Genomic DNA, 253,972 nt, shown 5'->3' with positions numbered 1-253,972 from the left:
CAATAGCTACTGAAATAGCCTCTTCATTGTGTTGAATGAGACCCCCAGGCATACACACTGAGTCCACCTAGTGTTCTTTTGTATCCCTTGCTGTCCTCTCCCTATGGGCTACCATTATTCGCTGTATGTTTGAACTGACGATGATTAATATATTCCTACTCCTTTGTGTTTGCCTGCTGTTGACACAGAACAAAAACAGATTCCCCCAAAATGGGTGAAGTGAGTCCTACTGGCTCAGTCCCAGTTCCATTGAAAGACAGCTCCTCAAACAAGTTGTTTGGGGGGAATTGGTATAAACCACTGAGTCCTCCCTGGTTTCTGTCTACCATGTACAGGATGGCTACATCTATCACTGACATGCCACTTGCAGTCAAGTGAACAAGTAATGACAGATCCTGCACCTCCAGTAGAGGAGAATAGTACTTGAGGTACTTTTGGTACCACAGGTTCATGACACTCTTCCAACAAATCAGTTCGCAGCAGTAGCCAGTCGCTTGACAGCTTCTTTTGAATGTCAGCCAACTCGTTCCGTGTTTGAGAAGAATGTTCACTGTGGGGCTGCATTGTGGCTGGTGCAGTGTACTGATATTACAGACACATTATGATAATATGGTATTTACCTGTATCGTAACAGAAATTCATCTGTGGAGTAGCAAGAATTGTCAAGTAGAGATGATTTTAAATTGTTTCGAATAATTTTGTTACCTGTCAGCCTTTAATATATAAGGTATGTGGGCAGATATCAGTATGCAGTATGCGTTGCTCTTATCTTTGCAAATGGGAGATACGATACTGCATGAAGAGTTTGACAGAGCACTGAAAGACCTGAGTCGAAACAAGAGCCCGGGAGTAGACAACATTCCATTAGAACTACTGACAGCCTTGGGAGAGCCAGTCCTGACAAAACTCTACCATCTGGTGAGCAAGATGTAAGAGACAGGTGAAATACCCTCAGACTTCAAGAAGAATATAATAATTCCAATCCCAAAGAAAGCAGGTGTTGACAGATGTGAAAATTACTGAACTATCAGTCTGATGTCACAGCTACAAAATACTAACGCGAGTTCTTTACAGATGAATGGAAAAACTGGTAGAAGACGACCTCGGGGAAGATCAGTTTGGATTCCTTAGAAATGTTGGAACACGTGAGGCAATACTGACCCTATGGCTTATCCAAGAAGCCAAATTAAGAAAAGGCAAACCTATGTTTCTGGCATTTGTAGACTTAGAGAAAGCTTTTGACAATGTTGACTGGAATACTCTCTTTCGAATTCTGAAGGTGGCAGGGGTAAAATACAGGGAGCGAAAGGCTATTTACAATTTGTACGGAAACCAGATGGCAGTTATAAGAGTCGAGGGGCATGAAAAGGAAGCAGTGGTTGGGAAGGGAGTGAGACAGGGTTGTAGCCTATCCCCGATGTTATTCAATCTGTATATTGAGCAAGCAGTGAAGGAAACAAAAGAAAAATTCGGAGTAGGTATTAAAATCCGTGGAGAAGAAATAAAAACTTTGAGGTTCGCCGATGACATTGTAATTCTGTCAGAGACAGCAAAGGACTTAGAAGAGCAGTTGAACGGAATGGATAGTGTCTTGAAAGGAGGATATAAGATGAACATCAACAAAAGCAAAACGAGGATAATGGAATGTAGTCGAATTAAGTCTGGCGATGCTGAGGGAATTAGATTAGGAAATGAGACACTTAAAGTAGTAAAGGAGTTTTGCTATTTGGGGAGCAACATAACTGATGAAGGTCAAAGTAGAGAGGATATCAAATCTAGACTGGCAATGGCAAGGAAAGTGTTTCTGAAGAAGAGAAATTTGTTAACATCGAGTATCAGGAAGCCGTTTCTGAAAGTATTTGTATGGACCATAGCCATGGTTGGAAGTGAAACACGGACGATAACTACTTTGGACAAGAAGAGAATAGAAGCTTTCGAAATGTGGTGCTACAGAAGAATGCTGAAAATTAGGTGGGTAGATCATATAACTAATGAGGAGGTATTGAATACGATTGGGGAGAAGAGAAGTTTGTGGCACAACTTGACTAGAAGAAGGGATCGATTGGTAGGACATGCTCTGAGGCATCAAGGGATCACCAATTTAGTGTTGGAGGGCAGCATGGAGGATAAAAATCGTAGAGGGAGACCAAGAGATGAATACACTAAACAGATCCAGAAGGATGTAGGTTGCAGTAGGTACTGGGAGATGAAGAAGCTTGCACAGGATAGAGAACCATGGAGAGCTGCATCAAACCAGTCTCAGGAGTAGACCAACAATAACAACGTATATATTGGACCTATCCAAACCCTACATGTACCAGTTTCATTACAGGTTTGCAAGAACTCATTTTGCAGATCCAAATTTACTTTATATGGATGCATACAGCTTCATCTATTGGGTGAAGAGCTGTGATCCATATGAAGTAATAAGGTGCCACCCCGAGTGTCTTGACAAGTCTGGATTTGCAGCTGATAATCCATATGGCATGACACCTGCAAACATGGTTATCAATCTAATGAAAAATCAGGTGAATGGGTCACAGATTGTGGAATTTATAGACCTCAGATTGAAAATGTGCACTTGCTGTACAGTGACAGGTGCCACCCAAAGTTGGGCAAAGGGTGTGCCTCGTGTGGCCTCAATGGCTCTCACAACTGGTGATTACAATGAATGCCTGCTTGGTGACGCTGGCAGTGCTGTACCTCCTCCTCCTCTACACAAGGTTCACCAAGTAAGCATCCAATCATGAGACCATGTGGTACACCCTACATTGCAAATGAAAGTTGTTCATTTGTTGCACTATCATGACAAACAGTTCATTTGTGAGGATGGCATCAAGGCCCTCCTGTACTCTCACTACTCACTTGCGTAACAGTGAGAGAATGGGCACATTTATTTGTAAACAGCATATGTTTGTGTGTGTGTGTGAGTGTATGTGGAGTAGTATGAGCTATTTGTCAAAGAGTAATAGGTGTGTGACGGAATTTATTGAACACTGTATGTGTGGGTATATATTGTATATGTGCAATATGTACACTTCTGAGTTGATTGCACACCATATGTGCATATATGAGGAACATTCAGTAAGTGATACATTACATTTTTCTTTTTATGAAAGCGGGTTGGTTTTATTCGGGATTCCAATACACCATATTACTTCTCACTCTCTTGGCTACAAGACCATATTTTTCAATATAACCTCCATTCAGTGTGATGGCCTAACATCACCGTACTGGGAGGGCCTGCATGCCCGCAAGGTACCACTCTAATTGTCGACATTGGAACCAATGTCTTACTGCATCAATAACCTCCCCCTCATCCATGTATTGCTTGCTGTGGAGTGCATCCTTAATTGGGCCAAACTGATAGAAGTCAGAAGGTGAAAGTTCCAGCCTGTAGATTGCATGGGGAAGAATAATCCAATTAATTTTTTTGAGCTCCTCTTGGGAGAAGTTCATTTGCATTTTTGTCATGACGAACACGCTCAAGTCTTTTCTTCAATTTCCTGAGGGTAGCACGACCATCACACCATGGGGAAGGACATAAAACTGAACAACCTCTTCAGAGTCCCAGAAGGCCATTGGCATGACTTTACCAGCTGAGGGTGAGGCTTTGAATTTCTTCTTCGGAGAAGTGGTACGGTGCAACCTCATGGATTACCATTTTGTTTCTAGTTTAAAGTGATGAAACCATGTTTCATTGCGTGTGATGACATTCGACAAAAAACTGTCAGGATCAATCTCGTAACATGCAAGCAATTGTCCACAGATGGTCATTCATTGCTTTTTATGGTCTTCTGTTAGATGTCAACGAACCCGACAGGTACACACCTTTGAGTACCCCGAATGGTGGATAAGCATGTCAGCACTACCAGCAAAGATGCCCAGCTGAGCAGTGAGGTGTTGATTGTGATCGTAGCTGTGTCCGGCAGGGCGGCACACGGGAGATCTGACAGGTTTGTGTGATGTTGTTGCGACAATGACAGATGCCTCACCCAAAGACTCAACATGCTTTTGTTGACTGCCAGGTCTCCATAGATATTCTGCAAGCATCTGTGAATATCTGTGATGCTCTCGATTTCCAGCAAAAGAAACTGAATGACAGCTCTCTCCTTGGAACACAACTCCATTACAGACATCATTTAATGGTTACATATAGTGCTGCCACCTATCAGACTTCATAAAGCTGTGGGCCTGAAGTGGGAATATTCCATGATGTCCCACAACAAATTCCGCATTTTTTCAACCAAATTTGACTGAAACAAAATGTGTTGCATTACTTATTGAACTCCCTTCACATATACTGTGTGTGTGTTTTTCTTTTTCTCACATGTTACTGGTCATCCCAGTCAGTATTAATATTAGCACAAAATATTTTTCATTACCCATGTAAAAAGAAAGTGTGTTATCAAAGAAGATTATTGTAGCGTTGCAACAACTGCATTGACAAATGATAACTGTATCTCTATTGAAAAACAGTGGTATCAAAGAGGGTATTGTAACTGTGGTATCAAAATCATCTTCACTGACCACATCTGTTGTGCCACACATTGCTCACAGCTACACTTTTAAACCTCCTGTGGGCATGCTGCCGGGCGAGCTCACTCTTCCATTACCCACTGTTTCTGATGGGAGGTGCCAGACATACACGCTGCTAGGGGGCAAGAAATTCACATGGCCTCACCACTTGTGACTGGTTGGTTAGCCCCTCTTTTTAAGCAGCCACAATTCAGAGCTTTGCCCCACGGATTCAATGAGCTTACAAACTCATCAACATTAGTATAGAAGACTGCAATGAAAACAGTACATTGACATAGCATGACACTACTAAACCTACTACATGGCAGTGTCTTATCGGAGTGTGTCAGCATTTGAGAATATTTGTTTCTGTAAACATTACTCTCATTACATATAATTCAACCTTACAGCATTTCAAAGTTACGTATCTCTCAGTGATTCAGTGAACATATTGTAAATAAAAGTACTAATGTTTTATCTTTTTCAAGATGGCTCACTGTATTTATTGGCCACTTCAGCTACCAAGACAACAGTAAATACCTTATCATAGGCTGCCATGGTGAACATAGTATATAGATTCTTTTTAGCTTTTCATGTCACTGGTATTAGCGTGAAAAAAGTATCTCTGTATGTATATAAGTTTCTAGTCGTGAAGCCACCAAAGAAATATTGACGTCAAAAAGCATTATATGTTGTGAGAAAATTTGAGTGTCTCTAACATTACAAGTAATTTTTAACAAATATTACACAAAACAATTGCTACCAAAGTAAACATTGTGAATAAATAAAGAAAATTTGTTACACTATTTCCTTGTTATTGTTTATGAACCATACCTTCAATCCTAAAAGCAAATCACATTGGCAATTCTATTCCACATAAATGTGTAATAGGTCGAGCCACATGTCACGTGTGGGTATAGGACGCGAGTTCAAATAATGTGAGAGAGGAACTGGATAATACTGTTTTCCTCTCTTAATCTGACTGGCTGATCTCTGCTACTACTGGTGGTGCCTTATGATCCTTTCACTACAGTGCACAGACCATGAGTGAGCAGACTCACACAAGCCTAGAGAGAAGGGGAAAGAGGGTAGGGGTAGAGGTGAGGATTGTGTGGAGAGGGGGGAGTGGAGGAGATAATGCTAGATCAAGTGGTGGGAGGGAGAGGGAGGACCTTGGAGGAGATCAGGTAAAATGCTGGCTGGAGCTGAACTAGTAGTGCTCCACTACTACTAAGTATTGTCAGAACCAGTTGTAACAGAATGCTCATCTCTGACTGCAAAAGGTAGAACCAGAAGTTGCTGGAAAGGCCTGTAATATAGAGAGGTAGGGTGCACTCATTGATTTTCAAAGATGTACAGCCACTGTCAGACATGTCTCCAAATAAGATTAAACTATTGGAAAAATAAATTATTTTTTTAATTGAATTCTTAAATTTCGCACCCTTATTCATTTCCAACAAATAACAATTTCTCTTCTCTATTCCAGAATAACCTATGTAGAAGCCATCCCAAGAGCCCAGCAGAAACATGGTGAACTTGCATAGGGCAGACAAGTTGAAGGAGAGCCCACCAGAGGAAGAAATACTTGTAGAAGGAAAGAAGGAACTTTGGGGGGAGTTAAGGCATTAGTTTGAAGACTGTATATAATATTGTATTCTAGTAAGATGAATTCAACTAGTAGTTCAGACATGAGAAGCATTGGTGCAAAGGATGCTCTTATACCAGTAAATAAGCCATTTTGGGCTTAAGAATGTGAACACAGTGTTCAAAATAGTCCAAACAAATGAAAAACCACTCCTATCTCGGTACCTCAGGTCTATAATTACCAGAGAAGCTAGAGCAAAATTAACTGTCTGCGATGTAGTTAATAATTGAGAACAAGGGGAGGATGGCTACCAACAGCCACAAAGGCAGAAGACGCCAAGAGCTTCCAGAATTTTTGTTATCACTGTTGATAAGCCATGGGACATGAATGCTGAATATAAAACAATAGCAATTTTGGGGAAGTGTAAATGATGACGGCATCAAGCACTGGACTGCAAAACCCAAGTGCTACTGGTGCAACCAATATGGGCACATTCAACCCAAATGCAATGAGAACTTACAGATGTTATCCAGAAAAGGATACAGAGAGTGTGGAACACGATGAAATGGCCAGAAGTTAGAATCATAAACCGTAACGCCAGAAACTAAATTATTATGGCACATTGCTATGAGTTAATAAGACTGAAACATTTATTAACAGATGCCAGGGAGTAGTGTATAAGTACCATTTCTGGGACAAAGAACTTTTGTTCTCTTATCTCAAGACAAGATAAGGTAATACTGCTCCCCTCCATCACATGGTAGAGTCACTGAATGACAGTATCTTTTCTGGAACAAAAGGTCCATTGTTCTAGTATGTCGAGGTCACTGGCCCTCCTCCCCTGAAAACATGGCGACCCACTGGGCCATTAGGAATCAAGTTCCCCCTCCCATCCCCCCTATCAAGGTATAAATCTAATTGTGATTTATGCTCCATTCATCACAGTGAAAGCAGCATTTTTTGGGAGTATTTCCTATGAATAATAACAATTTTATATCAGGTTTATTAATTTTTCTCAAGCCCTTCCGTCATGCTCCTTTCATTACCAGAGCCTCATTATTCAAGGTCAATACAACACAGTAAGACAGAACATTAGCAGCAGAGCTATCCCACTTAGTGAATGACAGTAAATATTACCATAATTACTGAGGTAAGACATTTTGGCAAGATGTAGTGTGGTGCAGTTCTCTAGGGATGACTGCTAGTGGACTATTGTCTTCAGGCTGATAAAAGAGTTATATATATTTGGTGATAGTAAATTCTTTGGCCTCTAAAATCTAGTATGTCTTCTAGAAAATGAAACATTATTAACATATTACTGCTGCTAAGAAAGTTCTCCCATACAATAGAGTACTCGAAAATCAAAATCATTTCCCAAAACATAATCAAAAGAGAAACACAATGTGTTATGTTAACAAATATAAGTTTAAAAGTTTCTGCAGTGTACCAGATATGCACTTGCTATGTTCTCCCTCCATTGTTACCTTGTAACATCATGATAGCACTTGAAACTATTCACAGAAATATTATTTTTCCCAGTAGCGATCACTTGTCACTGAACAATGAACGACATTGCCAGACTGTGAACCACAGACACCTGCCTGACGGCCAAACATTCTGCTGTGATCTATCACAAGGGAGAAGACAACACTTCCAACCATCTCTTATCAGTAATGTAGTTGCTCTGAATGCACAATGTATGTGCCACAATGTATGTGAGCTCCTTGCCAGCCAAGGGATGACTGGAACAGCTACCTGGGATACAGAGAACACTCCAGCCCACACATATCTCCGGCCTTGATAGGAGGAGGCAGATGATGATATGTGCTTGTGGTAACAGTGCAGTCTGTTGACCTAGATTTTGGGCCCAGTGGATGGTGACAATTGCTATGTGTGTTAAAAACCCCCTGGGCCAATAAGAATCAAGCTCCACACCCTCCCTCCTGGGATCCTTTTATTACCACAGGCTCGTCAATCTTGTACCAGACTCTGTTGTTAGACAAAGGAACAGAGTTATTCTACTTAGAAAATGATGGCAAACATCCAGTAATATGTTCCACACTATGAATGGAAGCATAAACCACCGTAGAGTAGGAGAAGTAAGCATCTGCGGCAAGCGAAAGCGTTTGCCAGGTTCAGATTCTTTTTTAGGAATATATAAAAAAGGGTAAAATAAAGAATGCACAAAATTACAGAACAATATGCTTAAAATCAGTTTACTGCAGAATTCCTGAGAATAATCTGAGTTCAAATACAATAAATTTCGTTGAGTCAGAAAAGCTTCTGTCCACAAATCAGCATGGATTTAGAAAGTATTGCTAGTGTGAAACTGAGCTTTCCCTTTTCTCACACGATGTCCTGGAATCGTGGGTGAAAGACAACAGGCAGATTCCACATTCCTAGATTTCCAGAAGGCATTTTACATGGTGCCCCACTGCTGACTGTTAATGAAGGTCAGAGCATATGGATTAGATTCCCAGGAATGTGAGCGGCTCAAAGACTTCTTATGTAATAGAAACCAGTACATTGTCCTTGACGGCGAGTGTTCATCACAGACAAGTGTATAGTCAGGTGTGCCTAAGGGAAGTTGATTGAACATCTCTTATTTTCTATATATGAGCTGTGATCAAAAAATGCAGTGAATAATTTTATTAGGAACAAAACAATAAGCTGACATGTAATATGATTAAATCTCCATCAAAGTACAGTTTTTGGGCAGAATTCACTTATTCCAATTTTGGAGTCCATGATTGGGAGCATTTCTGGAAGGCTTCTTTTGGAAGGGCATTCAGCTGCTCTGTCATGGTCCTCTTAATGCCAGTAACAGTGTCAAAATGTTTTCTTTAGGCACAGTTTTAATTTTTGGGATGAACAAGAAGTTACAGGGTGCTAAATCTGGTAAGGTGGATGCGACAGATAGGATGCTTTTGTAAAATTCGGTGTTTACAACTGTTCCTCTTGGAATGAGCTTTTATTGCTGTATCGAAAGAAATAATAAGCATGACTTTGATTTTGATGATGTGTCTTTTTATTGTGAAGAGTTTCACTGGTTTTCCATTGGGAATTCTGAATTTTTGTCTCAGAGTCACACCCAGTCACATCTCCAGTTACAATTGTGGACATGAAGTCAGGATCTGTATTGAAGACAATCCTTCTTCTATGCTATGAAAACTGACACACAATTTTCCTTCTGTTCATCAATTAAAAGCCTGGAAAAAAATTTTTTTGCTCACTCATCTCATTTGCAAATTACTGGTTAAATGCTTTGTGCAGAGATGTTTAGTTCTTCAGTTAAGAAGCTTTTTACACATTTTCTCCTGTTTTTGAGATTAATGGATGTCTCAAATGTTGTTCGTCTCCTACCAACTCATTTCTGCTTTTAAATTACTCATAGCATTTGTACACAATCTTCAGAGTTACAGCATTATTGCCATACACCAATTTCAACATTTCATGAGTTTTTTTGGCACTTTATTTGCAACTTGAAACATGACTTGATGTTCACATGTTATTTGAAATCCATGATACACAACAGACACAGTGAACACAACCTCACTTGAGTGTCCGTGGAAGCTGGCATACACGTGAGAACATGTTCCAACTTGATGCTGCCTATGTCTATGGATCAGGCCATCAGATAAATCACATCAAATGGTTGTAGCATCAGCAGTTGCTGTAAATGATTTTTTTGATCATACCTTGTATATAACGATCTGATGGACAGGGTGAATGACAACCTGTGGCTGTTTGCTGATGCTGCTGTTACGTATGGGAAGGTGGTGGGTGGTGTTCAGTGACTGTTGGAGGATATGAGATCACTTACACAAAATTTCTGTTTGGTTTGATGAATGTCAGCTTGTTATAAATGTAGAAAAATGTAAGTTAATGTAGATGAGCAGGAAAAAAAGCCCAGTAGTATTCAAGTATGGCATAGCTAGTGTGCTCCTTGACACATAGATTAAATATGTAGGTGTAACGTTACCAAGCGATTTGAAATGGAACAAGCATCTAATAGTGGTAGTAGGGAGAATAATCACCTTTACTGAGATAATGTTAGGAAACTGTAGCTCATCTGTTAAGGAGACCCATTCTTGAATACTGGTTGAGTGTTTGGAATTCCCACCACATCAAATTAAATGGAGACATCAAAGCAATTCAGAGATGAACCACTTGATTTGTTACCAGTAGATTTGATCAATACAAGAGTATTATGGAGGTGCTTTGTGATCTCGAATGAGACTCCCTGTAGGGCAGATGTACTTTTCGTGAAACTGTATTGAGAAAATTTAGTGAACCAGCCTTTGTGGCTGACTGCAAAATGGTGCTACTGCTGCCAACATACATTTCGCAAAAGGACCAATAATATGAGATAAGTGAAATTAATGGCTTATATGGAGGCATATAGGCAGTCATTTTTCCCTTTCTTTACTTGTGAGTGGTACAGGAAAGGAAATGACAAATGCCACCAGTAACACTGTGGTTTTCTCTGCTTGAGCTTCATCAGGTAAATATTTATCTTTTTGTATTTCAATGTATTTATACCAGTTTTTTCAATACATTCACATACATGTATTTATTTCTCCATTTCTTGTGGAGGTAATCAGATTCTGACAAATTGGTATTGTCTATCTCAATTGCTATGCAATTTTGCAATGCCGATCACCTTGATGTACTGGCCAACAGGTAGCGATCACAAGAAGATGGGTGCTGTGTCATCAAGTCTTAGTGCACTTTATTGTAATAATTGAAAATGGTATTTAAAAGCATTGTAATTATACTATATATTTCAGGTTAACCAAAATGTTCACTTCTTGTCTGACTGTCTAAATAAATTATTGTCTGCAATATCACATGAGTGTTATAAAATGTATTACTGCTGCATATCACAGTACAGTTATTTTGCGTGGTAAGGTGCTGAATATACAGAGACTGAAGAAGAAATACAAGGCTCCCTCGCAAAAAATAAATAAATCTGATAGGCTGTGACACAGAAACCACAGAGAAAATGAATACGTTTTACCTGCAACATTTAGCTACAGCTTCCAGCTACTTCTCTACAAAGTCACTGCTGACTTAATGTGGTACCAGCTTTCCATACTTTCGTCATGTAAGAAAGCCACCTGTGCTTTTAGCCAATTCTCTACACTGGTCTGTAGCGTGTTGTCAGTGCAAAAATGCTGTCCTACTAACCAGCAACACATGTGAGCAAAGAGATGAAAATCAGAGGCAGCCAAATTTGAGCTGTACAGCAGTGACCAAACACTTCCCTTCAAAAATGCTCCAGGAGTGTCTTTGTTGTATCTGCAGTGTGCAGCCGAGCATTGTCACAAAGGACGCAGCCTGATGACAATAATTCTCTTCACTTGTTCTGAATTGCCCTTCACAGATGTCTCGGAGCCCACTGTATGAGGCTGCACTGATGGGTTATGCACATTGCATGAATTCCAGCAACAAAACTCCTTTTCAGTCCCAGAACATGGTAGATAAACACTGTCTGATGGAGAAAGTTCACTTTCATTTCTTTGGTTTACTCGGTAATGAGAATGCATTCACTGTTTGCATTGCTCTCTTGCGTCTTTCTTTTCAAAATGGACTCATGTTTTGTCTCCTGTGACAATTTTGTACCAAAAATCTTCTACCTTATTATGGCAGTACTGGAGAAACATTAATGTGGTGCTCATTCGCTGTGTTTGGTGATGGTCAGGCAGCATCTCTGGAACACATCTGTCACTGTGTTCCGGTACTGAAGTCTCTTACTAATGATGGCACAGAGAGCTGTCCTCAAAATTTTGGGAAACGAATCACTCAACACTGAAATTGTGAACTGACAATCTTCCCAATTCCTCTAATACACTCACTGAATAATATCATCAATAGGCACTTGCTTCGTTCCCTGACTACCTCTATTATGAACATCTGTACGTCCTGTGTTGAAGTTCCTGCACCGATGCCGCACTTTTCTGTCCCTCACGAAAGTGTCACTGCACACATTACTCATTCATTAATGAATTTTGGCTGCATTGCACATCTCAGCATGGAAAAATCAAAAGACAGCATGAAATTCACACTTGGTGGGAGACTGTTATTCTAGGCATATTTTAGACATTCATTGTGCGCTTGTTACTGACAAGTGCAATATGACGCGATTGATGGGCATATTAGAGACACTGCACAAAGCGTCATCGGTTTTCGCTGTGGTTTTAATTTCGCAATCAATTGGACCTTGCGGAAAAGAAAAGAAAAATCTTGCTCTCATGTTCAAATGAAAAGTTTTTATTGTTGAGGAATTTCATTTATTTTAGCTTCATTTAAATGTGTTAATGGAAATTCTATTACACAAAAGGAAAATTAATCTGCATAAGCAAAACTATTCTGTTTAGAGAGTGTAATCTGTGGCATCTGACATGGAAATAAGTGACAGTTATATCTGAAAGATCTACAAAAAAGATTTCAGGTGTAAGATTTATTTATTCTACAAGTATATCATCTTCTGTGTTACAACATTAATATGAACCTGCAAAAGTTGGGAAAAAAATCCTCAATACAAATTATTACAGGCTGAATATGAAAAAGTATATGCCAATTAATGGAGGGCACTTTCTCTACTAAGTCTGATGTGGTTATACTCTTTAATCTCTGGATACAGATTAATGAAAGAAATATGATAATACATTTGTAGTAAAGCAGACAGACAAAACAGTACAGAGTTCCGTGCCATAAACAATTTTTTATTTCATTACATAAAATATGATAATCTTTTCATTTTTCAAAATTTCTTGTTGTTTGTACTTAACTTTTTTCTAAATTTGTAAATATATTATGGAATAATTTGATGAAAACTGAATAAATAATATAATAATAATAATGATAAAGAAATTCCACAGCATTTTTCTGTCTGTACGAGAAGGTTAATCTCAGCAACGACTGTAATGATTCTGAGATTTTTTCCTTAACACAGAGACTGAGTCATGAGGAAGGTTTGTGTACACAATTTATTACCATATCAGACAAATCATCTGGCCATAGATGCTTAGTGCTACCCATGCTGTCATGGAGGATCTTTACTTTAAATATAGTTGTCTTTCTTCCATTTTCTCTGTAATTATTTTCAGATGGTAAACACTTCCTTTTCTTACTTGAAGCAGCTCTGCCTTTGCCTTATATATTTGAATTAAATCTTAAAATTGTTGTTTGTAGCAGTAATTTGCCAAACTACACATTGCTATATAAAACTCTTATTGTAAATCCTTAGAATCACTGTTAAAACAGTCAGGGCCGTGGTGGAAATAGTAGTTCACATGCAGTTGGAATTCACTACTGCCTGGTTGATGAATGAATGAACACATCCAAGAGGTGTACAGGACCATATCAATGTTTATTATTTGCATGCAAATAATACCAGTGGTTCGTGGTAATACAACTTGGATAAACTAAATCCAGAACGGTGAGACTGATTTCTGGTCGTAACAAATCCTTACTACAGATGTTCTACCCAACCATCAGAAACCATACAGCCACCTGTAGGAGGAGGTCTTTTACAAATTTTCTTACCTCTCAAAGCAAATTTAATGTGCCATGAATATATTGTTATTAGAAAGTTGTATTTCTCTCAATAAAATGTTTCCCCATATAGAGCTGCACAACTTAGTTGTGTTATAATGAAAGTTTTACTGTATAATTCAAAATCTGGTTGTATCATGCTACTTGTCAATTCCTTCATCTCAGCTCTGCTCTCGCAAGTAGACTGCATTGTAAAAATAAGAATGAAAATTTTACCGAATGAGGTTTAATTTCAAAATTTTGTTTGACCTTTAACAATTCATTCCAAAAGGGACAAAACCCATTATGTTTTCTTTTTCTGTTCTACAGTGAAGCTTTATATGACACTCTTCTGTATCTGGTATTAAAATTAAGAAGTAATTACATGAGAAAGGAAAGTATATGATACCAACAGAGAACCTATTTAAAGGATACTTAATAAAGAACAAGCCGACTTTCACACTGTCTAAAGATTTTGCAAGGGACCATTTTACTTACATGTCACTCAGCTAGCAAGGATTACCCCAAAGGTTTTTGTGATCATTTTAATCTGCCATCGTCACCCTTGTAAACTGCACTCTCTAATTCCAGCATCCTTCCTGCTGCTGTGAGTCACCAGTGAATTTTCACAATACAGAAAAATGCTTTATTTTATTTCACTACTAACTGTTTTTGAAAATATATACTTTTGCAGTGGAATAACAGATTGAAAATGTGTACATTGTATTGCCAGAACTTCCTTTTCATCTCTCAAAGGTCTTTTACAAACAGTTTATATTAACACAATTTCTCATGTTACCAAAGCAGACAGAGCTGTGGTACGGTTACCTCTTGTCAAGGGGCTCTCATTGTAAGTACAGCAGTGATGATAAATACACTTTGAAAATGTCTGAAATTACCTAGCAGAACAGGGAAATATTTTTGAAATGAATATCAAGGTAACTGTTATGGAAGAAATTTCATTATTACACAGAAAAATCACAGTGTTTAATTTTTTTTCAAACTACTGCAATTTACACACTTTATAATACGGTTAAAGACGACAGTCTATAGATACTTTCAGTTCATAGTTATGTTGCACATGACACACACAGATCTACTTAAAGCTAATCAATGGCAGTGCACAATAAATGTTACAGCCATTCATATGTGAAAGAGATGCTTAACATTTAGAGACACAAGTTATCACACATTAGACAAAAATATAAAACAATGTTAAAATAAGTTCAAAAGTCACATACAGTATCACACACAACAAAGTCATAGCATCACAAAATCTTATGCTGCACAAATTTCCCTCACATCCTGCGACTCACATGGCACAAATAACTTAAAACAGCTTAATAACAAATAAAAAGTTTCTGAAGTGTATGTAACAATTAAATGGAAAGCTAGCTCCATTAACAAAATTTTAATAGATAATGAAATGCAGATCTTTGCTCAAACAGATCAACATTATATCAATGATTATTTACAAGTTTAAAACTGAGTGTTAGTAACATCAGCATTCATGAATGTACACATCTCAAATGACAAGTAATAATGTGTAAACCCTATGTTTCCCGAGATGCTACTTCACCACATGCAAAGAAGCACGTTACTATTCTTTTCCCTATCTCCACTGCAATTGCACAATGCAAATTTAACTTTCTAGTTTTAAGTGTACATAAAGTTTGAAAAATAAGGTATTTAAAGCTTTTATGAATACATACATGCCTAACATCTGGTGTAAATCTAAATTCCAAATAAAGTGATAATTGTTACTTTCTAATAAACAGAGAAAAAAAAGACAGGGTTTAATGCCAGCTGAAAATGAGTTATAGATGGAGCTGATATGAGAGACATAACAGGACAACTAGCCATCAGAATAGGAGCAACAAGTACTGTAAGCACAGCTTACAGACAGAGAAATGGAGGTTGGAGACTGATTCAGTCTCTGAACTTCAAACAGTATTGTTTCATTAGAAGCAAATGGCATGTATGGATACAGAAGACAATAAAAGAAACACCTACAGGTGTAAGAGAGAAAGGCAAAACTGCTTGATGCCCTAGGTTGAAAAACAGAAAAGACAAGGAATTATACCCATGTCTCCTGATGATTGAGTTTGAGTGCTTTCCTTTTTCCCTTATGCTGTCACATATTTCCTTTACTTCCTTGAATGAGAAGCCAGCAAATAATTTTTATAACTGAGGAAAACATGAGGTTTTGACATTACATTTTCTGTAAGCAGCTGTCAATCACAGCTTGTTTCATCCACCTCAGGCATCTGATACGTAGGTAGTCACTCTCAAATATTGTGTTGTAATGCAAGTGATGGCAATAATATTAGAGAGTATGATAAATCAGTGGGGATTTAATGATTTACAAGAATTCAAACTTCTTCTTCTTCTATAGGCAGCACTTGCTCTGAATGAGATTTAAGACACTGGAAGGAGAGAGTTAATAGGAGAGTACTTAAAGCAGACAAGGGAAGACTAGAGACTAAAGAATTTGTCTGGAACAGACAGAAAAATAGAAGAGGAGAACAAATATCAAAGAGGACTGAAATGAAAAGTATAGGGATGTCTTAATAAGTGTATTACAAACAGTTATGACTTTGGTCAGGTGTATTATGAGTAATGTGAATAGTGTAAGTCATAACTGTATAGTAAGTACAGCACTCAATGAAGCTGCCATTTTACAAGAATAACTACATTACTTCAGTCATTAAGGAGCATTGGCTAGTTAAAAAACTCTTAAGTAATCATGTAACCCTCAAATGCTCCATTCAATTAAGCAGTTATTCTTTTTCACCAAATAGTGATTACTCACTATCTATTTTGTGTTAAAACAAAGCAGGTAGACATTAGAGTCGCACTGGGCAAAGAGCTTCTCTGCCAGTGATTATAAACCACATGCCATATAAACCAACATAGAACAGTAAATGTCATCATAATATGACGATTTTTAAGAGAAGAACTATCACAAATTTTAAAAATAATCTCTCTTTCTCTTACACACACACACACACACACACACACACACACACACACACAAATAATTGTTTTACTCAGCTTTACATATGTCTATTCAACACGTGCACCTATGAAGGTGGAGACAGTATACGTAAACCTTTCCTGAAAATAATTGGCAAAATTATCCTCTTTTATATAAATATTAGATATTTACAAGATATTTTTGTGTATTACAAAACAGTATAAAATCTAAAATAATTTTTCCCAGTTAATGTTTCAGCCACAGCTTTGTAGAGAGATTCAAAACGATCAACAAATATTAAATGTTCATCTTAACTGGATGTGTCCTACGAAGAAACATTGACTTCAGTTGCACATATAACTGCACAGTAAACATATTTATGAAGATTATCCCATAACACTATCATTCTTTTTTTTTAAAGAACTAAGGCACATCATGTTATGAAGGCATCATGTAAGAGATTCACCAAGAAACCAGTAAATTTCACTGAACTCATTCGTTTTCTTTGATCACTTATTCTCCAACTTAGCACAAGAAATAACAGCACCACATATATCTAACTCAATGTACTACACCAGAAAACTGGTACAAAAGTATGTGATATGTTTCTCCTTAGAAACATCAATACCACATAGAAAAAAAATCTTCAAAACCTGCTTGTTTAAAATTACTTGCTGGAACATTTTAACTGATTATCATTAACTGGACTGAACATAATAAATAACATCAATGAATAACAGTGGAGTTTAAGCTGCTCAAAGACAGTGATATTAAATTGAAAGGAATGCACTGGTCAAATCAGTGCAATAGTATATGTGGTAAATATCATTCTGGAAAACAGCATAGCACTGTTATTACTTCAAAAGTCTGATGATATATCAAAATATTTTAAACAGCATTAGTTTGCTTGATTTACGTGTGTATGGAAGAACATGGACCAGAACATGCCTGAGATCATTAAAAATTTTGTGCATTGCATTCTGAAAAAATTAAGTTCCCAAATGCTTCCATACGCAAACACTACTTAAATAACTGTGCTGAACATTAATCAAAATTTGTAAACTATCTAATATAAAATACAAATACTGTAGATAAGAAGAGGCACAATAATGCACCTGAGCATTGACTGCCATTTAATATGTTCACCTTCAAAAGCATTGTTCCAAGTCAACACTTTTGCATTCTATTCATCTGCACCAATGGACAAATGTTTGTCAGAGAAAAATGTAAAAGTAAAAACCAAAAGAGTTTTTTCCAGATCAACTAATAAATCTTATGCATACAAATAGAATTATTAGTATGACTAAATTACTGAAGTCATCAAGTTCACAAATTTTGCTCCCCTGGATCCTCACTGTAAAGGCAGTAATTTTCAAATAAGGTCTCTCTGCTACAGACAGCAGTACAAGCAGATCACTTTCCAGCATATGTCGGGTTTTTGAAAGTAGATGTTGCTTGCTTGTAGATTGGATTTTCACCCTGGAAATACATGACACATTAATTAGGTTTATATTTAATCAACTTTATATGAGAAACTTGTAGTTTAAATGAAGTTTGCTTCTTACAGTGTCCCATTTGGCCATCATTCGTTCCTTTTCAAATCGGGCGAATTCTCGTCGATCATGAATTGTTGTGAGAACTTTCCAGAGCAAAATGAATGCCAAACCAATGAGAACAATTGCAGCTATAACACCAAGTACAATTCCTGAAAATAAAACGCATACTGAAAGTTGCAACATTGATTTGTTTTTCTGATCTTAACTAATGGGTTTTCTTAACCTTCTGGTAAATAAATGTTTTTCTGTTAAGCTTTTGGGATTAGTACTATAATGCTCACTGCATGTAATATAAACAAAGCATTAACACTTTGGTGACCAAGGCCGAGCACAGCTTCGGATGCAATTTTGTGTTAAAAAGACTGCGCCTAAATACAGGTCTGGCCATCATTTTATTGACATGTGAGCCAATTACTGCCCAAAAACTGGGCTCACTTTGTATGAGAACAATGTATGGACATCTTGCAACCTGTCCCTTGACTGGTGCTGCCTTCTGTTGTCAGTTTCTAGTTTCATTGTGAAAGAAACATTAGTAGGCCTAACAGCTGCTGTTGTGAATGGTTGAGCCAATGTGATTGCATTTGTGTAATTTTGTGTGTGCACTTGTTAGGTTTTGCAGTTACCTGTAATTCTGCCACAAATACATCACATCTGTTGAGTGAGCAAGACAGTTTGGAAACTCAAGATGAAGATATTTCTCAAAACTTCACCTTGCAATTTTTTCTTGGGAGGGTAATTATATTTCCTATCATCATTGTTTTTAGATCTACACTCTTATCAAAGAACTAAAGTAAATATAAAAAATAAATCTTGAAGCATGGCTCTTTTTTGGTATATATTACTCTTGAAGCTACGTCAATTAAATATGTGCCAGTAATGCTTTAAAGTAGCAATTTTCCTAACCCCAATATTCTCCTAAGTGGCTGATCTCCAAAGTGTTAATATAGCACAAAAAATTTATCATTTGGAAATCACTGCAAGAAATGTTTAACACATAACCTACCTAAGACATAAACTTCTGCAGGGCAGTCGAGCTCTTCCTGAGCTCTAACCAGAACATGGCCTGTGTCATTAAAGGCATATACAAAACGAAACTGGCAGTCGTCTTCATCGTAATAAGAGCAGAAAACTTCTCCCTTGTCCTCATCCGCTGAAAGAGATAAAAAATATTGGTGAGCCACAGAAGAAGGATAATAACACTATCATGAGTAATTCTTCACAAAACATTTTTTATTCCAAATGTCTATAATGTTAATAACCATACACAAAATACAAGGAGACAGAATGGCTAGCCAGTTCTTACCAATAAATGTCAAAATTGTAAGTATTGCCAATACACACATATAAAAGTACAAAAAACTTTTGGAACTGTTAGAAAAAAAAAGTATGTAGGAGAAGTTTAGAAAGATGGGCCACATCACTGCGACACCTGGTTGGGGGAGTGGGGGAGTTCCACTGGTTGTGGGGACATGAGGAGGTGAAGATGAAGGGGGGAGTGTCAGAGAGGAGGTCAAAGATACAATTGTAAGCACTGTGCCAGCTTCAGTCTAGAGATGACAGTCAGAGGTAAAGATGGAGCAAGAGGAAGTGAAATGAATACAGTAATTAGGAACTAGGAAGAGAGACAGAGAGAGAGAGAGAGAGAGAGAGAGAGAGAGAGAGAGAGAGAGAGAGGGGGGGGGGGGAGTGGGGGGACCTAAAAGAAAAATAATAGTAAATAAAAAAATGGGTGTGTGTTAAGTCCAGAAGGATGATGGAATGTGAGTATATATTGGAGACCCCATCTGCATTTCGCTAGCCAACAGAAAATAGTATCACAGGGGGAAAGGGACATCCAAACAGCGGTTTGGGTGTGGCAGGCATGAGCCATACTATACAGCATGCTCACCAACCAGGTATTGTTTGTCTCCAAGGAGGACAGTTCTATTTTGACCATTGATGCACTCAGCCTGTTTAGGTTTTGTTGATGGACTGATTTAAGAGGTAGTGGATGGATGCACAGGACAAGTTATAAGGAGGAAATGATTACAACGGCAGGAGTCTTGGGTCTATAAGGGGGAAATGATTACAATGGCAGGAGTCTTGGGTCTGGGGAAGCATATTGTTTTCAACAAGGACATAACAGAGATCAGGAGGGTGACATAAGGTGATAGTGGATGGTGCATGCACAATATCATAGGATATTATCTCATTACAAGTCACAGCCTTGGCAGAGTAACGTACTGAAGTATTTGAGACCCATGCGAAATTAGGTGGCAAGAGGAGTGCACTTCCAAATTTTTGTTAAAATGGGAACTGTATTTGTCAGAAGAGAATAATGCCCTGGAGATTTATTTCTGAACAATATTTGTGCACTGCAGGAGAGGAAAGTCTGTGAATTGTTTAGATAAACGTTTAGGTAACTGATGTATGAGTGTGTGTATGAGATTAGATATCTAAGTTGTAGGGAGGGGAGTGTCTGATGTGGAAAGTGTGGCAGGTGTGAAAGTGAAGGTAATGTTGCTTATTGATTGGCTTTATATGAATCGAGATTTGGATGTGAGACTCAATGAGATGAAAGTAAACATCAAGGAAGATGGATCTTGAGGAATACCTATTTTTCAAATATCCATGGCTTTTTCCATGCCACAGTGTTTGCTCATAGCTGTTTCAACTGTAATTGTATTTATTTACCAGTTTCGTCTTCCACGTGAATCTGTCTAAAAACGCCGAAGGAAAAAATTGGAAATCACTGGAATAGGACAGAACTACTTTGGTTAGACTAGATTCTTCTAGTAACAAACCTTTCACATGACCTCTTAGCAAAATCACACCAATGCAAATCATGCTGCATATGATTTCACTGAGTGAGGGGCGGAGATGCATCAGTCACATTCTTGTGTGAACATCCCCTATCCTCAGTGATTTTTCAAGTTATGTATTAACACATCTCATGGAATGCTTCATCATGGAGTTCGTCATTCCACTTAAAAAGTGATGTGATCTTCACAGTAGTATGGAGAACATTTGTGCCCAATATAATCCTTTACTTTATAAAGAGGTTGCAAATCAAACTGCTGCCTGCGCCCCCTACTGTTAGCATATGATCTTTTCCAAGAGTCTATATCACAAGTGGTGTCACTGAACGCTGCACTTGACTTAAAAATACTAGTTATACTGGTATAGTCTGATTAAAATAACTTTGTGATTTACAGATTGCAGTGACAGGGACCAGTGCTGCCATTAAGTAGCCAAACGTATTAGATGAAGCTCTGCAGGTACCTACAAAACAAGCACCACAGCAAGCATGTGGTGCTTGAGAAAGAGCAACGATCAGCTAGTGGCTGGCACCTGCCACTAAACTTGCTGAAGCATCAATCACAAAGTTATTTTAGTCAGAGTGTTACAACTTCTCAAAAAGTTCAGTACTAGCTGAGACAGTCTCCTTTCATGACTAGTACCCAGCAATAAGCCCAGCCATCGTGAGTGGTCGCTTGGCTGTGCGTCTCCCTCTGGTGGCCCCGCTTTACAATAGTAGATGTGGAGTGACTGGTGTCCATATGTGCCTGTTGTGCTATGATGGTCAATGTTGTAAACAATGGCAGGAGCTCAACATCTACGTGGTAACCCAGTGTGTTACCACACACTGCATTGTCAGACTGCTTCTGGACATCTTGGGTTGTCTGAATGATTTTGTCCTCAGACTCCAAAGTACTCTCATGGATCTCTTAACTGATTTTGTCAGTATGACTAATCTAGTTTGCTGGTTTTGTTCCAACATTGTACTACTACAAATTGCAGTGCTTTCTGTGCTACTGCCAAATCAGCTGAAAATTTCAAGATAACCTGCTTTTTGCCAGTACTGTGTATCAGTAATGACAATCAATGTATCTTCAGAAACAGCCTGCATCATTCTCCTTGTAGATGTATCAAAACATCTGAAATGCATTTTGAAAACAGTGCTGACATTCCTCACTCTGGTTGCCATTCTTGGCGGTGTACAATTTTGGCACTATCGCCTACAATAACTTTTTCATAAAAAAGAAAAGCGGTGCTAAAACTGTGGTGTCACCGCCAGACACCACACTTGCTAGGTGGTAGCCTTTAAATCGGCCGCGGTCCAGTAGTATACGTCGGACCCGCGTGTCGCCACTGTCAGTGATAGCAGACCGAGCGCCACCACACGGCAGGTCTAGAGAGACGTACTAGCACTCGCCCCAGTTGTACAGCCGACTTAGCCTGAGATGGATCACTGACAACTACGCTCTCATTTGCCGAGTTAGCCTAGCCTTCAGCTACAATTGCTACGACCTAGCAAGGCGCCATAATACTTTGCCATATATATTGTGGTTATAACATGTATCATCAAGAGCGATGTTCTACAAATGTAGATTACAGTTAAGTATTCCAGAAGCTACGTACTTTTCTTTATAGCATTCATTACGTATCCTGTTTCAGACCTCACGCCAGCCTGCGTGAGTTTAAGCGTGTGCCTTTCGGCTTCCTCTCATTGTGTCTAGGCTGTCTTGCCTAGACACAACAAAAACCTCTTTTTTGTTGATTGGTAGTTTTGAAAAACCAAGTTTTTACTATCTTCACCTCCCACCTGCACAATTTTCAGCAACATGCAAGAAGCATATACACTGTGCAATGCTGTGTTCCACATATTCAGTTCTCGTCATTTTACTGGTGTGAAATTTGTTGGAAAAGAGTATTCTGAGGATATCTTGGAGGATATCTTAACAGAAAATGATTATCTGATCGAGACATCCTTTCAATTTTAATGCATGCAAATACTCTGCTCCATAACAACATTGTACATGAGATTTTAAATTGTGTTATGGAGAACTAGATTTCTAATTTGCTCCACTCTTGGAGAATAAAATTACTTTTGACTGCCTTAAATAAGGGTGAACCTCTCCACCTGGGTCTTTAATGGATTGATGTCTGTGGAAATTGCATTTTGTGTGTGTGTGTGTGTGTGTGTGTGTGTGTGTGTGTGTGTGTGGACAATAGCAAGAAATAATGATGATACGGAACAGACAAAACATGTAAGTTAAAATATCACTGAATATGTTCAACTAACTTCTAATTCCAATTGAAATACCAGTTCTTTTTTATTTTTGACACAAAGATAAACAACAGCCTCATTTCAGGTTTCACACTCATAGTGTTTCTCAGCACAGATTATTTTATTGTCGTATTGGCTGTAGAAGCCTGTAATCTTTTCAATTTGGGTTTCCATAATGTAAAATAGTTCTGTGAACAATACTAAGGAATAGCATAAAAAGAAAGATGTATGTGATCATCTAAACACAGTCTTTAGTGCAAACCTGATTATCATGAAATAATGCATTTTAGTACAGGAAATCCAATAAGCTTGAAGTGTTTTCTCACCTTTTCAAATGTGTACAAATACAAAAACTTGTTGTATGAAATGACAGTTAGAAATGGCAGACACAGTGACAATGAAAAGAAGATGATAGAAACTAATAACTGAAGACAGAATCACAAAGCGGAAAAGGAATGAAGTAGAGGGAAGATGGCTCATATGGTTTGTACATATAAAATAAAGAACAACTGAAGTAAGCTAACAGATGTGCCAGAATTTGACTGAATGGTCCAACATATAAGACAAATATCAAAACATTTAAAATGAAAAACTGTACCTTCAACATAATCAACAGAAATTGGTACAAATGTGCAATTTGCACATTCTTCTTCTGTTAGAATTCCTTTATGATACATTTGACATTGCACACAGTCTTTAAACACAGCACAAGGTGGTTTCACACCCTGAAACAAAAATTATGGAACTATGATATAAAATTATAGTCAGGATAAACAAATCAAAGAAAGTACCTATAATGAAGCTTTCAGATACTATTATGTTCCATAACACATTAAGAAGACCTGTATCAATATTATAACAACAATCGAAATTTCTGGAAGGAATAATATACTTTCCCTCATTTTATGTATGTGTCAATGTTATTATATATCTAAAAATATCAATGTTATTAACAACATATAGCAATATTAAGAAATGCAACCAGTTGCAAAAGAACTGAGAAACTTACCGGTCGCCTTTCACAGAATTTTCCTGTGTAACGATTCTCACCACCATCGTCATCACACAAACAAGTTCCACAGTTGCATTCACCATGTCCAGAACATACCTCCCCATTGATGGGTGATATACAAGTCTGGTTGGACACTGGACAGTCACAAGCAACACCTGTCCACTCTGGCTTACATTTACATTTTCCACAATCACAGATACCATGAGTGGGGCCAGAGCATATTTCACCATGAGAATATTCACATGTGAAATTGTCACATTCACAATATGTGCCTGATACAACCTGCAAAATTTTAAGAAAGATGATAAATGCTATATTCAGAGGATTATCTGAATTTTAGAATTTATTTTCAGTTAGGAAAAATGTCACAACAAAACCCTGACTAGTACACACAGTGTGGTACTATGAGGTATGAAAGAATACTATTTTATTAACACAAATTTTAGTATTACAATTCACTTATTAGCCAACTACAGTCTGAAATCTATGAACAGTCCAGGCCAATTAAAAAGGCACTTTCATGAACATCCTGCTGTGAATAGACATCGCAAATTTACAAGCCTTTCAATGAGAACACAGACACATTCTTTCTCCAGACAGAAGTTTAAAACCAACACACTTTTTAACTCTTTAATTTCCTTTTCTTAGCTTTTTTATGTCCTTTAGTATCTTGGAGGAATGGGAGTTTGTGAAGAAACACTGTGATAATTCATCTGTAATAGAGCAAGTCTGTAATCTGAATAGTTATCATTGTACAGAAACACATTAATACCTAAATATCTTCTGTCAGTTTTGAAATATATCAACATCACTCATTAAAGCTTTTAGAGACACATTTGTCATTTCTTGAGTGTGAATGGAAACTGATACTGCCAGCTCTGCAGGCAACTAGTATATCAAATATTCAATGGTCATCAACATTAAGAGAAAATAACTTACTTATATAAAAACAGTAGGAGTATGCTTAACAGAGCAAACTGACTCACTGATAAGTGTTATGAGGAAGGAAAAGAGGAAGGAAGTACAGAAATGGACTATGGGAAAGAATGAACAACACTGGAAACATTCAATATGCATTATTGAAGCTCTAACAAATAGTTATACAGAAGTCTCAGATATTACCTACCTCATACGGATTGGGCCGAGAATCACACTCACACACTCCACATATACATGTTCCCCGTCCTGAACAGTCAACAGTTGATGTGTTGTCTGGTCGGCATGTGTTCACACCTTCAAATTCTTTTCCTCCACTCTCACTGCTGCATTCACACTTGCGACCAAAGTGTTGAGCATCACATTTACATATGCCACACATATATGTTCCAGCTCCCGAACATTCAATGGCATTCTCTTTGTAAGTCTAAACAGGAGATGAAAAAGCAAAACAAATTCAAAATATATGCATATTTTCTTCATTATATGAGCAGTCTAGAAAAAATAGTTCTTTTCCTACGTGGAGATTAATTTACTAGTTTTAGAACTGAGATGCCCATTTTTCAACCTTAAACATACATGTCTAAAATCCTATAAACACTTACAGGATGTGACTTGCGTTCACAGGGGCAGTCGCCTAATATTGTTAAATCCACAAGAAGACTTTCATTGACACCAACTGGATAAATCCGGATAAGCTGCTGCCAATCTTTTCGGTTCTTTGGGCACTCTGTCACTTCAATTTCTGCTTCAAACTTAACTTTTGAGCCCACTTTCAAACCATCAACCTTATGCGTTTGCTTCATTGCTCCTCCAGATAAGCCACTTGTATAATATGTGATTCTCACTGCACTGCTGGCATTATCTTTCATTTCCACAGATGAAGAAATTTTCTGTAACACAAATCATATGCCTAAATTTAACAATTAATACTTCCATAAATCAGCAAAATTACATATTTTAACAGTAAAAATTATATTGTTTACATAAGTGATTCATTATTACAAATGATTCAATTATTGGTGATTTAAGAAACTTACATTGTACTGATCTTTTACAAGATCTACAACATTTGAAGAATCTGCAGACAGCTGTCCTGATGATGAGCCTTCAACATATGTCCGCAACTGGTCATAAACAGAAAACTGCTCAGCAGTCACAGCAAATATCACATGAATTGAGTTGTCTCTGACTTTCAAATTCAGCTGTGATATAGATGGATAATCTTGTATAGTTGAATGAGTATAAAGCCCACTACTGTCCAAGTGACACTCTCCATCATTTGGCTTAACAATGCCACCAAGCTGTAATTGGCCAATTATTGGATAAGTGCTAAGCAACAATAACCAGATGTAAACATTACAACAGCCCAACTGGACATATTATGATGAATACAGATGTGAGCACAAGCAGTCACATTCATACCTTGCCATCACCAGCATAGTGGAATCCAGCATCCGTAGAGAACACAAGGAGTCGTCGGGCCTTCTCTCTCCAGCCTATTTTGTCTCTACAGACAACTGCCTGCATGATAGCATCAAAACCGCCTTCAGGAGCATCCAGATTTCCTGACACTGCTGCATCTCTCACTTTATCCTAAAGGAGGAAAATTGGACATCAAAAATAATTTCAGTACTATACTTACCTAAAATGTAATACTTACCATATTCAAATATCCAACTTTATGATTTAAGAGTAAAATATTCACTTGAATTTTTCAAGGGCTATATAAAGTAGAATATGCTGTCATATTAATTCTTGAAAAACATTTATACAAAGATTCTACTAATTTCTAATCCAGCATGCAAACATCACACAGCTTTTATGTTACAACTACTTCATTTTTAAATGGTTAAAGCAGAATTTTGAAAATTACTAGCTATAATGAAAGAACTGTATATGTGAACTCTGTATTTATTTTCTCACAAAACAAAAAGGATCTATTACAAGAACCAGAGACAATGCACATTTAGTTCCCACTTCTTGTAAACTAACAGTAATCATGAAATTTATAACTGAAGATCAGTAGCACTTCCAAACTGTTACAAGCATGAAATCTTCCTTTGTAAAGAGTCAAAGCTTGGATAGTATACAAAGCATAAATTCATATTTAAACAGTTCTTTCACAAGCAAGAACCAATTTTTTTACAGAAAGCAATGTTACATTTAATGCAGTACTACAAGTTAGTTTTGGCGCATATGTTAATGTGTCAACTTTTAGCAATTAAGGATTTATGAAGTAAGAGCTGCACTGTATTACACATCTGTAGTGTATTTTCTACATGCGTGTCAGTAAGGCTCAGTGAACAAAATATAAATGAACTTCAGAAAGATCTTATTTTGCAGGTTGGCCTTATTGTACTGAATGTTGTCATATTTTGGATACCAGCCAAATTCGTTACACCGTGCATAAGTATATATCCAAAAAGATTACTTCTCCATAGTACATACACTTGCAATGCTATGTCTTGATAGGAAATTCAGATTGGTTCTGCTCTTGCCCTCCTGCACCCTACTTTAATCCCTTCCTTTACTTTGTACTAATGTGATAAACATTGAAAACTAAAATTCAGTGTCTGTTGTTTCTTCTTTTATCATCATCAACATCATCATCATCATCAATGTGTGTGTGTGTGTGTGTGTGTGTGTGTGTGTGTTTTAGCAATACTTGGAATTTTGCCACCTGAAGATAATTCTACAATTCTACCTCCTTATAATTTTACAGTTTTCTCAACTCAGTTTAGCTTTTAATATGTAGTACTATATTTATCAATGAAAATAATCAATTTCTGATACTATATTATAACTATTTAGATAAAAAATTTACTCACCAAGTGGCAGCAGGAGAAAACACAAACAAAAGTTAAGGACATGTGCAATCTTAGAACATATTCTGGGCTCAGAAATAATGAGATATCTTGAGCAGAATGACCGCCTCAATGCCTACCAGCATGGTCTTTGAAAACATTGATCATGTGAAATGCAACTCGCACTTTTCTCACATGACATACTGAAAGCTTTGTATCATGACAACCAAGTAAAAAAAAAAAAAAAAAAAAAAAAAAAAAAAAAAAAAAAAAAAAAAAAAAAAAAAAACCATAATATCCTATGAACATAACCTCAATAAATCAGTGTTGGAATTGGCCAAGTCATACAAATACCTGGGTGTAACACTTTGTAGAGGTATGACATTGAATGATCATATAGGTTCAGTCGTGAGTAAAGAAGGTGGCAGACTTTGGTTTATTAGTAGAATACTGAGGAAGTGCAATCAATCTACTAAAGAGATTGCTTACAAATCACTCATGTGACCCATCTTAGAATATTGCTCAAGTGTGTGGGACCCATAGCACATAGGACTAACAATGGATACTGAAAGTATACAGAGAAGGGCAGCATGAATGGTCAATGGTCTATGTAATCCAGGGGAGAGTGTCACAGAGATACTGAAATGGCAGACTCCTGAAGACAGGTGTGAGTTATCCCAAGAAAGTATATTAACAAATTCATGGATGTCCATCCTATTGCATGGACGAGGGACTTCAGCTGATGCTATATATGACAAAAAGTACCACCACAGCTATCTCTTGAGAATGTCTTCATTGTCTCACATGACTACTTTTGGCGGCACATTGAAGGGGAAGGAAGAGGGATGATGGAAAAGGACTGGCAAGGTTAAGGAAATGGGGAAAGTTATGGAAAAGTGCCCAGAACACCATGTCAGAGGAGACTTACCAGAAGCAATGAGAACGATAGACTGATTGTTGGGCACTGCACCGGATGAGATTTAAGAAAAATGGTTCAAAAGGCTCTAAGCACTATGGGACTTAACATCTGAGGTCATCAGTCCCTTAGACTTAGAACTGCTTAAACTTAACTAACCAAAGGACATCAGACACATCCATGCCCGAGGCAGTATTCGAACCTGCGACCATAGCAGCAGCGCGGTTCCGGACTGAAGTGCCTAGAACTGCTCGGCCACAGCGGCTGACAAGATTTAAGAACCTGAGATCTTAAAGGTGGAAGATAGGATAATAAGCAAGACAGATATTACTGACAAAACAAACTTTTGCATGATATTTTTTCAGTAATCTCTGTCTTGCTTGATATCCTATCTTCCACCTTTAAACTCTTAGGTTTTCAAATCTCATCTGATGCAGTCCCCAATGATCAGGTTTTCCTTCCCATTGCGTCCGGCAAGTCTCCCTTGACCCATGGCTCTGGATGACTTTCACAAAACTCCCCATTTTTTAAACCACATCAGTCCTGTTCCTTCATCCCTCTTCCCTCCCCTTCAACCCTTCTGCCAGAAGAAGAAGCCACTGGCTCCAAAATCTTGGCCATGTCCTTAACTTTTATATGTGTCTTCTCCTGCCATCACTTGGTGAGTAGATTTTTTATCCATCAGATTATATTATGGTGCTGTATTTGTATGACTGAAAACACCTACACATTCATAACAGATGTAATTCACAATTTCTGTCACTCTTCAATCACATGAGCATAATTGTGGAAAGCCACACATTTGTTTGCAAAGATACACACACATTAATCTTGAAGAATCAAGTCAGCCAAGACTGCTAGCAATTCTTTTTATTTCTATGGCTGGTTTTGACAGATCTATGCTGTCATCATCAGATCCAAAAGTTACAAAAACAAACATCCCAAGTGAAGGTGGCTTAAACATAAACAATTTCATATAACAATTGTGTACACTAATTCAGTGTTAGGACGTACTTTGTAACATTATTAGTTATACATGCTTGTTACAATACCGAAAGTCACATAGTGATGTTGCGTCAAATAAAACGTGGCAGGGAAAATCAGCATGTCACAAATAAAGTAACACACAATTAAAACACACAACATGTTGCGCTGATGTCCCAAAATACACTAATCACCCAACACCACAACTGCGACTTCACTAGTATAATATTTTCACAAATAAGGAAGTACAAATCTTTACATAGTGATGTCCACTAATCAATATATGTGGCACACTGCAATTATGTCTTCTCTCTAATCTCATTAAAATTATTCCCAAGACAATTTATTTAACACTTTAAATCTCAATTTTTTAAAAAAAAATGTGTTTGGAAAATATATAGCATCAATTTTTTAAAAAGTAAAATTTACAGTGAAATATACGTTGTCATCTATTACACGTAAACCTATAAGAAACTGCCATTTTCTAACAGGAAGTTTACAGTAAATGTAGTTCAGATTATTTATCAACACAAAGCCATATCAAAAGTCCTGACAAAAAAGGTCTTCAAGGTAACTATAAGCTAGGAAAACATAGGCCATAGCTGTGGACTATCAAAATACTATCAGGTTCACATTATTGTATTCTTTGCACCATATAAATGAACTACACTACCATTCATGTGGCAGTGATGTGGTGCCTGTGGTCTAAGTACAGCATGTTCATTACAAAATTTTGTATTAATCGCATGGTGCATTATTAAAAAATATTGTAGAGCTTGTGGTATAGTTTCCCAGCTTTTCATGTGAGCATATGCACCCACTTAGAAAAAAATTCGACATGTATTGTGGATTTCAAAGCTTACATGTGCTAAAGTGTTTTATATGGCATGAAGAATCAAATTATGTGAATCTGACATTACTTCATGGAGTGATTTTGTGTGGTCGACAGCTACGGTCTATATTTGCCTTGCACTGTTACCTTAATGACGTTCTCTTTCTGGACTTTTGATATGGCTCTGTGTTGATGTATAATCTCAAATAAGTTTATTGTAAACTTATTGTTAGAAAATGACAGTTTATTATAGGTTAATATGTAATGGATGACAATATATATTTAATTGAAAATCCTATTTTTTTAAAAATTGACAGTATATGTTTTTATAACTTTCAGATCCGAAGATGACAGCATAGATCTGTCAAAACCAATCATAATAATAAAAAGAACTGCAAGTGATCTTGGCTAACTTAATTCTTCAAGAATACTATAACTTTCAGATCACCTCGAAATTGACTCAATGTCAAACATAAATAAAAATTACAAACATTTGCGTCCTCCAAGAACATTTCTTCAAAAGAAAGTTTTGTATTCTGAAAAATATCCTGTCTCATTTGTGATCAATATTGTGTAACAGATGAATAGAACTTTGCAATGTTAGCCATAATATGAAAACAAACAAACCCCATTCAATAAATAACATGTAAACTTCACCTTTACACATAACATAGACTGACTTTCATTCCCGGTTAATATCATGGTCTGCCTCTACTCAACTAAATGTTTCAAAGCAGAAAAAAAAAATTGGTTAGCTGTTTTTAATGGGCAGTCTAATTAGTATACAACCAGCATGCTGTCTGAGGCACATTCTCAGAAAAATAAAATTAAATCTGACACATACAACATATGTTATGAACCAAAACTATTTTAAAGATAGAATGACTAGAAAAAATAATACAAAACTAGGAAATCATGGGTGCAATAAAAATGAAATGACTAAAGATGATCGTTACCTGTATGGGGGACGCATTAAGTGGTGGATAGTCTCATATGTACCTACCCTGTATGTACCTGTTTACTTCTGATGATTTCAGAAAAAACTTGGTAATGAAATAGCACAATTTGAAACTGGTAACAGTCTGAAGTACTTTAACTTGAGCTAATGAAAGATAGACACAAACAAATCAATCTGAAATAAGGACCTAATTACACTGGTTTCTTTAAATTTTGTGTAAAGTGTCTGGAAACAATTAAGATTTGTGCAAAATGTATCACAGTCTCAACTTATACAACTCTAACAACACTATGTACACTATATGATCAAAAATATCCGGACACCCTCAAAAACATATGTTTTTCATATTACGTGCATTGTGCAGAACTCACAGACTTCGAACGTGGTCAGGTGATTTGGTGTCACTTGTGTCATATGTCTGTACACGAGACTTCCACACTCCTAAACATCCCTAGGTTTCCGATGTGATAGTGAAGTGGAAACTTGAAGGGACATGTACAGTGCAAAAGCGTACAGGCCGACCTCGTCTGTTGACTGACAGAGACCCCCGACAGTTGGAGAGGGCCGTAATGTGAAATAGGCAGACATTTATCCAGACCATCACACAGGAATTCCAAACTGCATCAGGATCCACTGCACATACTATGACGGTTAGGTGGGAGGTGAGAAAAGTTGAATTTCATGGTCGAGCGGCTGCTCATACGCCACACATCAAGCCAGTAAATGTCAAATGACAGTTTGCTTGGTGTAATGAGTGTAAACATGGGACAATTGAACAGTGGAAAAACATAGTGTGGGCAGGCGAATTCTCAGTGAACATCATCTGCCAGTGTATGTAGTGCCAACAGTAAAATTCGGAGGTGGTGGTGTTATGGTGTGGTCGTGTTTTTCATGGAGGGGGCTTGCACCCCTTGTTGTTTTGCATGGCGCTATCACAGCACAGGCCTACACTGATCTTTTAAGCAACTTCTTGCTTCCCACTGTTGAAGAGCAATTCGGGGATGGTGATTGCATCTTTCAACACGTTCGATCACCTGTTCATAATGCACGGCCTGTAGTGGAGTGATTACACGACAATAACATTCCTGTAATTGTCTGGCCTGCACAGAATCCTGTCCTATAGAACACCTTTGGGATGTTTTGGAATGCCGACTTTGTGCCAGGCCTCACCGACTGACATTGGTACCTGTCCTCAGCGCAGCACTCTGTGAAGAACGGGTTTCTATTCCCCAAGAAACCTTTCAGCACCTGACTGAATGTATGCCTGCGAGAGTGGAAGCTGTCATCAAGGCTAAGGGTGGGCCATCACCATATTTACTTCCAGCATTACTGATCGACGGCGCCATGAGCTTGTCAAGTCGTTTTCAGCCAGGTGACTGGATACTTTCGATCACGTAGTGTATATGGGATTAAACAACACCAGAGTAAAACTGAAGTGCGATTCAAGTCTCTTAAATCCAACTGAATCATACTCCTCCACCAATATACACCTCAAATTGTGTTTTATACAATGCAGTGACCATGAAACAGACATAAGAAATCACATTCCATTTACAGAATGTTCAAAAAGTTGTGCAACATTATGGAAGAATGCTTCTTTTTTGTTGTAGGTATGGTCCTTGTTTAACTGAGGAAGAAATGAGGTACGTATTACAGTGGAAGGTATTCAGTGTCACCCAGCACATTAGATGTGTGAGTTACGCCAAGACACAGAATTCTTTGACAGAAAACACTATACGATAGGTTCTGTAAGACAGAAAATGTCGGAGATTCAGCCAAAACTGATCAACGAAAAGTGCTAACACTTGCAATGTCTCCTCATTTATCTCTGACTTTTTTCTTTTGGGTATATCGTAAGGATGCTTCACACAAAATTCATTCTGACCCTATCCCTGTACTACAGAAAGAAACTGAATGATGTATCGCTGCAATTCCTTAACAAAGGTTACAACAGGTTTTTCTGAGGATACAACATTATAAGTCACTCATGCATCACAGAGCCCAGGTTTAATAACTTTCGGAGCTTAGTAGCATTCTCATAAGGCTGTGTTATTTTCTGAATAGCCTGTGGAATATGGGTTCTTAAGCGGAAAAATACAGCCGTTACCAGGTGAAGATAAATTTTCTTCAGACAGCTTAGAAATACAGAAATTGTCTATCTGTAAGTACTGCAGAAGAGAGGAAGATTTCAGTCTAATATCCCGTCAACCTGTAGAGCTCTCATCAAGTGTGTCACGAGTTTTACGAAAAGAATGACACTAAACTCTTGCTATAATGAATTTTTTAGTCTCTTACCAACAAATGATGTCTATGTTTTTTTGCACTTCAATAAATCAACATTAGAATATGTTAGTACTTTTTTTTCAGAACTAATATCAATTGACAAGTACATGTGCTCAGGAAAAACTGATTTTTAACATTTCATAACATGTTAGGGAACATTGTGTGTTACTTGTTTTTCTTAGAAAGTATAAAGTAAGAAAGTTAAATTTCTAGATCCGTTACAAGCAATTAATGACCAATTAAGGGCACAATACAGCATAATTCAGGTGAATGGAATCAGAAAAAGCCCTAATAACTGGTACTATGGGGTGTACTCTCTGCCATGCAGTTGACACTGGTGTGCAGAGTGTGGATGTAAAAACAGATAGAAGTGCAGATTTGTACAAAGAAATCTTAATAATTTTACCACTGATTACACATCACAGAAACACCATTTCATTCACCTTCCATTTTCAAAAATTGCTAACTTTCTTTCACTATAACAATAATATAATATAGAGATTATACTGAAGATCTGAGAAGACTTTCCTCATTCTGAGAATTATGCCCAAGACAGCATGCAATTGTTTGTTTGCCATGTTAAAATGTTAAATGTCATTTTACATCTCCATACACAGTTTTCACTTACTGCAAATGTGTTTGCATCTGGGCTAAGAGGCATGACATTCTTGAATCCATATGGAGCTTTACAGCCTGAACAGGGCTCCAGAAGGCTAAATAGAGAATTTAATAACTCCAGTCAAATTTTCTATGTGTGAGTAAACTTTTCAGACTTAAAAATATTAAAAACCTGGCAGGTATATAATATTAATTCATAGAGGCAGGTATTGTGAAACAGCACAGTCCTTGGTAAAAGTCAGCAACATACACAACAACAACACAGACCAATAAATTGGTAGACACAGTGCACAGCCCAGTTAAATATCGTGAGACAAGCAGTAACAGACTGAAAAAAATACATTAACATTTGCACCAGAACAAAGACACCTTGCAAATTAAAGGTTTTTCTCTTCAATTTAAAACTGTTAGCTTCACTTACAGAAAATGTGTCTACATCCTCACTTAGTGACATACGGTTTACGAAGCCATATGGTGCTTCACATCCAGTACACGGTTCCTTTAATCTGAGTAAAAGATGAACACAGGAAAAAATACTCGTTACTTCAACAAGAAAAAATGATAACATCTAACTGATCACAAAAATTACAAATAATAACTTATAACACATCCTGGCTGTTTCACAACAGTCACACAAAAAGAGAATGTTGCACACAGAAAAGGGTAAAAAGATAAACAATAGTGCCATTATTCTACTAAAAAACAATCAAGTGATAAAAATGTTATGCATATAAGTAGCTAAATAAACATTCTTTCAATATTTGCTTCAATTTTTGACAATAGCATATCCTGTTATGGAAGATTACATTCTGCTAATATCACTCATACCTTTATTCCATTGGCCAATACAGGCTTATTTCACTCTTTCATAACCTGACACTTGCACATTTTATTCTCAATCTCAAGCTATCTTATCTCAGTTTGACAAAATTTTTAAAGACACCATATTGGAAAGTCTCATTGCTTAAATCTAAAACTACTAGCAGTTCATATGCTGTAACTTACAAATTATTTCAGTATTATGAAAAGGATAGACTTCTAATCAACATATACTGGAGATGTTGAGGTGCAGACAGGCAGAACAAAAAGACTGGGAAGCAAATGAGCTTTCAGCCAAAAGGCCTTCTTTTAAAGTAGACAACACACACACACACACACACACACACATACACACACACACACACACACACACACACACATTCATGAAAGCACAACTCACATACACACAACCACAGTCTCCGGCCACTGAGGCTGGACAGCAAGCAACTGTACATGATGGGAGAAGCAATCTGGATGGTTCGGGTAATGAGAAGGCTGGGGCGGGGTAACAGGCTGGGTTTGGGGAATGGTAAAGTGCTGCTCGTGGTAGGATACAAGGTCACAGTGGGGACAGAGTAAGGCAGCTAGGTGCAGTTGGGAGGTTAGATGCGACGTAATAGGAGGGGTGAGGGTGGGGGGGAAGAGAGTGGAAAAGCCTGTGAGAGTGTTGGTGGAATAGAGGGCTGTGTAGTGCTGGAGTGGGAGCAGGGAAGGGGACAGGTGGATGAAGAACAGGGGCTAACGAAAGCTCATGCCATGGGGGTTACAAGAACATAGGATATATTGCAGGGGGAGTTCCCACTAGCGCTAGACAGAAAAGCTGGTGTTGGTCAGAAGGCTCCAAATGATACAGGCTTTGAAGCATTTATAGAAGTAAATAATGTGTTGGTCAGTGCGCCCGGCAATTAGGTTGCCCAGCTGTCTCTTGGCCATAGATCGTCGGTGGCCATTTACGCCTATTATCCACATCCTACCCTCCTGTATAAAAGACGCTTAACCATTTCCACCACTGACTCTACACAGTTTCTGTTTCTTTATCATACAGTACCCTGCTCGTCACTATTGATACCACTTCCCTTTATACTAACCTCCCTCATGCCCAAGGCCCAGTGCTATTGAACACTAGCTTTCCCAATGCCTGACAGGTTCCAATCCTACAATCTCCTTCCTGGCCATCATGACCAAGTACATCTTCACCCACATTTACTTCACCTTTGAAGGTAAAACTCACAAACAAATTCATCGTACCTCAATGGGCACCCACATGGCACCATCCTATTCCGACCTGTTCATGGGCCATAGAGAGGAATCCTTCCTAACCACCCAGTATCCTAAACCCCTCAACTGTTTCATATTCATTGATGACATCTTTGTGATTTGGATTGAGGGTGAGGATGCCCTATCCACATTCCTGCAGAACCTCAACACCTTCTCCTCCATTGCTTCACCTGGTCCTCCTCAATGCAAAAAGCCACCTTCCTTGACATTGACCTCCACCTTAAAGATGGCTACATCAGTACCTTTGTTCACATGAAACATGCCAACAACCAGCAATACTATCAATTCGACAGCTGCCATCCATCCCATACTAACAAGTCCCTTCCACACAGCCTAGCCACCTGTGGCCATTGTATCTGTATTGGCGAGCCGTCCCCCTTCATATATACCAAGTGTCTCAATGAGGCCTTCACAGACCTTGTAGAGAAACATATCTCCTGTGCCTTATCTCTCCAGTCACCCACCACCTCCCAAAGTTGCACTGTCCGGCCACAAAAGAGCATTCCCTTGTGAACTACCTACCACCCAGGAGTGGAGCAACGTGATCCATCAGGATTTTGACTACCTCTAGCATTGTGCTCTGAAATGAAGAATATTCTATCCACTATCCTTCCACCAGTTGTATTCCGTCACCTACAGAACCTACATAGTAGCCTTGTCCATTCCTTTTGCACCCCCGCTGAATTGTGGCTCATATTCCTGTAATAGACCTGGATACAATATCTGCCCCATACATCCTTCCACCACTGACTACTTCAGTTCGGTCACAAGCATCACCTATCCCATCAAAGTCAGGGATACCTGTGTAAACAATCATGTGGCCTACACACTAAGCTGCAACCAATGAGCTGCATTCTACATGGGCATGACAATCAACAAGTTGTCAGTCCACATGACAAACTGTGGCCAAGAGACAGTTGAATCACTGAGTTACTGAGCACACTGCTCAACACAACGTTTTTCACTTCAATTATTGCTTTACAGCCTGTGCCATCTGGAATCTTCCCACCAACACCAGCTTTTCTGAACTGTGCAGGTGGGAACTCTTCCTACAATATATCCTACGTTCACATAACTCCCTGTGCCCAACCTTTGTTAGTCACTGTCCTTCACCCACCAGCCCCTTCCTTCCTCCCACTCCAGCACTACACAGCCTTCTATTACACCAACACACTCACATTCTTTTCACTTCTCTCCTCTTCTGCCTCCCCCCACCTATCCTGTCCTTGCTGCATCCTTGTATGCTCCAACAAACAGCACTTTACCGTCTCCCAACCCTACCCTGCTATCCCACCCCATCGCTGCCCCATCTGCCTCCTTATCCCTACAATCCAGATTGCCTCTCCCGTCATGCATAGTTGCTCACTGTCTGGCCTCGGTGGCCAGAGACAGTGGTCATGTGTGTGAGTTGTGCTTGCATAAATGTGTGTGTGTGTGTGTGTGTGTGTGTGTGTGTGTGTGTTGTCAACTTTAGAAGAAGAGCTTCTGGCTGAAAGCTCACTTGTTTAGCAGTCTTGTTGCACCTGTCTGCAACTCAACATCTCCACTATATGGTAAGTAGCAATCTATCATTTTTGTCATACCATCATTATTCCACCCTATAAATTTCAATATTTAGTATGCAACTGAACTTGCACAATAATATGTAATTTTCTTTGCTAATAGAATTATTTTGTAAATTGCTTACTTTAACTCTACTGCATGCCTGTTACATGAATATTTAAACAACACACTATTGCAGGGCAACTTTTAGTGATCCTGTCGCAATGTTATGTTAAGCACCTATACATCTTGGGTTAGCTGCAATGAAAATTTATACTTGCAAAACCATTTCAACTTCCTCCTGTTTGACAAAAAAGATGTTATCTGTCTGACAAATAAAATTAAGCTGATTTGCTGGGATACTTGGAATGGGGCTATAAAATCAACTAACAGCATGATGTAGTTATTACATGAATTGTAAGTAAGTATGAATTACTTTTAAGGAAAGGAAAAAACATTACCGTATGCTCTTCCCAACTCTCTTCCATAAAGTCTAACCACAGACATCAAAAAAAGTTTTGCATCATCCCGGTTCACAGAATTCCTGAAGATAGATTTTGACTGGATATTGTATCACAGACATACTCCCTTTGACTGTTCAGAGATGTCACTAAACCCATCCAAAGATGTAAACAACCATGCATGAGCAGCACCCAGGGGGGGTCCAACAGCCAGGCAGTCCCTGTCATTCAACCAGGATGGAGGTACAGGGCTCGTGTTGTCTGTAGTTCAACCAGGCCTAAACGGTCAATACCATGGTTCGATCGTGTCTGCATTGTTACTTTGTGCCAGAAAGGGCTCTCAACAAGGGAAGTGTATAAGTGTCTCGGAGTGAACCAAAATGATGTTTTTCAGACATGGAGGAGATTGCAGAGAGACAGAAACTGTCAATGACATGCCTTGCTCAGGCCACCCAAGGGCTACTACTGCAGTGGGTGACCACTACCTACAGATTGTAGCTCTGAGGAACCCTCACAGCAATACCACTATGTTGAATAATACTATTCATGCAGCCACAGGATATCATGTACAACTCAGTGTGCAATAGGCTGCATGATGTGCAACTTCACTCATAATGTCCGTGGCGAGGTCCATCTTTGTAACCACAATACCATGCAGCACAGTACAGATGGGCCCAACAACATGCTGAATGGCCTGCTCAGGATTGGCATCACATTCTCTTCACCGATGAGTGTCACATATGCCCTCAATTAGACAATCGTCAGAGACACATTTGGAGGCAACCCAGTCAGGCTGAACGCCTTAGACACACTGTCCAGTGAATGCATCATGGTAGATTCCCCGCTGTTTTGGGGTGGCATTATGTGGGACTGATGTACACCACTGGTGGTCATGGAAGGCGCTGTAATGGCTGTCCGATATGTGAATGCCATCCTCCGACTGATAGTACAACCATATCAGCAGCGTATTGGGAGGCATTCGTCTTCATGGACAACAATTCGTGTCCCCATCATGCACATCTTGTGAATGAATTTCTTCAGGATAACGACATCGCCCGAGTAGAGTGACCAGCATGTTCTCCAGACATGAACCCTATAGAACATGCCTGGGATTGATTGCAAAGGGCCGTTCATGGACGATGTGACCTACCAACCACTCTGACGGATCTACGCCGAATTGCTGTTGAGGAATGGGACAATCTGGACCAACAGTGCCTTGATGAACTTGTGGATAGGATGCCACAATGAATACAGGCATACATCAATGCAAGAGGACATGCTATTGGGTATTACAGGTATCTGTGTGTACAGCAATCTGGACCACCACCTGTGAAGGTCTCGCTGTATGGTGGTAGAACATGGAATGTGTGGTTTTCATGAGAAATAAAAAGGGCAAAAATGATGTTTATGTTGATTTCTATTCCAGTTTTCTGTACAGGTTCCAGAACTCTTGAAACTGAGGAGATGCAAAACTTTTTTTGATGTGTGTATTCCCAATCAGTCAATCAAACATCCTTTTGCCACTCTTCATGGATTCTTGTATGCCTTACCATTTACATTACAGCTTTTCTTTTCCTTCTTTAGAGAGCTACACTATCAATTCCTTTCAGTTGTTTTAGTCTGATGTCTGCTCTATTACTAAAGGTTATCTTTGATTCTCAGCAATGTGAATCTCAACAGTTACAGGCTTTAGTTACTTTCAAGCTCTTACCTGTAAGATCAATTGTCTTGAAACTATCGTTGTGAGCAATAACCCACTTCTATAAGTCCTTGCTTTAAACTTTTCCCACCCCTTATCCATATTTCTTTATTAACTGTAAGTGTGAAAACTCATGATGCAACATTTGTTTTTCACTTTTTCTCTTTTGTACATACCATTATATTTGGTGAGTTCAACACAATAGGAACACAGACGTAAAACATTTATTTAGCAAAACCACAACCTGTATAATTTCACCATCAATCAGTAGAAATCACACACTCTCACAAACACTCAACTTGTGAAGAAATAAAATCTAAGATAATGGCTGGTACTTACTTCTTTGGTACTGTGCTCACATACGGCATAACAACTTTGTCAACAAACGAACCAAAGCCAAGTCGAAAATTTGATGTAATATTTCTCATGGAATCAACTAGTAATGTTCCGAGGCTTGATAACTTATCCTTGTCATCTTCCATAGATTTTGAAAGGTCCATCAAATAGTACAGATCAACGGGATAATCCTCTGCTTGGGCATATTCAAATCTGATCCGATAGGCCTGATCTGAAAGTAATCATAAGTTTCATCATTACTTGAAATATGTAAGTTTCATGTTGCAACTATTTACTAACAGAAATATTTTTGTTATTTGGAAATTATCATTCAAATCATCATGGATGATAAACAAGTTTCTAAATGGCTAAACTGTTTCTTCCCATGATTAGTGCGATTCACATTATACTCACAGTCACATTTTTCTTTTCTTTGAGTACTGAAATGATTTTAAAATCAGGCAATGAAATTCATTATGGCTTTCAACTCAATGAACATTATAGCTACATCTTCCACTTTTACTTATAAATTAAGTTGCAGTTACTATGTTACTAGTGCTTCATATTTTTGGAGAACTATATGCTTTTATACAATATTCTGTTGTTCCACCAGTTTTCACTGATAATCCTAGGATGTGAAAACAATATCAATATTACTTTTATCTTATAAATAATTAAACAGAATTTCTGGCCAACACTTACATTCAAGAGGTGAAAAGTTCAGCAACATTGATATAAGCATATGAAGATAAATGTGACAACACTTTCTTAGGTTTTGGAACTATTTGTTCCTTCCTCAGGAGGACAGAGGGATAGGCCAAGTAGGGTTGAAAAGGAAGGGCAGGTTACCAGACCACAAAATGAGAGGGAATCACCCACAGTGAGATCAAGGGAAGACAAAGATCTTCACCTATCCTTATCCTCACTACAGGTCCGTCCATCTCATAGTGGGTCTGACTGACCAGCCTTTTCCTTTTTAGCCTCCCATGTATATCAACAGTACTAAACTTTTCACCACCAATTCTGTCTCATAATTTACTAGTTTTATCGACTGAATTTTCATTTGATACAATCACTTTTATCTTAATGCTACATCCCTGACTTGGGAATTTTCTCCTAACTGCCAACTTTAAGATTTTGATCCATTCATTAATGCCTTACATTTAAACGGTGGCATAATTCATCACAGCATAAATCAGTGATATTTGTATTTTTTTTTTTTTGCATCAAGTGTTCTGAGCATATTGCAACTATACACAGTAACTACTGCAGTGACAAACACGGATAAGAAATTATACAGATATGAGGAAGGACTCACTCAGTCTGAGCTTCAATGACACTCTCTGAGGAGCAATCTGCACTGCCTCGGAATGGCTCTCTGCGTAGAATCCACCACCACTGCTGCTGCTGCTACCACCACTGACACTGCTGCCACCGCCACTGATGCTGCTACCGCCACCACTGATGCTCCCACCACCACCGCTGATGGCGCCGCCACTGCTGCTGCCGCCGCTGATGACACTTGAGCTGCCACTGCTGCTGCTCCCTTTTATGAAAGTCCCACTGCTGCTAGACTGGTAGCGTGTCCTACTTCCCTTGCTCAGCTTCTGATTGAGGATTATACTGTACTCATTGTCAGGATTGTAAACATATTTCTCATCACAGTGGAGTGTCCAGTCCAGGCTGCTACTCGGTTGAAAACAGCGCTTGCCGTCACGCATAGACTGGAAAGATTGAAAGCTTGTACTGCAGTTCTGTGCATAACACTATTAAGTACAGACATAAATTTTAAAGTACAAAAAAGTTAAACATTTCAGGGCAGGGAGTTATTTGGCTTTTCTGTTTGGAATATCTAGAGGTTTACCTGTTTTAATTCACACTGTAGATCTATTCACACAAATATAACACACTTTGCCACAGTGATCACAGCAACTGCAATTTCACTCTTCTATTAAGTGTGAGTCATAATTCTGACTTTGCTGGCAGAAAATTGACATTCATCACAAACTCATTACAGTCTATGCACAACATTTAAGAAATGGTAGAAAGATGTTCACGATACCAGGAAATGATAGTAACGCCCACCCTGTTAGCACAGAGGCACTGACACAAAGGTGGTCCACATCAATAAACAGTTAGGAAAGTCCATGATCAATGTTCAGAATTTTCTACGAAATATGTCACCAAATATTCAATCATGTCAGTCAGTCCTATACTCAACAATTGTTGGCAACCACACATATATCCTGCTTTCTGTGATCACCTACATTGAGATACAATTTGTGAATGGAGGATATCATAAACATTCATAGATGGCAAGCAGCACCGGACCTGAAATATGAATTCCACATGATAGTACAGAAAGAAGATTATGAAATGAGTCTCTCTGATGATGAGGTCCCATACTCCGAGGAGCGTAGGGGACGATGCAGGAGAACCGCACCGCTGTACTAAGCAAGGTCCTAGTGGAGGTCGTTTGACATTGCCTTCCTCCAACTGTAATGGGGATGAATGATGATGATGATGAAGATGACACAACACCCAGTCATCTCGAGGCATGAAAACCCCACCGGGAATCGAACCCGGGACCCCTATGTTCACATAACATAAAAGCTGCAGAAATTAAAAAAAAAAAACAAATTTTTTGAATGATTTCTTGAAGCCTTCAGCTGCCATTCTCTTTATTTTCTGTATGATTGTCCAATTTTGGGCTTAGGTCATTTTCAAGTATCTAAAACGGAAGTTTCATAAATTGGATACATTAGTGACACTTGTGATTTTGACGTAGGAACAAGTCATATCTGTAGATATACTAGGCCCATTATAACTTACTTTATGGATGATTTTTTAGTAACAGATTATGTTATATGCATCGCTGCTCCTATGGCATCATGTTATGCTCATGAATTAGTTTGAGGTGTTCATGCTAGTTTAGGAGCATGTTACTTTTGAGCAGTTGTTGCAAAGCCCTTATATATAACGTACTTAAAGCTAGGAAGATTATAAATATTTTACAGAAATTTGCTACTTAACCTGCATATGCTTTTGTTCTCAGTTATATTTAATTATCGTTCATCATTGGTGTAAATATGACTGTATGTAATTTCTTTAAAATAATTTATGAGCATAACATAACGTCATAGGAGCAATGACATATATGACATAATCTGTTACTAAAAAATCATCCATAAAGTAAGTTATAACATGCCTAGTGTATCTACAGATATGACTTGTTCCTACATCAAAATTACAAGTGTCATTAATGTATCCAACGAATGAAACTTCCGTTTTAGATACTTGAAAATGGCCTAAGTCCGAAATTGTACAATCTTAAAGAAAATAAAGAGAATGGCAACTGAGGGTTTCAAGAAACCATTCAAAAAATTCATCGCAGCTGCGGACCCTATCACACTGAAAATTATAAAAACAAATGCTGTGGATGGGTGGAAATGAAAATACACTTAACTGAGGCCAAGGAGCTTATGACTCACTTGAAAATATTTAATGAAACCATAAAAAAGCCCAAGGTAGCTTGTCCTGAATACATCCTTTACTACCATAAGACACAAGTGTGTTTAGCAGCCTCAAGCAAGGAAGACTTGCTGTGTGATCCTCATTTTATTTAGGATACACTAAAGCTACTGTGATCATCTTTGGTACAATTATGTAGAAGGTACTGCTACGCTCATTGAGCAAGATATGTACTTGAAATATTGTGTATTTATCGGGTTTTGCACACAGTTAGCTGACATTGGGTTTTACCCTCGTCCATAAGTGAGACATGGCCCTGTTAAATTTCCTTCAAAATTCTACTTTGTAGTGTGTTACTTGTACATTAAATGAGATACTCGTTTACATCTGGATAATTATTCATTGACTGCATAAAAACTTGCATATGTTTTGACATCATCTGATTTTTTTAAACTCTTGGAAGTTTAGAAGTGTTTAGCACAGCATAATGTGTATGGAACCAATAGTGTGACTGTATTGCTTATATCTAATTCTTGCCCACTACCGGTAATTCCAAATGTATATTTGACCAATCAGTACTATATTTACATCGTATGTACACAAAGTTGCACTGTGATTTGGGTTTCTCAACCAAGATTTGTCATATGCTTGTCTCGCACAACTGAAGTTCACTTAATGACCATAGCTTGTTTCACTCACAAATCATTCTCTATCCAATGCGGATTACTACAAATGATGTTATGTATTGACTTTATCTGCTGTTGCTTAGTCTGTCATTTTTATTATGTTACCATGTTTGTGTTTAAGCCAAACATCGGAAACTTCAGGTTGGAATCTCACCAATATAAGGGAAAAGATTGCTACTCACCATGTCATCTTTACAATGAGTAGAAATGTATCTTTTTCCTTATATGTTTGTATTTACCTATTTAGAGTAACTTTTGGGATATAATTTTGTCAGCTGAAAGCAGAATGACTATGCACTGAGAACAGATTTAAAAAATGGAATGAACTACTGTAAAGAAAAGTAATGTTGTGCACTTTATAAAATATAGCAGGTGTTCATTACACAATTATGGAGTCATAACTAGTCTTTACCTGACGGTAGAAAAAAAATGCACTCACATGAAGTAAACAATCAAATACGCTTAGTTGCAAGTGAGACAAATGGCAAACTTTGATTTATTGGTAGAATGTAGGAACACTTAATATGGCCCATTTTGAAATATAGCTTAATCGTGTGGGACCCATTATGTTGGACTAATAAGAGAATGTCAACGGTCACACAAATGTTGAACCGATGGGAAAGTTAACAGAAATGAAATAATTATATATGACAGGCACTAAAAAAATAAAGCACTTTATATAGATCTACTGGAAATCTACTTAGAAACTTCCGAATAACCAGCAGTCAGCTTTCTTCAATCCTCCACATACCATGAAGTTACGACTGAACTTAGCAGCTCACGGGGGGGCATACAAGTGACCATAGTTCCCACACTCCATTAGTTAATGGATCGGGAAGAAATCTCAAGAAGCAGTATTTTTAAAAATATCCTTTTCCACGCACTTTATAGAGAAAATATGCAGGTATGAATTTGGATTGTTTTTTACTTCTCCATTCTGCTTCTTGAATAATTTCCCATATAAACTACAACTATTTAGATTACAGAATATTCAGGAGAGCTGTGTTATCTACACACCGTATATATTAAGCATTTTAATACATATGTGTATTAATATATTCTTAAAATGTTCCATTCTACAAATTTGAGCTGACCCTAGCACCATTTTCTCATTACCATGATGAATTATGAAAATTTTAAGTTTAGTATTGTCCTGCCATAAAACAAAGTGAGCAGAAAAGTCAGTAACACAGAAAATCAGCACTAAATTATTTGCTAAACAATATGAACACATACTAATCTAACCTTTTTTGTTTTCTTTCACAGTCCCAGTGCCAAGGTAAGTTTGGCTTACAAAAATAATATTCCTGCATAAATGGCAAGATGGGAAACTAAACAAGTTTAAAGGTACATACCGGCTGCATGCACCATGCACATGTTGGAGTCCTTATACATTCACTACAAGTTTGCTTGCTCGTGCAGGGGTTCTGTAGACCTACTGACTGCTTCTGTGCACAGATAACTGTTAGACACAGCACCACCACTGATAGCAATAGCTGCATACGTAACCGTACCTCCATCTCCGTCACTCACCTGGAATGTCAGAATAAGAGGAAAATAACATTAAAAAGACAATAACAGCAACAAGTGACTACTAAATAGGGAGGGTTAAGGGAAGCAACACGGGTAGATCCTGGTGCTTAATATAGACCTTCGTGTCACGCAGCAGTTAGTATTAGTAAGGAAACAAACAACGGTTTGCTTCATGGGATACTAATATGATAGACTGCACACCAATCAGCACAGCAAACAGTGTGATGATACATTGTCTGTAGCCCTCTAAAATGTGTTACTAGTGACATAAAGACTGACTGCTAAATCATGATAACGACTAGAGGGATTTGACAAGATCTGATCTGCATGTGAGCTGGTCATGTTGATCTCTTATTGTGAGATTTAGAAACACTCTGACCTGAGCCTGAGACTGTTGTGAGCATACCTCTGCCAGTTTATTGCTGGTTACATGTCTCACCATGCTTTCTGAGCTTTAGCAGGTAGTGTTCTGTGGGTAAGAGGCTTTGCTACCATGGTTAAATGCCAGACATGTTGGTATTTGAAACAAGGAAAAAATATTGGAAGTAATGGAATGACAATTCTAATGAAATGACTTCACACACAGAAAACATCCAGACACATTCTTCATTCATGCACACCATTTTACATGAAATATAGCTAAATAACAACAATGGGTCTTAGAAATATAACAGCTTCTAACAATCTTTATTTAGAGACATAGTGAGTGCAAACTTACAGAATGGTTCTCCATGGGGAATCTCTGATGTGATGCAAGAAACGAGAGATGTCAGACACTACATGACTTTATTGAGAATAAATACATTTTCCCAGAACAAAACATATAGAAAATGGGCTCGGTTAGGACCAAATGGAAGTAAGTGTGAAACTGACTAAATGTTATTCTGGTACTAAACCACTTTAGAATTTTATGTGATCACAGACTAGTAAGTTGGTGAAGCACACACTCATCAGTGTAAAACTAACTAAACTCTGTCCGAACATGCCTTGAAAGGCCCAACGGTAGCGACTGACCGCCGTGTCATACTTGGCCCATAGGTGTCACTGGATGCACATATGGAGGGGCATGTGGTCAGCACACCGCTCTCTTGTCTGTATGTCAGTTTACAAGACCAGAGCTGCTACTTCTCAATCAAATAGCTCATCAGTTTGCCTCACAAGAGCTGAGTGCACCCTGCTTGCCAACAGTACTAAATGACTTTATTGTGCTAGCCCAGCCCGACAGAGCTTAACTTCAGTGATCTGACAGGAAACACTCATCAATCTGGAAGTCCTATATGTAGACTATGATAATTTATTTGAGAATAAGGAGGTAGAGGAAAATAAAACAGGGTACAAGTTCAGCATAATAGATAATGAAGATTATACAGACGTACACAGAAAGTTAGTAGGGCAAACAGCAAACCATAATGTAGGCAAAGGGAAATAAAATCTCAAATGGAACAATGTTAACTATTAAAGGGAAGTCAAGAAGGAAATGACATGGCAGCAATGAAAGAATGTGTTAAATTTATTAGAAAATAGTTCAAGCTAGAGACAAATTAATACAAAATTATCTTAAAACATTGATTACAGAATGTCTGCAAAGGAAGACAGTGCCCCAAATTTGAAAAAAAAAATGCTGTAATTATTTCACTTCACACAAAAGATGGCAAATAATAAATAAAGCGAAGCCCTACCAACTTCCACCCCTTAATATATAAAATATTCATTATAACTTATTAATCATACATAGAAAAAACTAAAAAAGCATTAGCTATTAATTATGAAAGGAAACAAGCTGAGGTTACAAGTGTAAATGGTACAATGGACCACCTTCGAGTTAAAAATAAAATTACAGAATGGAACAATGAGCATGAGTTAATGCTTTGCTTGGAATTCATAGGATTTGAGAAAGCTCTTAGTTTCAACAGGAGTGTACTAGTTGCCTTTGAGTGAAAGAGCACTGATTCAACTTATTTTAGTATACTGAAGGATACAGGGATCAATGTTACAGCTACCAAGATAGAACTGGCAAAGTTAACTGTGTAGTTAACAATTCAGATATTTAACTCCAGACAAAATTCAAAAGCATTACTGGTATGCAGTATGCTGGAGACCAGTATGTGCCAACCAAGATTGCAAGAGGTGGGAAAGATGCACTGTTTTTCAATAGCCAGATCAGTTCACAACTAGTGTCAGCCCCTATGCCATTCTCAAGTGATTTTGTGATTCTGTACAAAAGAGTATATATTACATTACCTCCACAAATTTAAATGTAATGATGTGAATGTAAACGTACTGGAAATACATTTACTTGCAACAGAAATCTATGCCATATGTAATGTAATGGCAGTGTCTTTAAAGCTGTGTATTCTGTCCGTGTTGGCTCACATACACTGTCTTTTGATAAATTCATTACTGTAGTACCTGTGATGAAGAAAATAAGCAAATTAAATGTACTGTGCATAAACAGGTGAACATATCCACTGCTATTCAGTTATATATTGGTGTTTGTGACAAATCAGTGGAAACAATAACTTCCATATAATACCTAGAAGTAATCATCTGGAGCAGTTTACAGTGATATGACCACATAAAACAAATAGGAAAAGGACATGCCTGTGTGAGAGTCATTGGAGAATCTTAAGGAAATGAAATTCATCTGGGAAAGAGGTGTCTTATAGAAAAAGATGTTTGACTGATTATTTAACACTGTTCATCAGGCTGACAGCCTTATCAGGTTGCACTAATAGTGGACATACAGAAGATCCAACAAACAGTGCCATGTTTCGACACGAGGTCGTTTGGTCACCCTGAGAGCGTTATGGAGATGTCCGACAAACTCCTGTGACAGATGCTAAAAGACTGGTGTTGTGTATCTCACAGATGTTTGCTGCTGAAATCTCGAAAGTATACATTCCAGGTACAGTAGGGAAACATATTACTTTCTTCCACATACAGCATCTGACCAAAACTGTCTATACACACCTACATAATGCAGAACTGACCATTAGATGTCATAAGAGGTGAACCCTCCAGTATAAAGTGAGGTGGGGTATAGTGTTGTGAGTAGGGAAGCAATAACAACAGAATGGGTTGGTCAGGAGAGCTCAGTGACTTTGAATGTGGACTAGTCAATGTTACATGAATAACAGATCCACCAGGGACATTTCAGACCTTGTAAAGCTGCTCGAGTTGACTGTTAGTGATGTGATTATGAGATGGAAACTTGAAAGAGGAACCACAGCTAAACCAAGACCAGGCAAACCTCATGCATCAATGGGATAGGGACCGTGGAGCACTGTGGACAGTGGTCGCAAAAAATTGAATGAAATCAGCGAATCAGTCTCGAGTTCCACAGCACTGTAGTCAGTACTACGTAGTCTGTGCTAAGTGATACTTGAGGCAGTGTGTAGAGCGGTGCCACTGGACTATGGCTGACTGGAAACAAGTGATTCGGAGTGATGGATTGCACTATATCCTCCGGGAATCTGATGGAAGGGTTTTGGTTTGCTAAATGACTGGGGAACGTTACCTGCAATCACATCTAGTGTCAACATGAAGTACGAAGAATGTGGTGTTATGTTATGGGCTATTGTTCACAGTTAAGGTGTGGTCTCCTTACTGTGGTTACGATAATAATAAATGCAAAAAGATCTGGACACACTTTACAGCATTGTGTCCTGTATAGAGTAGACGAACAGTCTGGAGACGATGATTGACAGTATCAGCACGAGAATGCACTCCGTCAAAGCAGCATCTGTGAGGCAATGGTTTGTCAACAATAACATTCCTGAAATGGAATAGCCTGCTCAGACTCCCAATCTGAACACAATGGATCACCTTTGGGATGTGTCAGAACACTGACTTCGTATTAAAAAACTAAAGACCCACCTCGATTGCAAAAAAAGCACCTAATGTTCAGTGTTAACCCAGGTTTCGGCATAGATAACTACACCTTCTTCAGAACAACAATAAAACCCACAAGTGCCTAAGAAGACCTTTGTCCATGATTAAAAGAACACCACAGTTATACATTTATAAACGAAAAAGAAAAGGAAAACACAAAGTCCGTATGTACAAAGTCAAAACCACTACTTAACTTAATGGTGTACAATCCACCTCACACCGGCCTATGTTCGATGGGCCATGACCTGCCATAAACTGCAGCTACAAACAGTCGCTCACTTACAAGCCGGACCTGCTATCTATGCACAGGCGCAAGACAAGGGAAGTTACTTGAATGCGCATGCACATACAAATACGAGAAAGTTTATACATGGGTCGGGGCTTAATAGCCCTTATATTCCCAACCGTGGATCAACGTATATAAAAAAATGAAATAGATAGAACAAGAGACGAGCTAAATAGGAGATGGAACCTAAAATTACCGCACACAGTTACTTATGCTAGTAAAGAAACTTACATATGAAGCTACCCATGACAACAGGAGGAACTCTTAAAAACTATACCTAAAGCCAGTAGTTAGCCTGGGGGGGGGGGGGGCAGCTGAGGGGACGTAATCTGAGGTGTCATGGTAATAAAGATATAGGGATAAAAGGTGAGGTGTTCAACGGGCTAAAATCACCTTCATCGTAAAAGGAAAATGAGGATAAAAAGAAAGAAGATGAACAGCTTGACCAACTGCGCTCGCCAATTAGCGCACGCATGTGATAATCGCCAGATCATCAGATTTACACGTATGGAGAATAAAGTAAAGGCGCGAAACCTTCAAAAAATTTTCTATTTCTTAGTAGGAGTTGGTCACTGAGGATATTGTCTTTAACATGTTGCAGATGCTTAAAGATCTGCATTTCTTCCAAAACATCCAGTTTTAAGCCCTTAACCTCGGCATGAAGTAACTCGATATTAACTGGAGGGCTCGGCGCATGAGCCGTTTGCACAAGGTGTTCCGCGTAAGTAGAGCCCTTAGTACCATCACCGCTTCTAGTAGGAATATGCTCTTTGTACCTGGGTTTTTAGTTTTTTAATATATTAACCAACGATTGCTGATGCGCTGGGATGTTGAAGGCCTCTTCAACTGACTTCGATTCAGATCCCAGTGTCTAACATCACTAGCTTCTCTCATTCGGACTTTTGAGGAAGAATTGGCTACTACTCCTCCATAAACGTAAGACACATCACTGAAACTGTACGCAGCAGCGTTCAAATCTTCACAAAGGCGAAAGGTGGACACCCCATACTGATGTCCGGTAACAGGTGTCTGGATAATTTTGATCAGATAGTGTGTACCTCGTGAAATGACTAGGACAATTAAACAGAGGTTTGCCGACAAGCGTGATTCCCGTACGCCATTCGTGTGTGAAAAAAAGGAAAAAATGAGTGGGGGGGGGATAATGGTAACAGAAGTACCTTCCACCATACGCCTGAAGGTGGCTTACAGAAGAGCACAAGTGTGCATGTAGGTGACTGGCATTATGTCACGTTCGGTTCCTTTGCTCGGGTTCCGGATGGGGAGGGGGAGGGGGGGGTGGAACTTCCTTGGCGTCTACTCTTCAGTAGCCGATGATGGCACGAGAGGCCAGCGGAGACGACACAGAGAGGTGGAGGTGGGCGCGTCGCGTCCCGTTATGCGGCTCGCGGCACTGCTCTGAGCTCTGCAAATGGGCACGGTCCGCTCCAGTTGGCAGTTGCGGTCGCCTAATATGGTCGCGTCACGGCGGCGCGCCGCAAGACGCGGAGGCGGCGGGGGGCGGGGGCACGCCGTGTCCTTCCGCCGGCGCACTCTCGCTCGTCTCACGTCACTGCCACACGCGCTACGTCTACACCGGCTCCCAGACCCGGTTTTCCGCGTAAAACATTTCCCAATATCGCTTCTCGTCGGGCACGCGAACACTCTTCAATTTCAATCCGCCCCACCCAATCGTTCTTCGCTCCATCTAGAGACCCTACAGCATTCGAATAGTGACTGGATTGCCAGGTTGCCTCTTGCTTTTTAAAAGATTAGTTAACGTGGAGAAAGTGATTTTGCAGGATATGGTTGTACATCGGAATGACGACAGTGAAAATCTGTGCCGAACTGGGACTCGAACCCGGTTTACCCGCTTTACGAGTGCTGTGGCCTTAACCGCTTCGGGCATCCGTGCATGAATCACGGTCGGATCTAAACTTCCATACGTAGTCGTCCGTGTGGCACAACCTGCACTCGTACGTTACATATATTCTTGTCCAGCAAGGTCACATTTATTGAGAGTCGAGGATCTGTTATTGGCGAAAAAATACAAGGACTGTATCACAAGGCAACCTTTCAGCATGGATTTGAATAGTTCTACATCTATACTCCGCAGACCACCTTGCAGTGTGTGGTGGAGGGTACTTTGTGGGCCTCTGTCACTGCCCACTTTCTTGTTCTAGTCGCGAGTAGTTCGCGGGAAGAACGATTGACAGTAAGCCTTCATGTGGGCTCGAGTCTCTCTAATGTTCTGTTAAGCCTTATGTAAACTATGTACCGACTCGTTCCATGGTCAAGTATCTTTGGCTCGCATGGTCCCACGAAGCCTAGTAAATAAAATGGTTAAGGAAAAAATACTAAGCTATCTGTGGTTTTGCATTTAGACAGTACGAAGCAGAGACTGTGTAGTATCATGTAAGACTTTGTTATGAAGATCAATTTAGAGACGGGTCACGCAGTTGTATAAATTAGAATACCTCAAACACCTGCAGTTAAACCATTTGTGACTTCTACTCACGTGAGAACATGTTGCGCGTCATTGATGCATAGACTGCATAGCGCGTAAACTCAGTTTTTACCAAATATTTGGTAGTTTGGTGCAGCTTTAATGGTTGTTGGTAAGGTCTTCATAAGTGGTCTTGAGGTTCACTGTAGGGATAAATTCTTAGCATAACGTGCGCTACAGAAGTATACCATTATGAAATCACGCCAAGTTCCTGTTACCTACTGGTCTTTCAGGCGGGTCGCGAAGGTAACGCGTGAACTGACCTTTGCACGCTTCGTCGCGGGACGAACTGCAGCATCGGAATTTATACGCTCTGGCTGACTGTACTGCCAACCAGACGCGTCTCATACCTTGGTTTCCTCTGTGCCGCAATCCACTGGTTTTCCTTCGTTCAGCTCTTTACAAGTAACGAAACGCACGGGTCATATTTTCTGCTCGACTCATTGTGCAGCTTTCGTATCATTGGGAAATGGCATCTCGAACGCCGCCGTAAGCTACTGTTGTGTGTGTGTGTGTGTGTGTGTGTGTGTGTGTGTGTGTGCGCGCGCGTGTGTGTGAGTGAGTGAGTGAGTGCGTGTGTGAGTGTTACGCGACTGGTTTGAGCTAAAGACCCTAATCAAAATGGCTCTGAGCACTATGGGACTTAACATCTATGGTCATCAGTCCCCTAGAACTTAGAACTACTTAAACCTAACTAACCTAAGGACAGCACACAACACCCAGCCATCACGAGGCAGAGAAAATCCCTGACCCCGCCGGGAATCGAACCCGGGAACCCGGGCGTGGGAAGCAAAGACCCTAATCAAGGGTCCGTAGTACAAACATTGTAAAACACAGCGAAATAGTATGACACTGTATCTTTTGAGGAAGAAAATTACAGGCAACACTAGTACCTTATATATAGAGACGTAATAAAGTAGTCTTTTTTAACAGCATCCGAGGTTTTTGTTCATGTTATCTCTCAACGTTGATAACGAATTGTTACATATATCTTCTCGTTTCTGCTTTTCGATTGTTTTATGTACCTACTTTAAATTTTCAGACTTTACAATTATTTTGCATTTTGTGTAAGCTACTACCCAAAAATATGACACTCCCTTAAATTAGGCTCTGGACGTTTTTACATACAACGATAATGTCTCTGTGCTTAAAATTTAGCTTGTTTCTTTTTTCGAAAACAGTTTTCCTGTAATTTGAAGAGGACCAATTTTCAAGTCGAGAGGGTGAAATTCCTTCACACTGAAATTATAAATTATTACTTTGGCGAATTTACTCTATACTTTTCTGTTGGGTTGTCCTGCGTAACTGACTATGCAAAGTGCATCCCACATAACAGCAGCGAAAATGGGAGGTGTATTAAGATGATTCAATTGTGTGAGTGCATTTGAACACTGACGAGAGTGAAGCATTAAAAGAATGGATACAGTGAAACAACTGACTGCAGGTGGGCGAATCCGGCATCGTTGTGCAGAAAGCTAGTCGAGTGCTGCTGTTCAGACGCTACGTTTTCATGTGACACAACATGTGAAAGGTGAAAACCGAATTTCTGGAAGTTATATTCGGTGTCGCGTTTACGTGTTTGCCTAACTCGTCTTCGCTGTCCCGAACAAATATCTCTTTTGCGATCTTCGTAATTTTCTCGGAAAGGATCCGATGAATATTGCTGTGACATCCATGACCCACTTAGTGTGGTGATTGTTATTATAACTGAAGCCCGTTACCGCCGGTACCGTACAACGTAAATGAATTGCGATTTGGACTTTTACAGCCGGCCGGAGTGGCCGTGCGGTTCTAGGCGCTGCAGTCTGGAGCCGAGCGACCGCTACGGTCGCAGGTTCGAATCCTGCCTCGGGCATGCATGTGTGTGATGTCCTTAGGTTAGTTAGGTTTAATTAGTGCTAAGTTCTAGGCGACTGATGACCTCAGAAGTTAAGTCGCATAGTGCTCAGAGCCATTTGAACCATTTTTTGGACTTTTACATTTTATTTTTATTTCCTTTATTTAATTGAAGGGAAGAACGTTTTATCTTTATTTTGTATACAAACAGATAATTTAATTGCAGTATATTTGCCGAATGAGCAAAATGGAACTGCTTGGCAATAACATTTTATCTTGCGTAGCCTGCTGTTTTGTAAACTGCTAAGCTCACTGTCTTTCTGCGACAAAACGCTCTCGTACACAATCAATGATTGGCGACAAAACATCTATGAAAAGAGGTCATTTTGACCCTTGGAGGAGAACTGTGATCCTCAGACCAAAATAAATCGCAGAAAATACTGTCTTGATCACATCCGCTTAATTCCGTGCAGTGGAGTATGTCTTTACTGATGAAGGTGTTTTCTAGCCATTCCAAGTCTCCACTGCTTTTAGTATAGTAACCAGTACACACACACACACACACACAACCAACGTGCGAACGTGAAATCCCCCCCCCCCCCCCCCCCCCCAAGTGCGAATGTGGATAAGATTGTTTAAAAAATGCTCTCTCTCTCTCTACCACCAGTATATACCGCTTAATTTTAATTAGATTCGCCTAGATAACCGTGTGCTGTGGGGGTGGAGGACTCGGGGCGGAAGTGCGGAGCGATCACTGTACTCAACCTTTGGAGACTTCGAATGGCTAGGAAACTTCTCAGCCAGTAAACACACATTCCAGTTCACTGAATTAGCGGATGTAATCAAGGCAGTGCTTTCTGTTGTTTATGTAGGTATCAAGTCCCTCCGGTATCTTTCAAAGGCCAAAGAACCTCATTTCATGAATTGATGTTTTGTCACCAGTTGCTGATTATGTACGTACGAGAGCCTCTGTCACCGAAACGGAGTGAATACAGTAGTTCACAAAACATCCAACCGCACGAGATACGAGATATAATCTTATTGCCAAGCGGTTCGATTTTGCTCGTTCAGCAAATATATCGCAATGAATTTCAACTGTCTACCAAATGATGGCAAAATGTGCTTCTCTTCAATTAAAAAAGGAAATAAAAAGTAACAGAATGGCTCTGAGCACTATGCGACTTAACTTCTGAGGTCATGAGTCGCCTAGAACTTAGAACTAATTAAACCTAACTAACCTAAGGACATCACACACATCCATGCCCGAGGCAGGATTCGAACCTGCGACCGTAGCGGTCGCTCGGCTCCAGACTGTAGCGCCTAGAGCCGCCAGGCCACTCCGGCCGGCAAAAAGTAACAGACCAAACCACAATTTACCTTCTGTTTCACTAGATCAAGACGGTGAATGATACCTTACTGTATTACATAGCGGCTTCGCACCACGGCTCCTCGTGTGGCCTGAAATCTTCGTGTGATGGTATTTATAACTGAAATCGGTTATTTGCAATTTGGGGTGTTGCTTTTTTCGGTAAAATACAATCACTAAAGTTCCAGCATGATGGCAAAAATTCTTAATAAAGGAAATTGTTAACGAAGTTATTTCATTTATTTATCGGCCCTAGAACACATCTTGTGTGATCTGAAGCTGAAAAATAAATAAAATAGTTTCGTTCACAAGTCAGTCAGTGTGTTCTCTAAGGCGGTCTGTGTAAAGAAATACTAGTCCCTCCTCTCTAAATCACTTCACGAAATAGCAGTGCCTGTGTTCTTAAGAATTACAGTGCAGTGTTCCTTCGGATATGCATGCGTGTCCGATGGAACGACTGCAGCCCTTAAAAAACACAGGAGATGTATTGCCAGTTGTGAACATGGACCACCATCGACTGTATATTGGAATGAGAACAATGAAAATTTGTGCCGGACCGGAATGGGAATTGAGATTTCCCACTTTACGCGAGCAGTCGCCTTAATCGCTTCAGCCATCCCGGCATGAATCACGGTCGGACCCAAACTTCCATATGAAGGGCCTATTTCAATAGTGGTACAAGTCCATTTTTGTTCATTTTGAGATACAGAGTCCTAAAGTTAAATGAGCGCTGAAAAATCTACAGCTGAGATACCAGAAATATTCAAGCATACGGCTTCTTGCTAGAGATTAACCTTTCTTTCTGTTTGTTTGGAGCATTAATTTCAGAAGCATTATAGGCAGAAAAGTGGAGGTCATGGACTTGTACCACTAGTGTACCACTATCGAAATAAGCCCTTCATATGCTTTCGGCCCTGTGTCACAATCTGCACTCTAGGGAGAACATATTTATTGAGAACCGAGAGTCCGTTATTGGCGACCAAATACTAAATGCTGTGCCTGTCTTATTAAGAAATACGAAGCAATGTTTCCGCGGATATGCGTGCATGTACTTCTTAATGCATCGTGCTTTTTAATAAAATAAAGAATTAATGAAATACGAGAAAAATAGTGGGTGTAAATACCAATCAATAACACAACAAAGAGAAACGTTCTCAACTACTGCGAGGAACTCGTGAACGGAATACAAGGACTGTATCACAAGGCAACCTTTCAGCATGGATTTGAATAGTTCTGCATCTATACTCCGCAGGCCACCTTGCGGTGTGTGGTGGAGGGTACTTTATGGGCCTCTGTCACTTCCCCCTTTCTTGTTCTAGTCGCGAATAGTTCGCGGGAAGAACGATTGACAGTAAGCCTTCGTGTGGGCTCGAGTCTCTCTAATTCCGTCTTTATTGTCTTTTCACGAGATTATGTAGGTGGAAACACTAAACCCGGTGATTCTTCCAGGAACGTTCACTCTTGGAACTTTTAATAGTGAACCATACCACGATGCAGAACGCCTCTCTTGCAGCGTCTCTCACTGGAGATGGCTGATCATTTCTGTGCCGCTTTCGTACTTACTAAATGAACCTGTAAGGAAACGCCCTGCTCTTCTTTGGATTTTCTCTATTTCCTCTATCAGTCCCATCTGATACGGATCCCATAATGACGAACAGTACTCAAGTATTGGTCGAACGAGTGTTTTGTAAGCTACTTGCTCTCTTGATGGACTACACGTCCTGAGGATTCTTCGTATGAAACACAGTCTCACATCTGCCTTACTCGCGATTAATTTTATGTGGTCGCTCCATTTCAAATCGCTCCACATACATACTCCTGCATATTTTACGGAAGTAAGTGCTTCTAGTGATTGTTCTGCAACAGCGGAATCATAAAATAAAGGGTCTTTCTGTTAATATATTCGCAATACGTTACACTTGTTTATGTTCAGAGTCAATTGCCACTTGCTGCACCAGGCGTCGATTCTCTGCAGGTCTTGCTGTATTTCGCAATTTTTTAGCGCCGAGACTTCTCCGTTTACAACACCGTCCGCGAAAAGCCTTATGGAGCTTCCGACGTTATTTACTTGGACATATATAAACGGTACACCGCAAAAAGTGGTGGTTCTATAACACTCTCCGGGGGATGCCCGATACTAAATTTATGCCTGAAGAATCCTCTCCCTTCAAACAAAATGACACACTGCCTCCTGTTTGCTAGAAACTCCTCGTCCAATCATACAGTGCGTCAGATATTCCGTACGCTCATATTTTGTTCCTAAGGCGGCAATGTGGAACCGCACAGAATGTCGTCCGCACATCAACGAACATGGCATCTACCTGGGCGTCTGCCTGTATCTACTGCTTTCTTGGTCTCGTGGACGAACAGTGCGAGATGGGTTTGGTTCAAATGGCTCTGAGCACTATGGGACTTAACTTCTGAGGTCATCAGTCCCCTAGAACTTAGAACTAATTAAACTTAACTAACCTAAGAACATCACACACATCCATGCCCGAGGCAGGATTCGAACCTGCGACCGTAGCGGTCGCGCGGTTCCAGACTGTAGCGCCTAGAACCGATCGGCCACAACGGCCGGCCGAGATGGGTTTTACATGATCGTTGTTTTCGAAACCGATGGTGGTTCCTGCAGATGAGATTTTCGGCGTCCAAAAGCGCGAACATATGCGAGCATAAAACACGTTCCAAAATTATGCAACTGACCGACGTTGGAGATACACTCCTGGAAATGGAAAAAAGAACACATTGACACCGGTGTGTCAGACCCACCATACTTGTTCCGGACACTGCGAGAGGGCTGTACAAGCAATGATCACACGCACGGCACAGCGGACACACCAGGAACCGCGGTGTTGGCCGTCGAATGGCGCTAGCTGCGCAGCATTTGTGCACCGCCGCCGTCAGTGTCAGCCAGTTTGCCGTGGCATACGGAGCTCCATCGCAGTCTTTAACACTGGTAGCATGCCGCGACAGCGTGGACGTGAACCGTATGTGCAGTTGACGGACTTTGAGCGAGGGCGTATAGTGGGCATGCGGGAGGCCGGGTGGACGTACCGCCGAATTGCTCAACACGTGGGGCGTGAGGTCTCCACAGTACATCGATGTTGTCGCCAGTGGTCGGCGGAAGGTGCACGTGCCCGTCGACCTGGGACCGGACCGCAGCGACGCACGGATGCACGCCAAGACCGTAGGATCCTACGCAGTGCCGTAGGGGACCGCACCGCCACTTCCCAGCAAATTAGGGACACTGTTGCTCCTGGGGTATCGGCGAGGACCATTCGCAACCGTCTCCATGAAGCTGGGCTACGGTCCCGCACACCGTTAGGCCGTCTTCCGCTCACGCCCCAACATCGTGCAGCCCGCCTCCAGTGGTGTCGCGACAGGCGTGAATGGAGGGACGAATGGAGACGTGTCGTCTTCAGCGATGAGAGTCGCTTCTGCCTTGGTGCCAATGATGGTCGTATGCGTGTTTGGCGCCGTGCAGGTGAGCGCCACAATCAGGACTGCATACGACCGAGGCACACAGGGCCAACACCCGGCATCATGGTGTGGGGAGCGATCTCCTACACTGGCCGTACACCACTGGTGATCGTCGAGGGGACACTGAATAGTGCACGGTACATCCAAACCGTCATCGAACCCATCGTTCTACCATTCCTAGACCGGCAAGGGAACTTGTTGTTCCAACAGGACAATGCACGTCCGCATGTATCCCGTGCCACCCAACGTGCTCTAGAAGGTGTAAGTCAACTACCCTGGCCAGCAAGATCTCCGGATCTGTCCCCCATTGAGCATGTTTGGGACTGGATGAAGCGTCGTCTCACGCGGTCTGCACGTCCAGCACGAACGCTGGTCCAACTGAGGCGCCAGGTGGAAATGGCATGGCAAGCCGTTCCACAGGACTACATCCAGCATCTGTACGATCGTCTCCATGGGAGAATAGCAGCCTGCATTGCTGCGAAAGGTGGATATACACTGTACTAGTGCCGACATTGTGCATGCTCTGTTGCCTGTGTCTATGTGCCTGTGGTTCTGTCAGTGTGATCATGTGATGTATCTGACCCCAGGAATGTGTCAATAAAGTTTCCCCTTCCTGGGACAATGAATTCACGGTGTTCTTATTTCAATTTCCAGGAGTGTATGAAATGAAATGAGCGTTTGACGTCATTGCCCGGGAGGCCCCTTACGGGGCAGGTCCGGCCGCATTGGTGCATTCGACGCCACATTGGGCGACCTGCGCGCCGGATGGGGATGAAATGATGATGAAGACAACACAACACCCATTCCCTGAGCGGAGAAAATCCCGACCCAGCTGGGAGTCGAACCCGGGCCCCTTAGGACGGCAGTCTGTCCCGCTGACCATTCAGCTATCGGGGCGGACGTCCGAGTTCTGTGCGTCTGATCGATGAACCTTCCTGAAAACGCGAATGATCTGTACTTTTTTCCAATCGTCAGAAATACTTCTCTCTACCAAAGACCTACGGTACTCTGCTGCTACAAGAGGGGCAAATTCCTTCGCAAACTCTATGTAGATTCCTTCTGCTGGGAGATTTCAGTTGCTTTTCTAACTCATGGTCAATTATTTCAATACTGTCATTGTGTCATTCGTGCGACGATTTAACGGAGGCATTACAGTGCGATTTTCCTCAGTACAACGGTTATGGAAAATGACGTTTAGTATTTCGGCCCTTTCTGTTTCAGTGCTTTTACGGTCACACAGTGTCTGGACAGGTAACTATGATCCGTTTACTGATTTAACGAAATACCGAAACATTTTAGGATTTTCTGTCAAGTCGCTGGACAGAATTTTAGTTTCGAATTCGCCGAACGCTTAATTTCAGTTCTGCTGGAAGGCATCCGCCGAATAGTGCTCTTAAGCGTATATCGTTTTACCGGCCAGTGTTCACTGCGTGACTGTTGCGACGCCTTCTGAATGAATCAGTGTTGAACCTTCCTAGCAGATTAAAAATGTGCCGGACCGGCACTCGAAACTAGGACCTTTTTCTTTCACGACAAGTGCTCAACCGACTGGGCTCTCAAAGTGCGACTTACGATCCGCGCTCACAGCTTTACTTTCGCCAGGACCTCATCTCCACCTTCCAAACTAGGCAAAAGTCCAAGGTTCGAGTCCCAGTCCGGTACACAGCTTCTGACTAGCGAAAATTCATTCTGAGTCAAGATTGTCAACAACAAATTGCTTGATGGAATATAGAGGGCAAATCAAAATACCTAGTACAGAGTTATAGGTGTTGTAGAAGGGACTCGGGGCTGCCATATTTGGTAACGAACCTAAGTCTAGGTTTAAACCTAGATAAACATTTTTAAAAGATACGCTGCGCGTGCATCAACCAACTCGTATCTGCGTGAGCAACATACACTCGAAGTGGCCACCACAAGTTTCGTTGCACTAAATGTATCTGCCAACAGTGTTCACATACATACGGCCCAGAAGTCCTGCAGTGTCCTAAATGACCGCTGCAGCCATTACACGGACAAGGAGAAAGCCCTGTGTCTCCACAGGAGATTCGTTAACAATACTCTTCATGTAGCTCCAGAGGAAAGAGTCCAGATGATGGCTGGGTGTTGTGTGATGTCCTTAGGTTAGTTAGGTTTAAGTAGCTCTAGGTTCTAGGGGACTGATGACCATAGATGTTAAGTCCCATAGTGCTCAGAGCCATTTTTTGAAAGAGTCCAGAGGTGTACAATCGGACGATCGTAATGGCCAACGAATCGGTCCAATCCGACCTATCGACCTGCCCCCGAATATTTGGTGAAAGTGTCCCGTGAAAAGTGGGCTGGCGTCCCATCAAGCGGCAACCATGTCGTCCGACGGATAACCAGTGGCACATTACCCAAATGCAGCACCCGTATATCATGCAGGGACAAGAAGCTGTGATACGTTAGAGGGGGCGGTAGAATATAAGCCCACCCCATTAATACTGAAACGTTGTTAAAATCCGTAAGGATGTGTGGTATGACGGTTTTCCTCATACGAAATGTTGCTGTTACGACGGTTGAGCAGGCCTTCGTTTGTGAAATGCGCTTCATCTCTGAAAAGAATGATCCGAGGAAAGTCTGGTACGCCGACACAACGGTGTAGGAACCATGCGCAGTATCGGCACGAGTCGCAAAATCAGCTGGACCCGTTGCCTGCACCCTCTGGAGGTGGTTTGGGTGAATCTAATTTCACGGACAACTCGTCAACGCTGCTCTGGGACACATCCACGGAACTTGCAATGTTGCGGGTACTCGTCGACGGGTTCTGGGCGACCAGTTGGAGGACTTCCTCGACCACGTCAAGAGTTCGGCGCGTCCGGCTACGACCACAATCGGCCCTCCCAGTATTGAACGTGTCAGTTTCTCGAAGCTGTTGCTCCAGTCTTGCAAAAATGGTGTGTGGTGGACAGGAACGACCTGGGAACTGTTAGTGCTACAAGCGTTGTGCTAATCGGCCATTTCGTCCGCTTTCACCGTAGATGAGCAACATGTTGGAGTACTCGGAAAACGTGTACTCTGCCATTCTGTAATTGACAGTCTCTCTCGATCACTCAGTGGCAACTGATGTACATGCGCTTCAACTCACTGGGTTATCCTCCGATGACACGTGACATGACGCCACACAAGACTCTGACCTCTGTCAATGTATACTGCCTTCCATAGTTCGACGTCGTTTATCTTTCAAAAGGTGCATTTCCAGGCGTGGGTTTCTTACCAAATATTGCTGTCCTCTGTAATGGGAATTCTGGATCACCCTGTATGTACGGGGATGGCAGAAATAGAATCCCGACATACCCAAACAGCAGCGATCAGAAACAGGGCTAGTACGAGCTCTGAGAGCTGCATACATTAGAAATTAAGGTGCTGCTTTTACGTCAGTGCTATATTAGATTCCGTCCTTCGCGCAACAGTTTCGCGAGTACGACGAATCAGAGCGGTGACACTGCGGGTTGCCTCCTACTCCACGACCTGTTCTCTCTTATTGAAGTTTGCGGTAGTGTAAAGCTAGTCGTCACGTAGTGTGGAAGTTGGTTGCACGAGCTTGCTGTTGTAAATTAGCACTGACAAGGCGAAAATGACCGTCTCTGAGGGTCAGATAGTCTCTAAAGAAGCTCTGTGAGATTGTAAGACGAAAATTAAGTGATGCAATAGAGAATGTGCCCCAGAAGAGAAAGAGTGACGCCTGGAAAAAGTTCGATGCTATAGTCCACGCTTCAGACGAAAAACGTAAAAACTCTATTCTTCTTAATTCTGCCTCCACAATGAGAAAACATACGTGTTCGGTCAAACGAAAACAGGGCACAGAGCATCGACACTTATGTTCCTACGACCATAAAGTAAATACAAATCTATTCCTCTGGTAATGGCAAATTGCGTTTATGGGTTAACAGCGAGTTGTGTAGCTTTTTCACTTCTGTAACTTTATGGATAACTGCGGTAAATTTATTTTAATAAATTATAACAATTTATAGAACACACTTCATTCTCGTGTCTTGCTTTCTTGTACTGTCATCACAGACTCGGTAACGTGTCGAAAGTGTATTTATGGGAACGTAATTATTACACATACTCTGAACAGAGATTAAATATTAAATTTACAGTAGTTTTGGAAAAAAATTATATATTCACTGCTAATCGATCAATCATTTTACTGGTATAGATTAGTTGTCATGCCCAACAGTTCCGTACGTAGCGGCAATGCCTGAGTTAACACTTACAATCACGAATTCGTATATTTATTCTCCTACGCTCGTACAGACTACTCGTACCCGACAACAGACTCAAAAACGAATTTTTGTTTCAACAGGCAGTGGCGGAAACAGGCGAGTCGAAGCAAGTTCGGAGCTGACGTCATATGATCCACTGACGAGTTTAAATCGAGTATACAAAGCTCGTTTCTGGTCCCTATTAAACAGTTCGCGAACTGTCACACCAGATCCGTCTGACCTCTTTTCTTGGATATGTGAGCATAACAGTTGAAGAGCAAATGTCTGATGATATGTCGCGAGCACCTAAATGAACGAAATACTGACTTGATAACTTGTCGTGGTCCAACTAGATGTGGTATGTCAGTGCCTTCCTCCAGCCTTGCAGTTTATTTACCGTCAGTTATAGCGGGACCCACAGTTAAATGTGGACTCCGAACCACGGCTTTAACTCAGCGTTTTCCACTTCAAAAAACATCGCTAGGAGTGAAAGAAACCATAAATGGCTCATAGAAATCCTACGACTGGGCAGGTATCGAAGCCGAGACCTAGGGGTCCGTAACATGGCAGTGTACCAGTAAGCGACGGAGCCATAGTAACTTTGCATTTAGTTCTAATGACGACTTACGACACGAAAATAGCAAACTGTTGGAAGCCTATTTGGCGCCACCAAAAGAATTATGAATGAAAAAAGAAATAATTGAGGTCATTGGATACACGTGCTATACTGACTACGTAATTCTGTCAAGACGGCTAAGGACTTGGAGTCCCCTTAGCTGAGGAGGCAGCGCATCTGACTGCTATGCACTGGGCCCGAGTTCGATTCCGGCTGCGTCGGAGATTTTCTCCGCTCTAGTTCCTGGTGTTCTGTTGTCCTCATCGTCATTTCATCATCATCGAACGCAAGTCGCCCAACGTGGCGCCAACTGAAAAAACTTGCAAGTCGGCGGCGGAACTTCAAGTGGTTCAAATGGCTCTGAGCACTATGGGACTTAACTTCTGAGGTCATCAGTCCCCTAGAACTTAGAACTACTTAAACCTAAGTAACCTAAGGACATCACACACATCCATGCCCGAGGCAGGATTCTAACCTACGACCGTAGCGGTCGCGCGGTTCCAGACTGTAGCGCCTAGAACCGCTCGGCCACCCCGGTCGGCGGCCAAACTTCCCTGGCGATCAATGTCATACGATCACATACTTGGGAGAGCGAGTGAACGGGATGGGTGTGTTGCAAAGAGATTATATAATGAAAATAAACGAAAGAAGAGAAGGGTAAGGGAGTGCAGTCGAACTAAATCGTGCGAGGAAAAAAAATTAGGTTAGGAAATGAGATGCTAAAAGCAGTAGATGAGTTTTGCTATTTCTACAGCAAAATAACTTACGATGGCCACAGTAGGTAAGACACAAAATTCAGACTGGTAATAACAAGAAGAACATTTCTGCAAAAGCGAAATTTTTTAACATTGATTATACATTTAAGTGCTAGGAAATATTTTCTGAAGGCATTTGTTTGGCGTCTAGCCTTGTATGGAAGTGAAACGTGGGCGACAGGTAAATCAGAGAAGAAAATATCTTTTGAAATTTGGTGCTACAGAAGAATGCTGAAGATTACACGCGTAGACAGAGTAACACATGAGAAGGTACTGAATCGAACGGGGGAAATACTAAATTCAAGGCACAACTTGACTAAAAGAAGGGATAGGTTTACAAGACACACACTGAGGCATCTAAGAGTTGTCGATTTGGTAATGGGAGGACGAACTTGTGTGTGTGTGTGAGTGTATAGGCTTGAAAATGGTAAGCAGATTCAAATAGATGTAGGTGGCGGAAGAAACCAGTCTTCGGGATGAAGACCACAAGTGAGATGAATAGATTGGCACTGACGGAAAAAAGCTCCTCACCCCTCCTCCCGAGATAAAAAAAAAAGCAGAAAGCCACACGCTGCAATAAATTCGATTTTGACTCCTCAACCCCGCCAGGAACATCGACGTAACTGTTAGGTGCTGTAATGGCGTTACACCCACGCTGCCACCACCAAAGTTTCCGGAGACCCCCGAACAGTTTGCGCGGCAGTATCAGATGGGCACAGGTAACCTGCGGGTGTCACGAAGGCCCGCTCTCCCACCACCAGGGCGACGGCTCTTCCCGTGCGCTCACGTCACGGCCGCCCTGACTCAGTGAGGTATTTATAGCAGCCGGCCGGCCAGTTCATCTTCCGCGGGGTACCAGACGCCGTCTCATCCGCCGCGCTCCTACATATCGTCTTCACAGCGGCGAGGGAAGTCCGGGCGGCACACGGCAATACAGCCACGTCTGCATTGTTCCCCGACTGCCTCAATATTCCAGTATTACTACCTAGGCGACAACGCCCGTTAACAGCCAAATACTAACTGTACAAAGCGAAGTACACATAGATTCGGCGTGAAATGTAGGTTTCAGTTCCTGTACCAAGCCGGCTGCTGTGGCCGAGCGGTTCTAGGCGCTTCAGTCCGGATGCGCGCTGCTGCTGCGGTCGCAGGTTCGAATCCTGCCTCGGGCATGGATGTGTGTGATGTTCTTAGGTTAGTTACGATTAAGTAGTTCTAAGTCTAGGGGACTGAAGACCTCAGATGTTAAGTCCCATAGTGCTTAGAGCCATTTGAACCATTTTCCTGTACCAAACATAGATCCTGCCCAAAACTACCCGCATTTCGCCACTTTTCTGGTGTTGCAACGTACCCATCTACAGCGGCAGCGTCACAGATCTTCACATGTTATCTGATAAAACAAAAACATTGTCATCTCCTGCTGAGCAGTGTTGGTCCACCTTCGGGGACTCAGTTCTATGTGTCATTGATTCTACAAGTCCTTGGTAAATTTATTGGGGTATGTGAGACTATGTCTTTGCAGAGGTCACGCAGTTCACGTAAAATGTAGGCTGGTGGTTTGTGGGTGCGTAGCTTGCGCCCGACAGTGTCTCAGGTGTGTTCTATCGGGTTCAGATCTGGGGAATTTCGTGGCCAAAATTTCAACGTGAGCTCCACAAACTACTGTAGCACGATTCTAGCCTTGGGACACGGGCAGCTATCTCGCCGTCGCCGTCGGGGAAATGCGGTGCTTTTTTTTGAACAACCGTTCGCATGGATGACAGCTATCGACCTTGTTTTTAACAGCAAACATATATCATCCGACCAGGCGATACATTTTCACTGATCCTCGGCCCGTTTTCGATGATTCCGTGCCTCTTACAATATTAAGTGACAACGTCGTTGGGTCAACATGAGAACATGCAAGGGTAGTCCACCGCGGAGCTCCATGTTCAACCATGTGCGCTGAAAAGGTGACACCGAAACACTTTTTCCTGCACCAGCATTGTACTCTATTCTATCTGCGACAAGTCGCCCACTTATCCTGCTTTACAGAGCGTGCATGCTTCCGACCAGTCCGTTCTGTGATGAGATGTGGAAGTCCAACTCCGTATCGCTTACTCGTGGTTTTACCGTCCTTCAGCTTTCATAGTCACTCAAAACCTTAGCAGGCGAACAGCCGACCAGCACCACCGTTTCCGATACGCTTGTGCCCAGGCACCGGGCTATAACAATCTGCTCTTTCCCAAAATCGCTTCTGGCAGTGGATTTGCCCATTTCTCGTCGTATCGTCGCTAGAATGATTCCCCACTTGTCCCTGGTGCGCTTATATTCTTTTCATGCCGCGTCATGTGTCCGAACCTTCACCAGGTGGCACTGGGAATCTCGCGAGTGACAGTGGATCTCCAAAAAGGTCCATATCGCACAAGCATAAAACGTACACTGAGCTGACAAATGTAATGGAATACCTCCTAACATCGTGTCGAACCTCCTATTGCCCGGCACAGTGCAGCAACTAGACCTGGCATGGACTCAAAAAGTTTTTGGAAGTCCCCTGCAGAAATATTGAGCCATGTGCTGGATTTTGTGCACGGACTTATGTCTCGATTATGTCACACAAATGTTCGATGGGATTCATGTCGGGCGACTTGGGTGGCCATCATTCGCTCGCATTGTCCAGAATGTGCTTTAAACCAATCGCAAACAACTGTGGCTCGCTGACATGGCGCATTGTCATCCATAAAAATTCGAGAGTTGTTTGGGAACAGCCGGCCACTGTGGCCGAGCGGTTCTAGGCGCTTCAGCCCGGCACCGCGCCGCTGCTACGGTCGCAGATTCGAATCCTGCCTTGGGCATGGATAAGAGTGATGTCCTTAGGTTAGGTTTAAGTAGTTCTAAGTCTATGGGACTGATGACCTCAGGTGTTAAGTCCCATAGTGAGAGCCATTTGAACGATTTTTTAGAAATGCCTTTGAGTACAAATGCTTGACTGAGGATCTTTACCCAATACCACACGAAACTGAAGTAGTTCATGAAAAAATGCCCCTATTGTTTATTGTAGCTGTTAATCATTTACTTATACTGGGAATCTGATTTCTGCTGAATTTTCATTTTGTCTAGAAATAAAACACTCATTTTTGTTTGGTAACATGAACTCCATGAATGGCTGATAATGGTCTCCAAGTAGTCGAACATAACCATCTGGAGTCACTGATCGGTTCACTTCTATCAGAGGTTCCAGTCCATTCTACGTACACACAGCCCACACCATTATGGAGCCGCCACCAGCTTGCAGCGCCTTGCCGGCAGTAGTTGCCGAGCGGTTCTAGGCGCTACAGTGTGGAGCCGCGCGACCGCTACGGTCGCAGGTTCGAATCCTGCCTCGGGCATGGATGTGAATGATATCTTTAGGTTAGTTAGGTTTAAGTAGTTCTAAGTTCTAGGGGATTGATGACCTGAGAAGTTAAGTCCCATAGTGCTCAGAGCCATTTGAACCAATTTTTTGCAGCGCCTTGCTGACAACTTGGGTCCACGAGTTCCTGTCGTCTGCGCCACACTCTAACCCTACCGTCAACAGTTACCAACTGAAATCGTTTTTCCAGTCATCTAAGGGCCATCCGATATGGTCACGATCTGCTGGCATAGCCCATTAACGCCAAATTTCGCCGCACTGTCCTAAAGCATACGTTCATCGTACGTCCCACATTGATTTTTGCGGTTATTCCACGCACAGTTGCCCGTCTTTTAGCACAGACAACTCTACGCAAACGCCGCTGCTCTCGGTCGTTAAGTGAATTCTGTCTGTCAATGCAGTGTCCGTGGTGAGAGGTAATTCCTGAAATTTGGTATTCTCGGTAAACTCCTGACACTGTGGATTCAGTAATATTGGATCCCCTAACGATTTCCGAAATGGAAGTCCCATGTGGAATGTCTCATGCATCTAGCTCCAAATAGCATTCCCCATTCAAGGCCTGTTGATTCTCGTCGTGCGGCAATAACCACGTCAAACCTTTTCACACGAATCACCTGACTACAAATGGCACCTCCGCCAGTATATTTTCCTTTTATACCTTGCATACGCAACACTACCGCATCTCCATATGTGTATATCGCTAACCCACGATTTTTGTCACCTCAGTGTATTCCCTAAAAAACCCGCCAGGTTAGCCGAGAGCGCTAATGTGCTGCTTCCTGGACTTGGGTAGGCGCGCCGGCCCCGGATCTAATCCACCCGGCGGCTTAACGACGGAGGCCGGTGTGCCGGCCGGCCTGGATGTCGTTTTTAGGCGGTTTTCCACATCCCACTAGGTGAATACCGGGCTGGTCCCCACGTTCCGCCTCAGTTATACAGCTCGCAGACATCTGAACACATTCACACTATTCCATGGATTCCACTGGGCACAGACAGTTGGGGTACACTAATTCCGTACCAGGGAGTACGGGGTGGTGGCAGGAAGGGCATCTGGCCACCCCTTCAATTAACCTTGCCAAATCCGATTAACCATGCCGACCCTGCGTCCTTGCGGGAGAAGGCACAAGCAAAAGAAAGTAAGAAAAGAAAGTGTATTCCGTAATTCTCCAACAGAATGAGCTCAGAGTCATATGAACGTAACGGTGTGCATCTATCCAACGACCTTTCTTGGAAATGATGATGAACTGCACCTTATTCCAGATCCTTGGAACAATTTGTTGCTATGATAAACAGAAACGGTTTTTAGATACTGAGTCAAGGCTATCGCTATACGAGTTGTGTTTAAGCAATAGACGATTTTTTAAAAACTTCACTGGCTGTGTACGTTCAAATTTCAAGTTGGTAGGCTATACTTGTCCATGCCGTATTTTGAAATTTATAGCTGTATTTTGTACTCTATTGTTGGCTGTCAAAGAGATTACACGCGTTTTGGTTGGTTGGTTGATTTGGGGGAGGGGACCTAACAGCGAGATCGTCGGTCCCATCGGATTAGGGAAGGATGGGGAAGGAAGGCGGCCGTACTCTTTCAAAGGAACCATCCCGGCATTTGCCTGAAGCCATCTAGGGAAATCACGCAAAACCTATAACCGGATGGCAGACGCGGATTTGAACCGTCGTACACCCGAATGCGAGTCCAGTGTTATAAACCACTGTGCCACCTCACTCGGTATGCGTTTTGATGTTCTAGATCTTTAAATTAAAAAAAAGGTTGCATTAAATTTTGTTTAAAAACAGAATAAAGGTCAGATTGGAAATGGGCAATGTTGCTTTTGGCGAACATTGTATGTATCCAAAAAGCGTTTACAACTCGAATGAACATTCCAAGATAGCCCTGAAGACGTTGAAGAGTGTGATTCCTCTTTACGCCCCCTCCCCCTACTCCCCCCTTATCCGCCACAAGTGATAACAGAGTGGAATTGGTGAATCTTTGACTATTGAGGAACCACCACCACCAGAGAAGCTGCTGCAGATTTTGCTTCATGCCAAGTACTTTTTCGGATGTTTTGGAAATTAAACGTTTAGCAGCAAAATTTATTTCGAAATTATTGAATTTCTGCGTAAAGCAGTTGCTGAAAGAAGTTCATGTAAATTCAGAACGGGTCATAAGTGGTGATGAAACATGCGTGTATGGGTGTGGTGTCTTAGCAAAATCCCAGCAGTTGAAAGCATCCCGAAGGGTCAGAACGAAAAATACTCATCAAAGTCTATCGACTGCAGAGGTTCTGGCCCCTGTGTTCTTCTGTTTCAACGATAGTATACTACGAGTTTCTGCTGTCGGGTCTTACGGCGAACAATGAATACTATCTCCAGTTTATAGGCCGTCGATGTGGAACAACGTACCAAAAAAAGTCAATCTGCGACGAACCAATTCAAGCAATTGCAGCACCATAATACATTTGCTTTCAATTCATGTTTCTTCGTGAATTATTGCTGAAAATAAAAACACTTTTACGACGCTCCAATTTCCGAATTCGTCATAGTCTCCTGTGATATCTTCCTATTCCGGAAGTCGAAGCAAATTGTAGAGGGACGATGTTTAACCAAGACTGTACAAAGAAAGAATCGGTGTAAAAATTAAACGACATATTAAAAATTGTTTAAGAAACTGGAAAAAGCGTTGCCACCAATGTATTTTATCTCCTTAGCAGTATTTCTATTAGGGGCAAAAAGATTTATTTATTTTCTTTCAGAATAACAAAGCGTCTGCATAATTTTGGATCAATCCTCCCAGTCTTCAGTTTACCCAAATGAATTTTTTCACTACGAGCACATATTGAGCGAGGCAGACGTAGTTCAGCAGCGACTTGATTTGCTACATTACACAGAATTTGGCCGTTTTATCTGTAATAGATGAACGCTGCAATATGTGACGATTGAATAGTATAATCTCATCTATTATCTAAAAGACGAAAATATATTTATATTCTTTCTTTTACTCGTACAGTTACTGCCATCTCGTAAAACAGAGGAAGAAATGAGTTTAGGAATGCAAGAACATGTGCACGCTCAGACCAGGGTGCCAGGCAAAATATTTCCTCCACGCTATGAAGCAACATTTTTCACAACAAGCAATTGAAACTTCTGAAAGAACAATTACGTACGTTGTGCTTACAGATTTTTAAACACGTGTTAGTATGTTCGATTTCAAACGGATAAAGACGACTTCGTTCGGCGATTGCAATGAGTGTTTAAAAGAACGCCAAGCATCAGTACCCAAGTTACAGCACGCAGTAAATGTTTACTACACAGAACATTCGCTCATGGTGTTTGACCCGAGAAATTTAAACGGTAGGCGAAGTGCAACACGGCTCACTACTTCTTCCGTCATACCTTACCGGTACCGCTAATATCTGCCACTTCCAATGCCTTCAATAACTTGACGTGTACATATGAACCTAGCTTTTCTCTTCGTAAAACACAATGTGGCCATGGTGTAGATACAATATTAAAATCAACAGTGAAAAATGTTAAAATGAACAACAAAATAAGTAACAAGGAGGGCAATAAATGTACACTAAAATTTGACAAGGGATTAAGGAAGATGGAAAACAAGAATAATCCTTAAAAATGTGTCACTTGCGCCTGATGTTCTCCATTCACTGTCCCGCTGTTCCTTGTCATATTCTCGACTGCCCGCAACGATCGCGTTCTTTAATAGAAAATCCGCCAGTCTGTTATCTCGACAGCCGCAGTACTTTTACGCGAATAGACTTAATTTCACTGTTGTTCGGCTGTAGGGCAGCGTTCCAGTCCGCTACGCAGAGTCTAGGGTGATCCAGCCTGTACCAATGGATCAGCCTGGAGGGGGCGAGCAAACAAGAGTGGAGGGAAGGTGTCGCACGCGGCGCCGTCCGAGGAAGGCAAACTTCCGGTCAGGCCGCGTCGGAGCCTCAAAGCCGGCCTTTGTCCTCGGGGCAGCCACAGGGCGCTTCACTATCTCCGCGAGGACCAGGCGCAGAGCTGTGTGCTGCCACGCGCTAAAACAATTCCCCGTGGGCGCGCGCGAAGCAAAAACAATTACAGTGTCCAGACGCTGCTCCGAAGCGTACAATTTCAGCCAGCTCGTGGGGAGCTGGGCGGGCTTGTCTGAGAACACGGTGGATGAACAAAGAAATACCACAACTGCGCAGACATTCCACAAGCGAGACTTGAAAAGCAATAACAAGCAATAACGATGGCAATGAACGCGCTACGTTAACAACTACCATCTCATGAGCAGACGAAAGGAAATGGAGACGTTTCAAAACGAGATTGTCCCTGAGATGTTAAGGGACATAGGAGGAGTGGCTAGAAAAGAAATTCGTAGCTGGATGGACGAACAGGCAGACATTACTAGACTGGCAATAGCGTATACAGTATCATCGATGTAACTTAAGCCACCACTTTAGTACAGCAATGTGGCGGCGAGCGCAAAGTACGTGTAAGGAGCTGTTTAAAATGGTTCAAATGGTTCTGAGCACTATGGGACTTAACTTCTGAGGCCATCAGTCCTCGAGAACTTAGAACTACTTAAACCTAACTAACCTAAGGACATCACACACATCCTTGCCCGAGGCAGGGTTCGAACCTGTGACCGTAACGGTCGCGCGGTTCCAGACTGTAGCGCCTAGAACTGCTCGACCAAAACGGTAGGCAGAGCTGTTTATTTACTGATAAACAGTAGTAAGAAATTGGGGTTAACTGATATAAGTACGTTAATGTGGAGTTTTCACAAAATGGTTCATACACGCGTCGTGTTTGATTGTAATTTCTCGTAGAGTAGACAGAAGATACAAGGAAAGGAAAATGTCACAATGCAAGAAAAACTAGAAGTCTTACGTATTTTTGCTTTTGTGCTGTATGTAATCCTAAATATATACATTACATTTTGTCTTATCTGAAATACAGGCGGTGGTTAAATAGTTTATGTACATTTTCGGGTGTTTCATAAATCTAGCATTAACACACGTAGCTGAATGATGTGTTTTTAAGCAGTTCTGATCAACTTTGGCTTTTCTTCGTATAGTATGTTCGTTATGAAAGTGTTTCTATCCGATTCCACAATGTACTCTACTGGCCATTAAAATTGCTACACCACGAAGATGATGTGCTACAGACTCAAGTTTGGGCAAGTGTCGTTGGAGGTAGGCTGGTAGGGGCCAGATTTCCTACCTGGCTGACTTGCTGCTAGTGTGTACCTGCATTTCCTCCAACAGAAGCTAATCGACTATTTGTATGATATTCTTTATGGGTGAAAAGACGCGTACATGCATGATGGCGTACCAGCACACTTTCATGTGGCTGTTCCGGAATATATAGCACAAATGTTCGTCAACAAGTGTATCGGCTTTGGCTTGCCAATACCTTGGGCTTCCCAGGTCCACAGACTTGGACCTGTCGCATTTTGTGTGTGTGTGTGTGGGGGGGGGGGGGGTTAACTTGAAAGCTTTGTCGTATTCCAGCCCTGTTGATAGTGTCGATGAACTTCGGGAACGCATTGTGGGTGGTTGTCAATGCACTCAAAATAAGCCTTTGATTTGTGAACATACACGGGCATGACTGAGGAGGCGTGCTTAAGCCTGTGTGCACTGGATGTTGGCCTTGCGGAACAATTGTTGTAATGTCTTTGTCCCCAAGAGCATAACTGCAGTTTGGATCCTCGGGGACCTTTATAAGGTGTTTATGTACTCAAGTGGTACTGGGAAAACCACTGGTTTCCAGACGTATGTTATTTGCTTGTTTCATTATCATTTACTCGCGTTTTTCGTTTGTGCCTATAATAGTTAAACACCTCGTACAGATTTAATGGACAATGTTTGAGACAGTCCGTATGTACAAGTTACAATAGATGAGAACGCGCAAGGCGGCACACACACGAGCTATTTTCCCTTTTATACATTCACGAATCGAACACGAGAGAGAGAAAGAGAGAAAGAGAGAGAGAGAAAATTTGGCACGTAGTGTCCTCCCCCATGTAGTGAAAAACGACTTTGAAGAGTAAACGTTAATGAATCTTACGATGGTAATGGTAATGACATCATGAAAAACTGGCATAACAACAGAAAGGAAGGTGGTAGAAAAGGACAGAACTTTTAGCACCTGCAGGGCCACTGGTTGGAACGGAGTTCTGGTAGCCCTCCTGCAATGCAGACGGCGATTGTCGCTGGAGGATGACACAGCTGACAACTGCGTTTCTTATCTGGGGAGTGGGATGCAGGAAGGGGCCGCACAAACACAAGTAGGAGCGCCAGTTATCATCACTGGACGCCCCGTTTCCGTCCCAGAGCTACCCTGAAGCATCTGCTACCCAGACTGACGACCATTGAAGGGTGTACGTATCCCGCCTCATCCACTGCCCGAGGCTTGCAGGTATCACAGTAAAGTGATGTACAAATGGAACGCGTGCTGGCGACTGAATGATGTACATACTGCGATCAGGAGCCTCCGAATATACAAAGAACCCAATAGTATCCGATTACAAGGTAGACGCGAACACAGTTTAAAGATAGGCGTGATGCCAAGAAGCGATATGAAATAGGACTAACACGTAATAACCGTAATTAAGTGAGCCTTTGATCAGAAGGGGGAACGGAACTACATCTTCAAGCATTTGAGTTATCAAGTAGCTACGACAGCAGACCACAATAATTTAAAGACGTGCTGATCGGATCGTAACATGTCGGTATCGCCTGTACGGTAGTAGGGATGCTCATGGAATTTATACAAAAATCTTTGACAGAAAGGTGGCGTTTTTCGCGAGAACCCATGCTGAAAAATTTAGAGTACCGATACTAGAGGAAGACAGTGAGATAGTACATACTAACAGTGCACCGATGATAGGAGGATACAAGAGATCAGAAGTTACAGAAAAAAGTGAAGAAGTCGAGTAAAAACGACAAGTAGGTGACCATTTAAAGAGATAAACAGGAGGGCAAAATGGCTCCGAGTGCATTTGGAAAACTGAACGCTGCATTCAGAACAAAATTCCCGATGTACGTTAAACGGCAAGTTTAGAATCAGTACACACAGTCAGCACTAATTTATAAAAGTGGCACATTAACGTTAAATGCTGAAATAGTTCCTGAATAAAGGTTTGGTTCATAAATGGTTCGAATGGCTCTGAGCACTATGGGACTTAACATCTGAGGTCCCCTAGAACTACTTAAACCTAACTAACCTAGGGACATCACATACATCCATGCCCGAGGCAGGATTCGAACGTGCGACCGTAGCGGTCGCGCGGTGCAGACTGAAGCGCCTAGAACCGCCCAGCCACACCGGCCGGCTAATAAAGGTTTGCCCAACGGGCAATGCACAGAATCATTTTCGGAACATAAGAAAAAACAAAAATGGAAAAAAAGACAGAATAGACGACTGGTAGTGATTGTTTCGAAACTGGAGACTGGCTAGCCATATAGCGAGACGATGTGATGGCGGGCGGACTACGGATTCCTGGTCATAGGAAAAAAACCGCGAGGACAATCTAATGGAAGGTGAACATAAAAAATTATGCACGAGAAACTCAGATGTGAAAAGATCGTAATGTATAGAGAAGTCTGGAAGAGGCTTACAATCAGCAGGACAAGATAAATGCCTGATGATGATTGTATATTTTCAACAATCAGGTACATTAAGTTTGGTAACATTTTAAAGTGAAACCTAGGTGAATGGCTTCAGTCTATACCTGAGGGCAGACATGACTCCTCAAAGTGTTCTCAGCATACAATTAATCTCCGACTTGTCATCACCCGAAACTTCAATTTAACGCTGACCTTCACTTCTACTTCTAGTCCTACTGAAATTCGAGTACAGTTGCAAATGCGCACACCACAGCAGTCGTCCTTTCGAGTGCTTGTTTCAGTAATAATGTACACTTCCTTAGAGAGGCCTCTGGGGGTAGTATGCACAGTTCAGTATGCTGCACATAACAAACAGCATACGGCAAGACATATGGCAAGTTCCTAACTGCAAACTAATATAATAATAATAGTAATAATAATAAACTGTCGTGAGTGCTTATGAGATGGGCAAAACGACATGTAAAGGCGTCTCTCGACAGAGAAAATGGAAATAATGGAAAGTAAATAAGGAAAATCGGACAAAAAAATTCAATCTAATCTTCAGTATTGTTTGCAAAATGTCTGAGCGTTTTGTCTCTCTGTAAGCGTCTGTTGCTGAGATTGCGGTTTCAAACACAGAGTGTGGGAAGTACGCTGTTCCGCATTTGTTCGACAACTGTTTTCTTCGTGAAGTAACTGTAACGACCAGTTGTTTCTGAACGTAGCCTGCAAACCAATTTGGCTGGATTCTTACGATTGTCGTTTTCGAATCCTTCCCTCCGTAGCTGCTAATAACAAAGGCAAAGAAAAGAAGTCTACTCGTAAAAAGGGGATAATATGACTTCCTAGTTACGCTAATATTGTCCCGAAAATGTATGTCATGCGTACACTAAAATCTAATAGTCACTTGTGTTCTTGACATTTTTACGTATGTGGTCCGTAGTGTACAATACAAGTTTTTGACCTCGAGAACCATGTACGAACTTGGGGGTACCGAAAAGACGCGAAATTTTGACACTGTTTTTAGTGTTACTTCTATAAATTTTCTCCCTTGCGTCCTACGTCAAAAACTACTTGGACGTTTTTCGTACAATGGTATACTGCCTACAATTTGCTCTGGTTCAGCGTCTTTTTACGCCAGATACTTACCAAAACAGAGCTTCAAATGAACGACAAATCCCTGAACTCATAAAAAACCGTGAAAAAGCGCTTCTCTCAACGTTATTACATTCATTTTACATTTTTAAAAGCATAATAGGGTGTGCCTCTAACGGTTTATCAACCCCAAGAAGTTACCCTCCTGTCAATGGGAAATTCATTTCCGCTTGGGTTGGAGAGTAAGATGCCCAAGTGGGGTGGTGTCCTTGGGACCCTCAAAACAGTGGCTATCGTCCATCCTCCCGCTCCAGCCTCCATCACTACCTAAGCTCTTGTTGAAAACAGGACTTTCTCACATAGTACTTTGGTCCTGTATTATGAATTCAGTACTTCCACGTGTATACTCTACTGAAGACCTTCATTAAAGCTGAAGAAGTGTGTGACTGAAACCTGCACGTCATAAGTGTGAAAGAAATGCGGCAGGTCATTTAAACCGAAACTGAAATGGCAGGAAAGGGGAATGCGGTTAAGCAGACAACGGAAAATGCCGATGAGTTTTAGTGTACCATTACCGATGAAGACGTGGACGTCCTGGTATTAGTGACAGTATTAGCCTCTTCTCAAAATAAAATATGTTTCCAGAAGACAGAGAGGGATACTTCTCCCGGCATTCTGCACCTGTCAACGTCATGCGCATTCAGTCCACAGGATATTTCTTTCTTTCATGCAGCAAGGGAGTGTGGAATTACTTTAATCCCCTTTGGAAAATGGAAGTAGAAAGTCAAGCACAGTCTACAAAAAAGCCTTGTTGTTTTCAAACAGCCAGACGAAACAGCACACAAAATTTCTATTGAAGGGGAAAGGTTTCTTGTGACATTGCACGGTGCACAAATGAACAGAGATACATTGGACGATCTTTGACGCTGACGATTGTCTAAATCTGCTTTCTAAGATAATTCAAAGGTGAATCAAACGTTTTTTCTAATCTATTTAATTTTAATTTTAGACAAATAATTTCACTTTTCTTGCAAAACTGGACCTCACGCTGGGCAATTTGATACCTTATTTGTCCATTTCCAACCCTTCGTTTGGTTATAAAAATTCAGACATAAATCTATTGTCTAATTTCTATGTAGTCTTGTTTTCTCTCCGCTAAAACATTTGGCCAAAAATACAAGTACGAGATAAGTAAATGGCGAGCAACTTGCCATATGAATATTGGAATTCACACGTTTCACGAAACATGAATCTGCCTGGATAGCAAAGCCGATGACTATAAAATTCTTATGTTCTATATTGCACGAAATTGCACCATAGACAATCTCCACTGTGGACAATACATCCCTTGCTACATTTCGGCTCCTACACAATTATTTTTTCAGTGCAAGACTCGGCTGTCAACACGTAAGACTGACTACCGCACGACAGTGGCGTTCGAAATATTCTTTTGTATTTAAGCCCACAGTAAATAATTTAAGAAAATACTCCCATCACTTGCGTTGAGTGCGTGAAGTTAAAAGTGTACACTGTTGTCTCGAAAGACAAGTCCACTTTCTATTAACGCTCTCTGCATTATTAGTGTTTTCTACGTCTATGCGACAGAAATACGTGATGGCGATATAGTGTTTCTATTATCTTTGGTGGCTCGTGACAATTAACGTTGACATTTCTTCGATGCAACAACGTAGTACCGAAGAAGTAGAGAATTCTAATAGTCCCACGTTTATGAAGATCCCTCGCTAAATGTTAGTCTGCAATGTAATCCAATGTGTTATAATCTCACCAATGATTCCGATTCGGATTCGAAAGCGCTTCGCAAGGTCGGCCGTTGCAGCGCGGAAGCGAGCAATTATTCTAGTTTGAAGGTTGTCGAGAAAACGGCGTAAATAGCTGACCACTGAGCTAAGCACTTTCTTAAGCCATCTCTGTCTGAAGTCACGTTCGTTTCCGTGCGCTGTTTTTCTCCACTGTAAACAGGTTGTGAAGCCACAGTCCGATATAGATAACAACAGATTCTTCACTTTTTGTTACGTTTTCTGTTTTCTTCTAGACAATATCTGTGACAAAAAAAGAAGTCGCATGATTAACTTGTGGACAACTTAACTACATAACTGTGGTGCGAATGTTGAGCAAAGCTCCGTGATGTCCCGCGGCTTGTGCGCAGACGACGGATTGCTGCGAAAAAATGACTCTACAGACGTCACTGGAAGTTATAGTTGCAATCGTTGTGGCAGCTTCCGTTGTTTTTTTTTTTTTCCTTCCTCGGTCGATTTGGCGTGCCCGAGCAAATTTGGTTGGTTGATTTGGGTGTGGGGACCAAACGGCGAGGTCATCGGTCCCATCGGATGAGAAAGGAGTCTGCCATGCCCTTTCAAAGGAGACGTTTAAAGCGTCGTCCTCCCGAGCAGGGAGATGTTGTGTTTACAGACGGACAATTACGCTGTTCACCGCTTTTCTTTAAGATAGCGTTATTTATAATAGGCTGACATGAAACCAGAATGTGTTTAGAGAATGAATTTTCACTTTGCAGCGGGGTGTAAGCTGATCTGTAAGATTCTGGGTTCGATTCTCGATCCAGCGCCCAGTTTTAATCTGCCAGGAAGTTTCACTTCGACGGACACTCCACCGCAGGGTAAAAATTCATTCCGTGAACAACCTGCTCGACAGGGGATAAGCCGTTTCTCCACAAACTCCTTTTGTAAAACTCGAGAGAGGTACTGGCAGAAGCAAATCGTTGATGGAGAAGTAATAGGTTCGAGCCTCGGTCCGGCAAACAGTTTTATTCTACCAGGAAAGTTTAAGACTGGAATGTGGGTTGCCTGTCTAAATGCTCGTTAATGAATTCTTCTCGATAGCTAATTTGTGACGTACCAATTAGCGGTTTCTTGTTGATTCGACATTCTTTTTAAAATCTACAGGAATTTTTTTTCTGGGATTAGATCATCCTGAATGAACTATACGCAACCCTGTTTGTTGGCTCGACGTGGTTCACAATTCTAGAAGTAAGGCGCGTTCTAAAACTTGATAACAATATTGGATCAACGGTCCATCCGTTAGAGATGGGTAGCCGATATCAAGAAACGTGTACGAAATGTTTTTTACTGCGTTAAGCTGAATGTCGTAATGTATTGAAAAAAAAACACGAGGCGGCCTCTTATCCAGCAATGAATGAAAAACTGTCCGATGATAACTGGGGGCGTCGCGGTAGCATACAGGCGGTACCAGACGTGAAGGAATGAGTTTCAACTTTGATAAAGAAGAGATCAGTCACAGTCTGACAGAGACATGTAGACGCGGTCGTCGACCCCCCCCCCCCCCCCCCGCCCCGTCTTCGCGGAGAACAGAACTAACTTCGGAACATAGCCGCTTCGCGCAGCGCGGAAAAGCGCCTACACTGGCTCGCGACTGCTGAATCAGTAACATTCCTGACTATACGGGTGTCCCCCTCCCACGCACGCAACTGTCGACGCCCACCATCTAGCAGGTGGTGATACGACATGCAATGCATCGGCAATGTCCGCATACACTACTGCTCGGGTCTCGGATTTGCTTTTCGATACGGGGGGCTAGTTGTACGATAACAGGAATAAACAACAGTTCGGATAGGTTTACTGACGAAGACTGACCAATATGCATCTCGTGTACGGGTTCACTGAATATAATACAGGAGCAGCACAACGACGCTACACTGCGCCGTTCCCGCAGACACTGCAACCACATCACAGAAGGTTGTTGCATTACTCTGTCCTGTGAGTTTTGGTGGTTGCATATTATGAGCTTTTCCACTGGTGTGAAGTTATTTTCATAGAATCAAAGTAACTTTGGTTACAATTAGAATACATCATAATTATGTCATTACTCTGTCGCGAACCCACTGGGGGGTGGGGCACGGATATTTTGTACCAAAGTACACAAAACGTCGTATCCGTATAAGATCTCTGAAATTTTGTTGTTGGAGCTCAGGTTGACCCTGTATACCCTGACACATAAGACTTGCGCACCCCAGGCGCGTGGGTGAATAAATTTCAAATTACAATTCCTACCGAATTAGAGTGCTGCCTGCAAGTCGTATAATAATGTCAGGCAGTTGCAGATCCATTCAGTACCGACGCGACCCAGCTGGCATACACGGCATAGCTCTTAGTTCGAATATACGAGGCATATTCCGAAAGTAAGGTCCGAGCGGTCGCAAAATGGAAACCACAGTGAAAATCAAAAGTGTTTTATTTGCAATAGTTAGTCACAATTTCCAGCAACGTCTCCACATAGTCGCCGCTCCGTCTGAGACATTTGTCGTAGCGTTGTACCAGCTTTACAATGCCCTCGTCATAGATGGCAGCCGCCTGCACTTTCCCGGGTTCTCTACACTGATCTGTATTTCGTTGTCTGTACTAAAACGTTGACTTCACAGCCAGCGGTTCATGTCAACAGAGATGAAAGCCAGAGGGAGCGAAGTCCGGGCGGTATGGAGGGCGATCAAACACTTCCCATCGAGAACGGCCGAGAACTGTCATGAACAAGGAAATGTATGTCAGTTTTGTTGTGTGGGCTGCATCAAATCAGGCGAAATCTTTCCCGGGCACTCCTACTTGGCGGGAGACACTATTTTCTAGGCATGTTTACGTGCTCACTGTGCGCTCAGAACTGAATAGACAGATGTGACGAGAGCAACGGGCGTACTAGACACACTGTCCAACACACCTACGCAAAGCTTTATCGGGTTTTCACTGTGGTTTCCATTTCGCGACCGATCGGACCTTACTTTTGGGATACGCCTCGTATCTCTGCTTTACTCGACATAGTCGTACTGAAGGGCATACAGTTCGGAGTGGAGTTCGAACCAGGTGAAAACTGTTTTTCACATACACAGATCACTGCCAGATATGTAAACAGCTACAAGTGATAAAAAATCACTACCTCGATCGGAGATCGAACATTTGCATTTTCACTCTTGCCTCTGTTCAGTCAGATATTCAATGCGAATTTGTCTTACAACTAGCGAAAACTTTCAGAAACTCTTAGTACCTGACGTGAATTACCAGTAGGTCTCTAAGTATAACATGGTTACTCTACTGTAAATGACGCTTTGGTTCCTGTGTCAGAGCGACGAAAAGGAACGAACCAAGGTTAGGGTCCAACGTTCCGCTGACAAGACCATTACAGACGGAACGAAAACTATATTAGGGCGAGGATGAGGAAGGAAGTCGGCTGTGTCTTTTAGAAAGCAAACATCCCGCATTCGTCCTAACCGACTTACGGAAACCACGAAAGACTTAAATCTGGATTGTCGAAACTAGTTCCTTCTGAGTGTGAGTCCAGTGGCTTAGCCACTACGCCACCAAGCGAAGTGAAGGCAGACTCATGAAATTCGCGTGGTGCACCACACCTTTGTGATCATTCCATCACCGGAGCTGTCTGCAGCACGTGGATTAGAACAGTCGCCCAAGCCTAAGCCAACGCCTTACCAGGGAAACATTCAAGCACGCCACAGTACCCAACCTTCAAACGTCGGTATACTAATGGCCTTGCTCTACTCGTGTGGCTCGGTGGCACAATGGAGCAAACTATAAAACTAAATGTCCAGCGCTTATTCCCAGCATTTTCAAGGATTCTTCCAGACATTTATCGCCTCTTTCAGCTCTGATAATGATCTGTATAAACGAAAATTATAGGTCCCCCATAACTGGCAGGCTACGACAGATCAAAGGTCAGAGGAAGACAAGGGCATAATACCACCAATAGGTACATGTCTTGTCAAAGACTGTAGTCTTTAAACTCAGTTTCCACTTGACGAGTCTTTACAACACTTCAGCAACTCTCCAGCAAACCTCCACCAATTAGATCTCTTGTGAACGAAACGAAGGAGAAATTTAGAAAGTGGGAAGAAATAAAATCATTATGGTCTGCCGATTACATTGATATTCTGTTAAAGACAGCTATGGACTGGGAAGAGCAACTGAACATTGTATCTTGAAGACACATTATAAGATGAACACCTGCAATGTAGTGTAAGTAAATCAGGTGATGCTGAGGGAAAGACACTAAAAGTAGTAGATGAGTCTTGTTATCTGGCCAGCAAAGAAACTGATGCTGAGAGAAGCAGAGGGGAAATAAAATGCGGACTGGCAATGCCAAGGAAAGCATTTCTGAAAAAAAAGATGTTAAAAAGTTTAACATCGAAAATAAATTTTAGTATTTACTTGCGTGTCAGGCTGAACAGACATTGTTGACAAAAGATGCCGTCCGAAATTACTTCGAAATAAATACGTCACCAACAGGTTCAACAGCGGAAGCCAAGTTATTCTCATGCAGTGAAATCAAAAAATGGCTCTGAGCACTATGGGACTTAACATCTGTGGTCATCAGTCCCCTAGAACTTAGAACTACTTAAACCTAACTAACCTAAGGACATCACACACATCCATGCCCGAGGCAGGATTCGAACCTGCGACCGTAGCGGTCTCGCGGTTCCAGACTGCAGCGCCTAGAACAACGACAACGACAACAACAACAACAACAACAATGGAAGAATCCAAATAGTGAAGCACGCTGTAGCCATGTGGTTGCTTCCTAAATGAATACAAATATTTCAGTTTGCGGCGAATTGTACAGTGCCACTAACCATACACATGTATGCGAAACCCCAGACCCGCTTTTACGTCATTGTCATCTACTTGATATATTTCGTTGAGTAAACACATCGTTACGTACTGTGCAATACTACACTCGAGTTTCTGAATTACTTTGGTCATTTCGAGTTTTTAAGCATCACAGAAAGATTTGAGGTACTCAAGAGGTGTACCTGTCTATGAGGCAAGATCTTCTGTGGAAAGCTTGCAGCTCCCTAGGTCACTTCATTACTTTGCTTTTATTTATTATGTCACCTGTCGCTGACATAGATGCTACAGGGTCGCTTTAATTAGTTTAAGGTACATTACAAGGTGCGCTGCTGTAGCGACACCTCTTGTCTGCACGTAGCCGCCACGACGCTTCGCTCACAATGGTGATAGAAAATCATTTTCAAGTCTATCTTCTGCAAAAATTGAGTAAAAATATTAAATTTCATGTGTTATAGCTCCAAACAGCTTCTCACAGTACGCCAAAAATGTGTTGTTAAATGTATTCCTATTTTTTTTGATACGAGTGAGTTTTTTCTACCTAGTAAACAATTATAAACTTACCACCTCATGTCTATAAAACTATTAAACTTATTGTAAATACTTTTAATACATTTTTTTTTGGCTGACTGCCAAAATACTTCGCTCGGCAACGGCTCTTTCCAAACTTGCGTGTCGCACTGTGTTTGCTATGTATAAACTAGGAAAACGGCGTATATTCGAAGATTATTATTTAACTAGAGTCAAGTTGAAGAGTAAAGTCTCTGTTTCCTTCCAAAATCACATAAAAATCCTGAACTTTACGTATATAGATCTCTACATTTTTTCAATAAACGATGTATACGGCCAAAAGGTTGCATAAAATTTATTGTAATAAGCATTAATCAGGTTTCAGTACTACTAGGGGTATCTTCTTCTGAAGGATTAAAGTCACATAACTCATATTATCTTAAAATTAGTAGAAATCATAGATTAAGTTCTCCATGAAATACGAGAGCTTGCTTTTTTCATGGAGGTCTGGTTCTACGATTTCTGCTATTAATGTATGTATGCATATAATTTTAACGTAATGTTTGTTATGTAACTTAATTCACTCGGAAGAAGGTGCCCCTAGTGAAATGAAACTTGGAAAGGTTCATAACAATAAAACTACATGCAACTGATTTACGGCTGTTGCTGTCAGCCATGTTTAAAATTGTGAGATATCTGTATCTCTCTAAACATGTCAAAAATCTGTTCTTAATTTCACGTGGGACCAGAGTTACTTTTCTTCTTGAAACAGCTGAAATATTCACGTCCGAAAAAATTGCCTACTTGAGAACAGGCAGGCACAATACTTTGTGCAGCAAATGTAACAACATAGTCGGCGCACACGCTGTCGCTAGCTGTCAAATGTCAACTACTTTAGCTCGGGCTATAATTTCCGCAAATCCTTCTGAATTTCTAAACGCTTCTTACAAAAGGTAACCCATCTGCCAATAATATCTAGTATGTTATTAACGGGCGCTGAGACTAACTCATGTTAGGCCCACGTATCCCTTCAACAGACAGTTATCGGCGTTAATGAGATTCTATTCATAGAATACGTAAGGAACAATGTAGTCGACTGTTCTCTTCGGAAACAGTTAGGACATTTCAGTCATTACCAGTTCAGATTAGGATCTAACGCCAAAGAAGATAAAGCTACTCAAAACTGTTTCCAGAGATGCAAAAGGTGTAACTCATTTATCTGGAATGGATTAAATAAAGAGCAGTTATCCAAAACCAAAGATGGTGGTCGAGTTTATGCTTGTTCTGCGCACCTACGTCACGCAGTCTCCGACAGCCAATGAATGTTCAGTTGTTTCTGAGAGCTCTGCAGTGAATGTAGGAGCCAATGGCAGTGCTAAACTTAACCGTAACGAGTTATTGAGTGAATTGTTTCTCCACTTTTTGTGAGTTGTCATCGTTGACGGTGAAGGTAAGAGACGAATTCTACATAAGCAAGCGCGAGAGATAATTTGCAGTTACACTCTTTCCTCACGCGCATAACACGCGTACCGCTTCTGTCGCTTGGAACGGCCAACAATGCAATTCCTGTCAGTTGTTTCAACATGAACGGACCGCTACTGTTCGCGAATCGGCTTATAGTGGAGTTTGAATAACAAATCACTAATATTTAAGTAGCTGGACCACTGTTCGCATGTACTGGAGACCAATTCAGCAAGCTAGATTTTCGGAGCACCTTGTCCAGTCCACATATTTATTATTATTTACCGAGATCGCTGCCTGGAAAAGCTAACAATGAGACAAGCCAGAGTGATATTCTCAAAACTCACGAATGATGCTGAACGGAAAAAAAACCATAATGTAATATGGTTCTACACGGAGTATACACAAGGATTGAAATTTTTGTGACAAGTGAGAACTATGGTGTAGACCGAAATTCGAACCCGTAGTCCCTGCTTTCAGGGCCGGTGAATCACCAATGAAAGCCACCCGTGCAGGCCTCGAGGACACACACCGTAATTTGTAGCACAATGCCCGCGAAATGGAGGAGCTTTCGGTTCAAATCCCAGACCCACACACAAGTCTCATTCGACGCAAAAACTTCATATGACGTGACCAAGAGTGACTGAAAATCTTTATCCCCAAAATCTGACAAAACTGTCTCTCGTGCAACTGATATTTTTCATTCTCAAGAAGAGCGTACATTGTATTTGAGTTTTTACTGAGTGACAGACGAAGTGAGAAAATGGAACATAGTCTTCATACGAGGGCTGGTTATCTAGCAAGCTTCACACAGTCTCACAATTGCAGTCATTAACGGAATGCTGTTAGGTCTTTACGACGTCGAGACACCGCGAATCAAAGTATACCACGCTTGAGAAACGGAGCCCTTGTTACTGGGAACAAAGGGCGACAGTTTACCATTCGTGTTGCGGCCGAACTACGGTGATCAAAATTCCTTTGCAACGGGACTTAGAAAGTCTACAACCTGATCGAACGCCTACGCATCAGCACAATTTAGCAAGTTTACGTCGCGAAGAAAGGTAGTCTCCAATAAATCATCCGAAAAAATGCAAGTCTATCAGTTAAGATGTTAAGATGACGTACATTTCATAACAAAGTGATTAGAATCGAGAGATAATGTTGTGCCTTCAGAATATAATTTGAAAATAATTAAATATATTTCGCAATCTCAGAATGTACAACACTGTTTTTCAAGATTGCGTGTATGGAACTGGTCAACATTGTAACGAGAGAGACCGCACACGATGCCTCTAGTTCAGTTATTTTTCCAGAGAGCTTCTAATTACTTAAAAGCCGCCTGCTATCGCGTCTACCTCACTTGGAGCGCCATTAATCTCCATTACTGAATTCACAGTAACGGAACGAAATGCCTACCGTCGAAAGAAAAGCTACTTTCAGCGGTTAAATGTAGTGAGAATTCAGTTCTACAGATGATGTAATCTTGCTTTTCGCGTATTTAATACGACAGATTTTTCACCAATCATCCGACAAACAATATTAAAATGCCACATTTTTGCAGGTGACAGTTAACCGTGGAAACGTCTAGAACTCATTTTCTTAAAAAATCACCTGTAACTGACCAGCTACTGTTACTGGACTTCGTTAATAATCTATGGACAACATCAAATGCAGGCTTAGGAACTGTACCGTTCGCGGGAGGCACGAAGAAATAAACATGAAATACGGCCAAGATAATAGCTGAACAAGAATTTACAGGAAGCGCAGTATATGTTACACGAAACTCATAATTCTCAACCAGCCGTGACTTTAACTGACCCATCTGTTTCGGCGAACAACAAAAGTAATACGACGTTCGGCATGTTTAGCTTTTAGTATTCTTCAGACTATACTATGGTGAACAGCTGTAAATTATCTTGTTGTTTACATTTATCGAGGCTATGGTGCCCACTCACAAGAGACCAACTATCTTTTGGGAGATATGCCACACACTGGTGGGTCGTGTGGAGATGTGTTGTTTCACATAGCTTGAACAGTTGACGGAAATTATGGCCAATTTTTTATACTTTTACTTAAGTTTTTCCTCGGAATACTTTCTGGGATTAAACTACTTGCTTTCGACATAAATTTTCCACGAAAGTGAGTGACAGGAATGTCGAGTGAAGTGGATAATCACATATTTTTGGAACTCTTTCTACAGTAGATTATATCCATTTTACATTACGTGAATATTCTTCTATTTATTGAGGTTCGCCGATGTTGCTGTGTAGAAAACTTGGATAAGTTCATGTAACTTCCAATAAGCTATTTACTGACGGCAGATTTCCTCCGCTTGCAATTACCACTGGCTTATCATACGTTTTAAAGAACGACATCGTTTCCACCATACTGTTAGTTTGCATAAGTACTAGCCAGTTTCGAAAATGTGCTCCAAGCGCACCTACAGACACCCGAACTAAATTAATATCACAACATAATACTCTCTACAGGACGTAGCCTTTTCTCAAAAACAAAGTGTGGTTCTTACAACTGATGCGAAAACATCATCCTGGTCAGGAGTATGTAACAGAAATAGCATGTCTACCACATTTACACATGTCATGATCGTCAATGTAAATAAACACAATATGGGTGAAGTGATAGTAGTGCGAGAACAATAACAACAGACAAAAAATCATATATAACCACAAACAACGTGAAGACAATTCCCGGTATGGGTATCCACAAACAACTCACACCCAACCGTTTGCAGTTCAGCTACATTATACACAAGTGTACACGGAGAAGTTTAGAACTTTCTGTCACAGCTTGTAAAATCAGAGGGTCCAGTGATGAACATTCAATGTTGGTATAGTGTAGTGTATTTTTTAGGTGCACTTGGGAACGAACAAACGCTCTACCTGAATTTAATAAAGTATTCTTTTTAAACCAACAGCCTGGTAGACACGATGTCTCTCTTTCAACTTAGCGAGACCGCGATGCCCAACCAGAAGAAATCACCCACCCATGGGAGACTTGACACGGACGTATTGAACAGCACATATTGCTGAGATTTCAGTATCACATGGCCTGACCAACTTTGTTGGTCTGGAATGGTACCGATATTTACATACACTATGTGATGAAAAGTATCCGGACACCTGGCTGAAAATGACTTACAACTTCGTGGCGCCCTCCATCGGTAATGCTGGAATACAGTATGGTGTTGGCCCATCCTTAGCCTTTATGACAGCTTTCACTCTTGCAGCCATACGTTCAATCAGGTGCTGGAAGGTTTCTTGGAGAACGGCAGCCCATTCTTCATGGAGCGCTGCACTAAGGAGAGGTCAGTGAGGGCTGGCACCAAGTCGGCATTCCAAAACATTCCAAAGGTGTTCTATATGATTCAGGTCAGGACTCTGTGCAGGCCAGTCCATTACAGAGATGTTATCGTCGTGTAACCACTCCGCCACAGGCCGTGCATTAAGGACAGGTGTTCGATCGTGTTGAAAGATGCTATCGCTATCCCCGAATTGCTCTTCAACAGTGGGAAGCAAGAATGTGCTTAAAACATCAATGTAGGCCTGTGCTGTGATAATGCCACGCAAAACAACAAAGGATGCAAGCCCCCTCCAAGAAAAACACGACCAAACTATAACACCACCACCCCCGAATTTTACTGTTGGCACTACAGACGCAGGCAGATGAAGTTCACCGGGCATTCGTCATACCCACACCTGGCTATCGTATCGCCGCACAAAACGTTTCTCCGCTGTTCAATCGTCCAATGTTTATGCTCCTTTCATCAAGCGAGGCGTCGTTTGGCATATACCGACGTGATGTATGGCTTATGAGCAGCCGCTCGACCATTGAATCCAAGTTTTCTCGCCTCCCGCATTTGATCCTGATGCAGTTTGGAATTCCTGTGTGATAGTCTGGATAGATGTCTGCCTATTACACATCACGACCCTCTTCAACTGACGGCGGTCTCTGTCAGTCAACAGACGAGGTCGGCCTGTTCGCTTTTGGGCTGTACGCGTCCCTTCACTTCACTATCACATCGGAAACAGTGGATCTAGGAATGTTTAGGAGTGTGGAAATCTCGCGTACAGACGCATGACAAGTGACACGTAATCAACTGACCTCGTTCGAAGTCCGTGAGTTCCGCGGAGCGCTTCATCTGCCCTCTTACGATGCCTAATGGCCACTGAGGTCTCTGATACGGAGTATCTGGCAGTAGGTGGCAGCACAACGCACCTCATATGAAAAACGTATGTTTTTGGGAGTGTCCGGATACTTTTCATCATATAGTGTAATGATTCCATCGTATGGCACGGCTTGACAATCGTTTCTGTTTAAGTGGTTCCTGCAGCATGTATGTCTAGTAGTCTTGAACGATGGTCTCGTCAGAAAATGGTCTGAAAATGTGGGGAGAATAGTATGAGCTTCACCAAATTCCAACTTCTAGAACGTTCTTCTGACAACCTCGTCGGTCAAGAAAGCTGCTAAAGATGACTTTTCAGTCGAAACCGATTTAGATATTAAGGAATTAAAGTCAGCATTTAAAAGGGAAAAAAAAGTTTAAGGTTAATGTAATGGGTTCGCTGCAGCTCTCTGCTAATAACATGGAATATAACACCAAGTTATTACGTAGTCAACGGATCAGAACCTATTTTACGGACAGGACAGGATCCATTGAGGTTAGCATAGCAAAAACAGAAATGCTGAAATGTTTTCACATGTTCCTTTACGAAGGAAAATACAACAGTATTGCTCTGTTTAATTCTCGCGCTTTTGCTAAGATGAAATGCATATTAGTGTCAATGGTTTCTGCTTTGCACACCGTTAATATGAGACAATCAACATCACTAAAATCAAAGAAAGCTCCATGGCCCAATAGAATTCAAACGATAATCTACCGTAGATCACTGGAACAAAAAACCGCGCCCAGTAGCTGGAAGAAAACACAGATCACACTCGTCTACGAGGGTCTTAGACGTGATCCACGCAACTGCCATCCAATATCATTGACATTCATTTGTTGTAGAATCCTAGAACATATTCTGAGTTCAAACGTAATGAGTTATCTCGAACAGAATGACTCTTCCATGCCAACCAGCATGGATTCCGAAAAAAAAAAGGATGAAAGCGTTTGAATCTGACCCATACCAACGATTATTATCAGAAGTACCATCCTATGGGGTATGAACTGAAATTTGTGACTGGATTAAGGATTTATTGGTAGGGAGGACGCAGCGTATTACGAGGGCGTGGTGAAAAGTAATGCCTCCGAATTTTTATGTAAAAACTTCTAATTTTTTTAAAATAAGGCAAACGTTATTAACATTCCATATCTTTGTTCTTCATGTCTACATATTTGCAGCCCTTTACCTCGAGAGGGCTCCAAAATATAGAGTATAACATGGTGGTGTGCAACGTAACTGTGTCGGTGCGTGAGAAACAGCGTCTTGTGATCGAGTTTCGAATTCGAAGAGTTCGTCCACACATGGGGGATCCTCTCCTTCAGCAAGACAATGCTACACCACACACGAGCGCTGCGACATCTGCAACAATCCGACGCCTTTGGTGCACTGTCATCGATCATCTTCCACACGGTCCCGAATTGACCACATTCGGTTTTGATCAGGTTTCCAAACCTTAAAGAACATTTTCGAGGAATTAACTTTGACAGTGGTGAAGCGGTGCAAACAGTGGTGCGGTTGTGGCTCTGTCAACAATGTCAAATAGTTTACACTGACAGTATCAAAGAACGTGTCTTTCGAGGGCACACATTGTGTTCGTCGCCTGGGTTACTATACTAAGAAATAAATTACGTAGACATGAAGAATAAAGATGTAGAACGTTAATACGGTTTGTTTTACAATCTAAGACAAAAAAAGCACTACGCACCACGAAAGAATTAATCAAAGGAACGGAAATCGGTAGATGTGATGTAAATGTACAAAGGATTACAGTGCCAGAAAAACTGGATGACTTATTGAGGAGCAAGAGCTTAACAAACTGAGCAAATCATTAACGCGTTGTTCCACATCTAGCCCGCAAGCAAGCAGTCATTCGGCTTGGCGGCGATAGGGTTGTTACGTGTCCTCCGGAGGCATATCATGCCAAATTCTATCCAATTGGCGCGTTAGATTGTCAAAATCCAGAGCAGATTGGATGGTGCTGCACATAATGCCCCAAACTTTCTCAACTGGGGAGTGGCGATCTTGCTGGTCAAGGTAGGGTTTGGCAAGCTCGAAGACAAACACTCGCTGTGTGCGGGAGGTCGTTATCGCGTTGAAATGTAGCCCAGAATGGCTTGCCACGGAGCGCAACAAAAGGGGGTGTATAGAATGTCGCCGTATTGCTCTGCTGTGCGTGTGCCGCGGATGAAAACCGAAGAGGTCCTGCTATGAAATGAAATGGCACTCCAACCCATCACTTCTGCTTGTCGGGCCGTATGGCGGGCGAAGTCAGGTTTGTATCCCACCGCTGTGTGGCGTCTCCAGACACGTCTTCGTTGGTCATCGGGGTTAAATTCGAAGCGGGACTCATCACTGAAGACAATTCTACTCCAGTCAACGAGATTCCAGGCCAAAGACGGGTCTGGAGACACCCCGGACTGAACTGACAGACGCTTGAAGACAGACGCAAGCTATCCCGAGAAAGCCTATTTACAAAGTTTCAAGAACGAGCTTTAAACAAATGATGTATTAGGTACATACCACAACCCCCCTCACCTCGACGAACACATATCGCTCCCGTAGGGATCGCGAGGATAGTATTAGACTAATTAAGGCGTGCATAGAGGGGTCTAAACAGGCATTCTTCCTTCGCATCATACGTGAACGGCATGAGAAGCCTTAATAAGTGATACAACGAGAACTCTCCTCTGTCATCCACTCCACAGTGCTTTGAACGTACATAAACATTTTTAAATACTAACACGAATTCTTTGCAGACGAATGGAAAAACTGGTAGAAGCCGACCTCGGGGAAGGAACACGTGAGGCAATACTGACCCTACGACTTATCTTATAAAATAGATTAAGGAAAGGCAAACCTACATTTCTAGCATTTGTAGACTTAGCTTTTGACAATGTTGACTGGAATACTCTCTTTCAAATTCTGAAGCTGGCAGCGATAAAATGCAGGGAGCGAAAGACTATTTACAATTTGTACAGAAACCAGATGGCAGTTATAAGAGTCGAGGGGGAAGGAAAGGGAAGCAGTGGTTGGGAAGGGAGTAAGACAGGGTTGTAGCCTCTCCCTGATGTTATTCCATCCGTGTATTCAGCAAGCAGTAAAGGAAACAAAAGAAAAATTCGGAGTAGGAATTAAAATCCATGGAGAAGTAATAAAAACTTTGAGGTTCGCTGATGACATTGTAATTCTGTCAGAGACAGCAAAAGACCTGGAAATGCAGTTGAACGAAATGGACAGTGTCTTGTAAGGAGGATAAAAGATGAACATCAACAAAAGCAAAACGAGTTTAATGGAATATAGTCGAATTAAATCGGGTGATGTTGAGGGAATTGGATTAGGAAATGAGACACTTAAAGTAGTAAATGAGTTTTGCAATTAGGGGAGCAAAATAACTGATGATGGTCGAAGTAGAGAGGATATAAAATGTAGACTGGCAATGGCAAGGAAAGCGTTTCTGAAGAAGAGACATTTGTTAACATCGAGTATAGATTTAAGCGTCAGGAAGTAGTTTCTGAAAGTATCTGCATGGAGTGTAGCCATGTATGGAAGTGAAACATGGACGATAAATAGTTTGGACAAGAACAGAATAGAAGCTTTCGAAATGTGGTGCTACAGAAGAATGCTGAAGATTAGACTGGTAGATCACATAACTAATAAGGAGGTGCGGAAGAGAATTGGGGAGAAGAGAAATTTGTGGCACAACATGACTAGAAGAAGGGATCGGCTGGTAGGACATGTTCTGAGGCATCAAGGGATCACCAATTTAGTATTGGAGGGCAGCGTGGAGGGTAAAAATCGTAGAGGGAGATCAAGAGATGAATACACTAAGCAGATTCAAAAGGATGTAGGTTGCAGTAGGTACTGGGAGATGAAGAAGCTTGCACAGGATAGAGTAGCATGGAGTGCTGCATCAAACCAGTCTCTGGACTGAAGACAACAACAACAACAAGTCTGAAAATTAAACTCGTGATGGCTCTATGGCCCGATGCAAGTCTTTCAATTGGACGTCACTTCGGCGACCTGGGTGTTCCTAATCTAACCTTATTTTACGGCGGGGGGGAAGGGTCTTCCCATTTAACGTGGAATCCGAACCACACTTCGTTCCTGAGGATTTCTCATATCGTTGAGATAAAGGTTCGATTAAAACACAGATTGCAAATTCCTTGGTCCTACAGGATTCTATCCTGCGACCTTTCAGTTTCCAAGCATGAAATTTACCGGTTTTTTTTATTTTTATTTTATTTTATTTTTTTTTTTTTACCACAAGGCCTCACATTCGAAACTTACTAAGCTTGTCGAGTGTAAGGATGGGAAAATATGGGTTAGAACTAAGGTGTTAAGGATGCACGTAAGACTAAAAATCAATTAAATACCGAACCACATGCAGTTTGCTTGTGATTAGGTTAGGCAGGATAATTTCTCTGTGATAGTGTTCAATAGTTTTGAAAAATGTCGAAATGAAGATGTGGGATATCCAAATCGAGATAATCTTGCAAGAGTCTCGCGTAAATGATGACTGATGGAGTCATTGAGTAAGAACGCTATTGAAAATTAAGTATTCAAAACCTAAAACGTCATAAAATTGTTTTGTTAGTAACGTCTTGTCTATTCGTTTCAGCTTTTGGTAATTCACCGAAGATCTTTTAAATCTGTCATTTCCAGGATCATCGGATCCACTGATTTTGATGGATTTTATATCTATTTTCAGATACGTGACAGCCGTCGTGCGCGTAAAGAAGACACACAGAAGTTTCCAGTATTGTCGGCAGCGCTCTATTTTTCCACCGGACGTGACGTATTTCCCGGTAGTCGACTGTCACAGGCAGAAACTAGGAAAGCAGTGTCACACTTTCTGCGTACAGCCACTATCAGCTCGGCGCGCCCAATCCCTACGCCCACACAGCAAAGAATCTCTGTGCAAGCACGCGCTTAAACAGAAAGGTGACTCCTACAGCGCGGGGCTCCGGATAGGATACGCCGAATGCTTCCCGTCGAATCTCATTTCCAAAGGAGCGGGTGCTGCTGGAACACTGGTCGATACGAGGCTACTGCAATAAACGTAAATGGAGCTATCTTTAGCGGGAAGGTAGTCTTGCAATTTTCTTTATTTTTTTTCCTGTGTCGAGTCATACAAATGATATCATAGACGGTTTCAACTTCTTAGCACGTTCGTTTAAAAAAGAAATGAGGGTAGTAAGATGCTAGGAAACTAAATTACCACAACTAACTTCCATACACAACTAACTTCCATACACAACTACGCGCACTTGGATAAGTCACACAGTAACTGGTCGTAGTGCACCAAAAGAGTCCGGAGATGCGGTCACAATGGGAACGTATCTGCGCCCTTGTTGTTGTTGGAATTGAAGTTGGCACTTAAGTGCGTAATAGTGAACGACGGTAACTAAAATCGCAAATGTAAGATTAAAAGCTGGGACAGAGGGAGCAGGAGAAAGAAAATCAGCCGTGTCCTTTTCTCAGGCACCATTCCGGCACATGTCTTTGGCGGTTTCGGTAAAAGACGAGGATTCGCACCGTCCTCCTCTCGAATGCTACTCCATTGTATTAACCGCTGCAGCACATGCTAAACTTGTTTCCCGTGTTCGAGGAGATAATATTCGCAAATGTTTAACGGGCTGTCTCCGATGCGATAGTTTAACGGCATCTCTCGTTAACACCACAGGACGTCTACAGTACTTCACTCATTATTCAGCTCTTCAGTTTTGCATGAGCACTGCAAAGAACGGCGCAGCTGCAAATGGTTCAAATGGCTCTGAGCACTATGGGACTTAACTTCTGAGGTCATCAGTCCCCTAGAACTTAGAACTACTTAAACCTAACTAACCTAAGGACATCACAAACATCTATGCCCGAAGCAGGATTCGAACCTGCGGGCGCAGCTGCCTTGGGTCCACTACCCCTAGATCACCTATATCTACATACATGGTCAGCAAGGCACAATGGAATGCATGGTGGAGGCTATTTTGCACCACAACTAGTCATACCTTTTCCAGTTCCAGTCGCAAATGGTGTGAAGAAAAAACGACTGTTAATATGCTTCTGCATGAGCCCTTATTTGTAGTCGTGGTCCTTACGCGAGGTTTATGTTGGTGGCAGTGGGATCTTTAGCCGCCGGCGGCGTGGGCCGAGCGGTTCTAGGCTCTTCAGTCCGGAACCACACGGCTGCTACGGTCGCAGGTTCGAATCCAGCCTCGGGCATGGGTGCGTGTGATGTCCTTAGGTTAGTTAGGTTTAAGTAGTTCTAACTTTAGGGGACTGATGACCTCAGCTGTTAAGTCCCATAGTGCTCAGAGCCATTTGATCTTTCACCAGTCTGTCGCAAATGAAGGATCTCAGATGTGTCTCAATAACGTTCCGCGAAAGGAACGTTGTCTTTCCCCGCTTTTAATTTGAGTCCATGGAGAATATCCGTAGTAGTTGACAGAACCAACCGGTATCAAATCTAGCAGCATGCTTTTGAATTACTTCGACGTCTTCCTTTCACCCGGCCTGATGGGGTTCTCAAACACCTGAGCAGTAGGCAATTCAAGAGCGTGTCGCACAAGTGTTCTGTATGTGGTCTCCTTCACAGATGAGCTACATTTTCTACGATTCTCCCAATAAACCATTCGTCCTCGCTACAACTGACCTCTCGCTCCACTTCATGTCGCTTTACAATGTTACACCTAGATATTTAATAGACGTGGCTGTGTCAAGCAGCACACCATTAACTCGACCGCCACAACGTTGTTTTTCCTGCTCATCTTCATTAAGTTGCATTTCCCCAAGCTGTCATTCATCACATCAGATAGAACTTCTGTACAAGTCAACCTGTATCCTCCTACAGTCACTTAAAGACGACAATGCCCCGTAAACTGCAGCTTACTCAACAAACAGTCGCAGATTGCTGCTCAGTGAAGTTCCTTTTGTATACAGGTTGTTGTGCGGGAAGGGACACTGATCGGTTTTCAAAAAGGAACTCATATCCGGAAACGCACGGTATGGGTACTGCAGAGTGTCGAAGTCTAAGTTGGGTTTGCGTTCCACATGACGTCAATAAACACAATATGAGTAGCACATCGTTGTCTTTCACTGGCCTTACGCCATACGCTTCATACTGGCCCACAGACAATACTGTAGTCGTGAAGTTTCAAATCTGGCAACCATGCTGGCCACGGCACTGGTCCACCCCTACCAATCCATCGATTGGGATATGCGACATTGTGCACATCGACATCACAGTGTGCTGGAGCTTGGTCGTGTTGCAGCCACATGTACATCCGAATATTTTGTGGCACTTCATCCAGCACGGTACGCAAAATTATCTCTATTAAATGTGAGATAGATCGGTCCTGTTAGTCTGCTTAGCAGTAGATACGGCCCAATTATCCCGAGCCAGGTGTTAATACCGACACTGTGTTAGTAATTTTGAATCACCTACAGTCGCGGATTTTCATACACCCGGACATGCCTTTTGTGCAAGATTAATATGCGAACACTAGTAAACGTATATTCATCAGTTAATAGCACCAAACTCGGGAATTGTGGCTGAAGTAGTACAAATACCACTGCGCAAACTGTATCCGTCGTGGGTAGTCCTCCTCCTACAATGCCTGGACTTTCTGCCGATGGTGTGGATGGAGCCGGCGTTCATGGACTATGTGCAGCGCCTGTGCCACCTGCGGGGTCCTCTTCGAACGTTGTCAGCACGTCCTCCTCCAACTGTAGTTCAAAATGGTTCAAATGGCTCTGAGCACTATGGGACTTAACATCTGAGGTCGTCAGTCCCCTAGAACTTACAACTACTTAAACCTAACTAACCTAAGGACATCACACACATCCATGCCCGAGGCAGGATTCGAACCTGCGACCGTACCTCCAACTGTAGTGTGGGCCGAGCGTGGACGACCCGCGTCAAGTTTCGGCTCCTACCAGAGCAAAAACAGTAGACTGTGAATATTAGACTGGGGTTAGTATTTGAAAGTACCAAGCACAAAGTACTTTACTGTACAACGGACACATCTCAGGCACAAAATATTACGTGCAACTTTCCGGCTTCTCTTAGGCGTCTCTCGATGGCCGCGGACATGGAATGATGTAGGTATGTCTGGAAACGTTCCGCATATAGTAATAAGAGTACAACAGCCCCTCCCGTTGGAATACGCTTTGCCATATGTGCAAGCACTATGATAGTTATTTCCGCAGCTGTCTACTTGTACATGTGGCGCCGCTGTCAGTAACTTGTACTGCACTGACAGACCACCACAAGGTCCGCAGTAGGATGCGCACAAGGGCTGCGTGTAGGAATGTAACGCACGCGCAGGAATGTTAATAGGCTCGGGTCTGCATCCGCAGTACACATAAGGCTAAAGTGTTGCATATCTTCCGTATACATACACCAAAACGAATCGGAACAAACCGTCACAATCATTCGTTCCCAGACTTTGACCCTCTCCGGCGCCCAAGGCGATCAGTTTGGCTTTCTAACAACTAAGCGTTGTCAGTGTTTTTTGGAAGAGCCTGTATAGAGAACTTCCATTGGACGCCCCCTGATAATACCCTTGCCTCTGATGAACACTCGCCCTCCAGCACAACGTGCTGGATTCTGTCACTTAAAGAAGTCTTCAAGCCACTCGGTTTGTGAGAAGCTACACAGGTACGCTGTGACTTTCTACAAGCAAGACACAGAGCAGGGCAGCGAGTGAGCGCCGCTCTAGTGTCATATGCAGCTGCAGCGACTGAGATAGCGCTCGCCGGTGACCTGTTTAATGGAGTCAGCTACGCCAAGGACGCGGCTGCGAGGCTAGACCGCGGCGCGCGCGTGCTCTACTGCAGCGCCGTCGCGCCAGAGGTTCGCGTCTGCGGCCGGCCGCACTGCCGTCCACACACGGCCACTGCGTGTAAACAGCAGCAAACGAGATCCTCCGCGAACACAGTTCGCATTCGCTGGTGCTCTCGCACTTGTTTCGCTGTGTGTTGGTCTCTCAGTGAATCATCAAACGAAGTTCGCGTGCTTTCCGTTTCCGCGGATATGGAGCGTTCGCTTTCACGGTCTGGTTTTCGGGCGTGAACTACCTTCGTTTTTCTTTGTCAAAGATTTGATCAAATATTCCGTCAAATATATTTGACAAAGATAATTGACGTAGCTCTAGAAGGGGTATTACATTGTCATCATATTTTTCGTCAAAGTTCAAGATGGCTGACAACAACAACTTGTTATTAATCGCAACAGTTGCATGTACCACAATTGCACTGTGTGCACATGCGGAAGAGAAGCGGGGGAAAAGAAAGGAAACATACCTGGGTGAAGCCGGGTTTTATGACGACACGATAAAAGCATTCAACAAAACTTGTTACGTGAGCTTATAGTGGAGGACGTCAAGTCGTACACCAATTACTTAAGAGTGGTTGAGCGTACATTTCTGTATGTGCTCAGTGAAGTGTATCCTCATATCAAAAAGCACAATATTCACTTAAGAACTGCAACATCTGCAGAAGACAGGCTTACTGTTAACACTCCGATTCCTTCCTACAGGAGAGGGTTGGGTTAGGTTAGGTTAGGTCAGGTCTCCAATCTTCTTAGTCTATTTTTGTACTCAGGGTGCCTCACGTTGTAAAGCGCATCATCAGCTTCATACATCTCTATTAATTTTGTAGTTGTCGGCACACACCAATTGTATTTACCGGCAATGTTTATAAAAAAAACCACAGATGACAGAACGCTGCACCGATGCTAGCGCTCCACGTGGTAACATGTCCCTTTGCAGTGAACAGAAGACAAGCGACTTCTTTGATCAAATTTACAGCGAGCCCTAGATTTGATATATTTATTTGACGGCAGACGAGATTTGACAAAGTTCCCTATTACACCATCAAATATCTTTGGTAAAGATTTTTCACAAAAAAAATTGATAGTGTAATACCGGCCTAAGACAATGTACTGTTACTACACAGCTCGAGTAAACTAGCTCGGTAACTGAAGAATGGCAGTGGCTGTGTGCAGTCATCACAGGCTCTGCAAACTTCTACTAGACGAGAAACTCAATAAGCGCGTTGCTGTGCAAAAAGATCTATGGATGGCTAGTCTTACCACTTGACTCGCCGAATCGTCAAAGTTATTATACTCTAAGTATAATGCGTTTTTATTCACAATTTCCGTGATCCAGTTGGATGGACATGCAATAGTTTGCGAGTTTCCACCATTACGGCCGGCCACGGTGGCCGAGCGGTACTAGGCGCTTCAGTCGGGAACCACGCGACTGCTACGGTTGCAGGTTCGAATCCTGCCTCGGCCATGGATGTGTGTGATGCCCTTAGGTTAGTTAGGTTTAAGTAGTTCTAAGTTCTAGGGGACTCATGACCTTAGATGTTAAGTCCCATAGTGCTCAGAGCCATTTTTTGAACCACTCCTACGAGTCATCCTCAGAACCAGTATCTTCTTACAAAATGCTCACCTGTGTCACTTGACACCAACTCAGATGTCCAATGACTAAGACTGGCGTTTCTTTAAGAACATACTGGTTCTGAAGGTGACTCGTAAGGGTCGAAACCGATTAACTATTACATGTCCATCCAGTTTAATCGCAACTGCGAATTTATAAAGGTAAACAGTTTCAGACTGTCGGTAACTGATTTATTATTTCAAAATTAATGGGTTTCGGGTAGTGTCGCTCATCTTCAGGTCCGTTAAAAAACATAAAGGTGAATGATAGTTTTTAATCCTGCCTTTCAATATTACAACGATAAAAAAATCAACCACTTACAATACAAGCGTTGTATAACAAACCATTCTCGTAGGCACAGAGTAACCATTCTCCATGGAAATACTACCAGATTCACTAACATACAGGGTGAGTTAGGAGGAAAGGTACATGTTTTGAGGTGTGATAGTATTAGTGCTTTTGAACACGAAACTTCAAATAGAGGTATGCCCTCTATTCCGAATGGTTTCTCAGATCGGACGCATTTAATATCACTTTTGTAGGTTTTTGTTGAATAGCCAGCAAAACCGCCCCTCCACAGAAAATGTGTCGCATTACACAATTAAACTACAAAAAAGATCCTATTTATTTTTTCTCTAGAGCGAGAATACTGAAGGACTCGGGCGACGCGTATATGATGTATCTTAGTTGGTTTTTGTGGGGTCAGTTTGGGGTAGTTTTCTGACTTGTTAGAAAATAAGTGCCCTATATGTTGTGTTCATCTCAACTTCCTCTACACTATTGCGGTACGTTGTAAACTATCGCCGGCCGGAGTGGCCGAGCGGTTCTAGGCGCTACAGTCTGGAAACGCGCGACCGCTACGGTCGCAGGTTCGAATTCTGCCTCGGGCATGGATGTGTGTGATGTCCTTAGGTTTAAGTTGTTCTAAGTTCTAGGGGACTGATGACTTAAGAAGTTAAGTCCCGTAGTGCTCAGAGCCATCTGAACCATTTTTGTAAACTATCACAATGTTTGAATAATACAGAAATAAATAATAATGTACATTAAATGTGTCATACCTCGGATACGACTTGGAACAGGGCATACGCCCATATGAAGACTTTTGTTCAAACTCACTATCACACCTCAAAGGATGTACCCTGGCTCACCACGTGCACTAAATCAAAACTTGTATGGTGTCAGTTTATATTAAAATTTAAAATAAATCTGATAGGTATAAATAGTAATTAGTGTTACCGAGTGTCTTTCTACACTTATTAACGGATTTAAAAATGCAGTCTTCAAATAATTTATGCATAAAACATTCCAGTAAATTACATATAAAACGTTACAAAGTGTTTCCTATATTGTGAAACTTCTTTTAATAAACGCAAACAGTTAAAAAAGCTTTTCAGAAGTGTTCTCTCTTCTTCTTCAGCAAACTACTGCACAGCGAAAGGAGCGAGGACGCAGCTTAAACGTTTTGAATAAGGTCATATTCAAGATTGTAATAACTCTGGGAGTTTTGAGTTGTTGAATCACACTGAGGAATACTTTCGGTTACAGACGCCCCATGAAGAGCTTTTGAGGATAAGCCACTGCCACGAACAAAGCAAGTTGATTATGTATTCAATCTTAGTTATCAAGCGGGATGCAAGACCACTGTGTCATCAGAGCCTCAATATGACTTCTCCACGGAGAGGATGACGCGGTAGCAAGACACTGGACCCTTATTCTGGAGGACGGTGGTGCGAAACATAGATTCAGCGTCTCTGTGATTTCCCTCCCTACTGGGAGTTTCTGTTCAGTCTATAAACAACCCTTCGTCGCCGCGCTATACTCTCTCCGCATGCAGGGTATCATCATAGGCAACGTTAAATACATCATCTGATGCTGCTTCGTTGTGCACGTTACTGTTATGGAATCGAGACGTGAAATAAAGGGCACATCACTTTTCCGTTTTAGTATGCGAGATGGGCTAAGACGCTTCAAAACCACTTGAAAATGGCTGCAAGCAGAAATCGATAGTGGGATATACTTCAATCATACCTCAGACAGTAACATGACGAAGATATTCTCCTGTCATATTTAATGCTACGGGAAGCTCAGGAATCTTTATGGATAGAAAACTGAACGGGACTGTTCATGAAGCTTATCATAATACAGCAGTATGCAAATGCAGTTCAATAAAAGACCTTCAGGTTTTTCTTTTTTTCTCTCATCTGTTAACTTTTACTGCTGAATGGTGCAGCATGTTCTCCTGCGGTTGTAAGTGTTAACGAACTGGAAACAGGTAGCTTATTTCATAACCTGCTCCGCTACGAATCCTTTTAAGGTTCCACCAAGACGACCGGTTAACCGAGTTGACGTTATGACACACTAAACTTCGTTCCCAGTCCTTGGTTACAGTGCAACAGTTGTGTTTCATAACTGATCGCGATCCCTTTTGTTGTAATAAATAAACAATCACCGTCTGGATCACGACTTTTTATTATCGACTATCGGTTTCAATCCGGGCTGCACATAATCTCCAGGTCTAGGTTCGAACCAGAAATAGCAACCACTATAAAAAATTTACAGTGGTGAGATATTAACAAACAGTTATCCCAAGGGTTGTAGAAATAACAAGAAAAAGTTCCGAACCCTGGCGCCGCAAAGAGTTTGTCAACAGTTGTATAGGACTAACGTAAGGAACACGGATTCGGCGCGGAAAAAATTTCGTATAGTCACGTGACATGTACGTAAGTCACAGATAAGTACATTAAAACTTTGTAAAAATATTTCTCCACGTATAATTAAATAAAAAAAAATTAATAAAATTCAAGGCTTAGCCGGCCTGGGTGGCTGAGTGGTTCTAGGCGCTAGTGTCTGGAATCGCGCGATCGCTATGGTCGCAGGTTCGAATCCTGCCTCGGGCATGGATGTGTGTGATGTCCTTAGTTTAGTTAGGTTTAAGTAGTTCTAAGTTCTAGGGGACTGATGACCTCCGCAGTTAAGTCCCATAGTGCTCAGAGCCATTTGAACTATTTCAAGGCTTAAAACACATGTTAATGTAATATGTTTCAGCGTGAATAATGCGTTACGCAGTAAAAGATAAAAGCACATATTATAAACAGGCGGTAGCGCACTGTACATCGTACATTTTCGTTCGTGTTTTTATACTTTAAAACATACTGCAAAATTACCAAAGATATCTAAAACTTTAAGGGTCCTCACACATGCACCAACTTATCGGCCGACCGATCGACCAATTTCGTGGCAACGTGCACACCTGCCGACCGACTGCACCGACCGATCGACCAATTTCGTGGCAACCTACACACGTGCCGACCGACTGCACTCGGCGACTACAGCGCCACCGTGTTCTTGTGATTTATTTAAGTTCATTGTGTTTATGTTCTGCGAGATGCCGCTTGGGTTCACACACAAACAAAAACGAGGGTTTTCCATCGCTGTTTTAGAGTCAATAAGGCCAAAAATGCCCGAGAGAAAACTGTAGGCAAAGAAGTGGCCAAAGCAAGGAAAGAATTCACCTATCTTGTTACTTAAGCAGCTGAGATCCGACAGTTTTCGTAATTATGAAGAATGGATGAATCATACATTTCGGAGCTGTTGAACATCATCAAACCATTCTTAACGAAAAAGAATACAGTAATAAAAGAGCCTGTAAACTGGGTGGAGTGGCTGTTAGCTAGCTTGTGATTACTAGCTACAGGCAGGAGTTAAGAGGACCTCAAATTCAGAGCAGTTGTAACCCCACAATTATTAACTAAATGATTCCTGAAATCTGCAGCGTCATTTATAGTTGACTGTGGAAACACATAATGCCAAAGCAAAACAAATAAAACAAAAAGAAGTTCATGTAAATGTTATTAATTTATTTATGTATGCAGCATAAAAGATGACATGTAAGTTCAAGAAACTCATTTCAGATTCGAACAAGAAAGACTACGCATGGTGGTGGCGTACATCATCTAATACATACAACAGATTCATAAGAAATGAAGCATTTAACATTTGTTAGCCTGTAAAAAAATCCCACACTCTGGTCTACATAGCAGAAGGCTTGGATATATGCAGCACTTTCACTAATACTAATAACAACGAAGCAAGCACATCTAACGAACTAACGTCCTTTGAATGTCGATACTCCGGTTTTCAGCCTTCTCTTCCGAAAAATATCGGAAATAAAACCTAAAATCAGAAATATGGAGGGTGGACGGAACATTACGGATTCGGTAAAAAATTAAAAAAAGTGCTTCATTTCTTGTATCTAATTGCTATGCTCCTTGCACAACATATCCCACAAACAACTGCAGTCTTTAAATTTCTACAGAAACTCGCATCCTGTCATGTATCTTGGCACAGCATTTAATCCCGTGCGTAGTGTCAAACGTCGAACTTTGGTTGTGAAGTTGGCACGACATCGCTACACACAATTTATTGGGTGGAGTGATGACGTGATCGGCCATCGGGTGGGCTTACCCGCATGGTATCGCGGCAAGGAATGTTTGTCGGTCGTGAATAAATTCTTCCGCATTGGCTGTTAAAATACTTTTATTAAAATGTTACCGCCGCTTTGGAATGAGGCTCTTCAGTTGATACATCTTTAAAAAATTATGGCGAGGCAAAGTAGTTGCTTACGATCAAGACTCATCGTTAATTGTCTACAAACTCATTTCAGATTCGGACAAGAAAGACTACACATGATGGTGACGCGCATCATCTAATAAACACGAAAGTAGATACATAAGAATCATCATCATCATTTAAGACTGATTATGCCTTTCAGCGTTCAGTCTGGAGCATAGCCCCCCTTATACAGTTCCTCCATGGTCCCCTATTCAGTGCTAACATTGGTGCCTCTTCTGATGTTAAACCTATTACTTCAAAATCATTCTTAACCGAATCCAGGTACCTTCTCCTCGGTCTGCCCCGACTCCTCCTACCCTCTACTGCTGAATCCATGAGTCTCTTGGGTAACCTTGCTTCTCCCATGCGCGTAACATGACCCCACCATTTAAGCCTGTTCGCCCTGACTGCTAGATCTATAGAGTTAATTCCCAGTTTTTCTTTGACTTCCTCATTGTGGACACCCTCCTGCCATTGTTCCCATCTACTAGTACCTGCAATCATCCTAGCTACTTTCATATCCGTAACCTCAACCTTGTTGATAAGGTAACCTGAATCCACCCAGTTTTCGCTCCCATACAACAAAGTTGGTCGAAAGATTGAACGGTGCACAGATAACTTAGTCTTGGTACTGACTTCCTTCTTGCAGAAGAGAGTAGATCGTAGCTGAGCACTCACTGCATTAGCTTTGCTACACCTCGCTTCCAGTTCTTTCACTATGTTGCCATCCTGTGAGAATATGCATCCTAAGTACTTGAAACCGTCCACCTGTTCTAACTTTGTTCCTCCTATTTGGCACTCAATCCGTTTATATTTCTTTCCCACTGACGTTACTTTCGTTTTGGAGATGCTAATCTTCATACCATAGTCCTTACATTTCTGATCTAGCTCTGAAATATTACTTTGCAAACTTTCAATCGAATCTGCCATCACAACTAAGTCATCCGCATATGCGAGACTGCTTATTTTGTGTTCACATATCTTAATCTCACCCAGCCAGTCTATTGTTTTCAACATATGATCCATAAATAATATGAACAACAGTGGAGACAGGTTGCAGCCTTGTCTTACCCCTGAAACTACTCTGAACCATGAACTCAATTTACCGTCAACTCTAACTGCTGCCTGACTATCCATGTAAAGACCTTTAATTGCTTGCAAAAGTTTGCCTCCTATTTCATAATCTTGTAGAACAGACAATAACTTCCTCCTAGGAACCCGGTCATATGCCTTTTCTAGATCTATAAAGCATAGATACAATTCCCTGTTCCACTCATAACACTTTTCCATTATTTGTCGTAAGCTAAAGATCTGGTCCTGACAACCTCTAAGAGGCCTAAACCCACACTGATTTTCATCCAATTGGTCCTCAACTAATACTCGCACTTTCCTTTCAACAATACCTGAGAAGATTTTACCCACAACGCTGATTAAAGAGATACCTCTGTAGTTGTTACAATCTTTTCTGTTTCCATGTTTAAAGATTGGTGTGATTACTGCTTTTGTCCAGTCTGATGGAACCTGTCCCGACTCCCAGGCCATTTCAATTATCCTGTGTAGCCATTTAAGACCTGACATTCCACTGTATTTGATGAGTTCCGACTTAATTTCATCCACCCCAGCCGCTTTATTGCACTGCAATCTATTGACCATTTTTTCCACTTCCTCAAATGTGATCCTATTTCCATCATCATTCCTATCCCATTCTACCTCGAAATCCGAAACATTACTGATCGCATATTCACCTACATTGAGCAACTCTTCAAAATATTCCCTCCATCTGCCCAAGGCATCCACAGGATTCACCAGCAGTTTTCCTGACCTGTCCAAGATACTTGTCATTTCCTTCTTACCTCCCTTTGGAAGACTGCTAATTACACTCCAGAATGGTTTTCCAGCAGCTTGACCCATAGTCTCCAACCTGTTACCAAAGTCTTCCCACGATACATAAGAAATGAAAAAGAAAGCCCACACGTTGCATTTCATTGCAGAGTGCTTGGATATAAACAATCATAACAATGAATATCAATATTTCGGTTCTTAGATTTCATTTCCAATAAGTATGGGAGATAAAACCTACATGACGATGGGACTTGGCTGTAAGTGACGACTTTGCCACGTCATGATTTTTTAAAGATCTGTCATCTGAAATGCATCTCTACTGTTGCGAAACCGGTAGTGGCATTTTAATAAAAGTATTTTAACAACTAGTGTGGAAGATTTTATTCACCGTGTGGAATTATGGCTGCGGTTGCCCGCCCGGCATCTAAAATAATAGTATGTCGGTCGGTCGGTCAAAACGCCTACATATGTCGATCTTGTCTGTCAGTAGGTTGGTGCCTGTGTAGGGCTCTGAAGACTTTGTGACTTCATTTAAATAAATAAAAACAGAAGTATACCGAGGACTCTTACTGTAAGTTAAAAAGGGAGGATGAAAAAAAATCTAGTTACAAAAGGAACTATAGATTTTAGTAAACAGTTAATACAACTTAACGGACGCGTTAAATAGTAATACTTTGAATAGAGTGGCCGCTAGAGTACGCCACCTACCAAAGCGAGCCGAGTGACCGGCGAGCAGTAGTTTGTTTATGCATGACACAGGCTGCAATCTGCGCCGACAGCCTTCAACCACGACGAATTAAAATAATGAACAGAGTCACGTTCGTGGAACGAGGGAGAGCATCAGGTACTGTACACTTACTGAAGCATATCATAAATATTAGAGTAAGCGTTACGGAAAAATTAATTCTTTTCTTTAAAGTTGTCAGATTCCTTTCTCTTAGCAATGTGTTAAGTTCAAGCACGTAGATATACCGCCCCTTGTTTGCTCTGTGAAAATCTCTATACTGTTGTCAATAATACTGATTTGTTTTGATAAATGCCTGCTTAATGCAGCTTTACTTCGTATATGTCCAATGAAAAGAGTTTTAAATGTTCAGCCCGTCTATCCAATACAGTTCTTCTGGCAGTAATAACATGTTATCTTGTTCACACCGCAGTGTATATATTTGTTCTTCCCCTATGAGATGTTATGATGAACCCTTTGCTCCAACGTAGGGTCGGTTCTAAAGAAGTTATATTAAAGTAACAGAAGTTGTACCCCGGTACGTCAAGCTGGTAAAATTACTCTACTTCCTTAATCTACGATCGTGTAGCCTACTCCTTAATCTATTGTATGTGCGTGTAACAGTTGAACTGCTGTGCCCATCCTCCTATGCAGATTGCTTAAAAATCTTTGCTAAGGGCAATCGCATCATCCTACACAAAGAGTAAAAACGGCGGTCTTTATACAGTTTAGGAGGGCATGATTCTGCGTGGGTAATAGTACTGGTGCAAGTCTGTTTCCTAAAGATGGTGAACTTGTTTACGAAATGGTTAAGTCAAGGTAACTGAGGGTATTATATTTCTCTATTCCTATAGTACTCTGTATTTTAGGATGCATGGTACACATCACACAGGAATTTCGGGTCGACAGAAGCGTCCGATCCCACGCGTCGGCTTTCACCCGTGACGTAAGGGTGTTGTCGTGTGACGTCATGATGGCGCGGAGTTTGGTTTGAGTGTGGCTGTCTCCAGTTCTGTTTTATCTTATTTTATTTACTTTTCTGATCTGTTCGTTCTATCTCGTGAGATTTTTTGTTTTTAATTTAAAAACACTTATTACTTATTTTAATCATCTGTTTCCTCCAATTTCTGTTTTAGTTTATTTATCTTTCTGATCTGTTCGTTCTATCCCGTGAGACAAAAAACACTAATCAGCTACTGAAGCATCTTTATCTTCTATGGGTTGCAGGGGTTACGACCCCTGGGGAGGTGGGTATTCATGCATGGCTGTCTTCACTTACACGTTGTAGCTACGCAAGGCGTCTAAATTTGTTTATATTTAGTTTGCCCCCCACGCAAAACACCCCATTTCCCGCGCTTGTCCCGTTAGTGTCATTAGGCTTCTTGTGGAAAGTGTGTGTGTTTTTGTTTCCGCCATATTTGTGACGTCATGGGTCAAAGCAGACGGGTGGGATCGGACGCTTCCGTATTTCCGGAATTTCGCCTTCACTGTGAACCAGCCGTATGTGAATAATGTAAAACAGGTCCTTAAAATGGACTGACAACACATTCTTAAAAACAATTAGTGTAAAATTCGATCCAATTGACACAGAGGCGAAATATAATTGTTTTAAACGCAACGAATCAAGTTGTAAATTTGTTTTGTGTGCGGTTATTGTCCCACCACATAACCCACTAAGTTGTTTATAATGTTTCCAAAACAAAATAGAATATACGGGGTGAGTCAGCTAAACTGTTCCCCTCAAATATTCCCGGAACAATTTCATTCGCAATCCTGTTTTCAACCAGACAAATTATGATAAACTCTTGACTAAACGACGTATCTAACATTCACAGGTGTTTTAATTAGAGACATATTACTATCGACTTCGCTTTTTCCAAATATAACTATAGTAGTTTCTGCTAGTACGATAGTACAGTAGGTTTAAAGGCGATTAATTCAACGGTGTTTTACTATTCGAAATCCAATTAGTAAATTCAGTGAAATTACAATATTTATAGCTACGGATTTGTTTCGAACATGAAACCGACTGCTCTCTTATGAGGAAGTTTTGGGTTTCACGGCCACATGAGGAAGTACGCCACATCGGATAAGGAGGGACCAATGTTGCACCCACAAGATACCAGTGTAGAGGGCACGCAGGAAATGTAGCTTTCATTCTGTCTGTCGTTGTAGAGTGCTGGTCAGTTTGGAAAAAAAAAACTTTCACAAACAAAGAGAAACCAGATGTGCTGCTTCTTTAAGGAGAGCGCTGAAGGAACGAGAACGGAACAGCTGAGTTGTACGTTCAACTGTATCCCGACAGACGGCGTCCAATAAACACATTTCAGTGAATGCGCAGAAAAAGTTATTGGAAGGACATCGGAATACTGCGCAGATGGTAAGGCCTAAAGCGAAATAGGGAGTGCGTCTGGAATACATCAGCCCACTCCTGTTCACATTTTGCGCGTATACATCGTGTCTGTCGGTTCAACAGCAGGATTGCAGAAAAAAGTATGGAATTCTGTGCTCAGTTCTGATGTGAGGTAAAGACAATAATTCTCTTTACCGACGAACCTACACTCGCAAGTCATGGAAAGTTTAATGTAAGAAGCATTTATTTTCTAAATAAAAGCCGCATTTTCTTGTTTGCTATGTATTTTACTTCTCAGACGCGTTTCGCCTTTTACGTTTAAGGGGCCTTCAGTGGGATATAGCATGCTAGTTTTGTTTTGATATGTGATATTTGTAGACTATAACAGTTAGTCTCGTTTTTTACGCGAATAAGTAAATACTTAGCTCTTCGCATTTTAGTTGGCATTTGCGTTGCCTTTCATCTAGTCACATGCCGGAGATCGCGCTGTAACTTCCCTTACGAAACAAAAGCACGTTTTCATGTTTCTAATTTTTTTCTTCGTAATTTTCTCGTTTTACCTTACTGATGGGAGCACTATTATTCTTTAGTCACTAGCTGTAGATATTTGATCGAAAACTGTGATTTAAAGACGTAACTACTGTGAGTTCACTAAGTCTCGTCTTGTTTGGTCTGTTTACGTACATGTTCCCAAACCAAAATATCAAAGTATACGCTGAAAACTGCCCCCTCCCTCGCCCCCTCCCCCCTTCTCTCTCTCTCTCTCTCTCTCTCTCTCTCTCTGTGTGTGTGTGTGTGTGTGTGTGTGTGTGTGTGTGTGTGTGTGAGAATGTGTACGTAAACAAACAAAACATGAGGAGACATAGTGAACTCACAGTAATTAAATCTTTAACTGGCAGCTCTAGATCAAATATCTAAAACTAGTGACAAAGGACTAATAGTGATCCACAACAAGAAGGGCAAACACAACTGTGCAGAAAAAAAAATTAAGAACGTGAAAACGTGCGACGTCCAGCATGTGACAAGAAAAGTAGATGCCAACCAGAAACGCGAAAAGATGTAAGTAATGACTTATTTACGTTAAAAAAAACGTGAACTGTTTTATAATCTACGGATGTCAAAACAAGTGTCATTCTAGATCCCATTGAAGATACCTTACGTAAAAAAAATCTGTGCTTGAAATGAGCATTATTTGGACGCTGAGAATCCTCAGTGGCTGAACATCAGGGACAGATGAGTATGAACGCCAGATGCGGGATTATAGGAAGCTTTATTATTGGTGCCAACTTCATTTAAGAAACTTAAATTGGTAAAAGACAGGCGCAATTTCTTACCGAACTGCTGCGGTCTCTGCTAGACAAATTATCACTTGAAATATGTAGATGTAGCTGGTACCAGCACGATCGATGCGAGTCCGCATTGACTACTCGCTTTTGGCTAGGAAAGCGCACACCCAGAGCTTTTTCTTGCTCCCTAGAGGGGACGAAAAGTGAAGGCGTTATCAGTTACTCTCTGAAGGTAGCCTCAAGGATGCAGTCCATGCACACATTCAGATGATCCATGAGGATTTAAAACATTGCATCGTTGCAACATGTGCAGAAGAGGTGTCTTCAGCCTGTAAACAAGTCCTTGCACCAGAGATTGCAAACGCGTACTGCAGTAGACATGGGCATTTCGAACGCTTGATGACATGAATTAAATTTGAGTTATTAGTATCAGTTTTAAGTGAACTTTCACGGGGATTAAAACTGAGGGAGAAGTAGTGAAACTAACGGTTTGCTGATGACACGTTAATTTTCAGAGGTGTCAAATGACTTGAAAGCTAATAAACAGAAGTAGGACAATGGAGTGCAGCCGAATTAAATAAGATGATTTGTAGCAAGAATGTCGTTACTCAAGACCTGTAATGATGAATAACGCAGAAGGGATCAACAAAGCAACAGCAAATGCTTCTGGCACATTTTAAGAGGGGTGAGGATTTCACGTCTCACTGACGATGAGGTATTTCCATTCACTTCTGCCAACTTCTGACATGCAATATTGGAATGCGAGGAAACCAGTCACGAGCAAATAGTCTATACAGCATACATGATGGTCATCAGAAATATGAATCCATTCTAGTTGCTCTTTATTCACACAGCCAGGCATCCTAACCATGTAATCCCGGTACATTTTGTCATTTAAATGCTTTGTCAACAAGAATTGTACACTTTAGAAAAGAAACAATTGATATTATCACGACACAAGAAGTAAACACGACCTTCACAAATATTTAATAATCTCATAAGGGGAGGTCCACAGGGGTGGGGTAGAGTTTTTGAGATCCAAACAGTGATGGTTAGGATTCCAGGTATCACTCTGCAGCCATTAACCCTGTCGTACCCTCATTTGTGAGTAATTGCTAAAGAAAAATTCGTAATTTCGCGTGATAGTCTAGAGCTTTGAAACTATCCGCAACAGAGTGGTTCTGTAGCGTAGGGGTTGTAAGAGTCTGACGTGCGCGAACGTTGTGGGTTCGAAGCTCGTCAGGTATTTCAATTTTTTTAATCTTTATAGAAATGACTTCTATCACCACTTTTATTCAATTAAGTGGTTTACATGTAATGTTTTATAATCTCTAATCATGTCTCGTCATGTTTATCATCGTTAACTTTTACATTTTTCGTATTTTTTCCTCTTTTTTCATATGCAATCTTCGAACATGTGATTTTAATTCTTTTGATACTTTACATTTTCGTCCATGTTACTGCATTCATTATTTTTATTCCTCACTTAGTTTGAATATTGTTTTATTTATAATCCCTTCTTTCGTTTAAATTTCGTTTGGATTTATCTTGTTCATAGTGAACGAGAGTTTGTTTTAATGTCTGCACGATTACCATTAAAACACTTTACACCATATACTTGACGAAAAATACATTTTGACTCCATTGTTTTAACCGATAGTTAGGCACTTTCAAAGGTTTAAATATTGTGATAAATAACACAATTAAAATCACTTGCAGAGACCCCAAATGAAAAGGAAATGATAAGATGATAGGAAGAAAAATAAGAGCAAATGGAAAAAATTAATAGTATGTTTAAACTATATGGCAAAGGACTAGAAATTTATAAAAAACCAATTAACTGGATACAAATAATACTTATTTCGATAACGATTTAAAGAGTAAAAAATTTTGAAACACCTTAAGATTCGAACCCATAACCTTCTGCACGTTACTCTCGTAGGCTAAGCACTACGCTACGTCATCACACTATATATATATAATCAATTTTTAATCTCTAGAACATCACACACAATTGATTTTTTTGTGGATTATTTGCATGGTGAGATACCTGGGACCCTGACCTATATCACTGTATAGAGACTTCAAAAGGTCGATTCCATCCCTGGGGACCTGTCTTGGTCAGTATCACACAGGAAGGAGTAAATTATTCCAGCTTAATGGGATACAATAAACTCACAGTTCATGTCAGATATTGGGGCTCTAACTAGGGGTGCGATTACATTTTAAAAAAGCAAAAACTGCTTTGGATAGCTCTTCCTATTCTTCACAAGAAATTTTTGACAGTTAATACTACTTTGTGAACTGTTTTTAATTTTAAACGTTACCATATGAACTTTCTGGCTCTGATATTTCACTTGATATATATGGTGTTACAAAAAGATACGGCCAAACTTTCAGGAAACATTCCTCACACACAAATAAAGAAAATATGTTATGTGGACATGTGTCCGGAAACGCTTACTTTCCATGTTAGAGCTCATTTTATTACTTCTCTTCAAATCACATTAATCATGGGATGAAAACACACAGCAACAGAACGTAGCAGCGTGACTTCAAACACTTTGTTACAGGAAATGTTCAAAATGTCCTCCGTTAGCGAGGATACATGCATCCACCCACCGTCGCATGGAATCCCTGATGCGCTGATGCAGCCCTGGAGAATGGCGTATTGTATCACAGCCGTCCACTATACGAACACGAAGAGTCTCTACATTTGGTACCGGGGTTGCGTAGACAAGAGCTTTCAAATGCACCCATAACTGAAAGTCAAGATGGTTGAAGTCAGGAGAGCGCGGAGGCCATGGAATTGGTCCGCCTCTACCAATCCATCGGTCACCGAATCTGTTGTTGAGAAGCGTACGAACACTTCGACTGAAATGTTCAGGAGCTCCATCGTGCATGAACCACATGTTGTGTCGTACTTGTAAAGGCACATGTTCTAGCAGCATAGGTACAGTATCCCGTATGAAATCATGGCGGTGAATCGAGGAAGTACAGTACATACTGACGAAACTAAAATGAGCTCTAACATGGAAATTAAGCGTTTCCGGACACATGTCCACATAACATATTTTCTTTATTTGTGTGTGAGGAATGTTTCTTGAAAGTTTGGCCGTACCTTTTTGTAACACCATATATATCAAGTGAAATATCAGAGCCAGAAAGTTCATATGGTAACGTTTAAAATTAAAAACAGTTCACAAAGTAGTATTAACTGTCAAAAATTTCTTGTGAAGAATAGGAAGAGCTATCCAAAGCAGTTTTTGCTTTTTTTAAAAATGTAATCGCACCCCTAGTTAGAGCCCCAATATCTGACATGAACTGAGAGTTTATTGTATCCCATTAAGCTGGAATAATTTACTCCCTTCTGTGCGATACTGACCAAGACAGGTCCCCAGGGATGGAATCGACCTTTTGAAGTATCTATACAGTGATATAGGTCAGGGTCCCAGGTATCTCACCATGCATTGTGTGATGTTCTAGAGATTAAAAATTGAGATATATATATATATATATATATATATATATATATATATATATATATATATATATATATATATAGTGTGATGACGTAGCGTAGTGCTTAGCCTACGAGAGTAACGTGCAGAAGGTTATGGGTTCGAATCTTAAGGTGTTTCAAAAATTTTTACTCTTTAAATCGTTATCGAAATAAGTATTATTTGTATCCAGTTAATTGGTTTTTATAAATTTCTAGTCCTTTGCCATATAGTTTAAACATAGTATTAATTTTTTCCATTTGCTCTTATTTTTCTTCCTATAATCTATCATTTCCTTTTCAATTGGGGTCTCTGCAAGTGATTTTAATTGTTATTTATCACAATATTTAAACCTAACTATCGGTTAAAACAATGGAGCCAAAATGCATTTTTCGTCAAGTATAAGATGTAAAGTGTTTTAATGGTAATCGTACACACATTTAAAACAAACTCCCGTTCACTATGAACAAGATAAATCAAAGGGAAATTTAAACGTCCAAGTCTTATAATTCATAACTGCGTGTATTCCTAAAATTGTTAGTATCTGAGCACTTGGGCCTCACTTTTCATGTATTTGTTTTCCATCTTGTTATTACTGCCACACGGGTTAGCACGCCGATTCGCGGAGAGATACCGGCCCCGGATCGAATCCGCACCGTGGATTAATGACGGGGTTCGGCGTGCCTGGCTGCCGTTTCCCACATCAGACTATGTGAATACCGGGCTGGTGCCCACGTGCCCCCCTGAGTTATAAGAGTTGCAAACACTTCGAAAGCTTTCTCACCCTTTCACATGAAATAACAATGGGCGCAGACACATGGGATACACAATTTCCGTCCGCGTGAGGGAGGGGTGGCGACAGGAAGGCCATCCGTCTACCATCTACCATTAAAACTGCCAAATAAAGACTAACATACCGACCGTGTGACAGTACGGGATCACACCAGGAAAAAGATTGCTGCACCAATCTGACACGTTCTACATCCTAGCGCTACACTCGCGTCAAGGATGCACAGAACTCAAAAATAAAGAAAAAATATACAAAAAAGATATAGTCTGTCGGTAAACTGAAGAGCGAGCTAGCGAGTCCCCACTCTGCCAACCCAGCTACGTCACAATGTGCTTCTACAGGCCATTTCACAACACAGTACCGGCCCTGCCGCGGCGCGCGATTTAAACCTGTGGCGACGCCGTCTACAGATACGTACTGGCTGCGTTCATTTTCAGACAAATGTATTAAGACCATAAGGAATACAAAAACCGATACCTTCTTCCGAAACACAATATTATAGAGTAAATAATAAGATAAGAATGGAAGTCAGGATTATACTACAAACATAGAACCGAATGCCTGTTCATGTGAATGTATTGTATGTTCCTCTATTGCTATTCGTAAAACGAACCCCATATAATGCAATCAATCGGTAGAATTTGAGGCTTGTTCTTACTTTGTACTAAAAGGTAGATGTTTTCTTTGAAGGACTGTATTGAAACTTGTCAATTTTTGCAATACGAAGAGTGTTTAAAAAGTAAGTAGAAATTTAAATTTTGGGTGTTGTATTAGTCAGATTTGCACTACTTTTTGTCACTGTCTTCGTAAACGTCTCAAAAGTATGTGTACAATGTTATGCATATTGGGTAGTTACTGTTGTCAGCTGTCAAAAAGGTTACATGTGTTTTGGTAGCATCAACGATCATTTGTTTTGTATAAAAATAGATTAGAGAATCTATATTAAATTTTGTTACAGGAATGGAATGAAATGAAATGTATGAAATTTTTAGAAATGTTAAATATTGCTTTTGGTTAGCCTGTTATAAGTGAACCAAGGGCATACAAGTGGTATAAACATTTCAAAGCAGGCCTTAAAGGACAGCGGTTTTACAAGCATGGATGATTAAAAATGTACAGTTAAGAGGCCTATAAACAGTTCCTAAAGAATTTCGGAAATTGGAAAAAGCACTGGCACAAGTGTATAGTATGTAATGGGGAATATTTTGAAGAGTATAACATTGCTGTAGATTAACAAATAAAGTTCTTACCAAAAAATAAAAAATTAATACGTGAACGCATCTCGTATGTCAAGCTTTTTGAATTCCAGAACCCACGTACATGTTTCGAAAAAAATTTCAGCAGTGTTTAGAATAGCTATTGCGCATAAACTTCAAGCAATGTGTCTCAGAATCAGGTGAAGAGTGACAGAGATGGAGATTTAGTGTTCTATAAGCATCAAAGGTTTTACGTGATTTAGAAACCGTCTATAACGATCGGTTTCCTCCCAAGATTATTAGTATTCCTTCGTGGCAATTCCACTGAACCATGCGGCTTATTTTCGCGTTCCTTCCTTATGCGTCCTATTGGACGCGGCTGACGCTTGCATAAATTGCAGCCCTTTGACTGGGACTGGTAATATTTGCCAACAGTTCTTTTTGGGTCGCCTCTTTAATACACGATCTAATAACATTAGAGACGATCGAACGCTCGTTACACCGCAAGTACCTCCTCTTCCTCGTATTCCGCACACTTTCTTGCCATCAGACGATTATCCATCACTTCTGGAAATCGAAGTATATCAGTAAGTATACAAAATTAACTGACTGACACTGACAACTAAGATCATACGAACAGAAACGACGTATATCACTGCACGCCGAGCTACACCTCTAGACAGGTAACGGGCAACATATTTTGGGTGCCCCTGTAGGCCGGTGGCAGCGTTCTTCCGGGAAAGGACACTTCCCCATCACAAGCGCTGCTCGCTCTTGACAGACTATAGGAGTAATGGAGAACTGAACCCCGATACTATTCCCAGCTGAAGGTAGCGACAACTGGGTGGAGTGTCAGGAGCTCTGAGACTTCTGGCGTTGGAGCGGCCATTGAGGAGACGTACAGCAAGAGGGAGAAAGCGCTGGAGGGCGTGTCCTGGCGGCGTGCCAACAACACAGCACGCGCAGAGGCATCAGCACGGGGGCCGTGCGTCGTGCTGTGACGTTGCACGCAAGCTGTGGGCCCCCACCTTACCACCAGCCGGCCCCTCTCCCCTGCAGGCCTCGCCAAAAAGAGAGACAACCTAACTAAACCTCACTCTGTCCCACGCAACACTCTCGCCCACGGGCGCCGGACGACCTCCATTCCACAAGGCTGTGCAGACGACCAGCATCTGCAGCGGCGGCGACGTCGCGGCCAGCTGCGGCGCTACGCCACTGCGTATCGCGAACGAGTTTCATCCGAGCAGACGTGCCAAGTTAACACAGACTGTAATGAGTGTCATTGACCATGTCTTGGACTTATTACAAGGTCTCTGATTTGCTCATTCGTGGCCCTCTGTTTGTGGAACAGTCGTGCTTCTCGCGAAGTTACCTAATCAACCTTTCTGATAACAGAACGTAGAAAGTAGAGAATACGTAAAGTACATCTGAAAATGACTTGAGTACGCCCTGTCGTAGACAACAAGCAGTAATTTGACATTAATTTCCAATTTATTAAATAAGTGTCCGTTGTTAAGCTGTGCCTTCACAGTAACGAGCCTCGAATAAGGGTAAAGAGGTCTTACTTATTTGTGTTTATTTAAAATGGTTTCATGGATTGGTTCGTACAACAAACAGAAAATTAAGAAAACATAAGACCAGATTAAATTAACTTTGTTCCAAGTTCGGCAGTAAATTAGCTATATGCAGCAGCCTTGGTTGGTAGTTTATTGGGAAATACGTTGCTCCAAAATTTCAAATTACAGCAAGTGAATATCATGCTTGGAGACTAGCCGACCATAGTACGGCGCTTCTTGGAAAAAAAGAAAACAAAGTATTCCATTATAATTACAAGAAAAATTTGGTAATGACTACTAAATTACTAGTGGTGAACAGGTAGGCGACGAAAACGTCCGCGAGTAGTTAAATAGCAATGCCTATTCACCGCAATTTCAGCAGTTAGGTGACGCGGATATACAGAGGTGGAAATTAGTATAAAGGCATGTTGCTGTTTGTGAAAAAACGTTTATTTACGCATGTTGTATTGCGTGCATTTTACTCGTACAGTTTACAACAAAGAAAAATATACTCTCATTTTTACCATTGGCACGTAAGAAATTTAACGGAACAAGGCAACCTCAGGGGTGGAAATTGATACAATGCCACTTATGAATTGTCAGAATAACCTAACGTATACAGTAAATAGATCACAACCATGACCTATTTAGTCGAACCTCCATTTTTCTTAATACCTGCGAAAATCATTCTTGCACATAGATTGTACAGGGGTAGGCTGTCTTCTTCAGAGATTGAGATCCACTTCATTACAGCTGCAGCTTTTAACTGGCCAGTCTCAAACTGTAATCCACTGCGACAAACACGTCGTCCTGGTTTAGATTATCCATGAAATTTAAATCTGGACTTCTCGATGGCCAGCTCAGAAGTGGAATTCCTTTTACTTGAAACTACAGCTCTGCCTTCGCAGATGTGTGAATCCCTGCGTTATCGTGTTGAAGTAGTAAATCATCGTCAAATTAGATTTCCAGCATTCCTGTATAATCATCAGACTTCATTTTGGTGTGCAGTCTTGCTATGTCGGAGGTGTCTTCTTGCACAAAATGCTGGCCCGATCATAACTCGATAGGGGCTTTCCAAGCGGCATTAGCACAATGTGCCCTACGACGTTATCGCGCACACCTCCAAATTGCAACTGTAGCGAACTGTTGATACGCACTACTGTGCTAGTCATCTTGCGGAACTCCGTTTATACTAACTTCCGACCCTTCCTACCCGAAAGGCCACCTTTTTTCAATTTTTAAGTACTCAGCCTAATTCTACTAGTGAAACGAGAATGTGTGTTGCTTTGCTTTGTTGTAAACTATACGGGAAAATGTGTGCAAGTACGACAGGTGATTTTATAATAATATCCACCACTTTGGTGAAAAAAGTTCGTTTGGTAGAGGAAGACAACGAAGACAAGGCAACCGAGTAACCCGTAATTGTGCACATCGAGGCACTTAAATTCGTTGATCTGTTGTTACGAGTACGCAGGGCAAAATTCGTTCGACCATGCCGATGTTTTGACTTCCCGAAAAACGAGAACAGTCGCCAGGAAAAAGTGAAAGAAAAGAACAGAAAAATGGGATGGTCGTTTTCCGAAAGTGAAATGCAAGCAACTGAAATGAAATACAATGTATTTTAAATGTAACTTTGTGAACAAAGTTTGGTTTCATCGCGAGTAAGTGCTGTCGGCTTTCAAATGTGACAAATTGCACTTTTTGGATTTTGTCTTTTACAGTTAATCGTGCAGTCTAGGGTTTGCAATAACCAGAGTAATCAGCAATTTGCAGTCTTTGACAGTGACTGAATATCAGCACACACAATAGTTTTAGTATCTATTATAACCGAAAAGTCCTAGATTTCTGATCGCACGCGATAACTGCATTTAGTACTAAAACTGGCATATGTCAACGCAGCATGATGAAAATTCGACGAGAACATCTTGAGGTTTATCTGACGCACGCTGTGAGTTAGACGCTGAACGGGAGTGGGCCAGCGCTGAGTAATGCAGTTTCTCGCTAAGTGAAGCGTCACTGCAGCCGAGATTTTGAGAAGATTGCACACACAGTACGGAGAACAATCACGTCACGGACAACAGTGTACAAAAAGGAAATACCTATGGCATGCAGAAAGACGGACAAATATTTCGCATGGGCACGACTACTCAATTGTACTCGTGCTAATGAATACTTGATAATTTAAGTTAAGAGGGCGCACAATCTTATTGTGGCACTGGAGAGAAGCAGCATAGATAGCTAAAATACGTGGGCTAAGCAGTAAATCATCCGAGACGCGAAAGTATAACAGAAGGCTACGGGCTCAAAAGAATGTGATGAAGCAACACTAAACGTTTCTTGTAATCTTAATCGTAGTAAAGAGCAATTGCACACAAGTAGTGTCATCTTGTGGCAACAAATAACACTATCCCATGGATTCTAGATAAAATTATGTGATATGTTATTAGGAGTATGCAGGGCAATATTCGTTTGACAGTACCGATGTTTTGACTTTCTGGAAAACGAAAACACTCCAGGAAAAAGTGGAAGAAAAGCATAAATAGGAAAAAAGGGACGGTAATTTTCCGATAGTGAACTGGATGCAAGTCATACGATATAAACACATTTTAAATGTAATTTTGTGTAAGGTTTGTTTCCCCGCAAATAAGTGCTATGGGCTTTCAAATGTGACACATTTTGGATTATGTGTTAGAATTCAAGAAACACTATGTGGTTCTGCATGATATTCTATGCAACCGAAGCACAACAGAATTACATGCATACAAAACACACAATTTACTACAGTCAGAGAACAATTACGTATAGTGACGGCGCAGTTTGATGGAGTGTATCACGCAAAATAACGGCAAAGGGTGTTTCGAATAACCTTGACAAAATGTTCACATTTTGTTGCGTATACACCCCTCCTCAAATGTCGATAAATTACTGTAAACTAGGAAAGCACACACTTATAGTCTAATACTGCATCAGCCCTAAAGTGAAACGTTACTTGGTTGTCTCCCATATATGCAGTGTGTATCAGAACAAAAGTCCAGCACTCAGGAATATGACACTCGAAGCAAAAAGTCGAGCAAACGTGGGTTCTAAAATGCATATCTTAAGTGCTAGGAGTAAATCTTGGGTGCTGTGAGACAAATCTCTTCCACTGCGAACTCCTTTCCATATTTTGGTAAGAAATAGTATGCACCAAAACAAGAAAAAATTGTCAAGTAAATACAGGCTCTAAAATGCATACCTTAAAAGCTACGAGCACTTCTTCAGAAGAGATGTTTCGCGGTAGCTAAGATGAAAACGTGCTCATAGCTCTTAAGGTATGCATTTTGCACCCCGTGTTTACTAGAATTTTTTGTTTAGAATGATCGATCCTGTTCACATATTTAAGTGTAACTACGAAGCGATTATAGGGGACATGAACGTGTAACACCAATGGGGAACAATGATTTACTGTCATAATCCTATGAAATTGCGGTTTCATCCTGAACGAAAACATCGAAGGAAATTCAGAGCCGTGCAGCTACGGTAATGAAACTCAAGTTCACTGATTACCAACAGTGCAACGGAAATAGAAACTTTCGTCCTTGCGTGACGCCGCCGAGAAAATTCAGGCTGCCAGAGAAGATATACAAAAATGCACCGATAACCATACCCGCAAATCACAAGTGCGTTGAAGACTACAGCGTTTCCGAAAACGTATGGCCAATTACTTTTCTCTTCCCACAGCAGAAATGGCTCTGAGCACTATGGGACTTAACATCTCAGGTCATCAGTCCCCTACACTTAGAACTACTTAAACCTAACTAACCTAAGGACGTCACACACATCCATACCCGAGGCAGGATTGGAACATGCGACCGTAGCGGTCTCGCGGTTCCAGACTGAAGCGCCTAGAACCGCTTGGCCACACCGGCCGGCACAGCAGAAATGAAAAGATAACTTCAACTACACAGAGGTGATGAAAGATATGGGATACTTCCCAATATAATGTCGGACCTCCTTTTGCTCAGCGTAATACAGAAACTCGACGTGGCATGGACTTTACAAGTCGCTGGAAGTCCCTTGCAGAAAAAATTGAGCCATGCTGCCTCTATAGCTGTGCATAATTGCGAAAGTGTTCCGGTGCAGGATTTTGTGCATAAACTGACCTCTCGATTATGTCCCCACAAATGTTCAATGAGATTAATGTTGGACGATCCTGGTTGCCAAAACATTCGGTCGAACTGTCCTGGACGTTACTCAGTCCAATCGCGAACAGCTGTGGCCCAGTGACATGGCGTACTGTCACTCACAAAAATTCCATCGTTTTTCAGCTGCAAATGGACTCAAAGTATCCGCACATGACCGTTTCCAGTCAATGATCGGCTCGGTTGGACCAGATGACCAAGTCCATTCTAAGTAAACACAGCCTACACCATTATGGAACCATCACCCGTTTGCACAGTGCCTTGTTGACTACTTAAGTCCGTGGCTTCGTGTGGTCTGCGTCACACTCAAACCCTACCATCAGGTCTTACCAACTGAAATCGGTTTTCAGTCGTCTAAGACGGAACTGGTAAGGTCACAAGACCAGGAGAGGCTCTAAAGGCGATGTCGTGATGTTAGCAACGCCACTTGCGTCGGTCGTCTGCTGCCATGGCCAATGAACGCCAAATTTCGCTCACTGTACTAACTGATAGGTTCGCCGAACGTCTCGCATCGATTTCTACTTTTATTTCATGCAGTATTTTATTGCATGTCTGTTAGCACTGACGACTCTACACATATGCCGCTGCTCTCGGTCGTTAAGTGAAGGCAGTTAGGCACTGCGTTGTCTGTGGTGAGAGATAACGCCTGAATTTTGGTATTCTCGGCACAGTCTTGACACTGTGGATCTCGGAATACTGGACACTATTTCTGAAATGGAATGTCCCATGCGTCTAGCTCCAACTACCGTTCGAAGTCCGTCCAATCCCGTCGTGCGGCCATAATCACGTCTGAAACCTTTTCACACGAATCGCCTAAATACAAATGACAGCTCCGCCAATGCACTTGCTTTTCACACCTTGTGTATGCGATACCAGTTATCTGTATAAGTGCATATTGCCGTCTCATTTTTGTCGTCTCAGTGTATATTTGCACACAGCAAACCAGCGCCCACTGTATGGCGGAGAATGTTTAATGTAACAGAATAATCACCAGCACCATTACTGTTCCATTCGTGGATGAAATGCAGGAGGGAAGATTATTGGAACCCCCCCCCCCCCCCCCGCCACCCGCACTGGCGGACAGAGTGGCCGAGCGGTTCTAGGCGCTTCAGTCTGGAACCGCGCGACAGCTACGGTCGCAGGTTCGAATCCTGCCTCGGGCATGGATGTGTGTGATGTCCTTAGGTTATTTAGGTTTAAGTAGTTCTAAGTTCTAGGGGACTGATGACCTCAGATGTTAAGTCCCATAGTGCTCAGAGCCATTTGAATCCCCTGCATTTCTCTAAGTTTACCGATGTTGGTAACGTGGGCTCCCGGATTTCGTAAAACACGTCACGGTGCAGCAATGCACATTTCTCGTAACGCTGCTGAACATTTGTGACACGCTGCACGCCAACTAAACGAACATGTGATGAAATGCGAACTCCTTTTCATGAACTAATCATTCTTAAGATTTTTCCTATAAATCTGACACTTTCCCTACAGAAAGGTTTACGTAATCATCTCACCTCAAATCGTTCCATACGATGATGATGATGATGATGATGATGATGAAGACGACACAACACCCAGTCATCTCGAGGCAGGAAAAATCCCTGACCCCGTGCTCGGGAAGCGAGAACGCTACCGCGAGACCACGAGCTGCGGACCATGCACAATACTGCTATTAATATCGGCAGCGGCAATGTTTCCCATTGGAGGTTTCGGGGTAGTCTTAGCTCCATTTCTCTATTTATGGTCGTTCGCACATTTGCGAGTTAGAAATTTTAAATACCTCGATACAAATGTCGGGGAATGTTTTTTTCCAGCTTTTTAAAGAGGTTGCTTCTATAGACACCTGATGACGCAAATATATAGTTTGAGAAAACGGCCGTGTCTGTGAATAAAGATTAACAGTCGCAGAGGTCCTTATTCAATGTGGAATCTTTCGACTGTGAATACCCCACATAAAAAGTGTTACATTCAAATCTACTATTGCTTGAGGCTACTAGTCTACCATCTGATCCCTTCTTTTAGCAAGTAGTGTCGTAAGTTTCTTTTTTCCGAAATGTGATTCTGTACTTAATCAGTTAGCAACACCGCTCTTCTAATCTCCAGTTTTCGTCTGTACCATCCCAGTTCAAAAGCCTCTCTTCTCTTATTGCCTGTAATGTTTCTTTGCCCATATTTCACTTCGGCACCAGGCTACATTCCAGACAAATACATTCAGAAAATTCTTTACGAATTTTTCCTAACACAAATTTACATACGATGTTAACAAATTCCTCTTTTTCTGGAAACTGCATTCTTTCTATTGCTGGTCCGTATTTTATAGCATCTCAGCTCTGCCACTCACCATTTACTTTATTAAACTAATGGCAAAACTCGTCTATTACTTTCGTGTCTCAGTTCCTAATCCAACTCCCTCAGCACAGTCTGATTTAATTCGGCTACATTTGATTACTTCATGGTTTACCTTTGTTGAGATGCATCTTACAACTTTTATTCACGACACTCTTGGTTAAACTGATCTTCTCAAATTCTTTGTCGCCTCCGACAGGATTATAATGTCAGAGGCAAATCTAAATGTTTAAATTCCAGATCGCTAAACTGTTAAGCCCTTTCCAAATTTCTCCTTTGTTTCCTTAACAGTTAGCGGAGTGTACATACAGAATAACATAGTGGATAGGGTACACAACTGTCTTACTTTATCAATTATAGCTTCCCTTTCTTTCCCCCAGGCACACAATAGCTATCAATTTGGCTACGTCCAATGCCGACGATTTAAGAACTCCAATTTTCTGGAAATATAAGAGTATTTCCACTAAACTAGAGTACGTTTTTGGTGTTTTAGAGTGATTACGCCATCAAAATCCGTTCCATGGCAATCGCCCTGGTCTTGAAGGAATGTATGAATGGGCCAATTTTCGCGTGTATCTCCTCGTACGTATGGGAGAAGGCCTCTAAAGGCTTAAGTAAGCAGGTGAATGGGCACGCCGACCTCACACCAAGTGTACAGTGACGCCAGGGAGCCTGCAAATAACAGGTGAGTCACCAACCTGTTAGGCAGCGAGGCCCCAGCTACATGCAACCGCCGATGCCCGTCCGGTCACCCAGTCCCCAGCTGTCCAAAGCCGTGTAGCCAAATTATTTAGTTACACTTAGCCGTTATGGATATTACAGAACACCGTGACTAGGTTAAGAAAATATATGTACAGATACGTGCGACCAATCACGAAATGATTTCCATCCTCAGATTAGGCACGTAACATTAAGATGAGTACTGCAGGTACTTCTTGTGGCAAATATAGGTCGCACTGGAGTTAATACTCACCTTGCAGCTTCGATTTGCATAAACTATTCATCAAATAATTAAGCACGGTGTACTATAAACGCTGAGTGCCACCACATCCGCCAATATTCAACATGTGCTGTCACTTGCCTGAAGAAGCAACTTTTACGCCCATTATAATGCTATACAGGGTGTTGCAAAAAGGTACGGCCAAAATTTCAGGAAACATTCCTCACACACTAATAAAGAAAAGATGTTACGTGGACATGTGTCCGGAAACGCTTAATTTCAATGTTAGAGCTCATTTTAGTTTCGTCAGTATGTACTGTACTTCCCGATTCACCGCCAGTTGGCCCAATTGAAGGAAGGTAATGTTGACTTCGGGTGCTTGTGTTGACATGCGACTCATTGTTCTACAGTACTAGCATCAAGCACAGCAGTACGTAGCATCAACAGGTTAGTGTTCATCACGAACGTGGTTTTGCAGTCAGTGCAATGTTTACAAATGCGGAGTTGGCAGATGCCCATTTGATATATGGAATAGCACGGGGCAATAGCCGTAGCGCGGTACGTTTGTATCGAGACAGATTTCCAGAACGAAGGTGTCCCGACAGGAAGACGTTCGAAGCAATTGATCGGCGTCTTAGGGAGCACGGAACATTCCAGCCTATGACTCGCGACTGGGGGAGACCTAGAACGACGATGACACCTGCAATGGACGAGTCAATTCTTCGTGCAGTTGACGATAACCCTAATGTCAGCGTCAGAGAAGTTGCTGCTGTAAAAGGTAACGTTGGCCACGTCACTGTATGGAGAGTGCTACGGGAGAACCAGTTGTTTCCGTACCATGTACAGCGTGTGCAGGCACTATCAGCAGCTTGATTAGCCTCCACGGGTACACCTCTGCGAATGGTTCATCCAACAATGTGTCAATCCTCATTTTAGTGCAAATGTTCTCTTTACGGATGAGGCTTCATTTCAACGTGATCAAATTGTAAATTTTCACAATCAACATGTGTGGGCTGACGAGAATCCGCACGCGATTGTGCAATCACGTCGTCAACTCAGATTTTCTGTGAACGTTTGGGCAGGCATTGTTGGTGATGTCTTGATTGGGCCCCATGTTCTTTCACATACGCTCAATGGAGCACGTTATCATGATTTCATATGGGATACTCTACCTGTGCTGCTAGAACATGTGCCTTTACAAGTACGACACATGTGGTTCATGCAGGATGGAGCTCCTGCACATTTCAGTCGAAGTGTTCGTACGCTTCTCAACAACAGATTCGGTGACCGATGGATTGGTAGAGGCGGACCAATTCCATGGCCTCCGCGCTCTCCTGACTTCAACCCTCTTGACTTTCATTTATGGGAGCATTTGAAAGCTCTTGTCTACGCAACCCCGGTACCAAATGTAGAGACTCTTCGTGTTCGTATAGTGGACGGCTGTGATACAATACGCCATTCTCCAGGGCTGTATCAGCGCATCAGGGATTCCATGCGACAGAGGGTGGATGCATGTATCCTCGCTAACGGAGAACATTTTGAACATTTCCTGTAACAAAGTGTTTGAAGTCACGCTGCTACGTTCTGTTGCTGTGTGTTTTCATCCCACGATTAATGTGATTTGAAGAGAAGTAATAAAATGAGCTCTAACATGGAAAGTAAGCGTTTCCGGACACATGTCCACATAACATATTTTCTTTCTCTGTGTGTGAGGAATGTTTCCTGAAAGTTTAGCCGTACCTTTTTGTAACACCCTGTAAATATCAGTTCGAAACTTCTGCATGCCTCACCTGCAAAAACTGGTTAGGGAAATGAAAACAAATTTTACGACTGACTGAACGCTGTTCCATTCAAACTACTTCCTACTTTGCTGTACTTACCACAATTGAGAAGTAACTGGCGTCTTGCTATATTGGCTATTTTTCTAACAAACGGCACATAGATTATTGTAGAGCGTGCATAGAGGAATGAAAGATAGGACGATGCTACAGAGCACTTAGTACATGGAGACCAACTTCTATCGATACTAAATCCGAGCAACTCTTACCGTCACATTCCTCTATAAGCGCTTGCGGTCCAGACACATAATAACAATACGTTTGAGAAGAATTTGACAATTATTTAATATACTCGTTAACGTAGGGAAACAAATGTAAACAAGAAATAAGCGTTGTTTGGGTTAAGGGTTCGTATTTTCAATTTGTTCCTTCAGGCATCCTCTACATATAGATCTATCTAAAAGTTTTTCCGTACAATTCCGAAACGCCCCGTGTGTTATATTCTGTGTGTTTAATACTGAAAAACAGTACGAATATTCGAGCTTTAAAGAGACAAACGTATCAGTTTGTCGAACACCGAATTTTGTGTTCTGACATTAATTAAATCACTAAGTGCTAATTGGTAGATTACCAAAGAAAAACAATCATCAACCCAATGGTTTCTTTCCACGTTGTTTCACTGGCCATTGGCGTTCCTTGTGACAGTCGAACTGGTTCAACCGTCACTCAATTTCTAAGATGATCGGCTGCAATTTCGTACTTACTCACCTTCCCCCATCACTACCCTTTATACACCGACAGGCACGAACGGGCGCATGGAAATAAGCAGAGCCAACGTTGTTGGAGAGAGGCAGTACAGCCTGGACGCAAAGTCTAAATTTAATCATTATGCCATGCGCCCACGGCACTACTGCGGTTCACTTTCTTCTTGCCACACGAGCAACACCACCGCATAAATGCACCCCCCCCCCCACACACACACACCTGGGAGTCCGGGGGTTAGAATAGGCCCGATGTATTCCTGCTTGTCGTAAGTGGCGACTAAAAGGAGCCTCTCACGTTTCGGCCTTTATATGATGGTCCCCTGCAGGGTTTGACTTTCATTTTTCAAAATTTTCTCGAAATGCGAGCCAATTACGGAAGGGAGCATTACATGATGCTTAGTGTCCATCATGCGCAGAGACCTCTCACATCCTTCGTCGACGTGGATCTGCACATCCGCTCATTCTCCAGCTGTTGGGCGAGGTCACCCCCCTGGGTGTCCGCCCCCGGTAGCTACGTGGTCAGCGCGACACAATGTCAATCCTAAGGGTCAGAGTTCGATTCCTGGCTGGTTCGGAGATTTTCTCCACTCAGGGACTGGGTGTTTTGTTGTCCTAATCATAATCACTTCATCCCCATCGACGAGCAAGTCGCCGAAATGGCGTCAAATCGAAAGAGTTGCACCTGGCGAACGGTCTAGTCACACGATATTTACCCTTCTGGGTGCGTTTTCCTCCATCCTCTGCGCAGTGTCGCTTTCTGCACTGTTTACGATAATGGACTACTTAGCTAGTTTGCGCCTGATATCCAGCACAGTAGCCAGTCCGTTGTGGTGGGGCCGCAATGTACACTGTTGGTTGTAGCCCCCTGACCACATAAGGATCGCTCTGCTGATGCCTGCGCCATTAACTCCTCACGTATGCCAAGGAGTAGATGCCCGTCACCCTAGAGCATCGGGACTCCCGGCAATGGCTATCCTGCCAGGTGGCCTTTGCTGCGGCTGTATGGCGCTCTTGGGGAGGGCCCCTGGTCGGAGTGGGTGGCAACAGGGTGGATGACACGCCATGAAGCGTAGTACGTAATTTCCTGCCGGTAGTGAAACACCAGCAGTCTCTAAGAGGTCAAAGTCTAACATCAATGCTACGAAATACGACCACAAATCGTTCCCAACGAACCAACGAACCACCCCCCCCCCCCCACCATGGGAGGAACGCCAGGCTGGATGGCATTGAAGCTTATTCACCACAGTATCTCGTATGTACAAGAGTTGATGGGGAATATTTCTTGTTAATGAAACCTCAGTTTTTTGTTGAGCATTTAGAGGACAAGTTTGGGGAGATGGTTTGTCAAAATGCGGTCAGGGTCGGTATTGATCAAAACAGCATCCTCTGCCCAATCACTGACACTACTCGCCTGTGACAAGCTGGAGGATGTTTCTGTTTCCATCACGCCCCATAAGATGGTCCAGGGTATCATATTTCACAGGGACGTTCTTTTGCAGTCTGACAATGAGCTAAGCCCCAATTCAAAGCAGCGAGATGTCCATTTCATCCGGCGCGTCTACCAGAGTCCGAGGGATAATCAGGTTGCCACCGGTGCCTTCACCTTGGCCTTCAAGGGTGAACATTACCCGAGAATGTCAAGGTGATGGTCTTACGCTGTGACGTAAAGCCATATACCCGTCACCTGATGCGGTGCTTTAGGTGCTCGAAGCTCAGCCATATGACTTCCCCCTGTACTTCCAGTGTCACCTGTCGGTATTGTGGACGTCCTTCACATCCCAATAAACCCTGTGCCCCGCCTCTCATCTGTGTCAACTGCAGAGTGCACCATTCACCTTGGTCGCCAGACTGAATGAGTCTCCAGAAAGAAAGTAAAATAATGGAATACAAGAGCCTGGACCGCTGTCCTACACTGAGGCTAAGGTAATATGAGAGGCTACATCCTGTGCATATGACGTCAAACTACGCCGCCGCTACGGTAACCATTCTACAATCTTCCGTTCCGCCGCGTACAGTTGGCTCTGAGCTGTCAGACTCCACCTGCCCCTGTGATGGTGGGGGGAGGGGCACTTCCCTCTCTGGTCCTGCACAATCTACTTCAGGAGCAATGTACCACACCCACCGTCCCATCGGGGACGTCAATCCCCACTTCTCAGCTGGAAAAGTGTAAGTCTTCTTTGGCTCCTCTCACCAGGATGGGATCTCTTGGGTCACTCCCTTCCCAGGTTCCTACCAGTAGCAAAGCTGACTCCTGCCAGTGGCTGAAGCAACCACAGGCAGCTGGTTGTAGGGCTTTACGGTCCTCATCAGTCCCTGAGAGAGTATCAGTGAAGACCTCCCAGTTGGACAAACCTAAGGAGCAGCAAGAGAAACCTAAAAAGAAAAGACCCTGAAGAACTAAGGGACTGTGGTGCACCCACACCACCACTGCCTAAAAGCTGTGTCTGAGGATGAGGTGGAGATTCTGGCGTCTGCTGAGGACCTAGATATCGGTGGGCCCTCGGACAAAATGGATGTCGATCACACAGGCACTCATATGGTGGCAGCAGGTGACCCTGAGGCGTAGACTGCCTCGTTGAATGTTTCATGCCTTCAGGGTCTCACGATCACGTAATCGTCCAGTGGAATTGCGACGGTTTTTTCCACCACATGGCTGAGCTATGGCAATTGTTGAGCTTTACACCTGCTTTCTCCATTGCCCTCCACGAAACCTGGTTTCCGGCAATGAGGACCCCTGCCCTCCATAGCTATAAGGGATAGTATAGGAACCGTAGGTGGAATTTGCGTCTATTTCGTGAACTCAAATGTAGTGAACCTGTGTCCCTTCAAAACCCTCTAGAAGCTGTGGCTGCCACGATAAGGACGACGCAGGAAATAACTGTCTGCAATGTATATCTTCCTGCAAATGGTGCAGTAAGCCTGAACATATTGGCTGCATTGTTTGATCAACTCCCTAAACCTTTCCTACTCTTCGCAGATTTTAACACGCATAACCCCTTTCGGGTGGCGCTATGCTTACTGGCTGAGGTAGGGAGGTCGAAAATTTACTGTCACAACTCGACCTCTGCCTCTTAAATACAGATGCCCACACATTTCAGTGTGGCAAAAGGCACATATTCGGCCATTGATCTCTCGGTTTGCAGTTCAGGCCTTCTACCTTTTTTTTAAGCCACGTTAGCTTCAATGAAATTGCTAGTATTTTTTCGAGGCGTTCAGACAAATTGCGTTAAGGTAGTAATTTATTTTATCCCATCGAGCATACAGATACTTACGCGACTCATTCTAATATTTCCCCCAAACACACCCGTCCAACAATCAAGCACAACAAAATCCCCGACCAACTGCACACTGGCGAAATGTAGGATGATAAAGAGTGTTAGCTGAACTTAAGTGGGAACACATACGGGACTAAAGTGTAACCTAGGTAGCAAACAGAAATATTTACAAAAATGCTTCAAGTTTTGCACAGAAGGGACATAATTATGAATCAGTTAAACTTGATGCGTAACATGTTTCAGGATGTGGAATTTTGTACCAACTGGAACATATTCGCCACATAACCCACAATAATAACTTCAGAATCAAGTGCAAGTTCTTGAAGACACTAACAGCCATGTTCAAATGAATGTCAAGCTCCAAAAGCATATTTTATCTCCGATGTTGTGCATTTCTCTCATTTACTAAAGCAGATTTTTTAATGGACGAAAGGGATCAAAATTCAGATAAGTGTAAAATTGAAGGGCTAATTTTATTGTGTACTGTCCAACCATCTAACAGTATAGGTCAATCATTATTTCTCTTAAGATTCGTCATTACATGTGAGTCTGATATATCACTGACCACTGAGCTCGCATGTGCTTTCTGACAGGGGCATTGCACAATTTGAAAGGTATGGAGAACTGCAGGTGACTTCATTCCCAAACCTTGTTGCCACTGGCTGAAATATCAGTATGCATAAGGAACGTGCTTTGAGAGGTGACTGTGATTCCGAACTGAAGACTTCATATGGACTTGTGCCCTATTCAGAAATGGTTTCTGAGATGGAATACATTTAATAAAACTTTTCTTGAATAACTCGCAAATAGTACCCTCCAGAGGAAACATGTCGCAGTAAAAATTAAACCTTAAATTTCCAACACAAAGGTCATATTTTTTCCTCCCTCTAGGACTAATAGCTCGCGCGGGAAACTGAAAACCTCGCGCGACGTGCATCGTCTGTAGCTTGGGTAGTTTCGTAGGCCAGTTTGTAATGGTTTCACCGACTGGACAGACCATATGTTAACTGTGCAAATAACACAGAAAACAAATAACAATGTATGTTAAATGTACATGCTAGGAAGAATGTAGTACTTAGTGCACAATCTCAATCTATACTTCGCAAACCAGTGGTGGGTGCTTCCGATACTATTACGATTTTCTGCCCTTTCCAGTTCTATTCGCGAATAGTTTGTCGGAAGATTAGTTGACGGTCAGCCTCCATATAATTCTTATTTTCTCACCAACATGTCTAAAACAATAATCACACAGCAGTCAGAACACCATCTTCGAACATCACCGCTGTCGAAACCTTCGTGAACATGTAGGTGCGGAAATGGTGCACCTGTGACAATTTGTCCCACAACAAGTATTTCTTTTTATCTATTCTAAATACTCCGCTTGTTAAGGTAAGGGGCACGCGGGCACACGTGCACGCGGTGTGTGTGTGTGTGTGTGTGTGTGTGTGTGTGTAGGGCGAGGGGAGGGGTAGCAGCAAACAGAAGAGGCAAGAGCATGGAGATGCCTCACATAAAAATGGGGAGAGACAAAAACCGCTTCCGCTTGCAGGCGCGTGCGCTGGCACACGGCACGGGTCGACGAACGCTCTAACAGCTCCATCTTCTCTCGTTGCGGAGATACGGGTTTGCGCACGCGCTGTATGAATTAAGGGCGCCTGGCTTCTCGCCACACTCTTGGACCATTTTTCGCCGATTACATACATTACTCGTGTTGAAGTAAACGGCAACGGTTTCGCAAATAGACTCAAGTTTTCTTTGGTGTTTGTGTAATTGGAGTGTTCCGAGGGCGTCTATATTAGTATTTACGTTTGATATGCAGAATGCTGATACTTGTTTTATTATGTAGAGTTCTTTGTAGGTGGCTGGCTACTGCTGGAGGTTTTTCCCCCTTATTGCTGCTGTGTGTTCCTTCAATCTAATCTCAAATGATCTACCTGCCTGACCTATGTAGAAACAGTCACAGTTCAAACATTCTATTTTGTATACACCCATGCGGTGTAGTGAGTATCTTGTGCTACTGCCATTAGGTATCTGCACAACCAAAGGTTTCCACAATGCTTGACCCGGAAATACTGTTTTGTTTTGCTATATGATCTTTGCATATTTTAGATTCATTTGGGATAACACTTGTCTCAAGACTTCCTGCAAACGCGATGTCATATTCGCGTCGCACAGACTGTCGACAACCTTAGGAATCGACTTTGCGACGAGCATGAATATGTATGTTACTGCTCTTCTTTTCACCCGCAACAGTCTCATGTTCTTGTCTATCCACACGCCCGGAAACTGCCACATACTCGGAAATAAATAGCTAAATATTTTTGAGAAGGGCAAATATGAATTTTATTGCTGCCCATTTCAGACGCAGCAATTTAAACTTTCTTTTAGTTTTCTGCCTAACCACACACTCGGAAATCGACAAATACTTATTTCATCCACTGTTCTCTAATCAATCCGAAATCTAAATAACATCGAATGTTGCAAATGGATTTGTATCACATTCATAAGAAAGTCCCAGAATGTTAAGAACGGTAACGTGAGGAAATACATTTAGCAGGATGCGAACCTACATCCTCAGACTCCTTACACCACGACAATATACATTAAGCTAGCGCTTGGTCATGTGATTTTGGTCTCCGTTTTGCTTATTATAATATCTCTTGAAGGCTTATATCGTTTATACGTTATTAACTGACTTTTAATGATAATGATGACGTGTTGGTGATAAATCTTCAATGCGCCATGCTTCTGAAATGCGTACTGCAAGTTACAATACAAAACATCTAAATATGCCTGCCTCATCGATTGACGATATTGCGTGTAACGTCAAAGTGGCGTCACTGTAGCAGAAAATCTTGACGAGTATTTCCCTTAGATTTGACGTCATTTCTGTTCCTTCAAAGTGTAGTCATACATGCTAGGTAACACGATAGGAAAGGAACCTGTGACCACTAGTAGTAGTTTATCATTTATTTTACTTTCACATTATTTCGTTCATCTTTACAGTCAAAAACTTCCGAAAAACTACGAGCCATGTACATAAATAGTGTTTTGGTTTTCTGAGAGGGCCACAGGTTACTCCAAAGTAATCATTCGATATCAGTAAGTCACAGTAAAGTTTAACCAAAAATGTTCGTATTAAGGAGATGGTTCGTCATATACTTAAACCTGAGAGTTATAGCTAAAAAAAACTACTCTATGATAAATCAGATGAGCTTCCGCAACATTTATACAGAACAAATGCGGATCACTAGTGATGATGCGTGACGGAAAAATACAGTAATTGATGGTAATGTACGTTAAAAGTTTTTGGAAGGGACGTAAGGTGGGTAGACCAAGTCGTGGGTGCTGCGGATGCGATGAGTCACGGGTTTCCGCGCAAGAAACTAATGCAAAACTTCCGGTATTTCCGATGCAGCCGCACCCACGCTGATGAAGCAGCATTTTGTAGTGAGCTGTGTGCTGCATCTACCACCATGCAAAAAACTCGCAGGAACGAGGCAACAAAGGCGATGTAGAACATCGTGCTTGATCGTCAGTCAACGGAAGACTCCCTACTGCTCACGAACTATTACTGTTTCACGTTCACCTTGTCTCCGAATGATATAGCGTTTCAGCGCATCACTAAGGGAGAAATCTGGGTACTGACACAACTAAATCATCGCCTTGCACAGCTCTCAATGATAAAAACAGCAAAATTTAAGCTGTAGAGATGATTGAATACACGCTGAGCTCGCTAAAAATGGAGACTGAATCACTGAAAAGAAAAACCACACAATTTCGATCAGTCCATAACAGTTCGTACACCACCTGTCTTAAACACAACTTACCCAGCAAGCACGTTTTTCATCGTAGAGTCCTAGAGTATGTGTGAGGTTTTTACGTCGAAGCATCATAACAGTGACCAAGGTTGTCCAGTCAGCTGTGAAGCCGCAGCATGAACAATGACGACAAAGATCGGTTTTTAAACCAAACTGTTTCTTCCTTTCGTTTTGGCCATCTGAGGACGACGTTATTAGCGTCAACTTCGATTCTCCTCCAATATTCTTTCATTTTTATATTTCGCAACCTTTTCGCTCTTCTGTCCATGACGATTTTGTTCTGGGTCTAGTTTCTGTCTTCGAAACTAGTAAAAGCTCTATTTTTTAATTTAAAAATCATTGACTATTTACGGTTCCTGTATTCGCGTTTGTTCCAAATCTCTTTGTACCTCTAGGTTTCAGCGTACTTTGGTTCTCTTGTTCTGCACAAACTGTATTGTTTTGGTATATTAAACTCCCCTTGTCCATTCTAAGGATGTCTGAAGAACACGCTCCTTTTCCTGATGTCGGAGATTCTATCTTGGTATGTGGTTCTTGGTTCGCTCGTCTTTCAAATCGACCATCTTCTGTTGTTCTGGGTCCCAAAATGCTCCTGAGTGTCTTTCGTTCCAACTGTTCCAGCTTCAGTGCCCCAGTTCTTACTAGGTCAAGAACGACTCCGGGTGAATCAGTGACAATATCAATTTTGCACTGATAGAAATATTATTCTTATTGTAGATGTTAAGTTAGATTATATGATTAATTCATTTTGTTTGTTCGTGCTCCCACTGCTTCCTTTTAGCTCAGTTTCTACCCATCGAACTGCCACATCAAAATCGTTTGAAGAAGACTACTCAGGGAAAAAACATGAAACCAAGAACTAGTTTCGATTTCTTTAAATAAAGGTTAAAAAGTCAACCTGAAGGTTGCAGTGCTTTGCTAGGTACGGTTTTATTTGAAGCGGTATGCCAAAGCCTTCCTCCAGCCACCTACAGAGGTTGCACAGTTTACTGTAGACTCAGAATCATTGTACAGCTTACCAGTTTTCACATTTACAAATGATTCTCAGTGGTGAAAGAAGCGACAAGTGACAAAAAGCCGGCTGAGGGCAGAATTGAACCTAGCGATACCGGTCGTCGGCTTCGGCCCGTGACGCAATGATACGGTGTATCACATAATTCATTCATTCATTACCAGCGATAGAACAGCACATTAAAACACTTGTTTAGTTTCTATATAGTTTTTATGGTTATATACTGAGATGACTGGCAGGTGATATTGGAGATCTCAATATTTCCAACAACAAAAATCGTAGGAGCGGTTGAACACCGAACCTCGTACCTTAGGCTGCCTCTTACCCACTCTGTCACCCAGCAAAAAGTAAAACATTCATCGGAAAATAAATTTATATAAACGAAGCAAACCATCATCAATTCGTATTTGTTTTCCTTTGGCATAAAATCAGTCTGCTTTTGGTTCCATAAGGCAACGCAAAGTTGAAGATGGAAGTGGACACATCCATTATAAAATGCACTGGGCGTTCCCAAAGCAGGCCAACGTACACGTGGACACACAAAACTCGAGGCACACCATCTTACGATGCAGTGGAAAAATGAGTAAATTTAAATGTAGCCAAGAGAGACTAAGATGTGATGGTCCCTGCCCAAAGCGACGCAGAGTTGCAACAACTGACTAACAAACTGCAGCACGTGAACAACATAATGGAACGGCCGATGATTAACAAAGCGCAGAGAGGGTATACCTACTTGCCTTCTGGGCACTTTGCAGTATTATTGGGGTGGGTTTTCAGACTTGTCACCGTTCAAAAATGTCAACGAGAGCAACGCTCGCCAATGAAATTCTGACCTTGTCAGAAAAGTATCCGAAAGAATTTTGTTACCGTTCCGTCACACTCTTTGAATTTCGGGTTCATTCGTATAAGATTGAGTACAATAATATCCTGCACACCCTCACCGCTAAGAAAAGGTGTTACTGTCCAGTGAAGCTCGTGACACATTTTGGGGCGGAAAAAGTGTCTCAGATTGTTTCTGGAAAGTAATGAGATGATAAAACAAATGTCTAGCTTTATTGCTCATACCTAACATTGCATCTAGAAAAGAATACGTAACTTGCTCGACGCCCAACTGGATAATTTTGAGCCACTGTCAGGTTGCGATTTTTGATGCTACTCAAAGAAAATGGCATTGACAATTCTTGTAAGAGAGCAAAGATTGCAGACGTTAAAAAAACTTGTTTACACCTAGAGCAATCTGTTGCCATATTTTCTACAGTTGACCATTGGAATACTGCATATCAGTATTGTAAATTTTCTCGAGTCAAGTAATATGGCTTCTTAATGTCTTAGAGAAAAGGAAAGAGGAATCTACTACGATATCATGTCGATGTCAAGATCAATCAGTTGGAAGCACTGAACGTCAAGGGCGTTATTACAATGAAGCTATGGTCGATTTCAGGAACCACTTTAACATTCGCCGTTAAGTTATTTAGAACTAACTTTAAACATAACTTCCGACGAAGGGAGGGTGAGTTGAGGCCCGTTTCCCCTGAATAAAGGTAAAAGATACTGAACAACGGGTCTGTTACTTCGTAAGCTCGTGATAATTCTGTGGAAGTAAGGGCCACAGAAAGACGATCAAACGCAAGTACATAGTATACATTGAATTGAGGCCCTTATAAAGAAATACAGAACCGCATTTTTCAGCTTCTGACGCAGCAAGAACACGTACCAAATTTCTCACAAAAATCTAGAAGTTAATTTCGAGGATCTTTAAAGCATCTGACGATATGATTTCCTCCCTCTGTTGTCATGGCCCGTCTGAAGTATATACAAACTGGGCACAATGATGTTTGCAGTTCGTGACGGTGTGACCACCCTGGAGCAGGCATTACGGGCAGTGCGCTCTGTGAGTAGGCAGCGGGTCATGGTAGGCAAGCACTGAGGACGCTAGATACCAGAAACGAATTGTCTTGGCTCATCTTCGTCGATAGTACAGCTGCAGCCTCTAGAAAGACCAAGGGGCTCTTCACGAGCGATTCAACTACACAGTACTATTCTACATTGCCTGCCACTCAATGTTCCGTGTATGCGCACGGAAAGCAATGACGCTGGCCAATACGTACGGGATAGCGCCCACACATCGGCGCCAATGTTCAGTTTAATTCTCATACAGGCACTAGATTAGATTTACTTTCATTCAAATTGATCCGTAGTGAGGAGGTCTTCCAGGATGTAGAACATGTCAGAAAAACAATAATACATGATAAATATTTACAACTCAGACGACGTAAACAAGTATAACTTTCAGATCGCGGCCGGTTCATTTACGGTTTTACGCGTGAATAATATTGATCCACTGTTCCTGAGACATTTCGAAAAATCAGCTTGGAAATAAATATGACTACAAACTCGGTTTAGAAACGGTAGAGACAGGAAACATCGTTGGTGCCATTGTGTGGTACGCGTATCGGCACTGTCAGTGTGTCGTCCTTCGATGTTTGGTCGAAATACTGACAAACAACGAACTCGTACCAACATTGTTTCAATGCTATTTCATCGATCCACGTATTGGATGAACATTGTTTGGCGCCAACGTTGGCCTTTGCGAGTTAAAAAACATGGTTCTGTGAGGGCGCAGATATTTTTAGAACCGTATACTACGGTGGAAACGCTGCAGGTGTGCCGTCCGGTGCCCAAATAGTCCGGCTAGCAATGGCGACTGATCACGATACTTTCATGACGTTAGCGCAGTGACTGCGCCTTTGGACTTCACTACAATAAACTTTAAATACAAAGCAGCTGTTCACCTCTTGCTGTTAACCATTCCAACAGACTGTACGACGAATCCGCTATTTAACGGCTCTGTTGTCGGTATAATGCTGTGTCGCATGTATTTATGATCTGGGCTTACTAGAGTGAAATAACAAAGTACGAAAAAATTACAATTTCCGAAGTGTACTTTTCTATGAACCTCAAAATTTAAACGAAAGAGATTTCCAGTTTGTTATTTATGGAAATTTTTCATCATACATATATCGTGCATTCCAATATGCTGAGGATGTCTAAACGTCTTCACGAATAAAAATTCTAATGCTTAGAATTCACCATTAGGACTTTGTCATTTATAGGTACTGAGTATGGCGCCTGAAACGAGAACTGTGTGAAATGCCTCGTAGCCTTCCTTTCTTATAGGAGAGATATGCAATGAAAGAGCCTATAAAACTAGATGTTGGCGACTAGCGGAAACCCGTTGCTTTAGTTGTCTTGTGAGCTGAGGAACTGGTCCCGCTAACGCAGCGTCGGCAATGCAGGAAGAAACCGCAGTGGGCGAGCACGTGGGAGTACAGCGTTAACGCCCATCGCCAATGGAAGGAACACATTGGTGGTTGGTTATACAGAGTGGGCGCCCTAGCGCACATTAAATATGAAACAAACTACATTCTCCTTTAGTTACGGAAAAAATCCAATTACTCATTTCAACCAAGAAATACACCCAACATTATTAAGTATAAACGCAGTACACGACGATGAACAGCTCAGAACAATAGAGAATTGAAGCATCTGAAATGTGATGCTGTAGACGAATTTCAGATTACATGGGCATTTCGTGCAATCAATGAGGTGATAATGAATCGAATTGCGGGGACAGAAAGGTATGAACAAAGAAAGCAGATTCATATGAATGAATGTGTGTTGCAGCAGTTACTCGGAAATGTTGAGGCACGTGCAATATAAAGTAGCGTGGAGAGCTGCGTCAGACAAGCTTTCGAACTGAAGACCAGAACTACAACCACCACTACGGTACACAGTTACGCAGCGAGTAAATGCAGCATGAGACGCAGCAATATGTGTGTATCCTATAACACATTCTGAGCTGAACCGCAAAACTTCCTGGTGCTTGTTACGGAACACAAGAATTAGTGGTAAGGGACCAAAGTGTTTGGAAAACTGTTGTGAAGTCATTTTTGGTTGCCCGTTCCACAGATGTTACTCATTTCTACAATTACGAATTTAGCTGCAGAGATAATCACGAATCAAAGTTAGATATAACAAACTACTTTTATTTGGTCGTTTCTCTGTATTTTGTATGTTATTGCATTCCTGTTTGGTAAACAAATTCCAACTAAATCTCTCTGACTGCCAAGCTCCCGCTCCCGTTAGATATGCAACAGTAAAACTACAACTAAGTACACCTAGGATAAAACGTTACCAGTGTTCAATGCTGGCCATAACAAGACCAGGAGGGGAGGAAAATAAATATGAAAGTATAGACTTTGTTAATTTTCTCTCTTGTATTCTAAGCCTTTTCTTGCAGTCTTTTTCTTCCTCTATCCCAATTCTTTGGTATTTCTCTGTGGCTACTCTGTTTTTTCACTAACTAGTTGACTGCTGCATGCTATCTCTGATTAAAAATATTTTTAGATATTCAATCGTTAGAAAATTTATAGTCACAGAAAGCTCTCTGTTTACATATTACTAATGGATGTAATGCTGTGCACAATTGTATTGTATTTGTGTTCCTTTACATTTTTATGCCTAGTGGCTACTTAGCCAAATGCAATGTGAAGCTTGATGTTTCTGAGAAGTGTTTGAAAATAGCTGTCAAAATTAGCTAATGGCACATACAATAGACATACTAAAGCCTGTCTGGATCAAGTTTTCCTTCTAAAAACATAATGAGGATGTGGAGCCCCACAACAACAAAATTTTAAAAACTGCTACTTTTGTTGTAATTCTTGCTGTTTTTTTCTTCAAAGCATTTGTGTTTAATCGCTGACATTCTCAAACAATGTTCTGAATTTTTCCAAATATGTGTTGTCATGATGGAGGAGAATCATTAGTTCTGAATTCGTTGCCAGAAAAATAAAAGGGCTAAATTAATGGAAAAACCTCAATAAAATAATTTGATCACAATAAAATGTAGAATGCAACACAGCTGGCATCAGAATTCACAAGCGCAATCAATGCAAAGACAGTAAAAGTGGCTAGATGAAAAGTACTGCTACCCATACACCATTAACTCAATTAAGCTATGGAATGACAGATCAAAAGATGCGCAAAAATCTATGTAATTATCAAGCCATGTAGATATATTAACATAACATTGCAAGTTGCCTAGAGGTGGTCTGACAGGCTGAGAATTTATTTTTGCTGACTATTTTACATCCACACTTACTAAGAGGGGCACAGGAATTTGAAAACATATGAAAACACGTTATAGCAGACTAGCTATAAAGTATCACCTGTGTGAGGGGTAAAAAAAATATGTAGTACAAAGAAATGCATAAAGATAATACTGATACCTGATGTTTTAGGCAAGCTACAAGAGAGTCCTTTCATGAATTTTACTGTAGTATCAAATTTACAGACATAAACTCTCCACTCAGATGTACACACATCGTTACTAAACACATTCCTAACCTATGCCACTGTGTAGTTTTCTTAAGATATTGCACACAATTCCAATACAAGGCAATTCATGAATGAAAGAAAAATTTTGGCATACAGTAATGGATGAAAACATGCTGGCAAACTGAGGTTTCACTTTTCACTTACAATCAAGTGTTCCTTTCAGTTACTGAATAGGAACTACTAAAAAGGATGAATCAAGGCAACCCATTAAAGACTATTGTTTTTATAGTGACACTCCCGCTACAAATCTCTAAAAAATCATGGCAGAACGAAGCTGATGTGCATTACATGCCACAAGGTGACAACAAATGATGGTAAGGTAATTTAACTTTGTGATAAGTTTTGAATTGAAGTTAACGAGTTAAACAAAGTACACTCACCAATGTTAACATTTAAGAACCGTAGCAGAAAGAGCAGTTTTCACATGTTTATTACACACTATGATATGCTGATTACCAATTGCCGTTGAGATCTGCAAGGGCTCCGTGCCTTGTCAGTATTGAAAAGGGAGACTCGCACTTCCTCTCTGTAAAGCAGCACACTTGAATGTTCTCAACCAACGAATCCTAAAGTCAAGTGTATATGTCACCGAACTGGATACATCATTCGTGATTCACTATTATGACTCAGATACCATTCCTCACAAATATCCTTTAAAGAAGCTTATATGTCCAATCTTTTTACTTTTCACGTGAAAGATCATAGCTGCATACAACGTTTTAATTAAAATTTCAATATCTTATAAGTGAAACTTTGTGATTTGGTGGGTGATACAATGACTCACAAGTCATCCCAGCTGTACATGACAGTTTACAGCTTTATTTCCAAAGTAAAACGTCATTGTCTCTTGCGTCAAGTTGACGTAGGCCATAGATTCAAGCCAGAAACTCTTTCAAAGGTTCCAATTATTATCACAGCGGCCGAAAATTACAGCTTTAAAAATACCACTGTGTAATCAGACGCAAGTGGAACATAAACATTACTGGAAAAATCTCTTCGCATACGGTACACATGCTTTATTATTTCCATATATGCCGCACTTTATAATCAAACTATCCAATAATAAAGATATTCGCGTCTATGACGAATGTAAACTGAAATAATTATCCCAGATAAAAACAATGATACGATGTATAGGCCTACGGCAAAATCTCGGTTTGTACATGTGTGTACACGTATCACATTTTTTGTGTTTTTCGTATATGTATCAAAATTCATACACTTACCACAGATCTTCTTTTCACACGTTAAACATAAAACATTAAGACGACCCACCACTACTCCCACTCACACACACTCTTCCACTACAACTCGTTCTCGCAACTGAGCCAGTCTGCTACTTGAATTGGTAATGTGTCTTGCCAACATTCGAACAGCAAAAGCACTACTTTCAGTTGTCTTTTACGCCACGGGGAAATTTGTTACTTCGATACAAATAAAGCATTGACATCTGCGAATTACTATCCTGGTATACAAAACGAAGTGTTCTTAATACCATATCCTCTTCATAGCTAGAGTTATTAAATTAATAAGGAGAAAGAAGAAAATGTTTTGCTATAGTGGCTGTGTTCAGCCGTCACAGTATTTCAAAACTAATAGTTTCTAAAGTAACAGCTACCATACATACACAAATGAAGTTCTTAGAATCTACGAAAACTATTAAAACTCATTCTTTTCAAATCATCTGTAAATGAAATGATACATGGAAAACTGGTCGCCACTGGCGCCATCAACACTTGTAGCGTCAGCCTTATTGTTGTACATTGGCGTCACATGCACGTTTCACATACAGTTGTAAGGATTTACTAGTGAAATTTTTAATGTAAAATCAATTGAATAGCATCTTTCTGGTATGATGTAATCACACATTAAGTGCAGATTATGCCCCCTCACCCACAGTAAGAATAACACAATTTTCACATGATTATCCCACAGTAATATAACTAGTTTCTGCTATGAAATTGCCTAAAAAGCCTCAGTAGTCTGTGTGTAGTAGTATTTATATATAGTCATTGATTAGCTCCTTACTGTTATTAATATACATACTGTGCCTTCTTTATGGGGACTGGCCCGTGAATACCAGGGAAAACCTTGAAAAAACTCAGTTTTCAATAAAAGTATGATTTGCAAGCCCATATAATGCTTACCATTTTAAGACATCTTTTGGGAACATCTTAATGCGTAAACCATAGTCTTAGATCTCACTTAATTTCTTGTATTCTTTGTTGCAGGTGCAATAAACCACACTAATTATTTATGTACATCATAGGCACATATTATTCAAAATTCAAAGAAAGTAGATTTATTTCTCCCTGTAAGTTCTTTACACTATTATCTTTAAAGCACACTACTGAAAAGATACTGCAGTCAAAAAGTGTGGTACAAAGAAAATTAAAGTATGATTATCAAAAATTACGGAAATGAATTCTGGGTTTTTCTTCAAAAAAGCATTTTATTTTCAGAGTTAAGTCACAAGAGTAGTCTCTTATTTAAGCATGTTTGAAGACTGTATAAATTTTCAGCTCTCTATCTGTAATAGTTTTTAGCCAAACTGTACCAAAACATGAAATAATTTAACTTTCAGGAAATTCAATTATAACTTGATTTTTCTATTAAACTTGCATGGCACTAATTCATCCCAGGTCCATATTCATATTGTTTCCTGTGTTCTTCCTTCTTTCTCTTTTTCGCAGTACTACCTTTCTTCTTTGGTGGCTTTGAACACTGATTTTTCTGTTTCGAAGTGTCTCCTTCAGCCAATGGCTATTAGAGTTCTATGCATATTTAGTCCACCAGGCACTCCCATCAGATCTACAACATGAAGCCTTGATACTGCACCATCATTGAAATACAGAACAGCATCTAACACAGCTATTTTCAAAGTATTTAGTCCTGCTAGAACAGTTTTTGGTATTGGTTTCCATATACAATTGTTGAAACATTCATTTGGATTTTGAGTCTTACAATGCAAACAACTCTCTAATTATCTTGTCACTAAGCTCATTTTATATAGATTTCATAACTTCTGTTATAGCAAATGGCAAAGAATGTTTATGGTCATAGGTCTCACCTTGAGTAACAGTTCTCTATTAGCCACACCATGAATCACAGCCAGGTGGGCAGAGTGCACAACCTGGGCTGTCATCTGTGGAGGATTTATAAAAGAAGGTAGCCCATACTGCCTTTTTTTCACTCAAGGTCATTTTTATTTTGTCTTATGGTTGGTCCATAATAATACTGCAACCTGTCTGTATCTTCGTCTGTAAGCTGACCATGTCCACAAATGCACTTACTCTCAGCTAATTTCATTCCCTTCAAATTCCTCTTAAAGTTCCTCAATCTTGTACCTAACCTTTTCTGGATATGTCCAACACATTCAATTTTTCCAATTCCGCATCAGCATAAGGTTTTCATTCACAAACTTTTTAGTACCCTTTTGAGTCTCCATCTCGTAATTAATATGTATATATCACACCATATTTCTCCATTGACCTGTGAAACATCTTCACAACCCCTTCAGATTTCATCCCTCCAACATAACCACTAAACGAAACTTCCTGGCAGATTAAAACTGTGTGCCGGACCGAGAGTGTCTCGGTCCGGCACACAGTTTTAATCTGCCAGGAAGTTTCATATCAGCGCACACTCTGCTGCAGAGTGAAAATCTCATTCTGGATAACCACTAAAATTAATCAAACATTTACGATTTCCAGTTGCACTAGTACAGCTGTGACAGTACTTGGTAATACATTCCACATCAATGACTTTACCATTGTTGAAGGAGGTAGCTGTCACTACACCATTTAAGGAGCTATGGCTTCTTGGTTGCCAGGATAAACCCAATGGTTTCAGACATACGTGTATTGCTTCACTGATGTCTACACTTTACTGAAGATCATTTTTCATACTATCATTTGCTACTTCTTCTAAAGTATGAAGAACAATTTTATTGTACCTCTCAAACATCGTAGGGGAAGGTAAATCCATAAGAGCATAGAAAATTTGTTCACTTCTGTACCATTTGCCTATACACCCCATAGCATAAGCAAGTTTAATATCTGTGTCATACACTGTCTGTTCAGTTATGCCACAAGTATAACTACATTTGCTTAAATCACGAAAATTGCAAACAGTTGTTAATTTTGATCCACAACCTCTTCTAGTACGTATTTCCTAAACTACCTTCACACTGTTATTACTACATTCCTTACTGCAAAGCTTTATTTATTAGTTCACATAGAGCAGATATATTAATAGCATTAATACTGTCAGTCCATTGTCTAAATTCCCCCCCCCCCCCCCGCCCCCCCCCCTCTGGTGCTCATGGTTCTTTCAGGAGTTTGTGTGCACATGGGGTCCCAAGCTATTGCAGCCAGTTCTTCCTACCCTGGCTGCATTTCCTTCACCCTGTCCTCACTCATTCCCCATTGCCCTCCCCTTCTCCTCTCTCGGTGTTCTGATTTATATCAACCAGGCTATCCACCTGGTCCCTTCTGTGTGTGCTTTCATCTTTCATGGTGTTCAGGTCCTCGCTCCTCCACTTATAAATTTTCTGCTTTTAGTGTGAGCCATTTGGGGAAGAACTCCCTCCCTAGTATCTATGGTGTGGATTCCTCTTCCCCCTTCCTTCCCCTTTCCTTTCCCAACTGTAGCCCCCTTCCACCCTGCTAGGTCACCAGAAAGTGTAGCCAGTCCATGTGGTAGGGCTGTTAAGTACCCATCTGGCCGAGATTGACAACACAGGGATCGCACTACTGATACCTGAGCTGTTCTCTCACCATGTATGCCAAGGAGTGGTTGCTCGTCTTCTTGGAGCTTCAGAACTGGAAACGGCTGCCATGCTAGGTGGCCCTTGCTGTGGCTGGGTGGCACCCATGGGGAGAGCCCCCGATTGCAGTGGGTGGTGTCAGGGCAGATGCTTGGTGCATGAAGCATATCAAGCTGCAAAAATCTGGCTGTTCTTAAATGGCTGTCTCTTCTCCCTTCCCTGGCTACATCATGGTAGGAGGGCCAGGGTCACTGTCAAGAGATGAAACGCTTTCCCGCTATCTCGTCTGTACTATGAGAGATGGGGACACATTCACTGCCATTGTTTTTTGTGGAGAATATTGAGGAAAAGTTTGGTGAAGTGGAGTCTCTAAGATGTGGTCTGGCTCCCTGTTAATGAAAGCCTCTTCTGCCACCTAGTCTGTGACTCTTCGTGCTTGTGATCTTCTTGGCAACATCCCAGTGTCTATTACTCCTCACTAATCTCTAGGTACGGTCCAGGGAGTGATTTTTCATAGGGACTTCATCCTACAAACTGATGAGGAACTTTGAACTAGTGTGGAGCGACAAGGTGTTAATTTTGTTCGACGTTTGCAGAAGGGTTGCAAAGACAACCACACTGATACCGGTGCCTTCATTCTCATTCTGGCTTTCGAGGGGGACACACTTCCGGAGGTCAAGTTACGTGCTAGAGATATGACGGAAGCTGTACGTCTCACCACTCACAAGCTGCTTTTAGTGCTAGTATTTTGGGAATGTCTTACCACTGTACGGTGGACCATCTGTGTGGTGACTGGACACTCACTCCATGAGGGAAGCTCCTGTGTTCCGCCAACTGTGTGTTTCAGTTGTCATGACCGCTGACAGTGACATGACCTCCTCTCTGTTTCTTTTTCTAACCTGGATTCTTGCCACATCATCCTGTGGAATTGCAACATACACTGTCGTCACCTACTAGAAATACAAGGTCTTGTCTCCTCCTATTGTTTTTCTGTCTTGTTCTTCAAGAAATGCATTTCAATGATGACCACTCTCCAACATTTCTTGGTTATGGGGTGTTCTATCAGAACCGTGACGGCCCCGGGGTAGCATCTGGTTGGGTCTGCACTTTGGTTCACTCCAATGTCATAAGTGACGGATCCCTCTAAGTGCCAGCTTGGAAGTGATAGTGGTTAGAGTGCAAACAACTCCAGCAATCACCATTTGCAAAGTCAGTCTCTCTCCAGGTAGGCCACTTCCTTACACTAAGTCCTCTGTTAGCCACACCATGAATCACTGTCAGGTGGGCTGAGTGCACAACCTGGGCTGTCATCTGTGACAGATCGTGCAAGGAGTCTTTCTCACTATTCTTCATGTTGCTGGTACTGTTGTCCCCCTATCCACAGGTCCCCCTCATCGTCGCCGCCTACTGGGGTGGACCAAGGACGTCACAGTAAAATGGAATGGTGGGAGCGTTATGTTTCCTCCCTAGGGATTCATGCCTCTTCTTTGCAGGTTTTATCCAAGCTCCGCAGCCTTTTACGCAACCAGCAACAGTCCACTGCACAGGGTCTTAACCTCAAAGGTGCTCTGGGAACTGATCCATTGCTCCTTGTAGAACACCTCACGACATACTTTGCGGTGACAACAGCAGCCTCTTCCTGTCCTGCTACCTTTCTCCAGCAGAAACACAGAGTTGAACTGCCCCTCCCTCTATTTTGTCCCACACCTTGCTGGGCTCTGTAATGAACCCTTCACTGAATGGGAATTCTTGCACGCTCTTACCCCTTCATGAGACACAGGTCCAGGCCTGGATTCCATCCACAACCAGATGATCCAGCACTTGGATGTTCCCCAGAGGCAACATTCACTCAGCGTCTTCAAATGCATTTTGACTCATGAGTGCCATCACAATGGCGAGACAGTATAGTTATACCTGTCCTTAAGCCTGGGAAGAACCCAACGACTCTCTACAGGTACTGCCCAATTAGCCTGGCGAATGTACTTTGTAAACTGCTTGAGAGGATGGTTAGCTTCTAATTATGTTGAGTACTCGAAATTTAGAGCCTGTTGTCCCAGTATGTGTGGCTTCCAGGCAGGAAGATCTCCAACTGACCATTTACTCAAATTGGAAACAGCCATCCGACAGGCTTTTACTAACCACTGGCACCTTGTTGCAGTCTTCTTTGACCTGCATAAGGCATATGACATGGCATGGCTTGGTGCCATCGCATTTTTGTTATCCCCCATGACTGGGGCTTCTGTGGTCTGCTTCAGATTTCTGTATGTCAGTTATCTCACCAGCTCTTCCAGGTTCGAGTTGAGACTTCGCTCAGTGCCCCTCAGATTCAGGAGAACGGTATCCCACAGGGTTCTGTGCTAAGTATCACGCTCTTCCTCATAACTATCAATGGCCTTGTAACCTCTGTTAAGCTTGTGGTTACCCCAGTGTTGTACATTGACAGATTTTTGCATCTGGTGCAGCTTCCACTCGGTAGCATCTGCTAAGTGCCGACTCAAAGGCACAATCTGACGGGCCTCTGCATGGTCCATCTCCCTTGGATTCCAGTTCTTTTTTTTTTGCCGTCGACCCAAAGTACACCCCGATCCCGAGCTTTATTTAGGCGACTAGCTCCTCAATTTTGTAGCACAGTCCCGTTTCTTGGACGTTATTTTTGATAGAAAGCTGGCATAGCTACCCAATATTCGCCACTTAGACTACATGCATGCGGAAGCTTAATTTTCTCTGCCTTCTAGCCCATGCATCTTGGGGTGCAGACGATACTACTCTTCTCCATCTTTGCTGTGCTCTGGTCTTGTCCGACTAAATTATGATAGGCAGGTTTATGGCTCAGCAGCTCCTTCCACTTTGAAACTGCCCACCCAGGGGGCTCACCACTCTTTGGCAGGTTTGTGCTTGGCTACCATGGGGCCTGGGCCTTTGGAGTATATTTCCCCTTCCGCACTGCATGTCTATCCTTTTGCTATTCTTTATCCCCTCGCTTGGGGAACATGTCTGGTGTTTTATTAGGAATGTTTCGCATTGTCTATCACTGATATAAGAATAGCCTCACCTCTGCTTTCTGTTCCCTTTTCCATTCTTTGTTTCCCTTCTACTCTTGTTCCTCCGCTTCGCCGTTTGAGGTTCCTCCTTTTCTGTTCCTCCCTGTGCGCTCCTGAAGGCCAGCCACACGTCTGATTTGCAACAGATGACTTGGTAACACAACTTCCAGCCCCGGGTCGACAGGTAGGTCTCGCATGTACCCACTGGTAAAGGCCAGGCCGAGGGAAGTGTGATTTCCTGAGCTGCTACCTTCCCAAATTGCCGATTGGTCCCTCTGTCAAGTGTTTGGCAGTTGTGACCTGAGGTATGAACAGTCACCTAGGCCAGGTGCGCCCCCTTGTGAAAGGGGCCCCCAGTTGGAAGGAGTGTGCCATCAGAGATGCTGGCAATCATGGGGATTTTCTCGCAATGACCAATCATCTCCACAATCAATGTCTACGAAACGTAAATGGAGTGAGGCTAACAATTCAAAAGACCCTTCGAGCTGCACCACAGTTACTCGTGGTTTCACGTAACAGTCAGTCCGTCCGTCACACTGGTAAATCTGTTCATTATTCAGGAAGGTGTTGATGCCATTGCTGGCCCTGTGAAGCCCTGATCTCGTTCACAGAATGGTACTTTGCTTTCGGAGACTACTTCTTATTCTCAAGCACAAAAACCGCTTGCTGCCTCACTTCTCCACGGCTACCCTGTTCTTGTCGAGGCCCATAGAACTTTGAATTCTTCCTGTGTTGTAATTTACACCAGGCTGCTGGATTGTCAAACAGAGGCCGAGATCCGATCTTTCTGATGAGGGCGCCATTACCGTCCACTGTGTGATGAAAGACAGATTCCTCCTTAGTGTCCACGCGCATTCTTTTTCTCACCTCTGATAGCGTGGTGCTTCCGTCCAAGATCAAAGCAGGCTATGAAATAACCAGTCTGACTGTACATTCCGAACCCGATACACTATCAGTGTCATCGTTTCAACCACACTAGAACATCATGTCGACACACAGCCAAATGTGTAACCTGTGGTAGGGATGCACATGAGGGCGATTGTCTGCCTTATTCTCCCCACAGCATCAATTACAATGGCGGCCATGCCACCGCCTCTTACGATTGTCCCGTGTCTCTTGATGAGTGGGCTCTCCAGGAGATCCAGGTAAAGGAAAAAATGCTTTACCCAGTCGCTCACAAGTTATTGACTAGCCGCAAACCTACATTCTCCCATGTGGCACCTATAGTTCTCGTCTTGTTACCCCTTGATCCACGAAGGACATGGCCACGCAGACAGGCGACCTCCAATTCAGCTCTGAGGTTGTGAAATCACCCAGTGTCGTAGCATCGCCATACCCCTGTCCAGGTGTGCAACAAGTCATCAGACTCTCGCCTCAAGGGGCGAACCCCCCAGGTACACAACTGATAGAAAGAACAGGAGTAGTAGTCGCGTACAGATGTTCTACACCCCTCCAGCCAAACAACACCAAGTCTTCCTCTGCTAACCAGAAAGGCTCGAAGTCCACCAAAGGCAAATGGTCTTCTCCTTCACTGCCTCAAAGATCCTCTTCGACAGTGTCGCTACGTGATACCTTAGCCTAGCCGGCCTCCTTGTCACCAGTGCATACGATCAACCATTTTTCAGCGTTGTACTCCACAGACCGACCACACAAGAAAGCCAATGCTTCTGTGGACCTGATAGAGCAGGATCCTTGTGCTTCTGTGCACTGTAGCAGCGAGTCTTCGCAGGCAGTCACTCGGCAGCTGCCGAGGTGACACCTCTTCATTTCTTCCTCATAAGGACTCTCCTTCAATGGAATGTTTGCGGCCCTTGGTCCCACAAAGAGGATTTATGGATGCTAATTGCACTGCAGTCCCGTTCTGCTCTGTTTCAGGAAACGAAATTGTGTCCTTACAACTGCTTTGAGCTTTCACATTTCTTCCTGGTTCGTTTTGACCCTCCCACTGAGGTCGGCTTTCCATATCATGGAGTCGTCATGCTGCTCATATGGGATGACATTCATAGCCAACCCATCTCTTTGACCACTTATCTTCAAGCTGTTGCAGTTTGCCTTTTCTTTCCTCACCTGAGGTTTTCCTTCTGTACCATTTATGTCCCTCCATCATTCGACATCACCAGGGAAGAATTCATTCAGTTTATTTGGCAGCTATCTCACCCATTTCTGCTACGCCGTAACGTTAATGCATATCATCGCCTTTGGGCTTCTCCCAGAACCTGTCAGAAGTGTGCCCTCTTGGCTGATCTTCTTAATCAACTCAATCTCTTCTGCCTTAACACTGGGGCACCCACATTTTTCAGACTCCTCGCACACCTTTTCCCATCTGGACCTATCCTTCTGTAATGCCCAATTTGCCCATCGTCTTGAGTGGTCTGTTCTGACACCTACTCGAGCGACCATTTCCCATGTGCTCTCCGTTTGCTGACTGCTACCCTACATGTGTGCACACCTAAATGGCAGCATTGTAAGGCTGACTGGCAGCTTTACGCCTCCCTGATGACCTTCAAATAAAAAGATTACCCCAGTTGTGATGACCAGGTGGAATTTCTCACGACCATTATCCTTACTGCTGCAGAAAATTCCATTCCTCGCACTTCCTCTTTACCATGCTTTTCCCACTTCCTTGGTGGACTGACGCATGCCAGGATGCAATTTGGGTGCAGAGACATGTTCTCAACGTTTTTTAATTGTCATCCTATGCTGACAAACTTCATTCATTATAAACAGATAACACTTTGCACAGTGTCTCCGGGACAGCAATAAGAGCTAGCTGTATTTCATTCACTAGTTCTTTCAAAAGTTCCACCCCTTCCTCTGTCATGTGGGCCAACCTCCGATGACTGTCAGGGACGAAGTTCCATTCGCCAGTTCCCGGCCTGACACTAGCAGACGTCATCGTGGACCCTATTTCTAACACCAACACCATGGGCCGCCATTTTGCGGAAATTTCTAGCTATTCCCACTATCACCCTGTCTTCCTCCGCTGGAGAAAGGTAGCAGGACAGGAAGAGGCTGCTGTTGTCACCGCAAAGTGTCGTGAGGTGTTCTACAAGGAGCAATGGATCAGTTCCCAGAGCACCTTTGAGGTTAAGACCCTGTGCAGTGGACTGTTGCTGGTTGCGTAAAAGGCTGCGGAGCTTGGATAACGAGCGGAGGAGGCTCGAGCGATACCCTTCTGCTCCTAGAATTGTGCTACAATGCCGCTTTTACTACGAGGGAGCCAGATCATGCTCTGTTCATTCCAATCCACTGACCCAGTGGACAGGTATTCTATGTACTATGAACACATGGGCCCTTTGCGGTCGTCTTCCCACTTTCATCTGGGAATTTTTAACAGACCGAGTTTTCCGGGTATGTGTGGGTTCCTCCTTATCCCACACCTTTTCACAGGACAATGGGGTGCCTTAGGGCACCGTACTGAGTGTCGTCCTGTTTGCCATAGCCATCAACCCAATTGCAGACTACCTTCCAGCTGGCATTTCTGGCTCTCGTTTCGTTGACGACTTTGCTATTTGTTGCAGCTCCCAGCAGACGTGTCTCCTGCAACGCTATCTTCAGCGTTGTCTGGGCCGTCTCTGTTCATAGTGTCACAAATGGTTTCCGCTTTTCTGCTACCAAATCAGTTTGCATCAACTTCTGGTGGTACAAGGCGTTTCTTCCACCGTCCTTACGACTGGGCCAGAATGCTCTCCCATTCGTGGATGCAACGAAGTTCTTAGGGCTTACAGTCGATAGGAAACTCAGTTGGTCTCCCAGCCTGTCTTACCTGGCAGCAAGATGCACCTGGTCCCTCAATGCCCTTCGTGTATTGAGTGGTACCTCTTAGGGAGCTGACTGGACTGTCCTCCGCCTCTATCGATCTCTTGTTCACTCCAAGTTGGTTTATGGACGCATTGTCTACTCCTCTGCATGGCCGTCTATCTTACACCGTCTAAATACACTACTGGCCATTAAAATTACTACACCACGAAGATGACGTGCTACAGACGCGAAATTTAACTGACAGGAAGAAGATGCTGTCATATGCAAATGATTAGCTTTTCAGAGCATTCTCACAAGGCTGGCGCCGGTGGCGACATCTACAACGTGCTGATATGAAGAAAGTTTCCAACCGATTTATCATACACAAACAGCAGTTGATCGGCGTTGCCTGGTGAAACGTTGTTGTGATGCCTCGTGTATGGAGGAGAAATGCGTACCATTACGTTCCCGTCTCTAATAAAGGTCGGATTGTAGCCTATCGCTTTTGCGGTTTATGGTATCGCGACATTGCTGCTCACGTTGGTCGAGATCCAATGACTGTCAGCAGAATATGGAATCGGTGGGTTCAGGAGGGTAATACGGAAAGCTGTGCTGGATCCCAACGGCCTCGTATCACAAGCAGTCGAGTTAACAGGCATCTTATCCGCATGGCAGTAACGGATCGTGCAGCCACGTCTCGATCCCTGAGTCAACAGATGAGGACGTTTGCAAGACGACAACCATCTGCACGAACAGCTCGACGTCGTTTGCAGAAGCATGGACTATCAGTTCGGAGATGGTGTACTCAACGACGAACCTGGGAGCACTAATGGCAAAACGTCATTTTTTTGGATGAATCCTGGTTCTGTTTACAGCATCATGATGGTCGCATCCGTGTTTGGCGACATCGTGGTGAACGCACATTGGAAGCGTATATTCGTCATCGCCATACTGGCGTATCAGCCAGTGTTATGGTATGGGGTGCCATTGGTTAGACGTCTCGGTCACCTCTTGTTCGCATTGACGGCACTTTGAACAGTGGACGTTACGTTTCAGATGTGTTACGACCTGTGGCTCTACCCCTCATTCGATCCCTGCGAAACCCTACATTTCAGCAGGATAATGCACGACCGCATGTTGCAGGTCCTGTACGGGCCTTTCAGGGTACAGAATGTTAGACTGCTTCCCTGGCCAGCACATTCTCCAGATCTCTCACCAGTTGAAAATGTCTGGTCGATGGTCGCCGAGCGACTGGCTCGTCACAATACGCCAGTCACTACTTTTGATGAACTGTGGTATCGTGTTGAAGCTGTATGGGCAGCTGTACCTGTACAAGCCATCCAAGCTCTGTTTGGCTCAATGCCCAGGCAATAAAGGCCGTTATTACTGCCAGAGGTGGTTGTTCTGGGTACCGATTTCTCAGGATGCATGCACCCAAATTGCGTGAAAATGTAATCAGATGTCAGTTCTAGTACAATATATTTGTCCAATGAATACCCGTTTATCATCTGCATTTCTTCTTGGTGTAGCAATTTTAATGGCCAGTAGTGGAGAATCCACCATTTGGGGATCCGTCTCGCCACTGGTGCCTTCCATACTAGTCCAGTCGAGAGTCTATACGCAGAAGCCGGTGAACTACCACTGTCGTACCGGCGTGACATCGTACTCAGTAGGTATGCGTGTCGGCTTTCTTGCATGGCAGGCTACCCAACCTTTGATCCTTTTTTTTTGATGACATTCTTGACTGCCAATACGAGATGTACATTTCTTCTCTGCAGCCACCCGGCGTCCGCTTCTGTCACCTGCTTCAGCAGCTGCAGTAGTTTACACTTCCTGCCACTTTCCAAATGGGTGAGAGCCTTTCACCACCTTGGCTTCAGGCAAAGGTTTGTGTTCATTTTTATGTCGGCTCATTCCCGAAGGATTCAACTCCCGAGCTGGCCTACCCCTGCAAATTTCTCGAACTTCACTCATAACTTGCCAATAGCATATTTTTGTATACTGATGGTTCCAAGTGTACCCACGGTGTTGGCTGTGGTTTCGTCGTCAGGGATGATAAGTTTCAACACCGGCTACTCGACCAGTGCACGATTTTTGACAGAGCTTTTTGCTGTATTGCCTCTGTTTGTTCCCGAATGGGGGAGCCCAAGTGATGTTCATGTGAGTTCCTGGCCATGTTGGTGTGCCTGGGAATGCTGCTGCTGATGTTGCAGCCAAGGCTGCAATCCATCTTGGTCTGCCTGCCTCTTACTCTGTTACCTCTCACGATATTTGTAATTTTCTCTATAGGTGTATCACGTCACTTTGGCATGACCAGTGGTTCTCCCTCCATGGGAATAAACTCAGATAAGTCAAACCTCTACCAACAGCCTGGTTGACTTCCTCCCGGTCGTCTTGCTGTGAGGAAGTAATGTTAGCTCAGTTGTGAACAGGGCACTGCCGCTTTAGTCACCGCCACTTGAGTGGCGACCCTGCACCCAGCAGTCCTCTCTGTAGCCAGCCATTAACAGTCAGACATTTCCTGATCCTCTGCCCCTATTTCAGCCATTTACATCTCAGGGTCGGGCTGCCACCCACTTTGCCAGACATTTTATCAGATGACGTGCGAGTTGTGGCTCGCATTCTAAGTTTTTTAAAAAGCAGTAATATGACAAGAGATTTGATTTGTACCTGGCGACCCTGGTGTCTTGTCGACGTCTTTTAGCTACTCTTCCATAACGTCTTCACGTTTTAGATTTGTTTTTTCTTCCTTTCTGTATTGGACTTCGAAACGGTTTTGTACCCTCGCGGTCCCAGCGTTCTCTGGTTCTTTACTGGGCGCTTATGACCTTAGATGTTTTGCGCCCTAAAACCTCAAAAAATAAAATAAAATAAAAAAATTCTCTGCCCCAGGGCCAGACGCTGTCCATATTCAGATGTTGCAACAGCTTTCTCTTGTGGGCAAGCACTTTCTGCTTAACATCTACAACCACATCTGGGCAAAGGGCACATTTTCCGGATGTTGGTGTGAAGCCACCGTCATACCCATACCTAAGCCCGATTAGGACAAAAAGTTCCTTCTAGCTACTGCCCCATCTCTCCTAACAGCTGCGTTTGTGGATTTAGTGTGTGGCGTTCTGAAGTTGACCATCTCGTTACTTTGTCCACCCATGTCGTTAATGGTTTTCTGCGGAAATAAAAGACTGTGGCCATGTATTTTGAGTTGGAGAAGGCGTAAGACACCTGCTGGAGAACTGGTATCCTATGTACTCTTTACATGCGGGGCTTCTGTGACCACCTGCTAGGTTTCCTTCGGGAATTATTAAAAGACCGAATATTCAAGATTTCTGTGGGTTTTGCCTTACAGGACACCTTTATACACGAAAGTGGTGTGCCTCAGGGTATCTGTCCTGAGCGTCGTCTTTGCTATCACCATTGGTCCTATAATGGCCTGTCTCCTGCCGGGCATTTCAGGCTCCCTTTTTGTTGACGATTTTGCCATCTATTGCAGTTCTCCACGGACCTGCCTCATTGAGTGGCATCTTCAGCGAAGTCTTGATAGTCTTTACTCCTGGAGCATCGACAATGGCTTTCGTTTTTCCACTGACAAAACGGTCTGTGCGAATTTCTGGCGGCGTAAATGGTTTCTCCCACCATATTTACATCTTGGGCCTGTTGCACTTCCGTTCATTGAAAGTACTAACTCCCTGGATCTTATTCTTGATAGAAAACACTCTTGGTCCTCCCATGTGTCTTACTTGGCAGCCAGCTGTACATGGTCCCTCAATGTCCTACATGTCCTTAATGGTACTGCCTGGGTCCTGATCGAACCACCCTCCTCCGTTTTGTAAGGGCCCCTTGTCTGTTCTAAACTAGACTGAGTGCTTTGTTAATGAGTCTGCACGTCCATCCCTCTTACGCTGTCTCAACACTATCCACCATCGTGGCATCTGTTGGGCCACTGGCACCTTTTGCACTAGCCAGGTTGAGAGTCTGTATGCTGAAGCTGCTGAACTACCAATGTTGTCCTGCCATGACTTTCTCTTCATCAGGTATGCATGTCATTTGTTTGCTATGCGTGGCAACCCATCCTATGCCTCCTTCTTCATTCATTCCTTTGTCGTCAGTATTGGGTGAATCATTCTCCTCTGTTTACCTCGCGGAGTCCACTTTCAACTCTTGCTCTGGCAGCTTAACTTCACACTACCTGCAACTTTCCCAGTGGGTGTGAACCCTCCACCACCTTGACTTCGTGAAGCAGCCCATGTCAACCGTGGCCTTAGTTTGCTTCCTAAGGACAGTACTCCAGTCTCACTCCATCGCCTTCAGTTTTGGGCTCTTGGACTGACCATTGTGTTGGGTGTGACATCGTCATTGGTGCCCACGTCTTTAGATATCGGCTTCTGGCACACTGCTCAGTATTTACAGCCGAGCTCTTCGCGCTGTATCAGGCCACTAAGTACATCCGACAGCACAGGCTTTTCAATTGTTGCCTCTGCTCAGGCTCTCTCAGCGCCCTTCAAAGCTTCTATGTGCTGTACATTGCCCATCCTTTAGTTCAACGGGTCCAGGGAAACTGTCGCTTGCTCACTCTTGGTGGAGCCAGTGTGATTTTTAAGTGGGTTCCTGGCCATGTCAGTCTGCCAAGAAACAATCCTGCTGACGCTGCTGCCGAGGCTGCAGTCCTCGTAACTTAGCCTTCTAGTTTTTATATCCCCTCCAAAGATCTGTGTTTCTATCTGCCGGGTGGTGGTGTCCCTTTGGCATCGCCATTGGTCCTACCTTCATGGGAATAAGATCTGGATTATTAAGCCTCTCCCAGGGGCTTGCATAACCTCCTCTGGGTCCTCCTGCCAGGAGGAGGTCATTTTAACTAGGTTGTATATCGGGCACTGCCTTTCTAGCCATCATCACTTGTTAAGAAGTCCGCAGCTCGTGTTCTAGTGGCGAACGTTGCTACCTCTGGATCATGGGGTCTTGGGTTTGATTCAAGTGAAGTTGGGGATTTTCTGTGCCAGGGGACTGGTTGTCTGTTTTGGCCTCATCATTTCACCACCATTCGTGACAGTGGCTAGATGGAATTACGTAAAACTTGGGACTTTGTATAAGCTCTGATGACTGCGCAGTTGAGTGCCCTATCAACCAAACAATATTGTCATTTGGTAAGCGGCACTCCTCCACCACTTCCGTACACATTGTGCCCAAGTCTTAACTGTCCGGCACTTCCTGATGGAAAGCCCATTTTTTAAACTGTTTGTGTCCCCACTTTTGTTGTCCCTCTGAGTTAGCAGCCGTTTTAGCAAATGACACGCGGGCTGTTGACTGCGTTTAACTTTTTATCCGTTGAAACAATAGGGTGAAGGCCATTTAATTTTTAGTTTTGGACCTCTGTTTCTGTATGATGTCTTTTGTAGTCGTTTCTCCATGTCCCTATTTCTAGCTGTCTTCTCTTATGTCAATTGGGATTGGTGTATAGTCATTTTTTAACTCCTCTCTGTCTTCATGTTGTATAGCTTTGACTTTGGCGCATATGACCCCAGTTGTTTTTGGGCCAAAACAAAACAAAAAACGTCCCCTGCGGGTTCGGGGGTTAGAATAGGCAAATGGTATTCCTGCTTGTCGTAAGAAGCGACTAAAAGGAGTCTCAAGCGTTTCAACTTATAGGTGATGGTCCCCTCTCGGGTTTGACCTCCTTATTTCCAAATTCTTCCGAAGAGCGAGCCAATTGAGGAAGAGCGCCTTACTTGGTGCATTGTGTCCATCGTGCATTGAGACCTTTAGCCAGCTTTCTCATTGTCGCATTGCCGTCCCGCTCGTTCTCCATCTCTTGGGCGAGGATGCATTCCTGGGTGCGATTTCCACCATGCACTGTGCAGTGTTGCTTTTTGCGGAGACAATGACCATGGACTTCATTGCACCTAATATACAGCACGGTAGCCAGTCCTTTGTGGTGGGGCCGCCATGTACCCTGTTGGCTGTAGCCCCCTGACAACACAGGGATAGCTCTGCTGATGCCTGCGCCGTTAACTCCCCACGTATGCCAAGGAGTAGATGCCTATCTCCCTGGTGCATCGGGACTCCCAGCAATGGCCATCCTGCCAGATGGCCCTTGCTGAGGCTCGGTGGCACCCGTGGGGAGGGCCCTTCGTCAGAGTGGGTGGCATCAGGGAGGATGACCCGCAATGAAGCATGGTAAATCATCTCTTGCTGGTGGCCAGGCGCCGGCAGTCTCTAAGTGTTCTCGGGCTCAATTCAACACTCAGAAATACGACCCCAAATCGTTCCCCTCCCTGGCCACACTGTGAGAAGAGCATAAGGCTCAGGATGGCAGTGACACTTATTCACCCCGATTCCTAGTTTGTACGAGAGCTGATGGGGAGTCTTTCATGTCAACAAAGTCTCAGTTCTCCGTGGAGCATTTAGTGGACAAGTTTGGGGAGGTGGAGGGCTTGTCCGAAATGCGCTCTCGGTCATTACTGATAAAACGGCATCCTCTGCCCAGTCACGAAGGTTACTTGCTTGTGACAAGTTGGGAGATGTTTCAGTTACAATCACACCCCATAAGAGTTTAATTAGGGCCCAGGGTATTATTTTCCATAGGGATCTTCTTTTGCAGTCTGATGACAAGCTGCGCGCTAATTTAGAGTGTCGAGGTGTTCATTTCATCCGGCTCATTCATTGCTGTGCGAAGGATAATCAGATTGCTACCGCTGCCTTCATCTTGGTCTTCGAGGGTGATATATTTCCAGAAAAGGTCAAGGTGATGGTCTACCGCTGTGATGTCATGCCCTATATCCCTCCCCCAATGCGGTGCTTTAAGTGCTGGAAGGTCGGCCATATGTCTTCCTACTGTACATCCACCCTCAAATGTCAAGATTGCGGACGCCCATCACATCCCAATACTCCATGTGCCCTGCATCCCATCAGTGTCAACTGTGGAGACCATTCACCTTGCTCGCCAGACTGCAGGATCTTACAGAAAGAGCGGAAAATCATGGAATATAAGACCCTGGACTGACTTATACTGCGGCTAAGAGGAAATATGGACGACTCCATCCTATGTGAATGACTTCCTCATATGCCGCCGCTACAACCACCATGATAGCCCTGTCAGTTCAGCGAATTCCAGTCGGCTGGCTGAGCCATACAACTCCACATGTGCCCTTGCCCATGGGCGGCACTAGCCACCCTGTTGCTCCTACACCACCTCCACCTACCTCGGGAGCAAGACCCCCCTCCACCCACCCATTGGGGACGTCCGTCCACGCATCTAAGCCAGAGAAGCATCCAACTTCTTTGGCTCCTCTCACTCACAAGGGGTACCTTGGGTCCCTCCCTTCCCAGGTTTCCACAAGTGGGAAGGATGACGCCCAGCAGTGGCATAAGTGCCCACAAGCAGCTGGTTGTAAGGCTTCACCATCCTCCTCCGTCCCAGAGATTGAATTGGTGAAGCCCTCCCAGCCAGTGAAACCCAAGGAGCAAGTCCAAGAAGTCCTCTAAGATGAAGTAACTTGCGGTAGCACCCACCACACCGCAACCTTACCAAATGTACAAAAGAACCTTCTCCACAAATAGTTGCAGTCACTTCATAAATACACTGACTAACCAATCATGGGCAGAAGTACTGTTACAAACTAGCACAAACACTGCATATAATGTTTTTTCTTTCCTGTTTATGTTGAATTTTGAAATGTGTTTTCATAAGAAACTTGTCAAAACAAACACATATGGGCATACACATGCTAACTCCTGGATCACAACAGGTATTAGAAATTCCTCCAGGACCATGAAAATGCTTAACTATAGACTGAAAAGTTGGACTGACCCCAAGTTTAAAGAATATGTAACAAATTACAAAAAAATATATAGAAAAGTAATTACAAAAGCAAAATTACTAAGTAATGATAAATTAATAAGAAAATCGGGCAATAAATCAAAAACTATTTGGGAAATTGTGAAAAGGGAAACAGGTAAGGGCCTCAAGGATCAGGAAATAGTACTCAAAAATAGTGAAAATATTGAATTAAAAGATGAAACTCTGGCAAATTACATTAATAATCACTTTTTAAGTGTACCAGTGTCATTAAGTAAAAACTTTACTAAACATGAGAAATTAACAGCCCCAAAAGTAGACAGTAGTATGTTGTTAACTCCCACAAATGATAATGAAATATTAAAGGTGATAAAGAGTCTAAAATAAAAAATGTCTGCAGGTGTGGATGAAGTGCCTGTGTCAATAATAAAAAAAGTTGCCCAACAAATTATAAAGCCCCTGGTACATATTGCCAATTTGTCTTTCAGCGAAGGTGTGTTTCCTGAGAGGTTGAAAATCTCTCACGTTAGACCTCTGTTTAAAAAAGGAGATCCATACAAGTAGAAAATTATAGACCAATATCCCTTCTCCAATCATTTTCAAAAATTCTAGAGAAATTAATGAAAACCAGACTCATAAATTACTTAGATGCTCACAAACTTCTAAACTGCAATCAACAAGGCTTTCGCTCAGGCCACAGCACAGAATCAGCTATCCATGCCTATACCAAAGAGATTGTCAGGAGTCTCGATACTAAAAAACGTGTAGTGGAAATTAACTTAGATTTATCTAAAGCTTTTGATACAGTAAATCATAAAATTCTGTTAAACAAGATGGAGGCAATAGGTGTAAGGGGAGTTGTGAAGCAGTGGTTTGAATCTTACCTTCACGATAGAACTCAGGTGGTATAAATCATTGCAGAGCATAAAAATCAGAATATCAAGTGGGTCTCAGATGCAAAGAAATTGGAAATAGGTGTCCCACAGGGCAGTGTTCTTGGTCCTTTATTATTCTTGCTTTATATAAATGACATAAAAAATCCTAATATTTCTACCAAAATAATGTTGTTCGCAGATGACACTAGCATAATTATAAGTGATGATAAAAAATCATTAACCACCACAACTGATATAGTCCTGAAATATATTCAACATTGGTTTAATGCTAATGAGTTAACACTTAATCTAAGTAAAACAAATTATATACAGTATGGCAAAGCAACTCAAGATATGGACCTCCAGTTAAAACTAATGGATAAGAAGATAGAGAGTGTACAATCCACAAAGTTTTTGGGCATGCACATTGGTCAAAACTTAAGCTGGAAAGACCATCTCAAGTACTTATCCCACAGGCTCAATTCGGCATGTTTTGCATTGAGGATATTATCTAGAGTATGCAGCACAGACTGTACTAGACTAGTGTATTTTGCTTACTTTCAGTCCATCATGTCTTATGGCATAGTGTTCTGGGGTAAAACTAAATCAAGCTTAACAGATATCTTCAAATTTCAGAAAAGAGCTGTACGAATCATAACACATAACTCTCCAAGAACTCATTGTAGGCCCCTTTTCAAAGAACTGCAAATACTCACAATACCATCACTGTATATTTTTAAAAGCATTCTGTGTACATATGAAAAATCTACGTACAAATGAGGACTGCCATAATTATAATACTAGAACTCGTAAGAATTTGTATGTAGAAAGGGTAAGGACAACACAAACCCAAAAGCATGTAAGTTATTTTGGAATAAAACTCTACAATGCTCTGCCAGTGTACATGAAGGCAATAATAGATGAAGTAAAATTTAAGACTGAACTTAAAAATTACCTTTTAAGCACAACTTTCTATGACGTAGATGAGTACTTTGTGTGTAAATTTATTGCCAAAAATTTTAATTTGTATGTCTAAACTTGTACTTTTAAAAAATGCCTTGAAAGTGATATTCCATTTTTATGTCTCTAGTACTTGTACTAGTATGATAACTTTGTTGTGACAATTCCTACATCATGTAAATGATATACAGGAAGATAATAAAATGAAAAATGAAATGAAATGAAACCTACAAGCTCTGCATCTTAGGACAAGGTGGAGATTCTGGCGTCTGCTGAGGACCTAGATCTCGCCGGACTGTCAGACACAATGGATATCACTCACTCAGGTACTCAATCGGTGGCAGCAGGTGACGCAGTGGCGTAATATGCCTCCTCAGTCCCTTCACGCCTTTCTCGGCCATGGACAATGTTATCCTCCAGTGGAACTACAGTGGTTTTTTCCACCATCTTACTGAGATCCGACAACTTATCAGCCTTCATCTTTTTCTCTGCATTTCTCTTCAGGAAACTTGGTTTCTGGCGATGCGAACCTCCGCCCTCTGTGGCTATCTGGGTTATAATAGGAACAGGGCAACTTACGAGATGGTATCTGGTGGTGTCTGTATCTACTTCCTTCACTCTGTTTACAGAGTGTCTGTCCCTCTACAAACACCTTTAGAGGCTGTCGCTGTTCGGGCGTGGACGCCTCAGCCTGTTACTCTCTGCAGTCTCTATCTTCCAGCGGATGGTGGTCATCTGCAACATGTCCTGGCTGCGCTGATAGCCCAATTGCCGCCACCTTTTCTGTTACTGAGCGGCTTCAACGCCCATAACCCTCTGTGGGGTGGATCAGTGGCAACCGGCCAAGGCAGCATCATTGAGCATGTATTGACACAGCTCGACCTTTCTCTTTGAAATAATGGTGCCTTCACACATTTCAGTGAGGTGCATGGCACATACTCAGCCATCGACCTTTCGATCTGCAGCCCTAGCATATTACCATTTGTACAATGGAGTGTGCATGGCGACTTGTGCGGTAGTGACCACTTTTCGATCTTTGTCACTGCCACAGCATCACTCTTCTGGGCGCCCCTGCAGATGGGCTATGAATAAGGCTGACTGGGACTTGTTCACTTCCATTGCCACTATTGAGCGTTTTTCCAATGACGCCATTGATGCAGTGGTTCACTCGGTTGCCACCGGCACTGTTACTGCTGCAGAATCCGCCATTCCCTGTTCTTCTGGGTACCCTCGGTGGAGGACTGTGCCTTGGTGGCTGCCCGAGATAGCTGAGGTGGTTAAAGATCGCAGGCGGTCACTCCAGCGTCACAAGCGGCATCCCTCATTGGAACACCTCATCACCTTTAAACGGCTCTGTGTGCGAACCCGCCACCTCATTCGCCAATGCAAGCAGGAGTGCTAGGAAAGGTATGTCTCCACCATTGGCCTTTGTACCTCTCCATCGCAGGTTTGGGCCAAGATTAGGCGACTCTATGGCTATCAGACGCCCGTCAGTGTAACTGTGCTTTCACTGAATGGAGCAGTCTGTACTGACTCAGATACAATTGCAAACCGCTTAGCAGAGCATTTTGCTCAGAGTTCCGCTTCTGTGAATTACCCACTGGCCTTCCACTCACTGAAAGAGCGGTTGGAACGTCAGAGCCCCTTCATTTCACATGCGCCACCCTGAATCGTACAATACTCCATTCAGTGAGTGGGAATTCCAAGGTGCCCTATCTGCTTGCCCTGATACGGCTCCTGGGCCAGATCGCATCCACTGTCAGATACTCAAACACCTCTTGGTGGGCTGCCAGTGATGCCTCCTAGACCTTCTCAACTGTATCTGGGCTGAGAGATAGTTCCCGTCGCAATGGCGGGAAAGTGTCGTAATTCCCATGTTGAAACCTGGCAAGAACCCACTGGAGGTGGACAGTTACTGCCCCATTAGCCTCACCAACGTTCTTTGCAAGTTGTTCGAACGCATGGTGAGCCAGAGGTTGAGTTGGCTACTTGAGTTTTGGGGCCTTCTGGCTCCGTCTGAGGGTGGGATCCACAAGGGCCGCTCTGCCGCCGATAATCTGGTGTGCCTGGAGTCTGCCATCCGTACGGCCTTTGCCCCCCCGTCAGCGTCTGGTCGCTGTCTTGTTTGACGTACGGAAGGCATACGATAAGACATGGCGACATCACATCCTGTCTACACTACATGGTTGGGGTCTTTGGGGTCCGCTCCTGATTTTCATACAAAATTTTCTGTCGCTTCGTTCCTTCCATGTGCAAGCTGCGACCTCCCATAGTTCCTCCCGATTTCAGGAGAATGGGGTACTGCAGGGATCTGTCTTAAGTGTCTGCCTCTTTTTGATTGCAATTAATGGGCTCACTGCGGCGGTGGGAACGTCTGTCTCATTTTCCTTGTATGCTGACGACTTCTGCCTATACTATAGCTGCTGAACGGCAGCTGCAGGGCGCTATCCAAAAGGCGCAGTCTTGTCTGTAGTACATGGCTTCCAGTTTTCGGCTTCCAAGACCTGTTATGCATTTCTGCCGGCGACGCACTCTTCACTCTGAGCCACGGCTTTATCTTGATGGCGAACCTCTTGCTGTGTGGTGGAGATGCATTGGTTTTTGGGATTGGTTTTCGATACCTGGTTGACTTGGCTGCCTCATATTCGGCAGCTTAAACAAACGTGCTGGTGGCATCTTAATGCTCTTCGTTGTTTGAGTCACACCAGCTGGGGTGCTGATCGGTCTACCCTTCTACAGCTGTACCAGGCATTAATTCAGTCCCGTCTAGATTATGGGAGCCTGGCTTGCAGTTCAGCATCCCCTTTCGCATTGTGGTTGCTGGACCCGATCCTTCACAGTGGGATCCGACTCGCCACCGGAGCTTTCCGGACAAGCCCTGACAATAGCATACTTGTGGAGGCAGGTGTCCCTCCATTGCAATTCCGGGGCCAATGATTACTGGCCACTTATGCAACATACGTTTGTAGCTTGCCCAGGCATCCCAATTATCGTCTCCTGTTACCTCAGTTGGTCGTCCGTCTTCCGGAACGGCAGCCCCAGTCAGGGTGTACAATCGTGGTTCACGTCAGAGGTCTTCTCTCTGGGCTTCAGGTTTTCCATCTTCCACCTTGTTTCCGGGCCCCTCTGCGCATACCCCCATGATGTAAGCCCCGCTAATGCCTTTTGCTCGATTTGGCTCTGGTCCCTAAGGACTTACTCCCTCCTGAGGCCCTCTGCCACCACTTTCTTTCAATCTTTGCTGCGTTTCAAGGCTCTGACATTGCACATACTGACGGTTCAATGGTTGCTGGTCATGTCTGTTACACTCTTACTCTAGGGTATCATTATGAACAACATTCATTGCCGGCTGGCTGCAGTGTTTTCACTGGCGAGCTGGTCGCCATCTCTCGCGCCCTAGAGTATATCCGCTCCTGCTCAGGTGAGTCCTTCGTTATCTGTAGTGACTACCTGAGTGATTTACGAGCTATCTACCAGAGTTTCCCTCGCTCTCATCTGGTGATGGCTATCCAGGAGTCCCTCCATACTCTTGCCTGTCTTTGTGTGGACTCAGAGTCATGTCAGCATCCCGGGAAATGAACATGTTGACAAGCTGGCCAAACAGGCTGTTGGTGCACCAGCCTTGGAGATAGGCCTTTCGGAGAGTGACCTCAGGTCAGTTTTACGGCAGAAGGTACTTCGCACCTGGGTTGAAGAATGGCGCACCCTTCCTTCACCCAACAAACTTTGGGCCATCAAGGAGGCTACTGGTGTGTGGCGCTCCTTCTTGCAGGTCTCTCGCAAGGACTCTGTTGTCCTCTGCCAGCTATGCATTGGCCACACCTGGATAACACACAGCTATTTATTGCGCCATGAGGATTCACTTTTATGTCGCTGCAGGTCAGCTTTGATGGTGGTCCACATCTTGTTGGACTGCTCACTTTTAAGTCCACTCAGGCAGACATTGGCACTGCTGATATGCTTCCTGCTCTTTTATCGGATGTTGCGATGGCACATTTAGTTTTGAGTTTTATTCATGCATGGGTTTTTTATGCTTGATCTAAGTGTTTGTCCTTTCTTTTAGTCTGGCCTTTGGCCTACGGTTTTAGACTGGGGTTTTTAGTGCGTTTCTTGGCGGTTGGCTTTTCCTTCTGTGTTTGTATGGTCGGCCAATCACTGTCACACTAGGTGTGATTTTAATTCCTTTTGTCTGGTCTGTGTCTTTTCTGTCCTGTGTCGTCTCTTGTCATCTCCATTGTTTGTTTTTATTCCTTGTGGGGGTTTAAAGTTCATGGAAAGAGAGACCGATGGCCCTAGTAGTCTGGTCCCTTCAGTCCCACAAACCAACCAACCAACCAACCAACCAACCAACCAAAACAAAACAACTAGTCTGAACTTGCTTGCCCTGTTCACCATTGTGGGGTGCATCTGATTTTTGGTGCCTTTCACACTAGGCCTTTTGGCAGTCTCCTCATAGAAGTGGGGATTCCCTGTACACAAATACGATTGAGGCAACTCCTTGTTTCTTACAAAATTGCCATTTGCTAATTCCCTGACCATCCTCTGTATCCTATCCTCTTTCCTGATGAGCGATGCCTCCTTCCTGACACCTGCCCATGGGTGGGATTGCCAGTTGGCATGCATCTCACATACCTCTGCCGGGATCTCCATCTCTACTCACTGGAATACACCCTGTATCTTTCCTCCTATACCCCCGTCAGGTGGTGCCTAGACCATGGATTAGGACTGTTCCTATGATTCGTCACCCTATGGTTTTCTGGCTTCTTGTACATGCCATCCTTGCAGAGTTCCAGGGTGCCACCTTCTTCTCCACTAATGGTTCTAAGACAATCGATAAGGTGGGATATGCTTTCATGTCTCCTACTGGCTTAGAACACCATTTATTGCCAGGATCATGTAGTGTGTTCACAGCAGAGCTTCTAGCCATTCAGAGCCCTCCAGTTTGTTTCTCAGACCTCCCTCCACAGTGTTTTAAATTTGTGCAGACTCAATGAGCAGCCTGTAGGTTATTGACAGATACTACATTTAACTCTTCGGTCACTGCTATCCATGACTACCTCTCTGCCCTTGGCCATGCTGCCATCTCAGTTGTCTTTCTATGGATCCCAAGTCATGTGGGCATCCCAGGGAATGAACTGGCTGACCGTTAGGCTAGAGAAGCAAATACTTAATCCACATTTCCTTTCATGATTCTAGCTGTGGCCGTTGCCGCCCCCCCCCCCCCCCCCCTCCTCCCCCGTCAGAGGTTCGAGTCCTCCCTCGGGCATGGGTGTGTTTGGTGTTCTTAGTGTAAGTTAGTTTGTTAGATTAAGTATTGCGTAAGTTTAGGGACCAATGAACTCAGTAGTTTGGTCCCATAAAACTTAACCACAAATTTCAAATTTTCTAGCTGCGGATATGTGGATCCACGTCAGATCTCTCTCTGCCCAAAAATGAAATGACATTTGGTGCGCTACTGCTCATAGTAATAAACTCCGCACAATCAAGGAGTCTACTGCAGTTTGGTGCTCTTCTTTCCAATCCTGTCAGGAGTTGTCCACTGTTTTGTGCTGTCTCCACATTGATCATACCAGGCTCACCCATTGTTTCCTCCTACATAAGGAACCATCCCCACAGTGTGGTTGTGGATCAAGACTGACACTATCCCACATATTGGTGGAATGTTCACTTCTTTTTGCCATACGTGCTAAGTATAGTCCTCCTGATTCCTTAAATTTAATATTAGCAGACAGATTCCCATATGGTTGAACTGGTCCTCAGTTTTCTCCATGGAAGTGTTTTATTTCCATATGAAAGGTTTTACTTTACTCTTGGAGCAGGGGCAGGGTGGTTGTGGTTGGGACATCTCTTCAGGTCTTCTCAGTCGGGGACCCATGATCATTCCCCCATGGAAAGACCCCCTTTTTTGCAGTTTTCAGATTTGGTCTCACCTATTACGCCTTTTATTGTGTGTTTAAACTTCTTAATTTTATAATTTGACTCCCCTGACTGGATCAATCCACTTTTAGCAGACCCTCTTTCTTCTGTGACTACCTTCGGAATTGCAGAACTGATGACTTCCGTGTTTGGTCCCATAAAACCTTTTCAACTAATCAAGCTCCAAATAATTCAGTTTTGGCTTGGAATAATTTAAACTGATTAAAGTTATGTATCACGCTGTATTTTGGTATTAGCAGAGTTAATACATTTGGTGAACCGATTTCCATAAAATTTATGTTGTTTAACACTGAACTTCTTAATTCTTCCCATTGCTTAAGTGGAATAAAAACTCATGCACACAATTACTTTGATGTAAACAAAATATTTGTGCCAAAACAACAAACAATGACTAAACTCTTTGTATAAACAAAAGATAAGCAACTCTAAAGCTTTTACAGATTAGCCAAATTAAGGGACTAAAATTATAAAAACGAAACAAATGAGAGCAAAACTTTATTTTTAACACAGCTGACTGTCTGCCATGTGGATGTTGCGATGCATGCAACCACTTTTAAATTCCTCTAATGTTGCTACCTACTGTGGTGTGTTTTCCTGGGAGTGAACTTTCTTTTTCAGAAAACTGCACAGAATTTTTTAAGCCAATTTAAATATCGATTTTTTGACTGTTACTCATGTAAAAGTCCCCTTAATTCTGTGATTGATATCTGTGACTCAAGGGAACTGCCAGAAATGAACATACCAAGTGCTAAAAGAATTGTACAGCACACTAGCTTACATTGCATGTTCCAGAATTAGAATTGTTCAATTTTGTGCACCCCTCGAGAGCTCAGCATTTGTTTGCTGGGTGCAGGCTTGCCACCCCTGCAGTTCCTGAGCTGGGGACTGGTAAGCACCACCAGTCCCTTGTCACAGTAAGCTCTGGGCATGCTTCCATGACCATGACCACCACATGGATCAGTGGTGGAATGTCATGTGTTTCAGGGAATGGGGATCTTGGCTTGACAGCTCAGATCGAGAGGATGGGATGAACCTCTATAATAAAATAAAAAAATAATAAAAAATAATGATAAAAACCCTCAATCTCAAGGTGTGCTGCATGCTGATGGGATGCATGGCTGTTGAGGTGGAACAGTCATTAGTGGGCAACCTCTGGGGAACCTACTGCACCTCAGTTGTATAAGGCTTACTCAGGCATGCGAGGCTCTGTCTGAGTGGACCCTTATTTCCCTAGCTGCTTGTGGGGAAAGAGATGGAACCCTCAAAACCATCATCTCCATCAACCATCAAGGTGTACCGCCTGGGAGTATTCACACCCATTCATCCAGAAGAATGAGAGAGGCTAGTCCTCCTGATAATAGGAATACTTTGGACTGTGGTAACAGAGCTCGTGGAGTCATGAATAACATTGTGTTTCTGGTGATAAAAAGGAAGGAGGGGACATTTGAAAAAGTGTCCCCCTTTCAAATCCATAAGGGTTTGGATGGTCTCGCTGGAACATTAAAATCTATAAAACGATGCGAAATGGCTTATTGTTAGTCAAAACTAACAAGTCAAAGCAGGTAGACCTCCTTGAGAAATCGCAGAAACTGGGTGACTGTCACTATGCACACCTCTATCAACTCTAGTAAGGGCATTGTCACATGCTGAGATGTCATGGACATAGACATAGCAGAACTGGAGCAAGAATGGACAACCCAGGCAATAGCCGATGTGGAGCAACAAACTTGGAGGAATACCGTAATGGAACAACTGAAAGGATTGCCACTTTCATTGTCATGTTTAATTCTTCAAAACTGCCTGACCATCTTATGGTGAGGTTCATTTGACTTAATGTTTGGCCTTACATTCCAAACCCTATGCGGTGTGTTTCAGCCATGCAACCATGAGTTGTGGAGATGAAGCGATCTGCGGTAACTGTGGGAAAGCTGCTCATGATGCTGGGACTGATTGCCCATCTCGGGCAATCTGCATCAACTTGTCTTGGAACCACCCAGTATGGAGCCAAGACTGACCTGTTTTGCTGAAGAACGCAAAATTCAGTGACCAAGCTGATCCCCTATGCCGAAGCCAATGGTGGCTAAACCCCCTATCTTTCCCACCTCATTTTCTTCCATGGTGCAGAAACCTATTGCCAAGGCGGAAGCTTCAATACAGACGATGCCTAGTGTGCATGTATCCACTACAAGCACCTATACTTGCACGTGTCCATGTCAAAGGAGAAAGGAAAGAGTAAGGACAAAGCAATCCAGGCAGCTGCACCAGGAAAGACCAACAACGGTTCTGCAGCGAACATACACAAGATAAAAGAAAAGCAGAGTGCCTACCAATGTGCCTGCCCCTCCCCCCCTCCCTCCTCCTCCCCCCCCCCCCACCCCTGCAATTCCTCCTCATCCTTGAAGGCACAGGGCGCAGGGAAAGGCTCATGAAGTTAGTCAAAAGCTGTCTTGAGAGCCATCATTCTTTCCTGTCAGACTGATGGGGATATCATGAAGTAAGATCACTTGGATCCAGGCAGCCCTTCCATTCCCCCTTGCTCTCAGTGTTTCACCTCCCCAGTGCAAAGATGGTGGTAAATTAAAACTGCACCAATGATGCGGCTTCCATACGACAGTGGAACATGAATGGGTTCAGGACTCCTGTGGAGGAACTGAAACTCTTAGCACAGGCACTTCCCTTGTGCTTTTGTTTAAAATAAATGCATTTTAAAGATACAGATGTCCTTGTGCTACAGGGATATATGCTATACTGCAAGGATGGTCTATTGGGGGAAAGGTCCAAGGAGGTGTCGCAGTTTTTGTCACTAATATGCACTGCCCCTCTGTTCTTCCCTTGGCTACTGATCTACAAGCAGCTGCAATTCAAATTCATGCATGTAAAAGAATTACTGTTTGCTTATGTACGAGGGCCGTTCAGAAAGTAACCTCCGGTTGATTTAAAAAAATACACCAAGTTAAATAAAAATATTTTAATATATACATCTTACAACTACGTCTTTGCACTATTTTTCTACATAGTCTCCATAGCGATTGAGGCACTTATCGTATCTCTTCACAAGCTTTGAAATTCCTTCTGCATAAAAATCACCCGCTTGTGCCTGGAGCCAGCCTGTGACCGCATCTTTGAGCTCTTCGTCGTCATCAAACCACTGTGACCCGAGCCATTTCTTCAAATGCATGAAGAGGTGATAATCACTTGGCGCCAGGTCTGGGCTGTAAGGTGGATGGTTGATAACCTCCCACTTGAAGGACTCAAGAAGGGCCGTTGTTCTGTGAGCAGAGTGAGGACGGGCGTTATCGTGCAAAAAAACGATACCGGAAGTCAGCATACCACGGCGTTTGTTCTGTATAGCCCGTCGTAACTTTTTTATTGTTTCACAGTACACGTCTTGATTAATGGTCGTACCACGTTCCATGAATTCAACCAACAACACCCCTTTGGCATCCCAAAACACCGTTGCCATCAGTTTTCTGGCAGAAAAATCTTGCGAGGCTTTTCTTGGTTTGGTAGGCGAATTTGAATGTGCCCACATCTTTGATTGTTCTTTTGTCTCAGGGTTCACGTACTTCATCCAGGTTTCGTCACCGGTCACGATTCTGTTTAACAATGGTTCTCCTTCGTCCTCATAACGTGACAGAAAGTCTAATGAAGAGGCCATTCTTTGAGTTTTGTGGTGGTCGGTAAGAATTTTGGGCACCCATCATGCACAGATCTTACGGTAACCCAATCTTGCTGTCACTATCTCGTACAAGAAAGTCTTAGAAATCTGTGGAAAACCAGTAGACAACTCCGACATTGAGAAACGTCGATTTTCACGAACTTTTGCATCAACTGTCTGAACGAGTTCGTCAGTCACCAATGATGGTCTACCACTCCTCTCTTCATCATGAACGTTTTCTCGTCCACTTTTAAATAAACGTACCCATTCACGGACAACTCCTTCACTCATAACTCTTGGTCCGTACACGGCACAAAGCTCACGATGAATAGCTGCTGCAGAATATCCTTTGGCTGTAAAAAACCTTATGACAGCACGCACTTCACATTTGGCGGGGTTTTCTATTGCAGCACACATTTCAAACTGCCACAAAAACTAAACTAGTGCAGGAACGACGTTCACTCGACCACGGCTTGATGCCGACTGACCTGTTGAGTGCGTGAACGCACAGATGGCGTCGCTACTCCCCCCACAACCCGCACTGTGACCAATCGGAGGTTACTTTCTGAACCGCCCTCGTATTTACCTCCACAAGATGCATTAGACTATGAGGCTCTCACAGATCTTCTCTCAACTCCCATGACCATTCCTGCTCCTGGGAGACTTCAGTGTCCATCATGTCCTGTGGGGCTCGACCAATACTTACCCTAGGGGTTGGGTTTTGGAGGGCCTCATGATGTCTCACGAGCTGTGCATCCTCCTTGCATAAGACAGCTGATGCTTACTGTTGATTTGAAACCTCTGAATGCAAATATATCTATGGTTGAAACACTGTCAGTGACATTTTCTTCGTCAGGTCACTGTATCAGCATAAATGAGATTAATAATTCAGCCAGTGCCAGCAGTGGGTAACCTGGTTCAGTGTGTGTTATCACCTATGTACTGTTTCCATGTTAACTGACTGTACAATGTTAGTTTGGGATGTCAGTTTCTGTTGGTCTTTCTTATAATTTTTTTTTTATTTGTGTCCAGGGATAATAATACTTGATTATTTTAGGTCGTTCTTGTCATTCTTTTACAGCTTGCATAATTGTTTATGGTATAGTGTTTCATGCCCTCCTTATTGTAAAGTAAAAATGTTCTGAGGGCAGCAGATTTCGCTGCATGTTATATTGTACTAGATATTAAGTTTGCATTTTGTACTTTCAGTAGTGGCCATTTTACTTATGTTTCACCTTATACATGTGCTGATATTTGTTGAGTTTGCCAATAAATGTATTTGAGGCTTGTTAAGGATTCACATGCATATAACCTCCAGCCACTTCCCACAGTTTTCTGTGCCACACTACTTACCCAATTTCAGACATCCCAGAATTGTTGTAGAATTTGATTCTGCTTATGGTATTACAACCTAAATGATTAATTGCAAACCAACAGCTCAAGTCTTGAATCTGTTCATTGTCAACATAGCTTCATTTTTGCTGTCAGTAGTATGCTCCCTTTGTAGATAAATGCTCAATGTTCTGTTTGTGTGGTCGGTACTAAAGGCAGTGGAATCATCATTCCTTTCCTGACTATGCACCCATCTTATTCAACATAACATCACTACAGGTATTCAGATTTAGGTTATTACATGTTCAATATGCCTGCCATCATTGGTGATGATGTGGCACAGACAAATACTGAAATTTTGCATGACTTGCTGAAGTGTCATAACATTGATGCTGTTGATGACTTCCTGAATGGCTATTTACAGCTCAGCAATGGTTTTGGGGTTACTGCTGTACTCCTTGTCTTTAGTATAGCCCCACAAAAAGGAATCACATCTGTTCAGATCCAGAGAATACGGCGGTCAATGGAGGCCCATGCCAGTGGGCTCTGGGTACCAGGTTGTCAATCACTACTGTTTTGATGGGGTTGAGCTCTATCTATCATGAACCACATCTTGTCAAAATCAGGGTCATTTTGGATAGTGGGGATGAAATCATCTTCCAAAACCTCCATGTACCACTCAGTAGTCACCATGTCATGAAGGAATATTGCACCAATTATTCAGTCATTGGACACTGCACATCACACAGTCATCAATTGAGAGTGAAGAGATTTATTGATCATGAAATGTAAGTCCCATAATTGTGCCAATTTTGCTTATTGATGAATCTGTCCAAATAAAAGTAGGCTTAGTCACTAAACCAAACCATACAGTGCATACTAATTCCCAACAATCCCCATGGCAAACTGTGCAGTTCGAACATCCTAATGCAAGCTGTTGAAAAGTTATGACAATTTTATTTAATATAGCTCATTAACTGTCACTCTGTGAATACTTTATCTTTTCTGCCCTTTTTCACTCGGTACATATGCGACATACGGTACATATGAAATCTACAATTTTTTGTCAAAACTGCATATTTCAAATCCTTATTACTCAGTGTGTAGTTTGCAGGCCACTGATAACAGCAGTGTAAACAGCTCATGCAGAAACATGTTATTTAAAGAAATATTCAACAATTACTATTCATGAAAAGCATGCGCAGTTGCCAATTGGACCTCAAATAATTATTTCAGGATTAATGTAACTTATTTGAAAGCACCATTCTCTTGTGAAAGTCTTTTTGTTGTGCTTTTTTGTGACTCAGCATCTCCACTATATGGTGAGGAGCAACTTTCCTTTTCATAATATTGTTACATTCTACACTGGATTTTACATTGTTAAGTTAGAAATTTTGAGATTATATAAAAATGTTTGTTGCCTTTAGTAAATCCCAATGCATTTTCAGAAAGTAGAATAATAATTTATATACATTTAAGGACATTGAGCCAATTGTTAATCAAAATAATTGACTGCCTGATACGTATGTGTTGGCTACTTTTAAAACCTTTTTATTTTATTATTGTAAATGTAGTAACTATGTAATTTAACCTTTTGTAACAACTGCTGATGTCTTTCAGTAGGCATTGTGTACAAAGCCACAGCCAGTCTGCAGGAGAGTGCAGTTATATGTACCTAATTATTCAGTAGGTCTATATGCTGTGTAAAGACAAAGTAGACTGTTTAGTGTCATCACTGCTTAATGTTCAGAAAGTCAGCCATGGAAAGTACACACAAGAAACATACATTGATTATGAACTATGTATTACTGTGAATTGTTTGTTAAGTTCAACTTTCAAAAATCTCTCTGATGTACTTACGTCTTATTACAGATATGAAGTCTAACACATAATAGCTGATCTCCATGAACCAAGAAAACTGGTAATAAATGTGCATAGCATGAAATTGTAGTGTGAGGGTAGTTGTGTAATGTTGTTTAAATTGGACTCAAAGGAACAAGCTATCACCATCTAGACTTTGGATGAAGACAAAGACTTCAGAAGCACAATTCTGAGAAACTTAGTCAGCAATAGGAACATTTCTAATCTCTGGTGAGATCTTCATGTTAGTTACATCTATTAAACTGCTGGATGAGGTGGTAGAATGCCTACACAGAAAGTAACGGAAATTACCAAATGACATAAAATGTTGGAAGTTTTTAATGCAGAAGCAGTACAAAAGCTAAAGAGTAGTTCTTCATTAAGAAAGTTTGTGATTTGATACTACAGAAGAAAGAGGTCATACATAAGTAGAATTAGCCAAGAACAACATGTTTGTGTTTCACACATTCTTGCAGAAGCAATTACACTGGTGGCCCCTAAAATTGCAGTACCAAGAATTACCCATGAAATAAACATCAAATGGGCATGAAGTGTTCATGTTTGGATATAAAAATCATTAGCATTTCAGCAAATCACAAAAAGTAGGAGTAATACATTATGTTCTGTGTATAAGGAAAAATTACGCACTATCTTTCTGTGTCAGAAATAACATTTGAATGTTGATTGTTTTTGAGAGGATACTTATGCCACCTGTAAGAATAATAAGCCTTTTCCTGCACATGTAAGACTTTGACAGCAGGTGGAACATCGCCTATGGTGACTACAATTTATCTTACAGTGATACAACTGCTCAACTTCATCACATGACTGTCATGTGAATGTGGAATCATTCAGTCCAGGAGACAAAACTCAGTGCCATGAAGGGAATAAACAGCCCAATGCAACTAGTGCCTGAGATGACATATATAATTTTCGCTCTTTTTTTATGTCACATACTTTGTCAGAAATTGGACTACTTTTCAGCAAGACAAGTATCCACGCAACTGGTGTGATATCTGGAGCACCATGAGCTGTCAGTGTGGGAACCATTGCTGCAGCTTCCCTAGGTGCACCAGAGGAGAGGGATGCACCAATAGTGGTGCACTTAATGAGAACAGTGGATACAGGCTTCTCATCTTTTCAGATGAGTCCCAGTTCTATGGACAGCCTCACAATGGATATCAGTGTGTGGAGATTCTGAGGAGAACAAACTTCGTGAGATGGGATTTGTTATTGTCATAAGGGTCCAGCACCACACAACACTATCACCTCTGGTTCACACAGCAGAATTATTTTTACAGCAGGCATTACATTTGTGATGTGTTAAATCTGGTGATCACTAGGAAGGTATCTTTCAACAAGATGTGATAACATTTAGCATGTGCTGTCCTGACCTACTTTGATGCAAAGGATGTTCCACTGTTGGCCTGACATCACATTCTCCAGATCTCTCACCATTGAAAACATTCCTGGAAGACTGGTATGCCATACACAAAAATCACTAAGCATCATGAATTTTGGCAGCATGGTAAATCGGCATGGGTTAACATATCCGTATCCGAGATCAGTATAAATAAAGAAAACTACAACCAGTCACTTTTATCAAATATTCAATTACTCCATTAACCAGTTTTTGAATCTTTTCAGGCTCATCTTCTCATGGTACACATGGAATTACACATTTATTTCCATATTGTGATGTTAGGTGCTGGCTTGCAACTGTATGAGTGGTTCTATTAAGATTGTCAGTTGGTGGCAGATCACTCACTTTTCACTATGAATATATGCTGATAGTCATAATAGATCTGTCAGCATCCACCATGTGCTGTATGAATGGTGCATGTGATATGTGGCTTTATAATTGATATCAACTCAGCAACTTCTGTTGTGATAGCCAATTGCCCACAGTTTGCATATAGCAGTTACATGTTTATTTCCATAGTGTGATGCTTGGTACTGACTTGTGACAGTGTGAGCAGCTTTAACTGATCCCCAGTCAAGTTAGACCATTGTTGCTGTCAGAGGTAACAGTTCAGTGTACTTCAGTCTGTATACGTCCAAATCACCTAAAAATTTAATTGTACTTTTTCCTTCCATAACATATACATACAATAAGTAAAATTTCATTATTTGCTATCCTTCCTGGTGTTGAAACTTTAACAGCATCTAAATAAAAATGGACATGGTAAAGACCAAATGCAACTAAAAACTAAATTCATAATATAACAAAGAAATATAGCATTTGACATGAGTCTTGTCACATGTTAGTACAGAATTGTCTGCATAGTGTTTGTGGTGCAGTGTCACATGAAGTAGCAAAGTGGCTATCAAAGCAGTTCCACATGTATGCACCAGGGGCACTATGGGTTTACATGTTTTATTCCTTACTTTTGTGAATTTATCGTGTCATGTTCGTTCTTCGCCGTTTACTTGTTAATGTGTTAATAAGGGCTGACTAGTTCCCTTTTAGAAAGGGTTTGGTGAATTAAAGTATTATACCTCTCTTTTGCTGATGATCAACCATGCCAGTAGACAACACACCAACAGTTAATCTCTTCAACTCCAGCCAAGTGTTGGATTGCTAGTTCTGGTTACGAGCACATCCAAACAAAAGTAGGTCAGCTGAAGTCAAGTCAAAATCAACAAGTCGTGACACTGACATGATCAAGAACTGGAAGGAATTGAACCACAACTGTTTTTTATTGGGTTTACAGCAAGTTGGAAGAACCAGCTATGTCAGTACCGTGGTCTGCTTGCTTCCATTTTGGTCCAGTAACCCAGTCCCTTGGTTCACACAGGTGGAAGCAAGTGTATGCTACACTGGAATTGTGGCTGACACAACAAAGTTCACCCTTGTAGTGAGCCAGCTGGATTACCACTTTGTGGCTGAGGTGCAAGATGTCATCATTGCACTTCGCTGGAGACGAATTCCTATAAGAGGCTCAAGGCGGAACAGGACAATTGCTGCTTCACTGGAGGATAGAATGCATAGAGTTCTTATGCAAGAGGATACTGGAGATTGTAAGCAGTTGCAACATCAAAGACACCTGAACAGCAACGTGGATATAGTTACCATGCCAGACAATTTACAATAAGGTGACAGTTCATGTGATACTTCCTTTCTCCCAGCATAGTGCAGCAACTCAACATGGCATAAACTCAGCAAGGTGTTGGAAATGCCCTGCAGAAATATTGAGCCATGCTACCTCTATAGCCATCCATAATTGTGAAAGTGTTGCTGTTGTAGGATTTTTGCACACACTGTCCTCTTGATTCACATAAATGTTCGTTGGGATTCATGTCGGGTTACCTGGGTGGCCATATCATTCATTCAAATTGTCCAGAATGCTCTGGAAACCAATCACAAATAACTGTGGCCTGGTGATATGGCACACTGTCATCCATAAAAATTCAATAATTGTTTGAGACCATGAAGTCTATGAATGTCTACAAATGGCCTCCATGTAGCTGAATAGAACCATGTCCAGTTTATGATCAGTTCAGCTGGCAGTTTCTTCTGTGTATACACTGCCCACTGCCACCACCAGCGTGCACAGTGCATTGTGTACAACTTCGGTCCACAGAATTGCTGGATTTGTGCCACACTCACACTGCCATCAACTCTTACCAGCTGTAGTATGGACTCATCTGACCAAGTCATGTTTGTTCAGTCATCTAGGATCCAACCGATTGGTCAAGAGCCCAGGAGAGGTGCCTGCAGGCAATGTTGTGCTGCCAGCAAAGGCACTCATGTCAGTCATCACATGCCATAGCCCATTAATACCAAATTTTGCTGCACTGCCATAACAGGTAAGTTTGTCATATTTCATACAGTGTTGCTTGTCAGGTAGGTTAGAAAATTTAAAAAGGGAAATGGATAGGTTAAAGTTAGATATAGTGGGAATTAGTGAAGTTCAGTGGCAGGAGGAACAAGACTTTTGGTCAGGTGATTACAGGGTTATAAATACAAAATCAAATAGGGGTAATGCAGGAGTAGGTTTAATAATGAATAAAAAGATAGGAGTGCGGGTTAGCTACTACAAACAGCATAGTGAACGCATTATTGTGGCCAAGATAGACACAAAGCCCATGCCTACTACAGTAGTACAAGTTTATATGCCAACTAGCTCTGCAGATCATGAAGAAATTGATGAAATGTATGACGAGATAAAAGAAATTATTCAGGTAGTGAAGGGAGACGAAAATTTAATAGTCATGGGTGACTGGAATTCGTCAGTAGGAAAAGGGAGAGAAAGAATCATAGTAGGTGAATATGGATTGGGGGGAAGAAATGAAAGAGGAAGCCGCCCTGTATAATTTTGCACAGAGCATAACTTAATTATAGCTAACACTTGGTTCAAGAATCATAAAAGAAGGTTGTATACCTGGAAGAATCCTGGAGATACTAAAAGGTATCAGATTATATAATGGTAAGACAGAGATTTAGGAACCAGGTTTTAAATTGCAAGACATTTCCAGGGGCAGATGTGGATTCTGACCACAATCTATTGGTTATGAACTGCAGATTGAAACTGAAGAAACTGCAAAAAGGCGGGAATTTAAGGAGATGGGACCTGGATAAATTGAAAGAACCAGAGGTTGTAAAGAGTTTCAGGGAGAACATAAGGGAACAATTGACAGGAATGGGGGAAAGAAATACAGTAGAAGAAGAATGGGTAGCTCTGAGGGATGAAGTAGTGAAGGCAGCAGAGGATCAAGTAGGTAAAAAGACGAGGGCTAATAGAAATCCTTGGGTAACAGAAGAAATATTGAATTTAATTGATGAAAGGAGAAAACATAAAAATGCAGTAAATGAAGCAGGCAAAAAGGAATACAAACGTCTCAAAAATGAGATGAACAGGAAGTGCAAAATGGCTAAGCAGGGATGGCTAGAGGACAAATGTAAGGATGTAGAGGCTTGTCTCACTAGGGGTAAGATAGATACTGCCTACAGGAAAATTAAAGAGACTTTTGGAGAGAAGAGAACCACTTGTATGAATATCAAGAGCTCAGATGGCAACCCAGTTCTAAGCAAAGAAGGGAAAGCAGAAAGGTGGAAGGAGTATATAGAGGGTCTATACAAGGGCGATGTACTTGAGGACAATATTATGGAAATGGAAGAGGATGTAGATGAAGATGAAATGGGAGATAAGATATTGCGTGAAGAGTTTGACAGAGCACTGAAAGACCTGAGTCGAAACAAGGCCCCGGGAGTAGACAACATTCCATTAGAACTACTGATGGCCTTGGGAGAGCGAGTCATGACAAAACTCTACCATCTGATGAGCAAGATGTATGAGACAGGCGAAATACCCACAGACTTCAAGAAGAATATAATAATTCCAATCCCAAAGAAAGCAGGTGTTGACACATGTGAAAATTACCGAACTATCAGTTTAATAAGTCACAGCTGCAAAATACTAACGTGAATTCTTTACAGACGAATGGAAAAACTGGTAGAAGCCGACCTCGGGGAAGATCAGTTTGGATTCCGTAGAAATGTTGGAACACGCGAGGCAATACTAACCTTACAACTTATCTTAGAAGAAAGATTAAGAAAAGGCAAACCTACGTTTCTAGCATTTGTAGACTTAGAGAAAGCTTTTGACAATGTTAACTGGAATACGCTCTTTCAAATTCTGAAGGTGGCAGGGGTAAAATACAGGGAGCGAAAGGCTATTTACAATTTGTACAGAAACCAGATGGCAGTTATAAGAGTCGAGGGACAAGAAAGGGAAGTAGTGGTTGGGAAGGGAGTGAGACAGGGTTGTAGCCTCTCCCCGATGTTATTTAATCTGTATATTGAGCAAGCAGTAAATGAAACAAAAGAAAATTCGGGGTAGGTATTAAAATTCATGGAGAAGAAGTAAAAACTTTGAGGTTCGCCGATGACATTGTAATTCTGTCAGAGACAGCAAAAGACCTGGAAATGCAGTTGAACAGAATGGACAGTGTCTTGAAAGGAGGATATAAGATGAGCATCAACAAAAGCAAAAGAGGATAATGGAATGTAGTCAAATTAAGTCGGGTGATGCTGAGGGAATTAGATTAGGAAATGAGACACTTAAAGTAGTAAAGGAGTTTTGCTATTTAGGGAGTAAAATAACTGATGGTGGTCGAAGTAGAGAGGATATAAAATGTAGACTGGCAATGGCAAGGAAATCGTTTCTGAAGAAGAGAAATTTGTTAACATCGAGTATAGATTTAAGTGTCAGGAAGTCGTTTCTGAAAGTATTTGTATGGAGTGTAGCCATGTATTGAAGTGAAACATGGACGATAACCGGTTTGGTCAAGAAGAGAATAGAAGCTTTCGAAATGTGGTGCTACAGAAGAATGCTGAAGATAAGGTGGGTAGATCACGTAACTAATGAGGAGGTATTGAATAGGATTGGGGAGAAGAGAAGTTTGTGGTACAACTTGACTAGAAGAAGGGATCGGTTGGTAGGACATGTTTTGAGGCATCAAGGGATCACAGATTTAGCATTGGAGGGCAGTGTGGAGGATAAAAATCGTAGAGGGAGACCAAGAGATGAATACACTAAGCAGATTCAGAAGGATGTAGGTTGCAGTAGGTACTGGGAGATGAAGAAGCTTGCACAGGTTACAGTAGCATGGAGAGCTGCATCAAACCAGTCTCAGGACTGAAGACCACAACAACAACAACAACTTATGTAAAAGAATGACTGAATCAGTGGCCACTGAGCTACTACACATTTAGTTTTAAGGTAGTTTCTAGTTTTTTCTTCAGTGACCAGTGCATCAACAGGATGTGAAGGAAAAATTGATAAACTAACAGAGTGGCATGGTACCATACATGTTAAATGGGCTACACCTCAAGTGACGTGGAATGTTTCCCTATATATATTCCACGTGGGAAAAATATATCTAAAACCAAAGATGTGACTTACCAAACGAAAGGGCTGGCAGTTTGATAGACACACAAAATTCAAGCTTTCGCAACCAACAGTTGCTTCATCAGGAAACAAACACACACACACACACACACACACACACACACACACACACACACACACACACACACACACACACACACACACACACACATTTGTAAAGGCAAAGAGTTTGCCTTTTGCTTTTTGCTAATGTAAGATAATCTGTGTTGATGAATTTATTAGCAAGGCTACCATATGCCTAGTACAAGACAATTTTTGCATGATGACAGATTTCACCTTAAAGTAAGACATACTGTTCAGAACATTAATAAAAGTGCAACAAGAATTATGACCCACAATGATGACTAGATATGCTTTGTACTATATGGTTACTGTGCTATGGGAAGATGAAATGCCTTATTGTGATAGCTATGTTTGTTTATTTTTATCTTATTATTATTAACCACTTGACATGCACCTTTTATGGATTTCATCAATTACATGCACATTTTTGGGTTCATACATATGTGGTCCATACAGACAATTTTGTAGATGCCTGCATACACACAATTTTACATACACAATATAATATATTATGTACACATAATGTATAAAAGTGATCACATATATCAATAATAGACCTATACCATTATTTACAACATGAACTAACACAGTGAAATGAAAAACATAGGGTCCTGTTGATCATGAAACATGTCCTTAATATCTATACATAATTTACATACTCAAAAACAAAATATATTATTTTCACATTATAGATCTATTTCTAAAATTTCCTTAATGAAGTAGAAATAATAGTGTGATAAAGGTAGTTTCGGTGTAGCTTTCATTTCCATTACTGGTCAGATTTTTTGAGTTCTAGTGGAAGATGATTGTATATTTTGATTCATACATACTTCACACTGTTTTCATATAATTTTGTATTGAGTGGTATAATCTGTAAGACTTTTGTTTCATGTGTTGTGGGAGTGGTGACCCAGGTTTTTGCATAAGGACTCTAAATGTTGCAGTCTGAAACAATTCAAATTAACTATGTATATTCATGCTAAGGGCATAATTCTGAGCTGTTTGAAAAGTGGTCTACAATGTTTATACTTCTTATTAAGAGTATTCTCACTGCTTGCTTCTGAAATTGAAAAATGATGGGAGATTGTGGTACACAAGCTTTAAAGTGTGTATGCTAGTTGCATCTCTTATTGATCATGTTAAAAAACACACTTTGCTAAGCTCTTCTGACACCATGTCTGTATACAATTTGTGTGTGACTGGCGATCCCAGAAATTTGGTGCAATGTACTGTGAAAAATTGTTTACACCTATATGTACATCTGGCCTGAGGAGAATGACATTTTTTTCTTGTGTGGAAGCTCATGTTTATTCCAGAATCAGATTCACTCTGCAGTGGAGTGTGAGCTGATATGAAACTTCCTGGCGGATTAAAACTGTGTGCCCGACTGAGACTCGAACTCAGGACCTTTGCCTTTCGCAGGCAAGTGCTCTACCATCTGAGCTACCGAAGTATGACTCATGCCCGGTCCTCACAGCCCTCGAAAGGCAAAGGTCCCGAGTTCGAGTCTCAGTCGCGCACACAGTTTTAATCTGCTGGGAAGTTTCATGTCTCATGTTTATTGTTTCTTTTGCTCAAATCAAGAGTGCAGGTGGATATTATTTTTCTGGACTGTTTGTCAGAGTGTGTCCTGATTTCCAGTTATCTACATCTTCATAGATACTCTGCACAGCAGAGGATTCCCTGTACCACTACTTGTCATTTCCTATGCTGTTCCACTTGCAAATAGAGCGAGGGAAAAATGACTACGTATATGCTCCTGTTTGAGCCCTAATTTCTTGTATCTTACCTTTGTAGTCCTTATGCGTAATGTGTTGGCAGCAGTAGAATGGTGTGGCAGTCACCTTCAAATGCCAGTTCCCTAAATTTTCTCAATAGTATTTCTTGAAAGGAATGTTGCCTTCCCTCCAGGGATTCCCATTTGATTTCCTGAAGCATCTCAGTAACACTTGAGTATTGTTCGAGCCTACCAGTAAAAAATCTAGCATCTTGCCTCAGAACTGCTTCGATGTCTTCCTTCAGTTAAACCTGGTATGGATCGCAAATACTCAAGCAGTACTCAAGAACAGGCCACACCAGCATTCTACATGCAGTCTGCTCACAGGTAAACCACTCTTTCCTATAATTTTCACAATAAACCGAAGTCAACCATTCGCTTCCCATACCACAGTTCTCACATGCTCATTCCACCTTGCATTGCTTTGCAACATTATACCCACATATTTAAATGAGTTCACTGTGTCAAGCGGGACACTAGTAATACTGTACCTGAACATTACAGGTTTGATCTTCCTACTCATTCACATTTTTCAACATTTGGGGCTAGCTGCCATTCATCACACCAACTGAAAATTTTGTCTAAGTCATCTTGTATTATCTTACAGTCACTCAACTTTGATGCCTTACCGTATACCACAGCATCAGCAAACAACCATAGATTGGTGCCCACCCTGTCTGCCATAACATTTTTGTATAGAGAGAATAACAGTAGTTCTATCACACTTCCCTGTGGCACTCCTGAAAATACTAGTCTCCTATGAATACTCATTTATCAGTAGCATGAAGAAGAGATGGCCAAGAAAGAGCTCTATGGGACATCATAATTAACATATTTTATTAAATTAATATAAAAATTTGAAGTAAAATTCCCACCTGTCTTCGAAATGGTCATATACTTGATGCTGCAGGAAACCTATCTCTATTTGGTAACATTAAACTCAATTGGCAGTATCGGCGCAGTGATGCAATGAACAAGAGTTGTGGGGATTCACAGGCTTGCTAACTCTCTCTCTCTCTCTCTCTCTCTCTCTCTCTCTCTCTCTCTCTCTCTCTCTCTCTCTCTCTCACATCCAGAACACTGTGTAGCCTATGATATGTCACAGCGGTCAACAGTGCTAGTGAACATGAATTGAAAGTGATTTATGTTACTGGTAACATTACAATATTTTTGTTGGTAGCTAGTTTTGTGATGCAAAGAAATAAAATATACTCATATGATGTGGGCTCAGTTGAAAGTAATAGCATATGCAGAACAACATGGAAACTGAGCACATCAGCAGCATTTTGGCCCTCCACCAACAGAAAAAAAACCATTTGCAATTAGTGGGCTAGTAAAGAACTGGAAAAAAATGAGGAAGGCTAAATATGCAAATAAAAACTGAATGCAAAATGGCCATAACTAAATGATGTATTGAAGTGGATTCAAGGACATCATAAAATGGCATTGGAATTAATGCAAAAATCATTCAAATACTCTTGTAACCTAGCACTACAGAGAAGCTTAATAGACTTAAGGGTAGAGTTGTTTGATACTACAGGTTTACGAATCATCGTGGACTTAGCATGCAAACCAAAACCAAAATTTGTCAGAAAATGGCACATGAATATGAAGAGAGAATATAATCTTTCCATAACATTACTATTCAACACCAAAAGAAAATTCGTGTGGAACTAAGCCAAACCGAGTGAGGTGGCGCAGTGGCTAGCACACTGGACTCTCATTCGGAAGGACGACGGTTCAATCCCGCGTCCGGCCATCCTGATTTAGGTTTTCCGTGATTTCCCTAAATCACTCCAGGCAAATGCCGGGATGGTTCCTCTGAAAGGGCACGGCCGACTTCCTTCCCCATCCTTCCCTAATCCGATGAGACCGATGACCTCGCTGTCTGGTCTCCTTTCCCAAAACCAACCAACCAACCAACCAACCAAGCCAAATAGCAAATACGGATAAAAATCCTCCGACATTTGATGTGTTGAGTAACAGAACTGTTCCCATGAAAGGTGCTAAAACTGTAACTATTAAAACAAGTGGACATGAAAAAGTGCACTACACTGTTATTCTTTCATGTTATGCTGATAGTAATAAACTTAATCCAATGATCATTTTCAAGCAAAAGAAAAAAAAAGGAAATGCCAAAATTTTGTGAACTACTGCCAGTTGGTGGTGGTAACATACATGACAAGGGTTGAATCGAAGAGGCTTGTATGAAATTACGGATTAGCAGATTGTGCAAGAGAAGGAAAGATGTTTTATTGAACAAGAGTTCTCTTCTTGTGGTAGATTAGTTTAATAGCAATTAGAAAAATTCTGTGAAAGAGTAATTGAGACAGGAAGGTACAAAGCTTGCTGTAGGGCTTACTTTGAAATTGTAACATCTTTGCATCTCAGTAAATAAACCATTTAAAATGTATATGAGATAGGAATGGAACAAACTGATGATGGATGAAATCCAACATGAATTTACACCAAAGTGAGCTTTAAAATGATCTGCCATGAAATGAGTGTGGTGGTAGATAAAACAATCATGGTCTACAGTGAGAGAAGATACTATTGTTAACTCTTTCAAGAAGTGTGGTATAAGTAACACTCTAAACGGCAGTGAAGACAGTCTTATAAATGAAGAGGACAACAATGAGGAGGAAAGTTCAGATGACGACCCTGCACGGGTAGCCCTCCTGAGGCCACCTGTGGTGGGCCATGTCTTGTGCACATGGAATGGCATCTGCCACACCACCTACTGGAGCCTTCCTCTTTTTAAGCATAGTGCAGCAAAAACTCACACCCATAGTGCATTAATACTTATTGCCATTTTGGCTGAAGTGTTAAATATTGCTCAATCTTTCAAGGTATCTCATACTGCTGGTGATTGGATTGAGGCTTAACGTGACGTTGCCATGACGGATCCCATTTGAATGTCAGGTGTCAGTTGTTTCTTGGATTCTATATCTCCATCTAAATTCATACTCCGCAAGCCACCCAACGATATGTGGCAGAGGGCACTTCACGTGCTTGTAATTACCTCCCTTTCCTGTTCATCGCGTATGGTTCGTGGGAAGAATGACTGCTGGAAAGCCGCCGTGCTAGAATCTCTCTAATTTTACGTTCGTGATCTCCTCAGGAGGTATAAGTAGGGGGAAGCACTATATTCGATACCTCATCCAGAAATGCACCCTCTCGAAACCTGGACAGCTAGCTACACTGCGATGCAGAGTGCCTCTCTTGCAGAGTCTACCATTTGAGTTTGCTAAACATCTCTGTAATGCTATCACGCTTGCCAAATAACCCTGTGACGAAATGCACCACTCTTCTTTAGATCTTCTCTATCTCCTCTGTCAACCCGACCTGGTACAGATCCCACACTGATCAGCAATACTCAAGTATAGGTCGAATGAGCGTTTTGTAAGCCACCTCCTTTGTTGATGGACTACAGTCCCTAAGGACTCTCCCAATGAAGATAAACCTGGCACCTGCCTTACCAACAATTAATTTTATATGATCATTCCACTTCAAATCGTCCTGTACGCATACTCCCAGATATTTTACAGAAGTAACTGCTACCAGTGTTTGTTCCACTATCATATAATCATACAATAAAGGATCCTTCTTTCTATGTATTCGCAATACATTATATTTGTCTATGTTAAGGGTCAGTTGCCACTCCCTGCAACAAGTGCCTATCTGCTACAGATCTTCCTGCATTTCACTGCAATTTTCTAATGCTGCAACTTTTCTGTATACTGCAGCATCATCCGTGAAAAGCCGCATGGAACTTCTGACACTATCTACTAGGTCATTTATATATTCTGTGAAAAGCAATGGTCCCATAACACTCCCCTGTGGCACGCCAGAGGTTACTTTAACGTCTGTAGACGTCTCTCCGTTGAGAACAACATGCTGTGTTCTGTTCGCTAAAAACTCTTCAATCCAGCCACACAGATGGCCTGATATTCCATAGGCTCTTACTTTATCAGGCGACAGTGTGGAACTGTATCAAATTCCTTCCGGAAGTCAAGGAAAATGGCATCTACCTGGGAGCCTGTATCTAACATTTTCTGGGTCTCATGAACAAATAAAGTGAGTTGGGTCTCACACGATCACTGTTTCCGGACTCCATGTCGATTCCTACAGAGAAGATTCTAGATTTCCAGAAATGACATGATATGCGAGCAAAAAACGTGTTCTAAAATTCTAAAACAGATCGATGTCAGAGATATAGGTCTATAGTTTTGTGCATCTGCTCGACAACCCTTCTTGAAAACTGGAACTACCTGTGCTCTTTTTCCAATTGTTTGAAACCTTCCGTTCCTCTAGAGACTTGCAGTACATGGCTGTTAGAAGAGGGCAAGTTCTTTCGCATACTCTGTGTAGAATCGAATTGGTATCCTGTCAGGTCCAGTGGACTTTCTTCTGTTGAGCGATTTCAGTTGCTTTTCTATTCCTTGGACACATACTTCGATGTCAGCCATTTTTTCGTTTGTGCGAGGGTTTAGAGAAGGAACTGAAGTGCGGTCTTCCTCTGTGAAACAGCTTTGGAAAAAGGTATTTAGTATTTCAGCTTTATGTATGTCATCCTCTGTTTCAATGCCATTATCATCCCAGAGTGTCTGGATATGCTGTTTCAGTCCACTTACTGATTTAATGTAAGACCAGAACTTCCTAGGATTTTCTGTCAAGTCAGTACATACAATTTTACTTTCGAATTCACTGAACACTTAATGCATAGCCCTCCTTACACTAAGTTTGACATTGTTTAGCTTCTGTTTGTCTGAGAAGTTTTGGCTGCATTTAAATTTGCAGTGAAGCTCTCTTTGCTTTTGCAGTGGTTTCCTAACTTTGTTGTTGAACCACGGCGGGTTTTTACCATCCCTCACAGTTTCACTCAGTACGTACCTGTCTAAAATGTGTTTCATGATTGCCTTGGACTTTCTCCATAAGCGGTCAACATTGTCAGTGTTGGAACAGAAATATTCGTTTTGATCTGTGAGGTAGTCTGAAATCTGCCTCCTATTACTCTTGCTAAACAGATAAACCTTCCTCCCTTTTTTTATATTCCTATTTACTTCCATATTCAGGGATGCTACAATGGCCTTATGATCACTGATTCCCTATTCTGCACTTAGAGTCGAAATGTTCAGGTGTGTTTGTTATCATTAGGTCCAAGATATCTCCATGAGTCAGTTCTCTGTTTAATTACTCAAGGTAATTTTCGGATATTGCACTCAGTATAATGTCACTTGATACTCTGTCCCTACCACCCCTCCTAAACATCTGAGTGTCCCAGTCTATATCTGGTAAATTGAAATCTCCACCTAAGACTATAACATGCTGAGGAAATTTATGTGAAACGTATTCCAGATTTTCTCTCAGTTGTTCTGCCACTAATGCTGCTGAGTTGGGAGGTCAGTAAAAGGAGCCAATTATTAACCTAGCTCAGTTGTTGAGTATAACCTCCACCCATAATAACTCACAGGAACTATCCACTTTTATTTCACTGCAGGATAAACTACTGCTAACAGCGACATACACGCCACCACTGGTTTCATGCAATCTATCCTTTCTAAATGCCCTCTGTGCTTTTGTAAAAATTTCAGCAGAATTTATCTCTGGCTTCAGCCAGCTTTCCATACTTACAATAATTTCAGCTTGGGTGCTTTTTATCAGCCCCTGAAGTTCCGGTACTTTAGCAACGCAGCTTCAACAGTTTACAATTACAATACCAACTGCTGCTTGGTCCCCACATGTCCTGACTTTGCCCTGCACCCTTTGAGGCTGCTGCCCTTTCAGTACTTGCCCAACACCATCTAACCTAAAAAACCACTCAGTCCATGCCACACGACACCTGCTACCTGTGTAGCTGCCTGCTGTGTGTAGTGGACTCCTGACCTATCCAGCGGAACACGAAACCCCACTGCCCTATGGCGCAAGTCGAGGAATCTGCAGCCCACATGGTTGCAGAACCATCTCAACCTCTGATTCAAACCCTCCACTCGGCTCTGTATCAAAGGTCCGCAGTCAGTCCTGTCGATGCTGCAGATGGTGAGCTCTGCTTTCATCCCACTAGCGAGAGTGGCAGTCTTCACCAAATCAGATAGCTGCTGGAAGCCAGAGAGGATTTCCTCCGATCCATAGCGACACACATCATTGGTTCCGACATGAGCGACCACCTGCATATGGGTGCACCCTGTACCCTTCATGGCATCTGGAAGGACCCTTTCCACATCTGGAATGACTCCACCTGGTATGCACACCGAGAGCACATTGGTTTTCTTTCCCTCCCTTGCTGCCATATCCCTAATGGGACCCATTATGCGCATGACGTTGGAGCTCCCAACTACCAGTAAGCCCACCCTCTGTGACCGCCCAGATCTTGCAGACTGAGGGACAACATCTGGAACAGGACAAGCAGCCATGTCCAGCCGAAGATCAGTATTAGCCGGAGACAGAGCCTGAAACCGGTTCATCAAACTGGAGAGGCATTCCGTTCACCCCTCTGGAATGTCTTTCACCCCCTGCTACATCTCAAGACGATCTCCCACTCTACCATGGGTGAGGGGTCTGACTCAATGTGGGCAGTATCCCGGGCAGCCACAGCCGTAGTCCGATCGGGGGATGCGTGGGACGAGCTGGCCGTCCTCGACAAACCCCTGTCTGGACCCCCACAGTGATGCCCATTGGCAACAGCTTCAAGCTGAGTGATCGAAGCAAACACTGCCTGAAGCTGGGAGGGATGCCAACTCAGCCTGCATCCAAACACAGCAGTGGCAGTCCCTATCCATGCTAAATACTGTTGTGCAAAGAACGTCTGAACTAATCTGCAGAGAGCACAAACAGTTTGACACTAAGTTTAAACAGTTATTAAAATAATAGACTGCCTAGTAAATGCAGTAATGCTGCTACTTGCACATTGCTGACACACTGGTCGGCGGCAGAAGGCTAACTGTACTGTCAGTAACATACAATGAAATGATCGTATGGCACTGTTGGCCAGGAGGCCCCATGCAGGTAAGTTCGGCTGCCATATTGCAAGCTCTTTTTAGTTGACGCCACTTCGGCGACTTGCGTGTGTCAATGATGAAATGATGATGAAATGATGATGAAATGATGATGAAATGATGATGAAATGATGATGAAATGATGATGAAATGATGATGAAATGATGATGAAATGATGATGAAATGATGATGAAATGATGATGAAATGATGATGAAATGATGATGAAATGATGATGAAATGATGATGAAATGATGATGAAATGATGATGAAATGATGATGAAATGATGATGAAATGATGATGAAATGATGATGAAATGATGATGAAATGATGATGAAGAACACACAACACCCAGTCATCACGAGGCAGAGAAAATCCCTGACCCCACCGGTAGTCGAACCCGGGATCCCGTGCGCGGGAAGCAAGAACGCTACCGCAAGACTACAAGCTGTGGACAAAGACTATTTGAAAGAAATAAACAAATGACAGATGACTATGCAACTTTACACATCACAGAAATTAAAATGCAAATCTGTCCATGATAAATACGAAACTACACAATGATTTGGCGGATTTAACTAAACAAGTGCACTAAGAACACTAAAACAAATTTTCAACTTGACTACAACATTTACAACTACTCTAAATAAGCCACTTGCTGCTACTTGCGCACTGCTGACACACTGCTCAACAGCAGAAGGCTAACTTGCCAGCCATACAAATGCAGCAGCCATGCCCCACATTCCAAACAACCACCACAGCTCCATGCTCTCATTTTGTCCATACTGTTCATGCAACATGACGGGACTGCACACTGTAAGCATTGGAAGACTTGCAACAACTTGAGGAAAAAGGACATGTAGTGTCTGTGTGTCACTCCTAGTCCCCTTCTGTGGACATGGGCATTAACTGTGTGTTTCCAGTGCTTCCAAATCAAAACAAACTGTTTATTCAGGTGTGAGTGATGGAGAAAGTGCTCAGGCTACAAGTGGACACGTATACAGCCATCACTGTACTGAACTAACAAAATTTTGTGGATTTGGGCTCTCTGGCATCATCACCAATTACTCGATGATTGGTGAGTGACAATTAGCAGTGTATTCCAATTTTTGGGCAATTTATGGCTTCCACTATGAATAAATCTGTGGTTTGTTCTTTGATTTTTTTGAAGTAGATGATGCTGGTAACATGAATTTATTTGGTTTGGATGCTTTCAATACTTCTGGTTTTTCCATTTTGGATACAGTATACTTCATTTATGACAAGGTCTCTTACCGACAGTTAGATTCTCTGTATTCTGAATTTTTCTCTCTTTTTCTTGAATGGACTAGGTTGTGTCATTAATTTTGCAGACCACATTAACCTGAAACCTATGGTGAGGGTCATACTTTTCCCATGCCCTGTTTGTGTCTTCGCATGATCAAGTGAAATCAGAATGGGTCAGGCTGATGTCATTTGGAGTGGTCTACCCCCTCATGACTGTTATAAAAAACGGATGTTCACCTTCACTCCTGGGGCTACCTTCTAGTTTCAATTACTTCTCAATCTATTTTTATCACCTACATTTTCCACCATCTGGTTGATTTATGTGCTAAACTCACTGGGGGCCATTATTTTCTCCAAAACTGATTTGTCTCATGCCTATTAAGAGGTTTTGTTGGATGAGGTTTTTAAAGAGCTCCTTGTGATTAACATGAACTTCAAACCAATATCAACACCTCTGCTACAGTGTGGCTAGCAGTGCTTTTTGGGAAAACTGATAATGTCCATTCTGTGATGCATCAACCATCTCGATAACATCATTGTGACATGTGCATCCAAGAAAGTGTATTTACATATCTTACGCACCTCGTTCATAGTCTTACATACTGCAGGGTTGAAATCACACTTTTTCAGCCATCCATTGTGTTTTTGGGATTTGAGGTGTCTTGGGATGGTGTTAAGCCTTTGTCATCATGTCACTGCAGTCACAGCTCTGCCTTACCCTACAAATGTCAAAGAACTCAAAGCAGTTTTTGGTGAAATTAGTTACTATCACAAATGTGTTCTGGATGTGGCTGTATTGGCTCATCTTCTCTGGGAGTTGTTCCACAAGAAGGTTCCTTGTTTCCTTTACAGTGGATGCTGGCCAGTGAGAGCATGTTCATACTTTTGAAATTTAACTTACATTCTACTCCCTGACTGGGCACTTTCCATCCTGGCCACACAAGGTTTTGTCTATGGACGCCTCTCAGTATGGACTCGGGGCCATGGTTACAAACATCCAATGTGCTGATAACCACACAGTTGAATGCCCCACAAACCAAACATCCAGTAGGTTATGCATAAAAAATTCTCAGTGTACAACTGTGAAATAAATTTTTGGCTTACCAAGCAACATGCCATTGCAGATGCACTGTCCTGGCTTCCAATGGCGCTGCATCGTACTTTTTATCAATAATGATGTCCTTTGTTTTGATTTAGATGTTGAAGAGCCGCATACAGTGGAAGGGTTTTCTATTATGGGCTCCTGGATTGTAAGTGTTATTGCTGCTGATCTGGTGTTCCATCAAGTTGTTCCCCTCATTCAGCATGGCTGACCTGACCGGCCTCCAGACACGGCTTCCGATGCTTTGTGTAACTATTTTGCCCTCTGTCACTGACTTTCAGTATGTAAATGTACCAACAGAAGAAACAATAGATATAATTCTTGAAAACTTAATAAAACATAAAAAATTGGCAATTGCAGAAATATCAGAAGTCAAGGACATGTTGCAGCTAATATTGTCTCACAATTAATTTACATTCAGTGGGAAAGTTTACCAGCAGAATGAGAATTCTCAAGAATGAGATGGATTCAATAAAGAAAATTGCCATAAGCAATGGCTACACAGCCAAAACAATTGACAATTTAGATGGACGAATGACAAAACTATGAAAGAAGAGAAAATATTAATCAGTATCCCATACCTGGGCCCCATATCACAAAAAATAGCTAACCTTAAAAAAAAAAGTAGCAGTTTCATTCTCAACTAATAATAAATTAAGAAACTTACTCATCCATAACATAAATTGGATCCACAAACATACAAAAACAGTGGAGTGTACAAAGTATCATGCCCCAGTTGTCCTGCCTACTTTGTAGGGAAAACAGGCAGAAACTTCAAAACCATTTTCAAGAACATGTAAATGCTTTCAGGCTAAACCACTTTGAAAAATCAGTCATTGCACAACATATGTTGGAAACAAAACATATCATCAACAATCTAGAAAACAATTTGGTAGTATTACGTAATGAAGCCAATGGTGAGACCCTAAATCTGTCAGAACAACTTTAGATATACCTTCACAAAATCAAAAAACCAGAGTCGATGTTAAATGAACAAACAGATTTGAAAGCCATGGCTGTTTCAGTAATTTTAGAGATCTGTTCTATAGTTATTTCCTGCATATGTCAATTGTTTCCTGCGTATGTCGATTGTTTAATAATTACTATCCTTAGCACAATGAAAAATTCATGTTTGACTACACCATGTACAAAAACATCTGTGAAGTGTTTACAAAATGTGTTTGCAAATGTGCCTCTTGAATGAAGTGATTTGCTTGAGAACAATGGAGGAAAAAAACTTATGCTGTTACCAAAACGTCAAAAACATTTTTCTTGGATTATTTGGCAAGTTTACACTATTCATCTTTTCCACTATTTCACACACATTTTCTGCATCTCAATTATGAAATTCGTAACCTAACATCAAACATTTTCATAACAGGAATATGCGTTTCATCTCATTCAAGAGAACAAAGCATGTATTCAGATGAATTACACATGAAGATGGACCCACATGGTCTGAAATGCATTGTGTACTGAATAAAACATGAAAAATTGTGACTGAAGGCGTTTTTTAATTCATACCGCGACTGTTTTCAGTGTTTGATAGTGTTGTCCTCTTAGCTAAGGATGTGCTGTCACTAGGGTTGTAATCTTGGCCACTCTATGGTGGGATATGCTTCAGCTCCTACATCAGGGTACGCTGGTGGCTCTCAGGAACAAAGTTATTGGCCCATCAATATTTGCATTGGCCCAAACTGATTGTGACATTGTATATCTTGTTGTGGCCTACTCTGGTGGCTTATGCAAGAGGAGGTACTGTGGTTGATGCTCTCTCCATAGCCACACAGCAGTGTCTGTGGGAACATGTCCTTGTAGATTTCAATGATTTCTCTAAATTTCCATATGTTATCCATTATCCTTTGACATTATCCAAGGCTATGATCAGACCCTGTCCAAAATTTTTTCTACTGAAGGATTGCCTTGTATGCTTGTGATGGATAATTGTTCACAGTTAGGGGCTCAGGCCTTCCACAACCATTGCATATGTCAAGGCTCCTCCTTTTCAGACCCAATCTAATGGCAAGGTGGAATGTCTCATCCACACATTCAAGCTTCAAATGAAGTACATCACAGACTCTTCCACAGATGATGCCTTAACATGCTTCTTAAGTTCATATAGGTTTACTGATGGGGGTTGGAGTCCAACTGTGATGCTCCATGGTTGCCAACCCTGCACCTTCCTGCATCTGCTCATGTTGCCCCACCATCACCTGTCAGCACAGCCCTTCACCAAAGATAAACTGATTGCACACAACAACCAGTAGCATCTTTGTGCCATGGTGAGAGTTGCAGGTCAACTGCCACTGCCTCCACGTCCCCCTCAGCATGTGGGATATCCCTGCTGCGGGGGCACACCCATCTGACTTTTGGATGTTGCTACCTCCTCCAGGTTCCAACCCCCATCTCCCCTGGCACCTACTGCTGTGCCTTCTTGCAATGTTTTGCTGCCACTGGCTATTTCACGGTCAGCTGGATCATCACCTTTGCACTGTTCAACATTGACTCTCCAGCACCCCCAACTGAGCGCCTAGTGCCTTCACTGTCAGCATAGCTTCACCAATTTGAGGAACCAGACATAATGATGCTACCAGAACCCTTTTCATTGTCCTCTCTTGTGGTTCTTTGCGGGAGAGTGGCTTGTGTCTACCACTGCACCAGTTCCACCCCTACACACTGCTTATGGCATAGAATCTCCTTTCACCACTGCCATCATCGCCCTCAGTCTCTGCCACAAAGGCCATAGGTGTTCCAAAAGTTACCCCAATGTCTGCATTGATGGAGCACTCTTTCCCTAACAGGGGAGTGGTGCTGTAAAGCTGCACATAATTTTTTGTTATGCACTATTACACCAGGCCACTTCCGTGCACTTCGAATATTCCGCCAATGGCATTTGTGTTGGTCACCAGAAGACACCTGTAATGGACCATTTGACTTGAGCATATGTTACAGTATTTATCATGCCATCGACTGGAGCCCTCCTCTTTATAAGTGCTGTGCAGCAGACACTGGCTCTCATATTGTGTTCATATTTATTGTCAGAAACTGCTTGTATCAATACCTGGATTGTTTCTAAGTTCGTGCCTGTGTTTTCAACTATTTGCTTGTATGTGTGGAAGAAGAACAAATTTTGGCTCATTATGTTTGAGCTGTTGTCTGTGTCTTATAGTATGATACAAACATGCATAGCAGAATTGAGCTTTTTTCTTATAAAATTTTCTATTTTTCTTCCCGTTGTTGGAGATAAAAAAGGGAGTTTAGGGGAAAAGTTGTGTTGGTAAGAGAACCTACAGCGTTCTTTGTGCCATTCAATAGCTTTTGAGCAATTTCTGAGAAATGTCTTTAGAATTCATTGCCAGTCTTGTATGTGTAGTTGTTTAAGTTTTTCATTAATTAGCAGCTCACTTTCTTCCAGTCTCCCTGTTGATGTCTTAGACTATATTGGATATGTTACAAGAATTTCTAATTAAATATTCATATAATAGAGGGAAACATTCCACATGGGAAAATATATGTCTAAAAACAAAGATGATGTGACTTACCAAACGAAAGCGCTGGCAGGTTGATAGACACACAAGCATACACACAAAATTCAAGCTTTCACAACCAGCGGTTGCTTCATCAGGAAAGAGGGAAGGAGAGGGAAAGATGAAAGGATGTGGGTTTAAGGGAGAGGGTAAGGAGTCATTCCAATCCCATGAGCAGAAAGACTTACCTTACGGGAAAAAAAGGACAGGTACACACCCACACACATACCTCCCCCCCCCCCCCCCCCACACACACACACACACACACACACACCTCCCCACACACACACACACACCTCCACACACACACCTCCCCACACACACACACACACACCTCCCCACACACACACACACACACACCTCCCCACACACACACACACACACACCTCCCCACACACACACACACACACACACACCTCCCCACACACACACACACACACACACACACCTCCCCACACACACACACACACACACCTCCCCACACACACACACACCTCCACACACACACACACACACACACACCTCCACACACACACACACACACACCTCCACACACACACACACACACACCTCCACACACACATACCTCCACACACACATACCTCCACACACACACACAACTCCACACACACACACAACTCCACACACAACTCCACACACAACTCCACACACAACTCCACACACAACTCCACACACAACTCCACACACACACACAACTCCACACACAACTCCACACACACACACAACTCCACACACAACTCCACACACACACACAACTCCACACACAACTCCACACACAACTCCACACACAACTCCACACACAACTCCACACACAACTCCACACACAACTCCACACACAACTCCACACACAACTCCACACACAACTCCACACACAACTCCACACACAACTCCACACACAACTCCACACACAACTCCACACACAACTCCACACACAACTCCACACACACACACACAACTCCACACACACACACACAACTCCACACACACACACACAACTCCACACACACACACACAACTCCACACACACACACACAACTCCACACACACACACAACTCCACACACACACACAACTCCACACACACACACAACTCCACACACACACACAACTCCACACACACACACAACTCCACACACACACACAACTCCACACACACACACAACTCCACACACACACACAACTCCACACACACACACACAACTCCACACACACACACACAACTCCACACACACACACACAACTCCACACACACACACACAACTCCACACACACACACACAACTCCACACACACACACACAACTCCACACACACACACACAACTCCACACACACACACAACTCCACACACACACACACAACTCCACACACACACACAACTCCACACACACACACAACTCCACACACACACACAACTCCACACACACACACAACTCCACACACACACACAACTCCACACACACACACAACTCCACACACACACACAACTCCACACACACACACAACTCCACACACACACACAACTCCACACACACACACAACTCCACACACACACACAACTCCACACACACACACAACTCCACACACACACACAACTCCACACACACACACACACAACTCCACACACACACACACACAACTCCACACACACACACACACAACTCCACACACACACACACACAACTCCACACACACACACACACAACTCCACACACACACACACACAACTCCACACACACACACACACAACTCCACACACACACACACACAACTCCACACACACACACACACACAACTCCACACACACACACACACACAACTCCACACACACACACACACACAACTCCACACACACACACACACAACTCCACACACACACACACACAACTCCACACACACACACACACAACTCCACACACACACACACACAACTCCACACACACACACACACAACTCCACACACACACACAACTCCACACACACACACAACTCCACACACACACACAACTCCACACACACACACAACTCCACACACACACACAACTCCACACACACACACAACTCCACACACAACTCCACACACAACTCCACACACAACTCCACACACAACTCCACACACAACTCCACACACAACTCCACACACAACTCCACACACAACTCCACACACAACTCCACACACAACTCCACACACAACTCCACACACAACTCCACACACAACTCCACACACAACTCCACACACAACTCCACACACAACTCCACACACAACTCCACACACAACTCCACACACAACTCCACACACAACTCCACACACAACTCCACACACAACTCCACACACAACTCCACACACAACTCCACACACAACTCCACACACAACTCCACACACAACTCCACACACAACTCCACACACAACTCCACACACAACTCCACACACAACTCCACACACAACTCCACACACAACTCCACACACAACTCCACACACAACTCCACACACAACTCCACACACATACCTCCCCACACAACTCCACACACATACCTCCCCACACACACACACACACATACCTCCCCATACACACACACACACACCTCCCCACACACACACACACACACAACTCCCCACACACACACACACACACACACCTCCCCCCCCCACACACACATCCCCCCCCACACACACACACATCCCCACACACATCCCCCCCCACACACACATCCCCCCCCACACACACATCCCCACACACCTCCCCACACACACACACACACATCCCCACACACCTCCCCACACACACACACACACATCCCCACACACCTCCCCACACACACACACACACATCCCCACACACCTCCCCACACACACACACACACATCCCCACACACCTCCCCACACACACACACACACATCCCCACACACATCCCCACACACACACACACACATCCCCACACACATCCCCACACATCCCCACACATCCCCACACATCCCCACACATCCCCACACATCCCCACACATCCCCACACATCCCCACACATCCCCACACATCCCCACACATCCCCACACATCCCCACACATCCCCACACATCCCCACACATCCCCACACATCCCCACACATCCCCACACATCCCCACACACACACACACACACACACACACACACACACACACCACAACACACACCACAAGCAGACATTTGTAAAGGCCTTTACAAATGTATGCTTGTGTCCTTTTTTCCCCCCTAAGGTAAGTCTTTCCGCTACCGGGATTGGAATGACTCCTTACCATCTCCCTCAAAACCCACATCCTTTCATCTTTCCCTCTCCTTCCCTCTTTCCTGATGAAGCAACCGTTGGTTGCGAAAGCTTGAATTTTGTGTGTCTGTGTTTGTTTGTCTATCAACCTGCCAGCGCTTTCGTTTGGTAAGTCACATCATCTTTGTATTAGATATAATTAAACATTCATTTTTTTGTAGCTGTGATTACTTTCCTATAGAAGTATTTGTATTTCTTGAAGTAATAGAGATATGCTACATTGTATCCTATAACTTTTTCCCGATGTTGTGCAGTACCGCCTCTGGGGACACCGCCTTAATGTAGCACTGCCCACGTGAGCAAGGAGTTTCGAGTGATCTGGATCTGGAGGACTCTTCTGCTGTTAGCTCAGCTGCCAGATGGGTCATCCAAGCTGGACAGGCCAAAGTGGAGGAGCCAGATTGTGTCCCACACTGGGCTATTGGTACCTTTCTCCTATCCTAAGTCTGTCCTCCTCATGTGCCTTTCCTTGTCATTTCCAGATGCAAGTCAAGGGTAGAGAGGACTCTCATGTTTAGGGAAGCCAGCCTCCCTAGGGCAGTAAACCCTTAATAAAAGAAAATCAGGTGGGTTGGAAGGCCACAAATAGGCAGCCCAACTATCTGACTATTTTGTGCATCCCTCATAAGGAGGTCACATGAACTCCCCAATTGATGCTAGTACCCAAAACAGCTCTGGATCAAGACCAGATGTACCAATAATGAACCTGCCAAAGAGAAAGGTCAAGAATAAATGAATTGCTAATACAGTTAAGGTAACAACATGGAATGTCAGAGGTTTAGCAAACAAAAAAAAATAAAGAGTTAGTATAAATTTAAAAAAAAGACAAGGTAGACATAGCTGCCATAACAGAAACAAAGAAAAAGCTACAGGGAAACATGTACATAGGAGAATATGTTGTTATGTAGTGGAGCACAGAAACATCAGAGCAAGCAAAGGGGTTGCCATTTACATACATAATATGGGAAAAGAGAATTACAGGGTACAGTTATATAAAAGAAAGAATTATAGTTTTAACTTCAAAGAAAATAGACAAAACTTGACTATCATTGCAGATTTCACACCTGATGAAGGGAGAAAAGAGGAGTCTACATATTTCTATGACATTAGATTAGATTTTTAGATTAGATTTTTATTTTTAGATTTTTATTTTTAGATTTTTAGATTAGATTTTTAGATTAGATTAGATTTTTATCTTTAGATTATATTAGATTAGATTTTTATCTTTAGATTAGATTAGATTTTTATCTTTAGATTAGATTAGATTTTTATCTTTAGATTAGATTAGATTAGATTTTTATCTTTAGATTAGATTAGATTAGATTTTTATCTTTAGATTAGATTAGATTTTTATCTTTAGATTAGATTAGATTTTTATCTTTAGATTAGATTAGATTTTTATCTTTAGATTAGATTAGATTAGATTTTTATCTTTAGATTAGATTAGATTAGATTTTTATCTTTAGATTAGATTAGATTAGTATTTTATCTTTAGATTAGATTAGATTAGATTTTTATCTTTAGATTAGATTAGATTAGATTTTTATCTTTAGATTAGATTAGATTAGATTTTTATCTTTAGATTAGATTAGATTTTTATCTTTAGATTAGATTAGATTTTTATCTTTAGATTAGATTAGATTTTTATCTTTAGATTAGATTAGATTAGATTTTTATCTTTAGATTAGATTAGATTAGATTTTTATCTTTAGATTAGATTAGATTAGTATTTTATCTTTAGATTAGATTAGATTTTTATCTTTAGATTAGATTAGATTAGATTTTTATCTTTAGATTAGATTAGATTAGATTTTTATCTTTAGATTAGATTAGATTAGATTTTTATCTTTAGATTAGATTAGATTTTTATCTTTAGATTAGATTAGATTAGATTTTTATCTTTAGATTAGATTAGATTAGATTTTTATCTTTAGATTAATACTAGTTCCATGGATCATGAATACAATATTTCGTAATGATATGGAAAGAGTCAAATTTTCCAATACATGACATAATTAAGTTAATTTAACAACTTTTTTTTCCTCTCCTTAATTTATATCTAAAAATTCCTCTATGGAGAAGAAAGAGTTGTCATTCAGAAATTCTTTTAATATCTTCTTAAATACTTGTTGGTTATCTGTCAGACTTTTGATACTATTTAAGTGACCAAAGACTTTAGTGGCAGTATAATTCACCCCTTTCTGTGCCAAAGTTAGATTTAATCTTGAATAGTGAAGATCATCCTTTCTCCTAGTATTGTGGTTATGCACACTGCTATTACTTCTGAATTGGGTTTGGTTGTTAATAACAAATTTCATAAGAGCGTATATATACTGAGGAACTACTGTGAATATCCCTAGATCCTTAAATAAATGTCTGCAGGATGATCTTGGGTGGACTCCAGCTATTATTCTGATTACACGCTTTTGCGCAATAAATACTTTATTCCTCAGTGATGAATTACCCCAAAATATGATGCCATATGCAAGCAATGAGTGAAAATAGGCGTAGTAAGCTAATTTACTAAGATGTTTATCACCAAAATTTGCAATGACCCTTATTGCATAAGTAGCTGAACTGAAACGTTTCAGCAGATCATCAATGTGTTTATCCCAATTTAATATCTCATCAAGGGACACACCTAAAAATTTTGAAAATTCTACCTTAGCTATTTGCTTCTGATTAAGGTCTATATTTATTAATGGTGTCATACCATTTACTGTACGGAACTGTATGTGCTGCGTCTTATCAAAATTCAGTGAGTCCATTTACAAAGAACCACTTAGTAATTTTCTGAAAGACAGTATTGACAATTTCATCAGTTAATTCTTGTATGTCAGGTGTGATTACTGTACTTGTATCATCAGCAAAGAGAATTAACTTTGCCTCTTCATGAATATAGAATGGCAAGTCATTAATATATATTAAGAACAACAAAGAACCGAAGACTGACCCTTGTGGAACCCCATTCTTGATAGTTCCCCAGTTTGAGGAATGTGCTGATCTTTGCATGTTATGAGAACTGCTTATTTCAGCTTTCTGCACTCTTCCAGTTAGGTACAAATTAAACCATTTGTGCACTGTCCCACTCATGCCACAATACTTGAGCTTGCTTAGCAGAATTTCATGATTTACACAATCAAAAGCCTTTGAGAGATCACAAAAAATCCCAATGGGTGGTGTTCAGTTATTCAGATAATTCAAAATTTGATTGGTGAAAGCATATATGGCATTTTCTGTTGAAAAACCTTTCTGGAATCCAAACTGACATTTTGTTAGTACTTCATTTTTACAGATATGTGAAGTTACTCTTGAATACGTTAATTTCTCAAAATTTTTGGCTAAAGCTGTTAGAAGGGAGATTGGACGGTAATTGTTGACATCAGATCTATCCCCCTTTTTAAGCAAAGGTATAACAGCATATTTCAGTCTATCAGGGAAAATGCCCTGTTCCAGAGAGCTATTACACAGGTGGCTGAGAATCTTACTTATCTGTTGAGAACAAGCTTTTAGTATTTTGCTGGAAATGCCATCAATTCCATATGAGTTTTTGCTTTTGAGCAAGTTTATTATTTTCAGAGGGAGAAGTGGGTGAGATTTCAATTGTATCAAATTGCATAGGTATGGCCTCTTCCATTAACAGCCTAGCATCTTCTAATGAACACCTGGATCCTACTATATCCACAACATTTGTGAGGAGCTATGTCTATCTGCAGCTCATGGCCTTGTGGTAGCATTCTCGCTTCCTGTGCATGGGGTCCCGGGCTTGATTCCCAGTGGGGTCAGGGATTTTCCCTGCCTCGAGATCACTGGGTGTTGCTGTGTCATCTTATCATCATCATCATCATTCATGCCCGTTACCGTCGGAGGAAGGCAATGGCAAACCACCACCGCTATGACCTTGCCTATTTGGCGGTGCAGGTCTCTTACATTGTCCCCTACACTCCTCTTGAGTATGTGGTCGTCGGCGGCGTTGGCGGCGTTGGCGGCGTCGTCGGCGTCGTCGGCGTCGGCAGCGTCGGCGTCGGCGGCGTATGGGGTCGGCGGCGGCGGCGTATGGGGTCGGCGGCGGCGGCGGCATAACAGTAACAGAGAATGGGAGAAAGTGATCTTCATTGAATACATCGTGATAAAATGGAAAATTGTCTGTCTTTTTAAATCCAGCTTGATAGTAACTGGAGTCATTCCTTGGGGACATGTTATTCTCACACAATGAGCAACATCATAATCTGAAAATGTTTCACAGGGATGCAACATCATTTACATATCTACAAAATGTATAAAGTGGTTTCATGATGCTGACACCAAAATTCTGCAATTTATTGATGCAGTGAGGTAAAACCCTCAAATCATTATCCTGATCCCCTTACACAGCTCTGTCACCTCTATTGAGAAGTGGTTGTCATGATTATCCATGAATAATAAAACCTGATTTGCTTTTGAGCTGGCAGAAAATTTTTTGAAGTATTCAATGACCTTCATTAAACTTTCTGAGTTCATCCATGTTGTACACTCCTAGAAATTAGTAGAAATATCATTGGGGGTGGGGGCGTAGGTAGCCTATTACCAAGAACATTTATTATATAACATGTTTGAACCAATGTTCCATACTCTGCACAGGTAGTTTTGTTAAGTTGTTTATACCCCTTTTAAACAACCCAGACCTACAGTCTAATTAAACAATGATGTTAGTTAACTGACTAAAATTATCTCTTCAAGATTTCTAGTTAAGGCAATAGATGTAGAAATATTCATGGTTCAATTTATGGGACAAGGATTGCAGATAAGCACCACCTATGTTAAAGAAACTTCCTGTCAGATTAAAACTGTGTGCCAGACTGAGACTCGAACTCGGGACATTTGCCTTTTGTGGGCAAGTGCTCTACCAACTGAGCTACCCAAGCATGACTACTCCCTGTCCTCACAGTTTTATTTCCGCCAGTACCTCATCTCCTACTTTCCAAACTTCACAGAAGCTCTCCTGTGAACCTTGCAGAGCTAGCACTCCTGGAAGAAAGGAAGAGTAGGAGACGAGGTACTGGTAGAAGTAAAGCTGTGAGGATTGGGCGTGAGTCATGCTTGGGTAGCTCTAATGGTAGAGCACTTGCCTGCGAAAGGCAAAGGTCCTGAGTTTGAGTCTCGGTCTGGCACACAGTTTTAATCTGCCAGAAAGTGTCATATCAGTACACATTGCACTGCAGAATGAAAATCTCATTCTGGAAACCACCTATGTCAACTGTTGCGAATATTAGAAGTTAAAAAAAGTTGTGCTCATCTTAGTTCTCTTACTGTTGAAGAAGATGCTATGGCTTGATGTCTTGGAATAAAATAGGAGGCCTGGGTTTGTCACATTTCAGCACAACATCCAACTTTTTCTGCAATCAATGTTTTAATGTACACTAAGGTGTCAAAACTCTTATTTATGTCGGACCTCCTTTTTCCCAATGTAGAGCAGCAACTCAATAAGTCATTGGAAAAACCCTAAAGAAATACTGAGCCATGCTCTCCTTTATAGCAGTCCATAATTGTGAAAGTGTTGCCAGTGCAGGATTTTGTGAGTGAACTGACCTTTCAGTTATGGCCCATAAATGTTTCATGGGATTTGTGTCAGCTGAGCTGGGTGGCCAAATTATTTGCTTGAATTGTCCAGAATGTTCTTCGAACCACTCTTGAAAACTGTGGTCCAGTGACATTGCAGGTTGACATTCATAAATGTTCCATTGGTGTTTGGAAACATGAAGCCTATGAACAGCTGCAAATGGTTTCCAAGTAGTGGAACACAACCGTTTCGAGTCAAAGACCAGTTCAGTTGAACCAGAAGACCCACTCCATTCCTTGTAAACACAGGCCACAACATTATGGAGCCACCTCCTGCTTGCACAATGCCTTGTTGACAACCTGGGTCCATAGCTTCACAGGATCTGCAACACAACTGAACCCTACCATCAACTCATATCAACTGACATTGGGACTAATCTGACCAGACCACAGTTTTCTAGTCACTGAGTCCAACTGAAATGGTCACGATCCTTGTAGAGGTGCTGCACATGAAGTCATGCTGTTAGCAAAGGCACTTGCATCGGTCATCTAATGCCATAGCCCATTAATGCCAAATTTTGGTGCATTGTTCTAAAGGGTACATTTGGCATGCATCCCACATTGATTTCTGCAGTTATTTCATGCAGTATTGCTCATCTGTTAGAACTGACAGTTGTGCAAAAAAACTGCTGCTCTCTGTTATCCAGAGAAGGCCATCAGCCACTGCATTGTCTGAGGTGAGAAACAGTGTCTGAAATTTGGTATTCTCAGCACACTCTTGGTACTGTGCATCTCTGAATATTGTGTTCCTAACAACTTCCAAAATGGAATGTCCTGTCTGTCTCTAGCTCAAACTACAATTCTGTTTCCAAAGTCTGTTTATTCCTGTAATGTAGACATAATGATGTCAAACACCTTTTCACATGAATCTTCTGAATAAAAATGATAGCTCTGCCAATGCACTGCCTTTTTATGCCTTGTGTAGATGATACTACCATCATCTGTATATGTGCGTAATGTTATCCCCATGACTTGTCACCTCACTGTAATCCATTCATCAAACAATTAAGTTAATAATGAAGTACTGTTCATTTCTGAAATGATGAAAATGGGCCAGCTCAAAACATTCTTCAATGAAACACTTTTTAAAGCACCACTTTTATGTATTTCACATAATCAACAGATCACATCTTGAATGCAGACATTTTTTGTATGTTAACGTAACTTTACAAATGCATTTTACATGGGGGCAATGGAGACAAGTACCAGTCTTGCCTCTCCATGTCTGTCCATCATCGACACTTCACACTGACACTCCTCAAACTAACTAACTTATCACAATGTAAGAGAGATATTGCATTTCAACAATTAACAGTGTTTCTCAGATATTGATACAATTCAACTATGACAACATTTGGTAGAAAATAATATTCAAATTATAAGTACATTTTGTAAAATATAAATTGTTACGTAATTTATAAAATACCTTTCATAAAAGATTTTTAATATTTTGTGTGTGGAAAGAATAAAGTTATGTGCTGGTAGCTGGTGTAGAAAGGATCACATAGGATAATAATTTTCAGTAAATAGGTGAAAGTAGGAAGATACAAATATTAAAAATGTAATAAAAATATGAAAAACAAATTTTCAATAAAATAATTACCATTCATCATAACAGGTCCACAAACTCACACAGAGAAAATGTGTTTTGTAAATGTCACAAGATATCAGTACAATGAGAATGGTATCAAAAGGTTCATATGACACAGCTGTATCATCATCTACTATTGCACAGATGTCATAAAAGTATAGGTCTATTTCAGCCATCAGTGATGTCTGGACTATTATTGAACCAATTACACTTACACTGAAAATGTGTGATCCAGCACCAAAATCTGGATGACACATTATAACACCATGTAGTTTATCAAAGAAGGTTGATACATTGTATTTAGCACAAATTGTACCTCTAGACAAAGTGCATCCTTCTGGTGTTTGAAGAGAGAGTTGGGGAAATCTCTGTTGAAATCCTTTCACCTAGTCAATGATTGGTTTCTCATTTTAAGTAAATGTTTTAGGCACCTGTTATTTTTAAGATCCAGTTCATAATGTTTCATCAGTAGAATGTCTATAAAACATTTTAAAGAATACCATTAAATTTTTAAACAAATTAAGTGAAATTCTGGTGAGAAAATGAGATTCAGTGAGTATCACAGAATGGGGCGAAGTGGGACAGATTTTCAGGTTTTTAGTAAATTTATCTATCAATTTTGTTTCCAAACTTTATGCAACTTTATATATATAATCTTCTAACAACTTTTTTCACTGTGTTTGGGTTCATATTTTTTAAATATGTTAGATAGAGGGACTATTAAAGTGCTGAAATGTGTGTCCCAATTCACCCCAGATGGGATGAAGTGAAACAGACATTAATCTGTGTTCAAAATACTCTAAAGTTCACTATGGAGGTGAAGCAGGACAGGGAAATAGCACAAATGAGTACAGTAAGCAGAAATTCTTTATATTATATGCTATCATATAAAAAGTTTTGTAGAGAAAACTTTTTAAATTCAGGAACTTTTTCTACAAATAAGACTATTTTAATGCACTATAACATGATAATAATGGTCTTACAGATCTATATGCAGCTTTGCTATACTGTTCATTGCTAATTTTCACTCATTGATCTTTTGCAATGACAACAATCTTGGACGGTGTTGGGAAGAGAAATCTTCCTCTCCTGATGTCTTGATACACATCAATTTTTCAAACAATATCAATGTAGAAAACATCTCGGATGTCATTCACTTGCTGGAAAATGGAACATTGTCACTTTTTTCCCTACTTTTTTCCTTAGAAATTTTATTTCAGTTGTCTTGTCCTTTGGTATGCCAATGATTTCTCCCACGTAGAATTTTGTTTGGTGGTCCTGCTCTGTGATGAATTTCACCACAAGGAAGTCTCTGGATTGTTCTCTTGTTGAAAGCACATTTCATTTCCCTACTGTTCTTACCTCTAGGCATTTGAATATCTTATTGGGTACCCCACCCCCCATGAACCATGGACCTTGCCGTTGGTGGGAGGCTTGCGTGCCTCAGCGATACAGATAGCCGTACCGTAGGTGCAACCATAACGGAGGGGTATCTGTTGAGAGGCCAGACAAATGCTTGGTTCCTGAAGAGGGGCAGCAACCTTTTCAGTAGTTGCAGGGGCAACAGTCTGGATGATTGACTGATCTGGCCTTGTAACACTAACCAAAACAGCCTCGCTGTGCTGCTACTGCGAACGGTTTAAAGCAAGGGGAAACTACAGCTGTAATTTTTCTCGAGGGCATGCAGCTCTACTGTATGGTTAATGATGATGGCGTCCTGTTGGGTAAAATATTCCAGTGGTAAAATAGTCCCCCATTCGGATCTCCGGGCGGGGACTACTCAGGAGGACGTCGTTATCGGGAGAAAGAAAACTGGCGTTCTACGGATCGGAGCGTGGAATGTCAGATCCCTTAATCGGGCAGGTAGGTTAGAAAATTTAAAACGGAAATAGATGGGTTAAAGTTAAATATAGTGGGAATTTGTGAAGTTTGGTGGCAGGAGGAACAAGACTTCTGGTCAGGTGAATACAGGGTTATAAACACAAAATCAAATCGGGGTAATGCAGGAGTAGGTTTAATAATGAATAAAAAAATAGGAATGTGGGTAAGCTACTACAAACAGCATAGTGAATGCATTATTGTGGCCAAGATAGATACGAAGCCCACGTCTACCACAGTAGTACAAGTTTATACCCAACTAGCTCTGCAGATGACGAAGAAATTGAAGAAATGTATGACGAAATAAAAGAAATTATTCAGATACTGAAAAGAGACGAAAATTTAATAGTCATGGGTGACTGGAATTCGGCAGTAGGAAAAGGGAGAGAAGGAAACGTAGTAGGTGAATATGGATTGGGGCTAAGAAATGAAAGAGGAAGCCGGCTAGTAGAATTTTGCACAGAGCACAACTTAATCATAGCTAACACTTGGTTCAAGAATCATGAAAGAAGGTTGTATACATGGAAGAAGCCTGGAGATACTGACAGGTTTCAGATAGATTATATAATGGTAAGACAAAGATTTAGGAACCAGGTTTTGAATTGTAAGACATTTCCAGGGGCAGATGTGGACTCTGACCACAATCTATTGGTTATGACCTGTAGATTAAAATTGAAGAAACTGCAAAAAGGTGGTAATTTAAGGAGATGGGACCTGGATAAACTGACTAAACCAGAGGTTGTACGGAGTTTCACGGAGAGCATAAGGGAACAATTGACAGGAATGGGGGAAAGTAATACAGTAGAAGAAGAATGGGTAGCTCTGAGGGATGAAGTAGTGAAGGCAGCAGAGGATCAAGTAGGTAAAAAGACGGGGGCTAGTAGAAATCCTTGGGTAACAGAAGAAATATTGAATTTAATTGATGAAAGGAGAAAATATAAAAATGCAGTAAATGAAGCAGGCAAAAAGGAATACAAACGTCTCAAAAATGAGATCGACAGGAAGGGCAAAATGGCTAAGCAGGGATGGCTAGAGGACAAATGTAAGGACGTAGAGGCTTATCTCACTAGGGGTAAGATAGATACTGCCTACAGGAAAATTAAAGAGGCCTTTGGAGAAAGGAGAACCACTTGTATGAATATCAAGAGCTCAGATGGCAACCCAGTTCTAAGCAAAGAAGGGAAGGCAGAAAAGTGGAAGGAGTATATAGAGGGTTTATACAAGGGCGATGTACTTGAGGACAATATTATGGAAATGGAAGAGGATGTAGATGAAGACGAAATGGGAGATAAGATACTGCGTGAAGAGTTTGACAGAGCACTGAAAGACCTGAGTCGAAAAAAGGCCCTGGGAGTAGAAAACATTCCATTAGAACTACTGCTGGCCTTGGGAGAGCCAGTCCTGACTAAACTTCAAGAAGAATATAATAATTCCAATCCCAAAGAAAGCAGGTGTAGACAGATGTGAAAATTACTGAACTATCAGTTTAATAAGTCATGGCTGCAAAATACTAATGCGAATTCTTTACAGACACATGGAAAAATTAGTAGAAGCCAATCCTAGGGGAAGATCAGTTTGGATTCCATAGAAATATTGGAACACGTGAGGCAATACTGACCCTACTACTTATCTTAGAAGCTAGATTAAGGAAAGGCAAACCTATGTTTCTAGGATTTGTAGACTTAGAGAAAGCTTTTGACAATGTTGACTGGAATACTCTCTTTCAAATTCTGAAGGTGGCAGGGGTAAAATACAGGGAGAGAAAGGCTATTTACAATTTGTATAGAAACCAAATGGCAGTTATAAGAGTTGAGGGGCATGAAAGGGAAGCAGTGGTTCAGAAGGGAGTGAGACAGCGTTGTAGCCTCTACCCAATGTTATTCAATCTGTATATTGAGCAAGCAGTGAAGGAAACAAAAGAAAAATTCGGAGTAGGTATTAAAATCCATGGAGAAGAAATAAAAACTTTGAGGTTCGCCGATGACATTGTAATTCTGTCAGAGACAGCAAAGGACTTGGAAGAGCAGTTGAACGGAATGGATAGTGTCTTGAAAGGAGGATATAAGATGAACATCAACAAAAGCAAAACAAGGATAATGGAATGTGATGCTGAGGGTATTAGATTAGGAAATGAGACACTTAAAGTAGTAAAGGAGTTTTGCTATTTGGGGAGCAAAATAAGTGATGATGGTCGAAGTAGAGAGGTTATAAAATGTAGACTGGCAATGGAAAGGAAAGTGTTTCTGAAGAAGAGAACTTTGTTAACATCGAGTATGGATTTAAGTGTCAGGAAGTCGTTTCTGAAAGTATTTGTATGGAGTGTAGCCATGTATGGAAGTGAAACATGGATGATAAATAGTTTAGACAAGAAGAGAATAGAAGCTTTTGAAATGTGGTGCTACAGAAGAATGCTGAAGATAAGGTGGGTAGATCACGTAACTAATGAGGAGGTATTGAATAGGATTGGGGAGAAGAGAAGTTTGTGGCACAACTTGACTAGAAGAAGGGATCGGTTGGTAGGACATGTTTAGAGGCATCAAGGGATCACAAATTTAGCACTGGAGGGCAGCGTGGAGGGTAAAAATCGTAGAGGGAGGCCAAGAGATGAATACACTAAGCAGATTCAGAAGGATGTAGGTTGCATTAGGTACTGGGAGATGAAGAAGCTTGCACAGGTTACAGTAGTATGGAGAGCTGCATCAAACCAGTCTCAGGACTGAAGACCACAACAACAACAACAACAACAACAACATTGAGTACCAATGGATGGCTGGTGCGTGCAGACACTACTATGGTTGCAGAAGTTGTGGAAACATTCATGACAAAATCTGCAGGAGAAATTCTCATACCAAGATGAACAGTTAGTTTTCTTCCTCTGCTTCTTGTGGAATCACTAGATCTGGCTATGACAAACTTTTCAGTGAGAACATCTGTCCAAACTTTCACAGACTTGGAATGCTGAACTCTCCTTGGAATCTTCTGCAGCACTTTTTCAGGATCTAATGGTATTATACCACATACTCTAAACTCAGAGATGATGTTCCTCTGCATATTATCAGCCTTCTCCAGTGCTTCCTTCAGTTTTTTTTGGAAACTGGACTTCAGGCAGACAGCCCTTGTACAGTTTCTTCCAGTCCAGCAAAACAGCTCTCCATGCTGCTTTAATTGGTCTGAAGACTGCAACATCCAAGGGCTGTGTTATATGTGTAGAACTTGGAGGCAGCATTATAAAGGCAATGTTATGATCATGACACAATCTTATCACTTCTTGAGAGAGATGACTTGAAAGATTGTCTCCTATGTCACCTTTTCTTCCATCAAACCTTGTCAGATATGGCAGAGCTATTTTGACAAACCATTCTTCAAATAATGGCATGTCAAACCAATCAGATTTGCTTACTGCATAATGTGAGCCTTCAACACCACCTGCTGTCCAAGTTGGGTAGAGACTTGTGCTCAAGGTCTTGTAAACAGTAAAAGGGGGGAGCATTTTTCCCATTAGCAGAAACAGTAAACATCGCACTGGTTGATTGTTTGCTATGGTCAGTAACTCTTTCTGGAAGTCAACATCCTCTTCTTATGACTCTGGAAGATCCAGGATCATCTGTGAAATTTTTTTTTGTTAGAGTTTAGAATACATTATGGAGGAATGTCTTTCAAATTAGCTTCAAAGTTTTTGAAATATCCTGTAAGGCAGTCTTCAATAACAGCAGCTCTTGATCTTTTCACATTTTCTGAAAGACGAAATGTGAGGTTAGGATGTCAATGAAAAAGATTCTGAATCCAATCTCTCCCAGGTCTATTGTCTTTGAATTTTTTCACGTGATATCTGAGTTGATCAAGAAAAGTTTTTACTGTGTCCTTAACATCATTACTTTGAAGAGGAAACCCCCACTCTGCACAGGTTAAAATTCCTGCCACTATTAAATTTCCTGCTCCTCACTTAAAACTTGTAGACCTCCATGTTTCTTCTTAAATTTTTCATTTGCCCTATTTGCCAGCATAGTTTTTGGGAACACCATATTCCTCAGCTGTGATCTCAAGCTTGCGCTACTTCTCCTGTACTCTGCAATAGCATTTTGCATCGAATTTTCATCGTATTTAAAGAGTCCACCACTCCCTGCAGTTTTTTTATAGTTTTGCACCATGTCCCACTTCACCCCTGAAAATGGCAATTACTTAAACTAATTAGTCTTATGAGTACATTAATGACAATAACATCATGACAATTTATATACAACATAACCTCAATACTAGTTCTGAGACTACAGGTTAAGCTGAGCATTACATTAATGTTCTTCTGAGCACTGGAAGAGGTTTTTAAGGATATTTTATAATTTAACCTTTTTGGCATGATGGAAAAAACAATCTGTGAAGCACTTACCAGCAAAACAAGCTTCAAACACTATGTATCTGCTTTTTTAACTTTGATGAACAAATTAAGTAAAGAGATCACTTTCAGAGAGAGCCACTCGATGTCAGCACCAACGAAATACCAAAGATAATATAATGTCCTACTTCACCCCACATGCCCCACTACACCCCATTCTACGGTAGTTGGGACACATGTCCGAAAGAATAGATACCATTGTTGATCTTAATGCTCTAGAAGAATGAAATTACAGTGAAATCCAGACCTTTAGCTGCTGACAGGCATTGACAAATATCAACAGGGACCATCTACATATAATTAAGGCTTACTTGCCAATGATGATCTTCAGTGCAGATGCATTCACAATGCTTGAACTATTGTGGGAATTGATAGATTGACTGCTGCGAGTAATGAGTATAGTGGACAGAGGCACTACAAATGTAGTATGTGGACAGTAAGTTGGAAATGTGGGTCTCATGGGGAGTGGGCTAGAGATAAGTCCCTGCTGTTGCACTGTCATCTACGCCCTTGATGGCTCAGTTGGATAGAGCATCTGTCATGTAATCAGGAGATCCCAGGTTCAAGTCCTGGTCGGGGCACACATTTTCAACTGTCTGATGATATTTATCAATGCCTGTCAGCAGCTAAAGGTCTGGATTTCATTGTAATTTCACATTTTTGAATCATTATCTTTGTGAAATCTCTACATCTCAACTGACAGTTTGAAAAGAATAAGCCAGTTTGTTTAAATGCACTACTGGTGCTCAATTTATTTTGGTTACCAGCACGATGGCTTCCTTCATTGAAGATTCTGAAAATCTTCCTATTTTGTCATTAGGATTCTTTCTCTTGGGTATTGTACAACCCAAAAGTAAATTTTTCAAACAAAAAATATAAATATCACTGTTTTATAAGGCAAGAAAATATCAGAAACAAGGAACATGCACTGGCAACAGTGAAACATGTCACACTGTACCCTCATCATTCATGTTTTACTGTCCCCTCATTATTCATGTTTCACTGTTTCCAATTGCAGGCATTTTTTTTCAAAATGGCTCCAAAAAGCACAGCCTATACCAAAATGTCAATAAAGGTGGTTTCTGTGCTGTGGAAAGACAATAATTTTGAGTGATAAGTCAAAAGTTTCATAGATGTTTGATGCTGTACACAGAAACCAACAACTGAAATATAATAAAAAATTGCTTTTCTTGCTTCTGAGAAGTAATGTACTGTGTGTGTGGTTTTTTTGCCTATTTTGGATGGAGGCCTATTTGAATTGTTTGACAGTATTTTTGTTGTGCCTATCTGTGACTCAACATCTCCGTGATACTGTGAGTGGCTATCGATCTTTTTCGTAATACTGTCATTTTTCCATCCTAGACTTTCCATTGTTTAATGAATGTTATATAAGTTTTACATAGTTAATCAACTGGAAAAAAATCAATTTTTATATAAAATGCTTGTATTTCACAACAAAGAAAACAATGTACTAATTTGTAAGTGTGTCTATCAAATGATATGTGTAAAGTAAAGGTTAATATTATGACAGCCCATGAAAACAAACAATAATAGTTCTTGGTAGAAATAATATAAGCAACATTCCCTGAGTGAAATTAAAATACAGTAATTTCTAACTGTATTTGACGTAAGTCCTAGCTTTGCTACTTCCTTATGGATGTGTACTGAAATGATAGTAGTAAGCAAAGTTCCACTTAAGTCTGGTTGGCTGGAAACAACATGCTCATCAGGGAAAGCACTTGACAATGCAAGTCTAAATCAGTCCAGGCAACACCAGCAGTGCCTTGTTATAGAGATGAACTTGATTAAGAAGAACTGAGCTTGAATTTGCCTTCAGGTGGCCTTATATTTGTTCTCTATAGCAGTTGACATGACTAGCCTATGGTATCAACAGCTTCCCCACTGCAGACCCACTCATCTGTAATGGCTGATGATGTTATGCATATCTATTTGTCCACATCTTCCATTTGCACATCTGACAGATTACTGAAGTTCCTACAGTAACCTCCTGGTCTTTGATACAAGCTTCACTGTGATCATCCTTTAAGAGGTCATGTCCATTTGTTACCATTATATTTAATAAATTTCCATCAAGAATCAGCTTCTAAACTGTTTGTTCTATATAGTTTTCACAGAAGGCATTTAATGTTTTGTGGGATATATTTCTCATCCACTAATTACAAAACAGTGTTTATTCCAACTGATTGTTGGCCAATTTAAGTCTCCTTCAGTGTTGACAGTTGGATAGTGGTTAATAGAAAAACCTTTTTATGAGTTTATTTCCACTATATGTACAGAGTCTTGCTCAAACAATAATGAATGCAGCTTCAATTTCCTATCTCACTGGATTAGAGTTTACTGTCCACTGTGACAAATATTTTTTTTCAATTTCCCATAAGCTTACCCTTTGATATATATTTGGATTTACTCTGAGAATCTCACAGCTGTCAGTTCTGAGTTTTCAACTTGCTTTTTTACTTAGTATTATGTGAGTTACACTGCTTTTAATGACCTCTTCAAGTTCTGGAGCTTCATTGCAAATGCTACAACTGATAATTTGGATTTTAATAATCTCATCTGTGAGAGATCTTCAAAGCCAACAATGGCCAGGACAGTGGTGTGATGATCCCATGCACCTCTGTACTACATACAAATGACATGAAATGTATTCACAGTTGTGGATATGAACAACCATTAACTGTATAATGGAATGATGATGACGAAAATTTGTACCAGACCAGTACCTCAACCTGGAATTCTGGCTTACCATGAGGAGACACCTTACCATTAGGCTATCCAGGCATAACTTGTGGCCAGATCCAAACTTCTGTATATTGTCAACCATGTAGCATACACGCAAATGATGCCATGTGGCAGAAAGTGACACAGAAGCCAGTCAACACTGCAATTCTTTGGGCCTGACCACAATATTTTTTAAGTGGATGTGTTTCTTTCGGTCTGATACTGGCATAGCCCACATCAGTTCAGACAGGCTAGGAAAAAATCTTACCTCCATAGTCTCGGATGTTATGGAATTTAGCATATGTTAAAATGAAGGACTGAGTAAGGAACACATACTTTTTTGTTTTCTCCAAAAAAAAAAAAAAAAAGTTTTCCTCCCATGTCGCATATGTAATTTCTGCAGAGTTATCTGCTATATCTTCCAGGCCATGTATTTGTAAGGACAGTCCTCCCTTTCCAGTTCAGTCACCATATTTTTGAAACAAACAAGTCTCTTGTTTTACATCACAGACTACTAATGACTTCACACACCCAACCAAGGTGTCATATGTCATGTCCCCCAGTAAGTTCTTCAAAGTTATGACACAAAGTTCAAAATTCGCACAGTACACACATAAACAGACATCTCTAGGTGGGTGTGGAACTACCCACTTTGGTCATAGTGCATAAAATTTTGATCTTCCAATATGTGAAGTTGTATACTTGCCTGTATAAATTGCAAAAGTTTCTTTAATACTGCAAGTCATGTATCTCTTCACTTTCACAACTTTTTGACCTTCACTTTTACAGTTATAGTGTCTTTTTTGTTGGCACTCTTGCACAAACAGTCCCATTTATCTTCCAGATAAAGTGACTGCACTATTTGAACTTCAGCTGCTTCAACAGGATGCCCATAATAAGGATCTGGTCTTCCAAAGGCTCCTTTTAAAGACCTCACATTTCTTTATTTCTCTACCATATATTTTGATAATGATGGAATGTGGTTCAAAATCTTTATTTTATTTTATTTTATTTTTTTTTAATTTATCTGGAATAATAGTTAAAACTTGCACCTTTTAACTGCAGGATGCACAATATTCAACAGCTGAATTGGTATTTGTGAAAAATTCCTGGTAAGAAGTGCAAGTGTGCTTTGGTTCATTTTATTCTGAAGATGGAATTTCTACTTTGAAGATTGTGGTCAGTTTTGCTGTAGTGTATTCATCCATAGCTTTAGTAATTTCTCTACACTTTCTTGATGCATAGAGCTTATGACTCGTCATCACTGACCAGTTTCTTAACAGGACTAACCTCTACTTCTGTAGTTCACTGATTCAGGGTATTTAATTTTTCCTCTATTGATGCAAAATCTCCATCATCTGCACGACTGGAGGCTTCACCTTCCTCAGATACTATCATTGTTGTTATTCTGTCAAAACATCAAGAATACAAAAAGTTGTCACTGGAAACTCTTCACTTTGAAACAGTCTTAAAATGAGAACACTTATTCCCAACCTGAACAAAGTTTGTTTTTGTTTGTCTTATATATCACTCTTTGATGGATATGTAAATAGTCAGCACACTTCACTCTCCTGTGGCTCCAGTCAGAAGACATTTCAAACAGTTCTTTTCACAAAACACATTGTAACTGTGTCAACTGGCAAATTCCTCACAAAAATGCAGAACTCAGTGGATGGTCTCAGATTTCTTAGAAGCCTCTTCAGTAAACAAATTAATCTGAACAACTACAATACAGAAACCTGCAATAAACAACCATGGCAAAGAAACTGAAAAGAAATAACTGCAACTGGACTGATACTTTAGAAAAAAGAATTTTTTTCTGTAAATTATAAAAAAAATTGAAACCATACAGTAAAATAACTTTGACAGATATGTCCAATTGTAGGATACCACTGTAATCATAAAGCAATTATATTTGAAATAAAAAACGCTAACAAAATATCTAGAACTGTTACAGAGATACAAATGTCGGAAAGATTTTTTAAATGCTGTATCTTCAAAATGGTGTTTGCAGTGTCATCTTTGGAGGCCTGTATCTCAGGGCAGGAATTTTTTGGAAAAAAAAGAACTTGATTCTTACTTACTCCTGAGTTTTAACATACGCTAAATTCAGTAACATCCAAGACTATGAAGGTAACCCCCCTGCCTGAAGTGATATGGATTATGTGTATAGGAAATGGGTGGAGGGTTGCCTGATTGAAAACACCCTTGCATGCACCCCACACACAGTCTCTGTAGCAGTCTTCAGTATGTAATGCATCCCTGACACATTTTCAATCAAGAATCAGGGCATCATGATCAGTTCCGGGTACAGTGCCACAGACCCAACTCCAACTCCTCCAACTACTCCAACTCCACGACTCAGCATCTGAAAATGTGTCGCCTCCTAGGGGGAAAAAAAAAAAAAAAACCCTGGAGAAGATTTCTTTTAAGTGTTATACTTGTTTTGCAGATGCCATTAATTCAAAATGCAGTACACCAGTGTTTGAGCATTTCTGTGATGCGTTATTATGTCACCTTAGAGTCCAGAGAACTTACAGCATACAGTCAGAATTGGCCACTGTGAATGTAGCCTACAGCCTTCACCAACAATATTAAGATTGTTAAAAGGAATTGTGGTACTGTAGATTTCCCCAAATTAATGGTTCCAATTTATTTTTTTAACATTGTCCAGCTAGGCAGACTGTTTCAGCAAAACTGGTGTTCAGTTTGAGTCTTGAATGGAGATAGTCTTGGTTAAGATTGTTATTGGGAGCAAGCTATTGAGTTCAGTAAGTCATACAATAGGAAGAAAGTACTGATGTTATTTATAGCTCCACACATTCTCCAAAGACAAATTTTTGGAAGAATGGGTTTTGATAATTGTGGTTAACAGAGCTCGGATTCAACTAATGGTTTGTGTGTTGAAGAGGGATCTTATTAATGAGCCTCAATTATTATTTATTGTTGGAGTAGCCTGTTTATGGGGCTGTAAGGAGTAAGTATTAATGACTGTGATTGTGATTTGCTGGTTTGATGACATTGGAGTGGTATCCACATTTTTTCTATGGAGCCCATTCTGAGATAACTGAGTTATGGCTAATTTATAGTTGTGTAGTTGGAATATTGGCCTTGAGTGAGGTAATGTCTCAAGTCCATTGCATTTAACATGACAGACCCTAGCATTGGAGCGTGGAAACATATGTTGTACTTAACAGTGTGAATTCCCCTGTGAGTTTGTGAAGATCTGCCCATAAATGGTTAAAGGAGACTATCCTTTTCAAGGTGGCATTATTGAAAGAATTTGTACTACAAACTATTACTTCAGATTTATCAGTGTCAAGTGATGTTTTCAAATAGGGATTTATAGTGGTTTGCATATCACCAACATCTGAAGGGAGTTTAATTTTGTTTAAATTATTTACCTGAAAGGACCAAAGTGATCATGACCCATAGGTTTCTTGTTTGTTATTTCTTTTTTATGATCACTGTCCATTAGTGGGGATAAGAGAGTTTGCTGTCACTCATACACTTGTGTGATTGGCTGCACCTGACATTGAAGATAAAAGAAATAAAGAGCTTTGGTGGTTAAACATATATGTGCTCCTCAACTTATAATTTCAATAAATTGCGCTTTATTAACTTTTATCATCCAAAGAGTAAAGATAAACAAGAGTTTGAAAGGTTATTTAAAGGAAGACAAAGATCCTTAAGATACTCTAAATAGTTGTAATTGAATTCAGTTCAAAGCAAAGAGTTCTTAGTTACATTGCGACTGTTTTAAAAGGAAAGAATATGTATGAGGTTATAAATATTACCAAGTTAACTGCATTTGAAAGAGATTAGAAGTAAAAAGAAATCAGATTTCTTTCTTAAAAGAAATCTAGTGTGGGTAGTAAAATATATCAATGTCTTGTCTCACAGCTTAATCTCTGTGAGGTGGTGATATATTTTACTGAACAAAAGAATGTAATTTTTACTTGACAGAAATATTATTGATGAAAGTTTACATAAGTAGTTTTCTCTAATGATACTGATTTAATAGAATTGAGGAAAAGATGTTACTATAGATATTCTATCTTTTAGTTAATTCTAAATATCCTGTAAGATGGCAGCGCGTGTAGACGTACTAATAAACCGATCCGCGGAAAATTAAGAGTTTTTAAATCCAGTGTGTGTAAAATGCGGTAAGAAGGTGAAATATGGTGTTAAATTATGTTCATGGCCACAGAAATGGATCCATCGTCAATGTTTAAATGTCTTAGAGGAAAAAAACATGACCTGTGACTGTGGAAATGTGCACTGTAACTATCGTCATATTGTGTGTTTACAAACGGAATGCGAAGAAGAATGCACGACTTCTTCATTAAAATATGATCTTATGTTAGCTAAACTATATGTAGAGAAGCTTGAATCAGTGATAGATAGTGTACAGAAGCTGGAAGAAGTGATACACCATTCAAAGGGTAGTGAAACGGTTGTAAACGAACAAAACGGTAACTTTATTAGGCCTAAAAAGTTTTGTCGTGTTAATCGTAACGAAAACACTTTCGTCTCCCACAAGCAAATAAGTTTGAATTTTTAACGTGTGATGAATATGAAATATGTGAAAAGAGCCAAAGAAAGGAAGTACTTTCATCAAATGCAGCGACCACAAATCATTTCAGTAGGCCTACGAAGTCCTGTAATAACAAGAAAGGAAATACCAGAAAATACATGGAACATACTTATCGTGCAAACAAGATATCTAACAATACAGGTAAGAAGAAAAAAGAAGATATTTTCATACTTTCAGACAGTCATGGAAAGGGCTTAGCCGACATTTTGTGTAACATGCAAACTATATTCAAGGTTAGTGGAATAACGAAACCGGGTGCCCCTTTGCGTGAAGTTTTAAAAGACTGTGAACATTCTTTGAAGCTGGGAAGCAACTGTCTAATAATAGGAGGTGCTAATGATGTTTATAGGAACGAGGGCAAACTCGCCACAAGAGCTCTAAGAAGTACATTACAGAAAATTAAAGATGTTAACTTCTTCATTGCCAGTATCCCACAAAGACATGATCTTATAGAAGAATCCTGTGTCAACAAAGAAATCACAGTTACTAATAGGAAATTTGAGAAAATCTGCCGAAGCCTCCCAGATGCCACATATGTGGACGTACCATCCGCAGAGAGAAGTCATTTTACAAGGCATGGGCTTCACAGAAATAAACTCGGAAAATCATTCATTAGTCAAGAAATCCTTAACGCAGTGAAGGCAGTTAAGGACAAGAATAGCACGACCATACCACTTCCACCACCAAACACAGCAACTGAAAATTTCCAACAAGAAAATGAAACTGAATCACTGACAACAGGTCCAGCACTAGAATCTCCACTTTCTTCAAAAACAGCTGAGATAAATGATTCAACTAGGACAGAAGTTTCCAAAGCAGCTTCAGCAGAAGCAACTACATGCTACGCAACTGCATCATTAACAAGAAAAAAACGCCTGATGTGCCAACAGCCAATGACCTTTCATCAGTATTGGCCGCTCCTCAGTCTTCAACAGTGAAAGACTTTTCACCAGCTTCACCATCATCAGCAGTAATAGAAGCAAACAGAAGAAGCACAAGAACCAGGAAACTTTCAACTCTGCAGGATTTTTGGTACCCGGCCTCAGTTACAAGACTAACATAAGGCAGATACCTTCAGATACACCAACTTCCAAGTCAAACCGGCAACAGACTCACCTCCACTGTCAACAGAAGAATAACCATGCCACCAACTCATCTAAAGGATTTTTTAGCATCAGGTCTAAAGGGAAAGGCGCCACCAAGATAAGTGAAAACAAATGCCTAACAGTGTTTCACCAAAACATTCAAGCCATAAAGAACAAAGCACAACAGCTAGAAATAGAATTGGAAAAATTTGATAGCCAAATTTTGTGTATCACTGAACACTGGTGCAAAGGGAAGCAAATTGAACACATTGCATTAGCCTCATTTGACCTTGCATGTTACTATAGCAGAATCTCAATGAATGGTGGAGGTTCATGTATCTATGTAAAAAAAAGGTATGTCATTTAAAGTAAGATATGATCTTTTAGATCTAGGTGAGGACAAACATTTCGAACTTTCCGCTGTTGAAATAATAGGACCTGGCACAGCAAAAAAATTAGTCATGTTTTGTGTGTACCGCTCTCCCAGTGGAGACATTGATATATTCTTCTCAAAACTGAATCAAAGCTTAGACAAGGTTTCTGGACCAAAAGCAAATGTAATTATCTGTGGTGACTTAAACATTAATATGATGGAGCCTGATAAGGCTAGCAACATATATGTGAATATTCTAAGCTGTTATGGAATATCCTCCCTTGTTAATTGTCCAACTAGAATAACGAAAGAATCCTCCTCATCTATAGATCATGTAGCTACAGATATTGATAGTAAAAAATGTCATATTGTTGTCCAAAACCTGGGCCTAGCAGACCACCTCTGCCAGATCTTAAAAACTTACATTCGTGTAGAAACTCCTCCTATTCTTTGCACATACAAAAGAATGTTTTCCAAATCAGCCCTGCATCAGTTTAAATCCCAGCTAGAATATGAAGATTGGAGGGAAGTCTATGCAGAAACCAATGCAAATCAGAAATTTATCAAGTTAATGTCAATTTTTACACTCAGATTTGAAGAGATGTTTCCCAAAACTCTTTATCAAATTAAAACTACAAAGAGAAATCAGTGGGTGACTACAGGTATCAAAAAATCCTCAGAAACTCTTAGATATCTCAACTCCATAAAAAATAATCAATCTAACCCAGAAGTTCTGCAATCCTACAAAAAGTACAGGAAAATTTACAGAAAGGTGTTGCTAGCCGCAAAAAAACTTTCAAACAACAAAATATTACTTGAAGCTGAAAACAAGAGCAAAGCAGCCTGGAACATCGTCAAACAGGAAACATCCAACTCTGCTAAAAAGGACCTCAATTCACATATTAAAAACAAAGATGTACCAGTAGGTAACCCTAAAAATTAGCTGATTTTGTAAACTCATATTTCAGTAGTATTGCAAAAAAATTACAGCAGAAATTTCCAGATACGTATGATTTACCTACTCAGAACCAGCCAACAAACTCAATGGTGCTCTTGCCAACTACAGAAAGGGAAGTGGCACTAGTAGTACACCAACTAAAAAATAAAACTTCAGTAGGACTTGATGAAATCCCAGTCTGTGTAATTAAAGATTGTATAGACTCCATAAAGTGCCCATTAACAGACATAATTAATGAATCTTTCGAATCTGGATACTTTCCGGAGTACCTAAAACAAGCAAAAGTTATACCTATCCTTAAAAACGGAGATGTGGAAAATGTAGAGAACTACAGGCCGATCTCTATATTGTCTATCATTTCTAAAATAATAGAAATACTAGTCAAAAAGAGACTGCTAAATTACCTGAATAAATATAATCTTCTTTCCAATGACCAATTTGGTTTTAGGCCCGGAAAAGGCACACAATATGCTATAGCACAGTTCACTAAAGTAATTTTAGAAGCACTGGACAAAGGGGAAAATGTAAGTGGTATCTTTTTAGACTTGTCCAAGGCCTTTGATACAGTTGACCACAAAATCTTACTTCGTAAATTAGGGCAAATAGGAATAAGAGGTGTGACAAAGAAGTGGTTCAAATCATACTTGGAAAACAGAGGTCAACGAGTTGAGATATCACAAGTTTCAAACAATTCCCTTATAAAATATCTGTCTGACCCAGAAAATGTGAATATAGGCGTCCCACAGGGAAGTGTATTAGGCCCAATATTGTTTCTTATATACATTAACGACTTCCCACAAAGTATCAGACATGGCGAAAAAATACTTTTTGCTGATGACAGCAACATAGTAATAACAGGTGAAAATCCAACACAACTGTCAGAAAGAGCAAACGAGGCTCTCAATGATGTCCACAACTGGTCATTAAAAAATAAAGTAACCCTAAATGTAAAGAAAACTAACTATATTAACTTCCAATTGAACAAAAAACACAATGCCACTAGAATAAATGTTAATAATAATGAATTATAATGTGTAACAAGTATCAAATTCTTGGGGATGAATGTAGACAGCCAACTGAAATGGACAAACCATGTCAACATTTTGGCAAAGAAATTATCCACAGCATACTATGCTCTTAGAATCCTTGCACCGGTATGCAATAATACCTATCTTAAAATAACATATTACGGATATCTACACTCAGTCCTCAGCTATGGGATCATGTTTTGGGGAACAAGTGCCAGTAACATACAAACTGTGTTCAAAGTAGAAAAAAGAGCCATAAGGATAATAACAAATAGCAACAAATAGCAACAACAGGGCCCACTGTCTAGAATTATTTAGAAAGCTAGGAATTCTAACTGTTTCTTGTGAGTATATCTTTCAGAACATAATGTTCATTAAGAAAAATCTCAACATGTACAACAAAAACAGCCTAATACATGACCATGAAACAAGAGCTTGTCACCACCTCCATCTAGATAGAAAGAACAAGGCAAAGACACAAAAAAGTATATTTTACAATGGGATAAAACTGTACAACAAATTACCACAAGAAATTAAAGAAATAAATGAGCCCCTCACTTTCAGACAAAAGCTTAAAACCTTTTTAGTAAGTAAAAGTTGTTTTACTGTAAAAGAATATTTAACATAGATGTAGATTATTAGCAACATATGACATTATCACCAAAATATTATGTAATTATAAATATGTGTATGACTAGTTATAAAAACTACACAAAATATGAGAAACCTGTTTAATTGTAAATGTAAATGTGTGCTCATGTGTTGTAATCTGACGACATCCATACAATATTTATTGTTCCACGGATGAATAAATAAATAAATAAATAAATAAATAAAAACAGGTGTAGTCAGAATAGATTTTTCGATAAAAACTATTACAAGTTATGATATATAAATTTGTGATGCACACTAAGTTCAAAAGCATTTAAGTAACCTTCGGAGTAAATGAAACTTAGACAGATCTTTTGTTTGAACATCTATTAAAATAATTCCACTTAATTATATTCAAACAAAGAGAGAGTTGGCTGTGCCTGTCACCAAATGCTATCCTTACATTCAAGTGATTCAATGGGATGTATAAGCTGTGAATTAAGAATTAAGGAATCTCTAGGAATGTACAGTCAAAAGGCACACTGTGAAGGAATTATCCAAATGGGGCAGATATCGATAGATATGACTACATGTGTGCCTTTTTACTCTCTACAGCTCCCACTAGTGCCATGGAAACTATTCCTTCATGTCTCAGCAGATGCCCTAGCATCTTGTCCCTTCCTCTTGTCTGTGTTTTCCATATATACCTTTCTTTGCTGATTCTGTGGAGAACATCCTCATAGCTTACCTTATCAGTTCACCTAATTTGCAATATTTCTCAGAAGCATCAAATTTCAAATCCTTCAATTCTCTTCTGTTCCAGATTTCCCACTGTCCATGTTTCACTACCATACAATGCCATGCTCCAAAAATACAATCTCAGAAATTTCTTCCTTAAATTAAAGTCTATGTGTGATATTAACAGACTTCTTTTGGCCAGGAATACTATTTTTGCAAGTACTAGTCTGCTTTTTATGTCTTCCTTGCTCTTTCCATCATGGATTATTTTGCTACCTTGATAGCAGAATTCCTTAACTTCGTCTACTGTGTGATTCTTAATTTTGATGTTAAATTTCTCACTGTTCTCATTGTTGCTAATTCTCGTTACTTTCATCTCAATCCATATGATGCACTCTTTAGACTGTTATTCCATTCAACAAATACTGTAATTCTTGATGTGATGTATAAGACTTTCCCGACATAGTAACTCATTTATTGGTTCATAGGCACAACATTATCTAATATGATGCCTACAAGCCAATGAGGCACTGGAATATTCATCTTCACTCTCACTGGGGATAGAAATGTCATTACTGAATCTTTTCATTGATGTCCTTTCACCCTGAATTTTAATCCATCTCTTGAAACTTTCTTTTATTTCCACTGTTGCTTCTGAACTCGTAAATGTTAACAATATTGGGTGCAGATTCCACACATTACATGGATTGCATGTTAACAGCATGGGGAAAAACTGCTCATTGGAAAAATTGAAAAATTATCAACAAGGGGCATCAAACACTCAAAAGCAAAATCATCATAGATTGGCCCCCCACCCCCAATATTCGAAGGAAATAACACCAGCAAGACCTCACTCACCAACATCAACAAGAAGAAGAAACAAGGTGCCTCGAATATTCAAGCACAGCAATAATATTGAATGCAGTAACAGCTTCACCAATTGCAGACCCAGCTCTAACACCAGCAGCAATATTATCAACAGTAGGATCAGCAGCAGAATCAACAACCAGAGCAGCTGAACAACTACCAGGAGAGTCAGACACAGAAGAAAATTCTGCTGCAGATGATAATAGAAGAATAGGTGCAGTTGGGAAAAGAAAAGCAGTACTTCCAGCACACCTGAATGCTTTTTTATTGACAAGATAAACGTAAGTGATCAATTAAATATGCCAAAGTCTAACAGTATGCCAAAGCCTAAAAAATCTTTTAATTTTATGCTGATTCATCAAAATGTTCAGCCATTGTTAAATAAATTAACTTGAAATTTTATGTACTGATGAGCTAAAAACACTTCAGTAATGCGTACAACTGAACACCAGCTGCCAAAGATGCAATGTCAGTCATAAAACTTGCAGACTTAAAGCTTTCATCATCATTCTCTAGAATTACATCCAGTCATGGAGGGTCATGTATATTTGTTAAAAGTGGCATTGATTATTGTAACATAAAACCCATTGAACAGTTAGCTGAACAGAAAGTTTTTGAAGTATCCACAGTTGAACTCTCTGCATTAAAATTAATAATCATCTGTGTATATAGGAGCCCTGATGGGAACGTAAATGATTTGTCATCAACTAGAAGCAGTTTTAAATACTATAAAAAACTTCAACAGAACAGTATTCATATGTAGAGATTTTAATATAGATTTTCAAGAAATCTCAAAAGACCAGCAAAGCCTAATGGCCCTACTGGAAACATATAACATAAAAGCCACCATAGATTCTCCTACAAGAGTTACACTAACAACTAGCTCAACAATTGATCAGATATTAATAAACATAAATGTAAATCACAATTTCCGTGCCAGAAATCTTAATACTGGCTTCAGTGATCTCTATACACCGTTTATTGCTTTACACACCCCAAGTGAAACAACTGAGAAAGAGGAACTTGCAAAAGAAACAAGAAAATTCACCAACAAACAAATAAACTTTTTTATACAGAGACTAAGTGAAGAAACCTGGCATGAAGTGTATACTTGTGAAAATACTAACAAAAAGTTTGAAAAATTCATGGAAATCTTCATGTCATACTTTGAAGCTGTATTTCCATTAAAAAAATACAAAAATGTCAACCTAACCTCAAAAAGAAAAAATGGATCACAACAGGTATTAGAATCTCTTGTGCAGAGAAAAGATTACACAATATAGCAAAGACACAGAACATGCCTCAGGAATTTCATTTGTATGTGAAGAATTGCAAGAGGATCCTCAAAACTGTTGTAAGGAAAGCTAAAACAATGACAATTACATTGAAAATTCAAAAAATAAATCTAATGCTATATGGGAAGTTATAAAAAATCAAACAAGTGAAACTAAACAATATTAAAATATAAACTTATGTCATGAAGGACAAATGATTTCTTGCCCAACAAAAATTGCAGGGATCTTCAACAAATATTTTGCAAATGTAAGTGAACAGTTGGTGAGTGGACTGGAAGAACACAACAAAATATCACCTCCATCATCCAGTAGTGTGAGAAATGTGTCCACATCATTGTTCCTTTCACCCACAAATACTGAAGAAATTTTATCAGTTATAAAAACCTTGAAAACAGGGTACTCATGTGGAATTGATGGAATACCAGATGCAATTATTAAAAAAATGCTGTCTTGCCTTAGCTGAACCCTTGACACACTTGTGCAACAGCATCAGGAACCTTCCCTTCATGCTTAAAAACAGCAAAACTGAAACCACTGCTCAAAAAAGGAAATCCAGAATATATTTCAAATTATAGACTGATAGCCCTACTGCATGCATTTTCAAAAATTTTAGAATTTTTTAAATATAAGATTGTCACAGCATGGCTTCAGGAAAGGCTATTCAACTGAAAGTGCAATATTGGAATTTCTTAATGAAATCTATGCTAAACTGGATGCAAGTGAGTTTGTGATGGGCATATGTCTTGATTTATCTAAAGTTTTGATGTCATTGACCATAATGCCCTATTGCAGAAGCTTGACCAATTAGGAATTTGAGGTATATCCAATGAGTGGCTCAGGACATACCTATGTGGTCACAAAGAGGTGGTTGAAGTGCAATATACTGACCATAACAAAATCAGCTACTACTATTCAGGATATGAAAATGTGAAATGTGGTGTCCCTCAAGGATCAGTATTAGGACCCATTCTGTTTCTCCTCTGTCAGTGATCTTATGTACAACAAGTATTGCCAAACTACCTTCCAATTTGCAGACGATACAAGCTTCCTTATTAGTGGTAAAACAGAAGATAAGTTAAAAGACTCCGCTATCCAAACAATGAACAGTGGTTCAGCTGTAACAAGCTAATTATAAACAAAGAAAAGACAGTAGCACTGAACTTCTATAACCTAAAAGGAAGACACCACCCAAACACATGAAAAGAACTTAAGGACAGAGTTCTTGAAAGTGTTGACAGCACAAAATTTCTGACTCTGGCTCCAGAACAACACAAAATGGGGGGTACACATTGAATATTTGCAAAGAAAACTAAGCAAAACCTGCTACATGATAAGGATCATAAAAAATTGTTACAGCAAAGCCAGCCTGTTAAATGTATACTACTCCTATATGCATTCTGTAATAAAAATATGGCATAATCTTCTGGGGCAATGCAACAACAAATATTAAACTTTTCAGAATGCAAAAGAGAATATTAAGAATTATTGAGGGGGTAAACAAAATGAAATCATGCAGACCCATATTCAAAAAACTGTCAGTTCTTCCTCTTCCTTCCATTTTTATCTAAAAAACATCAGTTTTCATCAAACAATATATTGATAGACACCCAGATTTCTTATTAAAAAATGAAGATATACATGCATACAATACAAAGCAAAAATCTGACCTTCATATGAAACAGGTGAGAACATCATTGTGCCAAAAAGTCACACTACATACTGGGATAAAGATTTACAGTAATCTGCCTTACCATATTAAATCAGTAGGTAAACTCAGTAGTTTTAAGGCTGAACTAAAGGCAAATTTAATTGATCATTGCTTTTACAGTCTGATAGAGTACCTAGAAGCCAAACAACAAAAATAAAGATGCATTATGAATATTCTACTTTGTATGTTGCCTCTAATGTTTGTTGTATGTATGATTCTTTGCTAAATTACTTCAAAATCTAGTCCTTAGGAATGTAATACAAACTGTATTTTATCTTGTAAATACCTAACCATGTCCAATATTCTTGTATATATTCTATACATGTAGGATTTGAAAGAATAAATAAATAATAAATAAGTGATAGCAGGGCACAGGGCTGTTGAAGTGGAACGTCTGAACCCAACTGAGGATACAATATAACAATATTCCTTATTTACCAAAACATAATAGTATTGCACACTGGTAAAAAAATCAACATCCAGATTACAACAGCCGGTGCTTAGCGCCTAAAAATGAAAAAAAAGAAAAGAAAAAGAAAATGCAATGTATAAGAAGTTGAGTTGAGACTATATGGGTATATGTGTGTATGTCTTACTTCGAAACAAGTTAGCAACCATAACAAGACATTTTTAATGTGAAATTGAGGTACTGCAACTAGAATGATATTTCAAACTAAATTTAGAATTTAAGTCCAATAATAATGAATTCATGAATCATAAGCAAAATGATCATCAAAGATTCAACCAGCACCTTCAAAAAGGGGGACTTTTAGCAGAACACAAATTCAAAAAATTTATTTAATCAAAATTACGTGGATAAAATATTTTAGGCAACAGGTTAATTCATCAAACCTCTGGCTGGATGGGCCAGTAAATCAGAACTCTTTACTCTTTTAACTTAGATAGTATAACTTACAATCTATAATTTTAAGAGAAAATTCTTACTTGACAATATACATACATCAATTATGGTGCCATTCCACTATGGCAACCTTCAGTGAGCATGGCTCGCCTGACTGCACTGGATGGCAATAACTCCTGAGACAGTGCTTGACACAACACAGACAAAATACACAACACTTAAAAGACAATCAATTCACCACTGTGTATGGTGGTACTTCCTGAGCAACAAGCTTTAAGAAGTGTAAAGATAAGACAATGAACCTTTCACTTAATCATCTAGTGAAAGCAAAATTTTTTTAGAAAATAATAATAAATCTCAGAACTGGCAGCTGTTGCGTTTCAAATGGCCAAAATAATTCTGTCTTCAAACTGTTACCCAGCAAAGTGAAAAATAATGAAACCACTTCTCTGCCTTTCTTACGTAACTACAACCAAAGGAGGCAGTGGATCAGTACTTAATTACATAACACAGTTCACAGAAGCACAAAGTAATTAAAAAGCAGGCTAGCCTAAGCAATACCAATTTGCTATAAGATGATGCAGACAGCTTTGGAATGTTACAGTGGTCTTAGAATATTTACTGGTTTCATACAAGAACACCTTAAATAGTACATCCCTCCCACAATGATTACAAAACCACTTTGAAACCACAATCATTAACACTAGCTTCATCAATAGGCACAGCCAACTGGTTCAAACATATGTGGCACAATAGGAGGGACAAAATTCAGACCCTGCTGAACCAGAACAATAAGACAGTGCAATTACAGCACAACACAGTTTCAGGCAAGAAATGGGCCAACAAAAACTTAATAATTTGGGGCACAGAACTTATTTCAGCAAACATCTCACCTGCAAGAAAGGATGCAGTCAGCATTAATAATGAGAAGGCAGAAGACAAGGTGTGATACCACAGGACAGACATACCCACACCCATGTGTAAACTGCTAATGGAGAACAAGGGCTTCCACTGTGAACACTGCCCCCTCCAGTTCCACTATGCCAAGGATGCTTTGCACCATGCAGTCCCACTCACTGTGCCACCCCTCTGCGTCACATTGATCTAACACATGACCAGTGCCAAAAATAAAGAAAACGTGCTATGGATCAGCTCTCAGCTTCTTTACATGTAGACTTAACAGCAGGGGCTGAAGAATTCGTCCCTGTATAATCCCCATTTTAAACCAAGCACTTCATTCTTGGTCTTCCATTCTTATTGTTCCCTTTTGGTTCCTGTACTTATTGTATAGTGCCTATCTTTCCCTGTAGCTTACCCCAATTTTTCTCAGAATTTCAAACATCTTGCATCATTTGACACTGTAGAATGCTTTTTTGTGGTTGACAAATCCCATGAATATGTCTTGATTTTTCTTCATTCTTATTTCTGATGTCAACCGAAACATCAGAATTGCTTCTGTGGTACCTTTAGCTTTCAAACAACCTAACACATCCTCAACTTTCTTTTCCATTCTTCTGTTTATTATTCTTGTCAACAACTTGGATGCATGAGCTGTTAAGCTGGTTGTGCGATAATTCTCACACTTGGCAGCTCTTGCCATCTTGGGAACTGTGAGGACACCGTTCTTCTGAAAATCTGATGGTATATCACCAGTCTCGTACATTCTACACTCCAAAGTAAATAGTCATTTTGTTATCACTTCCTCAAATGATATTTTAAATTCTGGCGGAATGTTACCTGTCCTTTCCACATCATTTGATTTTAACTCTTTCAAAGCTGTTTTAAAACCTGATTCTAATACTGGACCCCCTATCTCTTCCCTGTCAGCTCTTATTTCTTCTTCCACCATGTGATCAGGTAAGACTTCCGCCTCACAGTGTCTTCAGTGTGCTCTTTCCACCTATCTGATCTTTCCTCTGCATTTAAGAGTAGAATTCTCTTTGTGCTTTTGATGTTACCAACCTTGCTTTCAATTTCGCCAAAGGTTGTTTTGACTTTTCTATATGTTGAATCTGTTCTTCTGACGATCATTGTTTTTTATTTTTCTTCACATTTTTCAAGCAGCCATTTCACCTTAGCTTCCCTGAACTTTACATTTATTACAATCCTAAGTAATGCATATGTCTATATTCCTGAATTTCCCTGAACATTTTTATAATTCCTTCTTTTGTCGATCAATTTAAATATTTCTTCTGTTACCTAAGGTTTATTCACAGTTATCTTCCTTGTACATACATTTTTATTTCCAACTTCTGTGATTGCCCTTTTTAGTGACATTCTTTTCTCTTCAAGTGAACTGCCTACTGAGCTATTTATTATTGCAATACCTATAGCCTCAGAGAGCTTCAAGCATATCTTTACATTCCTTAGTACTTCCGTATCACTCTTCCTTGTGCACTGATTCTTTCTCATCAGTCTCTTAAACTTTAACTGACTCTTCATCATTACCAATTGTGGCCTGAGACTATATCAGCCCCTGGGTATGCCTTACAACCTAATATCTGACTTTGTAATCTGTGCCTCAGCATGATGTAATGTAACTGAAATCATCCTGTATCTCCTAGCCTTTTGCATGTATACCTCCTTCTCTTGTGATTATTGAGCAGAGTATTCACTATTACCATCAGAAATTTATAGCAGAACTCAATTAGTGTCTCTCCTCTCTGATTCATACTACCAAGCTCATGTTCTCTCATAACCCTACCTTCTGCTCCTTTCTCCACAACAGCATTCCAATCCTCCATGATCATTAGATTTTCATCTCCCTTTTTGTACTGAATTACATGTTCATTAACCTCATATACTCTTTCTACCTTATATCGGTACAGCCTCCCCCAGGACTCATATGAAATGTCCAATACCACCTTTTTTCATATGCATCCAGATAGTTATCAGACAATTCAGTGCTTCCTAAGGCCTTGGATGTGTGTCTATATATATATCATTCTGTCCTATTTGATAAAAAACTTGATATTCATTGCGAAGGCATGTGGAATGCCCTGGAAGGACGTGCGTTGTCATAATTATCGGTGGATTGTTGTCATTGATAAAATTAGGTACATATACTAAATTAAGTAATTAATCAAGAAATTGAAGTGATAAGTCCTTAGCAGTAAATAACTTGGGACTGCAGAGATGTCAGCATGAAAAATCAATGCTTCTAATTAACAAAATGGTAATCTAAAAAAAAAAAATCCAGTAACAGAAGACCTCACTATCTTGAGAAACAGCTTAAAAGCTATTACCAAGCGATGTATTTTCATTTGTTATTTATTTTTATGTCTTCCTCTGTAATTAATATTCTTTTAAATTATATTTCTAATTAACTATTCAATTGTTTACATCTTACAGTTTTCCAATTTCCAGAATCTGAGGCCTTATTTATGCATTTTATGTATGTAATCGGATAAAGCACTAGCTCTGTACTACCATGCATATTAGTAACCAAATCCAATTAATTACATAATTAATTACATAACTAAAATAATATGAGAGACATTATTGTAATTAAAGTTCAGAATGATTTTCTTATGGAAAACTAAAGATATTACCATAAAAGATTGTCATTGAATATTGTATTTTATACCTTATTCAGCTGTAACATCAGTTTCTTTACATTTTGTAAATTTTAATTCTAACATCAAAATTGTACAAAATTAATAATGCTTTATTTTGGAAGCTATTGTTAAAATTCCATATAAAGCAATGCAGTGATGCTGCGACAGGTCAGTTTTGAAGTTAGTTTTGGAAGTCAAAGAGATCAGTGACGTCAGTCAGTGTTTTGTTTACATGAAGAGGTGCAGTTCAGATGTCAATTAATGTGAATAAATTTTGTGAAGCATGAAAATTTTGCTTTCATTCATCAATGGACCAGGCAGAAAAAACTTAAGTAACATTCAACATGAATCGTTACAACCTCTTCATCTTCTGCTTGTGACGTTATCTTGTAAAACTCAACTATTGTTTTGGTGTTGGTTTCTGTCAATTCTGATGAGAACAACCCTGTCATTGAACTGTTAACAGTAACTCACTCATCCATTACCTTCCTATTCATAATGAATCTTACTCCTGTTATACCATTCTATGCTGCTGTTGATATAACCCTATACACATATGACCAGAAATACTCATGTTCTTTTCATTTCACTTCACTGACCCTCACTAAATCAAGACTGAGCTGTAACATTTCCCTTTTCACTTTTTCAAGCTTCCCTTCCATATTCAAACTTCTGAGATTCCACACACTGATTCATAGAATGTTACCATTTTTATGGTTTCAATCTTTTTCTTGTAGTCATTCCCACTTGGCAGTTCCCAACCAGAGATCCCAATGGGGAACTAATCTGGAATCTTTTGCCAATGGAAAGATCATCAAGTCACTTTTTCTGCCATAAACAACATGCCCTGTGTATATACATTTTCTGTCTTTAATACAGTGGTTTCCATTGCCTTCTGCATCCTCATGCCATTGATCATTGCTAATTCTTCCACGTTTTAGGGGCTGTTCCCCATCCCAATAACAAGAGAATGCCCAGAATATCTGTCTGCTCCTGTGACCACTTTGACAAGGTTATTGGCAGAATGAGGATGTCTTATTATGCTGGAAGTCTTCAGCTGTCATTGCTGATGATTTTTATTCATAATTTCAGAAGTGGCAAGGTTTGAGCCCGGGACCCAGGAGATTTTGATCACTGGTCACAGATGTTACACCTAGAACATGGGAACACATGTACAGACAAATAAATGGTTACAGTTTCATAAAAAAATTGATTTATTCAAGAGCAAGAGATACACAAACAGAGCAAATCAATAAAGTTTTAGTCCAGGTCTGGCATTTATGCAAGCAGTTATATGGCTTGGCCTTTATTGATAGTGTTGCTGGATGTTCTGTTGAGGGATATCATGCCAAATTTGCCAAACTGGCATGTTAGACCATGAAAATCCTAAGCTGGTTGGAGGGCCCTGCCCATAATGCAAGAAACATCCTCAGTTGCAGAGAAATCTGGTGACGTTGCTTGCCAAGGAAGGGTTTGGCAAACATGAAGACAAGTAGTAAGACTGTTGCTGTGTGCAGTCAGGCATTATCTTGTAGAAATATTAGCCCTGGATGGCTTGCCTTGAGGGGCAACAAAATGAGCCACAAAATATCATTGATGTACCACTGTGCTGTAAGGGTGCTGTGTATGACAACCAAAGGGGCCCTGCTATGCAAAGAAATGTCACCCCAGACCATCACTCCTGGCTGTTGGACCATCTGGTGGGTAACATTCAGTATGGTATCCCACCACTGTCCGTGGCATCTCCAGACACTTCTTTGTTGGTCACCAGTACTCAGGTCGAATGGGATTTGTCACTGAAGGCAATTCTACTCCAGTCAATGAGATTCCAGGCTGAAGACATGTCTGGAGATTCCCGGGACAGTGGTGGGATACCTAGCCCAACAACCAGGAGTAATGATCTTGGGACAATTTTTTTCATAGTAGGCAGCCTTTGGTTTTTATATGTGGCACTCTTACAGAGATATGTCAGTGATATACTACACCCCATTTTGTTGCCATTCATGACAAGCCATCCTGCACTTACATATCAGCAAGATAACATCCACGAGCACACAGTGAGATTTGTTACTGCTTTTCTTCATGCTTGCGAAGCCCTCTCTCAGGCAGCAAGGTCACCAGATGTCTCCCCAGCTAAGAATGTAGGGCCCCCCAACCATCTAGGGATTTTGACAATCTGCCAGTGGATGGAACTAGGCATGATATCCCTCAGGAGGACTTCCAGCAACTTTATCAATCAATGCTGAGCTGAAAAAGTGTTTGCATAAGGGCCAGAGGTTGGACCAATGCATTGTTGACTTGCTCAATTTGTGAAGGTCTTTCTCTTGAATAAATCATCCAATTTTTCTGAAATTGTTAACATTTGTTTGTCTGTACATGTACATTACATCTGCTGATTTCCATCACATTTGGACATTCATTCACTGTGCATCATTTTTAATGATTTAAATCAGATGTATTAAAACTATAATTGCTGGTATACATGCTAATAAATATGTGCTGGAAAACTTAGATTGAGGCGCAGTTGCAACAGGGGTCAACTCCACTACATAGTATCACTAACACAGACATAGAGTGTTGACCTGATAGCAATGTTAAGGCTATTCATACCTGCTTCTGTGGTGGCACAGTGTGTTGCTCAGGTGATTTAGAACCAGAATATCATGATCAGTTCCTGGGAAAATGCTCCAGACTGTAAGCTTCTTTCAGATGCTGTAAGTGAATCTTCTCAGCATTCTCTGCCTAGTCACTGAAACATTCCGAGTAGACCAGAGTCAAGTTGACAGGTATCATTTTATTTATTTTTATTTATTTATTTATTTATTTGTTATCATCCCAATGATCACATTTGTGATATAGGATTTGTCAGGGTACATTTTAACAACTATATAATATCTTTACAAAATTTGTATCTGTGCTGAATTCATATTAATCTATCTTATGTTTAATACAATATACAACTAATAAGTGTTTTTATAACATAATTTATTATGCACTGATGTAATTTCATTTGTCACATTAACTTAAACATATATTTTATACAGTTGCACAGAGATATTCACTTATGCTGTAATAGCATTTGTCAAGCATGTGGTTCTTTAGAACAGTTTTAAATTTATCCTCATCTTCCAGCTCTTTGATATGTTTTGGTAGTGCATTAAAAAGTTTGATGCCTTGATTACATACATGTTTCTGGCTTCGGGTCCTTGTTACAGCTTGTATGTGGAGATCTTTACATTGCCGTGTATCGTACTTATGGAAGTCTGTATTGGTTTTCATTTTGTCCTGATTTCTTTTGATCACCAACAGACATTTCAGAATGTATAATGATGGAATTGTTAAAATTTTCAATGCTTTAAAAAGGGGCCTATAATGTGTTTGAGGTGGGCTGTGGGTCATTAGCCGAATAGCACGTTTTTGCAATTCGAAAATCTCATTTAGATGACAATTTGTTTTTCCCCAGAATACTATGCCATAGGATGCAATGGACTGAAAATAGCCAAAATATAATAATCTGGTACAGTCATCACTACAAACTCTTGAAATTATTCTAAGCACAAAACATGCTGAATTTAGTTTTAGTGCTAAGTTCACCACATGGTCCTTCCAATTAATTTTCTCATCAATGTGCATACCCAGGAATTTTGCACACTGTACTCTTTCAAGTTGTTTGCCCTCCATGGTGGGATTTAGGTCGTCCTGTTCACTTATTTTTCCATATTGCGCATAATTAGTTTTTTTTGCATTCAGTGTTAGCTTTTATTTGAACATGTGTGACAACGTGTAGGTTGCTGTACGAAGCTCATTGTAAATAGAATTCTATTTTTAAAGCATAAAATTGTCTGTTCTTCTTTCAGAATAATTGGTCTAGTGATGTAAAAATTTAGGAAGCAATAACACATGTTATTATATATGAAAGTAGGAACATATTATGTGTCTAAGTAGTTGCTTTTTGGTCCAGTTTATTATGTTCATTTATAAACTGTCACAATCTGAATAGTTTGTATCAGAAGTGCCTTTGAGACACTATTTGAGAGCTGCTGTTCATTTTGTAGATATTTTGAAATATGCTAACAATTTAATACACTTAGCTGACTTGAATGTTCTTCTTCTATTGACAAGTGAAACAAATTTTGAGTAAACTTACTTATTCAGACAAAAACATGTTTTTGAATTTATCAAAAAGTTACTTTGCTGCTTTGGCAGTTGACTTGAATCTGTATGTTGTCATTGTATTACAAACACCTGCCACATGTTATGTTCCTATAATCTTAATTGCAGATATCTGATAATGGCAGTTGCCCAAATGCTGTAATAAATTTAAAAAAATTAATACCAATCTAGACGGTTTTATTCACAAAATATGATAACCACTATGCTGCACTGCATGAATCGTAGTTCACAATACTGTTCCCTCTCTTGGAGAAACAGTGACCCACTGTTTCTGAAATTCTCATTGGAGATAAATGTAGCACCATGGTACTAAAACATGTTCATGGCTGAAACCTCTTACTTACTTGGTCTGGCAGTTCTGGATGACATAAAATACTGTATCTCATCTCTCACTACCTGTCATATGAGAAAGGTGAGTTCCTGGTGGTCTTCCAGTACTGCAGTAGGTACCACATTTGTCCAGTTCTTTTCTGTTGCATTTCCTCAATGTGCTGGCACTACTTGATGAATTCCTAGGTTGCTGCACATGTATCCTGCAACTCATCATGTAGATACGTTGTCAGCTTCTGTCATACTGGTGTAACATCAAAACATTCTGCATATAGTTCTGTGTTGTTTTGTCATGATATTGGGCTCTGTTCTTCATTTGTTCTTCTGCTAAGTACACTTGCTGCTGATTATCACCAAACATTACTTCCTTTAGTTTGGCCTGAAGTTTATCCCAACTATTGAGCTTCTCTTTGTTGTTCTTGACCCACTGCTGAGCTGTGTCGTTCAAGTAAAAGTACACATTTGCGGGACACAGCATGTCATCCCATCTGCTGTACACGATGACTCAGTCCAATCCTTTCAGTCATTTCGTTGGGGCCTGACCAGCATCTCCAAAGAACACTGATGGATACTTGATGCACAGCTGACTTACAGCTGGCTTGGAGTCCATTGGTTTCCTTAATATATTAGATGCTGGGAATGTTGTACTGCTTGAATTTCAGTTCCTGTCCATGTAGGCGAAGATTTTTATAGCGTCTAATTGGAGCCACAGTGATGCAGATATTTCGAAATATCCAGCATCTTCACCAATGTTACGTCGCAAAAACACTCAAGTCCAAAACCAAAAGGGGGTTGTCAATGAGACAGGACACTTAGCACTGGAAGTATGTTTGTTATGAACACGAATGTACAGCTGGAAAATAACTCACTTCCTGGATGGGGCATTCAACTAAGTAGACAAATATCGAACAGTTCACAATGCTGGTACTTACACAAACATGGAATAACCCAGAATATAGAAACATTAAAAGCACGAGATGTTTCAAGGAATAATAAATGCTAAATACTAAATAATTACTGGTGGTCGGGTCTGAAATGATGATCCGCAGCATGCCGTCAGCCACTACTCGTACGTCACACTGCATGCATGACATCTCATGTGACTTCCGTTGCCAAGGCCACGCTGGTCACGCAGGCGTGCTGTGTCAGTGTTGGACTGCAAGCACTCCCAATGACAATTTTGAGATGAGGCATTATCCTAGGCTGTGCCTGAAAGTTGGGGTTCTTTGGCGTCACAGTTTGGGGTGGTGGTATGACGATCCACCTATAGTAAATGTTGGCCTACTAGTTGTTTGGGCTACTGCTAGATCTCAGGTACATTTGATGATGGAGCTAAGACCCCGAAACTGTGGTAGCTTATAGCGACTTCTGTCCTCCAAGACTTCGGTCAATAAAAGCATTTTATGACTGTAGCTGATTTATTTATCAGGAACATGTTGCAGAGCAATTGTGGATGTCCCACAAATAAAAATTTGTCATTGTATTAACATTTGTAAACGCAGAACTAGTGAACTTACCAGTACTGGTACAGTAGCAGTTTTTTTCTACATTTTACTCCTGCATCTACGTCTACATACATACTCTGTGCCGGCCGGAGTGGCCGATAGGTTCTAGGCGCTACAGTCTGGAGCCGCGAGACCGCTACGGTCGCAGTTTCGAATCCTGCCTTGGGCATGGATGTGTGTGATGTCCTTAGATTAGTTAGGTTTAAGTAGTTCTAAGTTCTAGGGGACTGATGACCTCAGAAGTTAAGTCCCATAGTGCTCAGGGCCATTTGAACCATTTTTGAACATACTCTGTAAACCTCTGTGATACACAGTGGCGGAAGGTAGTTAGCCTGGTACCACAAGTTTGTGATTCTTCCCATTCCAATTGCATAGGCAGCGTGGGAAGAATGCAGTAAACCTCCAAAAATTTCCTTTAAATCGGCCTGCAGAAGCGACTCTTAGCAGTGTAAGACTGCATCAAGGCTGTCTTTGACTCGCCAGTTAGACAATACGTAACCACGCCAACTAGCTTACAGAATTCGTAACTCTATGACAACTCTCACGTGAAATTCAAAGCGTTTTCTTTTTTATAGTGATGAAAATGAAGTTTACTCATTTCCAGTGTTGCATTTTTGCTCACAGGTGAAGCACAGATGACTGCACTTACATTTATAACGTGACCATCTTCTTCAGTATCTACAGCAATCGCACTGTCATGTAAAAGTGAATTTAGTCTCACCAAGCCACCATGGGTTTTGTTCATTCACGGACAAATGTTGCGATTACATTGTACAGCAGGGAAAGAGGGTGTCCTTCTGTGAATTGGGGATGTATGTCAACCAGGTATAGTAAAACAATACTGGTGTGAGAGAAGAAAGCTTCCTGGCAATACATGCCGGACTCCTCATTGGATATCGAACCAGCCTTTTCAGTAGTTTGATAAGCTCTGGACAAGCAAGGCACAGAAACATTTGACCGTTCTGTTTCGGCTTTTTTCTGTAAAGGTTGGCCTTGACTTAAGGCAGAACAGAAACTGGCACTGCTCCAAGGAAACTGGATTTTTTTTCTGAATAACATGATAGTCAACTCAAGCTTTGTGTAGCGGTTTGTAAGGACACGGTATTTTCCGTAGCACTTGGGGTGGTTAATTCTGCGGTTTTATAGAATCTCAGTCGATTTCTAGAAATACGCCACAATTCTAATACGAATCAGGAGTCTTCGCCTCTTGCCCCCGTCCTCTTCCCTTGAGAACAACTGCTATTGTGGCGTTGGTAATTGGTATCTATGTAGCGAATAAACTAATGTAGCGACAAAGACATGCGCTAAGACACACACGGAACGTGCAATGCTCACGTATCACACTATAGACCCTGTGTCTACCCAGCCACTAATGGGCTGCATCATGTTCTAGCTTACTTCTGCAACAATGACTCTGAGAAAATGGCTGCGGTATCTGTAAACAGTGTGGGATAGAGAAGCACAGGAACTGTGAAATTGTAGAATTGCACCAAAGAAAGACACATGATGGTTAAATGGAGCATTTACCTTGCATACACTTCACGTCAACCCAGCCTCACTTCTACTACTTTCTCACTCTCTCCTTTATTTTCTAGCCCTCTCTTTTCTTCTGAAAAAAAAAAACCCCTCGCAATTCTAGTGCCAAGAGCTGCTAGTAAATACTTTTTTGTTCCCAACCAGTTTCTGTCTTTATCAACAGGTACCTTAAAATCATTTAATACAGCTTACATGACAACGTTAAAACGGCTGTTGTAAATTATTTTATGATACCCGGTAATGATCTGGTAACTGAAGCCGGTTGTGAATAAAGAACTATTTGTTAGCAGATCTTGTCGGTGCTATGGCGTTTTTTAAGCACTTACAATATTTAGGATAACACCATTACAAAATATGTTGCTTCCCTTATTGTGTTGTAGTAAAAAACATGTCACAAACACGAAAACTCGAACTATTATTAATAATAATAGTTGTAGTTACTAGCTGCTACTTCTCCAACACATTGAGCCCCTTCCCGACAGCACATGATGAAGTATCATTATCAACGGAACCATCTCCCTTCCCCTTGAGGTCTCACCCCCCCCCCCCCCCCCCCCCACTCCACCACCAGAAAAAGGAAAACTTTATTTCGCGCCAGCAGATGGTCCCTGACATCGTTATGGATTTCCAAACGTTTTAATTTTAGAGTCACCGATACAGCGTCGCAGTCTTTTAAATCTGACTTGCAGATTGATGCGTTCAATACTAATATCTCACACGATACCATATTGTGCACACCTGTCAGTCGAGAAGCGAAATTTCCGTCATGTGTGATACGCACGTCACGTCATTACGGGATGCGGGTAACAGGACAAGGACTCACTGGCTGCATAAAGACTGAAGTAACAGAATTTCTCTGGTCTATTGGAGACAAATTTTCGTTAGCGAGAAACGCGAAAAGAAATTATTAGTAAAGATTGCTTCACGATGAGGCCGATATGCGACAAAGTCAAGTTGATATGAAATGTACTACATGCTTGGATACGCAAATGATTACCATTTCTGTGCAACCGAGGTAGGTTTGCTGGAGTAAAGACATATGCATTCTATATGTAAGGAAAGATTACACAGCGAGTCTTTCATTCAGAAAAAGCGTTTGAATGTTGGTTGGCTGGATCAGATGGCTCTGAGCACTATGGGATTTAACATCTGAGGTCATCAGTCCCCTAGAACTTTAGAACTACTTAAACCTAACTAACCTAAGGACATCACACACATCCACGCCCGAGGCAAGATTCGAACCTGCGACCGTAGCGGTCGCGCGGTTCCAGGCTGAAGCGACCTAGAACTGCTCGGCCACATCAGCCGGCCGATGTTGGTTGTTTATGATAAAAACTGTTGTGCAGTGGCGGCTCGTGATGATACATTCTGGGTGTCCGCAAATTTTTAGATCCAGATAAATTTGAGAGTGTGAAATTAATAGCTTCTGCTCATAGAACGAAGGCTTTCACGGCAGGTGTTGTCACCACTTAGCACATCCGGGCTGAGATGCCGTGGTCCATACATAAGACTCTCCCCTGATGTTTCGCCTTCGACTGCGGAAGGCATCCTCCGAGGACAATCGGCGAACTGCAACGAGAGCGCGAGTGGGCGCCGCTTTCAATCACGTTACGTCGGCTGTGCTATGATCTCTGATATTGCCAACTTTCTCGATTGAAATTAATCGATTGTCACTCTGTTGTTGCAATGTTGACATCCATATGTTATTCAGTATAATGCCTTCATTATTTCTATTAAAATTACTGCAGTGTTTGGCAATCTCAATAGCTTCTCTGTACATTCGCACATAACAATGCGACGTCTTTGCTATGACGGTCGTCTTGCTAAACTTTATTTCATGATCACCTTCCTGACACACATGTTCCGCTACATCCGATTTATCAATATGTCCGAGGCGACAGTTCCTTTTATGTTCACGCTGACGTGTGTTGACGCTTCCTTTTGTTGTGCCTATATAGACCTTTTCACAACTGCACGGAATTCTATAGACACCTGGTGTAGCTAGAGGATGTCGTTTTTCTTTTGCGGATCCTGAACATGTGGTGGGTCTGAAAACAGTTTCCACATCGTACTTGCTCAAAATTTTTCCTATGCGATCAGTGACCTTAATGATGGATGGTAAGAACACTTTCCCCTTGGGTTGGTGTAGATCCTCGTCCGTCCTGGTTGTCAGTCTAGGGCGTAGTGCACGATCTATCTCTCTGTTGGAATACCTAATCTTCTTGAAGGTCGCTATAAGGTGTTCAATCTCATCATCTAAGTGAGCTGGTTCACATATTTTGTGCGCCCTGTCTATTAATGTTTTAATCACCCCTCTTTTATGTCTTGGGTGGTGGTTAGAATCTTTCTGCAGATAACGATCAGTGTGACTGTGTTTTCTGAAAACCTTATGACCCAATGATCCGTCCTCTCGTTTGATTACAGTTACATCTAAGAAGTTCAGGTGACCATCGATTTCCTTTTCCATAGTGAATTGAATTATTGGATTAATACTATTCAGATGTAACAGGAAGACATCCAGTTCCTCTTCCCCATGGGTCCCATATAACAAATGTATCGTCTACATAACGATACCATCTGGATGGTCTTTTTCTAGCTGTTTGCAGCGCCCATTGTTGAAAGTTCTCCTTGAACAAGTTAGCCACAGCTGGTCTAGGAGTTCCCATAGCCACCCCCGTCAATCTGTTCATAAAAAACATTATTATATTGAAAATAAGTTGTTGTAAGGCAATGTCTGAATAATGCCAAAATATCACTATGAACAAAGTCCGCTATACATGTGATCGCTTCATTCACCGGAATCATGGTAAACAACGACACCACATCAAAACTGACCAGGATATCATTAGCGCCCACACTAATTTCCTTAATATCGATGAAGTGATATGAATTGACAGCGGCGCCCTCTGGATGGCTTATAGATACGACGCCCACTCGCGCTCTCGTTGCAGTTCGCCGATTGTCCTCGGAGGATGCCTTCCGCAGTCGAGGGCGAAACGTCACGCGAGAGTCTTATGTACGGACCACGGCATCTCAGCCCGGAAGTGTTAATGATGAATAGCTTCTGCTGTTTAACAATTACGCATATTAACAAGTTTATACAACTACAGCCACTGCCAATAATAATAATATGAATAACTTGTCTGAACAAGAAAGAATTGTTTTGTACATAATTAAGTATAGTTTAGGGCAGAAGGGAATAATGTTAAGCTTTTTCTGCTACCCGTTTCCCATTTTTGTGTATGGGGAGTTTTCGTGCTTTTTTAATTTTTTCGCGGACAAACGTACAAGACCCGTAACATATGTATTAGTCCACAAATTAACTTCCAGGACATTCTTACGTTGCACCTACACAACTAACGCTTATTATACACTTCTTCGTTAAATGTTCGCTTGCAGGCAGGCTTATTTGATTTCATCACTTCCTGAGTCAACGGATCTGGTATGGGTGGCCTTAGTCCCTTTGCGACTAATTTTTCCTAGTAATTTTCTTTTCTGTTAGCACTAACAGATTCAACAGAATTCATGTTGACACTGCACATGAAAACCGAATCCAGCACAGTAAGCAACCTACTCCAAACTGCCATTAGTGGAAAACATTAAATTCGGATAGTAACGTCTACCAGTATGGTCACTTGACTAGAATAGAAATGAGGCGCTAAGAACCATAAGGACCGAAAGTACACAGTCGTTGATCTCATATTCAAGTGAATATCAAACCAGTGAGAAAGTTTTTCGTGAATGTTTAGGTATACCGTATACAATGTGGGTCTACAGCACAGATAAACCTGACTCACATTTCAGAAGAATGAATAAATGGTACAATATCAGAATCGCTGATGATATTCTTTATGGTTCTCAGCGCCTCACATGGATTACTGTATGACAAAATTCCAAACTTAATATACTATAACTCATTCAGAACCCCCCAAAATAGTATAACAATAGCATATACTGATATGCGATCTAATTTTACTATATAGTGAGTGAATCGGCATATCTGAGGAGTGTGCTGCCATCTAGCGGGATTAATGCCAAGCGAATGTGGATAAAAGCCTGCTGCAGTGTGCTACCACCTGGTGACACTGACGTAAACTTGTATTGGGTGGTAAGGGCTACTAGCTGTGCACGGTGAATACCGCACGTTGTGTATCAGATCCGTAAGTATTTGGTCCGTCATGCTCAAAAGCTTCTTAAAACGTGCGCAAATGAATGTGTGCTCACGATCCTGATGCCAAATTTCACGAAGTCTAGAGGAGTAGCAACGTCTCATAGCGTGGTGGATTTAGTGCTATGTATTTCAGATCACCACATCTACATAGTGTTTAACAGCATTCAAAGAAAAGTAGCCAGAAAGTCCGCAAAGTGTTAAGAGTTAGGATATTCATGTGCTCTCACGCAGCTACCACTCATGTTATGTCTTGTGTAACAAGGAATAGGTCTACTGGCACGTATGAGAATTTGGCATGTCTGTCAAGACTGCAGTCGTATCATTCTGCAATTTGATTGCTCGTATTGATCGGGATCCCACGACTGATTCGGGAAGGAAATGTTCGACATTAGGCCCCACGCTACCAGCGCCCGAGAGGAGAGGCATATTAGTCATTTGGCAGTGCAGGATTGTACACCCTCGTCACATACCTGGTTTGTTCGCAGTATGACAAGTAGCGACACGGTCGCTGCCACAACATCGGGAGAAAGAAATCTGTCGCCACATGGACATGGCTGTGGCTTCCTTTGATGTGGCAATAAAGAGTGGTGAGCTGATAGTGCTGTTCCCAACCACAATACATGTCACAGGAATGGCACTATGTCGTCTTTTCAGTCTGGTTTCTGTTCACGGAATTACGATTGGCTTATCAGCTGAAACGAACAAACGTTACCAAATTACATTTGTCATCGACATATGGGTGCAGCAGCTAAGGTGATGGGGTGGGGTGCCACTTGGCACACAATAACTTCACCTCTGATATGCATAGCCAGTAATTTGGGCAGCACCCATTACATTTCTGATGTATTAAACCTGGTGGTGGCGCCCTATCTTCGCATATCAGCCTGCATGACGTTACCTTTCAACACAATAACGCAAGAGTGCCTACGGTGTCCTAGCTTTCCTCGATGCAGTGGGCGTTGAACTGCTGCCGCAGCCAGCATGTTGTCCAGATTTCTCACTCACTGAAAACATCTGGTCATGCTTTACTAAGAGACGGGCAGTCACCACTCGCCATCCACTACGACTGGTGAACTGTGGCACAGAGCAGAAGCAACATGCACTGGTGTAACCGAGTCTATTATCCAAGCTTGTTTGACTAAACGTTCAGCTGCATTGGAGTCGTCATTGCTGCCAAAGGTGGCAGCTCTGTTTGCTATACTGGAACCCTGTGTACCCCGAAATGACATACAACTTTAATCGTGTTTGTTTCCTACTACATACACGCAAAATATTTAAAAATAGGTTGCTTTCGTGTCCTCACTGTTGTAGTAATTTTAATGGCCAGACGCGTAGTTTTACGGAACATCTGAACAGGCGGACTGCCCCTGTTTTCTTAATCCTTTCGGTCATGGCGTCCTCATATACTAAATAAATGCTCAGTATATTAAAATTCGTTAATTTTTACCATTTGTGATTGTTGTCCTCGTATTGCTACAACCAGAGAGTTTATTTGAGAAGAGTGTCGACATCTCATGTCAATCTGTGGCACCACAAAATAAAATTGTATGTCCACAGTCACATGGATACTTCCGAGTAATCTTTGTACCTCCCATCAGCCAATTAATATCTTCTGAGTTTTGGTAAAAGAAATTATTTGTGCATAGAAAGGTGCATTCTTGAAGGTGAAAGCTAAAGTTGTCTTTCGCAACGAAAGGTCAGTGACATAACTTTATACATGTCTCTAAAAGAGGACATTGTAATTGAAAGGTTGTAATAGCTTAGACATTTAGACATTATTTCGCTGTCTTTTTAGTCATCTTACGGTGATTTCACAATGCCCCGAGTCCAAGATAGACGAAGGACACTTGACTATCTATCCGATGATCCTTGCGATAATTTTGAACAAGAGGACAATGATGGAGGTCATTTTAGACGTTTCATGTCATACGGTATATTGTAAGTTGAGTAGCCTAGACGCAACTGCATGTTAAGTGACACTGAGATAATCACGAAACACTCGTCCCATCCAAACGACAATGCATTGGTAGCGAGAATGTTATTGTTGCACACGAATTTGTTACAGCGCATTCAACATAAATAAGAAAATTAGCCATTCTAATCGTAACAGACTGAAAGGTATGTTTGAATGTTCAGATTGGTAAGTCTGATGTCTGTTCACGTGCTTTGCTTCCGGACATGGCAGGGGAACAGCCGCGCTTGCGCCTATTGGGCATTTAGCGGGCTTTGCACCCGAAGACAACATGCAGTTAGCTGCTTTTGAAACCGAACACGATTTTCGACAGCTATTTTCGACTGTTTATAACCGGTTTTGTAACCTGAAACATATTCTTCATGTAGGCGCTCGAAAAATCTATACGGCCGTATGCCCACCTCAAAATAGACATAAAATTAATTTAGCGGTATTTTGATCTGGGCTACTCAGATGTACGTTTTTTTATGAGTTTTTCTTTTTGTAATAGCATTTTTTATTATAGGTTCTGGAGATCCCCTTACCATCAGAATTAGGTATCCTAAAAATAAGGCTCTTGGTTTGTTTCACTTTAGGGTAAGTGTGGCGATAGTACTGGCAAAAACAGATAAGCCAGCTGCCAGGGAAAGGAGGCGTCACACTAGTGAGAGTCCAATCCCGTCTCCAAGTATTTCAAAACGGGCCAATGTAGAAGTTCGTCCAGAACCTGAAGTTCGTTTGGACAACGGTGGGCATCTTCCAGTGGTCACCGACAAAAAATCATTTGACAGGTGCAAGAAACTGGGTTGCATAGTCAAAACCAAATTTTATTGTGTAAAATGTAACATTCACTTATGTCTGGGTAGAAGAAAATTGTTTCTTTGATTATCATTCTTCACAAATGTAAAATCATAATTTATGTATATAATCATTAAGTAAGCTTTGCGTAATTTATGTATTTTGGTGAAATAAAATCAAATAAAATACTTTGACTTTCCGACTTATACTGCACCCACTTGAACACATTTTCCTCATTTGGGGACGAATTGTATCCTACCTTGGAGGGGGAGGGGAGGGGGGCAGCTCGAAATATTTATATTTTTACATCTGAAAAGTCATAATTTAATTCGAAGAACTGGACAGCAAAGCCATGATTTTTCTTTCAGGAAGAAAATAATTCGTGACCGGAAGGGTTAACGTGCTGTGACGTGACAATAAAATACTACTGTCTTTCATGTTTCTGAAATAAACCGCCTTCAGTTGTATGTGAACTTTTACAGCAACATGACAGGTTTCGTAGTTTCAGATCACATCTTCAGGTGCACATCTACAAGACAGGAAGCGTACAATCCATACTGTGATAAAAAAAAAACAGACACCTGTCCTAATACTCTATGCCCTATGGCAACCAATACGAAATTTTTAAATTGTTTTGGATTGTCCTTACGTTAAAATATGTATTTAATAACTATTTGTTCTTTGTTTGTTTAGTAATTGAAAAGAGTAAAAGATAAACGCGCTTTTAACATGTAAGTTTTTCGGGTGATCAATTTGAACTATGTCGCCCTGCTTGTTCTGGTTAACAGTACTTTATTTTGTCCCCGTTCCTCCCGTATCAGGGCTGAAACGTTGTACTGACGTGTGAGTATTTCATATTGGTTGTCATAGAGCATAGATTATTAGGATAGGTATCTGTTTTTATCATAATGTCGACTGTTCGTTTCCTGTATTGTAGATGTACGCCTGAATATGTGATTTTAAATCGCGAAGCCGGTTGTGATCCTGGAAAATTTCATATAGAGCTGAAGGCGGTTCATTGCAGGAACATGGATTACTTCAGCCGCGGTTTGCCTCAACGGAAAATTATTTGTAGCCGCTATCTTTATCTCAAACAAGAAATGATATTACATGAACAAGCGCCCTCGTTTTCCAATCCACAATCACATTATTGCGAGCTGGGCTGCTTTGAGCACCTGCATTTACAGTGCCAGGAAAAGAATCCCAATGCAAATATTCCTGACATGGCCAGTCTCTGCGGCTATCTACAATGTTCGGTAACGTAAGAAAACTTCACAAGCGAAAATCGCTAAAAAACCATTTTATTGGTTGACCGGTTTCGACAGAGCTATGATATCATCATCGGGTCTTACGATTTTGAATGTTTACAGCATATTATCCATCCAGCATAAGACCCGATGACGAAAATAGCTCTGTCGAAACCGGTCATTCAATAAAACATTTTTTTAACTGTCTTGGCTTGTGAAGTTTCCTTCAGTTACCAATCCTAATGCTATGCTCGGAATGCTTCACGATTTGTTGAATCATTCTTTCGCATTCGTTACGCTGAACAGCGAATGTTCCATAGAAACGAAAGTAAGGTCTCATGTTCCACAAGGACGCGTAGTGTTCTCAGTGTACATAAACGATTTATCAGACAAGATCGGCAGCGCTGTAAGGTTGTTCGCCGAGATGCTGTTGTGTATAGAAAAGTTATCGTAGTTGGACGATCGGAAGTAGCAATAAAAAGACGGGGGCAAAATATCAGCTTTGTATAATGAAGGGTAGCTCTCTTTAAATGGGTATAAATAGGAGACAGTGCCTACAACTAGGAGAAAGAATCCGATAGAATCTGATTCCAAGATTAGTGGTGAACATCTTGAGCACGTCACATCGCACAAGATTTAGGTGTAATACCTAGAAGCGGTACGGCATTGGGAGATGACTTAAGTTAGTATTAGAGAAGGCGAATCGTTGACTTAGATTTGTTGAGAGGGTCCTGGGAAACTGTGGCGCATCTTTAAGGGAAAACGCATATAAGACGCTATTCCTTATTGCTGTATCTATGCGTTAGAGAACTTCAAAAATGATTACAAGATTCGAAAAGACGTGGCCACAGCATTGCAGTAGGGGTCAAGCGATGGTGTGCTATATGCGGGGCTCGGGGAATTGCCCGAACGTTGGGCATGCCTGCGAGCACAGTACACAAAATCCTACGAAACCTCCTGCATTGCTATCCATACAGAAGTTGCTTCCTGCTAACCTGCCAGCAAGACGGAACTTTCGCTCTGCAATTTCTCCCTCGCATGGATGTGGACAATGAATGGGCATCCATTATTCTGTGGACAGACGAAGCCCATTCCCATCTCCAAGGACATGTCAATATGCAGAATTGTATAATATGGGCAATAGAAAACCCGCACGCACATCAATCGGTGTCACTTTATTCTGCGGAAGTGACTTTCTGGTGCGGGTTGACGCTAGAGTTTATCAGAGGGTCGTATTTTTACTAGGAGATGAGTCCTGCGGGTCCTCTTACCTGTGCCGTCACTGATTTCATTCACACTACGAGAGTCTTTTGGGCACGAACGTCATTCCATCCTTTCGACAGCTTGGATATGTGGGTAAGAACATTTTTATGGAAGATGGCGCTCCTCTGCACGTCGCACAGCCAGTGAAGTGGCTACTGCAGAGGCATTTCGGAAATGCTAGAATTACCAGCCGTGATTTCCCTACAGCCCGGCCATCCAGATCACCTGACCTTAATCCGTTTGACTTCTGGCTGTCTGGTATCTGAATGATGTTGCGCTCAGTGCTCCAATTACAACCAACGTAGCTGAATTTAAGGCACGCACTGTGCAGCGCATTCTGTACGTGATTCTCCCCGAGACTCTCCGATTGGTTGTGGGACAAGCTGTTCCTGAGTTTCCACTTGAGGCAGAAAACGGTAGACAGCATACTGAACATGCCTTGTGCCAGGCTCACGACAATTAGAAACTGATATCATTTTGTTTGTTACACGGATTTTGGCCCCAGATCAATTAGAAACCGTTAAAATTTTGCTTTTTGTTCTGTTTTTGGCCTCAGGGTGGTTAAAAACCGATTTTTTTCATTCGATGTGGTACTTCCTTACTGTTGTAGATTGTCTTGCCTAACTAATGGTGCCACAACTGTTGACTGCCGAAGTTGTGCCGTACTGGTGGTTTAGTGTGTAACTTAAATCATAGCTGCCGCATTGCGATTCATCTGTCATTTGTCGCCGACTTCATTCACATGAAGACGCTTGCATCGTCATCTATCGGTAAAATTTTCGTTCATTTATTTGTGTTCCATTACGTTTTCCCCTGTGCCAATAACATGCTGTTTAAATTTTGACGTCATCCTGAACAATGTTTCTGTTTCTACAGCGTTTTCAAACTGGGACTTTGATTATGGACGCCCTGTATTTTTTGCTATCTGAGAAATAAACTTCTCCAGTAAGAAGATTACATTATTTATTACCACTTAATTTTCCTGAGCATTTCTGTTACACTTTGGTATGGGCCATACCGACCTGTTACGATCCTAGCAGCGTGTCTCTGGATTGGCTCGATATCCGTTGTCATGCCGACTTGATAAGGACTCTAAACACTAGAATAATTTCTATGATTAGGAGGAGAGGAATGGACATCTCTAGGAGAGGAATGGACATCTCTAAAAAGGGCCATCACAGAAGTTGGGAAGGAAAACATAGGTACAAAGAAGGTAGCTGCGAAGAAACCATGGGTAACAGAAGAAATACTTCAGTTGATTGATGAAAGGAGGAAGTACAAACATGTTCTGGGAAAATCAGGAATACAGAAATACAAGTCGCTGGGGAATGAAATAAATAAGAAGTGCAGGGAATCTAAGACGAAATGGCTGCAGGAAAAATGTGAAGACATCGAAAAAGATATGATTGTCGGAAGAACAGACTCAGCATACAGGAAAGTCAAAACAACCTTTGGTGACATTAAAAGGAACGGTGGTAACATTAAGAGTGCCACGGGAATTCCACTGTTAAATGCAGAGGAGAGAGCAGATAGGTGGAAAGAATGCATTGAAAGCCTCTATGAGGGTGAAGATTTGTCTGATGTGATAGAAGAAGAAACAGGAGTCGATTTAGAAGAGATAGGGGATCCAGTATTAGAATCGGAATTTAAAAGAGCTTTGGAGGACTTGCGGTCAAATAAGGCAGAAGGGATAGATAACATTCCATCAGAATTTCTAAAATCACTGGGGGAAGTGGCAATAAAACGACTATTCACGTTGGTGTGTAGAATATATGAGTCTGGCGATATACCATCTGACTTTCGGAAAAGCATCATCCACACAATTCCGAAGACGACAAGAGCTGACAAGTGCGAGAATTATCGCACAATCAGCTTAACAGCTCATGCATCGAAGCTGCTTACAAGAATAACATACAGAAGAATGGAAAAGAAAATTGAGAATGCGCTAGGTGACGATCAGTTTGGCTTTAGGAAAAGTAAAGGGACGAGAGAGGCAATTCTGACGTTACGGCTAATAATGGAAGCAAGGCTAAAGAAAAATCAAGACACTTTCATAGGATTTGTGGACCTGGAAAAAGCGTTCGACAATATAAAATGGTGCAAGCTGTTCGAGATTCTGAAAAAAGTAGGGGTAAGCTATAGGGAGAGACGGGTCATATACAATATGTACAACAACCAAGAGGGAATAATAAGAGTGGACG

General features: G+C 41.2%; 1 protein-coding gene and 1 non-coding gene across 4 annotated transcripts; one reads left to right on the top strand and one right to left on the bottom strand.

Moving 5' to 3' along the window:
• Positions 1–14,274: 14,274 nt before the first annotated feature.
• On the bottom strand, positions 14,275–143,344 carry LOC126253259 (integrin beta-PS). Of its 3 annotated transcripts, none has more exons than XM_049954465.1 (14): positions 143,243–143,344; positions 46,219–46,396; positions 42,025–42,430; positions 40,710–40,938; positions 34,993–35,077; positions 26,599–26,769; positions 26,214–26,477; positions 25,779–26,066; positions 25,364–25,600; positions 24,235–24,519; positions 23,824–23,950; positions 19,179–19,325; positions 18,185–18,324; positions 14,275–18,098 (listed from the first exon to the last, which is right to left on the bottom strand). In XM_049954465.1, the coding sequence occupies exons 2-14, from the start codon at positions 46,381–46,383 to the stop codon at positions 18,033–18,035; spliced, it is 2,610 nt and encodes an 869-aa protein (XP_049810422.1). In that variant the 5' UTR covers positions 46,384–46,396; positions 143,243–143,344; the 3' UTR covers positions 14,275–18,032. The 3 variants fall into 3 exon arrangements, with proteins under 3 accessions (XP_049810422.1, XP_049810421.1, XP_049810423.1); XM_049954464.1 differs by lacking the exon at positions 34,993–35,077 and adding an exon at positions 34,582–34,666; XM_049954466.1 differs by lacking the exons at positions 34,993–35,077; positions 143,243–143,344 and adding exons at positions 34,582–34,666; positions 142,473–142,570.
• A 71,558-nt stretch (positions 143,345–214,902) lies between these two features.
• Trnat-ugu (transfer RNA threonine (anticodon UGU)) lies at positions 214,903–214,977 on the top strand. Its single transcript has one exon. It is a non-coding gene; the product is annotated as a tRNA-Thr (tRNA).
• Positions 214,978–253,972: the final 38,995 nt, after the last annotated feature.

The sequence above is a fragment of the Schistocerca nitens genome, chromosome 4 (assembly GCF_023898315.1).
Source record: "Schistocerca nitens isolate TAMUIC-IGC-003100 chromosome 4, iqSchNite1.1, whole genome shotgun sequence".
Taxonomy (NCBI): domain Eukaryota; kingdom Metazoa; phylum Arthropoda; class Insecta; order Orthoptera; family Acrididae; genus Schistocerca; species Schistocerca nitens.
Note: the sequence above shows the minus strand (reverse complement) of the source record. Positions and strands in the feature narration are given on the sequence as shown.

Excerpts from the sequence above, each read along its gene's own strand:
- LOC126253259 (XM_049954465.1), bottom strand. The coding sequence starts at position 46,383 with ATGGAGGTACGGTTACGTATGCAGCTATTGCTATCAGTGGTGGTGCTG. Across the intron at positions 42,431-46,218 it reads GTGCATGGTGCATGCAGCCG|TCTATGCGTGACGGCAAGCG; the intron begins GTATGTACCTTT and ends CAATCTTTCCAG. Across the intron at positions 24,520-25,363 it reads CTCGGCCCAATCCGTATGAG|GTTGTATCAGGCACATATTG; the intron begins GTAGGTAATATC and ends AAAATTTTGCAG.